A 288,358-nucleotide genomic window follows, 5' to 3' on the forward strand; every position below is an offset into this window, starting at 1 on the left:
TGAACGCGATTTCATGTGTAGATCATGTCATTATACTGTTTACTTATTACGAAGCGCAGCTGTAGGTGCTGTAACATCAGTTATATTTTGGCGCACAAGCTCCCGTACACCCCATTTAGCCCGTATCACTCACTGAAATGCGTCCGCTATATGGCAGGGCACTTGAGTAGACGCAACTTCTCATTGTAAGGGAGGAGAAGGCTATTGTGTAAAATAAAAGAAGCGGACAGAAGAGAAAAAGCACACGGGGGCAGAAATTATGCGTAGGGCACTGGCAAGCCTTGGCCGCGGCGAACGCTCCGGCAGGCAAGCAAAGAGACAAATTCTAAAAACACTACTTCGCAGCAGGAGAAGAGAAATGCGTGCACGGAGGGAGACCCGGGCGAAACAAAACCGACCTCACGCTCGGACGTTTCGAAGGAAGGGCGAAAAAGAGGGGGGAAATGGTGGGAAGGGCGGGGCAACTGTGTCACCCCCGCAGCTCGAAAGTTGGTGGCGAGCGTTCCTGACTGGGCGAGAGAAGAGATGTATACACGCCGACTTTGAAGAGAGCATGCAGTTTTGTGGTATTTGTATACTATTTTTGAAGGAGCTCTTTTCGAACAAAGTTGTCTTACGATCAAATACATGAAGAAAAAAAAAAAACGAAGGAAAATGATTATTGTCCAGGTTATTAATCGCATACTTTTTTTCTCAAAACGGTCTGGTAAAGCTAAGAGCCGCGAGAAAACGGGCCAGCGTCCTTGTCATTTGGTTTTGTTTTGCGTGTGGCCCATTCATCCTCTTTTACGACCTGCCGGGGTGGGACGGGCGGCTCTTTTCATTTTTTTTTTCGGAAGTCGGAGGGGCGCATTTTCGCAGCGAGCGGTCCGATTCTACACCGGAAACTACCCCCCTCTCCTCCCCCGCTTCTTGTCAACAGTTCTTGGAAGACTCGGCAGCTTGTGCTCGTGGGTGCGTGCGTGCTTTCAAGTTCATTGCAGAAGTGTAGAGCGCGACCAAGAGACGATCTAGAGCGCGCGAGGACGCTGTACGTGCGAACGAAATGTTGGAAATGTAAGCGCGTTTTCCAAAGTTGCGCGTTATTAGTTAAAATTACAAGACAGTCAACTTTGTTACCTTCAATAACTAGGCGCTGGACAACCAGACCTCTTTTTCATTCGCATTTATATACTGTCAGGACAAGTGACTGTAGTAGTTTTCAACCGCTGTATCCTTTCAGTAACTCCGCCAAGCCATCCTGAAGTAACGCGCTCCTCCGGCGCGTTTGGACACAAAAAATCGAAGATGCTCCGCTTTTTCTGTTTTTTTTTTGTTCCTTTTTTCTTTTTGCTCAAAGAATGGGAGTGTGGTTTAATAGGAACGAAACAGTTGATTTTTATTTATTTTATTAGTATTTCGCTTTTGTTTTACAGATTGTTTTGAATTATGGCTTCTATATTTTCTTGCTTGTTACTGTCCACTCCTGGTCCGCGAGAGACATATTTTCTCAACGCATCCTGCATATCAATATGAGTTTGAGACCCCTATGTTAGACAGAGTGATTGAAAATTAAGAATATTTATTGAGAGCTACACGAGGTACGCGCAATAAAAGAAGCTAATTGAAAAGAATTCTTTCCTGAAGCAGCTGCCGCAATTTCGGGTTTTTGTTGTGGCTTGCAGACTAATAATATGGAGAACTGTTACGACCGTGCATCCGCATTTGCGCGCTCTATTGTTCGCCTGTGGGCATGGATAAGTGCTGTGGATATGTGGTGATGGTCCAATGGCTCTAAGTGAGCCTGTTTCCAGGAATCCTGTTTTGTAAGCCTGTTTTGCTTTGTGGACAACCTGCAAATGCCAAATTGACCCTGTCAAGAGAACTTCTGGAAAAACACAAAGAAACGTCCCCCTGCGGGAAATAGCAGGAAGTGCTTTCTTTCTTTTGTTCACCCTTCCAGTCGAGAAGTGCTATCCTCCAGTGATGAATGCCTCCTATCCAAAGGAGACGACAGAGTGACATGTCCGCTGACGTGCAGGACAAGAAAGGAGCATGACGCATACGGCCATTAAATGATTTCCCGGGAATGCAGGAAAGATTTGCAATTGTCGAAAACGGACAATGCTGGGAGCGTATGCGGCGCCCACGTGCACTTGGGTTTCTGAGAAGTAAATCCACTTGCCGGAACCAGCTGCCTATCGATTCTTGGCTGAAGAATAGAAATGTACCTCCTCGCCGTTCCCAAGCTTTTCCCGCCAACAAGTGACCAGACTCAACGAAACAATGCCGGGCCAGTCAGTGCTTCAGACCATCAGTGCAGTGATGTGTTCGATTGGATGCCGATATCTGAGGGGCGTGCCCTGGATTTGGTTGGTCAGCATCTTCAGAGAGGGGCTGGACATAGGGGGTTTTAAGGATGCTGCAGAGCACGAAATGTCGCTCTGAGCCCTGGGTAAACGGCTCATCCAGTCGCTTCTCGCTATGAACTATTAACGCTTGTCATTTTGTTAATATACCCTTCTCTTCATGTAAATAATCATGTAAATAAGTTTTCTCAAAGTGCCAGTAAACCTGCTTGTATATATTTTACCAACTTCGAAGATTAAGTCCTTCTTCAACCCCGAGTCTCTACACGCTACCAAGTGAAGGCCGGGTCGACTTAGTCCCAGCGTCACGACAACTGGTGACCAGCGTTGGGATCTGGATCTACAAACTACAACATCTGGTGATTCGAGGTGGGATCTGGATCTACAAGCTACAACATCTGGTGATTCGAGGTGGATCAGAATCTACAAGCCACAACATCTGGTGATCGGAGGTGGCATCTCAGGCAACAAGCAGGAGCAACAATCGGCCAACAAGAAAGCAGCTCGGAACATCGATCGCATGTGTGGGTGAGTGCTTGGCTTTTCTTCTGATGTGGACCAGGTTCTAGAACAGGGTTAGATTTTAGAACTGGTAAAAAGAGTGTGGAAACGCCTTTAGGTTTGGTAGTTTGCACAGTTGTTTTGGAAGTAGCCGACACTCGGAGCGATCATGGACCTACAAAAGCTGCAGAAACCGGACCTGTTGCTATTGTGTGAGGAATTGGGAATTGATACAAGTGGTTTGGCACGAAAACCCTTGATTATAAAGGCAATCACTGATCTGGGAACCGATGATGAGGAGCTCAGTGAAGCATGGAACCTCATCGGTCAAAAAAAGGAACAGCTCAGACAGCAGAAAGAGTGGGAAAAAGAGGAAAAGAAGCGTGAAAGAGAAGCAAAAAAGCTGGACCAAGAAATTGAGCTCCGGAAATTAGAACTAGAGTTGAGCAAGAGGTCGGGCGATTGTCCCCAGCTAGCGGTACCTCTTCTCAACAAGGAGGCAGATTTCAAGATGTCAAAGTACATGCAGCCATATGTGATATCAGGGGATATCGGTCTGTATCTGGCTAACTTTGAGCGAACCTGCGAAAAACTGTCCTTCCAGCGAGACACTTGGTCTCAGAGATTATTGACGGTTCTGCCCTGCGAGGCAGCGGAGGTTGTCGCGCGGCTAAGCAAGGAGGACGCGGACAACTACGAGAAGGTCAAAGCTTGCCTTCTGAGAAAGTATAGGCTTAGCGCCGAGGCGTTCAGACAACGTTTTCGGAACGCTACTAAGTCCAGGGACGAGAGTTACCCTGAATTCCTGTACAATTTAAGAGTTAATTTGGGCGAGTGGCTAAAGAGCACTGATTCCTACAGTGATAGGGACGCTGTAGTCGAGCGAATTCTTTTGGAGCAGTTTTATAACTGCCTCCCAGAAAAAGAAAGAAATTGGTTACAGGACCGAGGCGAAATTAAGTCGGCAACTGAAGCTGCCGAACTTATTGAGGAGTATGCTTCGCGCCGACAATTCAGCAACCCAGCAGTGGATAGGCCCCGCAATCCCAAGTTCAGTGTGAAAAACCGTCAGGAAAGGCACTTTGCTAGAGTTGGAAACGAAGAAATGAAGGTTTCTTCAGGCAAATTCCCTAGAAAGGACGGCAGTGAGAAAAGTGGGGAAGTGACCAACGTGCAGAACACAAAGAATAAGCTTGAGGCTAGGAAGCCGCTCACATGCTTTAGGTGTAATGAGCAGGGTCACATTGCCGTCAACTGCCGGAAAGAAAAGATTGCTTTCTCGTATGTCAGGGACTGCGATGAAAATATGCAGCTTTTAGAACCCTACCTGCATGACCTAGTAGTCAACGGGAAGCCTTGCAAGGTACTGCGCGATTCGGCCGCAACGATGGATGTTGTCCATCCGGCGTATGTATCGCCTTCCGACTATACAGGACAGTGTGCATGGATCCGACAGGTAGTTGAGGAACAGAGTGTGTGCTTGCCGATCGCGAACGTGGTCATCGAGGGCCCTTTCGGCGAATTAACAACCGAGGCTGCCGTTTCAGGAAAGCTTCCTAAGTGCTATCCGTATTTGTTTTCCAACAAATCGGACATGCTGCTGCGAAAGAGGGGCATCCTTTTCGGAGACAGAGTTGTGCAAGCCTTAACACGTTCAAAGGCGCGAGAACTAGCTACACTGCTCATTCCAGAAAAATCCACAGCGGAGGAAACGGCAGTTAAAACAGTGGTAAATGCGGAAGATAGCAGGTCAGAAAACTTTGAGAGCGAGGCATCTCAGATATGTCAACTTGAAAGTGAGCTTGATGAGACGCGGAATGAGGACGTTCTTGAGAGTAACCTCTTGCCGCCAGTGTCTAGTAATCTCACGAGACTTTTAAGTGGAACCCGAGAGGACTTAGCTATAGAGCAAGCCAATGATCCCAAGATACAGGAGATAAGGGAGCGCCACCGCGCCACTAAGACAGCAAACAAAAATTTCTTTCGAGATGAGAAAGGGAGTGCTGTATCGCTTATTCAAGGATAAGCGCGGAGTAGAGCGGGACCAATTAGTCGTACCCCAAAAGTACCGCGGAGACTTACTGCGACTTTCCCATGGCAGCTCGTGGTCATGTCACCTTGGAATAAAGAAAACAAAGCAGAGGCTGTTGCAAGAATACTATTGGCCTGGATGTTTTAAGGACACAGAAAATTTTGTACGGTCATGCGACACGTGCCAGCGGGTTGGAAAGGCGCAAGATAAGTGGAAAGCTCCGATGGTGTTAGTACCAATCATTACCGAGCCGTTTCACCGGTTAGTAATAGATGTAGTTGGGCCACTTCCTATGACAGAGTCAGGGTACCGTTATATCCTCACTATGTTATGCCCAGCCACAAAATTTCCAGAGGCTGTTCCGCTGCGCGAGGTGACGTCCGAGAGTGTAGTGGATTCGCTGCTGTCAGTGTTTGCACGAGTTGGATTCCCTTCCGAGGTCCAAAGTGATCAGGGTAGCGTTTTCACGAGTGTCCTCACCACCTCATTTCTCGAGCGATGCGGCATTAAGGTAGTGCATAGCTCGATCCATCATCCGCAGAGCAACAGCGTAGAAAGATGGCACTCTGTTCTCAAACGAGTCCTGAGGGGACTGTGCTATGAAAACAAGCGCGAATGGGATACCTGCCTGCCTGCAGCGCTTTTCGCTTTGCGGTCAGTGCCGCACGAATCCACTGGATTTAGCCCAGCCGAGTTGGTGTACGGAAGGTCACTGCGCTCACCTTTGCGAATGGTGCGCGAAGCCTGGGAGGGGCGCGGAGAAGACCCAACAGTAGTAGAATTCATTCTGAACCTCTTGAATCGCTTACATAACACTAAGGAACTCGTTGAGGCCAGCATGAAGTCAGCCCAGGCTCGTTCCAAGGTGTACTATGATAAGTCAGCCCGTCAAAGGACGTTTTGTATCGGGGACCAGGTGATGTTGCTGAGAAGTTCAAGGCAGAATAAGCTCGAAGTACAGTGGGAAGGACCGGCTGAAGTCGTTGCAAAGCTTTCTAACACTAACTACGCAGTGAAAATTCCCGGTAGGCGTAAAGAAGTGCGCATTTATCATTGTAATCTTATGAAGTCTTATGTGCAGAGGGAAGCCGTGGTAAATCTAATGTTAAACCTTCCCGAGGAGATGGGGGACAACTTGATTTGCCTCAGCGGAAAAGGAAGCAACGCTCAGGAGCTTCTCAGAAAGACGGAGCAGAGAGGAGAACTAAAGAAATCCCAGCTGTCCGATCTGGGCGAAATAATAACAGAGTTTGAGGCCTGCTTCGTGGACAGGCCAGGCAGAACTGATTTGACTGAGCACGATATTGAGCTGACTTCAGACGTGCCAGTGCGATCAAGGTGCTACCGATTTTCTCCAAGGCAAAGAGAAATTCTGGATAGGGAAGTAACTCGCATGCTGGAATTGGGAGTAATAAAACCCTCGGAAAGCGATTATGCTTCGCCTATGATCTTAGTAGAAGCTCCAGGTAAAGACCCTAGGCCTGTGGTAGACTACCGAAAGCTAAATTCTCTCACCAGGGATCAAGTGTATCCTATTCCGAATATTGAGGAGAGAGTAGAACAGGTCAGTAGAGCGGCATATGTGACTACGCTGGACCTTACTCGAGGATACAGGCAAGTACCGCTCACTGAACGCGCCAGCAGATACGCGGCTTTCGTCACTCCGACGGGCAGCTACCAGCCAACAATGATGAGTTTCGGGCTCAAAAATGCTCCATTTTGTTTTTCCCGACTCATGGATAGGGTTTTAAAGGGGTGTGAAACATTCGCGGTGCCTTATTTAGACGACATTGCGGTTTTTTCCGACTCATGGGCGGACCATATGGTACATCTAAGAGCTGTACTGAGCCTTTTGCGTCAAGCTGGACTAACCGTAAAGGCCGAGAAATGCTGCCTGGCAAGGGCGACCGTGGACTACTTGGGTCACAATGTAGGTCAAGGTTTCAGGAAACCCAGCGAGATTAAGATTTCTGCGGTAGCAGACTACCCGCGGCCGAGCACGAAGACGGAAATTCGATCATTCCTGGGTCTGACGGGATACTACAATCACTACATCCCTAACTATTCAGCTTTGGCTAGCCCTCTGACCGACGCTCTCCGCAAGACAGAACCGACAAATGTAGTCTGGGACGAACAAAAGGAAGCCTCCTTCGTAAACCTGAAGGCTGTGCTGATTAGTCGTCCGGTATTGCGAGCTCCAGACTATGCCCGAGAATTCACGGTCCAGTGTGATGCCAGTGATCGAGGGTTAGGTGCTGTTCTCTGCCAGAGAGATGACGACGGTAATGAGCACCCCGTGCTCTACCTGAGCAGAAAACTGAGTTCTAGAGAGAGGGCTTATTGCGCGTCAGAGAAAGAGTGCGCTTGCATTGTATGGGCCATTCAAAAATCGAAGTGCTATCTTGGAGGGGCCAAATTCACCGTAGAGACGGACCATTGTCCCCTGGCTTGGCTGCAAACTGCGACATCGAAGAACAGTCGCCTTCTTAGGTGGAACTTGATTTTACAGCAGTACAATTTTGAAATAAGATACAAAAAGGGGAAGTTAAATGGGAATGCGGACGCGCTTAGCCGCTGTTTCTAAGCAGTCCGAGGTGTTCCTCACCATGTATCCAAATTGATAATCAGGTTTTTATTTTTTTTTTCTCGTGCGCTTGTATATGTGTGACTATGTAAAGCAGCACGTTTGGTTTTCGAGGCATACGTGGGTCCTGAACGTCTTGAGAGTGGGCTTTTCTCGAACAACAATGGCAGTTTTCTTTTAACCTGGTCTCTTCAGACGGGAGCCGAGTGCTTGTTTAGACATGTGGTTGAGTTTCAGACAGCTCGAGCAATTTGGCCTACAACAATCAAGACAACGCGACAAGCATCAGCGGGCTTCAAGCGTTCACGTGCAGGCCATTAAGTCGTCTCTTCATGCAGCAGCTGCGACTGCTGCCCTCCGAGACTCTTCTGGCGGGGGAGGAGGCTGTTACGACCGTGCATCCGCATTTGCGCGCTCTATTGTTCGCCTGTGGGCATGGATAAGTGCTGTGGATATGTGGTGATGGTCCAATGGCTCTAAGTGAGCCTGTTTCCAGGAATCCTGTTTTGTAAGCCTGTTTTGCTTTGTGGACAACCTGCAAATGCCAAATTGACCCTGTCAAGAGAACTTCTGGAAAAACACAAAGAAACGTCCCCCTGCGGGAAATAGCAGGAAGTGCTTTCTTTCTTTTGTTCACCCTTCCAGTCGAGAAGTGCTATCCTCCAGTGATGAATGCCTCCTATCCAAAGGAGACGACAGAGTGACATGTCCGCTGACGTGCAGGACAAGAAAGGAGCATGACGCATACGGCCATTAAATGATTTCCCGGGAATGCAGGAAAGATTTGCAATTGTCGAAAACGGACAATGCTGGGAGCGTATGCGGCGCCCACGTGCACTTGGGTTTCTGAGAAGTAAATCCACTTGCCGGAACCAGCTGCCTATCGATTCTTGGCTGAAGAATAGAAATGTACCTCCTCGCCGTTCCCAAGCTTTTCCCGCCAACAAGTGACCAGACTCAACGAAACAATGCCGGGCCAGTCAGTGCTTCAGACCATCAGTGCAGTGATGTGTTCGATTGGATGCCGATATCTGAGAGGCGTGCCCTGGATTTGGTTGGTCAGCATCTTCAGAGAGGGGCTGGACATAGGGGGTTTTAAGGACGCTGCAGAGCACGAAATGTCGCTCTGAGCCCTGGGTAAACGGCTCATCCAGTCGCTTCTCGCTATGAACTATTAACGCTTGTCATTTTGTTAATATACCCTTCTCTTCATGTAAATAATCATGTAAATAAGTTTTCTCAAAGTGCCAGTAAACCTGCTTGTATATATTTTACCAACTTCGAAGATTCAGTCCTTCTTCAACCCCGAGTCTCTGCACGCTACCAAGTGAAGGCCGGGTCGACTTAGTCCCAGCGTCACGACAGAACTTTTAGTTTTAAGGCGTGAACATGTATCGGAAGTGATTAAAGCGAATTATCTGTCGTACGTACTAAGCCGAGAGATCGCTTGTAGAATAGCCCTGCATATGGAAGGAATGCTGCACAGGTCCAGAAACTTAAGACTTCTGCTGGAAAAGTACCGGGATAGAAACGATCATCGCGTCATAGGCGTGAACTTCAACCATTTACATAGCAGGGAACCAAAGAAATCTTATTGATAAACATGGAAATAGCAAAGCACACTGGGACAATAAATAATGTTTCAGTAAAACAGCAAACAGTACCGAACATATAAGGTAGCGGCAAGAAATATATAATGCAGTGAGTTTCTGGTCACACGTTGTATATCAATAATGCGCAGCTGCAACAGGACTCCCTCGGGAGCTCTGACCCCCTAACAAATTTCCAGACAGTCGATTGCTCGATCCTTTGTGCTCACACATATACGCGTGAGCCGCAGGCTTGCGTCTTTCAAGACAAGAACCCAGTTCAAATCAATTCGATGTACAAGTGACCTTCCTGAGGTGGATGTGCCGCGTCAACAACCTCCGGATAAAGCTTTGCTCTCCAAGAACTAACAGCTGGCTATATCTAGGTGAGACGCACTAGCATGGGGAACAGTAGACAATGGGGTCACCGAAAGAATACGATCGACCGCGTTCCTATTCTGCCAAATGATCAATCCCACGGACTTCACTACACGTTGTTCGAACGCTTCGCGCGGCCTTCCACTGTGCGACGAAAAAGCTCACGGCGCTAGGCAGCGGAATGTCCAAGCTGCGACGCAGTCCTTAAGGACACGTGTGTGAGACTCGACCTGACCAAAGTTGATACTGTGCGGATCAATATGCCAGCTGTAAAGCCTGTCTTAATTTGGTGGGGATCGAATACGCCACACTCAGTGCGCCACCGAAAGTCTCTTAGAGCATGCGGGAGATTGGGTGCAACAGGCGTCTCCCACTTCGCATACGTTTTTCACATATGTATAGGGGCGCAGAATAGCAGAGCGCTTCGCAGAGATTAGATACTGCTATGGCTATCCATGCTCCGTCTACAAACATCTGCTCTAACTATGCGAACACGTGCGCCTGTTTCCCCTGACCAGGAAAAAAGCCAGTATAAAAGTTAAGGCCGCCCAACTTAACCTATGTGATCCACTAACACGGATACCCAATAGCGCACAACAAAGGGCATAATCAAGACAAGGCGGAACCCAAATAGGCGCCACCACCTAGCTATAGTGAAAATATAATCAAAGTATATTGACTTTGCAAGAGGAATACACAAGAAAACACGTGCTAAGCCATGCAGGGTCGTATCATTGGGAGGCTGGATCAATAAACAATCAAGGAACACAGATGTGAGAAAGTTGGCACCTGTGTGCACTAGGCTTTATCAGAAGTTTCGCGCATACGTTAATTAGCTATAACTTTAGGATGAACAAGATGTCCGAGATTATTGAGTTAATAGTCTATCCCGACATCGGCACGAAGCCGTGTGTGACGCATGCACGTACGCACGCACGCACTTACGCACGTCTGCAGTCGCACAGAGTAAATTGTTCCACGACCTTACACAGTGGTACGATGGAATAGTTAATAATATTTGAGAGAAGGAAATAAAAATTAGGGGGACGCTCAAGCTTCCCCTTGACATTCGACGGGATACAACGCTTTCTCATTATTCTCTCTATCTCTCTATTTCGGTGGACAACCGCAGTTAATTGTAAATTGGTTATAGGAAAGTAAAGGCGCAGCATCTGTCACAGATCCCTGTGGGAACCTGGACCGCATCTCCATATTTACTACCACATTCCGAATATTTCAGACAAAACTCGACGATACTCAAGCAAAAACCGGGTTAGCGAGGTGGCTTTTGGACCAAATGAGCTGTAACGCTTCGCATATATACATATATGCTGCACTCTCGATAGACGAAACTCGGGTATATTGCCGACATGAGGGTAAATGGAACAGCTTGGAACAAATATTTGCACGCCTCAGTTAAAACACGGGGATTAGGAAAGCTTTATTCCTGATATATCAATATGCCGAGGCCGACTGTCTTTACCCAGAACACAAATGTGGTCCTGATAGTTTTCAAATAAAAATGAAAGGCACGCAAAGAGCCGATCGCCCGGACGATTCGCCTGTCGAACGTATACTTCCTGCGAACACAAGCATTGTGCAAGAAGTAACCTTTGGTTCTTTTGAGAAAATTCAAAGGGATTGCGCTTTGAGAATCCCGCGCAACATGAGGAGGATCGATCGGCTCCTGCACCAGTGGCGGTCTACATTGTTAAATTCTTCAACGTCAGCCTCACACGCAGAAATATGGTATGAAATGCCAGAATATATATAAAGTTCCTCGAATCCCCTTTTCCCCAGCCGCGTATTCACTACTGCTATAATATATCATTAAATAACATTGTGCATATCAAAGTAAAGTCTCCTGCAATACAGCAGGTTTCCCCTCTACGTTCCATGAGGCAGTCGGCTTAGCAGGAGAAAAGTGGAAAATTCGTATCATTGAAAGAGCTATTTTTATGCAACATTGAGTTATACCGCGTGCAAATGATATATTGATCAAATGATATATTGACACTATATCATTTGAGCCTGCTGATAGAATTATACATTGCGCAACAGAAGGTGAAATTAACTGTTATTTATACATATTTTGAAATAAAGCTTTAACCGCGCGCTAATTGAGCCGCGGCGGGTATGGTACACTCTGTAGTTGATCGCGAGTTGTCATGAACTTATGCTTGAATTTGTAAACTGGTAGGCGCTGATTATCTGTTTGAAGCATACTTAATACTAAGTGCCTAAGATTTGCGCGGTAACTGCTATGAACCTACGAATGTAATTGTCCATTTCTTTTTTATGGTTAAATGGTAACCTTTAACCTATAACGTAACCCTAAGCAAACCCACGGTAACCGAAGAGATCACGTGCCTTTAAGGTTTATATGTTAACCGTCAATTACTTTTGCCAGTGCCCTCGAAACCTATCAATCCTAAACGCCCTTAAATTCGTTTCGCAGCCTCCGTGAGTTTACATTTCGTACGGGGTCAAGAAAAGAGGCGGTGGGCTTTTATGAGTTTTCATCCGGATCCGGTGCACTTTGCCCTGCGACCTTCTACTGATTTTCATGCATCCCTAAAACAAATGGACAAAATATATTTTTGTCAGAAACTTGCAGCAGTTACTATGTGGTTCAGTCGGTATTTACCAGCTTGAGCTCGAGGTCACGGGCTTTAGTCGAGCTGCAGAAGCCGCATTATGATGGAAACCAAACGCGAAAACGGAAATGTGGTTTGCGATTAATATGACAGCCCGAGGGGTTCTAAATAACCCACGTACTGCTTTGGGAAGTATAAATCCGCATGGACTATGTAATCTCTGCAAAAGCACTCATAATATACAGTGTTCTGCAACTTAACCGTCTTGGAAAAGTTTCCAAGACGGTTCCGATAAAGTTGCTGAACACTATATACGTAGCCAGGTCTTGCTATTTTGGCTAAATGAAGCTGCAGGTGTTCTACTGCCCCACACTTGGTTTATGTGGAAGATATTCGGTTAAAAGAACATTACATACATTCACTCCAAGCCATATTTTTTTCATGCAAAGAACTACAGCCGCTGGTATCAAGACGGGGGCTCTACAGAAGCCGTAGAAAAAGGAAAAGAAAAGAAAAGAAACTACCTCGACGCTTCTTGAACGACGAGGGAGGGGGGGGGGGGGGGCGTGAAAAAGAAAGAAAACTGCTTCTCGCTGCGCGGGACCCGCTGCCCCCCATCGGTCCATCTCTTCTCCCTGCGGCAAAGCGGAAAGAACCACGGGGAGGCGAAAGGCATCGAGGCACCCTACCGCGGGGGGCGACAGGAATGCCGAAGCAGAGAAATAGCGGCCCTCCTCCCTTCTTGAGGTCACGTGGCCAAAAGGCGGGAAAACACATCCCGCGCGAGCTAAGATGCGCGGCACCACTCAGTCGACGGCCAGCCTCCGTGAGCCCGTGCGGGCGCGCGCGATGCCTACTGCCTAATTTTATCGTCCGCTTTTATTTCGCGCAAATTCAATCTGTCTCAACCTCCTGCAGCAGTCAGCGTTTGAAAAGAACAGCCCATATATGCAGCTGATGATTGCAGCCGCTCTGTACAGATTCTTCGTGCCGAAGTTCACCAAAACATGCGTAAGTACATGATCTTTCGGTCTTGATCAGAGGAGCTTTTTGCTAGATTCGATATTATACTGAACATAATAATGTATTGTTTTGGAGCATATGTTCGTCTTGTTATATACTCCTTGCATCTTTCTTCATATATATATATATATATATATATATATATATATATATATATATATATATAATTGGTGTGGGCGCTGAACGCGCAGGAAGTCTTGCTGAGCCGTTTGGAAACAAGGCTGCGGCTGGCTGCGGTGGCAGAATTGGCTAATTTTGCTGCAGTCTGGGTCCTTGGGTATCTCCTGTCCCAAAATGCTCGCCTTTTAATATGGAGGGACACTCACTATACCGATCAGGTAAGTCCAATTAGCACATATTTTGTTCGATACGACAATATACTGCAACTGTTTCTGGAGCGCGTATGTATATGCGCATCTTATTACTACGTACATTTTTTTTTTTTTTATAATCGATGTGTGCGCATTTCGCTCTGATTGCGCAGGAAGACGTGCTGAGCCGACTTGGAAACGATGCTGCGGCGGTGGAATTAGCTCTTTTCGCTGCAGTCCGAGGTCCGATCTCCTCTGCCCCAAAACGCCCGTCTTTCACTTCTTCACATCGAAGTGCATGCACTGACATGTATACCGACCAGGTAAGTCAAATTATCGCTGATTTTCTTCTATACGATAATGTACTGCAACTAATTATGTATTGTTTTGAGACTTATGCGCATCTTGTTACTGTAAATGCATATTTTGTAATTGGTGTGCGCGCCTTGCGCTGATCGTGCAGGGAGGCGATATCAGCTGATCTGGAAACTGGCTTCAACAGTGGAAGCTCGTTTCGCCGAAGCCTGAAGTCCTTGGTCTCCTCTACACTAAAACGCTGGTCTTTCGCTTCTTCATGGCGGTGCACTTGCCGGACAGGTATTAGCGCTGATTTTGTTCTATCCGACTCACATCGATGGGACGCATGCAACCCAGTTAAATGTCAAATGCTATCACTGATATAAATATTGCAGCACCCTTCGCCATAGGAGCGATCAGAAGCTGTACTAGCATCATCGTTACTGCCAAGCAAGCTCGTGCCAGGACTGAGTACAAGATTTATGCCGTGTTTATTATTATTATTTTTTTCTGCTGTAATGATGTATATACGTGAAAATTGATGATTGAGTGATGCGGTATGCTGGCAAGGTAAGTGAGCCAGTGCGTTCATTTTGTGGATTTTGGAATTATATATGTGATGCACACAGATCTGAGCCGTTTCACATTGATTTTGCTCTGTGCGCTTGCTTTCTGGGCAAGCAGTTGTATTTTCATCGTGCGGATTATTTCCTGGTGCTTACATGCTCATGAGGTGTTCAGCTAACTTGTTTCAAGCTTTAAAAATTTAGAACGGGTTCTATACGCTTCTAAGAGTTGGGCTGTCTAAATAGCCGTCTTGGCTGATGAGACAATTTTTAAAATAATGCTCGGTTGTTAAATAACGAAAATAAATCAGATGACTTATCGTTAAATATCATGTCGCTTTTGCTGTAAAAGTTCCATCTAGTTTGAGAAAATTAAGCTGTATTCTACGGAATAAACTTATTGTAGGTTTCATGTAAATATCGCGGAAACTGTTTGTTCTGCCGCGCATACGTGCTCTATGACAAGCGCGGACACTTGGTTTTGCTAGAATTATTAAATTGCAGCATTAGCATGAAAGAACGCGCTTCGGGAGGATAAGGTTTGAGTGCGCTACAGTTGCAAATTGCAACATCATGACTCCAGCAAAACAAAGTGATCGCGCCTTTCTCGCGGATTCACGGATCCTGATTACCTATTGCGGCTTTGCGCTAATGCGTTTTCAGTAGGGTCGCATGAAGTCAAGCGCATAAAATATATTGATGTGATAGTGCAGTTGGTGGCAGTGAGCAGACATTATTTTTCTACCTTTTCACCCTATATTTGCCTGCAATGTAAAAGTGTAGGCGAAAAGGAAATTTTTAATTAAAACACTTTTCTTCATACAGCTGACCAAGATGGAACCTGCCGCAGATCCGACCAGTCGCAGACATCAAGTGATCGACAGGCTGCCAAAAGAAGGAGACCAAGCCTCAAGCCCATCTTCCATATGTGGCACACGCGCAGTCATATATCCACGCTTATTAAAAAGCAAATCGCGAGATTTTTCTGAACGCTGTTGACAAATAAATTTTTCACCAAATACTGCAGCTTTTGTTTCTTCATGGCATCAGAAAAGCTATTGCTTTTCTTGATGCATTTGTATGTGCTACCCCGTTATATATGCATGGGCCACGATATATTATATGCATGGCATGATACCTGCACGAGGGGCGATGCCGGCCACTAACCGGCGTCGGGAAGCAACCGGCCGACGTACGGTCTTTCGTCAGCAAAATGCTAGGGCAGACGAGCGGCCGACCATTCAGTAACGCTGGCAGACGGCAGGCCCACGTGCGGCAGGTGGTCGATCACGTCGGGCCAAAAGGTCGGGCCGTAGTCGATTGCCGAAAATCGGCCGACGTTAGGTCAGTGTCAATCCCCGACGCCGGCCCTCATTCGGGTGCCGAAGGTCGGCCGGCCACTTTTCGGTCGGCGAGAAAGGTCGGCCCTACCTTTTGCCACACACTTTTTTTTGCTTGGGCGCGACTCAAGCATTTATTCTTTGTTCGTGATTAACATATACGTATACCACGGACATTTGTTTGCGTGCCACTAACCAAAGGGTGAACCAGCTGTTTAGGTGAAAAAAAAAAAAATTCAAGTACAGCTACGGCATTACTTCAAATAAAATGTGAAAAATTAAACCTGTCGCATACGTAATACGTTCATAGTGGGCTCTTGAGTGCGGACGCTTTACTGGCATCAAATGGTACAGAGCAAACAAACAAAAATAAAAGCACTGATAATTGCGCGTCGAATTGGCAGGTATGATGCAGTTCTTGGCGCGCACCGAGAGAAAGCGGAAAAATGCGAAAACGATGACGAGCATCTAATACGCAAGCAATTAATATAATGCTGAAATCAAATGCGGACATAATGCGTGTTTATTCTTTGAGTGTGTGGTATGAAATATGAGTAATCGACTGGACATACTTGCAACTACTGCTTACCGGACTATATATAATCGGGTTACTTGCCGCGGGTGCTCTTTGCAGTATTAACCAGACTATAATTGTTAACAAGGTTGATATTACACGTGAAATACTTCCAAGGGAATTTAATTATTTTCCCTTTGGGAACTCTTGTCGTGATTCGCTTACTTCGCAAAGAGCGAAGCCGCAAAAACACATTAAATTTCATTGCTTCAAGTGGGAGCTTTTCTGGTGCTCCAAGTAGATAAACTTTTTGAACCTTCACATTTTACAGAAAGTTTGAAAAATCTGAAGTGCGAAGCGGTCGAAAAGGACCGTGCATCCGAGCCAAATTTTTGAGTAAATTGCGACCTAGCTTCGAACCTATAGCGCTATTTTTGTTCGTGGTGAGAAACCGTGCCGGCCTCACAACCTCTCTTTCGCAGAAAGATGATCTAGCGGAAGCGAATTAAGCGTACCCTATAGCCTCTGCGTCCTCTATTTTCCGTCGTTATTTCTTTTTTAAAGCTATTCATTTTTCTTTTATTTTGTATGTACATAAAACAGGACTAGAGCGGTCTTCTGGAGGCAATGACTTGCATATTACCGGTGACTTGCGCACCCTAGAATGGAAACATTTTCTTGAACAATTAGGTGATTGTTAAACTATAACGCATTGAGATTAAATGTCATATGTATAGCGCACATCTCTGGGTATTTATAAAGCTACCCGTTACAACAATGTTTCAGCTTATGGAGAGAAAAGAAAATGGTGTGTTCTTAGATTAGTGTACAGTTTCACAAATTGTTGTCTCTTAAGTTTCGATGCTTATATCTTTATACGCGTTCGATTGCAGCCTGTTTGTGCACTGCTTTCTTCTTCTCGGGGCTTCATTTGGTTCTTATGCTCGATTGTTTCCTCTTTTTTTTTATTGTTTTTATATATCTCAATTTTTCTTCGTCTTTAGCTGCCTGCTTTCTTCGTCGTGCGTTTGCCGTGCCGCACGAAAATTCTGAACCTTTGTTCAAATTCGCGGTCGCTCTTTTCACGGCGCTGCGTGCCTTCCACCAACCCCTTTCTCTCTCCCTGGTAGACGGCACGTTTCTTTTTATTTTTCTGTGCAACCTTTACCTCCCACTTCTTCCACCTTTCCTGACCCACTGTGTTCCGTTATTCAGTAGCCAGTCGGCGTGGTGTCGTTCGTTTTTCATGTCCTTACTTTACTATATCTCTACCTCCATGCGGGGTAGTCCACATTTAATTCATTCCAACTGAATGCCGACTTCTTTTGTGGCTTCAGTGACGTACTGTAGTCGGCATAGTTGGCGTGGAAAACAACAGAATATACCATTTTGGACTGTTTTGATAATGGGGTTACTGTGATCAGTTTTAGTCAGCGCTCGAACGCACATGCTGTATGTTTCACTTCTTCATACATCCTGCCTCCACCCTGCCCTCTTTTCAAAACGACTACATTTCTGCAACGTGAATTAGGTGCTTTAGGAATGCCAAAGTAAGCTGTACGGCGAGTGAAGCGTGCTGTGCGAGTCGTACGCCGGCCCTCCCCAAGCTGTTTTCTTCGGAGCCAATTCCTGTCATGTTACTTCCCCGAGGAGTTGCCGACGGCCAAAATGGAAAATAAATTAGGTGATTGCTAACAGTACTGAGCACCGTTAACCGGCCTATTTGTAAAATCTTGTCGCGAACAGCTCGAGACGACGCACAAGCAAACAAGAACGTACAGTTCGCGCGGTATCCGCCCCGCCGCACAGCGCGCATACGCGGGCGCCCGGACGACTGACACACCAGTTGCTGGTGGCGCCCTCTGCGCTGCGGCGCCGCCGTCATCGCAAAAGCGGCCCCTCGCTCCCATGCATTTCGCGGCGCGGTCGACACACTGCCCAATCTTCTAGAGCACTATAATACGGCCAACCATTAGAGGTGGTAAGCGACCATCACGCGCTCTGCTGGCTGGCTAATTTGAAAGATCCTTCCGGCCGCCTTGCCAGATGGAGCCTACGACTTCAAGAATTTGAGATGACTGTAGTCTATAAGTCGGGCCGGAAGCATTCCGACGCAGACTGCTTATCCCGCGCTCCCGTCGATGCTCCCCCGAAGGACGATGACGACGACGCCTTTTTGGGACCGGTAAGCGCCAGCAGTTTCGCAGAACAACAGCGATCAGACCCTGAGCTGAAAGCGCTAGCCGATTACTTGGAAGGAAAGACCGCTTCCCCTCCTGGTGTGTTCAGGCGACATTTATCATCCTTCACGTTAAGCAATGGCCTCCTCGTGAAGAAGAACTTCGCAGCCAACAAGACCGCGCAGCTTCTCGTAGTGCCTAAAACCCTTCGGCAAGAAATTCTGCAGGCGTTGCACGATGAGCCCACAGCAGGCCACCTCGGATTTGCGCGCACGTTGCGTCGAATCCAGGAGAAGTATTACTGGCCGCGACTAGCTGCCGAAGTTGCCCACTACGTGAAGACGTGTCGTGAGTGCCAACGACGCAAGACGCCGCCGAACAGACCAGCAGGACTACTAAATCCGATTCCGCCCCCAATCCTGCCCTTTCAACAAATTGGGATGGATCTCCTCGGCCCCTTTCCATCTTCGTCTATGGGTAACAAGTGGATCATCGTGGCCACTGACTACCTTACCCGTTACGTCGAAGCAAGAGCACTACCAAATGGTACCGCGGCAGAAGTCGCCAAATTTTTTGTCGAAAAAATTCTCTTGCGACACGGCGCCCCAGAAGTGCTCATCACGGACAGGGGAACGGCGTTTACGACAGAGTTGACGCAAGCCACCCTGGAATACAGTCACACAAGCCATCGACGAACAACTGCGTACCATCCCCAGACCAATGGCCTTACGGAGCGCCTGAACAAAATGATAGCGGACATGATCGCTATGTACGTCGACGCTGAACACAAGACCTGGGACGCCATCTTGCCGTACGTGATCTTCGCGTATAACACGGCAGTCCAGGAGACGACCAGAGCGACCCCTTTTAAGCTTGTGTACGGCAGGGAGCCCACGACGACGCTCGACGCAATGCTGCCGCACGTAACCAGCGAAGACAACCTCGACGTCGCCGCCTACCTGCAGCGTGCAGAGGAAGCCCGGCGACTCGCACGGCTGCGCATTAAAGACCAACAGCGCACCGACAGCCGACGATACAATTTACGACGACGCCACGCAGAGTACAATTCAGGAGACCAAGTGTGGGTTTGGACACCAATTCGCCGTCGCGGATTAAGTGAAAAGTTGTTGCGTCGATACTTTGGGCCATACAAAATCCTTCGCCGCGTCGGACCACTGGACTATGAAGTCATTCCCGACGGAACGTCAGCATCACAACGGCGACGCGCACGCCCAGAAATTGTACATGTTGTACGACTGAAGCCATATTACGCGCGTTAAAGAATCTGTGGTGTTTAAACTTTGCAGTGTTTATGTTTAAGTTTCTTTGTTTTGAAACAGCGAGGCGATGTTTTTCTTAAGGGGGAAGTAATGCCGCGAAACCTTCATAACAGTATTTGTTGTTTTTTAACAGCCGCCGGCATACAGGCTTATCACTCTGATTCTGGACCGCGTATCAGTTCCGTAATCTTTGTTTGTTACTGCTCGATGTCGCGAGTCACACCTTTATCAGTTTTGTTGTAGCGCAAGACGCACCGAGATCTGTCTCGAAGGTTCCGGCCACTCGCTTGTCTTTGCACAATGTTCCAGCCCGTGCTGGTAGCTGTTTACGACGTTATCTAGATTCTTCTGTGCAGCCTTTAAATTGAGCGTTGCCGAGTGTGACGGGCATTCTTTGTTCGACGATCGACGAGCACGTTTGTTTCTATCGCCGTCGTCGAGTTGCTTAGTTCTTTTGCGGGCGCAAGTCAGCCCAAATAAACAGTTTCTTTAGTGCAATCATCGACCCTTCAATTGTGTCGTCGACCTCGTCACCACTACGTGACATCGATGTCACGTCACGTAGTGGTGACATCGATGGTGGTGACATGAACTTCGTAAATCAGGATATGTGTTGTTTTGTGATGTGTGTGCCAGTCACATAAAAAAATTATAGCTGCGTTCATCTGAGTTGACAAGCTAACGGCAGGTAAAATTTTGTTGTGCTTTATTTATGAACACGGCTGAATTAGAAACAATTCATTTTATCCCTAGAACTCTGTAGTGCTTATCAAACTGTTGTGCTTGCATGTCAAGCATAATGCACCTTTTAATTTATATCCTGCACATACATTCTCGTACATGCTGAAGAAACAACAGCAAGCGATGCTAGCTGGAGCATAATAACTCAGTTTTCATATAGTATAGGGGGTATTCATATGACGTCACAGCTGACGTCAGTATGCAGCCGACGCCATGTTTGCGTCCTGTTTTGACTAGTACTAGTACGGGGTGGCGGTTAGGTTAGCTGTTCGTGCGCGTCCGTTTGCTCTGTCACTCTGCCTCATGCTAGCACCTTTGTTATGAAAACTCAATCGGCATCATGCGTGACAGTTCGATTTATCAGCAGAGTGGGCGCGATGCGGACAGAGACCTGTACGAAACAAAACTTTGGTACCAACCCGTGTGCAGTCGATATGCGCAACTGCACGGTAAGCGTCAGCCTGTGCCCACGCATAAATATGTGTGACATTCATGAATTCCTTGTCCTACAGACGAGCTTCATCACAAGAAACCAATCGCAAGTCTACTGGCCACTCGAAGAACGCAGCTACATTACAAGCGGCTGGGTTAAGAGCCGCGGTTGAAGCAGACGAACTCGCTCTTTGTGCAATTACGTGCGCGCCGTCCAACGTTTATACAAACTAAACCGCTCAGTTTTTGTAGCCGATATTCGGCATATAAATGGCGTTTAGTAGTCAGTATATTTTATAAAAAACTTGTTTGGTGTGCTTGCCTCAATCGATCAGACGAAGTCGGATGTTTGCATCGTCTGCGGCGGTAAGGAAGCAAAAGAAACCGCTGCCACTCGCCACAGCGACAACAGCGGTGACACCGGTAGCGCCACCTCGTTGCCTTGCGGGCTCGAAATAACTTTTTGCAACAAAACTCTTGAAATACAGCGCAGTTTTGGCCAAGCCAAACTTGATTTATTAGAGATAATTAAGTTTATAAAGTTCTTCAAATCTTCTGCAAAACAACTCTGCCCGCCTACGTTGCTGCGCCGAATCTGCATGCGGTCTGCTTTGATTAGCCCCGCCGGGGTGGTGCAGTGGTAAGACGCCCGACTACTGTCCGGAGTTCCCGGGTTCGAACCCGACCACGGCGGCTGCGTTTCGATGGGGGCGAAACGAAGTGGCGTCCGTGTGGTGTGCGATGTAAGCGCACGTTAAAGATCCCCAGGTGGTCGAAATTACTCCGTAGCCCTCCACTACCGCTCCCCCTTCTCACTTTACACTTTCACTCCAACCTTCCTCCCTTCCCTTACGGCGCGGTTCAGGTGTCCACATAACAAGTGTGACAGATACTGCGCCTTTCCCTTCCTGTGAACCAATTATTATTATTAATTATTATGCTTTGATTAGCAGCCGACACAGACGATGCGAACATCCGACTTCTGATCGAATGAGGCAAGTACAGTAAACACAAAGTTAACGAGTCCTCTTTGAAGGATTTTATTGCAACAAAACACGAGGAGGTGTTGGCGGTGCGCTGAATGCATGCGCATGACTGCAAGCGATACATTACCGCGCAGCTCTTTTACCGGAAATGTGTTTTCCGAGTGCGTGAAGAACAGTCATGTACAGATAGTGACAAGAGCTGGCTGCTAGGGCACATCCGGAAGATTCCAGTCAGCCCATTTTGACATACATTTCTCATATTTCATGATAATTGTGCGGTTGTGCCGTGCCAGCCATATGTGGCGTCGCATCTCGGGGAAGTGTCTCGTTCGGGTAGAGTTGTTCGTGTGTACTTCCCGGAACCTTAAAATCCCGAGGTCTTTTGCGCAGCTCTTCAGCTTCCGTTGTTTACACTATGCCAGCGTCTATTACAGTCTACGATAGCTCAATAAACAACATATAGCTGCGGGTTCCACTGCTTGTAGAACCGCACGACAGCACGTGATACGTACGTTCGTCCTATTCGTTCCGTGGACACAAAAATGGCTGACTGCGCCTCAGTTACCCACAATTCACCGCGCACTGCGCGTCAGTGAATACCCCCTATATGGAGTTTAGCATCCAAAAGTGGCATCGCATATGAGGTACGCCATAGTGGAGGGCTCTGGAAACTTAGACTGTCTGGGGTCCTTTAACGTGCATTGACATAGCACACATATGCGCTTCAGCTTCGTCTTCATCGAAGCACTGCCATCTCTTCTGTGATCGAACCTGTCTGGGCTCAGCAGACAAGAGCCCTAACTACAGAGACACCGCTAGAGAGCACAACCCCGTTTCGCTATTTCTATTATTCATTGAACAAATGTTAACACAACAGCCAGCTCTCGGGAGTTTTGAAGAGGAGTACAGTTTCAATGTTATTGGTGTGTGTGAAACCGCGCCTTAGCCAATTAGCCCAGGTAATAGCAATTAATGGAATCGTGCTTGTTGCGTCCGAGGTAGACACTAACAGCAAAGAGCTGCTAAGCTCAACCATTTTGCATGCCGACTTCTCTGAAATAAGAAAATAACAATTGGGACTCCTGGTAGTCGTTGGATCCTCTTAAAGGAAAAACCATTGAAAGCCAAAGACAACCACCGCTGGCCGAAAAAATATGTTTTGCTAAGAAACAGCACAAAGCTCGTCGATCCAGTTAAATCTCAAACTATGGAGTCGGTCCAAAAATCTACATTCTTGTATGCACAACCAACAAGTAAAAAAGAAGTCTGCATGTAACATATGTGAAAGGTAACCCCCCGCCTCCCCCCATAAAAAAAAGAAAACCCCATTGCTGCGAATAATGGCGAATTACAGTGTGTAACCATGCATTGTAGACTACCCTTGTATATTCTGCACCGAGGGAACAGTGCACTTCAAATTGCTGTAGCACTCTCTGGAACAGGGACAAATTTGAGAAGCGATGCACAGCAAACATTTAAATGCATAGGTGGTAGAGCGTGTTAACGATAGAATTGAAGAAAGTTCGCTCACAAACAAAAAGTCGTTCAACGCGAGGTGGCCGCGCGGCCGCGCGCTCTCTACAAGTGGCATCTGGTGTCGAGAGTAGGAGCGCGCTAGCATCCTGCGTGCGAGGGTAAAAAATTCTGGTCTATAAAGCGGGAGGATGTGGTGTAACCACTGTCATGGAAAACAAGGACAGCAGAGCTGATGCTGCGCGGCGTAGAAGACAGGAGAAACTTGAGTTGTCGGACCCAGAGGTTGTGGCCTGGCAGTTAGCCATTGTGGCAAGGAAAAACGAGCGGAGACACCGGAGCACAGAAGAGTGCATCGCCAAGCCCAGACATTAGGACGCAAAACTGAAACAGCGGCGTGCCCTGGCCCTCCTGGAAGACCGGAGCGAAGATATGGAGACATCAGAAGAAGAGGATGTAAAGGGTTGTCTCATGACTGACCACGTGATCAAGATGAGTGAAAGTTCCAGAACCACGCGTGTGTTTGAAGCGGACTTCACGAACAACCCATTTGGCCTTGCGTGTGACGTGTGAACGACTGTGGCATAAGGAATTGACGCCAGTGAGTAGTGGCGTGCATGAAACACTTGGTTTGGGCTCTGCGTCGCAACCATCGTGACGGCCGCGTGCTACTTTACTGATCACCTGGCAGTCTTTCTAGCTGTCAATGCAGTTGGACGTGCCGCCTTCACCACATGCCTTGTCTTTAATGTCTAACATGTAGCCATAAAAAGCAAAACAACTAGACGTGACCAAGAATACCTTAGATCTCACAACGTATAACCTGGCATAGCTGATTTAAGTCACTGCCATTTTCTTTCTTTCATACACTAAGAGAGTCCTGTTTCTGTTATATAGCATCACGCAGGTAGGACGCAACAAGAACGAACAATTTATTCAGGCAGCTCCTTTTATAGCCTGCCGGCGACGTCATCACGTGGTCATGACAAGGTTTGCCGACGGTACATCAGTTTCCTGTTAAAATCACCCAAAGTTACACACAACTCTGAAACCGTACCGTAGGCTGGCATACATGTTGCAACCGCATCAACCATCTGCACTCCTATTCTTCCCCCTTTATGGACCAACTCCGATCTGTGACGTAAGCACTATGCACTAGCGCTTCTGTTGCCAGGCTGGCCAACGGGATGAAAAGTAGGGTTAGTGCCCCTAGGAATACATTGAACTGGAAGATTTCAAAGCAGTTTTCTAATATCACGGGGCCCCCATGATGGCATTATTCAGTATACAGAGCAGCCATGAATACACTAGGACAGATCATGGAAGTATGAAATCTTATGACCGAGGCGAAGTATCTTTAAAACACCGCGAAACGTATGGGGGGGGGGGGGGGGAGTGCGAGTAGTTGGGAGGGCGACCCATAGAAACACACGTAAACACAACTTACCGCAACATTTTTCTCATTTCGCAGAGCACCAGAAGTGGCGGCCGGTCATGAAACGTTGGCCAGCGCTTTGAAGTAGTATGCGAAAAAATTGGCAAAGGCTTAGATCAGCTATGTCAGGATATACATATCGAGAGGTACGTTTCTCTGGCTCAGCTTGTTGTGGTCATCTATGTTTAGCAATGAGAGTCAGATCCTCTTCTGTTGTTTCCCGCTGACTGAACTCTTGCATAGGCCCCATCTCGGTGGTTATGCTCGGCAGTCTGGCATCACCAGCATGCACTCTTTGTACCTTTGTTTCCTGCATCAATGTTACTAGGCAGGGATCGTTAAGACCTGAGTGACTCTGAGTGGCCTCCTTCCTGGCAGTCTGTGTCTTTGGATCGATTTTTCCCCGTTCTGGTCTCTGGCTGCCGGCGAGTTGAGCCTACCAGCTGCTTGTGGCCATGACCGACAGGCGGGCCTCCCACAGCCCCGACGTGTCCTCCTGTCAGGTGGCTTCCATCATCATCACGGACCAGACCTCCCACAGCCCCGACGTCTTTGCACCTCCTCGTGAGCTTCCGGAGTCTGATCCTGCCTCCCCATCTGCCACTCCCTATTTGGAACCCGACATTTCTCAGCTGTCGGGAACCCTGGACCTTCCGACGCGGTCAACTGTGAACTCAGAGTCGCCAGATTACAATCGCTTGGAGCTTGGAACAGACACTGACGTCATGAGGGTCTAAGAGCAGATCATTGTGGCTATTCTGGACAAGGATAACAAGATTGGTCCCGCAACCAGGGCAGTCCTCTTGCCTCTGGTCTGTGCACTGTACCTTTACACTGCGCACTTCTTCGCGTGTGCTGTCGCCGAGTTGAATCATTCTCAAACGCTTCGGACCTTTTTAGCTGCACGAGAGTATGAACCGAGTGCCCTCCAAATGCAGCTTGCTGGGGTGGCTACCCAGGAACCACGGCTGCGGCGCACCTTTGCGGCCTGAGGCGACAACCCCAGGTCCCTCGGACATATGCTGCTGCAATGATGGGCGCTACAATATCTCCTCTACAAGGAGACGCAGCCGTTGTAGCCCGTGCTGCGATCTCTGACTCGTGTGGGTCTCCTGCATCCGGAGATTCCTGCCCTAATCACCAGCCGCACCAGATGGTCTTAACTTCTGTTGCGTCCTTGGACCACATCAGCAACGTAGAGGTCGCTCTGCTCAAGACAAACATTGATCCAGAAGCCAAGGGCATCGGAGCTGTTACCCTCCGGGCCTCCCATTGCGCCGACAGTTAAGGGACCCTGAGGACCTCGATCGTCTCGTCTACCATCTTACAGATAGAGGCCACGCGGACCTCCGTCGTTTGAATCCCCAAACAGTGGAACCCACACTTTCGACTGACTGAGGTTGACCTCGATATCAGGCCGGAGGAGCTCATCTCTGCACTCAATCATCGCAACCCCACTCTCCATCTGGACCCCTCTTCATGTAAGGTCTGGCTATCTTTTCTACAACGCTCCGGACAGTTCGTTCACATAATTGAAATTGCCCCCCCCCCCCCCCCCTTGACCTTTCGCTTTTGCCAGTCTCTGCACGGCGCGTCAAGTAGCTATAGGGCGGACTTCCGTCGAGGTGCGCGAGGACCTGCATGTCCATTTGTACACATTTTGTGTGCAGTATGGGCATGCTTTGAAGAGCTGTAAGCTGAGGAATGGTCCTTCGAAGGCACGTTGCACCTGTTGTGTGGGGCCGCCCGCCTTGCCTGGAGGCTTGCCCAAGCTCCATCCAGGGGCCCGATCCTCGATATTCGCCTTCCCCTGGCGGCGCCATATTGTCTTTCTGATTGGCTCAGAAAAGAGTCACGTGCTTCAAACTTGTGGCGCGAAACCATCAGTTGAGGCAAGCACTTTTAGAGGTTACGTCAAAATGACGTAGCCGTGAAAATTGATTTCAACCGGAGCTATCCTTGTTGCCTGGATGACAAATACGAATGATTTTGGAGTGGAAACAAAGTTACTGATGGTGGTTTGGAGAACATTTACGCTCGATTAACCAATGTGATGAAAATAATGGCATACTGGGAAGGAGCGGCTGCTCAAATTTGATTGGCTGGAGCTATGTCACGTGAAACACGTGATACGCAAGCATATTTAGATTACGTCAAATTGACGCGTCATGACGTAACTGACGTGCCGCCATTACCGAAATTGATGACGTTTGGCCGCCATAATTTCGCCGAGTGGCGAGGTGCCCGAATTATGCTAATGAGACTATGGCGACAGGCAAGCTGATTTATGCAGCCGTTAGCCTACCGTAGTTTCTTAGCAAGTTATTAAAAGTAAAAGGATAACTTACATACACCTTGCATGGCTTTTAAACGCAATAGAAAGGCAAATTATGAGCGCGTATGAAATAAAGGACGCTTGAGACAATCTCTAATGGGGGCAGAAGCTTGCGGCCGCGTGACGGCGCTAACTGCTCTCTTATTTCAAACCCTTTCTTCCCGTGGTAAGAAATCATTGGTCTGCGCGGTTATGATAACCCCAGCAATGGCGGCGGCCATGGAGGGAGGCATGAAGGGAGGTACGCTTTCATTTTAGTGAACTAGAATATATATTCTAGTTCACTATAGCTTACATGGAGGAAAGAAAGAACTTGTACGCTTATGAGTGGTCTTCGTGCCGTTCGTCGTCTGCAAGTAGTGATCGAGGATTTGCTGCAGCACAGCAATGCTGTCAAATTGTCTTGAAAGATAGTTCGTCAGTACAGTCAGATCAGTCATCTGACGAGGAGTGTAGTGTGGCGGCTTTGCAAGCTCCGAGGCGAGAATTGCCCTGCGCTCGGAATGTTAAACTGTTGAGCTACTGGTGTTTCGGGTGTGATCGCCAGTGGTGAACGCCTCTGATGTTGGATGGCACGAAATGTATTCGTTCGGCCGAGCGACAAGCTCCCGGAATGTGTCGGGCTTCTCGATGGGTGTCGACCAGCAAGGCAACGCAGTCAATCTGCTGGAAATGGTGCAGCACGTCGAGCATCACAGAGGTAAGTGCAATAGGAAAACCTGTAAAGGTGACTGTTCATACAGCGTCATTCGCATTCAAGTTGTACGCAGGCGGGAAATGACTGAAGATTAAAGGAATACTCACAGGACGCATGCGGCGAATCCGATATTTTAAATCAGCATTTTGCGTTGCTTTTAGCTGCATATTTCTACGACGCATTATAATTTTCTTCAACTTCTCTACACTGCACGAACTTAAAAAAAAAAAAAAAAGAAAAAAAAACTGAGTGTGCTTGTAGTTGTCAAGATTTCTTGGTTAATGGTTTCGACGACCGAGAAAGGAAAAACAAGTGAAATCGCCTGATATAAGTCGTTCCTTTAATTGCAAAAAAAAAAAAAAAAAGTTAGCCGTCACAATACAATTTCCGCCACCAAGCCATCTTTACCTGTCACGGAAATGGTTCACTTAGGTTTAGGTTTTGCACTGACCATTTCTTGCATTCGTAGATTACACTTTACCGCAGTTTAGCTTGCAGCTTTGATGATTTTGAATGTTCCTGTGCCATGCGTGTTTGATATTTTATTTGCATATAATATAGGCACTAAACATTTGCAGGTGATCGTGTGGACCTTGTGCAGCCGTTGCAGCACTTCCGATCCGAGTCATCATGTGGGCAAGAAGTCCTGGGGCCATATTCAACATCATTAACCTCTCTGCTAGGCTTGTATAATCTGGGAGGCCACGCCTTGTCCCTGGACGGACGGCCACATCAGATGTGAAGTGCTATGCAGATGGACAGCTCTTTTTGAAGATCGTTACAGCTTGTAGTGTGTGCAGATCACATGACATTGACGCCACCTGCAAATGGTAATCGCAGCAGGAACATCAACAAGTACAAGGAAGAGGACGCGCAACATTTATATTAACTCGGACAGGAACAACTTGATCACCTGCACTTGAGATTTTCACTCGCTGTCATGATTTTGACATATGCCACAAGTGGTCCAAGTCTTAATTTTTTCTGTGGTTTTGGGAGATAACCATCTCTTTGGTGTACATTTTGTTGATAGGATGTGCAAGAACCAAGTTCAGCTTTGGGTTGGCGCAGTGGTTATACCGCCTCGACTACTGTTCCCAAAAACGCGGGATCGAATCCCGGCCTCGGCGGCTGCTTTTCGATGGAGGCGAGAAGCAAAGCGCCCGTGTGCTGTGCGATAGTTAGAACCCCAGGTGGTCGAAATTTCCGGAGCCCTCCACTACGGCGTCTCTCATAGCCTGAGTCGCTTTGGGACGTTAAACCCCACAAACCAAACCAAACCTTTCCTTGGTGCTATAATTTTTTGTCTACCATCTGTAGACATACTGAGTGTATTCTTCTACAAGTGCTGTGGCCCTTGCTGAGAGCTGTCATTCTTTGTTGTATACTTTGCTTTTTTGTGTTCTGCTTAAACTCAGTGTGCATTTTATTAAGTGCTTCATGTCACTGAAACACAGGAAGGTACAAAAATGTTCTCCTTCTACCTCCAGAAGTGCCATTCTGAGTAGGACGTGCGTGCACCAATAGTTCACAATTCACTTTGGTGTTTGTGGCAAGCAGGCAGTCTGCGATGTACTACTTCATTGAGAATATTTGACATACGTGCACCCTGGTGGATGTGTCTGCAGTCGTTTACCATAGCAGAGTCGATTTCGTTACACCTATCTTGTGTGCTGCTAGGGTGAAACGTGAGGTGCCCACTGTGTTTTTCCACAAATTGCAGAGTGAAGCGAGCTGTGCTTCTTTGTATTTGGTTGCCTTTATGCTTGTTTTCTATTGCTTCCTTCATATGCTGAATGTAAATGTACAGCAATCAACTAGTTTTCCCAAGGATAATCTGTGCATCTATTTGGTGGTCATTGTCTTTCATTGTTGTATGCACGGAAAATGAGGCCCCCGCCAACTTGTCAACCCATTTTGGCAATTTTAGATTCCACTTTTGCAAAATTTGCCAGTTTCATTTTGCACCGCAATTACTGATGCTTTGTAGTGATGTTAATCAAGATCCCAGATAACCTGTTTAACCTCTGCATCATTTGTGTGGCTCGGCTATCAATGAACATTTTTGTATTCTTCAGTTTTTTCACAAAGGAAACTATTGACTTCTCTGTTTTGTAACTAGGTGATATTGATGTGCATGTGCACCCACTGGCAAAAGTTCTTGAAGGTGGCTTCGCAGGGGAAAGAATGCATTCATTTGTGTACGAGATAAATTGCTTGACATTTCATGTTTCACTATATAATCCATAGTCACAATAATGATGCACAAGCGCAGGAATGAAATAAAAACTTTTTGATAAGATTGTCCTTCATAAATTTTTGACTTCAGCTCTACAAAATGCTTTGCTCCTTTTGTGCATTGCTACATATCTTGTTCCATAAAATATCTCCCTCCATGATAGCGTTGTGTGTAGACCTTCCATACCCCTATTATGAGGCTGCTATCTGGGCCAGTTGCTTCTTGACACATTCTTGCTGCTGCCACATTCCCTCCGGCACTCACATATGTTAAAAGAGGGTTGGTAAAGCTCACATATTCATGCTCTAAGCCACTGGAGCATGGCTTCATCACTCGAGATGTTTATCGAATGATTGCAGCTGTGTATAACTGCTTCATTATTTTTTTTTTCTGTTAGTTGCTTTTGTAGCATTATCTTCATTGTTCTTTGTGAGCTTTAAATTGAGAATTTTAAGGAAGGGGCATAAATTTTATGCCAATCACTTTCATTTCATTTATGTAGAAGCACTTTCAAGGAAACTTGTGTTTCATCATCACTTTTCAACATTTTGTACCATTGCGCTAGTACTGAGTTGTATAACTTTTTGCTCTCATAAGTGACAGCTGCACTAGTTTCACTTACACCTATCCTATTGTCACATGTGTTTTCTACGTTATCTAGTATCCCTATGCTTTCCTATCATGTCAGCTTCAGCAATCCTCTCTGCATTTAACCCTCAGAATGTGTTCCATATTTTGCACGTCTGCTATGTGTAAAGCCTAAATTGAACACCACAATATATTCTTAAGATTGCATTCAAAAGATAACTTCCTGAAGGTACAATCCTATTGAACACAGTAGACGTCATACTATCCATAAGTCAGCCATTCTTTTTCATGATGTATTGAAGAATTTGTGAACAAAGCGATTTCATTTTATCTTGACCACATTCATCTGTTGTTTCTGTGGTACAGCCTCTGCCACAGCTGCATCTATAACTTGGCTGTTGGCACTGTGGTCAAATATCTTGCGAGACAGCAGAGCCTAATGTAGCGTAGATGTTCAGCTATTGGCTTCTTGCTTTTTTTTTTTTTTTTGATGCAGCAACGTTAAAGTCTCTTTTCTGCACAAAGCGCGATGTTGTGAGTGGAAAATCTTGGGCACATTTCAGACAGGTGACATGGCCGAGTACTCAATGTGATATCTCTGGCTTCACCTTTGAGATGAATGTGTGAGGTGATAAACCTTGCAGGTTCTTTGGGACAGGCAACCCTTAGGCCATGGAAACGCATCCGTACAGCTTGGTTAGAGTGGGCTTTATAGGTATCTGGACAAGTGGTCTTCCACATAATTGGATAACTTACAGGTATACGCTACTGATATGTATCATAGAATAAATACTAGGTGTTAGCAGTAGCAAAGTCGATTCACATGAATGAGAGTCTGCAGACAGGAGCCATAAAAGCTGTTGTGTCATAGCGGTAAATGTTGAGCTTGCGTGTCTCCACAATTGTTTTTAGAGCATGAAGTTTTCAAGTGCTGTGCTGGTTTGCCTGATAGCCATCACATTGAGTGACTTGCTGAAATAATGCTTAAGGCTTGTCTTCCTGAGACAAACATTTCTGCTTTTTGGTAGACTGCATAAAGGGAACATTCTAGGTGTGGCAGGCATTTATGCACAGATAAAATCATTCTTACACACACTATAACTACCTTTGCCCTGTCCATAACAGAATCAGGGAATACTTGCTCTGTCCCAGGTGCCGACTACCATTTAAATGACGTTGAGTTCCATAATCTTTGATACTGGTAATACTGCGGAATGCATAGCATCCCTTGACTGTAGTTGCAGCCTAGTGGTTTGAGCATTTGGGGACCAATCCTCAGTGGTGTTGGGTACTCATTGGTAAAACAGTGGGTGCTTGCTTTGCTGGTGCTAGGGTTATCTTGGGCCAAACACTTGGAGAATGGGTTTTTGACCCTATCTTGTGTTCCCTTGCTTTGCATAACTAATTTCTCTTCTTTGGTCTCCAAGGCCGTGCCACCTTTCAGATATGGCGATGAGCTGTACAAGTACAATAATACTGTAATTACTTGAATGCGTGACAGCCTTTCATTTTAGGCTGTGTATTGTAGACTGTGCAGTGCTGTAAATAAATTTTGTATTGTTTTGTATATTGTAATTTTCAGTTTTCTTATAAGCAAGGCTTCATGGCAGGTGCATGCAAAAAAAAAATGCCAAAAAGTACCGAAAGCAAATGATACACCAATTGTTAGTCAACGACGAGCTGTTTAAAGCTACAGGGAATGTGTTACGTGAGTAGCAGGTCTCTTAAAGTGTGCATGTTTTACCAAAATAAAGGACAGAAGCTATACTGCAACCTGTTGGAAAAACCATGCATACAAGACACACTAGCTGCAAATCATACGCTCATTTAAATCACGTTTAGTTTTCCAATGATATGCAATCAGAATATCAAAAAAAGTAAATTCCATGCTTTATTCCCATATTTATGCCCGTATTCAGGTGAGGTTCATTTGAGCATATTTTTGAGTCAGAGTGTAGAGAGTGGATGTTAGACAGTTGCACGTTGGACATTATGCATTGCTGGAAGAGCACACAGGGGATGGCAAAGCCAATACAAATCATACAGTATTATCACCTGGCATTAATGAACCTTTGCCAAAAAATCCAGAACACCACCCTAATGTGCTGCAGGCCACATCAGCCTTGCAATTCATGCCTCTTTTTGTCTAATATTGTCCCCGTGCATGCTTCTGTTTTTCTTTTTTGTTGCTGTTACTTTTTACTTACGGTGTCCTTAAAGTCACGCTTGTTTTCCCCTTTGGCTCCCTTGCTTCACTCAGAGACAGGTTCGGGCTTTGTGTAGCATGTGCACTGGTTAATGTGTGCATGAATGCTACATTCAATTGACAATTGCTTCAAGAAAATGGTTTCCATACTGCATCTAGCTCACTGCAATTAGGCATCATATATCATATTCACTCTTCATACCTGTTCCTTCACTTCCTGATCGTCAAATAGTATATGTGAAGGCATTTCTCTAGCCGACCTCATCACCCTTCTCTCCACTGAGGAATCTTGCTGCACTGAAAGAAAGTGCCGGATGCTATTGCAAGTGCAAAACTGGTAAACATTAGCAAAGGAACTAGGCTGTACCTGACAAATTTTGTTTCTCTTGTGACATTGTGGTGTGATATGCACCTGCATCAGACGAGCAGTGTTGCTACTTTTATAAAATGTTTTTATGCAACATGCTCAGAAACCAAGCAGAATAATACCGACAGATTTTTTTTTTATTTTAACGAGGTAATTAATACATTGCCACAACAGTGACACTCTGCATGCGGTGAAATGTGCATACAGCGTGCTATGTCTAATTCAGGGCACATTAAATGCCATCAGCGTGAAAGCTAACCTGTTGCTGCCAGTGGGCATCTGGATACACTTTTTATTGCATTTTCATTGCTGCCAGAAAATCTTATCTGCTTATTTTTGCGGCTGCTCAGTAATGATTATAGACGCTCGGCTCTCTGACCCGCAATATGTGCGTAGCCCAGCTACGACGATCGCATTTCGATGGAATTAACACGCTAAAGGTGGTCCGATGTCAGCGCATGCTAAGATCGCCAGATATATGGCCTAATCGAGCTCTCCACTATGCGTGTTTTCACTACGCCGCTCCACCGGGCCGATATCCGCACCCTACGCCACTGAAGTACACGTATACCCGTAGCAGACTTGCTAACACGATGGAAACGGTGGGCTGCCGCAGGCAGTTTCCAACGACAGTGATACCGTGAGAAGGCCAGCGTTGTCGTCGGACAGGCGCGTCTCTTGTCTAGAGACAACTGCAGCCCGAAAATCTGTTGGGCGCTTCCAATTCTCAGTCAGTTCAGTTTAGTCGTTCAGTCGTGTCCGACTCTTCGTGACCCTATGGACCATGTCACGCCACGCTTTCCGGTCTCTCACTATCTTCCTAACATCACATAACTTCATCTGCAGTGCCTCGAGGATGCCATCTAACCAACGCGTTCGCTGCCTACCCCTTCTCCGGCGACCCTCAACCTTTCCCAACATCAAATCTTTCTTCAGCGACTCCTCTCTTCTCATCAGATGACCAAAGTAGCTGAGCTTAAACTTTAAAATTTGACCCTCCAATGAGCAGTCAGGGTTTATGGTCGACAATATCGACTGATTTCTTTAATCCTGATACTCGCCGATTTCTCTGCGCGACTAAGTCCATAAATGAAACACGCACAGCTAGCCACATGCGGGCATCTCAAGTAAGGCATCGCTCACACTTGACGACCGGCTGTTTGTGGGGTTTGCGTCGAGTACCGCCGTTCGCTCAGCCTAGCTGCTGCTGGACGTCCGACAGTGTGTGTACTATGATGCACTGTGGTCGCAACGACCGTAACTGTAATAGTACAGTACAGCCGCAACGTATACGTAAGTATCTCACTATCTCCTCAGCCTTGCCCTGCCGCGCGAAGCGTGTATGCAGCGTAAACACTGTTCGCACCGACCCTTCACCTTCTCGGCATCGCAGCGTTGGCCTTTTTGTAATCGGCGCCAAGTAGCAGACGACGGCGTTATTTTTTGTAACTTTTCTCCTTGTTTTTTAAATTTCGTCATCAATTTCTGTTTATACGCGTTTTAGCGCCGCCCCAAATTTACACGTCACGGGTACGTCACAACATGGCCGAAAAGGCGAATATCGAGGATCGGGCCCCAGGACCCCAACGTTGTGTGCCCTTTGTGCTGCCGCTGGTCGCCCATGAAATCATGCGGGACACGTGTAGTGGTCAATTTTGAACTCTCGGACAAGATCTGCACCCGAACTCAGTATGGGCCGTGCACGAAACATATACACGGCGAAAATGGCACACAATAAAAAGACGCGCCGGTCTGCAGCTTCAGGCATTACAGATTGGCAATGGAACTGCCGTAGCATCAGACGAAAAAGGGCATCACTACAACTCTATATTCAGAACCACGCAACTACTCCGGATGTCATAGCCCTTCAGTAAAGAGACTGCTCCCCCACCTTGACCGGAAACAATACCATCTCCCTAACTGCAAGCACTGCAATTTTTGCCAAAAACACTCTCACTGCCATTGACCATACACTCAGCAACCAAGTAATTTAGCATATGCTCACTGAATTCCTCCCGCCTACACCAGAGGCTTCATAACAAACTCTTACGACCCACCCCGAGTCACAGGCCATAGCTTCCTCACATTCCTGGCCAACATCAAACGCATATCTGGGTCACATACACTGATAGTAGGCGATTTCAATGCCGGACACACAGCCAAGGGATACCTTAAAACATGCCTAAGGGCACACGCCTGTACAATGCTTGTATGCAACACTCCCTAAGCCTCATCACGAACCCCAACGCCCCTACCCAAATCGGCACTAGCACCACCAGAAACACCACCCCAGACCTTAAACTCACCAACACCCGCTCCCGCATTTCCTACAATGTACTACCAGACATACTGGCCAGTGACGATTACATTACCTAAACTCGTCTGCAATATGATGCCAAACAGTTCATATCTAAGAAACAGCATCTCACTAATTGGAACGAATTTCGTGAGCAATTAGCGGCAGTTACTCCCGAGGACAGCGATCTCCCACTAGAAGCCTGGATACATTTGCTTTGAAATAAGCAAAAGGCACTGCTGAAAAAGTGCAACTCTGTGACAGAAATTCACTAGTAAGCTGCCGCGAAGAACCATAAGAATGAGCCATGCAAGCAAAAAAAAAAATAATAACAGCACAACCTGACCACAAAACGCCTTGCAAAGTAATTTATTGCACCTCCATATAATAAAAACTAACCAACAATGTTTTTTTTTGTGCATTGGTGGCTAACAGTATGAATCTCTCCCAAGTTGTTCCAAGCATAGTCTTCCTGCAAGCACAGGTCACCTTGAGAATGCAAATCACAGAAGCAGCTTTCCTTCTGTAGCGGAGCACATGGCCTACAATGAAGTCGGTCCAATTTTATATGTCTCTAATTAACTTGTTTGCAGAACAGAATTAAAATTAAATTAGACTGCTAACACAAAACAACTTCCAGTTCCAATGCCGGATATGCTCAGCTCTATGTGCCCCGGAGTGTCAGTGTCCTTTCAACACCGAGAAACAACTTGCAAAACAGGTGCAGCATCTCGAAGGCCATTACACAACCTGCTGCAACACTCCTCTCCTGAGGATGCATTTCTTGTGGCACCAAGAGCTTGCTCTAACAAGTTGCCACTCCACGCTTCTTAAGCCATTCAGAACAGCCACTCGCAGACAAGTTGTCCCTCAGTTCGGCGATGCAAACCGGTGGACGGTGCAGGTTCCGCCGTCAGACACGCTGACCACGCACTGTCCATCCGGCGATAGTGCCAGGTCGAGGATGTCGTGCCGGTGGGCCCTCCAACAGACCGTGGGTTGGCCCGTGCGTGTATCCCATGCCCGGACAGCACCATCCAGGCATCCCGTCACCACCGAGTGAGGCCCTTGCCAGAGTGCCCGCGTGACGCCCGCCGGGTGCGGGCAACTCTGCTTCTCAACCAGGGCACCCAAGTCCCAGAAGGACAGCCGGCCGGATAGCAGGCCTGCCGCCAGGGTGCGCTGTTGGCCATCCAGAGATAACGCCTCAACTGTGTTTGCACCGCTTGGGTCGTCGTCGTCACCAGCGCCGCCTGCAGATCAGCCGCTTCTGAAACTGCTTGCATGCACTATGCTGACAATGACTCAGTAGCACCGTAAACTATGTCCAAAAAACTACAACAAAACAACATGCATTTAAGTGGCTGAGTACAGTGAAGGTAAGCTTGAGCTCACTGCTGCGTTACAATGGCCAATAGACTAAGTCATCTAAAAAGAGAGCTGCTAAGACTCAAGAAACGGCGAAGTGGAATTCTGGTGTTGTCACTGCTGACCGCTTCTGCAAGCCAACTGTGGTGGCACTGAAGCTGAGGGGTGAAACTTTAGCTGTGCGAAGGTTCTGCTGTTGTGCCAACTGCGGCTCCCACCATCTACTCCTTGGCTCTATTGTTAAGCCACATGATGCCACCAGCATCACGCCAGCTGACCTATTTGATAACACCGAAGCTCGGCTCAGGGGAGACCATTAAAGAACTCTCAGCTTAAGCAATAGTGAAGACAATTTGTAACAAAGGTCCCTTGCCCAAACAACAGTGGTAGCAATGACCAATGATCAAAGATAACTGAGCCCAAAATACTCGTGTTAATGATTAGTTTTTCAAACCACTGCATCCAGTCAAAGCTTTGACAATGCGGGATGTGACATCAACCCTGTCCATAACAAGCTATCGTCAGCACTGATGCAGCATGAAAGGAAGCACTTCACGCACTGTTGCTTCATTGCACAGTCCATTTCATTCGGCTTCCTTATGTCCATAATAATAATTGGTTCACCGGAAAGAAAAGGTCCACACACCTGGACCACACAGTAAGGGAAGAGAGAAGATGGGAGTGAAAGTGGAAAGATTAAAAGGGGTGTTGTAGGAGGGCTCCGGAGTAATTTTGACCACCTGGGGACCTTTAACGTGCACTGACACCGCACAGCACATGGGCGTCATTTCGTTTCGCCTCCATCGAAACACAGCCGGCGGCGGTCGGGACCAAACCCGGGAACTCCGGCACAATAGTCGGGCGTCTTACCACTGCACCACCGCGGCGGGGCCACGCTTCAAGATTATTTACCTACATTTCGTTGTTGCATGTCTTGAGTGACAACTCAAAGAAAAGGATTGACAGTCGCTCTTGTTGCAAGAGTAGATGTAAGCATGGAATGCAATGCAGGAATGGTGCACTGTGTTAAGTGGTGTCTTACAGATGGCAGTAGCTACACCAGAGTCATAAGGAGACGTCAGCCACGTTTATTAGCTGCACACCGCGTGCAATCTCCTTTGCCTCTTTTGGTGTGTTATGCCAGAAGGTAGTATACCGAACTACAGAGCCCACACCTCAGTCGGACAGTGAGAGCAGATACGCATAAGCATGAAATTTAGGAAAGCCGTAGTGCATTCCAGGGTGCCTCGTAGATGGTGCTACAGTCGGATACAATTGAAGAATGAAGCAGCAGATGCCCCTTTGTTAATCAGATGCTATGCTGTCCAGAAATTGGCTGACGTCATGGGCTGAAAGGGCTGGTCATGGTCATGGGTTGAAAGGGCCCCGGGGCCCTTTCAGCCCATGATGTCAGCCAATTTCTGGAGAGCATAGCATCTGATTAACAAACTGTTCAGCATAAAAACAAATTCAGGGAAGATAACCAAGCAAGGATGTTGCCCCTTAAAAAAAGAAGCGTGTGGCGTTCGCTACTGAATTAAATAAATATGGACAGACCTAGCACCACACAAAAAGAAATCTCTTCAGGGAAATGTATGATCCACGATCAGAGCATAACAATAAGAAACCTGCAATGTAATGGTGGAAAATGAGCAAATAAATGAAATCCAGGAATTTGCACAACTAGCAACTAAAAATAATACGTAGAACCCCGCTGATACGTTTTTCATGGGACCGTAAAAAAAAACCGTAAGAGCCGGGAAGTAGGACAAATTGAAAAATGACAGTAGTGGGCAACTGAATGCATTTATTGCCATGTTATCACTTGAAGAAGTCATGCAGCGTTGTCTGTCGCATCTTTTCGCGTCCGGTGAGCACAACTCGCTTCTCCAAAAGTTGCAGTGCCATGTGGCTCTCGCAATCGTCGCGAACGTACCTTCTGAGAAGGTCCAATGCCGCCACAGCCGATGTAAACGTCGGTTCCGGCTGCGGCGCATCCTCCTCCTCCTCTTCCTCTTCGTCGCCACTGTTGTGCGCGTCTACACACTCGGCCACGATCTGGTCGACAGTCATCATCTCGGAGGTGGCAACGGCATCATCCACAGACACGTAATCGTTGTACACGATCCCGTTCGCGCCAACCGCTTCCATGGCAGTGTCCAGTTCGCAGTCCTCGGGGGTTCCGGGGTTGTCCACAGTTCCTGGTTCTGCTGTGCTGTCTGCGTCGCCGAAGCACTTCGCAAAGCAATTCCTGACCGTTGTGGCGGTGACAGCACTCCATGCCGTGGCCAGATAGTGCATGGCATCCAGGATCGTAATGCCAGTTGGCTGTTGCCCGCGGTCCACAGAGGCAAGGGATTGCTTCACGATGCATTTCCTGTAAAAATGCTTCACGTTTTTGATGATGCCAGCATCTAAGGGTTGAAGGTGGCTGGTGGTGTTGGCCGGAAGGTAAACCACCTTGATGTTCCGCAGCGACGTAGTGTCCTTAGGATGCGCGGAGCAGTTATCTAAAAAAAGGACGACTTTTCTGTCCTGACAGCCCATCTTCGAGTCCATGTACGCGAGGAACTCGTCAAAAATTGCGCACGTCATCCAAGCCTTGCTGTTGTTCTTGTAGTGGCAGGGCAGGTAACGTATATTCTTTAGGCAACGTGGGTTTCGAAATTTGCCGATGACCCACGGCTTCATCATCTCTGAGCCATCCGAGCTGCAACACAGCAAAACGGTGAGACGGTCTTTGCTGCATTTTCCGCCGTGGCAAGCCTCACCTTTCAAGCTAAGCGTCTTCGAGGGCTGTACTTTGAAAAAGAGGCCCGCTTCATCGGCATTGAAAATGTCCCTAGGTTCGTAGCCGTCAATAATGCGCGCCACGGTCTCTTTCCAGCTGCCCACAGTAGCCACGTCCAAGCTTGCGGCCTCCCCATTCACGGTTCGGTAGCAAATTCCGTGCCTTCGTTTAAATCGGTCGATCCAGCCGTTTGACGCACTGAAATCGACGATCCCGAGCTTGTCTGCTATCTCCAGTGCTTTTTCGCGCAAAATGGTGCCATCAAAATTAACACCTGCAGCTCTGGCTTGCTTGAACCATTTGTACACCGCCTCGTCAAGCTGCACGTGCTCCGCACCGCGGGCTTGCTTGCTTCTGATGTCAAAGGACCGGGCATTTGCTTCGATCTCGTTTCTTTTCGAAACAATAGAGTTGAGGGTGGATGGCGTAAGTCCCAGTTCCTTAGCGATGCACACCCGCTTCCGCGTTGGGTTTGCATCCACAGTGCGGAGAATATTCAGTTTATCCTCCAAGGATAGCGCTTTGCGCTTTCTTGATGCCATCTTGCTGTATTTACGTGCTGAACGGTTGGCACGCGCCAGGTGGGCGATTGAGTGCGCTGGACGCATGTGCACACGACCGCGGAACGAATTCACAGCCGGAAAATACACGCGGAAAGAGTCCTAAGCTCGGCAATTGTGAAGTCAGTCGCACACACACCAACCGCACAAAGGATGGAGCATGGAGTAATGAAAGACAGCAAGACGCAAAAAAAAAAAGCGCAACTACTGCTGCTGATGATGATGACGCAGCCTGCCCAAGCGTCACTAGTGCCCTCTGTAGACACGCCAGCAACGCTAGGCCAAGCCAGGCCAAGTCAATTCGCCGAAAAAGTAAACATGGCCGTCGCTGCTTGTTTTTCGGGTTGGCTTGGGGTGCGAGTTCACAACGTATCATGCGGGAACGTGTCCCAAGCTACGACATAACAGCGGGGTTTCTAATACATGGAAGTCTATGAGAGTCATGCTGGGACTCGACCACAAGGACGTAGCAGCCGGGAAAACGCAGCACCCGGGAACGCAACAGCGGGGTTCTACTGTATTATGGATAGTAAAATCTCATTAAGTACAACTACAAGCAACTGGGAAACCAGCTGCAGTTACCCGAAAATCGAGCTACCAAATGTGACCTATTTCCCCAACCCAGGGCAGAAAAAAAGAAAATGTTGGAAATGCTGTGAAGCTTTTTACCAACAGCGTAAAACCTGTGACATGTGTGTGGTTTTTGGAATGCTGACAACACATAAGCGACAGCGACATACATTGCCATGAGAATGCCGAGGTATGCTTCCATAAATAAGAAATGACCCGTGATGGGCCCGCCAACATCGAAAAGCAGCAAGCTGCTGGGTTTGGATGGCTGGCAAATGTGCAGCAAATAATTGCAATCATTGCGTACCAGCAGCTAGCTCAGAATCTGGAACTACGCAGCCAGACTTATTTCTCGGTCTAGAGATGGGGTCCTGCTATCATTGTACCACTAGCCACACGCACGCGGCACAGGTGTACGGATCATGATGCACCAAGGTGCCTTGTTTCGCTGCCAACGAAATGTGGCTGCTACAGCAGGAATCGAATCAACGTCCTCAGGCATAGCAGTTAACTGCCCTAACCACTAAGCCACTGGAGCTGGGTAGGAAGAGTTGTGAAGAAGAAAGCAAAAGCATTATAGGAATGGGTGTTAGGTATATCCGACACATGGAAGGATCAAACAAACACCTGTATACTTTCAAGTTTCCAGTGTGTTGAAACGCATTATCAGCTATCTTGTTTTCATTATATGATATGAGGGAAAGCCCACTTAGAAGAATTTCGCACAATGGCTAAGCCTAGCAGCATTTGAAAGTGATCGGTTGACATGATAAATGACGGAGAAGAAAGTTAAGGGGCGAGCTTTCAGGCAATGGAGCTTAAGGGTCCCATTCAGCGAAGAACCAGGTGGTGTCGGCACACCACAGAAAAAACCCAGGTAGGTTGAAAATGGTGCACATCACATGAAGAGCGGGAAAATCGAAAAGCGAGTAAAACATCACACAAATTGTGATGACAGTGTTACAAAATGACTCAAATGCAAGTAGGTCATGCAAGCATATGAAATTGATAAACTGGACTGAAAACAGAATTTAAGGTGAGATGGGAATCGTATCCTGCCACCCTTGCATCCCAAATCAGATGAATACCTGTTAAAATCTTCTGGCTTGCACGCTATGGAAGCGATGCCACACTCGGTAAACAAATGTAGGAAAAATAAGAGGCCCATGATGACATGCTCAGGGAACCAACAGTCACTGACACCACGGAGAGCAAACGAGATTTCCTTGGTATTTATCAATGTCAAATGAGAATGTACTATCACCTTTGATGCTTCACCCCTTGCACCTAGGCACTGCAAAAAAGCAACTGTGGAGGGCCAGTGCCACTAATCTGTTATTTATGTCGCAAGCACTCGTTAGCACATATCCAGTCGATTGCACAACATGTTACTCGACCACAGTTTGTCGAAATTGCAAACGTAGTAACTGGGAAATCGTGTTATCCGGGAGCATATTAACCAGAATAAAAATAGTGTAGCTCCATGGGAGATGTTTTACTGCCCGCGATTCTGAGCGCATGAAATGGGAAATCGTATGAACCAGGAACATATAAATGAGGTCATACTGTAGCAGCAGCCTACAACTTTCCAAGTGCGAACAGAGCTGATCAAGCTTCTCGTCGGCATTTCGAAATGACAAAAATGCACCCCCAGCCCCCTTGCAGGCACAGCGTCAATGAACACCCAAGGTTGGCAAGCATGGTTTTCCCTCTGGCCCCATGGCAGACTTAATATGTCACCATTAGGAATAACAGCGACACAGATGAGATATGGTGTCATACATGTGTCTTTTCCACTCCAAAGATTTCCCTTTCCATTTCCTCATTTTCTAAAGTCACCGCTTCCTATTCTACATTGGTGGGGGACAACTTCATAAAGAAGGGAACATAATCCCCACAAACAAGGTAAGGTATGCAGCCCACTAGACCTCAAGCTACTGGCAGACAAGAGCAACCGTCAAGGATGCGATCATTTTGGTCCCAGCTGCAGTTTCACGATGAGTCTTGATATATAAAATCAGCAGTCAGCATTCCTTGGCAACTCCATAGACAGCCACTCAATTCAACTTTGAAATGGAATGTACCAACCTTATGCCTTTCTTGAAAGCACATTGGACATTATGCACTTCCAAGCCACCCAACAACTCACAAAGTCCTGTGTAGGAATTGTCTGCAGAATAGAAAACTGCCAAGAAAAGAAAGGAGCCGCAATTGCAGACATCAACGAAAAGGGCGACATGGCCAGCTTGTTAATTTCGAGCAGGTCATCAGGAGAGGGCTTTTTTTCCACCCTCCCCTGAACCACCAACTTGAAGACTGCACATTAACATGAAGTAAGACGTTCATGGCACGGCCACGGGGGCACAATAATCAGCTCTGTAAATAAGCTCCCTTACAAATAATCTTATATTGTGATAAAGCTGGGGGTTGGAGTGCATGGGGAACCCTGCAGGTAAAACCAGGGGTACCCCAGCTCAGCAACTACCCTCTGCACCCTACCTCCTGCGCTCAGTGCCAGCGTGGCCAGCAGCCGGCCTGTGCTGGCATGCAGCAGTCGCACGTCCGTGGCAGCCGTGGCCACCAGCTCACCGCCCACATCGAGGCAGGTGACAGCTGCCGGGTGTGTCTGGGTGGGCCCCACCAGGGAGTGGGTCGTCGAGGAGCTCTTGAGATCCCACACGCGCACAGAGCCATCATCATAGCCAGCAGCGGCACGTCGGCCATCCGCCAGCACGCGCCCCACCCCACACGACACGCCAGGGCCCTGCATGGTCTTGCACTGGCCGCTGGGCACCTGCGACAACACAGTCATTAGATTGAAAAAAAGAGGACAAAAGTTCAAAGCATTCCTTGAGAGAAAAGTAGCTCACATAGTTGATTTGCTTTGCAGGAAAAAAAAAAAGCTATCAAATAACATCTCTCTGCAGGCTGCTGGCTACTGCATATACTCAAAGTGGGGGATCTGAATAAAAAGAAATATACGAATAGTTTAACCCAGTTAATCACAGAATATCATGCAGCAGTAGGGTGTTTTGACAGGATTGTGTTTGCTATGTCAATTATTAAACATCATTTATGGTGTGTTAATCAGGTGGCCATGCTTCCAGACCACATGTTGCATGTATGCTGCAGCACTAAAGGTTCCGAAATCATTGCAGAATCCACAATGGAGAAATGCGAAACCTGCACACAGTACATTGCACGCCCCTTGTTGAACACAACCAGCATTCCGCTGAACGAATCAAAGTTCACCGACATTCTAGAATTGGTTTACAGAAAAGGAAAGGTGCAGTATCTGTCACACTTGATACTGTGGACACTTGAAGTACCTCGGAAAGGTCAAAGGTCAAATCTGCTACAGACATCGGGGTTTTGGCGAGATGTGGGTAGTAGTGCTGCAGCCCTAAAAATGTAGCACTTGTGGTCTTGTGTTTGCATTTATGAGATGGCACTAAGGTCAAGAGAGGCAGCATCGCTGATCGTGTATAGGGTATACTCTGCCTGCGGGCGCAATAAAGCTTCCTCTTTGGGCACGGTAGTCACACCTCTCATCACTCCAGGACAAGGTGCCAGATATGGGATTGGTGTTTATGAATGTGGCAGATGGTACAGACACTGAACACTGCAAGCTCAGCATTGTGCATGCTAAAATTTCCGCACTAAGCCCGCACCACTGTTCACCTTTACAAGCCCAGGAGAGTGGCCACTGCTGTCAAGAACGTGTCCAACAGTGCATTTGGTGGCCAAATTGCAAACTGCATATTGAACACCTTGTGGCTCATGCCAAAAGCGCTGAAACTAGAGTTGTGTGTTTTAAGCCACTCATACCGCTTCCTACACCAAAAAGTAGGCAATGGCAACACCTAGGTATTGGCTTGCTTCAGTTCAAGTGACGCAACCACATTCTGGTTGTCGATCAGCCCTCCAAATTTCCTGAAGTGGTGACACTAGTGCCAGCATCGGCACCAGTGATCACTGTTGCTGGCTGCCTTGCTCGCTCTGGGATTGCAGACAGAAAGAGATCTCAGTTCACATCCAAAGATTTCACCAAGAGTGCTTGAAATTACAGATTCCGTCACTAGACAATAGTTCTCAACAGCCTCAGAGTAACAGAGAGGCCGAGTGTATAGTGCAGGCCCAACACCTGCTTGAAAAATGCTATGATCTACGAGCGTGAATCCAAAATGGTCTCCAATTCTTTTAGAGGTAGAAATAAATAACATTTATGACAAGTGATAGGCATTTTAAGAAATGAACACTCTTCTATTTTTCTACACAGCCACCATTTTCGTTCAATGCATTTTTGCAGAGCGCCGCCGCGGTGGTGTAGTGATAAGAAGCCCCACTACTGTGCCAGAGTACCCAGGTTCGATCCCGACCGCCCGCGGCTGCGTTTCGATGGAGGCGAAACGAAGAGGTGTCGTGTGCTGTGCGATGTCAGCGCACGTCAACGTTCTTAGATAGAGGCAGTAGGAAAACTGTGCTGGCGCACCGCGCTGCGAAGTTGGCCCAAACAATCACTGGTCTGGCGCCCCTCCTTCCCGCTGCGGTAGATGGGTGAGGCCACAGAGTTAATACGCAGGCGGATATTTTGTAACCTTCTTCCTTTAACAATGCAATAAATAAATAAATTGCGTTTGCGTTTTTAAACACACTTTTGTATGCATGACAGCCACCGCGTCTACTGACAATGTGGGGTTGTAACAGGGGGATAAATTTGTTTTCCCCGCTTAATCACGGCTGACAGTCCAAACCACCGATCGCACCCGGTGATCGTGTGCGCTACCGAGCGCACGCCGACCTCTGCGGGCCGTGCTTTTGGGAACAAAGGAACAACATGTGCTGACAACAAACAGGCATTTATTGCTGCAGTAACAATGCCAGCTAGCAATAAAACACGCTAATGAATACAGGTCGTCTGATTCACCAGCAAGGTTAAAGGCGAATGTTCGCCCACACTAGGGCAGGGTATAAACTCCGAGGTCGGGCAGGGCGAGCAGGCGAGAAAAGTAACACAGGAAAAGTCTCACAAGGCCTTCGCCTCGCCGGTAACCGCGTAGTCGTGCGAGGATACGTCCGCTTGCGCTGAGTTCCCGATGCCCAAGAGAACTGGCTTTCCCGGCATGCACAGGCGGGAGGCTTCTGTGGCTACCCAGCTGCTGCGACGCTGGCACCATCTATCGATTTGAAGCCGACCTTAAAGGGGATGATGGGAGACCGTTCCCCACATACCCCCCAACCTTAAATTCACCCACGCGCCTGTAAGTACATGCTATGGAGATGCACTTGAACTTGCACATTAACTTTCATGATGCACATGAACTTGCACTTGAGGCAGGACCTTCCAGCAGAGGTAGCACCGACGACGTCCTCGCAGACTTTCGCGGCACGCCGATAATAGCGTGAAGGTCTCCGCAGGATGGCTAGCATGTCACGTGGGCTTCAGTACCTGCAGGTCAATGTGCAGCGGGGCCGATGAAAACTGCGGTCGGGAGTCCATAGAGGTGGCGCCACTTTCTGGAAGGCAGATGCAGACAACGCCAGAGAGGGGCCCAAGCTCAGCCAGGTGCTCTTTTGGCGCAACGCCAGGGATCGCGGGGAGTAGACCACGTGTCCACAGGACCCGCAAGGCCGGCTGAAAGCTGCAGGCCAGGGTAGCAGCAGCCAGATGTGACTGTTGACTGGTCTCGCCACAACTGCTGCGGGTGGATGTGCTGAACAGGATACAGGCAGCTCCGTCGCAGCAGGCAGCAGCGAGACGATGTCCAGAAGCTAGTAAGCCGGGGTGGCTCCGGTGAACATGCATAATTGCCATAACGCCCTCCGCATGCCTTTAATGTAAGTCATGAGAGGCGGCACCGGCATCCGCACGGGCCTTGAGGCTCCGTACGAAACTCGCTGGCAAAATGTGTCATGTGGCTCTAAAACACAAAGTTTAAGTGAACAAAGCCCTTTCTTGAGTTGAACGAGACTGCTCAGTTTGTGCGAGAATACCATATAAAAAAACAAAAGTGGGCAGCAATGTGCTTCCGCTTTACAACACCACGGTCCTGGCAGTCATTTCTTCTGGCGTGGTGCAGGCAGCTACGAAAGCCTTAGGCCTAATAACCACTATAACAATGACCGCCTTAAAAAAAAAAATGAAAACAACCCGGAAAAGGGCTACGCACACAAAGCCGCGAGGAGACATCGACTCATTGGGATGGTCCTACCCCACGCACTGTACGAAGCAGATTTGCGATTGGCGCCCACTGTTCCGGACGGTGTCGGAACGCCCGGTGCCGAGTTACAGTACCAGCAAGTTCGTTGTGGCACCCATGGCCCCAGGCCACTCGGCTCCCAGAGCCCACGACTCCTGGAGTAGCAAAAGAGACAGAAGAGAAAATATGTACAAGAAAACTTGGACCACCCACGCGGCTTCTGTACTCACTCGCTTCAGGCCGGCAACTCCGCGGGCGCTAGGCCCCGCACTTCCTCAAATTGAAGGAAGTTCTCCAAAGGGTAAAAAAAAATGTGCTGAGCATGTCGAAAAGTTCAAACATGCTGCAGCGGAAGTCACCTCGCACTCAAGAAAGCATGCCGCAGGGCCTAGCGATCAAAATTCACTTTAGGCCTATGCACTTGTTATGTCCGGACAAAGAACGTCCCTTGAACCGAACAAACAGTCGTCCAATGTTTCAAGAGCAGGCCCCACGTTGTGCACTAGGTGTGGGGTTGTAATAGGGGGATAAATGCGCTTTCCCCGCTTAATCGCAGCTGACAGTCCAAACCGCCGACTCCACCAAGTGACCGCGTGCGCTACCCTTTGCTGGCTTTCCCGGCGTGCACAGGGGGAGGCTTCTGCGGCTACCCAGCTGCTGTGACGCTGGTGCCATCTATCGATAGTTAATGTTAACCACCAATGCTGACGCCACTTTGCAAAAGCTAGAGTAAATACCGCAGGGGAAAGCCGACCTTAAAGGGGACGATGGGAGATCGTTCCCCACGTGTCTGAAGCAAGGAGGTTGCAGACGCGGCTCAAGCGGGTCGTCTGCTACCTGCCTGCTTGAGATATGTCTGCAAACGTGTTGGTGTTTCATGTGTACAAAGATGTGTTTAAAAAACGCAGGTGCAGTTTTATTTTCCATTGCGTTGCTGAAAAGAAAGGGTTAGTATTATTTTAAAATTTCCGCCTGTGCATTAGCTCTATGGCCTCACCCATCTACCGCAGCGCCCCTCTCAGCTCAAGCCAGATCGGCAATTGTTTTGGCCCACTTCGCACCACACAGTTTTCCAACTGTCTCTAAGAACCTTGGCACACGTTAAAGATCCCCAGGTGGTCGAAATTACTCCGGAGACCTCCACTATGGCTCCTCTTCCTCTCTTTCCCCTTTCACTCCCACCTTCCTTCTCTTGCGGTGTAGTTCAGGTGTCCACAGAACAAGTGTGACAGATACTGCGTCTGTCCTTTCCTATGAACAAATCATTATTATATCTGCAGATGCTGCAGCAGTTTTGTATGCCATGCCAGCTCACTGCCATGTCGTTGAAGCACTGGACTAAACTTTCACTTTGACAATGTCATTGAACTGCCTTCCGAATAGATGTATTTTAACTCTGGAAACAAGTTATAGTCAACTGGGTACAGAGTCCACACTGAAGGGTGTGTGGGTGGGTGATGATTTCCCGTTCGAATTGTTGCAGGACATAAAGTTTGATGAGCGATGTGGGGGGCGGGCGTTATTGTAGAGAAGTTTCACACTTTTGCTCAACATTGATCTTCCCTTATCCCGAGTTGTTTCAGCATATCCTGAGTTGTCCGAGTTTCAGTGTCTCACAACACACACCTAGGTGTAAGCATCTATTATGCGGTCCCAGGAGCCACGACTTTGCCAGCAGACTCTGTTCACTTGAATTTTTGTGGCATAGGTGAAGAGGAATGTTACCATTCACATGATTCCTATCCTTTCTCTGGTAAGAGGTAAATACCCAGGTATCGTCCCCCATGACAATAAAATCTAAAATGTCTTTTCCATCAGCACAGTGCTGAAAAAATTACCGGGAAAAGTCAATTCGCTCCCGTTGATAATCTCAAGTGAGCCTTGAGGGACGCAGCTTGTTGTACATTTTCCAACATTCTAATTTTTTGTGTTAACATCCTTTGGATGGCTGTTCGTAGTATATCAGGAACCAAATGTAGAGAACATCAAGAGTGATCCTCTCACCTTTTTGCATCATTTCTTTAACCACCATGACTTTTCTTGTTGGAAATTTGAGGTCTCTCGCTCCTTCATCGTGAATTTTAGTGTGACCAGCCGAAACCTCCCTACACCATGCGCGCTTTGGACATTTATGATATCCACGCATCAGTCTCCATATGCCTTCATCACATAGCTAAGATTTCTGATAGGTTGAATGAAGGGTGCTTGAATGCAATAATTTATTAACTGCATAAACTCTGCACCTGGCAGTAGAAACAAGCAGGAGCTCCAGTACAAATGGCTGCCTAAGCCAAGACTGACTGGCTCAGCGGGCTGAGCGATGGCCTGTTTGGGAAAGGAGGAAGTAGTGAATAAAGCAGTTTAGCTTATACAGCCGTGCTAATGTTTCTTGTAGCCCCTGCATTTTGGAAACCTTACTTTTGAGATTACCCTTCGTAAACCTGGCCCTTCTCACTTATCTTTTGAGACGTGCTGTGCACTGAAAAAAGAAAAATGGTCACAAGAAAACGGAGAGAGGATCCTATCCTGTCCTATTCACTCTCAGTTTTCCCGTGATTGTTTTTTCCGCGCACGGCACTTCTTAACTTTCGCTACCACGGGAAAAAGGGCAGTTTTTACTAGGTGGAAGGAAATATTTTTTGGCGACTAGACACTAATGCCTTATTGACATTGTTTCATATCAAAATGTACCTAAAAAAATGTTCCATTCAATAATATAAACGTTGCTATACATTTATTACACAAGGTAGTGAAAAATTGTTTACAATTCGAAGATTTATATAATGAGGATATCATTCTTGAAAAAAGAGCAAAACTTAAAAAATATCAAGAGTGAACATTTCTAGATATACATTTTGTAGCTAATTATGTCATAAAAAAGATGGCACAATTGTCTGAGGGTATTGCGGAACACTGTTCTTTCGGCAAAAAAAAGAAGAAAAAAAAAGGTTAGCGTGGGTGTGTTGCATGCCATTGTCCAAAGCAGTCCCTCGTGGGGATGAAACACAGATACACACCGCATAGCTCACAGAAAACTGCAGTCTTCCTTTCAACTTTGCTTCTCTCATAGCAAAGCTTGCAGTTACGGCACTTTTCTTGCACCTGGGGCTTGTGCTCCGGCTTCTTTAGAGGAGGGGGAGGGTGAACATGCCTGTCGTCCATCCTAAAAATCTGGTTGACCAGCTCAATTTGGAATGCAAGCTGGTCAAAGCCACTCTTTCTGGTGAGCTCCTCTATCTCAGGGTGATGTTGACTGTGTCCTAGGAAGATTATAAAGCTGTTGATGACAGCAATGTCTATACAGTGAAAAAACCGGCTTCCACCCCCTGACACACTTCATCAGGACATTATAAGAAGCAATAAGTTGACCAAACTTGCCAACACCAAGAATGCCGTTATATTGTAGTCTTCTGTCAAGAGCGGCTTTCTGATGGGGATCTTTGTCCATTGGTCTCCTTGCTTGACGTTTTGAATTGGAGTGACGTGACTATTGGCAGTGTATGCTGTGCTCATCATGTTTACAGCATGCTTCTCTTTCCACTGCAAATACAGCACATCATGGCACTGCAGCCAGCGAATGCCCCCTCGAGTTGCTCTTTTCTCCCAAGTGGTGTCTTTCGAGTGGGAGGGAAATCCCTGACGACCTTTGTGCGTTGTTCCACAAGAGAGAGTTTTCCTCTCAAGGAGATGTTCAAAGAGAGAGGTGAATGTGTAGAAGTTGTAAAAGTAGATAATGTAGCCTTGATCCAAATATGCATCACTCAGGTAGGTTACAATGCCATAAGCTAGACCCTTTGAGCTGGGTGTTTCTCGCTTCCCGGTGTAAATACTGAATTGCACAGTGTAGCCTGTGCTTGAGTCAGCAAGGACCCACAGCTTGTACCCCCATCTGACCCCTTTGTTACGCATATGCTGCCGAATTTCCGATCATTCTTTTGATTTAATCATTCGTTCGTCCACGCATTGCCAGCTTTCCATTGCGGACGGGGTCAGTCTCCTCCGGGTCCATGACACTGAGAAACGCAAGGAATGCAAAAAATCGGCTCCTGGGCATAATCTTAGGTGGAATGAGGCCTGAAAATAACTCTGAGGTATTCCAGTATAGATGGAGGCGAGGCAGTTCCACAATTCTCATGTAGATCAGGATTCCTATGCACTGCATCACTTCGTCAGGGCCGAATTTTTCCATGAGCCGTCCTTTTCTGCATATGTATGCTTCTCTAAAATATGCGTCCATGCATATTTGTTTGTGTTCTCACAGATCATGTTGATCAGCTCAGCCGTGAAGTATAGTTTGAAGATATCGAGAACCCGCACGAAGCGCCGTGTTTCACTTCGGACCGCGCTGCCAACTACGACTTCCGGTTTTTCATTTCGGAAAAAACTGCAAGCGTTCCACAGCTGCTGGCAAGGAATCAAGTCTGTAAGACGTTGAGACCCTGAAAATAAATAATATAGCTGTGAGCACATGCTCCGCCGCTCATAACTATTTATTAGTAATCGAAACACACGCCGCACATAAAACCGACACTCACCCGCTGGATGTTCCAAATTGACTTGACGTATCCTCCTATATCGGTGCTGAAATCTGATGTGTCCACATCTTTTTCTGGCTCACTACTGTTGACTGCTTCCGAAAAATCAACCGCTGAAGCGCTCGATTGGCGAGAAACAGGATGCCTTCTAGGAGCGCCCACGCGCGATGACAACGCCATGATCGAGGTGCAAGCTAAGCAATCCGAAATATTTCGCGGTGCGTGCAGAAGCGCCGCAAAGCAAAAGACCAACAAAACAAGACGAAGCACGTTGTTTGTTTCCCACTTTACAACCTAGATGGCGTTAGGCACCTGCAAACCGTGCGAGAATTTAAATCGTCGATCAGATTGATCGATTTGAATAGGTGCGGCAGCGAAAGAGTTAAAGATCATGTACCAACTAGCTCGTTGAAAAGTTTTACTTGTCACTTATTGAGACAGCCTTGCGTTTCAGGTGTATTTAGAGCACAATTACATGTGGGACGAAAAGTATGCACTCGCCTTCCGAGATAGCCAAAATGACTTCTGATGGCACTGTCAAGCCATGGGGAATTAAAAGGACAGGATTCTACAGCCAAGGTGCAACAGGTGGAGAACTACAAACGCCATCACAGTACAAGCAATCAGAGAAAGGAATTTGGTTAATATTTCCTAGTTAAATTTACCTCTAAAGTACTAAAATGGATAAAGGAATATTTAGCACACTGTACTCCATTCATCTACACCTATATTCAAGCCACTAATTCCTTCCAGTATCATAAGGGCATCCCTGGAGGGTAAGTGCTTGGTCCCCTTCTAATTTTAATATATAGGTTTGTTGCAAAACTCACAAGCCAGCTTCCCTGTGAGGCAGAAATTAATGCACTATTTTGAACTATTACATCGAAGTAAGTCTCTGCCGCCATTGTGTAGGAATATCTGCGGTACAGGGAATCTGACTTGTAGGTTTTGCAACTGGTCTATATCGACTTACCCAGGCATGCTTCATTTAAAACCCGCATGTTCTCTATCTGAACAGTAGAGCAGGCAGACAGGCCTTTGTCAGTGAGAATCCTACCTGCCACATCCAGACTGTGCCGTCTGCCGTTCCGGCAAGCAGGACGTTTGCCTGGCGATGCCAGTCTATCCAGTTGAGGTCCGTGCTCATTTCCAAGTCGCACACTGACTGCTGCGTCCCCACGTTCCAGACATGCACGGTGCCACTCATGTCAGCCGTGGCCACCAGGGTGGAGTCGTGGTTGAAGGCGGCAGCCGTCACAGAATCCGTGTGGCTGTTGCATTCGAACACCAGCTCTCCAGATTCGAGGCGCCAGATGCGGCCGCTGTCGTCTTCGCCACCCGTCACCAGGTACCGGCCATCACCAGACACGGCACACACAAATGCCGATCCTTGGTGGGCGGTGAAGGAGACGGCAGCCTCATCCAGAGGTGTGTCATCTTCTGGGAGGTCACCACCGGCTCCCTCTTCCTCGTCTTCATCACTGAGGTCGCTGGCTCCATCCTCGTAAATCTCGACGATCTCAATGTCGTCCATGTCTGCGGGTGCGTCGTCATCGCTGCTGTCACGGTCGTTCACGTCCTCCATCCTGGGCGGCGTGTCACAGCGCATCCGCCCACAACCTGCTTTGTCGCACTGGGCCAAAGAGAGGGTGCAGACACAACAATCATCTCTGCCATCAATCTAACTAGCAGAAAAAAGTTAGCAGGACAGACGAGATTATGAAGTTTAAGTGGATAAGATGGCTGTAGCTGGCAGAGGACAGGGTTAATGGGAGACATATGGGCGAGGCCTCAGCCCTGCAGTATAGTGAACTACAATCTAGTTTACTATATCTGCAGTAAATGTAGTCAAGCTGATAATGATGATGACGACCTATGGCTGACCCTCTCCAGTGTCAGCTGTGGCCACCTCCCCTTCCTCCACCACCTTTCTTGCCTCATCCCAGATTCCCCTCAGTCAACCTGTGTGCCCACCAATCATCCTTCCTTCACACCACGTGCATTGAGACTCATTTCTAAAGAAGTAACAAACCAGCACAATAGGATACACTGATACCTAAAGAAGCTGCATTCAGAAAACTGTTTTCTTGTGCAGACAAACTGTTAGAGCGCAAAAATGAGACCAAGTTCTTTTCTGCAGCAAAGGCAGTTCACGTCACTATTCAAACTTGGTCATAATTACATCACTCCTGTAGAGGCTTTCCTTCTACTGTGCATCAGCCAGCGCCTTCCTGCTTCAACAAGGCCTGTGCATTCCCCAATTTCAACTTCTTTTATAAAGTTCCTGCCACCGCCAACGAAGCACTCAAATCTAGCCTTGGCCTACCTTTCTCGTTCCTAGTCAAGTCTACCATACAGCAACATGGCGCCACTATCAGCACGGGAGATATGCATTAAACAGAAAAGACGTAGCTCTGGAGCCACTAGGTTCACTGCTCTACTAAAAGCTCAGTTATTACACATTTTCTTGTGCAGATTAGTTACCTGCTGATCTTGGCCATGTTTCGTATAAATGACTCATTCCTACTCACAGTGTCATCAATTGCCTTGGTAAATACCTGGTACTTAATGAATAGTAAACTGATTGGTCAATTTTTCAAGTCCTTGACATCTCTTTTCTTATGGATTAAGATAATGTTAGCGCTCTTTTGAGATTCTGGTATTCTCAAGGACACAAGGCACAACAAATTACAAGGTAACCAGTTTTTCTAGCTCAATCTCTCCACCGTCCTTCAACAAATCTGCAGTTACCCGATTCCTCCGCAGCTGCTTTCCCCCTTTTAAGCCTATTGATTAGCCTTGATAGCTCCGCCAGTTTCATGCTGTAGGTTGGGCTGGAAGCATGCTTACACGGTTCTTAATCTTTTGTCTCCTTAGATAGTTTAACAGCATCTTGTATTAGCTGTCTTACCACCTACTTCCACTGCGCACTCACTAATGATATCACTGAAATTACTGTTCGTTGATATCCTCACTCATAATGGCACATAGCCACGGCGGAGGATTGGCCAGGGTGCATTGCAGATACAAGCACGCTCACAGGCAAGGAGTGAAGTATTTGGATAATTTTGTGTCAAACTAGAATAAAAACAAAAATATAAAGGAAAACAAAAAGCAATGAATTCTAATTCTAGCAGACCAATCTACCTGATGTAATTTACAGTCGTGAACAGGATCGAATGCTGATTTCAGGGTGTATCCCTTGGTGCTTGCCTCGAAGGAAAGGTTAATCGAAATAGAACAAGGCCCTGCCGGGTGGCACAGTGGTTAGGGCGATCGACTACTGTGCCCAAGGACGCAGGATCGAATCCCGACCTTGGCCACTTTTCGTTGGAGGCCAAAAGCTAGGTGCCCGTGTGCTGTGTGATGTCAGTGCACGTTAAAGAACCCCAGGCGGTCGAAATGTCCGGAGTCCTCCACTAGGCATCTCTCATAGACTGAGTCGCTTTGGGACGTTAAACCCAAAAACCAAACCAAACCAGATAGAAGAAGTGCTCGTCGAGCGAGGGGGAATCTACAAGTAGTCGAGCAACTGCAAGTAAATTCTAATGAGAGAAGCAAACCACTGGCAGGAAAGGAAAAATTGATCTATGGACTCAATTTTACTACAAGATTCACAAAGATTGGTCACGGATGGCCTCGATCTACGTATAGACTTAGCCTAAGTTTTTTTCAGCGCAACACGATCATTTTCCTCTGCCAAAGCCAAATAACTGAACTGCAGCGAGAACCCGAATCTCTAATTTCTCTCTTGCTGCTAATTCATTCAAAACTTTATTGGAGGAAGACAGGTTTTGACGAAAATCAACGGTGGCGCCGAAAGAAAAAAAGAATGAAACAGAAAAAATAATCGGCATGATAATGAAGAGGCTGACGAGAAGGAAATGCGATGATGGGCAGCTGATGTTGTAGAATAGCCTGTAAAATACATAAAGGAGAGTAAACAGAACAACGGAAAGACAAAAAGAAACATATAGCGTTGTATTATGGCCTATCTTCCTGAAACAAAGATATCTGAGCTCAGGGATTCAAAACTTGCATCCGTCATACGCTATTCCATTTTCTTCTCAAATCTGGACTAATTCAAGACCTTCAATAAACGTCCGCTTTTGTCAGCGTCCACTTCGTATGTGCTGCTTTTGCCAAAGCACACACACTGATAGTTTTCTTCTTGCTGCATAATAAGTGAGCAGTATTGTTTTTCGCCATATTGACGTAAACACGTAGTCACATACACACGCAGTGAATGACGCCGAGGTCAAGCATGAATAGGCAGCAGGAGACAGCTCTCAAGCTTCGGAGGTGCTCACCATCGGATTGGAAACTTGTGCTAAATGCAGCCATTGCCAACTCTACGGCTGACACTCGAACAGCTACTCAGCCTCTAGTGGAACGCCGTCTGGGTCTTGCGAAGTCCCACAACGAATGTAAGAAAGCTAAGCCGACGGTTCTCTCGGCGAAAGGCAGCTACAGAAATTTCACGTGATTGCCGTCTGCGTGTCTTGTAGTGCTTACTATATCGCGTCTCTCTTTCATGCGCAGCCGCCGCGTGCTTACCCGTTAACACCACAGTATCACCACTGAAAACGCCTCGACCCGTCTCTTGCTTGCACTGGCGAAATCATTTCACAGCACCCGACTCAGGAATAGATTTGCAGCCAACATCGACGGCAGATCACGGTTACGCGTTCACCACTCATGGCCAGCGCCATGAAAAAACATTGTTGCTCGCCCCTGTTGTTCTGGTTGTTCTGCTGTCAATCGTGCTGTTGTCGGGAGTCAGAAAGAGTTAAAATAAGTTTTAAATAAAACTTATACAACTAAAATTACTGTTTAAAATAAGCCATAATCGAACACACAATACAATTTGCGTTTATAGTTTAAAACTATGAACTTTGTTTCTGTAGCTAGCGGCTAACTCATGGGAGCTGGAAAACTTGACGACTTCAACGCCTCATGCCTCTACGCAATCTCTTTCTCTATGCTTCAACCACCTCAACTCAATCAATGAGCTTCTTCGATTAGCAGTCCCGGACTCACCGCGGACTCACCATGACGCCAGCCGGACGCTCGTTTTTCTCCGACAGGGCGCGAAGCTCCGCCCACCAGTCCGCAGCCTGCCGGAAGCGCGCTCGATTTTCTTTGTCCGGCTCACCGCGGACTGCCGGCGCTGCTGGCACCGGCACGAGCCGGCAGGTAGCAGACGAAACTGCCAGAGACGCTAGCAGACGATATCGGATTCATGCGCCTGCGCATTTCGCGCTTCTGCGCCCATTTACCCGCGCTTTCGCTCATAGTTCTCCTTTGCTTTCGCACGGATAGTTGCGCGCCATGGCAGGTGTAAGCGTTGTGCTGGACGGAGTAGAGGCGCTCGCATACCCCGAGTTTTGCCCGGACGGCATGCCCGTGTTAGAAGAAGGATTACCAGTGTATGTCACTGATGGTACGTACTGCCTCCTGCTAGAACTACCGTAATTCCTGTCGCACTTATGAGCTAAGCATCGCACTTCACTTGCAGGTGGCGTTCGACTGCAGCTTGCCATCCGCGAGCAGGGAGCTGCATTTGGCTCAGACAGCACCGAATCTCGCGAGCAAGTAGCAGCAGCTGTCGGCTCAGACAGATGAGCTTTGGCCGAAGCAGAAAACTTTGCTCCTAATCCAACTCTACAAAGAGTTCAAAGAGAGCCCCGGGAGGCGACTAAAAACTAGGAAACAAATGTGGGAAATGCTGGCGACTAATATCAACGGGGTTTTCGGAGGCAGCCTGACACCAAGCCAGATAGAAAATAAGTGGAGAACGCTTGAGAGGGGCTACAAGAGAGTGCGGGAGCACAACGCTCGTTCTGGAAACGACCGTCGGTCGTGCGAGTTTGAAGAGTGAGTCCACTATCTGATTTTCGCCTGGGTTGACACGTATTTAAGCATTAATTCGAATAACTCCTTTCAGACTGACGCGCCTGCTAACGTAGATGTCATTTTATGCCCAGGGAGCTCAGTGAGCTGCTGGATAAGAGCCACAGCGTGAACCCGCCGTGTTTGCTGGGGCCTGGAGTTGCGCGGACCCAAAGCGAGTAAGTTTATTGTTGTTTACGGCCCAATCACTGGTTTTATTTAGTTATATATGTTTCTTTGCGGGAGTGGAAGCAGCGGAAAGAAACGGCGAAGAAATGCTGGAATTCTGATAGCGATTATCTGGGAATTTTCTTTTTTTTTTCTTTCGAAGTTGGTCGATTGAATAATTGTTCCGTTAGTTCATTATTTTATTAATTAATTTATTTTTATCCGCACATAAGGAGCTAACACGAATCAAATTTGTATATGCAGCGCTGTAAATCATGTACACAGGTGGATTCATGAAAAATGTCAGTTTTCTTCAAGATCTTTCAATTAGCATCAGCTTTAATCAAGCGAGTCTATTTCATTGGCGCTGTACGTTTACTACCCATCATCTCTGCAACCTGCTCTGTCAGCATTCCGCAGATTCCGGCTTCGGCTGTAGTAGACCAAAGCACCGGTGGCGGGGACGTGCCTGTTGAGGGTCCATCCCAAGAGCGACCAACCGCTGCAAAGAAGGCCCGCCTGGACTCTACACGTGCCGTGGTACAGGGCTTCTTAAGCCACCTCCGCGAAGCTGAACTGAACCGCCAAAAAAGGCACGAGGACCGCATGGCTGCTCGCAGGCAGGCCCATGTCGAGCGTGTTGCTGCGCTTGAAACATTTGCTGCCAGATTTGAGCGTCAGCATTCCACAACAAATGTTGATCCTGCAAATGAGTAGCTTGTTAATTTCTGTGTTATTTTCTTTGTGCCCGTTAATTTGTGCCGCCAACTGCAAACATTGTAGTACTTTGTCATGTCTGAGGGAGATTGCATAAATCAGCATTACATGGTAGGTCACCAGATGAAGTCAGTAACGTTTTTGAATTTTTACATTTTAAACACATCTGGTCAAATAATTTTTGCACACCAATGCTATGAAAGATCTGAGAAGTCGCGATCGTTTTCTCGTGCCTAGAGTGCGAACGCGTTATGGCGAGTGTCTTCAAAAATATGTTTCCGCTACTCTGTACCGGTTACTCAAAGAAATATTTTCTGCTAATTATAGAAATAAAGTGAAGGATTGTCTTGTGAAATTACATTGTTAGTTCCTGTATATCGCTTTGTTACTATGTTTCTACATGTTTTCTCACCTAATGTGTATTTTTGCGTTTGCTCTTTTTGAATCCATTTTCTTCTCTCGTTTTTTTTTTTTTATGCTTTCATTGTTGTTGTTTTTTTCTCCGATTTTTGCAACATGTCTGCTCGATGCATGGCTTATATGCTGTCAACTGCCGGGCACTGCCACTCAAGCCTTCGGAGGATTTGGCAGGCCTGCATTTGTACGGGAAAACGGAAATAAAACTTTTTTATTATTATTAATTGCTAACAGTTTGAATTTATTCCCTTAAAATTATAGGGCTACCAATCAGGCAGCTTGACTGGCCCGCCTCCCTTTTTAAGGCATTCTGTAATTAGTTCCTCAGTTACATATGTTGCGTATTCATAGTTACTGTTCTGGTTTGTTGCTGTTAATGCAATCAACTCACGCATAGGGTGTCGTGCGTAAAGTGCAAACTTTATTGCATTACTTTTTTTGCAATCAACTGCACTGCGACTTCAAACAGTATTATTTGCATGTTCAACAAAAACATTACACAATCGTCTTGACTGCATGGCACTTGATGCACAAGAAGATTTTGCGCTACGCTGTCCCGTAAAGCAGGTGCTTCGTTTGTTGCAACGGAATCGATGTATTCAATCTCTGTGGCGCCTGGCCATATTGCATGCTGCTAAGACAACAGCCTTGGATGTATCCCACACATCTATGCGCTGAAATCGCGCTTTGAGGAGTGTACTTTCAATTACTACTCGTTATGAGCACTGTTGAAAGTACCCATCCATGGCTGCCAAGCGTCTGCCGATATGGAGGCAGAAGCCATGGCAAGAGCGGGTAAGCTGCGTCTCCTAGCAGGTAGCCGCCTGGAAATGAAGCAAATTGTTACCATGAATAGAGATATTATACTATGCAAAAATAGCACACAAGTTCTATGCTAAACATTTGGAGCCTTGAAAGACCTTTCAGGCCTCTAACGACGAAATGAGATTTGGTTTGCAGGCTGTGATGTTTTAAAATTATTTAACAGCTCTTTGACAAATGGCTTGTACGTGATATGGAGACAAGGGTCACCAGATAATATCAACTCAAAATTGTTGAAACAACACCTCGGAGATGCATTTGAAGCAGCAATTGGGACACAGAGTCAAAAGTGACAAAATCTGAACAAGCCCCTTCTCACACATTTTTTTATTTGTGGCTACCCCCTTTTTTTTCTTATTCTCTTCATAATGCTTCTATAAAAAGCGCCCTTAAGTAATTTGCAAAATGCTCCTTACCTTCGCATTTCAAAGCTGCGTCCTCAAACAGGAAGCTGTGCCGTAGGACTCGGGCGTCATGAGCACTCCCAGGGAAACCAATGAACACGTCTGTGAACATCATGTCCGCGTTGCACACGCCTTGCAATACTATTGAGTGAAATTTTTTTCTGTTGTAGTAACTCTCTTCCGATTCTGATGGCCTCGAAATGCGAACATGGCACCCATCAATTGCGCCGATCACGTCTGGCAGGCCAGTTGGCACCCCGTGGCGAGTTAACAGAGCTTGAAATGCTCGCTTATTTCTTGCTCGCTCTTCTCTATCCGGCCAGCAGATCTCCCGTGCACTTATGGACCACAGAAAGTTCAGTACTCGGCTTACAGCGACATGAGCCGTCGATTCACTGACATCAAATTTGTCAGCAATCTGATACAGCGCCCACTGAGTCCCGATGTAAGTAAGCGCTATAAGAACCGTCTTCTCGGCCGATATTTTTGGTCTCCCTCTGAGACCCTCAGGGTAGAAACACGAGCGCTGAAACTCCTCCACTAGAGTTGCTGCTGTAGAGCGAGAAAGTCGAAAAAGCTTGCTGAACTCAAAATCCAAGTAGCGCGGCACAACCTCTTCGACATATAATTGCACTCTGTGCCGGTCCTGCCGTTCCAGTTGTGCAAGCAGAAGGCAAATTATAAATGTGTCGCCAAAATCCTCTTCGTCGGAATCTTCCGAGTCGGAACTATCTGACTCCAGCAAGTGGTCCGCTCCGAAAAGTGCGCCAAATTTCTCGATCGGCATCCTCGCGCTCCTCGTTTTTTCTGACTCTCGGACTGCGCGCGGACGACCCGCTGGCATCGCTCGCGCGTGATCATGACGTAGCTTCCTGCTTGACAGGAAACCGCGAGCTGTCCGAGGACTATCAGAGCCCGGTAAATCGAAGAAGCTCAATCTACCTAGCTTCAAGTTGGCACTTCATTATCTTCAAAGTGACTGCGAGGACAAAATGCTGAAAACGCTGCGAAAACTCTCCGTTTTTCAGGTACTGAGCCGAGATAGTGAGCCCAACTCTCTTCTTTCAGCAGCCCGTCACACGGAGAAGCATGATAAACAAGCGCTCAACTTGAACTTTATTTCAGAAAGCTGCCGAACCACTGAGCGCACGTGTGTTCAAATCGCTGCTGAGAAAGTGATTGCGATAACTCGTCACGCCGTTGTCGTGCCATCATCACTTGAAGGCAGGTGTCTTCTCGCAGTGCTGTAGCGCGTAGAAACGAGGACAAGCACGAGAGGTAGAGAGCTGGGGGGAGGGGGGCTCCGAATCTTAAAGCGTATTGGTGATGCATGCTAATTAAAAAAATGGGAAGGCGAAGGGTCACGAAACTGTGCGTATTACTTTGTCGTTTTCTGCCCACCCGCCCAGCGGTTCGCAAAGAAATAGGCAATGCGAGCAAATCTCAATCTGCGAAACCTCTACCCCTGCTGCTGTGCCAGCGCCGAGAGCTCTCTTTGGCAGAAAATTTCTGCTTGCAATTAAGGTTTTCTGCATGCGGTTGTTCTTTACACATCTGTTTTCGTCAATATGTCGATGAACTGTCGATGCCTCGGAAGTTGTCAAATAAGACCTCTGATGACAGCCAGCCAGAGGATCAGTGGCCAAAAATTATTTTGTTACACTCACCTGTAATTTGCTAGTTATATACTAGTTATATGGGAACAGTACTTGTTGCTTGTCTTGTCTTGACAAGTACAGACTCTGATGGTATGTCACTTGCAGTATAATTACTATTTTGCTAGGCACATTCATTTCGTAAAGTTTAAATGCACTGGTTGTCTCATCTCGTGGAAAATGTCAAATTACCAATTCACAGGCAGGAGAAAATTTAACCTGGTTCAAATTGTGTGCTCTGACAAAAGGCTGCAGAAATGCAGGAGGAACTGTGAATGCAACTTGGTCTTAACTAGTGGTCATGCGTGAATTTTAGGTGGAATGATGCCTGCATTTAAACTTGCCACACAAGTGGAATTTCGACCAGGTAGGAGGTTGCAAGTACTGTAGCCTATTTGAGTAGTGGGGGCACTTTACAGTAGCTATATGTCACGGGCTCCAGTTCAAATACTTTTCAGAAATGGCAGTATTCACTGTTAGCGTAAACTTTCAGGAGACTTTTGCTTTTGATCAGGATATAACCACTGCGGCTCATGGTGAGGCCGCTTGAGGGCCAAGGCCGTGTATGTGGTTTTGATCTCAGTCCTGGCCTCATTTCACTGAAGGTGTAACATGAGAACCTGTGCATTGTGCAATGTCGATGCATATTAAAGAGCCCCAGGTGCTTGAAATTAATGTGCAGCCCTTCATTACGATATCCTTTATAGTCTATGTCGCTTTGGAATGTTGAACTCTATATGTTGTAGGGTGCGCAGGGTATTTGAGAACACATGTTGACCTTAGATAACAATATATTTGGAAAAAATACACATACTTCCACCAAACTTTGGGAGCTACTTCTAGTACTTTGGAACCAACTGTGTGCTTGGGTCAGGTGATCCTTAGTGATGTTGGCCATTGAGTCATCAGTGGCGTTCTTCAATGAGTCTTTCATGTTATTGAGCTTTTTTGTTGGCCTCTCTCTCAACGACGCCCCAGACGTAGTAGTCGAGGGGATTAAAATTTGTAGAACTAGGAAGCCGCAAGTTGGGAGTGACATGATCGTGGAAGTTTTTGGACAGCCATGATCATGGAAGTTGTCAGACAGCCGCTCCTGAGCGGTGTGGGCATGGAGCTGAATTTTATTGAAAGACATAAGGTTTTCACTTTGAAGCAGTTTCTATCCAACAAGCTTTGCAACGGTGTCAAGCAGCTCCATGTATGCAGGAGCATTAACCAGGATATCTTCTGATTGCGCAAAAATGTATGATGGCATGACATTAACAATGGCTTACACCATTACATTTTGTGTGTGTCCCTGTCGACACCTCATCAGCGCTTGCGCAAAGCCATCTGTCATTATAGCTGTTAACTTTTATTTAAAAGCAATACTACTCTAGGTTTCGAGCCTTCAGCTTAGCGCGGAGGTAGCCACGTACGTCTTACCCACGTGACGCTGTGGTGCCACACCCCACTTGACACTAGGGTGAGAACTGGGCTACCAACTCAAGCGGTCGGCGTAGCGCGGCGGTAGTCACATGCGTCTTACCCACGTGACACAAAAGCGAGAGATGGGCTCCCAACTCGAGCGGTTGGCGTGGCACGGTCGGAGCCGCGGCTCAGTTGGCAGGAGCTGCCAACTTGGGTCTTTCGTTTCACATGGGACGGTTATGTCAGAATCAGCCTGCTAGGACCTTGGCATTCACATTACCCCTATAGTCACTGAGGCATTTTCATACGGCTTGGTAAAAGCGGAGCGTTATATGTGAGCTGAGGAAGAAGAAAAAGAGAAGAACGCTCGGTCACCCGCAGCTAATGCTTTCGCTCAATATTTGGTTCAGCAGCGTTGAACTTTTGTAATTTTTTTTTATCTTGATCAAAGTTATTTTCTCCTGAGAAAAAAAAAAACTATATTCCAGGCTTTTCAGGCTTCTTAGCTTGCTTAAGAAGTGCTTGGACCGGAGTAGACAATTCTCCCGAGTTTTATTGGACATTAATTACCCACTTCTCGTGGCAGAGGAATGGTACCTCAAGTCCTCTTGCACTGCGATCTTGACATATAGTCGACTCTGCGACTTGCAGCTCTTTTGTAGTGGCCGTCATTGATTTTCCTGGACCATCACTCTCAATGACTTGTAGCAACTGGAGAAATTCACATGTTCTGGCAACGTCTGACTACTGTCTGTGCTTTTTTTTCGTCACCCCAGATGCCAGGTCCTTCTGCACCTTGTAAACGAAAAGTTTGGCTGCAATTATACCTCTGTCACACGGTCACTTTCAGTCCTCATTGAACTCGATCTGCATTGAGGTTTTCAAGAAGGATTGAAGGGTCCCGTGCTACACGGGCGTTTTCAATGAGCATTGAGAAATTTTTCTCGTGTGCGCTTTAGAGCTCACTGATGACGAGGGCGTCGATGACCGCTTTCGAGTGTGCCTAAAATCTCAGGAGCTCTTGAGGAAGTAGCTTGAAATCAAGCAGGATCCAGCTCGATTGCACTTGAAAGTTGCCGTGTGACAACCTCGATCTGCATTGAGTTGAATGCAGATCGAGTTTAATGCGGATGGAAACTCCGTGTGACAGGGGTATTAGAAAGGGGGCAATTTCCAAGTCGCTCTGGTGTGCGGCTAGGATGATGATGACTGCATAATATTTTATTTCCTGCGTCAACCTGTATGCTTGTATTTCGGAACAAAATGCTCAGTATGAATGGTAATGTGTCAATATATAAGAAACCTCATGCCTAGATAGATGTGGTGAAACTATTGGTGTCTGTGGTGATAAGGAATGATGTTCTCAAATACTTAGCGCACCCACTATAGGATAATTCCATGTGAACTCTCCATATACCCCAAAACCAAGCTCTGCCAAATATCTAGATTGTAATTGGGCGTGTTGTTGATTGTGCAAATGCACTTTCTTCAAAGTATTTTTTCTGAGAAAAACTTGATCTTGGTTTAAATACTGAAGTTTCTGCAAAGAAGGAAAAGTTGGTTCAAGTTAAGACCATTTACATCAAGCCCGGAACAGGATGCGATGACAAAACTTATTTTAGAACAGGAGTTCTAAAACTGGGTTCCACGCAACCCAGGTGCTTCATAGTGGTGGTGGTTGGAATATTTGTGTAGTATTGGGAGCCTTAGGGTACATCCTAATGACGGATCGGCTCTGAGCTACTTTTCTAGATTCCGCGAGCTCCCATAGGACTGTATCCCCCCCCCCCCCCCCCCTTACCTCGTTTCTCTTTTGCAACATGCGAACCGGGCTTAGTGTAACCAACTTTAGCTTTTCTTATCCTTTTTCTTCATTTTTGTGCCATCAGCCGAGTTGGTCAGCCACTGGCATTGTCCAAGCGTGCGAACGAGGTGAAACATTGGCCTTCTGACTAGTTTTCTGCATTTTTGTTTTTGATTGAAAGATCCGAGCTGGGTATGAGTGAAAGGGGGGCATTTATTAAAAAAAGCTAGTTGCAAAAAGCAAGAAAACAAAACAGGAATACAAGCAGGATGGGTTCATTCATTAGCAACATCGCCTGATTGTGATGGCAGTTCGATGGGGTGGTCCTTGGCGCATATTGATGGATGTTGGGGGTTTCTAGAGGCAGAAGTTTTAGAAACCCTGTTTTAGAGTATTTTGCTTCCATTGTTACTTTGTGTGACTTCATTAACCTTTTATACGTCGCGCTGTGCAGGAGTGTATTAAAAGAAGAAAATTCCTGCTGAGAATTTACATGGTGCTTTCTAAAATAAGTCTTAAAGAATATAGCCACATTACAGTGATTAATTTTTAATTTTTTTATTTTTCACTGCTCCGTTTCTGGAACAATCCCTGTCTACACCCACTGCAGGGCACGGGCCATGTCCTTCACATTGATTTCGTCCTCAGCCAGCTGTGCCCCATCTACCCACTTAGCTTTTTGATACCTCATGCTATGCTTGCCAGTCAGTTGCTCTTAGCCAGCATTGGTTGTCCTCCTTTCACATTACATGCCCTGCCCATGCCCATTTCTTCTTCTTTAACTTGAATTTGCTCTGTGATTAAGAAAATCAAGCAATCCGAGAAAACGTGTAGCAACCTGTGCAGCAGGAATGAACCATTCTGACGCATTATCATTGGATCAACCCATTTATATTACCTGTGAGGGGTTGCATGAAATTAGTGCACAGCAAACTAAGAGCCAAGTGGCAGGCTGCTTGGGAAAATAAAACAAACAACAAGCTGCATCCTATAAAGCCCAGATTAGGACAAGGGAAATCATGTCAACATCAGAAACGCTTCATCGAAGTAGTTTTATGCATACAAGGCACACACATCTTCCACACATTTTTTTGCTAACAAAGAAGGGTAAGCCTGTGTGTGAATTCTGTGACGAGCTCACTGTAAATCACATTTTAATCATGCGCAAAACTCGAAGACCTGAGGAAAAAAACATTTTACTTTATTTCACAGCCAGCGCATCTCATTTCATCCAGCACTGCTTTTAGGAGAGAGTGCACTTGTCCATATTTCACATTTTAACGTTTCTCAAGTAAGCCAATTTTTATGTGAACTGATGTTGTTCAGATATTTAACCTTGCGTTTGGCGCATGATAGCTATAGACATTTATGCGTGATAAAACCTTATATAACTAACTACCTATTGCCCTACTGCGGTGGTAAGACGCCAGACTACTGTGCCGGAGTACCCGGGTTCGGTCCCGACCGCTGGCGGCTGCGTTTCAGTGGAGGCGAAATGTGGAGGCGAAACGAAGAGGTGTCTGTGTACTGTGCGATGTTAGTGCACGTTAAGGATCCCCAGGTGGTCGAAATTACTCCGTAGCCTTCCACTACGGCTCCTCTTTCTTTCTTTCCACTTTCTTTTCCACCTTCCTCCTTTCTCTTATGGCATGGTTCAGGTGTCCACAGAAACAATTGTGGCAGATACTGCGCCTTTCCCTTGCTGTGAACCAATTATTATTATTAACTACCTAACTCATAACTATCTATCGCTTGTGAATTGTTTCTTTACTGGCCACCACACTAGTGGTCAGCTGCTGTGAAACAGTTTCATGTAGTATCAAGACACTGGAAGAAAGACTGTGTCAATGCCCAAGGAAGAGGTTTTTCTGGGAAACTTTAAACAGTGCATGCGTGAAAGCATGGGTGAACCCAGAATGAGTAGTAAGGCCTTGTTCAGGCTATGCCTTTGGTTCTGTAGTTCTCCTATGCTTCAATGAAGCGTGCCTTGCGTAGTTGCCATTGCCATCAGTCGCATGTGTAAGGTTAGAGTGCCTCATGGAAGCCACTGGGTTTATCCAGCTGCACAGGTGTCTGGGTGGCGGCAGCTTCCTGCGATGCCAGGTGCTGGCACGGCGCACCTTGTCGACACCAGGGCTGGCCGAAGAGGGTGGCTACTCGCACACGCCAGTGATGCTGCAAGAGGTGATCGACTCACTGAACATTCAGGACGATCAGGTGAGCCACGTCTCGAGAAAAAAGGTCATCATGAGTAACGACCGTTTATTTTCACTATGCATTGCCTGATAGAGGCAAGGGGTCTATTTATGCTTGGTGTGAGGTGGGGAGGGGGGGGGGGGGGGGGGCATTTTCAGTAAATGATAATAAACTTGGACATACCGTCATTCATCAACCTAGGTATGTACACCTGCTCAATAACTTGTAATTAAATTTTTTTCTCTTGTGCCATTTTGGTATTGGCTTCAGCTGCCAAGTGATTGACGGCTGTGATGTTGTAGACGTGCTGAGGTCGTGTGAAGCATGCAAAAACAGTGATGTAGTTGCTGCTTATTCATTTATTTGTCGTTTTAAATTTTGGGCAGGCTTACTTAAGAATTTATGTAGATTAGAATGAACAAAGCAGTGACCAGACTGCAGTTTTTCTACGCCTTATCGGACCAGAGCATGTCGTTGACATCAGAGCTCTCTCTTGGCATTTAAACAGAAACTGAAACTGCATTGGGCAAAAATTCAACTGTAGATTATTTACCACATACAATTCATTCTGCTACAAAGTTTAGCAATGTGCTGTGCATCATACTGCAGAACGAAAAGAAATTTGGTGTCTATTATTTACGCCTTTAAAAGATGAGTAAGCTACATTTTAGTACATGCTACACCAGGGTTGTTTAAACACTGAATTTATTGGAAAAAAAAAAAAAATTGGAAATTCTTTATAACTGGCCTGATTTTTCACTTTTCTAAAAGAGCTGATACGTTGCATGTTGATGGTGACCACCCTCTGGTTACACATTCATCCACTTTTGTTTTATTCCTAACCTCCCTTCTGACTGGTTTTGGCTACAACCAGCCTGTAATCGTGCCTACTGCTACACCGGCACTCGCTATTCACAGGCGCAAAGCCTAGGAATGGGCTTTTAAAATCTGCCACTATGAAAACAAGTGAGCAGACGTCGCTCTTGCCAGATGTTTTTTGGCATAAAGTTGACCTTGGGCCCTGCTAACCTGCAGACCTATGTGGACCTGACCTTTGGCTCCGGTGGCCACACAAGCCACATCTTGGCAGCTGCCCAGCGCGTGCGGGTGCTTGGCCTGGACCGAGACCCCCTGGCACACCAGCGGGCACAGAAGATGTCCAAGCAGTATCCGTGAGTGGCGTTTTGGGTTGTCTCTCGGATTGCTGCTAGCAGTGAGCATTTTCTCGGCCATTCGCGAGACTCTCTGGGAACCCTTAGTTCATTTTCAAATAATTCTTGAAGTTCACGAGGCTGCTTAAACATCCAAATTGTCCATTGTACGTTTTTTCACTACTGAGCAGTATTTGATGGACAGTTTCTTCCTTGCACCCAGTGCATCTGTGCTATGTCTTGCATCCTTTCTTTCTTTCCTTTTCCTTTGGGCAAAGACTTTTTAAGCTTGCATAGCACCAAGAAGACGAAAAGGACCTCATATTCGTCGGCCATCTTTTTCATGTTGCGGGCCAAACAATGTGAGTACAGTTGAACCTCTATATAATGAACCTCATTGTATAATGAAATTCGCGATAAAACTAATTTTTTTTTATTTCCCAATCTCTGCTCGATCGAAAACCATGTATGTATTTTTTTCATGACTTAACAAAGTAATTTTTTGCCGTGCTTTTGATTTAACGAAGTCCTCGCACGTCACGTGCATGTACCAGCAGCCACCTTGACAATCAGATGAAAACTAAAACTTCAGCCCTCACTCTGCATTTTACATCTGCCCTTTTACATGCCAATTTTGCTGGAATCTGCGAGTGAAACAAAATGAAGATGACAGGGGCATACCCCCGCGGCATCGGTCTTGTGCATACCAAACCCGCAGTGCTAAGATTTAGGACGCGCCATGCATGGTGCACACCCCAATCGCTTTGTCATAAAGTAAACATACTGAAAACGAGGCTTGCGCAGCCGGAGCAACAGGACAGAACCGAGTAAGCCACCACAGGCACTCCTCTCTAGGCCGTTGGCACTCTGCCAAGTGCCCCCCTCCCCCCTTCCACCTTCCACTAGAGCTAACACCTAGAGACACACTGTGATGTTCTTGCTGCTCAGTACCTTGGTGCGCTGCCGAGAAACACACTGTACTGTGACAGCGCGCGGCGGAACAGAGAGATGAGCTGACTAGCGCAATTCTTTTTTTTTTCAAATTCTCAGTGGCAAAAGTGAGAGGTGGGCTCTTATAAATATGGTACACGTATGTGAAGCGTGAACAAAAGGTTGCCATGCACAAAGTAGCCGTGCCAGCATGGACGATGCGGACGTACGACTAATTGTCCCCAGTTCCTAGATCAGCTGATCTTGAGAATCGTGTTAACTTTGTTGGCTCTTGTCTCTGTTTGTAAACGTTGGATGATGATGACACCAGTGGGACATCTGGCGGCGACTTTGAGTACTAGGCACTGCGCTTGTTTTTTGCACACGCGGAGAAAAATTACGCATTCGCGTCCATTTGTTATAACTCATTATGTGCTCCTGATATATATAAAATAACATCCGGTGCCCTTGTTAGCGCTGTTATTGCTAGAATTTCTTGCTTATTTCCTGAATTCATAATTTACAAGCTCCCAGCAGTGTTCCACGAACCTGTTACTTCATTTGGGCAGCTAAAACATAGCAACCTCGACGTAACAAAATTTGTGATATATAACATAATTTTCGGCTGCAAGTAGGACTTCGTTACATCGAGGTTCGATTGTATTGTATGGCCTGTAGCCTTTTGTTGATTCCCCTTTTTTTATTCTATAATTTTTGCCCTGTTTGTGGAATTGATGTGGCTAATTTTCCGCAGCGTCATTTCGGCATCCGCAGATAAACGTGATAAAGGAAAATCGGCTGATAGCAGCCTAGAAATCTAGGATTCAAAACTTGGTCGAATTGCATCGCAACATGACTTCCAATGCACTCGGTTGCAATAGCCCTAGTAAAATCAGGCTCGTTGTGTTTTCTTCTCTTCTGCACCTTCCTAAGGTGCTTGTCTATTTGGTGGGTGACGTATAGTTCACACACAGAGAGCCGAAGGGTGTCAAATTTGGAGGAGTAAGATGAAACTTAACTTTGTATAACAACAAAAACACGAAGTACAGGAAGGTACAGTTAAACCCATTTATAACAATATTGAAGGGCCATGAAAATATCATTGTTATAACCGGGCTAAGCTGGAACAACAAAGAAAACATGGCAAACGTGAAATTTTATTGAGGGGGAAGTAGCTTGCAGGCAAAAACCCACAATAATCTCCCCCGCTTCGACTGCTTCACGGTAGTCTTGTTGACATCTCTCCGCAGGACATGCAATTGTTGCACATAGCCAAGTGAAAGATTTCTTGCACAAATGAAGTCCTGCAGGAACTTGATCATTTTTATTACTTTGTGATGTGACTTGGCTGGTATATACATAGACTCCTCTTAAACGGAACTAGAAGGGGATTCAAAAAGTGTTTCCTTTATCAGAAGTTTTATTTAAAAAGTACACATATTTCGTGATGCAAAACTTTATTCTAATTGTTCCAAGCCTTACTGTTGTGGGTGCAACGAAAAAAATGAATCAATCTTGGTTTGCTTAACATTCTTCAATTGCTTTTTAACAAAGGAACTGTGCATACTTGACAAGTTTAGAAGAAATTCAACGCACCCCTCATGTTCAAAGTAGTGTTGCAAAAGTGCAACCGCATTTTTGGCTGCATTGTCTGGCACTGCACTTAGCACAGGGTCCTCACACTCGTTACTGGTGGAGGAGGACTGGTCGTCGGCTTGCACCTCGGCAATCATTTCTTCAAGGCTTTCCTCACGACAGGTGTGCACATGGGCATTCACAGCCTCATAGCCCTGTCGTGAGAAAGGAGCAGAGGGCACCACTGGCCTGAATATAGTGTCGGCTTCTACAGCTTCTGCATCGGTAGCACTAGCCTCTTCATGAGCTTTGAAGCCTGCATGGTGGAAGCACCTCTGCACTGTTGTCGCCTGCACATGTTCCCAGGCATGGACCAAAATGTGTATTGCCGACAGCAAGTCAAGGCTGTAGTCCTTGCCACTGTTGGCACAAAGCAGCATGCTGTGGAGCAGCTGGCGGCAGTAATGCACTTAGATGTTCTGGATCACCCCCTGATCCATAGGTGTACCACTGCAGTTGCATTGGCAGGCAGAAATTCGAGGCTGGTGGACTTCAATCGTTCCACTTGGCCATGGGCAGGGCAATTATCGACAATGAAAACAACTTTCCTGCCCTGCTTAGTAAACCTTGCGTCTTCCTCCCGCAGCCAGTTCTCAAAAACTGCCGTCGTCATCCACGCTTTACCATTAGCAGTGTATGTCACAGGAAGACTTCCAGTTCCTTTGAAGCAACGTGGGTGCTTTGCCTTCCCGACTACCAGCAGTTTCAGTTTTTCGTCCCCTGCCATGTTCGCGCCCACGAGCACTGTAATGCGCTCCTTACTGCGCTTCCCACCAGTGCAGGCTTCGTCTTTGTAGGCCAGTGTCTTCGATGGAAGTGATTTATAGAAAAAACCCATCTCATCAATGTTGAACACGTCTCACTGCTTAAGATATCCTGCAGTGGCCCCTGCTGCCAGTCGGCGCACAAGTCTCTGTCCACGGAAGCACTTTCACTGGAGATTGTCTTAATTAAAGACTAGGCCATGGCGCTTTTTAAAACGGCTGGGCCACCCACCGCTGGCGCTGAAGTTGTCAGCTCCTAGTTGCAGGACTATCGCGTCCCACGCCTTTTGCTCCAAAATGGGGCCGCTTATCGGAAAATTAGCGCTCCGTGCACGCTTAAACCATAAAAAGAGAACCTTTTCTAATTCCTCAAGTGCTGTTGTCCTCATCTGCATTCGGCTTGAAGCAAAAGTCCCAGTCTTCACAGGTCCATAGCGGCCTTGTTCTTCAATATCCACGACAGCGTTGACTTCGGGATGTCGAACTTCTTCGCAACTTCTGTCTTCGACAGGCCACTTCGCTCAAGCTTCTGAAGAACTGATAATTTCTTCTCAAGCGAGAGCACTTTGTGTGGTCGTTTCTGAACGCTCTCCATCACGACGAAACACCGACCTCGCCTAGGCCTAACGCAGAGCAGCAATGGGACGACACGGGGATGACACGACGACGCGGCATCACGGTACTGTAACGATGGCAACAACCATGGAGGAAGAAAAAAAACTAGGAGGGAGTTCGCGCAGCCTCCGCAAGCCAACCTCCTCTGACGCTGCTCCCTTCTCTCTCTTGCGCACGATGATTCTTGGGAATTTAGCCGACATAGTTGTGCTCTGTGTTTATACGCACACTGATGAGAACCGCAGGTGGCCTTTTCATCTTCGGTTTCATTAGGGAGATTATGAATTCGACATAACGTTGCATGCCTGGGGAACTGGATTCAGCATAATAAGGTGTATTTGAGGTCTGCATTTCCTGAATGAAACAAACGATTTTCTTGTCGAACAATACAGGCACATGCCCTCACAATCGTTTTGTTTCTCGAGAAGTGCGCATAACAGGTTACTCACCGTTGGAGCGACAGCCCTGAGAGGTATATCCGTGTAGTTCTAGCATCCCGGCACGTAGCATTTCATATGGCAGTACTTGTTGTTGGGCTATTTGGTTTGATTTCATGCTTGAGAGACTGAGAGCACAAAGATGGAGCACAAGAACACAAAGGATGACAGGCCGAAGCGCTTTGCCTCTCGTCCTTCTTGTTCTCGTGCTTCGTCTTTGTACGCTGAGCCCCGCAAGCATTTCATATAGCGCAGCTGAGGGGACTGAGCCATACAAGCGAAATACACGGGTGCACTGTGTGGCGGCGGCAGCCCCTACGGGATTGGCCGGTCTAAAGGTCCAAAGTCCCATCTATCGCCAGCTCGCAGCGCGCGCCTCAGGCTTCTAGCGTAGGCGTCACGTAGCGAAGGCATTCCTTCAGGGCGAAGCGTGCGAAACTGCAACTGAAACCAGCTACCGGCTACCGCTTGACGTATCACGTGACGGCTAATTTCTCATGATGCTTTCCATTAAAATTTTTATGACTAGGCTTCATTTCTCCGCTGCGGCGCTCCCTTCTAGTTATTTTCTTCCTCCATGGCAACAACGATGACTACTGGATTGGCTTGCCCCGGCTGCAGTTCTGGCTGTGAAGCATTTTTTCATGGTTGTGAGATTACCGTTGCCATGTGCGAGAACGTATTCGCTCGGCCGGATTCTGAATTTTCAACTTTTGTGCTGTTTAACTGAGGGTAACAAATAAGCGGTGTTTCAATTAACTGAAGAATTTTACTGTGTGGGCATAGGAATACAACCAAATAACGCTATTTAATTGCGTTTATCCGAAATTTTCGTTTAACCGAGTTTTATTTATTGGGTGTCCACTGTGTATCCATTCATTCCTCAACACTATTTGTTCTCTCTTACTGACTTTATTCTGGAACTCGCAATATTGTGATGCCTTGTTGCCGACCTTTGCACTCGGTTATTACTGATTAGACGGGAATTTCTCTCGAGGGCCGCGTGTATGCATGGAGTTGAATGGTTGAATGTTTCTCTGAAGGCGCCTTGAGGTGACGACAATTATGTTAGTACATTGAAATGTATAGTTGTCACTTATGGTCAGGGCACGGTTGATGTCACTTTCAGTGAGGATCATCCGGTCTGGTAGCGTCAGCTCCCTTCAGTCATTAAATAGATTGTATTACGGATGGAAATTCTTCTAATGCTGTGTCATTAAAAATACTGAGCGCCACCTGCTTGTTGCCAGCAGTGTGGTAATGTCATGGTTTTCGTAGGCCGGGTCGGCTGGTGCCCTTGCTGGGCCGGTTCAGTGAGCTGGAGCCTCTGCTGGAGCAGCAGGGCCTGACGCCGGGCTCCCTGGATGGCGCCCTGCTGGACTGCGGCTGCTCCTCCATGCAGATGGACGACCCCCATCGGGGGTTTGGACTGGCCCGCCCAGGGCCCTTGGACATGCGCATGGACGCCCACAGGTCAGAGACCACACATGCACTAGAAGAGTGCAAAAAATTACGAGACAGTTTGGTGACTAACGTGGGGCCTTTGCTTGGCATTGCGAATGATTGCAAGTGATTGCTTACTGTTTGTGAGTGCTGAATTGTGATTAACGGGGACGCAACCTTTGAAAACCAAAAAATCATGAAACAGTCGATTTTTGGAAGATTATGTGTTCCGGTAGTTTGTCTTATAAACTACCCTTTCCGTAATTATCAATGCCCAGCTCGTAGAAATACTGGAAATTTATATTACGTGCGGCGGTAGCCGCGGAGCAGCGAGCAAGTGGCGAAAATTCCCAGACTTAGTGTGCGCGCCATTCTTCTTGCGCTGAACTGAGCGCTGCCATCTTGGTCTTGTTTTGTTTGTGAATTCTTGCGCTTTTTTTTTGGCACCTTCGCCAGTGGCGCGGTCGAGACGTGGCTTGCTTTTGATTGGGAGCCTCGTGGTGGCTTTCAAGTTTCCTGCGCTCCAAATTAATGCTAACTAATTAACTTCACTTAGTACCCAAGTAGTGCTAAATAATTAGAGCTAACTTCTAAAAGCTCTTTACGACTCGCCGAACTTCAGGCGGGCCTGTTAGCATGGAAGCGGAGCGTGGTGCAGTAAAGCATTTATGGCTTCTTCCGGCCTCAAAGTCAAACTTAACTTTTTTGGTGCACATTTGCTTTTTTCGGACATTTTCGCGGTTCGTTGAGAGTCCGAAAAATCGGTCGTCGACTATCAAGGTTCTATGTGAAGTTACAAGTAGCAGTAGTAGTAATAGTTGTACACTATGTGCTCACAGCTATTTTGCAATAGAAAAAAGAAAGGAACAAATTTTCTCTCGTTTTGTACGGGCTGCCTAGCTGTAGTTGTGCTGCCTTGTGGTCGCCTGTATCAGTGGTAAGTGCAGTCCACTTATAACAATATTGAGAAAACCTGAAAATCTGATTATTATAACCAATTATCGTTATATCTGGGCCGGCAAAAAGAAAATTGAAAAGAAAAAAAAGCACGCCCACATATTTTTCCATGCATGTAGGCTTGCCTACTTATGATGTGTAAATCGGGTTGAACAACGCTAACCGTCATAAAGATCATTAACACTTTATTACAGTATACATCAATAGCCATAAAATAATTTAAGCATACTTGAAGAAGTTGGAAATTCGCGTTCACTTGAGCAGCAGCTGAAGCTTGACAATCGCTGTGAGCACCGCTTCCAGTAGCATATGCGCTGGCGGGAGTCCTCTTTTGCGTGCACGAAGCCGATTAGCGACTGAACTGAAGGACATCCCCAGCCTTGATGATCATTAAAATTGTAGAGTGCAAATGTCTGTATTTTTTCACGAGGCTTCCAACCTTGAAACCGTGCCAGAAATCTTGATGAATTAGCCATTTCATCTCGTGAGCTATCACGCCGTCCGTCAATGTGGTCGCTGCCATCTTCCACGCACGCAGAATCGGCGATGGCAATGACGATACGGCCACAGCAGCACTCTTTGTGCGGCTGCGATTGTGATGATGATAGTGCTCATTTCCTTGCGTTTTCGGCCTATATGTTGAGTTTTCACGTCATTGTCTTCCTATATTCTAGCTTTTATTGAATATTCAATAAAAGTTTCGTGGTAAACACCTACAAGGCGGCGATAAAGCTATCGTTTGGTCGCCGCCATCTTCCACGGACGCAGAATCGGCGATGGCGATGACGATACGGCTGCAGCAGTACCCTTTGCGCGGCTGCAATTGCGATGATGATAGTGCTCATTTCCTTCCATTTCAACCGCATTTTCGCGTCATTGTCTTCTTATATTTAGGGTTTGGACTTTTCGGTTTAAACGGAAAAACAGCGATAAAGGTACGCCAAAAGCATTTTAAAAAGTTCGGTTTAAATCGAAAAAGGTCATGCGCACTGCAAACTCTCGATAACTGGAGAAAATTACAGCAGTATTCAATCCAGTGGTATGATGTGAGACAGTGGGATCATTGGTTTAGGTACAGCGGTTGAGGGTTTTGAGGCATTGTTCATGGTTTCACAAATAAGGAAAGAATGGCAGCCATGCTTCCCGACCCTCATAAACATGACAAGCGTTTGAGAAGGGGTGCCTGTGGCGAGGCAGGCACTTCGAGGGGCGAAGAACAGACCAGAGCACTTGCAGCGCGAGTGCTTCCAGGAAATAGTGAAGACCAAAGCCCGCCAGTTTCTTGCCACGTGTCACTTCTTAGACACAAGCCGAGAGAAGCGTGTTTGTTTTTTAAGTAATTTGGTTTGTGCAAAAATTTTATTCTAATAAATAATATTTCAGTTGCTCTTTTGTCAAACGTGTGAATTTAGCTTTTACATATGCGTTTTGTCTTAATGCTAATTTTTGTCATGGCAATAACATTATCTTCCAGGTTCTTAGCTGTATATAAGAGAAACAGTAAAATAAATAAAAGAGCATAAAACAATGAAAGAAAAAAAAAGCCAAAATGTACACTGCGTCACTTTTAACTGTACACGGATGCCTTTATCTCACCGAAAAAAAAAACTATTTATTAAGCAGAAAATAATAATAACCGGAAAAAAACGGAAGTTGTGTTTGCAAATAAGCACGGAAAAAAGTCAGCCGAATTATCAGAAAATAAAAACCGAAGACTCCAACCCCTACTTATATTTTATCTTTTACTGAATATTCAACAAACTTTTTTAGGTAAACACTTACAAAGCGGCGATAAAGCTATCGTTGTATCCTATGTACCGCCGATAATTGAGCGTTATATCTGGTTTATTTTTACATAGGGCAATGGGAAAGATGATAAATCTCAAAAATTTGATCGCTATATCTGGTATCGTTATAAGTGTACTGCACTGTAGTGGGTGTCCTTAGCTGGTGGCTGTTTAAAGCAGGCAGTGTCAAAATGGCGGAATATAGGGGGAGAGACCAGTAGGCGACGTAATGTATTGAACGCAGCATGACAAGCTGGTGACTAAGAGGAGAGGTTTAAGCTGTGCTTGTCCCTAGTGTTGTACCGTGCTGACACTGAATAAGTGTGCATGCTGTGCGAGGAAAGTGTTCACAAATCTTGCATCTTGCCACCTCTGGGATGGAAATTGGGAAGCCCACCATTATCGACCTGACTACACCCCCGCAGGGTCTTTCGCATACGAGGGGCATTCATGAAGTTTGTGTTTATTGCCATGAAGGAACACGGGTAAGGAAATGAGACTTGAGTGGGATTTTTTTACCTTTGTCAACATATTTTCCTCCATAGACCAGAGATATACAGCGATGGCAGTAGACCATCATTGGATACCTCGTCATTTTGAAAGCTCGGGAAGAGCCCCACTTGAGCAGTCACTTTCTTGCCATTTCGGGAAATGTTTCCTGCTCAGTATATTCTTTCTGGGAGGGAAGAGCTGGCTGGGTGCTAGTTTGGTGAATATGGAGGGTAGGGTAATATTTCAGATCCTAAAAAGTCCGCAGCATGCGTCTTTGTCACCTATGCTAAGTGAGCCACTGCATTGTGACGAAGCAGACGGAAGCCTTTTGGAAGCAGCGGCAACCTTCTTCGTACGCAAATTATTGCGAAGAACAGTGTACACTGAGTCTGCACTCATGTCGCTTTGTCTCACTATTTATTTGACAGTTATTTGCCAGCCAGCAAACACTACAGCAGCCTCCACCCTGGCAGCTATTTGTGGCTCATTACCATGCGAATGGTCTGCCACTTTGTTCTTGGGCGTCCAGACTAGTTTGAGCTAGGTAAAATCACCTGCACCATTTGACTACATCCTCATAAGGTGGGGCATTATTGCTGTTCACTGCCACTACATTGGCACAAGTCTTCTTTGAATGGCAACCCTCCAAATACAGAAAGCGGATCACTTAGAGTGATTTTGTTTTGCTGATGGCTACTGCCATTTTTTTGTTTGATGCCCAAGTTGTGTTGTGTGGTACAGTCGACAACCGATTTTTCGAACTCTCGACAGACCACGAAAATGTCCGAAAAATCGGGCAGTTCGAAAAACAAGTGTGCGCCAAAAAACTCGATTTATTGCCTATTATTCACTTTGAGGCCGGAAAAATTCATGAATGCTTTTCTGCACCACGCTCCGCTTCCGTGGTAACAGGTGCACCTGAATTTCGCTTGCATCAACTCAGCTTGCGTCGGCTGCGCTGCTGCAGATGAGTCATCGTCGTCGTCGCTCTCAGACTCCGCAAGCACTTGGCGAATAATTTCTGCATCTTTGAGCCCAGCGCATAGTTCCAACTCGGGGTCCACGTCCGCAAACTCTGAAAATGAGACGGCCGATGGAATTTCGACACCAGCAGTGCGAAGGTCGTGAATGAGCTGCTCACTGCCTGACTGACAGCTGCTCGACGACGCTCTCCTCATCCAAGGCAGCCGACTCATCATTCAGCACAAATCCCGCGTGGCGGAAGCAGTTGCGCAGCATTGTGGGTGCCACAGACTTCCACGCATTGCGAGCGTACTAAGTGCTCCAAGCAAATCGACAGAGTAGGTTTTCCCACTGTCTAGGCACACCACAACCACCAACCACTGGATCGGATCACAACACCAACTCCGTTGAGTGCCTTCTCGCTGCTGCGTTGCACGCAAAAAAAATAAATTCCTTATAAAATCCGGAAACAGCTTCTTGAAGAACTGAAGCCGATTCAATTAAATGCGAGCCACAGTAGCGACAGAACGTAGTAGCATGACCACGGCTAAGCCTACTCGCTACGCTCGGCAACGCACGTGAAACGCATGGCAAACACACAGAGGAACAGGCAGGCAGTCGAAGCGCTCACGCCAAAAGAAAAAAAAAAAAAGTGCTCCGGCAAGCAGTGATGGCAGCGACGTTCTGGAAACGGAAGCTGTGAGGTAAATAACATAGCCTCGATCTAGCGTCAGTTTAGCTCAGGAGCGGCACGCAAGGCCGGCGCTGGTTTTGAGGCTATCGAAGGAAAAAGTAAACAAACAAGATGGCGGCGACACCGCTTAAAATGTGTGGCAGTTGGCCCGGCTGACGCTTGGAACGTCCGAAAAATTAAATAGCCCTCCTTAGAATGTCTGAAATTTTGAGCAGCATAATACATTGACTTTATAAGCTATGTTTTGGGGCCGGGAAAAAGTACGAATAATCAAGCATGTCCGAAAAATTTGTCGTCGACTGTACTTATTATATATAGAACATAGTTTTTGTATGCTGCTAAAGGTAAAAAACATAAGTTCATTTGGATGACTGTCGTTTGATGACTTATAAATGTATGGTACTGGTAATACAAACTACAGTGAAAGCTGGTTAATTCGAACCTTGATAATTTAAATTTTCGGATAATTCGAACTACACTACTCTGTCCGCCCAAGCTCCATAGAAGTCTGTGTACAGAAAAGCCCGTTAATTCAAACGTGACTCATTTCCGCTATGGATAATTAGAACTACGCTCTGCCGTGTCCGGTTGGCTTGGCACTGAACACGTGGGCCCCCCCCCCCCAAAAAAAAAAGACCAGCGAGAGAGCAGCATAGTAAGAGGCTGCGCATGTCCAAAACGGGGACAGAAAATGAAACCAGCTAAAACTATGGAAGAGTGGGTAAAGCCTTAAATGGCTCCGGAGGGTAGGGGTTGGCAGCCGTGGTTGCCTGCTCTCTCTTCCACACAACCAGCCCTTACATTCTGATATATGGATAAGTTCTATCAGCATGATTTTCGGATAATTCGAACTACACTACTTGGTCCGGCCAAGCTCCATAGAGATCTTTGTATAAAAAAGCCCGTTGATTCGAATGTGAGTCTGTTCCGCTACGGATAATTCGAACTACGCGGCGCCGCGTCTGGGCTGCTTGGCGCACATCACGCGGCAAAAAAAAAAAAGAAGTAAAGAAACACCTCCGTGATCGGAAGGCATAATTAGAGGCTGCATACGTCCAAAACGGGGACAAAAGATGGAACCAGGTAAAACCATGGAAGAGTGGGTAAAACTTAAATGGCGCCATGACCGGCGCAGCGGCCGGCGGCGTTGGAGGAAGGGGACGGCGGCCGCGGCAAGTTCAGTGCATGGCCACGCGGCGGCGGCTGCCTGCTCCTTCTTCTGCGCAACCTCCGTAGCTCGCAACTAAATACTCGTTAATTCCAGCCCTGTTAATTTGGAAATAGGGATAAGTACTGTCGGCGCGGTCCCAGCCAACGCCCATAAAAAGCTATGATCTCGGACGGGCACTATGGGTTAAACTTTTTTTTTTTTTGCGATAGCCATCCATCTTTCCACCCACCAGCGTCAGCCGGCTTTTAGCGCCGTTCTTTGGATGATTGGAATGGCAGTAGACTGGCAGTAACGGCACCTGCCCCAGTGGCTCATAGCATGATAAAGCGAACCTACTGAAAAGGAGGCTTGCACAGCCAGACAAGCGCTGGCACTTTGCCAAGTTTGCTTCCCTTCCCCCTGTGGGAGCTAAAGTCAAAAGATAAACACACCGTTATCTTGGCGCACTGCCAAGAAATGTGTTGTGGACAGTGACGCGCCAAACGGAAGGACGCGCTGACTGACGCCTTTATTTATTTTTTTTTTTTTTTCAGATTCGTTCGCACAAATCCGGGCTGAGTGGGTTCATTATGCCAGCGAGTTCGTTACGCGACTACATATATGGTACATTTACCGTAATACAAATGGTTCTGGTCAGTTTTTTCGAGGCCATTCGATAATTCGAACATCGTATAATTAGAACTTTTTTCCCGGTCCCGTGAAGTTCGAATTAACGAGCTTTTACTGTAATTTCCACACTTACCGAAGCGTGGGGTACAATACATTTTTGTTCGCAGGTTAATTTCGAAATGAGCCGCACCCAGTTGAAAGTGTTTTGTTGCGTAAAAATTATCTGCCCACATGACAAACACCCCTCCATTTGAATCAGCTGAGAGTGCAGCTGGTGCAGCGGCAGGCGCGGAAGGCCACTGCAAGTACCACGTACCATTAGGAAGTGTTTTGAAAGTGAGAAGTGAAAAGAAGCATCTCGATGGGATATTGTGCAAAGAAGCCTTGTGACAGCACCGGCTACTAAGGATTGTGCGAGTTCTACAGTTCCTGCTTACCAGAGGTATTTTTCGCACGTCATCTAAAGCGATACCGTTACAACCGATAGCGACACTGTTAGCTATCTTAGGCTGGCGACATTTGCTACTTGAAGCCGCTACGACGGGACATTCAGGAATATTTTATTGTGCTGTCGTTAGGTGAGTTTTTTTGTATGGTTCTTTACTGAATTTGTTAACACGGCTACAGTGTATATGCAGTCGGGCTGCAGTTTCGTCAGGGCAGGCCTCTTGTGCATGCACATAAGTTTAGCTACTGCCGTCGTGATACTCATGCCCAAATGCGTCGTTTTTGTGCGTGCGATGTCGAAACTGATGTTTTATTTGAATAAATTTTGCACTTCATGTCGAGTATTTTGTGTTGCTGCCTGGCTAGCGCGCGACCGCTTTCGCAGTGTGGCGCGCGTCAAGGCACATTCTGCTACATTTTTACTAAAGCGCCGGAGGTGTTAAACGAGAAGAAACAATACACACGCGATGTAAATGCTCAACAAAATATGCGGAAGCGCTGGGTGAGAGCAGCACACGACAAAACGTATCAGAAAATGAGCAGCAGCGGTACAACTGTGGTAGGCGCTCCCAACACGTCCGCCATAACAGATTCGATTGACTTGTTGCAGCAAGAGGGGCTTGCGAAATTTCGAAGCTAACATCAATGCGTTCCAATTGCGGGTAAAATCTGAGGATTTTACTGGTCGTACACATTGCTAATAATTTTTTCAGTGCTAATAATAGCAAAATATAGCACCCCCGCCATTATGCAAGATGTAGAGGTAATCGGGAAAGTGTGATGCAGTGACCACAGGATGGTGAGGTCTCGAATTAGCCTAAATCTGAAGAAGGAACGCAACAGATTAGTAAGAAAGAAACCTATCAACGAATTTGCGGTGAGGGAGAGGGCAGAAGAGTTCAGGATCTCGCTACAGAATAGATATTCAGCTCTAACCGAGGATGGCGACATTACCCTAGAAGCAATGAACAATAATTTCAGAGATATTATTACTGAGTGTGCTGCAGAAATAGGTGGTAGGATAGTTAGAGAGCATACCGGTAAGCTGTCTAAGGAGACGAAAGATTTGATTAAGAAATGCCAATCTATGAAAGCTTCCAATCGAACAGACCAGATAGAATTGGCCGAGATATCAAAGCTAATCAATAAATGCAAGGTGGCCGATATAGACCCTTTACAGCGCGAGCGCATGGGCGCTGCCATATTTGATCATGTGACCCTTCCGTCATCGCCGGCCTTCTGGCCTTCTGGTTTGACGGCTTCCAGCACGCTGGCATTCGGCTGCACGGTGCGGCGTACCAGCTTTCGCTGGGGACAACGAGCTTGTAGACAGGCAATAAACTTCATGTGAATGCCTATAGTATGTGTAGGTGCTAAAAAATGTTTAATTTAACCACGTAGTTCATTTATTGCATCCTTCTAAATGTCTGCATTGGCTAGAACGTTTCGACAAACCCATCAGCCGTCGACTCGGTTTTTTGTTTTGCTTTTTTTTTATCAATTCCCTCTCTAGTGCTCTTTGTGGAAAACGTGACTTTCTGTAAAACTGAATAGATTACAAACTGATTATTCTCTCAAACTTATTTTTTTTTTAAATTTTCTTGCGCAAAGGGTGAACGCATGCTCAGACTATGCTGTCTGAGACGCATTATGAATGTTCATTTAACATTGTGCACAATTCTTACTGCTCAATATGGACGCGCGTGTAATCCCCGACAATTGATAAGATATAATTTTACCTCCTGTAAACGTCCTGGCTTCAAAAGACTATTACGCTGCTTGAAGGCCGCGTCAGGCGCTCAGCGGCATTCACCTGCGCTCGGGCGAAGGTGACTGCAAACTGCACCGGAATTCAGAACGCACAGTACGCAGCCCAAGCAAGCGGGGATATAAAAAAATCTTATCATGGTAAATTTCATCATTGGCCCGTGCATTAGTTTCATAAAAGCAGCAGTTATTACAAGTATTTCAGCAGTACTTGTCTAATTAAAGTTTGGTTTTGTTTGTGCGGTGTTGCGTCCCAAAGCGATTCAGGCTATGAGTGGAGGACTGCAGAAATTCCCATCCCCTTGGGGCTCTTTAATGTGCACTGATATCGCACAAAACATGGGCGCCTGGGTGTTTGGCTCCAGCGAAAAGCAGCCGCCGAGGCCGAGATTCGATCCCGCATATCCTAGGGAATAGTACCTAATTAAAGTAAACAGATTCACTTACATGCCCACACTAACTTTCCTTCTCTGCGCAATCAATTCGTATAACTGCATAGACATTAATAGCAACGTCAAGGTACCTCTTAACGCCCTGCGAAAAAAACTCGGCAGCAGTGCAAGGACTCAATATCCAATTCCTGAGATAACGTCAGGGTCGTTCTCGCATTCCCATGGCTACTGCCGGTGCTAAAACGAGCTGGGGCGTGAGGTGTAGCCATTCTCTGCAATTCACAGGCGCTTTCTTGTCCCAGAAAGGAACATGAACTCGTGATACATCTCCCAGAAAAACGGTTGCCTAGGCCATGATGTGCACCTTATGTATAGAAAGCGTCTTCTGTTCTTTCGCCAATAAACAGCAGGTTTATTAGCTCTACTTCCTCGCAGAATACTTTGACAATACAGATGACACCTGCATCAAAGCAGCGCTGTTTAGAAGTCAGCTGGTATTCTTACACAAGATACACAGCAGCAGTTAGCACTGCGCGCCGATGCGTTCCGAAGGCCAGCAATGACGGCCGTCCTAGTGGTGCCACCTGTTAGGGAAGAGTGGAACTACTCGCTGTAAACGGTCTATAAGGAAGTATAACATAGAGAAAATTGAGCATGCTGTAAAGAATGTGGGAAGCCTTAAAGCGGTAAAGAAGAAATTTGGCATAGGCAAAAACCAGATGTATGCACTAGGGGACAAGGCGGGCAACATAGTCACGAATATGAACAAGATAGTCAAAGTAGCCGAGGAGTTCTATACAGATGTCTACAGTAGCCAAGGTAGTCAGGACCGTATTGAGATTGGTGGTAGAGAAGAAAAGTCAGACATTCCACCAGTGACGAAGGACGAGGTCAAGAAAGCATTAGAAACTATGAAAAGGGGGAAAGCAGCTGGAGAGGATCAGATAGCTATAGATTTGTTGAAGGACGGGGGGGATATAGGGCTAGAAAAACTGGCCACCCTGTATATGCAGTGCCTGGTGTCATCGACGGTACCGGAACAATGGAAGAATGCAAACATTATCCTCATTCATAAGAAAGGGGACGCTAAGGACCTTAAAAATGACAGACCAATCAGCTTACTGTCTGTTACTTATAAGGTATTTACAAGGTAATCGCTAATAGAATCAGGACAACCTTAGACTGCAGTCAAGCAAAGGATCAAGCAGGTTTTTGGAAACAGTACTCTACTATCGATCATTTCCATACCATCAACCAGGTGATAGAAAAATGCTCGGAATATAACCAGCCCTTATACATAGCATTCATTGATTACGAAAAAGCATTTGAGTAAGTTGAAACCTCGGCGGTGATGCAGGCATTGCGAAACCAGGGGGTAGACGAGCCGTACGTGAAAGTGCTGGAAGATATATATATAGTGGCTGCACTGCAACCATAGTTCTGCATAAAGAAAGTAACAAAATTCCCATAAAGAAAGGTGTTAGGCAAGGAGACACAATCTCCCCAGTATTATTCACAGCTTGTTTAGAGGAAGTATTCAGAGACTTGGAATGGGAGCAGTTAGATAAAAGGGTAGATGGGGAATACCTCAGTAATCTGCGATTTGCTGATGACATTGCCTTGCTAAGTAACTCGGGGGATGAACTGCAAGTAATGATTGATGACCTAGACAGGAAAAGTAGAAAGGTAGGCTTGAAAATTAATATGCAGAAGACTAAGGTAATGTTCAACAGCCTCGGGAAGGAACAGCAGTTTACGTTAGGTAGCGAAGCACTGGAAGTAGTAGGCGAATATGTCTACTTAGGACAGGTAGTAACCGCAGATCTGGACCATGGAAAGGAAATAACAAGAAGAATAAGATTGCGATGGAGCGCATTTGGTAAGCACTCGCAGATTATGACCAGCAGCTTACCGGTATCGCTCAAGAGGAAAGCATACAACAGTTGCATCTTACCTGTACTCACCTATGGGGCTGAAACATGGAGGCTAACCAAGAGGGTTCTACTTAAGTTGAGGACAACTCAGAGGGCTATGGAATGAAAAATGGTAGGGGTAACATTAAGAGATACAAAGCGTGCAGATTGGGTCAGAGAAATAACTCAAGTTACTGACATTCTAGTGGAAATCAAGAAGAAGAAATGGGCATGGGCGGGACACATAGTGCGAAGAGAGGATAACCGATGGTCGCTTAGGGTAACAAACTGGATTCCAAGGGAAGGAAAGTGTAGTAGGGGGCGGCAGAAAGTTAGGTGGACGGATGAGGTTAAGAAGTTTGCAGGGGTCAAGTGGATGCAGCTACGTAGCACAGAACCGGATTAATTAGAGAAATATGGGAGAGAGGCCTTTGCCCTGCAGTGGGTATAGTCAGGCTGATGATGATAGCAATTTAATGCATTATATACCTTGTTCTACTCTCGGGTAGGTATGGATGCAATTTAGCGATCCGAGTGTTTTCCACCAAAAAAACAGGAGCCGCTAGTGTCGCCAGCAATTTTTCCACCCCATTGCTTCTATGGAAGTGTCACCCCACTGCTATGGGTTACTCGGGAAAAATTTTTTTTTTGCAAGAGTAGTCCATCCTTCCACCTATCGGCTGGCTGTCAGCCGTGGTCATGATGCCAGCTTTTAGCATTGTTCGCTTCAAAAGGCGTTTGCTATTGCGCGTTCCAATAGGTGAGTGGCATGAGTAGACGGCGCCCACCCCAATCGCTAAAGTGAACTGAAAATGAGGCTTGCACAACTGGACAAGTGCTGCCACCTGGCCAAGTTCGCTTCTCCCCCTTGCTAGAGCTAACGTCAAAAGGTAAATACATTGTGATGTTATTGCTGCGCTGGCACATTGCCAAGTTGCGTTATAGACTGTGACGATGCGAAATGGAGGGACGTGCTAACGACCGCCACCTCCGGCTTTAATTTTTGTTTTCAAAATCTTGGGCAAAAATCGGAGGTGGGTGGGTTCATTATGTGAGTGGGTTCGTTATGCGAGTAAATACGGTAAATTTACTCTAATGCAAATGGTTCTTGTTGGTTTTTTCAAGGCCGTTCGATAATTAGAACATTGGATAATTTGAACGTTTTTCCCAGTCTCATGAATTTCGAATTGACGAGCTTTTACTGTATATGGACGCCCCTCATATCCCTTCAAGTAAACCTGCCTGTGACAGCTGCATCCACTTGACCACCGCAAACTTTCTAATCTTATCAGCTGGCCTAATGGGAATGTTATCAGTGATAAATTTGTTTGAGAACAACTCAGCCACTTATGAAAAGGATTACAGTAGAATCTCGGTGATACGAAATTCAAAGGGAGACGAAAATTTTCGTATCACCCGAAATTTCGTATCACCAAAAAACGAGCAAATTCCGTTTTCAACCCTTCCAACAGGTACGAAATATTTATTTTCGTTGAAAGAAATTGCGTATATCCTTCTGCACCTTTTTTCCCGCGAGATCTGATAACAGAGAGTTTTGAAAACTGAAAAATTGGGCCGCTGTCTTCTCCCGCACAGACTCGGAGGTCACGACGCGCCGCAGAACATCGATGGCATGCATCGTTTCTGCTGCCGTTGGCGGTGGGTCATCAACGCTTTGGTCGTCGTCATCTTCGTCACTGCACGGAATGCCAGGCTGTGATGACGCTTCCTCCGCAATATCTTCAACCGTGCGGAGACCACAGGTGGCGAGGTCGTCGTCCGCGGTGACGAAATCGTCGACGCAACAGTCGACGTCAAGTTGATTCCAGACATCGATGGGAATTGGGTCTGGCACTTGCGAGGCAGTAGCCACAGCGGATTTGAAAACCCCACACTTCGCGAAACAATTGGCGATGGTCGTAGGAACGACGCGATCCCAGGCAATTGCAAGAAAATGCACAGCGTCCAGAAGAGTGATCTGGAGATTCGCGTCCTTCCTTTCAATCTTCGAGAGGAGGCGGCGCACCAACAAAGCTTTAAAATGGTGCTTAACATTCCTTATAATCCCAGCATCCGGTGGTTGCAAATGACCTGTTGTGTTCGGGGGCAGGAACACCACCTTAACACTCTGTAGTGTCATTTGTTTTCGATGGGCGGTGCACTGGTCCAGCAGCAAAACTATTTTTCTGTTGTGGCAAGACATCTTGCGGTCGAGGTACGTGACGAATTCCATAAACAAAGAAGACGTCGTCCATGCCTTTTTGTTCGCCTTGTAGACGCAGGGCAATCGACCTTCTGCCTTAAAGCATCGGGGCTTTTGATATTTGCCAATGACTGTCAGTGGCATCTTTTCCGATCCGTCGGCGTTGAAACAAAACAAAACTGTAATGCGCTGTTTGCTCTTTTGTCCGCCCCGGCAGGCATCGCCTTTAAAGCACAAACTTTTTTCGAGCTGGAGATTGTAAAACAGCCCTGCTTCATCTACATTAAAAACATCACGTGCCTCATATCCCGCTATGTAAGACGGCAGTGTGGTTGTCATCCAGCCTTCCACGGCGGAGGCGTCGACCTTTTTTCCTTCGTCACAAACGGTCTTGTATGAAAGATTATGACGCACCTTGAACCGGTGAATCCATCCACCGGAGGCCTGAAAGTCATCAATTCCAAGTGTGAGTGCAATGTCCGCTGCCTTCTCACGAAGCACTTTTCCGTCGATGTTGACGCCAGCCGCCGTGACCTCTCTGAACCACGTTAGAAGAACCTCTTCCAACTTCACATGGTGGGCAGTTTTGGCTTCTTTAGAATTCATCGCGAAGTGCTGCACATTCTGCATAATTTGATCGCGCTGACCAACGAACATTGACAGCGGCAGGCCTAGCGCCTTTTCTTGGGCTCTTTGCCCACCTTATTTAAAATTTCCAACTTGTCTTTAAAGCTCAGCACCTTTCTCTTCCGTGACATTGCAGTATGATGTATCTTTTCGCGTTGCCGAGATGATCACAAAACGACGCAATATCAACGCGCTGTCAGCCTCAACAAACAAGAAATCGAAGCAACGTGGTGCCGCTGCAGCGGAGACTCCGGAAAGCGGAAGAGCGTGGCCTGCGGGGTGGCGGAGAAATGTGGAGAGGGCCGCAAGGCCGTGCGCACAACACCAATAGCAGAAAGCAACAACGAGATAAATAAAACAAAATGCGGGGGGAGGGGAGAGAAAGAGAGAGAGCGGGGGGGGGGGAGGGGCAAGATATCGCCGCCGGTTTTTTCCCGCTGTATTTTTTTTTTCTTTCGCGCACGTGTGCGTGATCCGTGCAGTGCTGCGCCGCTGCGCATGCTTTTCTCGCTGTGAGTGTGTGCGTGGGCCTCGACCAGTCGTGATACCGAAGTTCGTATCACCCATAGCGAAAAGAAAATGTGTTCGGAACATCCGATTTTTTGCCCACTGAACGCAATGCAATTCGGTCGGGGAATTTTATGAATTCGTATCACACCGAATTTCGTATCAGCCGAGTTCGTATCACCGAGATTCTACTGTATGATAGAGTGAGGACAACTTTGAGAGAGCAAGGAATGGGTCAGGAAAGGAACTTCTGCTGATGACAATCAGGAAGACGATCAGTTAGGCATTTAATACAAAGGCAGCATAACTGATGGCCTCTTAGTGTTGTGGAACTGATCCCAGATGGACGCAAGCATAAAGAGGTGGTGATGGGGGATCAATTGGAGAAATGCATTGGGCACACAACTGCACTTGATTACATGTGCAGGTTCCCTGATGAGCCGACTGCAGCTGACGTGGTCAACTCTCTAGACTTTGACTCATTGGCGCGTGTCCTCAAGGTCTACGGAGAAGAGAAGCGGGCCAAAAAGGTAGGGCTGCTGCTGCTGTGGCTTTTTTCTGTCCCTCGTTATGGCTGTTTCCCCAAAGACAAAGTTAGTTGCTCTTGAAAAGTAAATAAATTGCATTGCTAAGTGCTGAAAAAATTGTATAATAAATTATAGGGCAGTTCTAGATCTGGTAATGGGTAGTAGACAAACTCTTGAATATGCTTGATATTTTTATGTGTCATTGGCTGATGGCTAGAATAAATGGTCCTGCATGGGGTTTTGCTTCTCATATTTTGTTGAAGGCACGAAAAATTTTATTCTCACAATAAGGCCGAGTGACATGCTTACACACGCTACTATTCTGGCCAGCTTTGGTTGTGATAAAGTTAAGACATATTAACTCTGTGACGAGTATTCTGTGACAAATGTCAGTGATTCGTTGGTGTGGTGCGATACGGCACGATACCTGAATGCAGGGCTTTGATGGCAGTAATTACTATGATCATAGATGGCCCCAAGGCGTGATTTCTGTTTTTTTTTCATAGTACAGTCAAATCCCAATATAACGAATCCCGTGAGAGCGCAAAAAATTATTCGCTATTTTGAAGTATCGTAATGAAAAATCTGCGATTATAAGCCAGTGGTCAAACCTAGGTATGCAAATGACGTACCTTGGCAGTGGGCACGTGTGTGACAAGCAAAATCTCAAATGAAAATGTTTAACTCCAAAGCTGATTTATTTGAAGAAATCAGTTATTTTCTTCTGCCGTGTGCAGCAAGCACAACCATATATTACATTACAGTGAAAGCTCGTTAATTCGAACCTCGCTAATTTGAATTTTCGGATAATTCGAACTATACTAGTTGGTCCGGCTAAACTCCATAGAGATCTGTGCATAAAAAAGCCTGTTAATTCGAACGCGAGTCAGTTCCACTACGGATAATTCGAACTACGCACCGCCGCAGCTTGGCCAAACTACGCGGCCAAAAAAAAAAGTAAAGAAACACCTCCGCGATCGGAAGGCATAGTTAAAGACTGCGCACGTCCAAAACGGGGACAGAAGATGGAACCAGGTAAAACCATGGAAAAGTGGGTAAAACTTAAATGGCGTCATGACCGGCGCGGCGGCCGGCGGCGTTGGAGGGAGGGGACGGCGGCCACGGCTGCCTGCTCTTTCTTCTGCGCAACGTAGCTCGGAACTAAATACTCGTTAATTCCAACCCTGTTAGTTTGGAAATAGGGATAAGTACTGTCGGCGCGGTCCCAGCCAACGCCCATGAAAGGCTATGATTTCGGATGGGCACTACGGGTTAAACTTCTTTTTTTTTTTTTTTTTTGCAATAGCCATTCATGCTTCTAACCATCAGTTGTCAACGGAAGCACGCGAGTCAGCCGTGATCATGACACCGCTTTTAGCACCATTCGCTTCACAAGCCGCTTGCTGCGATGATGATGATCGCACATTCCGAATATTGGAGTGGTAGTAGACGCGCCGGCCCCAGTCGCTCATAGCATGATAAAGCGAACGTACTGAAAAGGAGGCTTGCACAACCCGACAAGCACTGGCACTTTACCAAGTTCGCTTACCCCCACCCTGCTGGAGCTAAAGTCAAAAGATAAACATGCGCAGTATCTTGGCCCACTGCCAAGAAATGTGTTGTGGACAGAAGGACGGGCTAACGACTGACGCCTTTATATATATATTTTTTTCAGATTCCTTGGCACAAATCAGGGCTAGGTGGGTTCATTATGCGAGCGAGTTTGTTACGCAAACACGGTACATTTACTGTAATACAAATGGTTCTTGTCAGTTTTTTCGAGGCCATTCGTTAATTCGAACATCGGATAATTCAAACTTTTTTTCCCGGTCCTGTGAAGTTTGAATTAACGAGCTTTTACTGTACACCACTACAGCACATACACCTTCTACTTTGCGGAACACCTCGTTGCATGCGTGATTGCACTGAGCGATTAAAATACGGACGTTGTCCATGTGCAAAAAAACAAACATAGGAGTTCGATATGACCTCATCTTCAATGCTTTCTGAAGTTTGGAAATCTTGTCTCGGTCTTTCAAAATGATTTCGGCGGTCGATGGGGCAATGCTTCTTGTCTGTAGAGGCCAAAGCGCTTTTTCCCTGTGTCGATTTTTTGCAGTGAAAGCGGCTGCGTTCATATCTTCTGGGCACTTAGCTGGCTAATATCATCGCTCTCGCACAAACTTCGCAATAAGATAATTGCGGCAAATAAAAAAAATACTCGTCCCGCCAGAGGTGGGCATTTGACCTCAAAAACTTCGACCTCACCTCAAACTCAAAAGATATTTGGCGACCTCACTCAACCTCAACCTCATAAATTGAGGTTGAGGTCCCCCAGGCGACCTCACCTCAATTTTCAGGTGACCATTGGCGACCTCACTCAACCTCACCTCAAACTCAAAATGTGAGGTTGAGGTCGGGCGCTCGACCTCAAAAAAAAAAAATCATCAACTTAAACCGTAACTTAACGCAAATACACATTTCTCGGTAATCCTAGCATATATAGGCAAGCCAGAATTTTGTCGTATGAAGACTGTATTTTACTCTTAATTTTATGCAACAATTATTATCCCGGATAAAAAAAAAACTCCGGGGACTCCATGTCCAATATCCTGCACTAAAGTAGCAATCCTCTCCCCTCTTCGCCTACCATTTTTTGGTCCGTTTTATTCTAAGGCCTACATGGGTACCACATTACTACGCATAGGTCCATAATGCAATACAAAGAGTTTATCCCATCCGACCAACATGAATAAAATTCATATTAGAAATAAAACAAGCCAGTTCTTAAGAAAATGCTGTTGACCCTAGCGACGATGGCAACAATGACAATATGCTCTTTTTATTAATTCGCAAAAAAACAAATTGATGATTGCCAAGCATTTTTTTTAATACACTGTACATTGTCTTGCGACCGTACACATCAAATTGGGGAAAAAATAAGAATACAGTCGTGCCTCGTTAGTATGGACACTTTGGCTTTCGACCAAAACTGTCCATAACGCGAGTCATCCATAATAACGAGTCATGATAAAAATGAAAAGTATGTTTTTGAGAAAAATCTTATAATTATTGAGAGACTTTTAAATTAAATTTCTAATTAAAAACAGCCGAGCTGTCGATGTTACCCCCTTCTCCATGAATCCGTCGACCCAAAATGTCATGTCTGTTCTTAAATCTTATCAGCTATCCTCATGAGTAGCTGAAGTCAGTAATGCCGATACATAGCGTAGAATAATTTTTCTCAGTAAACATCCCTGTTTTACTGAACAAAAATTCCTTAAGTCATCACAGATAAAACCTATCAAGACGGAGGAGAAGGAAGGGTGCGCACCCATAATGTTACCGAGGCAGCGAGCCTTCTGTTGAAGCATTTCGTCGCTCACGACAGCACCATTCGCGCACACATTTCCGAACCACATTAACCAGGCTGACTCCATTTCTTCGAACTGTGCTGGGCGCTGTCGGACTGTGGCTTACGCTGTGATGAGCGATACCGACGTTGAGCCATTTATCAGAGTTCTGTAGTATCGATGCTACCGTCGACCTGGCGAGGCTGAGGCCTAGTTGAACTTGGGTCTAGTTCCTCACGGCTTGGATTAACTGAGATGGCTTTTGCCGCTTGTATTCACAGATGTCCCGCTTCGCGTCTACGTTCAGTTCCGTTTTTTTTTTTTTTTGCGTTTAACTCCCGCCATGCCAAAAGTCAGACTAAAGTTGAGGGTTACAGGCTCCTGATTCTTTGCACTCTTTTTGCCTAGTTAACCTCCCCGCCTTTCCGTTCTTCTGATTCTCTTTTTTCTGTCTTGTACTGTTTATGTGAGGAAGCGAGGGCGTCAAGTTGGCAGGCTGCTGAGGGCTATCGAACAGCCCTTTCCTGCGCCGTTTGTATGTGTTCCTATGAAACAAACACTGCAAGCTGAATTACAGTTTAGAACGACGGCTAGCCGACTACGAAGAGCTCAGACCTTGTCAAGGCCGCAGCGTTGACTCAAGGCGAAACCGACATGCAGACCGCCCGGGGCGCGAAATGTGGCAGTTCGGCACCACAACAGTGATGAAAACCAGGAGCATGAGAAGGAAGGGCGTCCAGGACGGGACGCCCGGTCCTGGTTGCGTGCTCGCCGCCTTTCTTTTGTCGCTCTACTTCGTGAGTGTGTCTTAACTCTGTCCGAAAAGCGTTAACGGCTTCATGGAACACACTTTGTGTTTTGGGAAAGAAAAACTTCAGTTCCCACCCCCACTTTTTGGTGCTTGTCTTTCTTCCCATTATTTCTTTCTTACGTTTTACCGGTCTCTCTGTTCACTTTCAGCAGAATTTATTGCGACCACATGTTGCTGTTTTCCCGACTGCGGCCTCTCGTTGCGGCGCTGCCGCTGCACCCAGAAATCTCCCGGTTCCCTCCATTCAGGGTCTCTCTTACTTAGCTGACCTTCGGTTTTCTGTGTACGTTCCTTTTCGCTCTTGCGTCCCTCCCCTTCCTAAAACGACGACACGCCCGCTTTGGTTCTCTCCAACTCCACAGGACTCGTTCAGGCACCCGGCCGTATCGGCTGTCGCATAGGTTCCCGGCCTGTGCGCCCTTCTTTAACTTGCGTTCAGACTACTCCGCTTTTTTTTTTCAAGCACTGTCCATATTAACGAGACAAAAATACATGGGCCCAAGTGGGCTGTATTCATTCTTCCCCTGTCCATTGTTCAAACAGCGAGTTTTTACATTAACGAGGCATAAATACATTGAAAAAATTTCGTCCCCAGAAAAACTGTTCATAATTCGGGTCGTCCATATTAACGGGGCACGAACTTTCCATAACAGCTACTCATGAAACGACCTGTCGTGATGACTGAATCTCCAACAAAACAAACAAAAGAGGAAAGACAGCAACACACCAAATAATCACAAAACTCGGCCAACGCCGAGTAAACAAATGTACCTTCAGAAACTTTCAAAGAGGAACGCTGTGGATGTTGCGAGGTCCCAACCGGTCACCCCTAGGTGTTTGTCTATAATTCTGTGATCCCGTGGCGTATTGCAAGAATTGGCAAAATTGCTTCTTCGAACACCAAGCTTACATTAAAAAATTACTGGGTTCGGAACTGCTAGGAAAGAGGGTTAAACGTGAACCATTTTGCTGTCGCGAACATCTGCTCGCCAGGCAAATTTCGCCGGACCAAAATGTCAAACTCCCCCCCCCCCCCCCCCCCCCCAAAACAAAACGATACAAATACTTGTACATCCGAACAGAATACTGGATACCATTTGCCCGACAAGTCTGAGACGAGCTTCTTTGTGTTATTCACTTGTTTTCCTTTAAAGACTGAACTAATAGATTACACGGTGGTGTCTTCGAAGCTGCTTCGTCGCATGCACTACACGTGCATCCAGAGAAACCGTTTCCCCGTTAGTGTCGTGTAGTTACAGCACATAAACGTAAAATGAAGACGAGAACAACAGAAAGGAGGCGATCAAGCAGCCTGGAGGGACCGCGCTCCCTGCTGTGCACGCGTTCCTCCCTTCGCCGTCCGTCTCTAGGCTCTAGGTTTTGCTCATGCAGTGAATGCCGAACTGTCACCATTACACACCAAAGGCCGCAGCGAATGTGTCAGCTTCGTTTTCAGAGACTACATCGCGCTTTGCAATACTTGCAAAAAAATAAAAAATAATAAAAAGAGAAACTAAATGACCGCTCCGGTAAGTGGAAAGGAGGGTTGTGCATGGTCCTCGGGAAAGATGCCAAAGAAAGAGCCTAATGTGAGGGAAGAAGCCTGTTCTCTGTTCGGCAGTACACGAACGTAAATGTCATACATGAAAATATATATAAAGAAATACCATGTTGACGAAAGTAATACGAGATTTCGCACACTAAAAAAAGACGAGAACTGCGCTTCCCAGAGGGTATAGAAGGCTTGAGACATCGACTTAGTACTGCATTCCTCAGTGCTAGCATGTAATTAATTTCATTCCCATATATTTCAGTAAATTTTTAAAACAAAAACGAATGTCTGAATACATTACTCAGATATCTGACCACACAAATTTTCATCCGATTGATTTGTCCGTCTCGAGCAGACGGCAGCACAAAAGAGACACGCTCAGTTTGCCACACTAATTCGTCTGTCTAGACACCAAAATGTTGAGTCAGAAAACATCCCAATACTAACTTATAAAAACATGTAGGAGAACGCTTTTCTCTTTTCTTTTCCTGCGCCTATAAAGAGATTTCAAGATAGACCTGATATTATGGAGTTAAGAATGTCTTACCATCATCCTTCCTCCTGCATTGCTTGGTTTCACGAGAATTTGAGAGAGAAACAAAGGGCCTTAGCGGAGGAAAAAGATTTTTTTTTTCATTTGGCCTTTCTGCATACAAGCCCCGTATAATTTTTTTTGTCTCTTCTACATAGGCAAATGGTTAACATGCGCAGGCTTCTTTCCTGTATACCAGTTGCGTCTTATAAGCTGCGCCGTCCGTCTCATCCTCTTGCATGTTTTACCGTTATATTGGTTATGTAAGAAACGCTAGCACCTTCATCCCATGCAATTTTGCTGCACCATTTTCTGTTAAGGTTCCGTGTAATGTACAGCGGGATCTTTCATCGAAAGTAGGGCAGCAGCCGTGACGTCAGCGCCTGGGAACGGGCATGCACACGACAAACAGTTCTGCTTTGCGCCGTCTGCGCAAAAGACAATTTGCTTCGCTTTTTAGTTTGCTTGTTTGTTTGCGGCATCCGACAAAAGCATCGCGGGTCAGAGTGAGTTATGTGCTTTGCGCGTTCCTGTGTGTTTGAACCGGCGGCAAGCATCGGCACAAACAAGTCAGAGAAAACGGGGGTGGCGGGCGGGGGGACGAGGAGTTCGTGTCGTAAAAAAAAAAAATCTTCTGAGAAGACAAGAGGGAAGCCTGGGCAGGGGCTACGGCATCCGGTCGCCCAAACGGGGGGTAACCGAACACCAAGAGTCGACGGGCACACCGCGGCAGTACGCTCGAACTCCGCGTCAAAAGGGGCGCTCTTCGAAGTAAGCCGCGGCAACAGCAAAAAGCCTGGACCTCACAATTTCGACCTCACACAATTACGACCTCACTCAACCTCAAACTCACGCGTGAGGTTGAGGTCCAATTTCGTGACCTCACTCAAAATATTTTGAGCTATCGCCGACCTCACCTCAACTTCACCTCACTCCGTGAGGTTGAGGTCATTTTGAGGTTGAGGTCGACCTCATGAGGTCGAAACCTCATGAGGTTGCCCACCTCTGCGTCCCGCACGCACGAATGCATGAAAGAACGACTTTCGTACGATACACAACCCAGGAAGAAAAAAGCAGGTGGCTAGGCCTGCTGGCTGCTGCGTAATAAACCATAGCACCGTAGTGGTGCTAGGAGCTGGTACTAGATGTGCTGATGATGATAGCTATAGCCCATGGATCATACACACAGAAACGGCGGTTTCTGTTTCACGCGAGAGTTGCAAGCTGCAGCACTGTTAATTTTAGCCGAATTCGTAATACTGATGTTCTAAAATTATAGAAGTAAAATATGTTCGTTATTTTGAAATATACCCTATTTTGAAATTCGTAATTTTGAAATAGTTTTACATTGAAAACATAGCAAATCATCTGGGGATTCTTAAAAAATTTGCTAATTTGAAAAATTTGTTAATGTGGTGTTCATAGTAACGAGATTTCACTGTATATGTGTCATCTTTCATTTGAACAAATTTGCAGTTGCGGGTTTGCGTGCATGCCGTCTCCCTTCTCGTCTGTTGTCCATGTTCATTAGCACAGTATCCCAAGTTCTGAATAGTTAACTCTTAAGGGGAGATGCTACTCGAAAACATTTTTTTCTTAATATTGATGCTAGGTGAATGAAAATTGCACCACTTATAGAGATTGATCTCCTCTTTCTAAATATGCTTTTAGTTTTAAAATAGCTTAATGTTTTCATATTCTAAATGCCATGCATAAGTGAAAAACAATGCATGTTTGTGCAGCTGCTGTACACAGCAGCAAGCATGGTAGGGCAGAGCCAACTAGTTCTTCTTGTCCCCAACACTCCACTGAGTGCAAATAAGCAACATAGCAACATTCCCTTGGCATGCAACGTTTTGAGACAATTTTATATCTGGTGCCTTGTTTTTAGTGGCTAGCACCAGATAATTTTTTAAATTTGCATGCCCAAAAATACTGCTGATTGCATTTAAACCTAGATACTTGCATTCTACACATCCTAAAGATTATGCATGCCAAATTTGGTGTTGATTGAACTAAAATAACGACATAAAATATTGTGCACAAAACTCATATTCGGCCCAAAATACGAATTCGAGAAAAATGCGATTTAAAGATACAAAAGCTGTTTATTGCTGTTGTAGCAGCACTATCTGCATGAAAATTGCACACAATGCAGGCCAGGGTATTATGATACAGTGCACAGTTTTAGAATTCACCAGCATCATATGTTGCTCCCACAGTGACATTGTGGGCAGCATTCTCAAGGCTTGCTTTCTTGGCTATTTAGTGATGCTGAGACCTTGCTTCTGTCAGCCACTGCTTTGTAACCACAAGGTGCACATTTTTTGTTATGGCATTAAACTCCTTATGGTGCACTTGTTTCGGCAAACCAAGAACCACACAAAATCGGGAAAGTTGATTGTATCCAGCACCAATAACGAGCGCCGCAACCCCTGCATTGACGTTCACGGCAAAAATCTCCCTCGGGCTGGCTGAAGGGCGTCGTCCACCGGAGCTGCACACCGCGCACGACTACGACACAACGGACTTGGCACACGCTACACTGCTGCAACGCAGCTCTAGAAACGACGAGAGTCCTTTTCACTTCTTGGCCAACTCGCGAACGGAAAGTTAGCAGCGTCCGCGCTCCCGACATGCTGCTCGCTCGCCAGTGCGTTCGCGGCACCGATCTCGCCGATAAAGGCACTCGCCGTACTAGGTCTCCTCAACGCTCGAAGATCCTTATCTTCTTATCCAATGCACTGACGAAATCGTCTAAGCTGTCACTGAAACTTCAGTGCCCAGCCGGCTTCAAGCTGTCAAAAGTGTCGCCTCCGCCGAGGTTAGGCCTAGCTTCCGCGGACGTCTCCACTGCACGCCGTTTCACTTTGCCAGTGACTTCCCTTGAACGCGTGGTTTGATCGGTACTTTCGACACCGAAAGTCACGTTTCTTCTCGGATTCTATCGCAGCGACGAGCACGAAGATGCATGAAATTTTGAAAACACGCCGAAAGAAAACTAGCGGGCAAGCGTGACAGCGAGCTACGCGTCGCATGAAGAGCAGACGAGCTATGGCCGCTTCCCACACTGACAGCCAATGGCGTGGTCGAAATCGCACCACGTGATTTAAATGGCCAGTGAAAATGCTAGGTTTGGGTGACGAAACTTTTTTTTTTTTATTACTTGCTGGGGGTTTGTGAAGCGGCAAAGCCAGCTTTAGGGAGAAAAAGCGTAGGCCTGCCGCCGCCTTGCAAAATTTCAGTGGCGTGCGACGCCGCGATTTGATGCGTCACGCGCTTGAACATGGGTCGTATCTGCCCCTTCTTTAGCCACCTTGCGTGCTTTAACAGACTTTTTAAATGATTTCGCGACTGTTTTCGGCTCTGATTTTTTATATATATTAAGGAGGAAGGATCAGTGTTGCTGAAACAGTCAAAATCACAAAAGTGACTTTTTTACTGAAAATCGCCGTTTTTCGACCCGCGTCTCCCCTTAAGGAACAACAATTCACTTCAACATATGCACTCTTGCATTTGGACCAAAGAGCCTGCATCTACATTTGGACAATGCTCGAGGAGTGTAATGATCTGTAGCAGAACGCCTCTGCTGTTGCAGTACGTACTAGTTACGTGATCGAAAGGAAGTCTAGAGTGAATTTGCAGCATTTTAATGGCTATTGTCGTGCACTTTCAGCTACGATGCTGTAATGGCTTATGAAAATTCTTCTTGCATTTCGCCTGCTCAACTCATTTTTTACGCCGACAGAAAGGATTTGAAGCAGTTAACTATCTTAAGGAAAGGCTGCAACTGCATGCGAAGGAATAAAATACTTACACTGCTGTAAACTGGGCTTGATGCATGTCATTTGAGAACTGCAGGGGGCTGGCTTAATCACGGCTTGGTAGTCTACAGTCATATAGCCAGTAGCCCAGAGTGTGGGAGAAGTTCAGACAATCATTTGCAACTACTTTGACGATGGATGCATAGACCTCTCAAGTACATGCACCAACTAAACTACTCGTAGCTTCAATATAGACAGAGTCGCTTAGCTGCAGTATCCTATCTGCTCTGGGGATTGGTTACGCCGCAGTTCCAGGCGATCATGCGTCAACAGAGCTTTAAAAAGCAGCATTTGATTCAACGCGTAGCTTCGTAATAGACAGGGTGGCTCAGCTGCAGTATCCTATCTGCTCTTCCATGCCGCAGTTCCAGGTAATCATGCGTCAACGGAGCTTTAAAAAGCAGAATTTTATTCATGCAAGTCTGGCACCGCAGACTACACTTAACGAAATTACTTGCCCATAATCGCTTTGGGTCAGCTTCTGGGCATCGCCCAACTTTACATCCCCCACGGCATTCACAGACACTATGCACACAGGTTGCAACGACCACCTGAGGACTTTGGAGTTTGTTTGAGGATTACCATGGATGGTATTAAGCAGTAACACAAAGGCTTAGTATTAGCAGAACTTGTTTGGCCACAGTGCCCACCACAGTGCAGAAACAGAGAACCAAAGTGTCATGCTTTGCGATGTACTGTGGCAGTGCAGAGCACAGGTAACACAACGGACTGAGACGCCGCTGAAACCTAGGCACACCACTTAGTGCCCTGCACCGCTGAGGAGGATGCATGTACTAGGGCGTGAACATTATCTGTGCATGCTTTTTGCAGTAGTGGCGGTTTCTGTCGATGGCTTGAGATCAACAACGTGTGCCGTTTACAGTCAAACCCGGTTATAACGAACTGCGTAATTCAACGCAATTTGTTCGCTATATAAAGTATTTCGCTATAACCAAACCCGTTTATAACGAACTTCAGTACCAAATTCGTTATACACGATGTCCAGACAGCACAGCGAAAACGCACTAACTAAAGAAAAACCGTGCCGCTCACCATGAATCTACAAAAGAAATTTATTGCAGATAAATGCTCACTTATTTGCAGTAGGCAGTGATCTTCGCCTGAACACTGCATTTAACTCCATCAGCGAGAATCGCACTTTCCACACGCGACATCATTTCCACAAACTCCAGTCCGCTTCCCTGTATTCCGGAGCAGTATCGGCGCAGCAGATCGGTAGCAGCGAGGGCTTCGTGCAACGTCGGGCGAGGGCGATCGTCCTCTGGCGGCGGCTCCTCGGTCTCCTCGTTCGCATCAGATGCCAGCATGTCGGCAACAATTTCCGAGTCCAACGGGCTCGCTGTCACAGCTACGTTGTCGTCAACAGTGAGAAAATCCTCCAGGGCAACTTCTTCGGGCGCAGCGTTCGGAACATCAGCGAGTTCTTCCCACAGCGTGGCAACATCGCTGTCATCTTGCACAGTGCGCGCTTCACTAGCAGCTTCTGCATCCTCTCGACATAGTCCAGCATGGTGGAAGCAGTTGCAGATTGTGGATTGCGTCACGTCTTGCCAGGCACAGTTAATCATTTCTATTGCGGCCAGCAAATTAATCTTGAGCTCGTCGTTAACCCGCAATTTCACCAACAGCTGCTCAACGACGCGTTTCCTGTAGCCCAGCTTGAAAGCGCGGATGATCCCCTGATCGAGGGGCTGCAAAACCGATGTTGCGTTCGGTGGCAGGAAACAAAGCTCGATGTTCTTGAGCGTGACGCCGCAGTGGTGTGCAGAACAGTTATCGAGGAGGAGGCAAATCTTTCGCCCGCTCGTTGCAAGTTCCTCGTCCCAGCCACGCAGCCACGCTTCGAACAACGTTCTGGTCATCCAGGCCTTAGAATTTGAGTTGTATGTGACTGGGAGTGAAGTGCATCCTCGCAGGCACATAGGAGACTTGAACTTGCCTATGACAAGCGGCCGCAGCTTTGATGAACCGTCCATGTTTGTCGTGAGAAGAACGGTGACTCGGGCCTTATTCAATTTGCCGCCATGGCACTTCTCATTCTTTAGCGCCAAGGTTCTGCTCGGCAGCAGTTGCCAAAACAAGGAGTCTCTTTGGTGTTAAAAATATTGCACGGTTCGTATCTCTCTGTGACAGCACGCCACACGTCTTGCACCCACTTTTCAGCACTCTCAGCGTCCACTGCTTGGCTTTCACCTGCAACCACCTTCCCGGTGATGGAGTAGCGGTCTTTAAATCGTTGGAGCCAACCACTGCCCGCTGTAAACCCCTCGACGTCCAGGACGAAGGCAAAATTTTTTGCCTTGTGTTGTAGCATGGGGCCAGAGACCGGCAGATTTCGCGCGCGAACGTCCAAGAACCATTGGTACAGCGCTTTCTCTACTTGGTCGTAAGCCGGCTTGCGGTGGCGAAAGCCGTCACCATTTGGTCGATCCTGTGCATTGCCTCTGATGGCCGACTGGTTTTTCAAAATGGTGCTTAACGTGCTCCGCGGAATCTTGAAATGCGCGGCAACGTCAGACTTTTTTTCGCCGCGGCCAACGCTGTGAATTATCTCCAGCTTGTCGGAAAGCGGTAGGGCACGCTGCTGCTTCGTCGTCATCTTGCAGGATGTAGCGCCGGAATGCAAGCCAGCAGCAACGTAGGCACGTCCGGAATCGTGAGGATAGCAGCAGCACGACTTGCAAACGCGAACAAAGAAAGCTCCGAGGATGCGGGAAAGTTCGCCACTGACGCGTTCGTTGTTCGGAGGCTGCCTTCCCTTCGCCCAAACTTGAAACCAGTTCTGGCCGGTGTTGCTTCTTTCTCGAAGCGCAATAGGTCCGGAGCTGCTCGAATGTCTTTGATCGCATGGTAGGCAGCTGCCGAATAGGAGCGCTGCAAAGAGAAGCTGGCCGATGGCGCGGATTTTAAAGGCTACTCACGCTACTCCGGGCGGCGGCCGCGCATGCGTACAGGAGGGTCCCTCGTGGAAGCTGCTGTAGAGAGCCCCTCCTGCGTTTTACGGAAGCGTGGCATCGGCACAGAAGCAGCAGAAGCACCCTAGCGGGCGCGTGATGACGTATGCGCTGTGTGAGACCTTGGGGAACGGAGCCGTCGCCAATCCCCCTCCCATCTGACAACGACATGCGCTAGAAGTATTGCGGCCCGGCAGCGTGGGCTGCCCGGAGAGAACTCGGAGCCGGCACAAAGGCCCGCCCGTTGGCGGGCGTTTGGCGACCGATCGCGCGCGCCGAGTTCGCTATATCTGATGTGTAGTTCGTTATAAAAAATACATTTTATATGCATAATGCTAGCGGAAATTCGAGTGTTCGATATAAAACATAATTCGCTCTATCCGAGTTCGTTATATTCGGGTTTGACTGTATACACCTGCGACACCAACGCTTTCAAAGGCTATCAAGTCGAGGAGTCAAGAGCTTTCGAGATTCTCAGTAGCTATAAAACTCTTAAGGAGATATGCCACTTCTACACATCAAATTTAATCACTGTCCAGAGATTTAATCATCTCACACCAAGGTGCTGTGGCAGTGCTGTCACAGCCAATTTGCGGATAAGCAAACAGTCAGCTAACAAGTTCATCTTGAAAAGATAAAAAAAATTTTTTATTTGTGACGCTGATATTAAACGGAGAAGAATTTCGTTGTTTTGCGAGATGCATCATAGTGTTCATGCACTTTATGGGAAGCCGGTGATGTTTTCTTTTTTCTTTTTTTTTGCATTGGCGGCAACAGTTGTGCAGTACTTGCCGCAGCATTTCAAAGGCTAGCCTGTCTTTTTTTCTCCAAGCTAAGTTGTGTACTTACTCTGAATTTTCGCAATTTTTGAACAACTGTTTTGTTCTGATTTTATTCCCCAGGTTGTTGCTACGGCGCTTCGTGTCCGAGAGTGCACGTTGCCGTGGTTTAAAGGCCTTAAACATCTCAGCAGAGTTTCATGCTGCTTCATTGATTCAATAGGCTATTGACCTGATGGCCATTAAAAACGTCTGTGTAGCTGCACTCATTGACCTTTATGAATCGATAGATCATCGGCAGCCTTTGAACTGCCCGCAAGACAGGTGATTGCGCCTGCTCTCGCCCTTTGTCCCCAGGTGGCTCGGGCAATTGTGGATTCGCGCTTCATGATGAAGACTCTGCAAACCACGGAGGAACTGGCCAGGGTCGTTGAGGTGGCTCTTGATGACACGTAAGCAGCGATCTCTATTTACCCTCCTGCATTGGGGCACTCCAGGCATGCACAGTTGCCAAATGGTACACTGCCGTGGCAAGCAGTGTGGGCATTTGCTCTTCCCAGCACCCATGTTGTCTTTTTCAAGTGCGGTAAGAGAACAGCGCAGAAGAAGATAGACGTTGGATTCCTTCTGTCGTGTCATGAAACACTGATTGTGATATGCTACGCCAAGCACTGTTTGCAGTGGTGTGAGTGGTACAGGACAAGTGTTTGTCGGGATTGCACACATTGTAATTGGAGCAGGCTGAAATTTATCTCAATGAGGGCTACCTATTTGATGATTCATCGTGGAAAATGTCAGTGTAACAAGAAACGGGGACAAAGATGAAGAAACTAGGGAGAGTTGCGGTTGCAAGGTGGGCTTTGCAACATTATTTTGAATGCAGCCTAATTGTTAATGCATTCAGTGTGCCTTGAGATGGGTCTCGTCCTTTATTAGCAGTGACCAGGAATACTGGATGTCACGGTGATGAAGTGGGACAGCTTAGAGTATAAGGACCTCCTTGTTAGCCCTCGCAGTAAAGCATGTTGCACGGCTTTGTTCTGTGTGACCTGGTGCTAGTAGTTGTACAGCATGCATAAATCATGTGACCCACCGGTAGCCATGCCAGAGGGAAAGTGTTTTTAAAATGCCCAGAAAAATATGTTTGTGAAGCCAGACATATTCCTGGAATGGCAACTGTCCGCTGGGTGCTTCCCCAGAACATGTGTCGAGCGGATTAGTGCTCAAATTTGGTCATGCTGTTAAGGGGGGACACGGGTCTTAAAACTATTTTTCTTATTTACCAATCAGAATTGATGCAACTTCGTGGGTTGTGCAGTGTTTTGCGCAGATTCCAAAACTGCAATTATTTCTTTTGTGATCCAATTATTTCATGAGATAATTACACCAATTAGTCTAATTCTTACGAGAACAATTACAAAATGATCACTGAAGAAAAACTTCAGATCAACACATTGCTGGACACTAGAAAGAATGAGGAACACAATGTTGCAAGCAGTTTTTTGATTGAGCAATTATTTCATGTGTAGTGAACTCTGCGAAAATATTATTAAGACGAAGATGAACCAGGCGAGGATATCACGATCACAAGGAGAAGAACGACGAAGTGCCGCTGCGCTGCTCGAGCTCGCTTGTGAAGGCCTAGACTGGCTGTGCTCTTGTGTGGTTCTCTGTGAAACTTGGAGAGGGCTATTACCCCTTTTAAAGGACAGTAAACACCCCCTTTCACTTGGTGGAGGTCAGGATTTCCTGCCGCCCTGGAGCTTCGCAGCCGCACACTACCGACAACAGCCATGACCGATGCTACCACTCCTAGTCCAACCGCCTCCTCGTCCCCCGTCTTCTGCGCTGGAGCTTTGCGCCAACGGGACCCTCCAATCTTCAGTGGAACCGGCGACCACGACGTGGAAGATTGGCTATCATCATATGAGCGGGTCAGTACGCACAACAAATGGGACGACGGTCTCAAATTAAATAACGTGATATTCTACCTAACGGACGTTGCAAACCTGTGGTTCCGCAACCACGAGGCCGATATCCCCTCGTGGTCTGCTTTCAAGACCACTTTTTCCGATATCTTCGGCAGGCCTGCAGTGCGCAAGCTGCGCGCTGAGCAACGCTTGCGCCGCCGTGCACAGCTACCCGGCGAAAATTTTACGAGCTATATTGAAGATGTTGTAGACCTGTGCAAGCGCGTGGACGCTTCAATGACAGAGCATGCCAAGATTGGTCATATTTTACAAGGAATCGACGATGACGCGTGCCAGATGCTTCTGGCCAGAAACCCAGCAACCGTGGTCGACGTCATCAGTGCATGCCAAAACTTTGAGGAATTACGCAAGCGCCGTCAAATCACTCGTTCTTCGCTTTCACACCAGGAGCCTCTTGCAGCTTTAACAGCTGACGCAGAACAGTCCCCCTTGCTGCAACAAATCAAGCAGTTTGTTCGAGAAGAAGTTGCCCGTCAACTGTCCCTCGTTCCCCATCGTACTGACGCTTCCTCTCCTTTGGCGCCAAAGTTGCAGCAAGTCATCCGCGACCAAGTCGCAGAAGCACTTCCCACGCTCCCGGAAGCTCCTGCCGTTGCTCCCTTGACATACGTCGGAGCACCACTACAATATAGCCAACCATCTGTCCCAGCCCCTTTGACCTACGCGGCAGTGGCTGCGCGGCCTCCGCCTGAGCCGTTACCACCCGTGCAGCCTGTCCTACGCCATGCACCGCTTCCTCAAACGGCTCCGCTTCATCCTGCGACTCCGCGCTATTACAACCCGTGGCGCACTTCTGACAATCGCCCAATTTGTTACTACTGTGGTTGCCCTGGACACGTGGCCCGTCGGTGCCGTCGCCGCATGGCTGCGCGTCCCGAGCCTGCGTCTTCGGAGTACTCCCCACAGCTGCTTCGTTCTGCACCGTCTTCGCCTGCATACGCCGCCGAACAGCGTTCGTACACGACCCAACGTTCTCCTTCTCCACGTCGCAGGTCACTGTCACCAATGCGCCGGCGACCACCCCCTCCTGATGAGGGAAACTAAGTTCCGCGGTTCATGAGGCGAGAACTGCGTGCTCTGCGAAAAGCTCAAGGCCTCATATTTTGCCCACGAACGTTATAGCAATCTCTATCGATGGTCTGTCTGTACATGCGCTGGTCGATACAGGTGCTGCAGTGTCTGTGATTCATGAGCGACTTTGCCGACGATTACGAAAAGTTACAACGCCATTTAACGGTTTGTCGCTCCGCACTGCCAGCGAAGAGAGGATTGCACCTTTAGCAGCATGTACAGCGCGTGTCGTCATTGAAGGTCGTTTGTACAGTGTAGAGTTCGTAGTTTTGTCGTCTTGTTCTCACGATGTGATCCTTGGATGGGACTTCTTGTCCAAAAATAACGCCGTGATCGATTGCGCCCGAGCTGAAGTGGAATTTTCTGCACTGTGCGACGTACTGCACGACGACAACCGTTCAGTGTGTCCTCAAAAGCTCGCCATCGCTGAAGATGTCGACGTACCTCCAGAAGCTTGTGCCCTTGTGCCTCTTTCGTGTCCTGCCGTGTCAGCCGTTACTGTTCTATTTACGCCGTCTGCATCCTTCATCTACCGCAAGCACCTGCCGCTGCCGTCTGCTGTTCTCGATGTTCACGGTGGCTTCACGAAGCTACTCATCTACAATCCGTCTCCGCGCCCGATTACTTTACTACGTGGGGAATCTCCCGGTTCTATTGAACCAGCCCACCTTCTCTGTGACCTGGATGCCTCCGAGACCAACCGTGGTAACTACATCGATGCTCTGCAGTCCGATCCGACGCCTGATTCGTTGCCAGAAGACTTCTTCCGAACCGCCATCGATGACGCCCTTCCTTCCACCTACCGGACGCAGCTTGTGGCCCTTTTACAGACGTTTCGCTCCGCGTTCGACGCCGCCCACACACCTCTCGGCCGCACTTCCACAGTCGCGCATAACATTCAGACCGGCTCTAACACGCCTTTTCGACAGCGCCCCTATCGTGTGTCAGCGGCAGAGCGTCGCGTGATCAATGAGCAAGTTGAGGACATGCTAAAACGTGGTGTGATCCGTCCATCTCAAAGCCCCTGGTCTTCACCAGTGGTGCTCGTAAAGAAGAAAGATGGCTCAGTTCGCTTTTGTGTTGACTACCGGCGCCTGAACAAAATTACCCACAAGGACAATTACCCCCTGCCGCGTATAGACGACGCTCTTGATTGCCTCCAAGGTGCCGAGTACTTTTCCTCTCTTGATTTACGTTCCGGTTACTGGCAAGTACCAATGGCCGCCTGTGACAGAGAGAAGACCGCATTTGTGACCCCGGATGGCCTCTATGAATTTAATGTAATGCCCTTCGGTTTGTGCAACGCGCCCGCCACATTCGAGAGGATGATGGATAACATCTTGCGGAAGTTCAAGTGGCACATCTGCCTCTGCTACCTGGACGACATTGTTGTCTTTTCCACCGACTTCGCCACGCACCTAGAGCGCTTGCGGCAAGTTTTGGTTTGTCTTACTGACGCCGGCCTACAACTAAATCTTAAGAAGTGTCACTTCGGTGCCCGGGAGTTGACCATTTTGGGGCACATCATCTCTAAGGAAGGTGTTCGCCCTGATCCGGCCAAGCTGCGCGCAGTGGCGGAGTTTCCTAAGCCGGTCTCGCTCAAGCAACTTCGAAGCTTCATTGGTCTATGCTCCTATTTTCGGCGCTTCGTGCGGAATTTCGCTTCTATAATTGCACCCCTTACGAAGCTACTCGGGGGAAACAGTGACTTAACTGCGTGGTCGGTCGAGTGCGACGAAGCGTTCACCACATTGCGCCGTCTTTTGACTTCGCCACCAATCCTTCGCCACTACGACCCCACAGCACCTACCGAGGTCCATACTGATGCGAGTGGCGTTGGCCTCGGAGCGGTATTGGCTCAACGAAAAAATGGCTTTCAAGAATACGTCGTCGCGTACGCGAGTCGCGTCCTCTCCAAAGCTGAATGCAACTACTCAGTTACGGAGAAGGAGTGTTTGGCCATTGTGTGGGCACTAACCAAATTCCGACCCTACCTGTATGGTCGCCAGTTTGACGTCGTCACGGACCACCACGCGTTATGTTGGCTGTCCTCTCTTAAAGACCCGTCCGGCCGCCTCGCACGATGGGCTCTCCGCCTTCAGGAATTTGACATCCGCGTTATATATCGATCTGGCCGTAAACACATGGACGCCGACGCTCTGTCTCGTTCTCCCCTAACCATCGCACCGATTTGCTCCTCGGCGGCTGATCCCGTCCTCTCGTCTCTAACACTCGCTGATATGCCTGCGGAGCAGCGAAAAGACCCGCGGCTCGCATCTCTTATCGACATCGTGTCCGCTTCTCCAAACGCTGCGCCTTCTCGGACTTTACGCCGTCAAGCACCACACTTTGCCCTACGAGACGGTCTTCTCTACCGCCGCAATTATATGCCTGATGGTCGACGGTGGCTTCTCGTCATTCCCCGCCATTTACGACAAGAAATTTGCGCCTCTTTCCATGCCGACCCTCAGTGTGCCCATCCTGGTGTAGTGAAGACGTTTCAAAGAATCTCTCAACGCTACTATTGGCGCGGCATGTACGGTTATATTCGCAAATACGTCCGCTCCTGCATCGCCTGTCAGCGCCGCAAGTCACCAACACCTCGTGCTTCTGGCCCCTTACAACCACTTCCATGCCCGGCCCGCCCTTTTGACCGCATTGGCGTTGACCTTTACGGGCCACTTCCCTGCACGGTCTCTGGGAACCGGTGGATTATCGTCGGCATCGACCACCTCACCCGGTATGCCGAGACCGCCGCTTTACCCGCCGCTACTGCCCGTGAAGTTGCCCTATTCTTACTACATCATTTTGTTCTTCGCCACGGCGCACCGCGAGAGCTGCTGAGCGACCGAGGACGCGTCTTCCTTTCCAACGTCGTTGAAGCTCTACTGGCCGAATGTCGCATCATACATCGGACCACAACAGCCTACCACCCTCAAACTAACGGGCTGACTGAGCGCTTCAATCGTACTCTTGGAGATATGCTCACAATGTACGTTGCCGCTGATCAGACCAACTGGGACGCTGTTCTTCCTTTCGTGACGTACGCATACAATACCGCCACACAGTCAACCACTGGATTTAGCCCTTTCTTCCTGCTTTATGGGCATGAGGCATCGTCCACGATGGACACTATTTTACCATATCGTCCTGACTCCTCCGAGTGGACACTCCTTTCAGACGTTGCCAAACATGCGGAAGAATGCCGCCAGTTAGCCCGCAGTTTAACATCGGAATCGCAAGGCCGCCAAAAGTATCGTCACGACAAAGATCAGACGCCACACGTTTTCCCTACAGGATCCCTTGTTTGGCTCTGGGTTCCTGCCACCCCTCCGGGATTGTCATCAAAATTTCGAACCGAGTACCACGGCCCCTACCGCATTGTTCGCCAAACCTCCCCTGTGAATTACATCGTGGAGCCACTCACTCCCTCTTCAGACATGCGTCATCGCGGCCGCGAAACTGTGCACGTGAGCCGCCTCAAAACATACTACGATCCGCTCCTCTTGCCCTCACCCTAAGTCGCCAGGATGGCTCCTCTTCGCTCCGGGGGAAATTGTAGTGAACTCTGCGAAAATATTATTAAGACGAAGATGAACCAGGCGAGGATATCACGATCACAAGGAGAAGAACGACGAAGTGCCGCTGCGCTGCTCGAGCTCGCTTGTGAAGGCCTAGACTGGCTGTGCTCTTGTGTGGTTCTCTGTGAAACTTGGAGAGGGCTATTACCCCTTTTAAAGGACAGTAAACACCCCCTTTCACATGTTTTATTGCATAGCAAAGTTCTAAGGTCAAAATATTGCACTATAATGGTCACAAAAAAGAGCCGTTTTAAAAATTTTGAGCAAGAAATTAAAAAACCTACTTGCAACATTGTGTGCTCCACATATTTAGCTTCACGCTGAAAAAGAAATTATTACTCTATCTGCACTAGGTGCCGAGATATCAAGGCAGCAAAACTGCAAGTGGTCGGCAATGCATGTTTTGAGAAAAGAGCAAAAACGAAACAGGGATTATTTAACAGACATTCACTGGTGCAATGCACACATTTACAATTTAAAATGGCTAGAAACCTCCAGGAATGTAGTCTCTTTGCTTTCGAACGTCCAAGTGTCGCCTCTTTCATTTTGATTTGCAGTTGCAGCACATTCAGTTGTCACTTTTTCGGCTGCGTGAGTCACATGCAGGCAGCAATTTTTTTTTTTTACGTACGTCGTTTTGCCATGTTCTCGCATCAAGACCGTGGTGAGGAACGTTTATTGCGGAAAAGAAATGTAATTTGGAGCTGTTTGCTGCTTCCCAGTGCTCTGCATTGCACGGGAAGCAAGTGCATTCACTAAGGACTATGAACGAGGTCCGATCGGCGCAAACGTGCGGCGAGCTCTACGAAGACGACGTGTCCCGCAGTTTACGCATTGGAGAATAAGTTTGACAGCAATTTCTTATCCACGTTCACTTTTTTAAATGCCAATATTGCCGCCGTATGTTTTACACTTCGCCAATCTCGGCAAACTGTTTAGATCTAACGATCATGAACTCCGCCTCGCCAAGCGGACTGTCCACCGCGCTGCCGTCGTCATCACGAAAACCATCAGACTACCGCTTTGTTGCTGGAGTTGGCGCGAGTTCAAGCTTTTTCTGTTTTGAGCTTATCTTTCTGTTCACCTGCGGCCTGGGAAATCAGTCGCGGCGGGTGCGACCGTGAGCAGTAGCAGTCTCCCGTGCTGGGGAACATGCTTGGCCTACTTCAGGCTCGTACACACAATCGTTCCGCACACGACTTTTGTTGGCCTGAGCGCGCCCAGCCGGGGCAAGGAGTCACTTGAGATGATTAATAAACTATTTTTTTCACTTTTTTTAACAAATTCTTGCCGTGAATGCACCTTGCGGTTCGGAACCAAGCGCGGCCGGCGTCGCGTCTCCGCCGTCTCCCCACGGCTCGGGCGTGCCGAGCAGACGCCGTCAGCCAGCTCCACCAATGCGGTGACGCCTTATCTTCACGTGCACCCCGAAAGGCAATGGGATTGCAAATGCCACGTTTTCTTTTTTGCTATTTTTTATGCGACCAGTGGGCGAATGTAAACAGCAGAGGCGGCAATTTGAAGACGAAAGACGGCTGTTTCGAATGGTACCAAGATGGCTACATAGCTGCGCACAAAATGGGAGCTATGCCTCACGGAAAATGGTTGTTTTGGGGGCTGTTTTTGGCCCAAATTCAGGCGACATCGATTATATAGATTGGCATTGTGACTAAAATACCGATTCTAGAGATGAAAAACTTAGCAGATAGGTAGATAAAGAGCTACTGATTTCGCAAGTCGCATTTTCTAAAAAGTGATATTTTCGCGATTTTTTTGCTCCGAAAGACCCGTGTCCCCCCTTAAGTACTCACTGTGCATCAACAGCACAAGCACAAGATGGGATATAGGCGGAAACATAGACTATCAGTTAAGATTTTTATGAAATGGGGCACCCAATGGGAAGCAGAAACTTAGTGATAATTTCTGAAGGTACATCGATACGCAGGCAGGCACCGACTATCATCTGAATATGTTAATGCAGAAGCATTTCTTGGCTCATGAGTGGTGCAGATAGGATTTTCGGACAAGATTTGTGAACAGAGCGTATCCACAGGAACTGTCAATAAGGAAAAAAAAATTGGCCGTGGGCTCAGCTAGGTCAGGGTATATACATAGCGAAAGCATGTGTGCCTGGCGCTGGGCTGCCTACTCCGCTCCAGTCCAATCTAATCCCATCCAATCCATTGTGATCCAATCCACTCTAATCTAATCCAATCCAAACCAATCCTGTCTAATCAAATCCAGTCCGATCAAGTAAAGTTCATTCCAGTCAAATACAGTCCAGCCAATCCTGTCCAATCCTGTTCAATTCAATCTAAACCTGTCCAATCTAAACTAACCAAACCAAACCAATCCAAACCAGTAGTCTAGCTACGTTGTTGTTGCATTAAAGACGAGACATCTTCTGGTTGCTTCTTGATTGCCAGATGGCGGGGTGAGCACGTGGCGTCCGCCAGCTGCGGTGGTTGCTAGGCACCGGCTGTGTACCTCCTGCTGCATGAAACTCCTTGTTCGTGGCCAATGTAGCTTTCACTACAAAAAAAACAGCAAGAAACAGAAAAAATTGGCGCCACTGGATTTCGAATTCGCGCTAGAACGCACAGGTCATCTTTTCTTGTCTAGGTTCAAGAGCGCTGTGCTATACTGCCGTAGTCGATCCCACCTTGTGTAAAAGCGCAGCACACTCTTGCACTGTGCAGCGAACACAGTCGACTTCATGAAGTTCCATCTGCGCAACTGCTTCATTTAGCCTAGGCAGGTAAATACATCATACACATATGCCACCTGGCCGACTGCGGACAGGTCAATGGGAATTTTGGTTTATGGGGTTTAACGTCCAAAAGCGACTCAGGCTATGAAAGGCGGCATAGTGGAGGATACCAGGAATTTCACCCACCTATGGTTCATTAAGGTGCCCTGAAATGGCACAGCACACGGGTGCCTGGCTTTTCACCTCCATCGAAAAACGGCCGCCGCAGCCAAGATTCGGTCCCGCATCCTTGGGCACAGAACTCAAATGCCCTCTTCGCTGCACCACGACGGGACGTGGTCGTCGGAAGGAGCTGGAGCTGGCATTGTTTTATGCAGTGTGGGCCAAGACCAGCTGGGACGTCCCAGCCACCCAGCCACTCGGACGTTCATGGCACTCCGCATCCTTGTCAATGATGAGCTCAACGAGCTGCACTGGGCCCTGAGTCTGATGCGGCGGTGGCTGCGCCCGGGGGGACGCATGGCTGTCATCTCGTTCCACTCACTTGAAGACCGCATCGTCAAGAGGCACTTTCAGGTTATCTTTCCCTTTGTCTAATTAGGGCATCATAGTAGTGGCACTTTCAGTAGCATTGCACATCAGTGGCCGCTGTTACTGTTGCTATATCTGGGCTTTGAAAACGCTGGATACAATTTGTCAGCCATGAAACAGAGCAGCAGCAAATTCAGAGCTGCTCCATCACCTGGCAGTGTTCAGTATCATCATGGAAATTTTTGGCTCTGCTGTAGCTAGGTTGAGCTTATTTCAAGCGAATTTATCTCTCACTCACACTCCTCCCTAGGCACGTGAGTTGCACGGAAGCCCATTTCTTCAAGCTTGTTAGCGACTTGTGTATTCCTGCTGGCAGAATTGAAAATTATTTACATATTTGGCACGGTACGTCATCTTCGTGCATGATAATACACCAAGCGTTGCAAGGCGAGATTTCCTGCGGGACAGGAATAAGTATGAGGAGGAAGGCAACGGGCGTGGTGCGTCCACGTTTTTTTAGACAAGCTGTGACAAGGTGCACAATAGTCATTGCATACATTTGCTCTGGCACTGTCAGCAAGAGCTCTTCACCAGAGCGTAGCGGCATATGTGCAGATGTCACTGTACACTGCAAGTTGGCATCAAAATATTGCACCCAACTGCCGCTGAAATTTGCACTACAGCAAGTGTTTCCATCTACTTTGCAGTGAAGGCTGTTATTAGACTCTTGGCTGAAGGTGTAAAATGTCTTGAATCCAGCAATGCAAGCCCTGTCTAAAAGCCGTTGCCAAAGTCTGTTGCTCAGAGAAGACCTGAGGAATTTCGCAAAAGACTTTCAATGGCTAGCAGCTAAACTTGTATTGACTTCGTTAGTTAGCGGCTTCGGAAATCTTGAAAACAAATGTCTAACAGTGTTATACCCCAGTCACATGGGCAAGTTTAGTGACACTTTCACGAAGTGCACTTACTTAGGAAGAATGACACTTTCGGTGCTCGCAGTCACACGGCAAAATCTAGTGTCATTTTGAAATGACGGCAGTGCCCATGCGGATGCTGTAGCCCTACGTGCAAATTAATTAGTTTTCACGGAAATACCTTAAAATTCGATTGTATTGCAAGCACAATGACCCCAAGCTATTATTCAGTTTATTTGTGCATTTGAGTACATGGATTTGACTAAAAAAAAACATCGCGATGTCGCACGGGCATGTTACGTCTTCACAGCGTTTGCTTGCCGTTGTACACGTCGAAAAAAGTCCGGTTTCCGCAGCATCACGAAAGTAGGCGAGAAGTTCGCAGCGTTCACAGCACCGGATGCTACTAGCCTTAAGCTGTAGTACCGCCCGCGAGTGCCCGTGAACGGCAGAGTGCGCGGTGCAAGTAGCGCTTGGCCGTGCGCTCCTCCGTGGTCGTCGCTAGACCTATAGTTTGTTTCGCATCGATGTATCAGTGGGCGGCGCTTTCGTATGGCCAGCTTAATAGGATATATGGCTCACTCGTGGCACTGCCTTATTGTCAACCTTGCTGTCTGTTCATAATAAGAGTCAGTGCAATTCAAATTGACGACGACTTAGCGTATACGTGTACTGCAAGGGTGAGCTGCGCCGCGCCGCCGGCGACAATGGCTATGAAGTTGTGAGCAGAAATTTGCTTGTGTCGCAGCAATTACACCTACTAGCGACTCGGTATAGGTCAAAGATCCCCAAGAAGGATTAATTACTGACATTGCTTTACTCCAGGATTTACTATTTACGGGAAAAACAAATTCTCGCACACTTTTCTGATGCCGGTGATAGCGGGGTAGCGCCGTAAAGGTGCTGGCTTGACGCTGTCGGCTTGCGGGAGGAAAAGTGGTGGTGTCTCCGGCCGGCGCTTGAGCGAAATGCTGCCTGTCAAGTGACGACTTTCTAGAGATTGGGTTACGTATAACTCCAACTTCGTTGATGCAGCTTGAGATACCGCATATCATCGAAGTGCAGCAACAGACGAACGCCTTCGCCTTAGCGCAAGCACTGAGAGCGAGGGTAGCTATTAATGTGTACGCATCGTTTTCAGTTGGTGACAGCTTAAATCTTTTGCCTATTGATAGAAACGCTCATGAAATTACGATAAACATTTCAAAACATTGTAATTCTCAAAAAATGTATGAGTGATATGTCACTGCCCTGCTGTCGAGACTACACATTTGCCTGCCGGACAAAGTGTAGTGAGTTCGCCAAACTCACTTCACGCCAAGTGTGTTCGGCAGTAAGTGTCATTAAAGCATTAAAGTTCATCGTGTGACACGATGCGAATGACACTAAACGCGAGTGCACTCGTTGAAAGTGTCACTGAACTTGCTCGTCTGACCGGGGTATTAACTTTGTTATAACAACGTTCAACTGCATCGTGATTCAACTGTACCTGTATGAAGGTGAAACCCAAAGATGTTCACGTGCTTTGCGATGTTAGTGCACCTTAAAGGTTCTTATCTACTTTCAGTGGTGTAGTACTTTTTGCATTAAACCTTTTCCACCCTGTTTGGCAACCTAAGAAATCCAGAAAATGAATGCCTCTCCAGATTGGGCATTGAATTGCTTCACATTGCTCCTAAGTCAACTTTACTCTACTCCATCGTTTTGAAAATAGTGGGTTGTTTCTTTTCATAGCAGTGCTTTATGGAAAGTATTTCTCTTCAGTTCAAACTGCCTGTACTGTACTGATATTTGGAACGATGTGTAAAAATTTGTCATCATTTGATTTGCACCCAATATTTATGATTCACCCCACTGCGGTGGTGCAGTGGTTAGGGCGCGCGACTACTGTGCCCAGGGATACCGAATCTAATCCTGGCCACAGTGACTGCTTTTCGATGGAGGCGAAAGGCAAGGCGCCCTTGCGCTGTGCGATGTCAGTGTGCTGTAAAGAAACCTAGGCGGTCGAAATTTCTGGAGTCCTCCACTACCGCGTCTCTCATAGCCTCAATCACTTTGGGACGTTAAATCCAGTAAGCCGAACCAAATTTTTATGATTCCGAAAATTCCAAAACAAAAATTCAATGCTTGTCTAGTGTTTATGCTTGAGGCCAACCTCAGTGTTCCTTAGGAGATGATGCAGAGGTGAAAGGGGGCTGCTGCCCATTGCTGCTCCTGGGCAGTCCCGTAACCCTTACTGTCCTGTGCACAGGGCGTGGACGCCAATGATCCGGTGGTGCAGTCTATTTCCCAGCGGCACCGCAACGCATCTGTATGGCACAGCGAGGAGGAGATGGTGGTCGAGAGGAAGCGCCACTGGCAGCCCCTAGGGCAGCTGCAGCTGCCTTCTTTCGCCGAGGTGGAACGAAACCCTCGCAGTCGCTCAGCCAAGCTACGCGTTGCCCAAAGGTCGTCTCTCGATGCCTGAAAGGAGGGACCGCGCCCTCTAAGTAAGCAGTGTTTGACAAGTCGTCGCTTAGACTTCAGTGTTGTGTTGCAGTCGTCTGGTGCCGGATGAGGTGAAAAGTGATACTTTTGCAACAAACTGTCATCATGTTCCTCGTGGGATTCTTTGGCCCATTTTAGTCATTCAGAGTATACGTTTGCCCCTTTTCCTGCCAAATACGCGCAGTCATGAGCACTATGAGAGGGAACAAAGTCTGAGCATTGATTTCTTGATTACTCTATAATTATGTGCGACAAGCATAGCCTTTTTTTCAGTTTTTTAAACAGTTTTCCTCTGGATGCATTATATCCAAAAGTTGTCTTCATGTTTATTAGAGAAATAGTGAGAATAGCCTCAATTTTGTGCAAAAAGTTTGTTCCTGTCATATTGCTCATGACTGTACATGCAAGTGCAGCACGACTTTGCACAACTTTGCATGAGTAACTGTTTCTTGGAGGATGTGATAAGGGTGGTGTACCGATAATTCCAGTTACAGTGCCATTTGGGAACGATGCCACTGTTGGTCATCAGTGCAGGCTGTCGCGATGTATATGGTAGTATGGATGGCAAGTGGCATCTGAGCAGGCTGAAGACAGAAAATGGATGCAGTATCTCTGAAAAACTTACGAGTGTGGAATGAGTGACGGCTACATGGGCAGTCCGGTTTTCTGCATCTCTAAGAGCTCTTCCCAGACAACACTGAAATATCCTGAGGACATACTCAGGATGTTTTTTTAGGACAATCTTTATCCATGAGACATCCTCAAATGATCCTCAAAGGATATTCAAAAAGTACTTATGTCCGGCTTCAAGATATCCTCAGGAAAACCTCAAAAGGAATCAGTACATTCTTAGCAGCTTTAGCCTGTTCTGTTGCTTAAAACGAAAAATTCATAAAAATTTCCTTTCTGTAAACATATTTTTGACTGGTTGCTCTTCTGCCATCTTGAAGCACTTGCGGCCACCTCTAGAATTCCTCAGAGCTGCTGTGTTCAGCCATGCCTATAGAATATATAAAGGAAAAACAAGCAGCTGACTCAGGGGGTATAGTTTGGTTAAACGTGAGGGAATAATAGGCATATTTATTTATTCAAATACCTTAAGGACTCTCTTGTAGAGGGTACACTTAAATCTCGTTATAACGAATTCGAAAGGGCGCTGAATTTTTTCGTTATAAGCATTAGTTCGTTATAGCCACTAACTAATAATTATGCAATTAAATATTGCATACGAGGGTGCACTTACTGCAAGTAAGCCGTAGCTGAGGTATCAGCTTCCCGCTGCGGCCGAGTGGCTGCGTCCGCGGCAAGAGCTATTGTTCTTGCCTGTATCGCATACAGCAAGAACTAGAATCAAACACATAAGTACAGATTTTATTGCCTTTCATGTCGATGGCGCCAACCTTTCATGTCGACGGAGCAAAAAAATCCGTGATGCTTCGCTGCTGTGTCTTTCTTAAGGGGGGAAGAGGGTCTTAGATAAAGAATTGTTAATATTGCAGTTATGGTGATGAAAATTACTGTGCATATGCAGTTTTTTATGCTGATTTCAAATATGTACCTTTTATTTAGATTCAGCAAATTTTTCACTGTTTATGCAGTTTTTAAGTACATAATCTTTGAAATTTTGCCGGAATATTGGAAAGAAATCTGTTGCACATATGTCAGTATATATAATATCAATGGCTTCTGGAGAAGAAAATAAATCAATAAGACTAACTTTACCATTCTATGTCTTCTACATCAGAAGTTATGCATGTTTGAAGTTACAGTTCAAAAATGGACAAGATTAGAAATAGGATATGCGAATTTTTATATTATTTGCATTTATGTGAGGTGTAACTCTTTCATCTTATTGCAAACATCCAGCATTCAGCTACAAAACAAAAGAAGAATGAGCAAAATCGCTTGCATAGAACCAGAGAAAAGTTCACGGCAATGGTATGAAGCGGCAGAAAAACTTGAACTAAGAAAATGGTGAAAAACTAAATGCAATGCTTTTACCACTTTTCTGGCTGATAAAAACGTATTTATTCTGAATTAATCAGCTCAGTAAGATCCAGGAGCATAATCTGGGTCGTCCTTTCCTTGCTGCCGTCGTTTTGCAGCATGCTGAAAATCAGCCGAGGCTGCATGTTTGCGCTCTGAGGCTGCAATACGGAGCGTGTCCTTCTCCTTTGCCCTCTGGATACTCTTGCTGTTTTGTGTAACTTGCAGCTCTTGAAGGATACGCCCTGAAGCCTCTCTTATTCCAGAATTGAAGCGTATGACCGCCTCAGCTACTGCTGTTTCTACAGCAATAAGAGATGCATGCTTCTCCTTCGGCATAAGGGACCATATCACCGAGTGCAAAGCTTCATTCGCATTTTGAGTCTTGCCCCTGTGGCACCGGCTCAATAGTGCCTTGTCGCTTAGGCGCTCATACACAGGTAGAAGTGCCCTACTCACATGGTCTGGGAGATTATAGCGGTGTTTGGGCAGAGGTTTCCCTCTTGCAACTGCAGCATTATGTGTGCACCAAGAGTTGATGCCAGTTGGGCATAGGCTGTGGTTTGGCTGTTCCTGTGGGGATGTGACATGGTAATAAGTCGCCTTGACAGCCTTATGCATGGCATCAATGTCACCAACATTAGACTTTAAAGCCCAGCTATAATAATCACTGAGCTTTGCAATCATGTCTGCTGTTAATTTTCCTCTCCCGCCAAGACTTCTGCCTTCTGTCGTCCGCTTCTGCACAAGACTGCGAAGTGCAGTACCCATCCGCTTCTTTACATGATTAATGCAGTCCTCCTTTTCCACGGGCATAAAGCCATATACTTGTGCTTCCTGAATGGCACGGAAGGACCTGCTATCCCCGTCACACAACATTGTTGTGTAGCGCAGGTTGTGCCGTGAAAGTGATCGCTGGAAGAGTGTGACAGCAGCCTCCACTTCCATCTGGCCAGATTTGCTGTCAGTATTTTTCTGGCAGACATGCCCCTTTTTCCAGACGGCGTAGCTGGGGTCATCTTCTGAGGGAGCACGCTTGCAGCCAGCACAGAAATTTGAGAGGACTATGAAATCTAGCACATACCCTGAGACCAGTTCAATAACAGTTCCCACACTAATATGGGACAAGTGCCCTCTCGTCATCCAGCTTCCATCGAAACATACTGCTATGTTCCCCGGATTTCCAAAGGAGAGTTCTTTGTAGAGGTCCTTTATCACTGTGGCACATTTTGAAAGCACAGTGTCAGCTGCTTTCATCGCTGCAGGGTTTATTTTAGCCTTCAAATGGTTTTGATATGTCTTGTGGTGCAGGCCCCCTGTGAGAGATTCCCATTGTAGAAAAAATATCATTTAATGCTGCATGGCCATTTCCTGTACTCTGTACAGCGCGAGCAGCAAGAATGTTGATTTCAAAAGGGTTGCATTTCGCCATTCCTGCAACACGGCGAGAGCTCCATTCATTTCCTATGGAACCACAGACATCGCAGTCGAGGCGCAATTTGACCGCGGCGCCATATTCCCGGTCATCCCTGGCGATGGAGATGGAACCCTCGCATCCTCGGCACGCAGCGCTTTCAAGCAAACGGTTGATCACTGTCAAGTCAACGATCGTGTACGTCGCTGCGGACGCCGACGGGCTGGCGTCGTTGCACGCGGGTACAAGTTCCTGCAGCATACGCTGTCTCGCGGAGATCGCCGACAAACCTGCAACTCTTTCGTCGGCCTGTTGCTGCAGTCGCTGCTGATCGGAAGTTATCAGGAATGTGGTATCAATCCTTATTCGGTGCTGCTGTGCGCCAGCATCTGCAGCTTCTGATGTCGCCGCCTTGCTGATCGGTATCGCCGCCGCAATCGCCGTTATCGGCGTCGCCGCCGCTGCCGCGTCGCTCGTTGCGGCTGCTGCCGATCGCCGGAACGCATCAGTTAGCCTTCTTGCACCTTTCTTGCGTTTTTTGCCAAATTTATGCGCACTGTGAAATTTCTGACGCCGCGACCGTGGGTTAGGCATGGCTGGCTTTTTCAAAATGGCGCCGTGTCGAAACGGTGCGAGCCAATGGGACGCGCTAGTTTTGCCACGTGACGGCCGATGGCCAATAGCACAGTCGCATACCGCTTTTGTTTGTGGCGTTTTTCTTCATTTTCAAAGCCTCGTCGAGAGTTTCCTCTTGGCAGGAAAAAAAGCGGAAGGGCTGCCGTTTCAAACGAGACCAAGATGGCGGCGGTACGGCGGGTAGTTTCGATACGCGGAGCCACGCAAAATCGCCGTTTTTGATGGTTTTGCCTGAGGAATCTCATCGAGATCGAATCTTTAGTTTGATTTTTCTCGAAAACTATGCGGTATTTTGCCTTCAAACTTCGCCAGCAGATGGAAATGAACCTCATAAATATATATATGACAAAATAAAAAAAACTATTTTTTTTCAATTTTGCGCCGTAAAGACCCGCTTCCCCCCTTAACCGAAGCACGGCCTTCTCGGCAGCAGCAGCTATTTGGAGCCCATCTTCTCCGTTTTCGTGGCCGCCGAAGAAGCGGCGCAGCAGGTCCACTGCTTCCAGCGCCTGGGACGATGTCGGTACATCACAAGCAGAGGGTGGAGTGTCGTTATCCCGAGCGACACCTTCATCGTCGCTTCCTTCGGGCTCCAGGGCAGAAGGCACAAAGTCGTCGTCAGGCGGCTGCTCCGTTGCCACAACGTCGGCGTCCACGCCCACGTAGTCGCAGAAGGTTTCGCCTTCACACACGACGCCAGCGTCATTGAGCTCCTTCCATAACGCTACAGCTTCGTCTGATGCGGCGGCAGCAGTGGCAGCAGCCGCAGTACCACTGGGTGCGGCTATTTCGTCTGCTGAGTCGTCGCTGTCGTGGTTACTTCCGTTGGCAGCAAATGATGCTCGTCGAAAGCAGTTGGCGATGGTGCTGGCTGTCACATCCATCCATGCTGCGTGAAGCATCTCTATAGCCATATACAAATCGACCTTCGTGTCGCGGCTCAACTTCATGTTGATCAAAAGTCGGTCTATAACCCGCTTCCCGTACCCAGCCTTAAATGACATTATGACACCTTGGTCAAGGGGCTGTATAACTGCCGTGCAGTTCGGGGGCAAGAACCGAAGTTCAATGTTTTTTAGCCCCACAGTTGTGTGGTGAACAGCGCAGTTGTCCAAGAAAAGGCATATCTTGCGATTCTCCTTCTCCAACTTCGCGTGCCAGTCACGTAGCCAACCAGCAAAAATTTCCCTGGTCATCCAGGCCTTCCTGTTTGAATGGTACTGCGGCTGAAGTCGCCTCTTTCCTTTAAAGCATCGTGGCGACGCACTTTTTCCTATTACCAAAGGTGGCAATTTCTCGGAACCGTCCATATTCGCACAAAGAAGCACAGTGATGCGGACCTTACTATGTTTCCCGCCGCGACAAAGCTCGCCTTTTAAGGACAGGGTCTTCTGGGGCAACATTTGATAAAACAGAGCAGTCTCGTCAGCGTTGAACACATCCTTCTCTTCATATTTCTCAAGGAGAGGACCAACGTTGGCTTTCACCCACGCCGTTGCAGATTCTGTGTCGACGGCCTGGGACTCGCCAGTTATGACCCTGCCAACGATATCGCGGTGCTCCTTAAAACGCTGCAGCCAGCCATCGCTTGCAACAAAACTGTCATGACCCATGATGCAAGCAAAGTCTCTCGCTTTTCTTTGCAGCAATGCCCCACTCACGGGCAAATTAGAAGCCCTTGCGTTTAAGAACCACTTGAAAAGCGCCTCTTCCACGGCCTCAAAGGCGGGAAGCCGCAGCTTCTTGCGGCTACCTTTCACTCCACGTGCAAAAGCGCCAGCGACGGCTTCTTTCTTGCTGAGGATGGTAGAAAGGGTGCTCGGCGCGATGCCGAACTCACAGGCCACTTGATATTTCTTGCCTGACGCAACAGCCTTAATTATTGCTGCCTTCTGCTCCAGGTCGATGACTTTTCGTGTTCGCTTCAAGTTGCTGTTGCCGGCGCCGCCGTTAATTTTTCTGTCACGAAACTGGTGACTTGGCCAACTCGGCGAAGAAAGTGAACCGACTGCCCTACGCTGTGGTTAAACCTAGCTGACCTAGCCCTACAGATCGTGAACAGGCGTACTGTGTACGGAACAAAGCGAGTTATGGCATGCGGAACGGAACGGAACGGACTGAGAGGCTTGGCTACTTGGCCAGCCTGGCCTGGCTCGTAGCGTTGCCGGATGGTTAAATTTCACACAGCGTAGAACTCGGAAAACACCACACGGAAAACATCGCTGCCAGCTGCCAAACTGGCTGCATTGGCGGTACAGCATAAATTCAATTCAATTTAATTAGTTCACTTTTACTTTTAACATTTTACAATGTTGACAAAAGCTGTAGGGACAGCTTGACGGGGCCTGGAAGCCGTGGCAGGCAACAGTGACAGCAGTACAAAAAAAATCGATAGAAAATATTTGTTGCTATTTGGAAAAAAAAAACAGTGGTATTTTACCACAAATTTACAAAACAAACAAATGAAGTGAAAATGTAAGTGATATTAAGGTGTTATACAAAGACTAGGGTTTACATGCACACAATATTATAACAAAACCGATAATTGCAACACGAGGGACGCAAAACTCAAATTACTATGTTTATTACACGCGATACCATTTTACACTGCAAACAGAAAACACAGGTCAGTCTATAAACATTGAATGTAAAACTTTGCGTGTTAGTACAGCGTTACTAAAAGTGGATAAATTGAACTTATTTAGTAACAGTGGCACTGTATAGCGTGATGACTGCAGAAGGTAATTTGTTCGGGGGTGTGGAATGGTCCATTTTTCAGGGGCACGTGTTTTAGAAATAGTGCAGCGTAATGTTGCACCCGAGAGCGCAATCAGAAATTCTTTATACTTTTCATTAGCGACATGGAGGTGGTGGTGGTAAAGTAACAAGCATCACCGCCTGGCAATCTCTAGCTCGTCTGCTGCACGCAGCACCCCCTGCAAGCTGCATCCAAACCTATTTCACATGGGATGCTGCAGATGGGGGCCATTCGGGACGATAGAAACACCTTTCTAGCTTTTATAGACACATTAAGAAAACATGGAAAAGTGCCCTTCTAGCCAGAAGTTGAGCCAAGTTGATTAATTAATGTCTATGGCAATGCTGCGTTTGGGTATCGCTATTGTGCTGCGCTCTCCTTAGTTTTGTTTTCGAGCCTCGGTAGCTGCCTGAAATTGTCCAAATTGTCCGATGTGTGGCCAAATCTGTCTGAATTAACGAGTTTCGTCCCATAGACTTCTATACATAATTGTGGGGACCAGGCGTGAAGGTCAAACTATCCGATTTTCCGAATTAACGGGAGTCAAATTAACGAGCTTTCACTCTATACCTTGATGAGCCGCAGTAAGCATAAGAACGCCTGTTACCTCGATTTTCGATAAGTTCTTGTGGATGCCTGCAGTAGGGTGCCTGCCATTGAGAACATCGAGCAGTTCGTTCACCTGCATTGTGAATTTTTCTGTTCCTTCACTGTGCTCAAAGCCTGGTTTATACTGGTCCCTGTAAAACTTGAGCCCAGTGGCGACGCTCCTGCTGAGTAACTGGAAAGTCATATATTTGCATTTGTAAACCTTTTAACACAACAAAAAAAGAACAAAAGCACCGCATTGGTAAGGTACCTACGTTGCCAGTCTAACATTCATTTTCTTCACCTTGCTTGGCTTGATGTGAGAGGATGTGAGTTTTGGGACGACCTCGAGGTGGTTATTCTTTTCAGCATCGTACAGGCGCTCATAGTGTTTAAAATTGTTGCAGTTAGTGCCAAAGTGCTAAAGAAACTGACAAAAAAAAGACACGTTTCACACAACAGGCTTCTTTCAAAATTAATCAGGCAAAAGTTGTACAATAATGTTTCAATTACCTTCACATATGAGTGCGTCAGGAGATGGTTCCTGATGCCCTTAATAATGTGCAGTAAATCGCACAAGAAATGAAGGAAACATTCATCTTCAAAGGTAGGAGGTGGAATCTTGTTCGCAGGCTGTTGTGACTTCCCTGGTATTCCAAGATGTGTCCGAAATGATCAGTTATTACCCGCACTGTCACTGACAACAGCCAGAACTGAGGCACTGTGATGCTCACGCTGCAGCACTGATTCTGCAACAATCTTGGCCAACGCAATGCCAGGAGGTGCACCTCTAGTGGTGAAACTTGGCTGAACTCACTTGTGAAATAGAGGGGTTAACAGATGTACAAGAGCATAATCCCAGCCAAAATAGCCTTATTTTGCACTCTCCTGCATTTTCAGACTACAAACCCATCAAATTCATATGTTGACTTATTGAAGTCGACTCCCTCTCTCAGTTTGATTTCATCAAACTGTGCCATACTTTTCAGCATCACGCTTTCTTCCAAAGAATGCCTCGAGCGCTTGCAGGACTACATGGTGGGAACTGTACTTAGGTGGTGCACCTTAAAGTACCTGTTTAAGTCACCTGCAAGTCTGTAGGAGAAGGAATTTCATCTTCCGTATCACAGCAAATTACCTTTGCGGGCTCTTCTTGGACATGATATGCGTCACGGCCTAGTTGTAGGTGTATATTCCGAAGCTCTGTACGCCTTGGAGGCAGGGATGGAACCTGTTGGTCACAGCTCAGTGGACTGCGATCGCTTCCAATTCTCTCGATGACGTGTCTATGCATAGTAGCTGTTATTTTGTGTCTATGCGAGTCGGGCACTTCTTATTTGCATATTCCACGATGCGTATTTCGTCACCGTGTTGCTGCGTACCCACACGGCATTTGATGTCCGACGGACGACCGTCGGTACGCCCGCTTCGGACGTTCGGACCTCCGTCGGTCGTCCGGTTTTTGTCCCGAAGTCACCGCTCGGACGTCCTACGGACCATCCGATGCAAGACCGCAGAACATGTACAGTTAATCCAGCGGACAAACGGACTATTCTTGGACGTTTCATAGTAGCATGCATACTTAGCAAATCCGCGTGGTTTTTACATGCATTTGTTTATAAAATAGTGGCAGGCCACTATTTTTATTAAAAGAACTAGTCGTAAGTGAAATGAAGGTTTTATTTCACGATATGTACATACATCAAGAAGAACGTGCTTAGTCAGATGTGCTCTTGCGGGTTGAGCTGACCGTTCCGATGAATGCCTCGGCCACGATTTCGCGACAGCCTCAGAGGTGCCCCTTGAGTCCAAGTGTAGGCTCCTCACTGCAGCTAGAAAAAATGCAGTTCAAAATACCACAATGAGAACTCGAAATTGTTTGGTCGCGCAAAACATTTGCACAGCGAATGACAATCATGGGATGAGATTACTATTACTACTATCTAAAAATATAAAAGCAGTGCCTCTGGGAGCAAACAGTAGGAACGTATGCGATTTTAACCAGAGCTGCGTTCTAACTGTTGCAACTTGTAACGCTGAACGCGAATTGTAACATCTTTCTATCGGTTAATCCGCTCGCTTATACGGCTGTTATTTGCCAGATAGTACATAACTGTATCGTTTTTAATATTAGTTTCGGCAATTTACTTGCCTGATACGATTAGAATCAAGCTGAAACATATGTCTGCAGCATCGGCGGTCGGCCACCCAGACAACGAGGCTTGGCTGCTTATGGGTCGCCGCGGCAACGATTCTGCAGAAGGATTTCGAATGATTTGTGGTCGAATCAAGCAAGTACATAATCTAAACTGGTATTAATAAAGACAGACGGTTGTATGCTATACGTGTGTCGAATTTCAGCGTGAATAAGCGAGCGGTTTAACCGACAGAAGCATTTTGCGGTCCGTGTTGACCGTTGGAACACTCGTACCAAATGAACCACTCCCAAAACCAAAATTTGCGCTGTTAATTACTAGACAGATTGAAGAGCACTTAATAACCCTGATGGGTGCATTAAAAGATGTTTACTTACCACGACACGGCTAGATGCACCGGATTGTGACTCGCACGCCGACGAGCGAAGCTACGGTGAGAACACGGCCATTCGTGCTGAGCAGATAGCGGCTATGGCTGGCGTAGGCTTAAGCTGGCTTAGCCGAGACTTTGGCCGAGCCGCCAGTAACGCATATTTGGCATGTTACCCCATTATGCCAAAATAAAACTTCCAGTTAAAATTTAAATGTGCCACAATAAATATTATGCAGCATTTTGTAATAAAACAATTTTTTAACGGCAGTTTATTATTATTATTATTTGTACACTTCCAGTCAAGACAAGCCGAAGCTGCTGAAGCCATCTATGATATGCAAACAAACGTGGCGAATAAAAGGTGGATAATATGTAGTGCGTTCGAAGCGCTGGCTCAATGCATGTGCGATTGAAGTTAATGAACTGAAGACGTTTCTTTGCGGTTAGGGATATCATAAATGCAGCAATTAGGATCACAGCGCTGTGAGCGCGTCCAAGGAGCGGTGCGAAAAGGCCAGTGCACTGCTGAACACCGCATAACTGCCCTGACAGCTTCTTAAATGGATAGCTTTTCGCGAGAAAACGCGACATTGATAACTTTATATAAATTGCAATGACTGGCTGGGATTATTGCTTTTTTTTACAGGTACATTGATGTTATAATGAGTGCGCTCAGGTCGGAATTCCCTTGGTAGCCCATTCCACTAATGAGTGCCCACCAGTGTCCACACATGAACTGATGTGCGCGGGTTCTGTTGAGGTCTGTATCGAGGGACTATTTTTCTGAAATAATTGAATGTTGATCCGAGAAAGATGATCCCTCGTAAATCCTACGGACACCCCAAAACGGATGTCCGTTTTTGGCTGTGTTTCGTTCCTACCGGTTTATGTCCCAATTCGGATTATCCGTTTTCGGATGTGTTTCGTTCTTCCAGCGGTCGTCCCGCTCCGGCTCCGGACGTGCGGACTTTAACCGGACGTCCGACGGACATAATTGGCCGTGTGGGTAAGGACAGCTCTAAAAGCAGTGTATGAGGCATTGACGTGAGCTTGCGTTGGAAGTGCCGGGCTGTAGTTGGCTAATACAGTTGAACCTGGATATAATGAAGTTGACAAAAGTTCGCAATTTTCGTTACATGCATGTTTTGTATGAAGGCTCGCACGAATGATGCAGAAACGAAACCGAAAGGCTTCAGATATCAGTGAAGGTGAACTCACCCTACAGGCATTTATTTTACAGTAAAAAACTGCACAATCTCTGCTTGTTTCCGCACGAGCGAAGGCACAACACGGCGCTTCAATGAAGCTAAATCATGTAATGCTTCTTCGTCGTCACGCGAGCCAACGAAACAGCGCAATACGTCGATTGCGTTCATCACTTCCTTCACGGTGGGCACGTCACACGGATCTGGCTCACAGGAACCACCATCACAGACATCGGGATTTTGCACGCTTTAGACAAGTGCCTATACGCCATGCGCAGCGCCTATAGGGGCGCCACTGAACGCCTAGCGGCGGTCGTTGGAAGCGCAGGCGGGCCTCGTCCGGCAAGCATGGCTGAGGTGCGTGCGTGCGACCTGCCATTTGTGCGCGTCCCGGACGGTTATTTCTGCGGTGACAGCGTGCGCAAGGGGATCGCACTATATAATAGTGGGCATGTGTCCGACGTCACGGCTGCCTGGGATGACATCGTCTCCATATGCGCCAAGTGCCTGCCGCAAACAAGTGTAAACAAGCTTGCATACGAAGTGGAGCTCATTGTGAGTATGCCGATTTCATCACAACGCCACGCTAATGCTTTCCTACGTTGACCCATGAACCAGTGGTCCCTCTTTGCTTAATGATGCATGCTCACTTCGCATACGTGCAATGTATTGCACAGTACAGTAGGTTGAGGGAGCGCCGCCGCACATGCGAATGGTTCGTACCGGTGAGGCTGCGTTAAAAAAGCCAGTGAGCTAGCAAAGCAACATCGTGAGCAAGAGATAAATAGCACATATTGAACTCCGGTAGTAAGCATTGAACATTTTTATGCTTGCGCTTTACTATCGCCTGTACAGCGTGGATTTCACCTATTTCATTGTTAAAAAGGCAAAGCGCGTCGACGATTTCATGACAGAATGGGAGTGAGATATCAGTAGAGGCGATAGCTGAAAATCTGCCTCATCGATTAGCTATCGGAGCATATTGCTTTAATATTTCATATTTATTTTATTATTATCACCACCTCCATTTTCATTCGTATCGCCCTTGCGCCGAAATGCATATTTCAGCGGATTTTATTATCAGCTTTAGTACCTTTAGCCTGAATAGCAAGCGCAGCGATGTCTTATTGTTTAAGTAGTCTTACCAGATTACTGGAACATTGGCTCTAGCGTTCAAATTAATTGCATGACAAGTTCGAAGTGCATAATTCGCAAATATCGGTTCAATAACCCGCGCAGCGGCTGAGCGGTTTGAGAACTCCGGCTCCTGAGCCGCAGTTGCCGGAAGGAACCCGGCCGGTGCGGCCGGATTTCGGTGAAGGCGAAACGCAAAAAGATATTTATGTGCTGTGCGATGTCGGTGCACGTCAAGGATCCGCAGCTGGTCGAAATTATTCCGCAGTCTTTAACTGGGACAATCTCCTTTAATCAAAAACTGTTTTTTTTTTTCTTTTTTTTGCTGAGTGCAACACGGGGCTGGTGAAACTAAGTTGACGCAAGCTTTCTAAAGTGGATGCTTTCAAGTGTAATTTAAGGCCTCTTTTTCACAGGTGCCCGATTTCTCACTGGAAGATGCAAGATGCACATGCAAGGCAGGACAGGGAGGACGCTGTAAACACATTGCTGCTGTGGTGCAATATGTGAACAATAAAGAGCACAGTTCAAGGACAAATGACCCAAGGAAGTGGGGCAAGCCATCGGTAAAAAGCCTTAGTATTTATCAAAAGGGAGCCTGCCTTGAAAGCTTCTATGGGAAGCAAGTGGAAGACGTGGTTGCACTGCCTCCAGCAGCCCCTCCTGCCCAAGATGCGACAGCTGTCGCCGCCCTACTCGACGGCCTTTGGGGAGAAAACTGCCCACTTCTCACTGCGATTAGCAATGAGCTCCGTCCTCAAGTTTTACCAGAAGCAGCTGATGAAGCAACCGAGAACTTGGAACCAGTTGTAGAGGGAAACATGCGCACCTCAGCACTTTTCCGGTCAAGTGAAAACTGGACACACACAGAAAAAGAAATGGACTTCTATATGTCAAATATTGTAGCCACTCCGGATCAGATACATCAGATAGAAGTAAAGACAAGAGAACCGGGCAGAGATTTCGATTTATGGAGAAGGATGAGAGCCAGTCGGATCTCTGCCAGCAGCCGGCCACACACTATACTAAAATGCAGACGGGATCCCTCCGCCGTTGTTGAAGGGTTTTTGAAGCAGAAAAGATTCTGGTCCCCTGCCACAGCTTATGGAAGTGCCTTGGAGGCTGAGGCGATCAAGTCTTTCGAAAAAGAGATGTGCACCGAAGTCCGCACTTGTGGGCTGTCAGTGATGCTCGAACAGCCGTGGTTGTGCTGCACACCCGACGGCATTGTATGTCAAAGATCAGGGCTGGCACTGCTTGAAGTGAAATGCCCTTACACGTGCAAGGACAAAAATATCATTGAATTCAGTGAACATACAAGTAACGTCGCTTACTTAGTATTTAAGGACTCTAGGCTGGAATTGAAAAGGACACATCAGTATTATACACAAATCCAGATATCTCTTTATGTTCTTGGCATGGAGAAGTGTTTCTTCTATGTTTACTCAAAGAAGCAGCAAATTCTTGTTGAAGTTGAAGTGAATGTGGACTTTCTCGAAGCATCTGTTCCACGGCTGGAAGCATTCTACTTTAAGCATTTCCTTCCGGCAATAACAAGAGCATCAGACCAAAGTGAGCAATAAGAAGAAGCGAGAAGCATTAAATTTTATTCCTCAGGGTCAAAAAACATATGTTCATTAATGCATTGTCTCACTTACAACACAATTGTTACAAAGTATAACTAAAAAATCATACTTAATGCTGCATGCATATTGTGACAAAGTGATAGCAGTGGTGAAATCAAAGTGCGTTTAGCTCAAGGGCAGTCTTTTGCTTTGATAATTGGCTTCTGCAGATTCGCAAGCACCCCGCACATGTCTATTATTTTTTCTACATGAGGAACCAGGTCTGAAGACAGTTTTTCAGACAAAATCCTATATATTTTCATCCGCTGGATGGACCTTTCCACATGTATTCGGGCACTTGCAACATTATATGTTGTGTTCACTTCTCGAGTAAACGGTTGGTTAGGACGGGCAAAAACTGGCATTTGAAGTTTTATGCCATGCTCTGCCAGCTTGGTTCTGACCTGAGGAAACCCTTTATCTGCGAGCACAAGATCCCCAGCTTTCAAAAGGTGCAAAATTCCACAGTCTGCAGTAATAAATGAATCTGTGGAACGGCCACCATAAGGTCTGGAAATGAAGCTTATGATGCCGCTAGGCATGATGCCTACTACAAACTTTATAGTAAAGCATCCTTTATAATTTGAGAACATGAGAACACGTTCATGCACACTGTTTGGTGTAGCACAGGCGACCTCTGTGCAGTCAATTATAACTTGGCAGTCCACGTAATGCGGCTTAAAGCTTTCTGGCATCATTATTTGGTTAGTTGATCGTGATGGCCAATATATAAGGGGCCTCAATTTTTCGTGTAAAACATTCAGCACTGAGAAAAAATGCCTGGAACAGGTAGACCTGTGTACCCCAAACAGTACTGCTAGAGAACAGTATGACAGGTTCAGTTTTATCTTCATCAAAAACAACAAGAGTTTGTTTGAAGCACTGACCACCTCTTCAGCTTTCTGTGCTTTAAAAGAATCAACAATGATTGCACGTAGCTTTTCGAAGACTGGGACTGAGACACCAGCAATCGATTTCAGAATGTCTGTAGCCTTGTCTTGGCTGCAAGCTGCAAGTGTCTGATATCCTTGGAAATTTGGAGTGTTTGTTGATACCACCACATTCATCGGGTCACACGCAGTGTCTTTCAGCTCTTTTGTTGTGCCCCATGCAGCATCCTTGGTGCTTTTCTTCATAGGAAGCACGGCCTAATGAATATTGAAACCACTTGTTAATGTTCACAACTCTTCAAAAACAAGATAAAGCTAGCTACTTATTTCTAGCATGCTAAATTTTGAAAATATGATATTTTCACTGAAAGTAGTAAATTCCATTTAGGGAATGTACAAATCACACACAAAGAATGCAGAATTTCTTCAAGAATAGCATAAAAAATATCAGAACCATGGGAAATAGTCACCCTTAATTTTAAATTGTGTATGTGACACAGTATTTTCCCCTGAAATTATATGCATTAAATCTGTGTCTAGTACACAATAGAAATATATAATCACACAATGTGAAACAATGATAAGAAACGAGTCACTTACTTGCGTCTCAGCATTGCAGCCTTGCATGCAACAAAAGAACAGGTTTGGCATGTCAAGTTCTGTTTTCCACGGACAAGGGTCAGTTTGCGTTCCAACCTGCACAATGAACAAACGAGGTGTGGAAACCCTAACATTTTCTACTTCTGTAATGAGCCACTAAAATGCAAGTGAATCACAGCAATGTGATTACCTATGCCACCATGTGGCACTACAGCTATGATGCAGTACAACAAAATGCAAAAAACAAATGTCACAGACCCATATTTGTTGACATTTCAAAATAACCATTGATCAATATTAGCCATGAAGCAACTATACATACACTTGTCTTTTCTGGCTCTGTGTTGTAGTCAGCCACAACATCTTCAAGGGGTGCGATGTCTGAAGGAACACTGCTCTCCTGCTGACGTGCACGTAACCTGCAATCATAACAAGATATATCTCAAAATGCATTGCTCATACTGGCCTCATCAGTTCAGATACATATATTTATGCACAATATGTGAGCTGCTCTTCTGAACACACACATTTAGCCTATTTTATCCTCTGCCTTTGCTTGCATGATGCACAATAAGGTCGCTCGGCTGAATACCAACCACAGTGAAATTAAGCTTCTGTTTCCCTATCATGTAGTCAAAAGGTTTGTTAGATGGTAACAAAAAGAAGAGTATGAAATGAATACAAAAGGCAGGAGTAGTTTGCCATCTTGCATGCGCAGAAATAGTCTCTAATGATCTAATATGTTCTCTTTTGAAATTCGATGGCAGTGCGCCTAAAGCTCTACATAGGCTTGTCACCAAACTGCTTTCGTTACATTAAGCAAAGAGCAAAAGTGAGCTAACAGTGTCATCACACGATACTTAAGGCCTTGTTAGAACCCATTTCGCACAATTACTCCTGCCTACCAGGTCTTAATACAAATAAGAGAAACAAACAGAGCTTTAAGAGCAACCATCCTGCTGTTGCTTTGCCTCAGTTGTCTCATGTCAGCCAGTAGAAAACACCTACCGTCAACTTTAATTTTATCTTTGATACCTTTCGGAACTGCCAGGCTTGGTGCATTTGTACACAGTTGGAAATATGCTGGGAACGTATGCAGGACTTCTGGGATCATTTGATCTTTCGCCGTTCAGAAAGTGCTTGCTGCAGATCCTGCTGTTTTTCGTAGGCTCCCAGGGGCTCCCATCCTCTCTAAATGATCGATTAGATTACAGAAAGGTGCATGAATTAAGAAATTTAAAAGGGTACTTATTAACAGTGCAAAAGCAAATGCCAAGCATGATACTAAATATTACCTTTGAAGGGTGCGCTACATTGAAATCATTTTCAAAGTGTAGATAGTTTATGTGGTTTAATGTCCCAAAGAACTTGGGCTAGCCCGACTTCTTTGGGACATTAAACCACATAAACTATCTCCACTTTGAAAATGATTTCAATGTAGCGCACCCTTCAAAGGTAATATTTAGTATCATGCTTGACATTTGCTTTTGAGGGACTCTGTAGTGCAGCGCTCTGGATAATTTCGACCAGTTGAGGTTCTTTAACGTGCACTAACATTGCATGTAGAGTACACGAGCCTCTTAGCATTTCGTCTACGTCGAAATGTGATCATCGCCACGGCTGCAATCGAATCCACGTCATTCGGGCCAGCAGCCGGGCATCGTAATCACATGAGGCACCGTGGGGCTTTCAAAGTAGAGTTGCCGCCACAACGAATCAACATGAACATAATTCGCCCATTTCATATGCAAAATAAAAATAAAATCGGCACGCGGTAGCCCCTCTAAAAATTGGAAGAAAAAAAATGAAGGTATCAGAAACGTTTACAACTTCACCGTGACCGCAACGCATAACACAGCCGGGGAAAGAAAATATGTTTAAACTGAATGCAGCAGTGTTTCGAAGGTGAGGCGATTTAGATTACCGCGAATTGTTATGCTACAGCACCCAAAACGAAGCTGGACGCGTTGTCAAAAACCTTTAATGATCAGATGCAGAAGGCTAGAACGGCATGCGGATAGCTGAGGTGAGCGTTCACCGAATATTTATGTTGTTGAACAGGTATCAAATTCCGTGCCATCGATAGGCAGAGCAGAAACTTATTCCGTGTAAGGCATGGGTGATCGCGTGATGCTTTTTGAAGGCGCAGAATTTTTTTTTTTCTTTTTCACAAGAGGCATTTTGTTAAAAGCTTTCTAACGCAACGAGCAATTCACAGCTTCGCTCTGCGTTTTCTGGCTTGGTGTTTCGCGATTTAAACAGGGGAGCATTCACTGAAGGTGTAGTGACAAGCAGAAAGGACCGAAAGCATAGTAATCGCTACAACACTGCAGTAAACAAAGCGCGATTGCTTACCTTCTGCGTCGAACAGCCGCGATCCACCGACGCCGTCGTTCTTGCTCGTGAGGCAGCACTGGAAACTTATAGAAACGCGTTCCTGGCGAGTTTTTATATGTGTTCGAACAGCCAACTACGCAGCAGTTGTTTCTGGACATTGCTGAGGGTTGAAAGCAGCGTGAAATCGGCTAAATCACGATCAACGACGCTAAAGCCGCGTTCAGACTACGTGCGCAACGCACGTATCGTTCGTAAGGATCGTAAGCGTAAGCGCAAAAAACGTAACGTGTCTGTTCAGACTGCTGTCGTATTGAGCGTAAAATGCGCAACGTACGCAGCCAGCGTGGGCGTAAATGTCGGAGGACCCGCGACTTTTACGACTAGTACAGATACGTCTGTTACGCGCGACCAATGCGCACAGCCGTTTCGGTTTTCCCTTTCCGGTCACGGGGCTTCCGGTCCTCCCAGATTTCGCGCGCAAACCACTAGTAGGCGACATCATCCAACACTCCTACTCTGCTGCAGTGTCTCGGCTCGCCGTTGTTATTGGTGTTGTGTCGGTGATTGTGTCTGTGTCGGTGATTGTGTCTGTCCGCAGCTTGATCATGTGCAGTGCGGAATCTTCGCTGTGGAATTAGCAGCCTCTCATAAAAAAAGTTCGGCAGAGGCCGGCTCTCTACTACGAGTAGCTGAAATCGCACAGAGAGAAGTGCAAAACGATGCCTGGCTGCAAATTGCCAGTGCGCTGAGTCAAAGTAGTAAGTGGTTTATCAATCCGTTTTTTCATGTGCGAACAAGCTCTCAACAAGCAAATGCTTTCTCTAGTTTAGTAAAGTGAGGTTATGGAGGCGGGGGATGCCTGCTTCATCCCCGTGCATTCTCGCAGCCCATCGACTCCGTTTTCAAGTGAGGAAACAGTTGGCTAGCAGCGAAAGGCCGATGCGGGGCGACGTTGCGGTCGGGCCGCAGAACGGAGCTGGTGCGGACTCGTCGAAGTTTGAAAGACGCTCACCGTAAAAGAGAAAAAGAAAAAAGCATTTTCTGAGGGGGGACGAGGTTCCGCGGACGTTTCCGTGTCTGCCGCGCGCCCCGGCTCATTGTTTGGAGTCAGTAGTACGGCCTTTGAGTCACCGTCCCGGCCCGTCTCCAAGATCGCTCCGGGGCACTGGTAAAATCGCAAGCAGGGATGCAGGCGGACCGTACGCCTGGTTTGGTGCGAGAGAGTGCGATCACGGGACACCGAGCAGGAGTGCGCGATACGTCGACAATGAGAACGGGCGCGTGAAGAAATGTGCGAAGGAGTGAGCGGTGCGTCAGCACGGTGAGCGGATGTTTGAAAACTGTGTGCGAACGTGCGTGTGTGAAACGAAGTGTATTTATAATCGAGTTGTTAATTGTTAATATACCCCTTGTTCTTTTTCGTATTTTATTTGTGTGTCCAGTCTTTTCTTTCACATCTCATTTTGAGCTTAAAGAGCCCAGACCTCCACTTGCTAATCGGCGCCATGTTGAGAGCGCTGATTGGCCGGTCGTAAAGAGCGCATCTTACCGAACGGCCCAGTGTGAACATGCGCGGTCGCAAGCTACGTAAACGGGAGTTCCAGCCACTATGCGCACTGCGATAAATACGATACGACGGATGCGCACGTAGTCTGAACGCGGCTTAACACGACCGCGCGCGCATAGACTCGGACGGGAGCAACGCCTGACCGAGCCCACCGAGCCCGCCTACGCTTTGGGGCTTTGGCGACAGGCGGCGCTATCGGCGTTTTGCGCATCGCCTATTCATTTCTTCTGTAGCTACGGCGGCGTTGTCGGCAAACAAAAAGTTGCTCAGGTCGACGTCGTCGGGGACACCACCTTTGCTGCGTAGCTCATCCCACGCTCCGGCCACATCGAATGAAGCTGAAATCTCTTCTTCCTCGTCGTCGGCACCAGCCTGCGCATTTTTTGTAATCCCCGCCTTCATAAAGCGCTTCTTAATAACTTCTGCCCTGACTTCTTGTCAGGAGGCAGCAAGCATTTCAACTGACTGATAAATATCGATCTTAGCCCCCATTCCAGACGGATGTTCAGAAAAAGCTTCTGTATTAGTCGGCGCCGGTAACAGCATTTAAAACTGTTGATTATTCCTTTGTCCAGCGGCTGTATTAGTGATGTGCAATTAGCCAGGAAGTAGTGCAGTTCGATGTGAGACAGCTACAGGCCTTCAACATGGTGCGCAGCGCAATTTTCTAGAAGTAGGCAAACTTGACGGCCTTGTCGCTTGACATCCTGGTTGAAGTCTTTCAGCCATTCCGAAAATATTGCCCAAGTGATCCACGCCTTAGTGTTCGGCGTGTATTTTACAGACATACGCTTCGTCCCCTTAAAGTACCTGGGACGAGCACTTTTTCCCATAACTAGCAGGACTCGCGTGTCAGTGCCGTCGAGGTTGGTGCACAGTAGAACTTTTACGCGGAGTTTGCTCTCCTTTCCGCCGCGGCAGTCATCTCCTTTAAGTGCTAGCGTGTGGCCCGGAAGCATCTGATAAAAAGAGAGCCATCTCGTCGGCATTATAGATTTCAGCCACTTCGAAGTGACTCAGTATTCCAGGAAGCGTGTCAGCCGCCCACGAAGCAGCAGCATCGCTGTCTGCAGAGGCAGATTCTCTGCAGATAACTTTCCCGATGACATTGCATCGGCTCTTGAAACCTTGTAGCCATCCGTTGCTTGCCTTGCAGTCATCATGGCCCAAGATGCACGCAAAATCCTTCACCTTCTGTTGTAATATCGCTCCGCTTATGGGCATATTCCTGGCTCGCGTGTCCAAAAACCATGTGAACACTGCCTTGTCCACATCTTCATACGTTGACAGTTTCAATCTTTTCTTAGCGTTTGTTCCCGACTCCACTGCACTTCTAATCTTCTATTCCGCACTCAAAATTGTTGACAGGGTGCTCGCTGGGATGTTGAAACGAGCGGCGACGTCCTTTTTCTTCTCGGCCGCTGAAACCGCATTTAAAATGCCAAGTTTGTCTTGTAATGACAAAACTTTTAAAATAGCAAATTTGTCTTGAAATGACAAAACTTTTCGTTTTCTAGCCGTTGAACTCATCACAAAGAACTGGCACCGCAGATACAAGCGGAGCCCCACGAATACAGGCAAAAAGGCTGGCCTAGCACTTCCAAAACACGAAGGGCGAACCAACACCGCAAATCCGCACACACACAAGACGCAGAACAACAAACAAGATGGCGAATGCACAACGTGCGCAAAAATTGTATGTGCTACACGCACGTACAGTACCTACAAAGAAATCAACTGCAGCCACTAATGCCACTTGGTGTTGCACTACACTACCAATGCCTGAGGAGGCTGCTGTGTTAGCTACGGAGCGGCGCTAGAAGGTAATACTATCATCATCGTCAATTTTGCTTGATTTCTGCGATTACAGGCGTTCACATAGCTGCTGGCTTCTTAGAGTTCTAATATATTCACTAAATTAATGCATTTTGGCCAAATTTTCAGTAAAAGCTAAAAAACTAAAAACTGACCAGCTTCGCGAGTTCATTACATCAAGGTTGACCGCCGCAACGCCTTCATTACATAGGGGTCGAAAATACATTGGCTTCAATGGGTGTGGCATTGGGGAATTTAAAAACTTCATTAAATTCAGGAATTCATTACATACAGGTTCGTTACATCCAGGTTCAACTGTATTAGTGCCTCTGTCATTGTTTTAGTGTGTCCATGGTTGTTCAGCATCTGGCAGTCCATGTCAGCTATGCATCAGTCAGCGGTTGGACAACCTTCACATAGTATTTATTTTATTGCATCAGTTCTAGAAATGATCTCACCTCAGTTTTCAAATTCAGTGGCCCCAAGTCTCTTATGACACTGTCTGTCATGGATCTGTGGTAGCTCTGTCTCTCGAAATGACTTACCCAAGAAGTTGACAGAATCAGATGCGAAAAGGCACTTTTTGAAGTCCACTCATAGGTTTAGCTCTCTAAGCATCTTCAGAACATTATTCACACTTTCGATGTGCTGTTCGATGTTGTTCGTGAAATTACAGATGACATCAGTAAACGTCAAGTTCTTCTTGTTTCTTCAAATCTTCCGCACCTCTCCAAGGTGCTCCTCAATTCGGCAGGCGACGTGCAGTTCTCACACTTGCACAATGAGACGTAGGACACCGAACTTGCAGTAACAAAATGAAAATTAACTTTATATGACAAGAATACGAAGCACAGGGTACAGAAAACGTATTTACACGAGGCAGAGAGACGACACACGTTACAAAAGACTGGGCGAAAGACTAACTGCAAAGTGAGTGCATCGCTCTTTTTACGACTTCTCAGTCGGGGCCTGCCTGCTACGCTGTCTTCTCTGAGCGAGAATCAAACCAAACTCAGAACCAGAGCCGTCGATGGCTGCGCGGCGCGCTCTTAAATAGCCAGCGCAGAAGCTTCTAGGCGCGGAGGAGGAACGGAAAACAGCTTAGCGCTGCCAAAGCTATGCCTCCCCCCCTCGGCCCTCCGGAGAGGTCTCGAATTTACTCGAACATGGTCAGCACACGCGAAGCGAGGAGGAGCGCCGGGACCGTGCGGGAGAATGCACGCGTGGCTCCGCCTATGACGACGAGGGCGAGGAGGTGCAGCGCGGTGGCAGAGATTACGTAAGCGGTCGCGTCGCGTTCTCGAAGCTTGTAGAACATTCCTTCGCCGTTTTCTGCGGCGTGTGCGCTGAAACATTAATGAAAGGGCCACCGTGGCCTAACAACATCCATGTAAACAATGATGTGACCTTTGTCACTGGCTTAGCCCTTTGTTCATTATGCGCTGCATGGTCGAGGGTGCCGTGCACAGTTCTAAACGTATTCTTGTTGGTTCACAATGAATATCTTCTGTCACAAATGCTGCTTTCTCCCGGTCTTCCTCCCACAGAGGTAAATTCAGGAAAGTCTTTTTGACGTCATCTTCGAGAAATACAGTAAACCCTCGTTAACTCGAAGTTGTAAAATCCAGGAAAAATTTCGAGATAAGCGGAGTTTCGAGTTAAACAAAATGCCAAAAATTTCTGGCGACAATCCCTGGCGATCAGCCATGCGATGCTGCCGCCAATGCCTGTCGTTGCCACTGGTGCATACCGCACAGAGCGACGGAACTCTCTGACAGAGGCGCGTATTGAGTTTTGCTTTGTTACCGCCGCCTCGTCGTTCGGTCAGGGGGAGTACAATTACGCTATATTCCATTTTTAACCCTAGACAGCATGACGTACGGTAAAACAGTGATGAATTTTTTTGTTACACATCACGTGTAAAAACAAAAAAGGGTCACAGTACAGTGGTGCACTTCTACACTGCGACACAAGCAGCGACTTCCTCTTGCTCCTTTCGAAAGTTAACAATATCTAGCCAGCTACACTAGCCTTTTTTTTTTCCTTTACTACCCTAGTAAGCTTTTTCCTAATTGTCTTGATGCACTCATATATGCACAGATCAAATGAAGTGAGCATCTGCAGGTTCTTCGCTCCAACCGGACTAGAAAAACCAGCTTCGAAAAAAAAAAACAAATTCCAGGACGGAAAATGGGTAGCCCAAAGCCTTCTGCGATTGGCTGCCTAGCAAGCTGCTTCTGGGTGATACACGAAATTTTCTACAAACCCAGAATCTGAGCGTGACAGCGACGAGCGAAAATGCTTTGGCGGTCCTCGGCCCGTCACGTCCGTTCACACTCCACTGCACCAAGGGAGCTTTTGTAATAAACGGAAAAGAATTCAAAGGAAAAACTCAACTTTATAATTTTTGAAGGAAGAACTGGGTAATGCTTGCCCGCTTTGCGTTGGCATTTGGCCCAACAAAAGCCTCCTCGAGCTGCTAAACGCGTCGCATGAGCCGTTGGTCGCCGCCACTACATTCAACTTTGTTGCGGACACCACATACACAACAAAAATTAGTCAACGCTTCGTGCACATGGCGTGACGAAACACAACCACACAATCGCTAAATCGCTCTTGCCGGTATGCACGTACGGAGGGCAGCTGACCGAACCACAGCCAATAAGACTCATCAGCCCTGCGTGCGATTGGCGCTCACGTGACTGCTGCCAAGGTGAAAAATGGCTGAGTTCACAGGAATTTTGTATTTGCTCTTTGGACGTGACTGCGTTCGGCACTTAGTATAAGAATAAAGCGCTCGCTCGGAGCCCCTATCACCTTTTCCGGTCAAAATTTCGAGATATCCGCATTACGCCCGAAAAATGCTTCGAGATAAACAGGAGCTAATACATAGCATATATGGGAGGGGAAAGCGCGGCGCGGAGAATTTTCAACATAACTGATTTTTCGAGATATGCGAGTTCGTGTTAACGAGGGTTTACTGTACCATGATCCTGAAGCTTTACCTACTGCTGTATCCATATTTGGCATCGGGTATGCTTATTTTATGGTTTTTGCATTTAGGAAACAATATTCAGCATAAAGTTTCTTCAGTGTGGACTCGTGATGAGGTTGCTCCACATCAATAATGGGTGATGCATTTAAACACACCAGTAGGCGAGCCTGGATTTATAAATGGCTTCATAATGTGACTTTGTTACAGGAAAGCTTGATCGGCAAGTAAGAGGGGTTCCACTGTCACTGCTGCCACTTTTCCTTCAGCTTGTAACAGAGGACTGACCAGTACACCTGTAAGGCCAGAGGTTTCAGGTACACCGGTGTTGTGGTTTCTTCCGGGAGAGCTGACGTTTGTATACAGAAATCTGTAGTTGTGGTTGGCGATAGCCAAAAGAATGGTACTGTATCATCCTTTACAGTTAATTTGATCCGCGTTGTGCTCCTCTGGTGGGCACTGTGACAGTTCTCGAGGATTCCATGCCTCGCGGAAAGCCGGTCACAGTAGTAAACTGACGTAGGTGCTCTGCCAACTCACTTCGCTTGGGAAATCTAATCAATCCTTTGCCTAGCTAACGCACAACAATGGCACAAAACTCCGGAAATATAGTGTTGATAGTCGACCGACCTAGGTCAAAAGCGTTGGCGATTGTTCGTTCTTCTGCAGAGGGTGTGAGACTGTACAAGCTTACAGCCACACGCTTATTCAGGGGGATTGCTCTTGGTATGGGTGTGTCTTGCCACTGCATACACTCACACAAACTCGGGAGGTGCCAGAAAGCATTGCGGGTCACTCTGAAATGCACCCTTAACTCACTGACCGTGTGGCACCATAGTGTCGTACCAAGACTGTCCTCGCGGATAAGCCCACAATAGCTGTTCGGTGGAACAGAGCCGCGCATCTATGCCATGATGCGATGACACCATCTTCCAGCGTGTTCACGCGCCTTTTTTGCTGCGTCAATTTCTTCAAGTAAGTGCAACTGCTGGATACAACGCTGGCGAAGCGCCACTTGCTGCATGGTGAACATAGCCCAAAAATCATCCTCATGACGTCCAGTTTCTGCAAAACCACACTGTGCCATATATTCTTACGCAGCTGCTCGCTGAGAAGTGCAGTTGTGCGGTCTCACCAATTTGGTAAACACCAGCGCGCTCTGCAATTCTTGCTGAGGCGCACTTTGCTCACTGTGCTGTTGCCGCAGAACCACAATGGTAATATCGCAATATCACATTACTCTAAAACAAGTGCACTTCTCACCACCTGTTCGGCCTACACCATGGCCTACATGAACAAACTGTATGTAGAGTCTAGAAGGTTTTCTTAGTGTCGTGACTGGGCTGCCGAAGCTGAAATATTTTGCTATGCGCAAGGCAGGTGGCGCTACCGCCCGCTGGCATGCGACAAGCGCCCCAAGCCCCCACGTCTTCTCTCTTGATCGTGTATGGTCTGCTATCACTGCTTTGAAAAGGCATTAGAATGCTCGACAGTGTAAATTCGGTCATAGGCTCTCTTCTCATGCAAGTTTGATACAGTAATACCGACAGCGTGCTGCGGCAAGAGCAAATGAAGCGTCACGGCAGGCACTGCCTATTGCGCTGTAAAGAAGTGTAAAAACACATCTTTCACACGATACCGAAATGAGAAAAGGAAATGGGACAAATTGCTGTGGAACATCCTTATGACAAAGGTTTCATGCAACGATGCACTAACTAATCTCTTTCTGTGAGCTCTGTGCGAAATGCGAGGCTACTGGCATCGCCTCATTTTTAGCAACTTTTTCTTTTCTCACTGCGCAGCGTGCTCTTTGTTTACTGCCTTCACAAAGGAATGCATTCTAGTCGAAGCGTAACACCTGATGATTTCTGTAGTAGTTTGACGTCCATGCGACTTGCAGCACACACCTTGAGGCTCACGTCCCTGAAGAAAATGCAGGAAGCTAATCGTACTCGCTGCATGTAGCTTGTTGTAGCTTAAAAAGACTGTAAATGCGTTCTCAATCTTTTCTATGAGCTGTTCAATTGGCCTTGGCGGGTAAACTAAGCCTCCATGGTTAAAATTTCGTGTAAGTGAGGCATTGTTGTTCGACTCAGCTTGCAGAGTCAAAGTGCTGAAACATGGTGCACATTCATGGCAAGGAAACTTCTTAAAGATTTTTTGTACAACATGCCCAGCTATATAAAAATTTAGTCGGCTGTCATTTCCTTTCTCTACACAGCTGTCATCATTCAGGCTGCTGTGCTCTTCGAGCACCTCTGCAGCAGAAGCCAGGTTTCCACCATCCAGTAATTTATCAACAAATTTAGTTATTCAAGCATTTTTCTTCTTTAGGGACATGAGGAGGTTGCAAGAGGGCAGTCACTACTTCTGCAGATGCGTTTCCTCCTTTTGGCGGCTTTGCGAGATTGTAGAAAGCCAGGTTGTTGATAGTTATCAAAAACTGCCCTACAGTCGGATGGTCATTGCAGCCGAAGCACTGTCGCACAATCCCAAACACATTCTCCATCCTGGCTTGACTTGGGTGTTTGCGGTCAACAAGTACTTGTGTTGCAGGGATGTGGGGAGATATTTCATAAGCGACAGTGTGCTTTGTAGCGTTGTACCCATTCCAAGGGCAGTTCCTGGACTTAAAAAGCCACCACAATGTTGTTCAGCATATTGCTGCCATTCTCTGAGAAAAGCAATGAGCTCGCTTAGAAACTCAGCACTTCTTGATTCAGCACGAAGGCCCTTTGTTGGGATTCTAGGTGACATTATAAAAATTAGTCTTGCTATTAGCTTTGCAAACCATTCTGTCGGTTCTATGTTTGGGACGTTATTCTTTTCCAAATGGTCTCAGTATAAGAAAATACCTTCAGTACCTCCTGACTGAAGAGCTGGAATGCGAGGTTAACTCGCGTTTTTTCGAATGCATTTGGGTGCACGTGTGCTGGCGTGATATGTGGCATCACCTTCAATGCCACATATTCGTTGTCCATATTCCAGGCTTCCTCGATTACTTGAACATGAGCATGCCCACCTGGAATTTATATGCCTTTTCCAACAAAAGCATTTTGAACACGCTTGACCAGCCGGGGGACTTTACACTTGATTTGTGTGGATGAAGCTGTACAGATGAGGGAGCAGTATGAGTAATTCGTGAGCTAAACAGGAATAAAACTTCTAAGCCAGGGGTTCTCGAACTGTTTTGCTTAGAGGAACCCCAAAAGCCTTCAATAAGTTTCAGGGAACTCCCCCCCCCCCCCTCGTTTTCACTCAGCAATGTTGTCGAGTGCATTTTTGCAAAGAGAGAGAGTTGCAAAGGTTAAATGTTTATTGCACAGATTAATACAAATACTAATGTGATGGGTGGTACTGCTTCCCTTTTAACAGCAAGTCAAAGCGGGGCTCAGTAGCACTCAGAGCCAGTCTCATATCAGTTGCCGGGTCAAGACGGCTCCTGTGCTTGTTTTTCAGATAAGCGAAGGCTGAAAATGCCTGTTCACATGCATATGTAGTGGCAAAGGGAAGCAAAATGTCCACTGCCCTTTCAAAGAGGCATGGAAACAGTGGAGCAGTCCCCATCCAAAATGTCACTAAACCTTCACCATTAAATTTCTCTTTGAGAGCAGTGCTTGCCCTGAGCTCTAGAAATTCATTCTCAATTTCAACACTGTCAGTATTGAAAATTGTCACATCAACATGAAAAGGAGATACCAGCCATTTGACTTTCAACTTCTGGGAAGTACCCAGCTAGGTGAGCCCTGAGAGCGCTCAAGTGTGCTGTGAACACAGACATATCAGCAGATGAGACTTCACAGCCACTAAGCCTTTTGAACGGACTAAAGTCACCTCTGCTCACGCGGCTCATCCAGCCCTGCAGTTTGCTGCAAAATCCTTTGATTTGCTCAGAAGCACTAACTAAGGTGGTTTGTTGGCCTTGCAAGCTCTGGTTCAATGTGTTGAGATGCTCGAACATGTCTGCAAGATAGGCCAACCTTGCCATAAAAGAGCTCTGCATGAATGGCTCAACTAGTGCATTTTCTGAGAGAAATGTGGCCAGCTCACCTCGCAGGTCGAATACTCGGCTCAACACATTGCCACGCGACAGCCAACGCACTTCTGTGTGTAGTAGCAGGTGTTCATGAACTGCTCCCATTTCATTACAAAGTGCCTTGAAAAGACGAATGGCTTTCGGCTTTGCTTTGATGCAGTTCATATTCACAACATGGCTCATGACAGCCATGAGATCGGGGCTCAGTTCCTTCGAGGCAAGGGCTTCTTTGTGAATCATACAGTGTGTGAAAACAGTGTTGGCATTTACTTGCTTAATTAAAGCTATTAGCCCTTTCACGTGCCCCATCATCGACTTCGCACCATCCGTGCGCACGGCTATGCATTTGCCCCATAGGAGCCCCGTTTTACCAAAAAATTTGTTTAGCGCGTCAAATAAGTCCTTTCTCGTGGTAGTTGTCTTCAATTCAAGGCAACACAGAAACTCCTGCACAATGGCGCCGTTGGAAATAAACCTTGAAAATGCCACAAGCTGCGGGTGCCCAGAAACGTCGCAACTCTTGTCCACGGCGATTGCAAATTTTGAAGAGCTTTTGACACTATTACTTGCTCTTCCACATCCGACACCATTTCGCGGATCCTCCGGCCAACGGTGTCGTTTGAGCATGGAATTTGCGCTACTTTTTTCGATTGTTCTTCTCCAAGCACAGTCTTCACTACATCCTGAATACAAGGCATGATGAGGTCTTCGCCGATAGTGTGCGGTTTCAGTTGCTTGGCGATTCTGTAGCTGAGGAGGTACGACGTTTTGTTTTGCCGAGAGATGGTGCCGATTTCTGCAACAAGATACGCTAATGTCAGAAACGCAACTTCTCTATCGTAGTTAACAAATTTTTTTTACCTGGTGGTGAGAGTCCAGTTTTTGCGCATCGAGAAGTAGCTTTTTTCTTTCGAAATACTCGACTGGCCTGTCCTTGAAGGCCGGGTGCTTTGTAGCCAGGTGACGCGACAGCTTGGCCGGATTCATCGAGCTGTTAGCCAAAACCTCGCAGCATATCACACATTGCGGATTTCCTCCACTTTGTGTAAAGCCATATGCAAGATAGCTGCTATCGTACAATCTCCCTTTTGCTTTCTGGCTCATGATGCTAGGGCAAAAGTACTGCGTGTTGAGATCCACCGATCTACCGACTACCTCGGCGACATACGAGCTTCTTTTTGCTTGTCTAGGCTTGGCTTGGCTTCGCGACGGCGGCATGGGTAGTGCCATCTGGCGACGACAAACAGAAGTGCTTGTAAAAACTAATGGCCTCCGAGATTACGTCCGCGCGCGTGTTTCAAAAACACACGCAGACGTGATCTCGGAGGCCACAGAAAACGGGTAGGCACGTGAATTCGATCGTATGCAAAAAGACCCGCTGTCGACGCCTGCTAACGTGGGCGTGACACGCAAGATTGTTTTTTTGAGGCTACGAAGAATAAAAATGAGCTTTAACGAACCAAGCGCTGTTTGGTTCGCGCGCGTACACTAAAAATGAACCTGAAACGGGGATCGGCCGGTGAGGGTTCTCGCGGAACACAAGAAGACAGCCCGCGGAACACAGGGGTTCCGCGGAACCTAGTTTGAGAACCCCTGTTCTAAGCCATTTTAATGCAACAATTAACCTACTTTTGATGCCGAAGCGCTTCCGCAGGCACATGTACCAGGGAACTCCATCACTTGTCCAAAAATCAATGAAAAGGCCCGATTTTTCAGCGAGTATTGTGGTTTCAATAAGTATTTTTGCAAGGATTGGTGCCTTCACATTGCCTTTGGCAGCAAATACCTCAAGAATTTGCGTCCATTTTTCTGCAAAGACAGCACATAGTATTGTGAAAATGGTTTGCATCAGAGGCATGGTGTCAATTAAAAATATTAATTGCAAAAAACATTGGCTTCATTCCCAAAAATTTAACTCCTGAACATACACACACTAACTTTTGTATAAGAATACCTTAATTGAATATCACTCCTTGGAATGGCTGAAACATTATCACAAGGCCATGATCACTTGGCACGGTCTTGCTGCTGTCATCGCTGAATGGGTTGAGATCAACAAAACCACTTAGTTCACTAGAGCCCACGACGTTAATGTTCTCCAAAAGCTTCCTCTCGTTGAACACAAGACCTCCGTGGTGACTAACTTAATCCATTTCACTTGTCTTCTTTTCAGGTGCTGAGAATACGCTGTCATTAAATCCAAATCCACTCTTAAATCCCTTCAAATATTTGTCCAGATATGACTTTCTTGGAAGGGCTATAATCTCATGCCGCCTGATTCGCTCATAAAGGTGCGGGCTCCTCATCCACATGAAGATACATTCCAACACTCAAATTTGATTAAAACGCATGCCCTGGGTTGATTTTTTGAAAGTAGCCTCGAAACATGCCTTCACAGCAAGGTGTAGCTTTGGAGGAAGGCCTCCAATATTTTTCTGCCAGCACAGTAGTTAAAATGGACTATGTTAATGCCCGGAGGTTTTCTACAGCCTTGTTGACCTTAGACAGTTCTTTCTTTGCCCGAAATAACAGAAGGGATTTTCGCTTCCTTGCATACCTTTGCTTAAAAGTCCCTACTCGCTTCTTACGCTGCCGGCTTAACTGGTTCAAGATGAGCTTTCTTGAGTACTATTTGCATTGTAGACAAGTATCGCCGTCGGATGTCGCCACCATGCAGCTTTTCAATAAGTACGCTTTTCCATACTTGGTATGGTGGCCAGGTGAGAGAGGCTCAATCTCACAGCCAGGATAAATTAGCATTTTATCTGCCTTCACCAATGGTGCAAGGGTATCCTTTTAACACTGCACGTGAAACTCTGACTTTGATGCTTCTGCAATGCAATGAAGACGTACCCTGCTGCTTTGGCGCAAGCCTAAAACGTTACATGCTTGATATTGCGCACGTCACTTGCTTCCAAGCTGATGTGCCACCTGAAGCAGAGCGCTGCAGGATCGTTCGAAAAAAAATCTTGCAACAAGATGATGAGGGCGAGACAGTGTCACCAAATGGATGCGGCGTGCGCGATTGCTATTCATTCGGTTACCTGAAGCCACGTTCTTTGATGATGGCAGACAGTTGTTCGCTAGGTTCCTTTGCTTCCTTTTTTGAGGGACAGGCCTTTTCATGTATGACGAAGCATCAGGAAATATCGTCGGGGTGGTATCTTCGGTGAGCGCTGGCCACACGCGATCAATTTCCACAGCCTTCCCGTTTATGACATGCTTGAGCATCCTTTGAACATAGCGTTCGTCGAAATGCCTCGAGCACACAACACAGGTTTCATTGAGAGGCTTGTAATCTGCTTTGTTTTGAGCCCATTCTTGCAACTGATGAGAGTTGGACAGGGCGCGAAACAAGGACACTTTTTCTTTTGATAACTTGTAGCCACGTTTGCAGAGCAGCACAAAACACATCTGACATTTTTTTGTCAGTATTATGACATGGGCTGCACAGACATCACATTTTTCAGCACAGCGTGGCATCAGGAGTCGCACAGATAAACCACGCACAATCTCCACCCGCGCGCACTTGCCAAATAGCTGGGCGAGCGGCACGGCAAAACCGCTTGCCTGATTGCTGCAGCACCACATACACCGTGCATCTAAACTGGTTTCACAGGGGCCTCTTGAAACGCCGGCCAGTCACGAAAATATGACTGTGAAGCCTACAATGACCAGCGCTGAAAGATTGCTTTTATATTTCATGCTAAAGTTGGGAATATCATGTTTGTTACATTTAAGACGTAACAAATCTACTTATTAAAGCATTTTTGTCAAACCTGCTGCTGATTGCTCTTATTATTCTATATTTATAAGTTTGAAAACTTGAGAAAGAAGTGCGAATATGTCAAAACGTGATTGTACAGTGAAACCTCGTTATAACGAACAGTTAAAAAATCGGAAAATAGTTCACTCTATCCATAATTTGTAATATAAAATTTCATAGAAAATCCATGCAAGAGCAGCAAAATTCAATCAGAGAAGGCACAGCAACTCGGGGGTGCCTTCTTGGGTCACATCCGTTTAGAATTGCGTTATCGCGGCCTGCTTTTTTGTGTTGATCGCGTTCCGTATCACGCCTTGTTCCACAGTTTGCAAATGCTCAACAAGGGCAAACCCACTGCTCTCAATAGCACTGTAGTGGTGGCGCAGTAAATCCAATGCAGCAAGCGCTTCTTGTGAAGTCGGAATGTTCTCATCGTTTGCACGGTCAGCCTGAGCTTCGTCTGCGGGATGTTCAGAAACTTCCACAGCGATTTCGGTGTCCGTCAGTACAGCCGTGGTCGCCGCGATGTCATCGCCGCCTACAAAGTCCTCTGTTGCGGGCATGTCACCTCATCGAGCTCGCGGAGCTCTGCTTCTGCTTCGTCCCCATCGTCACTTGATGCGCGGGCCTCTGCTGGAACAAAAGCTGCATGCCGAAAGCAGTTGGCAATCGTTTCGCCTTTCACGCTGTCCCATGCCGCCTTAATGCACCCAGCAAGTCGATCTTCAAGTCCTGCTTCATAAGAAGCTTCACGAGAAGAGTGTCAATCAGTCTCCTCTTTTAAACTGCCTTTATTTTGTGCTTGGTCTTTAACGTCAGTTCTGCTCTTTTTTTCACGTTCACCGGCATCACAGCACTACGCACACCTGCGCACCACACTTGACACGACGACCGACGCAGCCTGCGCCGAACGCTACGACGGCCACGCCGCTGCTAACACTAAAACCAAAATCGCGAATGGCGCAAAAACCAAAAGAGCAAGTTGTTTCCATCCTCCATGCACAAAAGGCAAAAAACAACATTCGATCGTGCCACTGCCGGCGCTGTCGGCGATTGCGAGATGCAAACAAGATCTTATGGCCTCCGAGAAAGTGCGGGGGCCTTAAAAAATTGGCTGTAGCTTTGCTCAGCTATGCCAGAATATATGTAGCGAGAGGTACAGGTTCCACTCAGTCTAATCATGTGATCGGTTACACGGCAGGCCTTCACGTCATCCTCCATCACCACATCGCCTTCTGTCCTGATGCCGTCTCTTGGCAGGCTCTCCTCTCTCTGCTCCGACATCTCTGCCACTTGCTTGACCTTGCGCTGTTCATTCTTCCTGTTCACGGCGGCCAGCCGCCAGGCCGCAACCTCGGGGTCAGATCAGTTGAGATTCTCCAGTCTCCAGCACCGCTCGGCAATGGCCCAACTCTCCTTCATGTCAAGTGGTTATACCCTGTGGCTGTATCACCCGTCAATTATACGGCGACGCAGCCTTCTTGCACACGCGGGCCGTGCATGCGCACAGCTGGCGAGGCGGCGGTGCGCATAGTGACATCACTCGGCTCCTCGCGCATGCGGAGAACTGCACCTGTTGGAGGTACGTGAAATTGTGAAACTGCGGCCATTGTAGCTCTAACTACAAAATTCGAGGTTTTGCTCAGACTCATGCTGTATAGTACACAGTGGAAATGGCAACACACATTCTTCAATAGGGGTCCTTGCTCCGGCAGTCTGTTACACAGCAGCACAAGCGGAAGATCTTGTTTTCAGACCAGCCTTTTCAGTGTGGACATGTAGTTCTCAAATGGGAAGGCGTTCCGCGAATTCAGTGGATCTAGGTGCTCAACATCGAATGAGAGATGGCATAGTCCATGCACATTGCAGGGAAGCATACTCCTTTCCATATTAGTAAAGTCTCAAAAGAAAGGTTTAAAGGCTGCCCTACCTACTGTATTTCACTCTGTTGCATTTGGCATTGAAAGTATGGATATAGTCACATGCAAGGCTAGAAAATTTTTATATATCTGTGATGGAAGAAGTGACAGCAGCAGTACAGGTCACCCATACAGCACAAAGAATCTAATCTTGGCTGCCTTCCATTTGTCTAGATCTAGATCTGCAAGACTACATCACTCTTGGTTAAATTTACAAGGAAAAAAACCTTGAGGTTTCTGTCTGAGAGTTCTGTGCAGACTTTGCTGCCTAACCTTGTAGGTTTGGGGCCACAAAACCACCAAACTAGCAACTTTTGCTCCATGCCAAGGCATACAAGACGCGCATCATGCAGAGGCACATCCCTTGCAATATGTATTGGTACTGCCTCTATGGTACTATTACTAGTACTGCATTGTTTGTGCATCCTGTGCCTAAAGCAGTGCACTGCTTAATGACTGGACAGCAGATTCTGCCTTGAATGTACACACCCTTTGCAGTGCACTTAGTGCAACTTTAATAGCCCGCATGGCTTTTGACGCACAAAAAGGATGCCTTTGTTGGCACATCACAAACTATAGCTTTTAGCTTTATAGGAATTCTTACACTTTCTACAGCTGTACCTCTAGCTATAAGTACATTCAACTCCAACAAAGTTGTGCAAGAACTCTAGGCATCTTTTGGCTTGCAGTCGCAGATGAAAACAGTAGGGACAAATGATGCCGCATGTTTGAGATTGCTGACAGGGCCAAAAATAGTCCAGAACTGGCTTGTTGACCTTGTTAAGCCTAGATATTTATTTTCCACCACAGTCGCACGGTCCTTCACTGTACCCTACCGCAGCGACACCAATATTTTGCTGTGGAAGGGCACTGGAGTTAGCAGATTTCTTGGGAGCGAGTACAGTAGCTCCATCCTTGTGAGGGAGCAGTAGCGGTGTCGTCTAACGACTGGGAGGGGTCCCCTTTGTTTGGAGAGCATAATCGGCGCTTGAGAAAGCGTCGACAATGAGAGCGGTTGGAATTGCTGGTGGGACGGGGCCCTGAGCGGGTAGCAGAGGGGGGAAGGTCGCCTCTTGAATTATGGATGGGGCTTGAGCAGGTGGGGCTTGAAGAGTGAAAACGTAGTCGTCGCTTCAATATTGGAGCATGGTCTCGTTCAAAGCACCTTGGGGGGGCTGATGCAAGGAAGGGGGCTTCGTCGCTAGGACTCTTTTGAATGACTGGGGCAGGGATGAGAAAGAGAACGCTGCTCTTCTCGCCTTTTTGGACTGGAATGGTGATGCAAGTCACTGGTGCTTGCTCTTGTGATGGGGCTGGTCGGCCATTGGTAGTGCTGTTGTCGCCCAATGGCCGGTCACGCCGATTTTCGTCTGCAGCCAGTAGGTTCTGACTCTGGGGTGATGAAACGTCTTGTGTTGGTGGGTGGTTGATTACTGCGATTAAGCGACGTGCGCCATCCTGAGATGCGAGGGAAAGGTTGGCCTGATTCAGGACCTGTTGCAGCATGCAGGGGCAAGCAACGCTGCCAGCGCGGCGATGCTGGCGGCCGGCAAGCCGGGCACGGAGTTCAGGGGAATGTTCCCCATGCTTGGTGATGCTAGACGTGAGAGGCGTGTCTAGGTGTCGTAGAAGTAGAGCGGTGACAGTTCAAGCAATGCGGGATCCATGGCAGGAAAGGTGAACACTCGCACAACACTACACACACGAGTGCGAGCACCAAGTAATCCACTGCGGGTTCAAAGCACAGAATGACGAACTGGACATGCGCAGACAGGAGTGCCAGGACAGAGAATCCACAGGGGGTTCACAGCACAGAACGACGAACTAGACACACGGGGCAAGCGCTCAGAGGACACAGGCGCAGCACTGGGACGGGCATAATAGAAGGGGCGCACAGCGAGAATGGGCCGAGGATGTCGCTCACATAACAACAAAGAGAAGGTGGAACGCGGGGTGTCACGAATGACAAGTCTGCTTGCCTGATCAGCAAATAATCAGGAGTAAGAGGCCAGCTGGCCCACTTACCAGATCATGCGACATAATCCAGTGCCGGCGGGAAGCAGGAGGTGATCCAATTAGGACGAGAAAGCACGTGCTGCAGACGGGCAACTGACGACCCGTCTCCTGGGCAGGAGCACGCCGACGTGTATCCACTTTCGCGGAGCGCTGAAAGACAACTGAGAAGTAAAGAGGACGGGGCCTCGGAAGCGCAGACCTATGGGAGGTGGTAAGCGGCAGGCGAATGAGGTGCGCACGAGGAGAGAGTGGTAGCATGCGGAGAGGAGGGAGCCCGAGCAGACGCATCCGACTGCTCTGAGAGCTGGACGAAGAATGACCATGATCTGACGCAGTGCTTTTCTTTGGTGTAATGCCCTTTGAAGGAGAGCTAAGCTTGTGCAGCTTTAATTTGACCATATCCTGGAGCTTTTCGTGTGTTGCTCACCATTCTTTCTTCCCTGCCTTCATGGTATCCTGAACATGCAGCAAGTATGAGTGTTGGCTCTGCAACAACATTGCCAGTGGCGCAAGTCCTTATATGTGTATGCAGACTTACTAGTTTGTAAATATGCGAGAAGCTTATGATGGTAGGGTGGTGTTCATCATCTGCAAAGCTCCAAGCGACCCCAAAAAATCTCTGGAGGTTAAACAAAACATGATGTGAAGTCAGTTTCACCCGAATATTTCCAAACATTTGCCCATCTGTCACGGCAGGTATGTAGCCTTTCATAAATTTTCCACACTTCTTACTTCTGTGGTTTAGTTTTCAGGGGGGAAGCATACTGCGCTACGTTGGAATGCAGATCGATGATCAGGTCTAGGACAGATGCCAGCATCACCTGAAGAGACTTCATAGTCACTCGTGGTGCAAACATGACATTTCTTTTCTCGATGTGGTTCTCCTTTGTTGCATTTACGAGCCCAAGAAATTCTTTAATGACTTTGAAGGTGAACCAGCAGATAACATTCGTTAGTATACCCCAGAAATTATAAATTATAAGGTTAACTTTTACATACCTCAAGTTTCTTTCTATGAACTTTGGACCTCATACCATGGCAAGAGATTGCTCACCAATACATACGTAAACTGAGCTGTTCCATCACAATTTTCCAGCCTTGTTTGTTGAAGTCTTTTGCAGTGCTAAGGCTGAAAAGCTACTAATTATGAAACATGTTTTGATAGGTTATGCACATGCGGGAAAGAATTTGGACTGAGTGCAAAAATATTTGTCCACACCTGCCTACACAGTTAGTCTCACATTCATTTTCTTCAAATTATCGTGGTTCACATGCTCCTTCGTCAGTTTCGATACCACATGAAGCCGCTGCTCTCTCAACTTCTTGCAGTACACGGTAAAATCGAGCTTGACTTCGTGCTTTCCAATGTGTAAGTAAAAAAAAAAAAAAGATTAACAGTAGGGACTAATAGGTGCAAAGTAAAACCTTAGTGTATGCTATTTTAAGATAGCACAACTCACGATGCCATAATTGTGCCAATGCCAGAGAAGATTTCTTACACACCTAATGATGTGAGGCACATCACAAAGGAGCAAACTCTTGTCTGGAATGCAGGGGTGGTAGGTTAAGTTCCGTGTGATGCTGAATGTCATCAACATGGCCTTGTCAGTGCTAGCTTCGTCACTGATGACAACTGTGGCCTTTTATTTCTAAAGCTGTATGACTAAGTGACCATATTTCTCAGACCTAAAAGTGGGACATGGCAGAACGATGTGGGGGGGGGGGGGGTGAGGGGAGGGTCTGAATTGCAAGGCATCTGGTTTAGACGTGCTCTTTATTTATCCTATATATGCCATGAATTGCTTTTCTTCATTCAGCTTTGCCTAGCCGGCACATCTAATACTTCTGGCTTGAATGAATATTCTCCAGCAACCCTTCATTTTTGCAGGCATGCACGTGGTACTGTTCACACAGCATGTGCACATTTACTTCAACACTTTCCTGTCCACGAAAAAGGAGGGTTTCCGGGTGGTGTAATTTTTTTTTCTTTACAAAACTTGCTTGGTACAGGAGTGTGTCTAGTATCAAATTGTAGAGGAGGAATTCTTCTTAATGGGGGGTATTGGTGACAATCAACATATTTATTGAATAAGTGATGAAAAAAAAACTATCCGCAACAAATTGTTAAATAATACAAACATACAAAAGCATCATAGTTTCTTGGTACAATAAAACAAAAATTTCAAAATATATGTTCTTTACAACAGGGACCACTGCAACATTGCAGTAAATTCTAGGTTTCTGTGTACAGTATTCGCTGAGCTAGGAAAAAAACAGTAGTCGAGGTCGATTCCTGGCTGTTCACTAGCAGAAAACACGACTCCCTGTGCTGCCAGCAGCGAGTAATACTCCCCAAAAGACATTGTCACCCTGCAGATAACAGTTGTGACCTTCAGAACAGTGATCTCTTCGATCAGCTCGCAGCAAAAGCAGAAATTTTTCAAGAGCGAACACGAAACTTATCGAGGCTTGGCTGTCAACGTTTCGGGTCGGTTTGGCATAGTTTCACTGCCAGTGCTAAAGTCTGAAGAGGTGAATTTGTCTTTCGAGTCATCACTGCTGCTGTTTGCATCCAAAAACGAGCTCTCCGATGCGTCAACTTCTGTGGAACCCTGCCATTTTCGAGCAGCAGGAGCACGCATGACGTCAACGCCATGATGTAAACAAGGAGCGCCAATCGCCTGACATTAGAGACCATCTGGACGGGCACGGCACGACAAAAATAAATCGAAAGCAAAACTGGAAGAAGGGTTCCTCTATTTCGTATTGAAAGATGCCACTTGTCAAGGAGTGCTTCGAAAGCAGGAAATTTCGTATCGTGAAACCGTCGATAGCGGGCTGTCGATTAGAATAGGCGCGGGCAGGAAAGTGTTCAGCATCAACATAGTTAAGTGTTGTCACTTGAAGCTGTGTCTTCTCTGCAAACCATGGTGGAAGAACAAGTTAGGTGGCCAGACAGCTGTGCAGGCGGCAAAAAGTTGTGCATACATTGCGTTGTCCTCGACAGATGGTGCTACACGCAAAGGGGCTCAGTTTTGATATGTGGATGTTAAATGAAAGCAGATATAGATGCAAAAAAATTGATAATGACGCGCTTATTCAGTACCCAATTTGCAATAGAAGCGAATGTTGGGGAAGGCTGAGGCTGAAAATTGTTTGCAATGAATACTGCTTAAGCTCCGCGAGTTTCGGCATGCCCTACAGCTTGCAGCACTCGCATTCGTTACTGCCAATAGGGGCATATGACATGAGTCGTGTGCAATGTCTCTGGACATTTACCGCTGCCTATGCTGTCGCAGCAATGCACTTTAAATAACAGTGGACGGGGTACTATAGCACCTGCCTTAGCCAGACGGGAAAGCAAAACTGTGCACAATGCAAGAAAAAGCATTATGTCTACAGATAAACTGCACACACACGATAAGGCAGTGGAAAACAATTTTCTTCGCCTGATTTTTAAAAGGCTATGCATTTAACAATTGGGGTCACCTAAAAAACAAACAGCAAAACCACGAAGGTGTTGTGCGACTTGCCATTTATTTGACATGTACACAGAACTGGCAGTGAATACAAAGTTTAGAACAAACATTTTTGATGCATAAACAAAAAGGGACACCAGCGCAAATTTCATGCACACCAAGGTACTCATGACTCCCGCCATTTAAAGAGCAAAACAGTAGCCAAGTTTTCACCTACTGAAGCTTGGACAACTTACCAGCTCCTGTGTCTTACCTTTTGCATCAGCTCCCAATCAACCACCGGACGTACATCGGACGTTCGGTGTGCGTCTGGTTCTGTACATACAGGTATCAGAAGATTCATGGATGTCAGACGGACCTCCCACAGATGTCCGACGGATGTACAAAAATGGTTTGAATCTCCCACGGAGATCCGGGCCGGATATCCGTTGACGTGTCTATTGGCGAAATTTGGAAGTGATGCTTCCTCTACTTAGAAGAAGCAGTCTGTCACTGCAGGCAATTAATAAATCTGGCAGACGCGCTTATACGAGTCTATGAAATACTTGAAATTAGGCATGTGCCCCGAAGTATGTGGGATGCATGCCTCTATAAAGCTTATAACAGCCACAAAGTACAATGCATCACATTGATTGCAATTTTATTGATTAAATTGATGCTGCTTCCAGTCTTCAAGACGTTTTTAATCTGTTCCTACCGGCACAGCCTCGGAGCTAGCAGTATTCTTACAGCAAGACTTGTAGCCGAAATTGGGATGATTTTCTGAAAAACAAAAGTATGCCAAAGCAAAGCACTATTATCAAAAGGCTAAGCATTTTTTATGTTCAACATACTTTATTACAAACAATATTGGAGATACACAACTCATTATTTCTGCAAACTTTCCTCTACTTATCAATGCATCTCCGTGGCCGTCAGGCTTGGACAAGTATTTGCAGTGCATATAGTCATTATCACCATCAGCCTGAATGTAAAGTGCAGAAGGCAAAATTGAGCACTATGATTTGCAGCCAGGGATAATAAGGCTGAACACTTTCAAGATGCTACTGTAGAAACAAGTTGCGCACAGAAAGACACAGGAAAAATAAACACAAGGTAGGCAGAAAAAGTGCAATTGCGCTCTTTCTGCCTACTTTGTGTTTATTTTTCCTATGTGTATTTCTGTGCGCAACTTGTTCCTACAATAGCATGCACCAACTCGCTCACCAAGAAATTCTAAACTACCTGCCTAGTACAGAGGGCCCTTTTATGAAGGTTCCTCCTTCACCTTTGCAAGTCCACGCCTCTGTGAAAAAATTGCGCTCTTTCTGCCTACCTTGTGTTTATTTTTTCTGTGTGTGTATTTCTGTACGCAACTTGTTCCTACAATAGTATGCACCAACTCGCCCAACAAGTAGTAGTTCTAAACTTTCAAGATGGCAGTTTTGTTCTGTAGTAAATATTAAGCAAAATGTTTCATTCACAAACTGATACTCCCTTTCAGAAGCTGTTAGCAGCCCTGTGAAAAGCAAGGTTGACCTGCGCCATTTAGGATCCTGTGCGCTATAATTGGAAATAGTGCTCATACATGCCTCACCTCCACCCTCCTTTTGGCAGTACTGCAAACGGCTTCGAGGTGGAGTGTAGGAATAAACGGAGCATAAAGGAACAATTCGCACTATTCGTGTATTCAGATATAACAGGCAGGTGCGCGAGGAGCGCAGCATCCTTTTTATACGTATTCATACGTATTGTGAGCCTTCTGTGGATGTTCTTTAATTTGTTCATTCCATGATCTTCCCCTTTCATTTGTACATACCATCATCATCGTCCCGTGGCGCCGGCTCCGGCACGCGCCTGGGTTTTTGTCATCGGATTAAAACTCTAGACAAGGCATCGCTGGCCTTGCCGTCACGACCTTGCCTTCTCAACCTAGCCTTCTTTCAGAAAAAGAGATCGCAAAAAGAAATTTGCTACTTCTTCAGCGGAACCAGTCGGTACAGGTGCTGTCTCAGCGTAGCGTGTGAGGTGGTCGACAGCTGTTATAATCCAATGGTTACCCCCATCGGAGAGAGGTAGGGGACCATATAAGTCGATGCCGACTACGTCGAATGGCGTGGCGGGACAAGGAAGAGGTTGTAGAAGGCCAGCGGGCGAAGAAGTCAGCCGTTTGCGACGTTGGCACAGAGGGCAGGATGCGACGTATTTGGCAACGGTGGAAGATAAGCCAGGCCAAAAGAATCTTTTTCTCACGCGGTCGTAGGTTTTGTCAAAACCAAGGTGACCTGCAGTAGCGTCGTCGTGGAGAGCCGCCAGTATACGTGAGCGAAGCACTCGCGGCACGACTGGGATCCAGCAAGTTCCATCAGGGCAATACACGTAACGGAGTAGGATGCCATCTTCGAGCTTGAAATTGCGAAGCTGTCGGCGAAGCCTAGCATTGGGCGGGTCCGAAGCGCCGATAAGGCGGTCGATGATAGGACGGCAGTAGGCATCGGCTAATTGCTGTGAGCGGAGAGCGTGCTTGTTCTCAGAGTCGTCAAAACAAACGGTTGTGATATACGTCAGGCAAAGAGATGGTCGGCTCTGGTCAGAGGTGGAAATGCATTGGGAAGAAAAACAGCAAGTTGATTCCGAAAGGGGACAGCGAGAGAGAGCGTCGGCGTCTTGGTGTTGGCGACCAGATTTATAAGTGACGTTGAAATGGTATTCTTGCAGGCGTAGAATCCAGTGGCCAAGTCGGCCTGTCAAATTTTTGAGTGAAGACAACCAGCAAAGAGCATGGTGGTCGGTCACAACTGTGAAGTGCCGACCATATAGGTAAGGGCGAAATTTTTGGACAGCCCAGACGACGGCAAGACACTGCTGCTCGGTAATGGTGTAGTTTTTCTCAGCTGGAGTCAGAGTCCGACTGGCAAAGGCAATCACTTTCTCACGCAATGTTGCATCTCGCTGCAGAAGTACAGCGCCAAGACCGTGACCACTAGCATCGGTGTGCACGATAGTTGGAGCGCTGTCACTGAAGTGGCCAAGAACAGGATCTGATGTGAGGGCGTGCTTTAGGTCATTAAAAGCAGTTTCGCATTGTTCCGTCCACACGAAAGGGCTGCGTGCTTTAAGTAGCTCATGAAGTGGTGCAGCGATAGTTGCAAAATGCCTTATAAAACGCCGGAAATAAGAGGCGAGGCTGAGGAAACTGCGCAAATCTGTAGTTCGTTGTGGACGAGCAAAGTTCAAGACCGCGATTATTTTTTCAGGATCTGGGCGAATGCCATCATGGCTGACCAGATGTCCCAATATTCTAATTTCCTTCTGTGCAAAGTGGCACTTTTTGGTGTTGAGCTGAAGGCCTGCCGACGCGAGACAGGAGAGGACTTCATTCAGGCGCGTGAGATGGTCATTAAAGGTTTCCAAAAAGATGACAATATCGTCTAAGTAACACAAACAGGTTCTCCATTTTAGGCCACGAAGCACAGTATCGATCATTCTTTCAAATGTCGCTGGTGCGTTACAAAGTCCGAAAGGCATAACATTAAATTCGTAAAGGCCATCCGGTGTTGCGAAAGCAGTTTTTTCTTTGTCGTCCTCGTGCATAAGTATTTGCCAATAACCTGAGTGGAGGTCCAAGGTCGAGAAATATTCGGAGCCTTGGAGAGAGTCAAGGGCGTCATCAATTCGTGGCATCGGATATACGTCTTTGCGGGTAATTTTGTTGAGTGCGCGGTAATCAACACAAAAGCGTGCCGAGCCGTCCTTTTTTTTAACTAGCACTACTAGGGAGGACCATAGGCTTGTTGAGGGACGAATTATATTGCGATGGAGCATGTCATTTACATTTTCTTCAATTACTTTTCGTTCAGAGAGGGAAACCCGATAAGGCCGTCGGCGAACGATAGAGTTACCTTCAGTAACGATGCGATGGTGCGCAACACTAGTCCGTCCCAGTGGTGTGGAAGTGGCATCAAAAATGGCTTGGTGGTGTCGAAGCAATGTCAGCAGTTCTTGGCGTTGGTTCGGCGTGAGTTTAGGATTAATAGTCTTTGTGGAAACAGAAAGAGAGACGTCTGACGAAACACTTTGCTGAGGCGGAGGGGCAGTGAGCACCATCAGGGGAAAAGGTTGAACATCCACCATGCAATGCAGAGAAGTTCCTTTTGGGAGCACGGGGGATTCACGTGAAGTGTTATTGGCCAGTACTGTCACTGAGCCGTTGTGGAACCGGACAAGACTTGATGGGAAAGCGATGCCGCGTGCAAGATGACTATATGATGGTGCTATGAGTACGTCCCTGTCAGTGACGTGGTCAGAAACAACAGTAAGCAGTTTTTCGCACTGAGGAGGCAAAACAGTATCAGCGGCGGCAACGGGGGGATGATGTCGTTCAGAAAAGTCAGATGAAAAATCGCTGTCTGTCATATGGATAACATGGTCACCACAAGAAATTAACGCTGAAGCGGTTGACAAAAAATCCCATCCAAAAATCATCAGGTGCGCACAAGGTGAGAGCACAGCAAACTGCACATGATGGCGGATGCCGTCGATAACAACTCGTACGGTGCACTTCGCTGAAGGGCGCAAAGGGACGTCATTGGCTCCACGGAGTTCAGGCCCATCATATGGTGTTGTCACTTTTCACAAACGGTAGCACAAATCAGCGTGAATGACAAAATTTGCAGCCCCTGTATCAATCAAAGCTTCGACCGGTAAACCTGCAGCGATAACAGCAATCACATTATACGGGCGATCAGGAGGACTTTTAGTAAGTTCGCAGAGTGCAGTTTGACCTCCGGAAACTGCAACACTTAGTTTTCCAGATGGCGGACAGGGAGAATGGTTGCGGGGCGGAGAGGGGAAACTGAACGGCGGTATGGAGATGTGGACCGGCGTCGGGGTACATGGTTCCCACGAGGCTTTGAGGAAGATACTGGAGGTGGGGAGGATCGTCGAGGTGGGCTTGGAATAGACCGGCGTTGATAATATGAGGTTGAAGGCATGTCAGTTTCGAAGGTGTCGTAACCACGGCGCTCGTTCTGAAGGCGGCGACGACAGAAGTGGGATATATGTCCTCTGATACCACAGTAATAGCAGACTGGTCGGGAGGGATGCCAAGGTGCGTAATAGGGTGGTGTAGGTTGAGCCATCGCCATTGCATTAATGTAGTTGTAAGTTGGTGGCGGTCGGGGCGGGGGAACCAAAGAAGGGGGGGATGCAGCGACGTGCGCATAGGTTGGCGCTGGACGGTTTGCAGAAGGTTCCGATGTCATGGGGTGGCTGATAGTTGATAACTCTTCTTTAATCATGTTGCGGAGAACGGCGTCATTAGAAGGTGCGGAAGAATGATCGCACCCATGTCGACAAAAAGGATTGAGTGCTTGGAGCTCCTCGCGGATGATTGCTCGAATCATTGCCCGCAGATCAAGATCAGCAGAGGTCGGACCAGTTGCGAAGCGGGGCTGTAATCGAGAGGACTGCAGCTGGTTGAGGCGTTGACAGGTCGTTATAATTGAATCAACAATTGAACGAGTCTGGGCAACTAAGGTATGATAAGCCATAGAATTGATCCCTTTTAAGACGTGGTGCACACGTTCAGGTTATGTCATGGTGGGACTAATGCGCCGACAAAGTGCAAGAACTGCCTCTATGTAAGACGCATATGATTCATCAGGACCTTGAAGGCGGGAAGCGAGCTTGTTTCTCGCGATCTCAGTCCGAACTGCCGGGTCGGCGAAGTATTGTTGGAACTGCTCTTTGAAAGTGGTCCAGTTAGTAGTGTGGGGTTCGCGATTAATGAACCAGTTTCTGGCGACCTCAATGAGATAGAACGAAACGTTGAGGAATTTTAAAGCACAGGCCCACCGGTTATAGGCACTGCAGCGTTCATATGTGTCGAGCCAGTCATCGACGTCTTCGTCGCGACGACCAGCGAACAGCGGCGGGTCACGTTGATGTGGGGCCAGAGTCGCAGGCGCCGGTGCAGCCGAGGTAGAGGGCCCGGCCTGGTCGGAATTGCTCTCGGTGGACATGATTATGGTGGGAGTTGCCAAACGGCGACCGGAACGTAGCTCCAGCGAGAGGCAGGGTCCAAGGCAGCAAGGGGATCGAATTTGACCTCCACCGCTTGTGAAAGAAGGCTAGGTTGAGACGGCAAGGTGGTGACGGCAAGGCCAGCGATGCCTTGTCTAGCGTTTTAATCCGATGACAAAAACCCAGGCGCGTGCCAGAGCCGGCACCACGGGACGATGATGATGGTATGTACAAATGAAAGAGGAAGATCATGGAATGAACAAATTAAAGAACATCCACAGAAGGCTCACAGTATTTTATAATGGCTGCCAGAACGAATAGTATAAAGTTATAGACATGAAGAAAGCCAGCAGTTACTGAAACCGAGGAAAGAATAAGGAAGTGTTTATACTTTCTAATTTGTAGCGTTGATCGACGAGGAAGCAATAATTATTTTATGGCTGAAATGATTGATTAGAAAGCAAGAAGAAAACGCCAGATGCTGCCAGTAGGATCCAAACCCACAATCTCATAAAGTTTAGCATATGTAGCTGGAAGAGCAAGCATATATATTTTTCACAATTTATAACCCATAAGCAACAAAATATTATTTCTTGAAGTGCAATATCGGTTTGGTCTGGGGCTATCACCATAATGGAAGTCTCCGGAAATTTTGACCGCCTGTTGTTTTTTATCATGCACTGGCATTGCACAACACACGGGCACCTTGCGTTTTGCCTCCATAGAAAAGCAACCATCGTAGCCGGAATTTGATCTTGCATACAGGTTCAGCAGTCGAGCACCCTAATCATTGCATCACTGCGGCAAGACTGATATGCAATATATTTGTTTTCCAGACAGATTGTAAACACATACCTTAGTGTAAAAAGTCTGTATTATGCAACACAGATGCTATAGATATGACCACTCTGACAGCTTAAAAAGTAGCATATTAAGTCCATTTCTTGCCACACAGTTGCAAGTAATCTGTGACTCAGTGCCTTGGTACTAGGTACAGGTACACTGAACTATAGCTGGACATTCCTCTGACTGCATACTGCAGAAAGCAAAAACATGATGGGAAGAAACCTGCACTACAGTTCAAACTTAACTGCACACTGCTGCTGAAAACAGGTACTATACTGCCATTAGCCCAGGTCAGTCACCTCCACTGCACATGGCCAAGGAATGTGTGAGAGAGCAATTTATGTAACATACACATGCAGCAAGACATGTCCTTTGTCAGAATTACTTGGTATGAAAGGTTCACTTATGAAGAATGGATTGTGGGGCTCGTTGGTTTTTAATCAGTTTCAGGAGCACATAGCAGGATGAGAACAGAGCATGAAGGATAAACAAGCGCTGAACCAGACTTAAAAGGAAAAAAGGTATCTATAAAATGAGGACATGTAAAGCGTGCAAATAAAATCGGATAAAATCAGATAAAACTACAGATGAATGCAATCTATGTACTTGAAAGCAACACAGGCTGTGCTGGCACATTCATTCTTGAGCTTCACGATCATGGCTGCTTCCACTATTTTGCGTGTGAGCTTATTATGGCATTTGTTCAGAATGGTGTTTGTTCAAAAACTGGGGAACATTTTCCATTGCTGTTATATTTGTGACAGTGCACTGGCAGGTTTATGGACTATGAAACTTTTATATCATTGCTGCGCTCTGTAAATTAATCTTCTAATGATAGATCGGCCAGTTTGGCCAATGTATGCTTGTCAGAAGACAGTGGAATGGAGTATATGACGATTTCTGTGCATGCTAAGATGGGATTCTTGTGTCATATAGTAGAAGCAGTGTTTCTCTGCTGTATCTGTCAATAAAAGAGAAACAAAGCACAGCAATGACATTAAATGCTCCCTGTTCAGAAATCCGAAGTTAACATTGCAAGTGTGATAGCAATGCAAAATGTACCCCTGTTTGTGAACAAACGACCATTCTGAAAAAGTGCCAGAAAAAGCTCACATGCGAAATAGTAGAAGCCGCCACTATCGCAAACTTTAAGGATGAATGCACAGCCTCTGTTTTCCTTTCTCGCAGGGAGGTTGCTTTCATCTCTGATCTTAGCCTTGATTTTATTTGCACCCTTTACACGCCCTCACTTTACACATTTTTTTGCTTTTAATAGTCCGGTTCAGCTAATCAACAATTAATTTTTTTACCTTTCTGAAAATAAAAAGATACCAACTGTCTTAGCCAAAGCAGTGTCCACCCAAAGAAACGAAGCCAAACAAACAGCAAAAGCACAGTCACACATTGAGACCAGAAGCAGTCGCGAGCCACACACACCTAAACACAAAGCAAAACAGAGCTGCCACACAACCCTTACAACAATACAAAAAATGGCATCAAGATGCTTCATTTCTGTGCATACCTAGTTAATGTGTCACTGACACGTAACTCCGTTTCCTCAACGGTAGGATACCACTTCTTTCTCTCCACTAGTTGTCTCTCAGCAAGTTAAATGGCAATTGTTGCTGAGAGGTGTCTGTAGATGCCACCTAAAGGTAACATACACCCATTGAAGGCAGGAAATGATTACGGTGAAGGTAATTTTACAGTGTAAACGTTGACATACCATCACCTCCTGGCTGCGCTCACGGCTGGTTCTGCAGCTATTAAGGATGAAAAACGTCATATAACGCAATCTAAAGGGGAACACAGCCCAGGAAAGATGTTAGTAGCTGATTTTAAAGTTTGAAATAAAAACAAATTGCACTTGGAGTATTTGAACAGACGTATCAGTGCTCAGGTAAGAGTGTGAATTTATTGGGCCACAGAAGCTTTTTTTTTTTTTTTTTAGAAGCAACGGGAACGGCAGGTTTCAAATGCGCTCTTATTCATTTTGACATTATTTCCGCTGTTTGTCGCCAGTAGAAACTGAATCACGCCTCGCTGACACATCTGCTGTCTTTCTTTTTTTTTTCTTAAAAAAGCCGCTACAATTTCATGCGCCACTTCATGAGTATTGGGCGGACACTGCTTTGGCTTATGTGGTAATTTTTTAATTCTTGGAAAGGAAAACTTTTCATTGTTTATTAGCCTTATGCATGGGTGATAGAAGGGTTTTGCAAGATAGCGATGTGTCATCTGCTTAGATGTGAAGGAAGAGTTTGGATCCTTGTTTTCATACTGATTGCTGATAATGTACATGTGCTTGCGGGTTCTCTCTTTGTGCTACTCTAATTGCTCCGTTATTCATGTGTTCATTGACAAATCATGCAGCAAAGCATTGACAGCATATCTGAAAAACCAGGGCTCCAAAGGAGTAAGGAAGTGATCTGCTCCCAATTCAGGGACCTGTAGCCCCATGGGTGCCTTAAAGCCCTCATATCTGTTTCAGCATTGAGCTCTGTGAATTATAACATGTTTATCAAGGCTGCATCAATGCATGGTATCATCTCACTACGGTCCATGCACAAAGATAAGGATTTAAGTAGAGAATATGAGTGAAGCCAGCAAATCTAACAGAACCTTTAAACTTTGCGGTACATTTCTACTGCCCAGTGCAACATACTGGTACCGTACGTGTTTAATCACTCTGCAAGCTAAAGGAAACGAGTCAATATTATGCAAAAGTAATATCATTGCATTTTCAGCCTACCTGTTCTTTCCATAGCCTGGCATTATTTCGGCACCAATCCGCTACGTGTGCAGGTCACATCTACAAAAAAAGGACTTAAAAAGATAGCAAAGTCACGCACCACTGCAAAGCCCTAGTAGTTCTGGCAATATGCTTTATTCACATTTCGTTTAATCACAACTACGAACCTACATATCGTTCACGATTCACACCTTTTGTCGCTGTGCACAGGTGGACGTAATTGCTGCCTCATTCCAAAACTCCACTCTGGCTTGAGGATTTCCTCTAACACATTACCAAACACTCATAATAAGAAACGCAGAGAGAGGAGAGAGGCACAAGGCACTCGTTTTCGGGCCTTTGTGATACGCTCTTCAAGGCGAATAAACATTTCTCATGGGAGGTATCGCCTCACGCTTGTAACCACTCCATGCTTGAAATTTCACGCCAGGGTGACCAAAGTGTGCAGTAGGTTGCAACTGTGTTATAGCACTTCACCCATCCAGCAATAACATCCAAAAGCAATGTTCACGCACTGTTACATTCGGGAGTGAACACCCACTCTTTTCATCCAAAATAACAAAGCACCATCTCGGCAAAGTCAGTTGCAGAAAGCTTCAGGGCCAAAAGGTCTCAACTAGTGCATAAATGGAACATCACTTTTGTAGCACAGCCAAATAACCACATAATAAACAAACACAAAATAAGCTCGAAAAACGAAATTCGAAAAAAGTACACGGAACAAAAAAAAAACTTGTCTGCTGGATTGGATCGGATCGCATCTACTTTCATGTGTTTGAGGTGAGCCCCTTTGCTGTGCTGCCTGGTTGAAGTTTTGTTTTCACCGAGTGAAAAATGCGTGCCTCGGCATGTAAGAATGCTGGAGAAAGAAAATGGCCTTTATTATCAGATCAGATGCTAGAAAGTCGCATGATTAATTTAGATGTTATTTTATATCAGCGCTAATAGGAATGGGGTCAGATAATTTCGTCATCTGCCTAACAGCCGAATCACTTGTTAAATATTTTGCATGAGGACAATTAAAACATGTATGTCAGCCACAAATTCGTGGCCATAGACATTCACAGATACCTCCTGGACGTCCGCGTGTAGACTTCCACTCGCCATCCAATAACAGATGCGCCTCGGACACACACCTAATCTCGATATGGATATCCGAATTTGTATGTCCGTAAGAATGCCTTACGAATGCCCTCTCATGGCAATGGAGATTCGGATCCTAATCAGACGTACCACGGATATCCGTGGCTGACTGGGCTTTTTGGCATTTGCGGAATTGCCTCATTCTTATGGCTACGTAATTTTCTAGCACGGCTGCCATAACTTCCTCTTTATGGGCGGAGCAGGAGAACTGAAACTTGTAGTTGTCAAGCATGTTGCCCAGTGTCAATTCATAGGCGTTTCTCAGAGCCGCATGCTTTTGAATTTTCATCACAGTGGCATGGAGCAAGTGAAACATACTTCGCTTTGGGTGCATGAGGCCTCCTCTAGTTTTACACAGAACAAGGCTGCTTTCTGGTTGTTGATGAAGGGCACTTTCTTCCAATAATCCTTCATGGCACTTCGTACATGTTGTACTCTTCAAGTACTTGCGGCATATAAAGCCAACTAACTAATAAATTATGCTTCATACAACTTGTCGAAAACATGGTCAACTTCAGCCTCAACAGCAACAAGGCCATCTAGCTTCGTTTTCAGCAGCTGAACGTGTCGTTCAGACTTGACATTGCCATCAAAAGCAAGTTTCAAGTCGTTCAACGTTAGCACAGGTACACTGTGCTCGGATTCCACATTGGCAGCTTGACAATTTCCGAATTTAGGGGGTTTAATCAGACTGATAGCATATTGTATAGTTGAAGAAATGTGGGCATAGACGAATGGTCATTTTGACCTCCAGCTTGTCAGAGAACCCCACAGAAGCGTTCGAACACATCTTGGTTAAGTTTTCCAGTTAAGACGTATTTGAAACCGCTCTCTCAGTAGATGCCTTGATAGTTCCAATGCGGACAAAATAGTCACGCGAAGACCTTCAGCAGTTTGATAGGTGAAGTAACTTGCTCAAGATAATTTTCCTGATACCACTTCTTTTTCGCAGGTATTTAGCCAATACAGCGCCAAAGTGAGGACTCTTAAATCTTTGCTTCTAACGGTGATACCCTCCTTTAGATCAGTTCAATTCAAGGTGTCGAGAAGATTGTTAAGCCTCAGTGTGAATCCCACCGCTGCCTTCACATTTTCTAGTCCTTTTGTTCCTCTTTGAGGGTAGAATTCTAAGCCTTTGGCTACACTCATGCTGAACAGTTGAGTGGCCAGTTTTATCCACATTTTTTCGTTTGTTGAAGGATTTATGTGGGAAACAGTTAATCTAAGGCTGACACGCAGGCCCCCTGGTTGCTTAGAGTCTTCTACAAACAGTCTATCAAAATGTGCCCATTGATGCGATCTTCGTTCACCCACAATACTTTTTGTGCGTGTAAATGGTTCCTAATGCATTTCATGAGATGGTGCGCGTCCGGAAACACACACACCTTACGGTTTTCATCAACAAGATGAGTGAAGTAGTTCCTAGTACTCTTCAGCGCTCCACTCACATCGAACTCTTTCCACACTGAACGATTTGTACTAGTGCCATCGCAGACGGCTGTGTCGACTATGGCCCTTGCTTCGTCAAGCAAAAATATCGCTTTTAAGACGAGCTGGGCTAGTACGGCTCCTTTTTTCGGGCCTTTGCTTGCAGACACTGCAACTGGTTGAGAATATTTGTCACCAAATGAGCGAAACGTAAATACAATTCCATTGTCTGCAAGCTCGTCATGAGCTTCGGATGAATTGCCATAATCGATGAATCCACTGTATGTCATAGACTTGGAATATACTCGGGTTTCTTTTCTAACGTGCATTTCATCAAAAACAAGAATTCCATGGTGCTGGAAGCTATCCTTAGGGGCCACCTTTTTCTTCAGTGCAGTAAAAAACCACGCTTAAAAACCACACTTGAATCTTACCATGCTTAAGTACTTGCGCACTGTCGTTACGCAGGAAAGAGGGAGTACTTCATTGTCTCAGAGAAAGCAATATGCAGATGGGCTGCATATACGCAGCAGCAAACACATTAGAAGCCACTCCTCCTTGTAGCGGCAGCTTTTCTTGTTAGCTAGCTTAGCTGCTGCTACGCACTCTTTCAATACCGTCAGCTGAGCAATAGGGATGTTAGTTGTGCAGAGCTTGTCCTCTAGTTCTGACATTTTTTGCATGTGGAGGCGAGTTTCCGCAAGTTCCGCTGACAGTTTCTTCACTCGGTTGATGGCATGATTTTTTGCTCCTTTTAGAGTATAATTTGCTCGACGCAAGGCCACAACTTTGTCCTTGCTTTGGTATAAAGGCAAGAGACGCATAGCTGCAGGCTTAAGCCTGCACTTTCTTTTGTTATTTTTTGGTGCATCCGCAAGACGTTTGAAAGACCTGCACATTTGTGACATGCTGAAGAGTTTGAATGAACAACTATAGAGCATCCTCTATGGCGCCACTTCTGATTAATATCAATGTATGCACATTTTGTTTGTGCATGTGGGTATTTCAAAGCATTAAGTTTTGTGCAGTTTTGTGTTGTCCACATGCTCTAAGAAGGCTTTGACATCATCTGCAGTTGATAAAGTTCCTTCATATTCGAGATCTGCCATTGAACCTGACCTGCCCATTATGGCAATTTTCTCCAGCATATCTTCCTGAATTTCAAAAATTTTAGTTGTTACCAAAGATGGTGCAGGGCTTCGTGTTGGCAGGAATGCATCTGATGGTAAAACCCCAACATGTGTTTGGGTGCGCTCCAGCTGGTCGTACTTCTCCCACGTCAAGCAGATGATATACTCCCAAGAACTCGATGGAAGAAACGACTGAGGCAGGTCAGCGAATAAGCTTGCGAAAGTGGCGCATGTAGTTTCCTGTGATGAGCATGGACCAACAGGCTGAGTAATTACTTCAGAAGTTTGCACTTCCGTCACATCCATGTTGTTGTCGAAGTTGTTCGCGAATGTTTGGCACGGGCTTCCTTTAATGCCGTCACTGTCTTTATTGCATGAGGCCTCTTCCTGGCTACATTCAGTTGATGATGTGAGGGGTTTTTTTGACGAAGGCGAACCTTGTTTTTTCTTGGGTCGCTTTCTTGTTTTCACTGATTTCGATAGGTACAACGGGCAACCGGAAAATATTGTAGGCACAGCATTACTCACCAAAGAAGCATTTCGTGGAATGCTCACCAGGACATGTCCTTTGTACTGCACTGTCCATTTTTTAGTCACAAGGTGGGGCTCAAAGTGCTTTTCACACACGTGGTCGTTCGCTTGAAGGAGGCGATCTTTCCTTGGGATAGCTCGACGGCAAAAGTTTGAAGCGTTCTGCTTTTTTCGGCGCAGAAATGACGGACAGTTTGTCGGTACAGCCTTTGTATTCCGTCTTGCAACGTGGAACGAAGCACTTCTCACCTATTGTGCTCACAATTGCATGCTTGCTGAGAAAGCAACATGCACAAAACTGAAGAAAGGTGCGCGCCTGCTTGTGCCGGCGCAGGCAGCGCTAACCAAGGCCCCCTGCATTGCCACGCCATCTGTTCGCGAACTGCCAAAGCATGCACGCAAGGCGGGACACGGCTGCTCCGCTCCAACTGCCGCCTTTCCAACACCTATAATATTCTTCCACCATGCTGCAAACCATAGCTTATTCTTCACAGAAAACACTTTCTCCACTGGTGCATTTGTACCTGGCAAGAACATGCAATACTCAACAATTGCTCTCATGTCCCAAGGCACATTGTTCATCTTGAAGTGCTGAAACATCTCCATCCAACATTTACCAACTGGTTTCTTCTGGCTCTTCCATTCATCTAGTTTTTCAGCAGTGATGTAACGTGAATTGTTGCACACTTTGTTGTATAAACAATTCTCGTCGAGATGGATGTCATTGAACTCTGAAGTTATGAGCTGTTCACTCCTTTGCACATCATCCCAAAGTGGTGCTGACTCCAGAGAAGCCCGTGAGAGACAACTAATTTCATCAAATTGGTTGCACCATCGCTCGAGGTATGACACGCAGGTCTGGTAGAGCCTTTTCGCCATTTCTGCTACTTATCCTCTTGATACTTCTGATTCCTCAAGTGTTATCCTAGAACGCACATATGATGGCAAAGACATCTGCTGAAGTTTACTTTGAACTTTCTAATGTGATTGGTCTATTCGCCGCGAGATCGACCTAGAGGTGGTGCCACCGTCACTCTGGTAGTGTGAATCGGCAGCCGGCGGCACTCGCAGAAACGCGCGCTGCGTAGGTCTGCTTCCGAGTTTACGACGGGTTTGTTGGCGATGAAAACGTGTCTTCTGCAGTATTTCTGCAATGTTGCAGAAAAATATTCAAGGATTTCGCCAATGCAACAGAAGAAGAGCGGATTTTAGGAAAACAAAGCACGCAACCACCAGTCTTCTAGATTTACTTTGCACGTTTCTTGCGCTGTACCGCGCTCACGCACCTAATGCTTGGGCCTGCCTAATGACAGCTTTGTTTTTCTTGTTGACTTTTAAACAGTTTGCGCGTGTCTCATGCGAGTGAGACCGGCGAATTTATTGCCAAGCCCACGCAGATACAAGGTTCGTGCTCTGACCTGCAGTACTTTAGATTGAATCGAGAAAGCCTGGTTCATTATATCGTACTTGACTCGATGATTAAGCAGGTGAAATGCAGCACTGACAGCGTACTGCATGGCGAGTTGCTTTAGACTAAGTGCACATCAACTCTGGCCCAGACAACCACACACAAGTATTCCCCAAAAGTGAGATCACGCCGACACTATACAGGAAACCTCCCGCACAGGAAGGCTCATTGTTCACGTCTACAGCGCTGAGTGGATTGAATTTGCCGAGATGCTTTTTGCTGCCACTGTCATAGAATGTGATAGTATATTACTGCATGCGCCACTAACTAAATGATTTCCTGAAACCGAGGAAAGTATAAGGGACTTCTGATGTGTGTGGTGTTAATATATAACGGTAAATTAGTAGTGTAATTATTTTGTTTTGCAATGCCAATAAATTTCACCGTGTAAGAGAACTTTTACACACTTGACAGAATTTACAATAATCAGCGAGTAATTTTTCAGTAACGTTAAAGTGCAAGCTACGAATTACTCGCTGCAAAGACATCGTTATAAACTGCGCATTGGCACTGTCATGTTCTGGGAAGCAATTTTACAGGCTGAAAATTTCTTTATCACTGATTATTTAGCATTGACTAAATCTTATGCGAAGTAAAATATTAGGGTTGCTTCCAAAACAGATGCCAGATATAAAACTATTCCGAAAGAAATGGAGGTCATGTTATCATGCGACTATAAAAATGTATTTATTCCCGAACTAAACACTGATATTTAAGCCCGCATGAAGCTGTTTTACTCCCCTTGTCAGAAACGATGAGTTTGCTCAGGAGACAGCACTTGGACGAAAAGGGATTATAATGATTATAATAGGCTACCAGTAAAGTACATTAATCTAGGTGTATTATGTATTTTAGGGTAACAATTAGGTGCAGGGAATATGTTTCCGAACATTCGAGCATTTCTCTAAAGCAAAATGTGCTCACTAAAACTTTTACGGATGCACAGAAGCCTTCAAAAACAACAAAAAAAAAAAGAAAAATGCATATTGGCTCGGGTTTAACGTATGAAAGCGGCTTCGGCAATGACGGATGATTGCGGAGGCTGGTTTTGGTGTCGTTTTTTTTCTTCATTATTAACACCACATTTACCAAGTGGGATTGTTTATTGTGCAGTCAAATCCCACAGCAGAGGAGCGCCTTTCAAAACGATTGTGATTGAATCCCCCGTTCTCAAGCGCCCTTACCATTGAGACACCGCGACAGAGGTGTAAAAGCAAAACAAAAAAAAAAAGTACTCACACAACCCTATCGTGCATACAGAAGGCATAGTAGGCATAGAGTGGTCTGTTCAAACTGCATTCTGCTATATGAAGCAGTCTGCGGTGGCATATGTTTTTGTAGCTGCGGTATTCCAAACAGAAACGGGGATATGCGATTTCTGAACGTTTGCATTAACTTTTATTGACGGCGGCGACCTGTTTTGCTTTGACACGGCGGTAACGACAGTACCACTTCGTTTGAGACATTGCATGTCAAAGGATCTCAAGCGCCGAAGACCGCAATGGATGATGCCCTTATCCAAGCATGACATGCTCGATACGGACAAGTATTTTTTTTTAATGAAGCGTGGGGTTAAAGACTGTTCATATTTATTTTGCATGGGGCATATAGGTAAGCAAAAGCTCATAGGAACCGCGAAACAAACAAAAACACTCCTGTACACGCCGCATACGTGCGCGTAAATCACTGCGGGCTGGCACGCGACGCGAAAACGAATCCACACTGAGTAGGTTTCGCCGCTGAGCCGCAAGGTGGTGACTCTGCTCGATCTCGAGGCCAATAGCCTTCCACTGAGCCTAATTTTTCTTCATCAGTACTCTTTGTGATAAACTTTGTACTGCATGCTGGTTCAGAGCTTTGTGGACTTCGATGGCAGTCCTCGAGTCACCTTCAATTCGCAACACAGTTGCTTGGAAGATGGCCACTTGGCTATGGGGAAAGAAGAGCCAGAGCTATCCACAAGGATTTTCAAAAAATGCTTAAAGAGTGGAATTTTTCTGCTGGCAAAAAGAATGATTTAAAGCCAGAAAGAGCTTCAGCACCCTCTCAACAGCTGGCATTAATGCCAACCACCTCATCTTGCCGTAGCCCAGAAGTCGCTGGTATTCCACAGACGCGAAGTCACAAAACTCCTTGAATGACTCCACCCGCATTGTATAAATGTAAGAGTAAGAACAGAGTTGAATGATCACAGCTTCAATGTCAAGCGCCAGACAATCAGTAGCAGTCTGGATGGTGTTGTGCACAATGTGTACTGCACAGCCAATCCCAATTATCTTTTGAGTTAAAGCATCTTGCATTCTTGAGAAGACAGTGTTCTCATTATTCTGCGCGGCACCACTGAAGCTGCAGATTATATTGTCAGCGCTGAAAGCAACCAACTTTGATGCAATGTTGTTGACTTCCAGTGCTTTTATGATGTACTGGCTCACCATGGTTGAGGTCTCACATGGCAAGATGTCAAGCTCCAGCAGCTTTGTTTCCACACCTGCAGCAGAGGTGAAGTAGCGGAAAATTATCAGAAATACTTTCAAATCTTTATGGTTCGACACAACACAAAAGACCGAGAGGAATTTCGCATAATGGAGTTTAGCTTTTAACTCTTCTGCGGCAGAAGCAGCAATTACGTTCAAGGCAATCGCTTCGGCTTTCGTGCGTGTACAGGCAAACTTCTCGTCGAAAAGCTTCTGAAGAAGTTTTGAGGTGCAGTCCATCGAACGAAAGCTTTGATTGTTGGCGATTGTTTGATACGCTAACACACCTTTGGAAGCAGCAAACTTCAACTGCTTGTCACCAGCATGTTCTTGTCTGAAAGACTTCGTTAGAGCGCTGGAAGACGCAGCAGCTTACATATTCAGCTTGTGCTTCTCGGTACCTATGTGTTTTAAAATGTTAGAACGTCCACTGTGTTCAATGGAAATGTCTACCCCACGTTATTCGCAGTCTAGTTGACACAATAAAAAAGCGCTTAAAGCCCACTAAAAAAAACGTAAGCACGCTGCATGATTCAACGGTGGCATGAACAGAGCTAACAGGGCGAACGCTGTGGACCTGGCTTTGACTCCGGCTTGCTAGCTAGCCAATAAAAAGTTTCTCTGGCCCGATCTAGCTAGATCTAGAGAAGCCGTGAATTGCAGTTTGCAGCCGTTCTGTACGGTATGGTTCCTGCAAAAGTCTTTCTAGGGACCATAACCATACTCTCTGTATACTTTCTGCAAGTTGCCTGGCTACAAATGTACTAGAATACTTTGGCTATGGCTTGTTCTGTCCATGATTTCGGTAATTTCGGCTGGTTCGATAAAGCCAGGCAGAGCGGGTGTAGCGAGTGTAGCCAAAGTGGGACAAAACGCTGCCCAACAAGCGTGCTGGCAGGACAAGGGCTACACCCGCAAAAAAGGAACGTGTCCCTCCTAAATCGGACGTATGGTCAGATTATGTATGATGGCTTCTAAAACTATTCCTGTTAGGACTGTCCTGCCAGCACTCACTCCTTGTTGCAAAACTTGCGATTTGTTGTTCCCAAGAATGAAAGAGGGGTACAGACATAAGTACATGTGCATGATCTGCTACTGCAGTTGATTCCTGGTCATCTCTGTAGCTAATGAACCCATCAACCTTATAGGCATCTTTGTTGAATCTGACTGTTCACTGCACCTTCATCTCATCTGGTATGAGTGTTCCACAGCACAAGACCTCTTCTTCTTGTGGTATGAATGTACCAATGCTGGTAAGTGAAACCTTACTAAAGCAAACTCGTAAGGCATTCCTTTGATAATTTGTTTAAGCTGTGAAGAGGTAAGCAGTGCCAGTAGGTTTATCTTTGATATCAGCCTATAAGAAGGCCTTGAAATCTTTCGGAGGAGGCAAATCATAAGCCATTCAGATTCATAGCACTTTCCTCTGGCTGACTCTTCTTTGGGTACTTTCAGTGCTGAATGAAAAGCTAGTTGTTGTGTATGAGGAAGACCCTCTATGACTTAGTCAACTTCCCTGCTTGAAAAATTCAGAAAGGCGCATCTTCAATGCACAAGTTTCTTCCTTGGCTTTTTGTCAAAAAATTTTAGCTCTTATAACTGTCTTCCTCATGTTTTTTGCTCTTAAAGAAACCTCAGGTTTGGTTTGTTGCTTCCTTTTTTTTTCTTTGTTTCATTTCTCTCGTGCGCAGAGAAATTTTCCTTGTGCTTTTGCATGGGGGGCACATGCTTTGCTGAGAGAGCCTAACGCATTTTGTGCTTCTCCAGACGTTGTGGCTCTTAGGAGCAGCTGTTGCTTTTGGAATGGATGGAAATAAACTACAATGGAAACTTGAGTACTCTTGGAAGGCAGAAAGCAAACTTGCTTTCTCTGGACCCAAATCTGTCTAGATCCCAGCTTTGCTCGGAACGTTTTCGGTGTTTACACAGCACGCTCTATCATCACTTTCCGGCATGCGAACATCGCGATTCACTGCAGCTCTTTGTTTCGGGAGTTATCATCTAGGCTTAGATGCCTTTGGTTTCAAGAGGTGCGCAGGAATATTTGGTCAAATTCGTGGCGCTGCACCTTGCTTGCTTAAGTGTCCACCTTTCTCAAGGAACTCGAACAGTGCTGCGGTTATGTGCTCCTAGCAAGGGGTGAGGTCCTCCAGTTGGAAATGTACATCGTAAATGTAAGTCTTAGATGTTACCTTGAAGTATTTTTGCAGATTACAGCTGTCCATGCCCTGAGCGCTTCGGGTCACTCGACAGTTTAAAGAAACGCTGCACATTGCAGCTTTTTTCAGAAACGTATTCACTTCAGCAGCCCGGCATGGCACACTACATGTTGGCATGTTGATAGAGCATCATGTGTGGCTTACAAAACTACGACAATTGCATGTAACGGTCCTATAAAGCAACACAGAAAGACACAATGATAATGAACTAAGAACTCAAGAGAATGCACCATTGTTCAAAGTTGAAAACACACAGTAAACGAAGCACTGAACGCATCTGTGGCAGCAGCAGCAGGCGATGTTCTCACGATTTCAGCGTAACAGTAGCACCACTTGGATAGGATACAAGTTAGGGCTATCTACGGTGTGATGTTTTCCAACTCACCTAATCTAAAAACATTGAGACACCCGCTCACCTCCACTCCCACTGGCCGCGCTGTCGTTCCCCTGACCGGGCCACCATCCGCTTGCTTTTCTTCGACACCTGGCAGCACCACTGATGCAGTTCCATTGGCAGGTTTCCACATTCTTGCAGAACAAGAAGTGCTCTTCTGCAGATCGCAGTGTTTTGAGCTCCTGCTACTTTTCTCTTTCTTACCATTACAAGGCCTTTTTGGAGGTTTTTCCTGCATGGTGGGACCTTGTAGCACCGCGAGGATCCTTCAGTGGCCTCCGTCCCGCAAGTCAGATGCTCGAGGTACATTTTGTTTGCAGTGTGCACCCAGGCAGCTGCCTGGTTAGGCCTGGCAGCTGCTAGGCCGGCCAAGACTGATCGGGCTACTACTGATGGCATGACCCGGCCTACTGGACCATCGCACGATTCTCCGGCTCATGAGGTCACCTCTGACCTCAAAGATGATGCCAATATAGACAATCCGGACGCCACGGTCATCCCAGATGGAGATCCTCTACATATCCATGGTGTTGCTTTGAATGGTCTCTCCCCGCCACCAGCCACCGCCCCAAGTTCCCAGCCCTTCTACGACAGCCTACAGCTCAGCACCGATGCATCACTTCTGGCGGCACACGAGCAACTAATGTCTGTAGTCAGTGACGGAAAAAACAAGATCCCAGCAGGTGTCCGGGCCACCTTCGTGTCCCTGGTCTCCACCATGAACGCGAGTGCATAGCACTCTTTGCCTGTGCCATTTGAGACAGGGAGCACGTGTGCCACTTGCGGGACCAACTCATCGCACGGGACCATGAGTTGGAGGCCCTCAGGGTCCGCAATACCGAGGTGTCCGCCAGAGCCTCCGAAGTCGAGGCAGAACTTCGCTTTCTGCGAGCCAGAACAGACATTCCTCGGCCCTTTGCGACCGTTCTGCGCGGCGATGGTAGCCCTATACCATCTGTCAGCGCTAATTCAGGTGCCTCAGATTCCATCCGGATACACCGAGAGCCCGTCGTGCTTGAGGTCTCTCTTCCAGCCCACGAGCCCCATAACGTCGGTTGGAGTCTAGGGCAATGTGGGCCAAGATGTCGCTATGCTCATCAAGTTGGTCATCGACCTGAAATTGGAGGGAATAGGAGCCATCACCCTCAGACCTACCCGTCACGCCCTGGTGGTTGCCTCCCGCTACCGTGGGGCTGCTATTTCTCGCATCGAAACTACCCATGCTTCAATCAACATACGCATGCCCCAGTGACGCAATCCCCATGTCTGCTTATCTGGTGTTGACCCAGATATTCGTCCCAAGGAACTCATGACCTTGCAGAACTGCCGGAATCGAGCCCTCTCTCTCGACCCAGAGAAATGTAAGGTCAGATTGTCCTTGACACAGCGCTCTGGACAGTGCATCCATATCCTAGAAGTCGACCCCTCTTCCTTCTCCCGGCTTTGCGAGGCCCGCCATGCCACTGTGGGCTGGACCTTTGTTGAGGTCCAGGAGGACCTTCACATCCCATTGTGTACATTCTGTGCCCAGTATGGCCATGCCCGCTTGCAGCGAACCCTGCTAAGGCCTCTTGCACACGATGCACGGTGTCGCACCCTTCTCGCAGTGTCCCCACCCTATACAGGACCCTGATGCCAAGTGTGCCCCTTGTGAAGCTGGTCACGCTTCCTGTTCTATTTTGCAGGAGCGCGCTAGCCGCATTCGTGCCATTACCGCTTATGGTACTTACGGCCATGGTCGACCTGCGTCCCTCTTCCACGATTACGGTTGCTCCTTCTTTCTTCTTTAATTTTTCCTCTATATTGCTCTATTGTTACCCGTTACCGCTGTAGTCAATAGGCGGTACTCCGCCACCTTACCTGTGCCCCTGCCGCATCCACTTAATCCCTCTGTCGTTCTTGGTCTTATTTTTTCTACCCACGGCATCATTCATCCGCTTTCTCTGCATTCTATATATTCAGTTACGACTTATAGCGTAATTACCCAATCTTTCCCTTATTCTCCCACCCGATATATGATTCAATACATGACCATTGTTTCTGAGGACTGTTGCATGCTTAGGTACTTTTCAGCCCCTTGTAATTGCTATGTTTGCACTTTTAGTGGTTACAGATTTTTTTTTGCCACCAGCCGATATTTACTTCTCTTCGTCGTCATCTTTCCTTATCACTCCCCAGGTTCTGCTTACTGGCAATGTGGCTTGTTTTTTCATGCCTGTAAAGCTGTTTTTAACCTTACCTTTCTCCCATCTATATTTGGCCCATTTCGCGTTTCTTGCCTCCCATGTTTTGCATCGCCGCCAAATCTTGTTCTCCCTTCGTTTCTTTCTCCTCTTCCCTATCCTCTAGCTGTCAACTGTGTGTGGGCCTGTTCTGCTTCTTTTATGCTCGTTTATATTCCTGTATGTATCGCCATAGCTAGTTTTAGTTTCCTCCAGAGAAACCTTGACCACACTCTACGTGTGACTGCTGCACTATCTAGTCATTTTCTTTCAGCTTCCTTTTCCCTGGCAGCGATGGCACACTCTTACATGGCAGATGACGTGTTTTCAGGCCTGCCCGGTGATATTGCCATCTTCTCTGTGCCATCTCATCCGCGTTCGCTAGTCTTTACATCGGATCCTCCTTTTGAGGTATTCCCTGTCTAGGCCTCCACATTCGTTGTGGCGGTGATGTGCACCTCTTCGTCTGCTTGCTTTCTTTTCGTCTCTGTTCAATCTCTCCCTGCGCGCCATATTTGACTCTTCTTTAAAAGAGCTGGACGAAGTGATTGATTGCCTTGGCGGCCAGCCTCCCCATCATTTTGTCTCGTGACTTTAATGCCAAACATGAATTATGGGGCCCTGCACCCTCAGACTCACGCGGCTCCAAATTAGTCCACTTTGCACTGGCCCATCAACTGACAGTTTTGAATAATCCAGCTTCCGCCCCGACGTATGATAACCATTACGCCGAGTCATGGATGTCACGCTCGCTTCCCCGTCCCTTCTCAGCTTCGGATACACTTGGATCACCTCGGATGCCGAATCAATGTCCAAACACTCTTATATTGAACTGACAATTGGTCTTCCCCCTCCACAGCACAGCAACACCGTCTAACGGTTGCGTCAAGAGCTCATATCCTCGACTCTCTCGCAAAAGACATGGTTTCCTCGGGTCGCTGGAGCCAACTTGCATTCCTCTGACACACTGGAGACTGGTCACGTGGTTCCATTACCCGGTTGCCTCGCTGATTGAGTCTATAAATGTACGCCTGCGGGTTCTCAGAGCTCTAAGCCACGGAAGCCATGGTAGTCGCCCGAGCTAGCCATCGAGCGGCACCGCGTTCGAGCCTTGCGCCGGCGCTTCCAGCGTTGCTAAGACATGTCGATGCGCCCTGTGTACCGCACCGCGTTTCAGGTGGCACTTGCATGCTACCGGCGAGGAATCAAGGAGGCGAAAGACACGGCTGTACAACAGGCATGCTGCGATGCGACCCAGAAAAATATTTTCGCCGCACCATTTAAACAGGCATTCGCCAAACTGCGCGCACCAGTATTTCTACCGCCCCTGGACATCGGTGGAGGCATCCTGATGACCTTCGTCCTCGAGTACGTGGCACTTTTGCTCCGGACACAGGTAGCCTGTGATGATACGAGGGTAATCCCAAAAGTAAGGTCTCCAAAGAGCTGCAGCCGCAGGGAAATTATTTGCGTGGCTGCTTACCATACTGTTGTGTTCATTGTTCCCCGTCATCCCAACAAGCCATGACTAAGCGTGAAAGGGACTATTAGTCTTGGCATGGCAGCCATTTGAAATGGAGCTCCCATATTTGTCACTACTGCCAGGTGCGAATTGCGCGGTTATTCAATTTTTGAATGCAAAAAGAGTTCAACCAATCGAAATTCATCGCCAGTGGATGGAAGTTTATCCCCTTCAGGTGCGAATTAAATTTTCTGAAAGGAAAAAGTTTTCCTTGTGTTATTCATGATCAGTACACCAGACAGAAGTCAAGTGCAAGAAATTACTCCAAAATTTTCATATTTGAGCCCATTTTATTTGCGTCCACGTTTGTGGACATGGCGCCTCAAAGCTCCTACATGAGTGCGAACACTACAACATTTTCTTGTATTCTCTACTAAGTATGAGGAATGAATAAATGTTTTATTCTGAAAATACCTAAGGTACAGAAGAGTAGCCACTTGTTCAAGGCTTATGAAATAGATAAAAACAGTCATTCTGTGACGACAGGCAAAGAAAAATTCCGCATTTGCAGCAGCGAACACGGCTCTTCGAAGTGCAGCCCTGGCGTCTGTATCGTTGTGCGTTTGGTATGCTCATAACCTGGGGCCAGTGGTTGGTGCCATCATAGCGCGTTGTGCTTGTTCGCAATGGCTCTGCATTGTGAGGCTTCTTTTTGATCTCCTGTGGACCTTCGTTGCTCGGTCGGCCTCGCTTCTTTGGGGGTGCTTTGTTGCAGGCGACTAAGCTATTAGCCACATCACTCTGAAATGCGAGCAAATCTAATGTGCTTTTTTTTGGCAGTTGCATATTGTTTGAATCTCTTATGTACTCCAACCAACTGTTGTAAAGAGCAAATGAAACAAAATGCGATATTACTCGCACCGGCCACTTCCTTGTTCTTGTGCGCAGTGGGTAGAGGGACATCAAAAAATCCATCTTGTCGACGCCTCCCATGTACTTGTACTCGAGGATGACTTGAGGGCATTCAATGTCGATGTGTGATTTAGAAGACTCGCTCCACCTTCGTACAGTGCCTGCTTCGCCTAAGCCCACGGCGGTTGAAGCCATGTTCACAATATCGTTGTCATGCCAGCGCACAAGAACAATGTCGCCATTTTCTGAAACCTTCTCATCAGAACTTCCCCTTCCTTCCTTCTTTAATTCTTTCTCAGTTTTCATAAAGCCACGTCAATGGTTTCTTACTCGAGCGAGCGCGCGTGCCTCATTTTCTTGTTCCTTGACCTCGTTTTTCTCGTGCGCACAGAACGGTGTCTCGTAACAATATTTTCGGCACTAAGGCGCCGTGTCCACGTTTGTGGACGCGCAATTCTGACAGCCCACCGAAGCATTCCTTCTTTGCCTACGGTAATGAAATCCAGCATGCCCCTTCTACATTACCTTACTGGCATATTTCACATGACAAATTCCGTTTTTCACGACCATTCGGAAAGAGAGCACGCGAAAATAAGATCAACTTACTCGCCCCGCCGTAAAACGTGGAGACGTCCATCTTGACTTCTTGTTTACAAACACATTTCGATGTACCTGCAACAGATGGCGCCACATACTTGACAGGGAGGGGCCAGTTGTTTTGTGCGCCAAATTCAAAGGTGGGAACACGCCTTGCGAGCAAGCTACGACGACATTTGGGTCGCGTCCACATATGTGGACGCAGCGCCTGAAGGGGTTATGGAGAGTCTTGCATGGATTTAAAAACGTCTGTGAGTGGTGTAGGGAGTTCGTAGCTGGTCGCACTGAAGTTTGCGACGGAGAAAAAAGCGGAGACCGTCAATTTTTTATCAGACGGTCGCGAAGGTCGAAGAAGTGGTCCGGCAAGATCAGGGGATCACACTCAACAAACTATGCATATTGGTTCCTGACGTTTTTAGAAGCACTATACGACAGCAAAGTTGAAATATCAGACGGTGTGCAAAAGATGGGTTCCACGAATGCTCACAGAAGACAAACAACGGCAACGCGCTGACTCCTCTCGCAAATTTCTTCGACGTTATGGAGATAAAAAGGTCACCTTTTTGGATTCTATTGTTACGGATGATGAAACGTGGATATTCCGCTTCACACCTCAGACCAAGAATTATGTGAGTGGTGGCATTCCTCTTGACCCAAGCTGCGAAAATTCAACCGAACACAGTCTGCCGGCAAAGTCATGGGGACTGTGCTTTGGGATACCTGCGGCGAGCTGGTATGACATGGGCATACAAAAGCTGCCCCGGCGTCTGCAAAAACGCATAGACTGCAAAGGCAATTTTGTGGAAAAGTAGAAGAATGGTCTGCCTTTTATTTGATTTGTAAATTGCTTAAAATAACCATTTCTTTCGGTATGTAAAAGAACTGGAGACCTTAATATTGGGATGACCCTCATACTTCATTTGATTCAGAGCTACACACGTCTATCCGTGCATCTGTCGAGTTGCCTTAAGGCCACTGTACGGTTGCTTTTTAGACCTGCTCCGCACGTATGCGGGCCCACGTTTTCTGTCTGCTTGCAGACGGGGTGCGGAAGGGGTGCTGTACGATCATTTTGCTGACTGCCGTTCAGCCGGACGGTTCCAGCATCCCGATTAGCGCGCCCGGGCATCGCCTTCTGTCCAATAGCATGCTCCCTCAAATGACATTCAAAGCTGCTGCCAACCCGTGCTGCAAGGGGGGGGGCTACCGATTTCGGCACCTCGGCGCAGTTCGCTTGCCTCGGGATCACTATGGTGTGGTTTTTGCTATGATCATGGGCTCTCGTCAGCTGCCAAATTTATTTATTTTATTTGTACATACTGCAGCTACATCTGGAGCTGAGTAGCGCTTCACTACAGTTCTTGAGTGCTTACATGGCCACCACCGTAAATTTGAATTGGCCTTTGCTCTAACGGTTCGTAGCTGCCGCCGCATCGTCTGTCCACTTTTCTGACTTTTCTAGTATGCCTTCGCTGATATATTTAGATGTTTCTAGCCGAATTTAAATTGAGTACTGCTGAATGAACGTGCATTCATAGTTTGACGCCAATGAGCACGATTGCTACTATTGACGAAGCCGTTTTTTTTTGGGCCCAAGTCAGCCCAATAAAGAGATATAGTTGCTAAAGTAGCACGCACCAGTCCCGTTGATGCCAATGTATACGTGTGCAGTGAGGATAAAAGACTGGAATCTACAATGGCGACATTCACTAGGCGTTAACGTCACAAATGGTGCAAGAAACATTCCAAAAGGAATGATATGGTCGACGGTTCCAGCATGCAGTTAAAAAATGAAGCCTTAACCAGCGCAACCCGGGAAAGATACCAATTATGGAATAGGATCTAACATTGAATAGCCTCAAGTATGAACAAATGCAAGCTCTTTTTCAACTCCCACCCCATCTCCCTGAAGGAAAATTAAAATGAAATATATGAGACAGATGTGTGAAAAGGAAATGGAGGCTCAACGGCACTACCTGAAGAGAAAAACTGCTCACTCACAACTGATTGATTTCAACATGAAACGTGTAGCTATTGCTATGTGGGACTAGAGTCAGGGTAATTATTGCCCAGGATGGCAGTTAAGGTATCTACATTAGCTGCAGTTCGCCCTGTTAATTGTTACTACATGTTTGTTCCACAGGGCTCATATTTGTGCTGCTGCTTTACGAAAGCATTGATGTGTGCAATAAAACACATTCTTTTAATCCTTGAGTTCCAGAAAACAAATCCTTGCATATTGTGTTATGTACTTAAAACAGAAAGTGGTTGTGACATTAAAACAATTAAGAAAAAAAGAGAGCGAGTCCATGGAGTGTGTTATATACCACGTGTCCTAGCTTTCAAAAAGTCGATGTGCCCTAGCTGAGTGAATTAAACCAGCTGCGGGCTGTTGAGAGTTGCCTGGCCTAGTTTGGTTTTCATTATACAGGTTGGTACTGCGTTGAGACTACATAGGTAAAGTGAGTATAAATGACGTGTGTGTCATATGCAAGGCTCAAATAGTCTGGTAGTTTCTTATCAGATGCTTTGTATTGGAAGGGGGTGCATGCTTTTGAGATCATGATGAGAATAAGCAGCACTTTGAGGGCAATGTATATGAGGTGGTTAAGTACAGTGTGCATTACAAGCACACATGCGCATGCTTCCTGTACTTTGTCATGTCGCCACTTTGCGTAAATTCTAAAGGGCTTGATCCGAGTGCACTATAGGGATAGCTTGTGGAAAAAGAAAAGAGGAAACTGCATGAAGAAACAAGGAGAACAAGAATTGCTTCAGAAGGGAAAATGTTTGGGCGTGTTGGTTCATCGTCAATACAGCGAAGCGCTCAAAATCACAAAGGACGAGGAGGGAACAGGACAATAGCGCACTTTCAACAAATGTTTATTGCGGTTGCGGAGCATATATATATACACTTCAGAATCACAAAGAAAGAAGGAAAAACACCTGCACGTGCCGCCTAAGCTAAGAAATCCAGCTCAGTTTTTGATAGAGCCACCGACGGTTTGCTGACGCAATCATCCCCTGATTGTGCTATCTGCGATGCTTCCACAATCTCCCTAGTTAGGCTGGTACGGTGGCGATACAAAGCAATAGTTTTGTCGGACAAAGGCTGGCAAGGTGTCTTGCTGTCACACCTTTTGCAATGCGCAGCTAGCTGTCCGTCTATGGCAATATTGCGACCTTTTTAGAGTGCTCTTGCAGCCGAACGTTCAGACATCTTCCAGTTTGGCCGATGTAGTGTCTACCACACGAAAACGGGATCTTATACACAACATCCTTCTGGCAAGATACCAAGGGATCCCTATGTTTGATATTGCATGCTGGTTTTTGCGTTCGTGTGGGACAATTTAACCTACAAAGGCTCATCAGCTTCTTTGGTGCCGAAAACAAAACTTTTACTCCGGATCGCTGTCCAACTTTCTTCAGATTGTGAGAAAAACCATGCACGTAGGAATGACAGCTACCTTCTCTTTATCATGTCTTTCTTTTCTATTTTCTGCTGTCTGCTCGTTACGCAGGTTCGCCTCTGATTTCCGTTTGCAATTCAGAAGAATTGCTACCTAGTACAATGGCATTTTGTTACTTTCTTTATGCAGAACTATGGTTGCTGTGCAGCCGCTATATATATCTTCCAGCACTTTCACGTATGGCTCGTCTACCCCCTGATTTCGCAATGCCTGCATCACCGCCGAGGTTTCAACTGCGTCAAATGCTTTTTCGTAATCAATGAATGCTATGTATAAGGGCTGGTTATATTCCGAGCATTTTTCTATCACCTGATTGATGGTATGGATATGATCGATAGTAGAGTACCGTTTCCGAAACCCTGCTTGATCCTTTGCTTGATTGCAGTCTAAGGTTGTCCTGATTCTATTAGCGATTACCTTAGTAAATACCTTATACGTAACAGATAGTAAGCTGATTGGTCTGTAATTTTTAAGGTCCTTAGAGTCCCCTTTCTTGTGAATGAGGATAATGTTTGCATTCTTCCATGGTTCCGGTACCGTCGATGACACCAGGCACTGCGTATACAGAGTGGCCAGGTTTTCTAGCACGATATCCCCCCCGTCCTTCACCAAATCTGTAGTTATCTGATCCTCTCCAGCTGATTTCCCCCTTTTCATAGTTTCTAGTGCTTTCTTGACCTCGTCCTTCGTCACTGGTGGAACGTCTGACTGTTTTTCACTACCGCCAATCTCATTTCGGTCCTGACTACTTTGGCTACTGTAGAGATCTGTATAGAACTCCTCGGCTACTTTGACTATCTTTTCCATATTAGTGATGACGTTGCCCGCCTTGTCCCTTATCGCATACATCTGGTTTTTGCATATGCCCAATTTCTTCTTTACCGCTTTAAGGCTTCCCCCGTTCTTTACAGCATGCTCAATTTTCTCCATGTTATACTTCCTAATATCAGCCACCTTGCGCTTATTGATTAGCTTTGATATCTCAGCCAATTCGATCCGGTCTGTTGGATTGGAAGCTTTCATACTCTGGCGTTTCTTAATCAAATCTTTCGTCTCCTTAGACAGCTTACCGGTATCCTCTCTAACTATCCTACCGCCTACTTCTACCGCGCACTCAGTAATGATATCTCTGAAATTATTGTTCCTTGCCTCTAGGGTAATGTCGCCATCCTCAGTTAGAGGTGAAAACCTATTCTGTAGCGAGATCCTGAACTCTTCTGCCCTCCCCCTCACCGCTAATTCGTTGATGGGTTTCTTTCTTACTAATCTGTTGCGTTCCTTCTTCAGATTTAGGCTAATTCGGGACCTCACCATCCTGTTCTTATTCTTTCCTACTGTCGTCCTTTAGCATTGTTTTTGCAAGCCCCACAAAACCCATTTTAATGTGTTGTGTAAAAGTTTTAAGAGCAGGTTAAGCCGACATATTTTCCCCTCATCAAATTTTTGTTCCATGAAACACAGTGTTGTAATTATCTTGCACACTTTCCACAGAGCAATGTCCTTCTTGAGCCCCACAGTTTAAAAACACACAGCCTGGCTGTTTGTGTCATTACCATGACTAAAAAATAAATAGGTTAGCATATACAGCAATGCCTCATTAATATGGACCCTGTTAACATGGACATGTATTACTCATATTACGAAAAATTTTCTGCAGATGAGCCTTGCAATGCCTTTATACTTCATTAACATGGAAGTTTGCTGTTTAGACAATAAACAAGAGCCTATTGGGGCCCTGTGACCCATGTATTTTCCATAAATAATATGCACGGCATGTCGCTTTCGTTAAATCGGACAACTTCGTAACACAGCACAAACGACATCCATTTATTTTTGGTTACAGCAGACGACTCACGCCCCAAGCGTCTCTCCGTGGTTTTGTCTTTGAAGCCTTCTCGTCTTGGCTTGTCTGTCGACTAGGGGCTGTCATGTTTCGGTTTCGCAACACATTCCCCCCCGAAAATGACGTCATTTTCTTCGTTTATGTGATTTCTAGGGGGTACAAGAGTTGAATTGGTCGCTTGAGAGATGATCCTCCAGGTAGCTTCAGCAGGCACGATCTCACCTTTCCGTCTCTTCCCAGAAACAGTTTCTCAATTCTTGCAATCTTCCATTGTTGCAGTGGCTGCAGGCCATCACGAAGGAGTATCAAATCCCCTTCCTTGAGTGTTTTTCCTTGGCGTTCATTCTTCTTTTGTATATTTCGCAGTTCCTCGAGGTACTCTCTTGTCCATCTGCGCCAGAAGGCTTCTGTAGTCTACTGGCGTCGTACCCATGGTCTGTGAACTGATATGTTGACCTCATCTGCTTCGATTTTCCCCACGCTAGGCAGCGATGTGAGGCGTCTTCCCGTCAAGAAGAATGAAGGGCAAAGGGGTTCCGGTTCTCCGGGTTCATTGTAGAAGTGAGTTAAAGGTCGAGAATTTAAGACTGCGTCAATTTCTGCCAGTACAGTGGTTAGCTCGTCGAAGGTCAGAAACTTGGATCCGATCACCTTCTTGAGCGCAAGTTTGGGTGACCCGATGAGGCGCTCATAAAAGCCACCCCACCATGGGGTGCGCTCCACTATGAACTTCCATTCGATTTGTGCTTTTGCAACGTAGTCAAGAACTTCTGGTTTTCGGATAGAGCTCCATAGATAAAGGAGATCTCTGTTGGCCTTCTTAAAGGAAAGCGCGTTGCCACTGTAAATGACCCGAGGTATACCTCATCTTGAGATGAAACGTCTGAGGGTCATCAGAAAAGACTCTGCGGACATATCTTTTGCGAGCTCTAGGTGCACCGCTCTTGTTACAGCGCAGGTGAACAGTGTGATATAGGACTTGTACAGCGAGTTTTCTCCTTTCACCAGAAGTGGCCCCGCGAAGTCAACTCCTGTTACCTCAAATGGTTGAGCCTGGTTCACTCAATCAGTTGGAAGCGGTGCTGTCACTTCAGTGGCTGGACGGGCATTGTAGCGCTGACAAGTTATGCACCATTTGATGATTCTTTTCACTAGCTGACGGGCTCGCACAACATGATACCTCTCTCTCAACTGCACCAGAGTATCTCTTGCTCCACCGTGAAGCACTTGCTGATGTGCTTGACGCACGAGCAGTTCTGCCAGTCGATGTCGACTTGACAGTACAACTGGATGACGTTTGTTGTACGGCTTGCCGCTTTGTTGAAGTCTGCCGCTTATGCGCATGATACCATTGTTGTCAATAAACACTGGAATGTCTCTGAGAGGCGAGTCTGCGGGAAAGCGTACGCCTTTTTTTCACGCACTCAATTTCTCTTTTCAGGCCATCTCGCTGAGTTTGCCGTATCCAATATTTTTCGGCTTCATTCAGTTCAACCGTCTTCAGTGGACCCTTGTCACTGCTCAGACGTCGCAACTTCTTGATGTATCTAAATGCTCATGCAGTCACTCGGAACAGTCGTGTGGCACTGCTGTATCGATCTGTGTCCAACAGCATGGGAACTTCTGTGGTAATCGTCGCTTGAAGGACCTCTACGCTTCGTCTTTCTTCCTCCATTGTCGGAATGTACCTTGGAAGCGAAGAGATGTGTGGCCAAGCGTTTTCCATTGCCTTCACACAGTGAGTTCCTTCCCACCAGGTGGAGCTCTCAACAAGCTGATCGGCTGTAACTCCTCGAGTCATGATATCCGCCCGATTTTCTGACCCTGGACAAAGCCTCCACGCTGAGGTATCGGTAAGACGCTGGATTTCCATTACGCGATTCTTCACAAATTGCTTCCATTGCGACGGCTCTCCTACAATCCAGTGCAGTGCTATCATCGAGTCAGTCCAGAAATACATCGTTTTTGGTGGCTCTTTCGGGCTCTTCAGAATGTATTGATTCAGTCTGGCAGCCAAGAGGCACGCCATCAGTTCCAGTCTTGGCAGAGTCAGTTGTTTAATCAGGGCGACCCTTGACTTGCTGATTAGGATGCTCGAAGTTGTAATCCCATCCGCATCTGTTACGCAAATGTAGGCCACTGCTCCGTATGCCACAGGACTGGCGTCAGCAAACACGTGTAGGACTGTTTTCGTGGTAGGCTCGACAGTGTCGGATTTGTAGCCCCGCTGCACTTGAAATCTTTCCAATTCGTTTAGTTCCTCACACCACTGCACCCACTTCGTGTCCAGATCCGTCAGTAGGATATCATCCCGTTCCACATTTCTCTGCCACAACTCCTGGAATAAAGCCTTTGCCTTGACGGTGAATGGAGCTAGCCATCCAAGTGGGTCATAGAGTCTCACCGTAGTATTGAGCACAGACCTTTTTGTACTTGTACCTGGCTCGGGTGGATCGCTTGCCAGTGGGGTGAATGTCAGGTTATCTGTGCTTGGGTTCCATGTCAATCCCAGCACTTTGAGAACTCCTGGGAGGTACCCGAGGTGCCTTGCTTCGCAGTCATCCGCCACAAAGCGCTCGTTCAATGCCGGATTGTTGGATGCCCACTTGTGCAGTTTCATATATGCCGCGCTGAATATTGTTTTCGCTTCTTCATAGATATTCAGCGCTTCGTCTTCATTTTCTGCTCCCGTTAAAACATCCACATACAAGCACTGCGCCAGTAGTGAAGCAGTCTCCGGATAGTCTCGTTCCATTATCTTCAAATGATGCTGGAGAGTCGCTGTCGACAAGAAAGGACTTGCGGTGGTTTTGAAGGGAACTCGCTTCATTTGCCAAGTCTGTATCTCACCTGTTGCTCCATTTGCATCCGGTTTTGCATGGTGCCACAGAAAGCGCAATGCATCTCTGTCGTTCTCTCTGATCTCGATTTGCAAAAATGCCTTTTCAATGTCGGCTACCAAAGCTATTTTGTGGCTTCTGAAATTTGGTAACAGTGCTACAAGGTCGGATGTCAAATTCGGACCACTTTCGAGGTTTTTATTCAGGGATTTTGCCTTCTGTCCATGCGATGAAGCGTCAAAAACTACTCGCAATCTCGTTGTATTACTCGTTTCCCGAAAAACCGGCTGATGGGGCATGTAGTAGATCAGCTTTCCCTCTTCCTCTTTTTCTACTGTCGGTTCAGCTATGCCTTCCATGCAATACTGTCTGATGACAGCGTCGTACTCCTCCAAGAGATGAGTTTTTCGAAGACGATTTGTCAGTTGTGACAAGCGTTTTTCAGCAACTTCCTTGTTGTCACATAAATCAATATTCTCCTTCCATGGAAGGGCTACCTCGTATCTAGAGCCACTGCGCCTGATATTCTCTTTGAAAGAATCAAGCAGCTTGTGCTCTGCACAGCTGTCATCATCCGTGACTCCAATCGACTCGAGAGTCCAGAATCGTTCCAAGCAGTTTGTAGCTTCTCTCTCGGCAAGTGATACGCGAAGAGCAGTGATTTGCATGCATTGCGATTCACAAGTCTTGTACCATACTGGGCCCTGAATACACCACCCAAAGGGTGTCTCCACTGCTCGCAGTTTCCCATTGAGCTTCTTGTTTCTTTCCGTTACAAGTTCCCAGTAGGGCTCTGAGCCGATAAGCAGGTCTACGTCACCTCTTTCGTTATTGCAGGTCATGTCAGCGGCAGTCAGGACTCCAAGTAATTCTTTAATCTTGAGGTCAGGGATCGGGATTCTTTGCTCACAGATTATGTTGGTCTCAAGAACTTCGATCTGATACATCTTATTGTGCGCACTTAGCGACACCAGCACTCTGTTAAAGTCTCGTTGTGACTGGTGTCCGCCGAACACACCAACTTTCAGCATTTCTTTTCCAACAATTTTACAACTGAGTTTTGCAGATGCTTTCTCCGTAATGAATGACCATTGGCTTCCGCTGTCAAAGAGAGCACGTAGGTAGAGGGCTTTACGTTCGCCGACACAGAATATCGTTGCCGTTTGTAGCAGTACTTCTCGCTGTTTAGGTACTTCTGACGTAGACTGCAAGTTCACGGGGACAGTCGTCACATCGTTCACATTAGCCTTGACTTTCGGATGGGTGAATTCTGGATCACACATGGTTGTCGCGTGTCGTCCTGCACAAATTGTGCATCTAATCTTGCTTCTGGACTCGTTAGCACGGTGACCCGGTTTCACGCATCGAAAGCAACGTCTTCCCGATCGTAGCATTTTCTTCTTTTCTTGTAATGGAATGCTAGCACAGCAAGCGGCAGTTTCGTGGTTACTCTCCCTGCAAAAGAAACAACAATTTGGTTTTGCGGTTTGGTGAAGTAGAGCTGCTGATGATTTAAATTTCGTTCCAGCACTGTTCTTGTTAATCTCTGGTGGGCTGAACATCTTTGGCTTTGACGACTGCCGCTTCCTACTCATACTTTGCTGCGCAACCAGGTTTTCGCGGCTTTGCACTTCGATCCTCAGACAGCTTGTTAAGTAATGACAGCGTACCTTTTGTAGCTGTTTCTCTTTCTGTTGACTCTCCCGGTGCGTCGTAGTCCCGCAGCGGAATTCCTACTCCGGCCGGGCTCCATGTTATGGCTTCCGACCCCTCCTCCCTCGCCACGGTTCGATGGAAGTCGAGCAATAATTCTTTCGGCAGAGCGCGCTGTACGAGGGGGAAGAGCAGTGTTCCGTACGTTTCCTGCTCCTGGCCAAGTGCCTGCAGGCCGCGGATCCAAGAGATGAGGGTATCGTATAACCTCCGAAGGGAGCGTATGTCTTCGGCGCTCCGCACAGGCTCGAAGTCCAAGAGTGCACGCATGTGCGCTTGCACGATGGCGTCCGCTTTGCCGAAACGTCTAGTGAGCAGCAATATGGCGTCGTCATAGCACTGCGATGTGGGAGGGAGGCTCTGTATCGTTCTCGCTGCTTCGCCTGTCACCACCGATTTTAGGTATCCAAATTTATCCAAGGTTGCAGACGGTCGTTTTTGTGAATCATTTGCTGGAACTGCTGCCAAAATTCTTGCCATGACACTTCTTTGCCGTCAAATTTTATGAGCTCTAACTTTGGAAGCTTCACCTGGCAAGCCCCGTTCGTCGTGGCTGCGTCGTTGGGGGGTGATGCTTCTTTCGGCTGCCTCTTTCTGTGAATTTCTTTTATTTCCTCTTGGAGCTTCGCGATGTATGTAACGACCCGGTCGTCATACTCGATAGATTCCTCGTAGTCCTGCTCAGCTTCTTTCTTTGGCACTAGCGTCTCGACAGGCGTTAACTTCGTTCAGCTGGGTCTGCAGAGTGCTAAGTCTCGCCAACAAAACACTGAGTTCTTTTACATTGTCCATGCGGATCTTCATGCAGGAGTCAATATCGGTAAAGAGGCGGGTCACCTGAGACCGAAGAGCCGTTCTCTTCGCTTTGTGTCGTTCCATGTCACTGCACTCTGGTAGCACTGGGCGACGGCTTCGGGGTAGAAATTGGCTTTTTCTTCGTTATTAGTCGCCTCCAGGACTGGTAGTTGTCTTCGTTAGGTCGCGGCGTACATCCCGGGTTTCGGCAGCAACTTTATCTGTATGTCGCGTTCGTTAAATCAGACAACTTCTTAATAGAGCACAAACGACATCCGTTTATTTTTGGTTACAGCAGACGACTCACGCCCCAAGCGTCTCTCGGAGGTTTTGTCTTTGAAGCCTTCTCGTCTTGGCTTGTCTGTCGACTAGGGGCTGTCGTGTTTCGGTTTCAATTTCGCAACACGGCAATGCTTGCAAACAAAACTGCCACTGTGTTAGCTAGGTTTATATTATAGTGTGTGAGGGCTTTTAAGGCTCTTTGTATTTGAGTAGGAAAGTAAAACAGACCAAATTACATGGCTTTTACTCTGAAACTGCCATCATACCATTCATTGCACTATGCACAATATTTTTGTGAACCCATAAACTGCGAGGCACATGGAGTCCTTCAGGTCACACTCTGGTTCCCGTTCCCAAATCACTTTTTCTTATGCTGAAATCGTTAGCAGTAAGTCACCACTGCAAGGCTTGGTAGCTCATTTGCTAGTCATTGCACAAAATGAATTAAGCAGGGATGGAAGCAGGCTCGAGCATTTTGGAGCAGCTTTGAAGCAGCTTTGAAGCAACGAAACGAGTTTTGGAGCATTTGAATTATGTTTTGGAGCACGTTGCTAAGGTCAAACGCCTTTGATAATTGCAGTTTTCTTTTTCAGAAATACAAGATCTCAAATCTGATTCCTTTTTATGCAAGTTCAATACCTTTAAAACTTTGCACTCATCTGTGACATGACAAACGAACAAAGCATATAAAGGCATATAATACAACACAGGCCGACCTTAGCAAAAACTTGGAACCGACTATAGCAACAAACGTAACGCTTGCTGGTGCTCTTCATAACTGAACATGTATGTAGTCTGACCTAATGCGTTTACCTATTTTGACTTGAAAGATTCAAATAACCAGTCTACCATTCGATACGCTCTTGCAGCGATACTAATTTGGAGTTCAGATTAATGGGCATGGCATTTCCGCTCCCTATCTTGTGGATATTTATTTTACTTTATTTATTTAGAATACACCTCAAAGCCCCCCAGTATGGGCTATTACATGATCCTTTTAGATCCTATGTCTGGGCTGATAAATTCCCGAGTAGATGGATATTTTGTCTGCCAAAAAGGCACCTTCAGACCCCAATAATGCGCCTTGAAAAGCTTGGTGCTAGTGCCGCTCCCATGCTTATTGCCTACTGTGGGACCGCAGACTACAGCACGACCTCGATCGTCTTGTCCGTTTGTAAATATGGCGGAGGTCTACAGGAGACGCAGGCTCGAACATTTTGGAACAGCTTTGGGATATAGATACATGGCATTGAAGGGTAGCCTGTCCATCCTACAGCTTTTTTACTTCACTGCCTCCTGCCAGTAGTCCATTCTTTACTTAAGCAATGCTGGTGCTCATTTTTAATACTTTGGCGATAGAGTTCATATGCCTTTCTAATACTATTGAGAAGCTCCCTAGTGATTGACAGGTTTGGCATATCAACCCATAACTCTCCAAGTATGGTTTTGTCTGCCATAGGCCTGGCAAGCTTGTCACTGACAAAGAGGCTCAATGGTGAAGTACCTGCTTGTTTTCACCGCAGAACCACTAAATAACTCGTGCAGTTTTTGAAGTCGGACAAGTGTCCTTTCTAACAGTTAACAGTAGTTTGTGCTACCTGCTTTGCTTGCTGATCGCGCTTCTCTCCAACGGCAATTCAAAAGACAAAAAAGGTGCTACATCACACGCACAGTGCCTTTTTTTTTGCAATTATCTCCAATTGCTGGTGGCTCATATTAAATTTACTTGCGAACAAATATTTATTATGCTCCATGCTTCCTTCCCTTATAAAAATTTAATTTGTATTAAAGCTAGTGCAACATGCGTTATATCTCTGCTACTGGTGCAATGACATTGTTCCCATGTTCTGCTAATTTGATGGCAGGACATCAAAACAGCCAGTTTGGAGCAGTTTTGGAGTAATATTGCATTTTGGAGCAGGATGCAGCAGGGAAAGCAGTTTGGAGCGGAATGGAGCAATTGGAGCAGCACTTCCACCCCTGATTAAGCTGCCCGCTTAGATTGTAACCATTCTAGTATAATGTTATCCTGCAATGCTAAGGGAACAGTCTGCATAGATGCAAAGCAAAGCAGTGAATCTGTGAATGCAAACAGCAAATCCAATCCAAGCAGAAAAGGAATGAATTCAGATTAAGTTGCATGTGACCTCAGTGTCAACAAGTGAGATGTTACAACCATGCCTAGGAGCTTTCAGAATGGATCAACATCAGCATTATAGAACCGATAACCATGTGATAATGCTTGAGACGATGAAAAAATAAGGTAATTAATCTTTGCAAATGTGGTATGAGACCGTGTAGAGTGGTGGCCATACAACAAATGTGAACTGATATGTGCCCCAGAAAACCCAGCAGATCACTGTGCAAGGGGCAAATTTAAACCAGCAGAAAATGCAAAAGGAACTAAAGAAATCTGTAATGCATCCTACATTGTCAAAAAACTTAAGGTTTGCGCATGCCCACCAGTGATATCACTCAGCAGGCAAGTAATCATGGACGTCACAGCAAAATGAAAGTAGCAAATAGGTACATGTGCATCGACGACATCTTATTTTGATGGCATTGGAAATATCTCAATTGGTGCACCTTAGCAAAGAAATGCAGCTGAATAGAGCTGCTCAATACCGATAAAACTGAGTTGGCATGTAGTCTGGTGAGAGTAGAGCTGTCAAAGCAACAATAAGTATGGGATGTAATGTGTGCAACTCCATGTATAAAGCCTACACCACATCATTTGTCTAAGCAGTTGTCCAATGAACTTAACTCATCTAAGTTATGCAGGAAGAAAGCAGATTGTAATCACAATAATTTCCCTTTTTTTTTTCTTTCTTTTTAACCAAATATGTTTTTATGTACGCCAAAGGGTCCATATCATGAGGCACATTTGCATATGGTGTGTCTTTTTTTCATAAGCATAACCTCCCGCCTTACTGTATTGTTTTGGCATTATGTCAGATTATTATTTATTTTTTGAAAAAGATCCGATGAGGTGGTAAAGTGTTTAGCCCATCACATACAGAAGTTGTGTTCAGCCGACTGATTCAGTGCACAGATACGTATTGCAGACATAGGTGCACATAGGTAAGGAAATAAAAATAAATAAACAGGAAGCTATTCTCGAAGTGACAGCTGCCGTGAAAGCTTTACACAGATATTTTCACAGTTTACACAGTACCGTCGAGCACCGATATCAGCACAAAGCGCAAACCGCAGAATAGTGGCAAGTACCCCAAAAGCCATGCAGCTAAGGTCGTTTTGTGCACAAAGTTGTTTTCGAAAGGCTCGGCGTACACACGGCATTTTACAAGCACAGCACACACATGAACCGTGATCAACCCATGTGATGACACGTCGCGGAAACAACGTCGTGTGCTCGTTTCTGTTGCGGTCACTGCGACCAGCGGAACGGGTGCCAGACTAGCTGTCACCAAGCCAATTTCAGCCTTAGGAAAACACAGTCTGTGACGAACTTTGCAAACATGGACAGTCCTCTTCCCTGCTAGGAGGTATAAAAAACGTTTCGACAAGTGGACTTGTCTTCGTCTGGGCATGCCCAGACGAAGACAAGTCCACTTGTTGAAACGTTGCCTCATCTGCGACCTGAGGTGTACCCTATTTACCCTTGTTTGGTTCTTCTTTTTTATACCGTGCAAACCATCTTTTTCCTTTCGTTCTTGCTAGGAGGTAGTCGCTCAAGTCGTAAACACTTTCGCAACACATGCACGGGCACTTTTCGATGCGCTGAGGAGCCAATTCGTGCAAATGAAAATCATTGTGAACTACTGTTGCTGGCCGTCGGCCGTGAAGATCCTCGCGGCTATTGAAACACTTGCGATACACAAACACATCGTGACACCGGTGCGATGTACACTTCGCCGATTGGAAGATCACAGTCTTCAGCTCAGCGCAAATAGCAGTGGCGCATATGATCCGACTTGAGGGGAAATCACAGTCGATAAGAACACTAGTATTAGCAATGCACACTAAGTATATTGGTTTTTGCAGCAAAGCAGCAACTACCATCTACGCTTCGCTTCGCACCGCTGGCGGCCATGTTGCCCTGGCGAGATCAAGGAGTAGGGGCCGGAGACGTCGCCTACAGGGCAACCAATAGCTGCAATCCGGTCGCCTTGCTGATCAGCACGTGTGGGCCAAAAGTTGAGATTGAGTTAACTTTTCTGCGGATGAAGGATGCAAGTGAGCGCTATTGTATGCCCCTCCGGATCGGTCGTCTTGGTGCACCCGCATACGTGCGGAGCGGGTCTAAAAAGCAACCGTACAGCGGCCTTTACAACCCTTCCGTGCCTCCTGACTTACCGTTCTCGCATAACGAGCTTGAGTTGTGCGTGAACGCACTCAGTATGTGCATGGTTCCCGGTCTGAATGTGCTTACTGCGCCATTTGTTGCCGGCCTCTGCCGTGCCCACCCGTCCTTTTTCCTCTTCCTTTTCAACAGTGCCCTCAGTTTTGGCTGCTTTCCCTCGACGTGGTGCAGGGGGTGGATTGTCTTCCTTCCTAAACCGGGACGTCCCTACTTCCTACCGGCCAATAGTAATGTATTCAATACTGGGTAAATTATCAGTCATCTTTAATAATCCTTGCACGCCAGGGGCCATCTCCACCCCAACCAATTTGGGTCTACAATGTCACGCGGTGCTGTTCAAGCCCTCGCCTCATTGCGGACGGGTTTGGAATTTTTCCGCCCATCCCGCACGCCCGTGGTACTCATAGCCCTGGATTTTCAGGGCGTATTTGATAGTGTTCGGCATCCCCTCGTCCTTCGCTACTTTTGTGATCGTGGTCTTCCATGTAACTTCTATCACTTCCTGCATTTTTTACCTCACGCGCATGGGCGAGGAAGTATCTGCCAATCCTACTCTTGGCTGCCCTCAGGGTTCCCCAGCTTCCCCCCTGTTGTGGAATATTATTAGCGCAGACCTTCTCGGCTGTCCAATGCCTCCTGGTGTCTTCTTACAGGCGTATGCTGACGACACCATAGTATTGATACCGGCCAGAACGTGCCATGAACTCGAACAGTTGTGTGCAGACCTCCTCGATAGGATAGCCAGCTGGGCTTCCCACTCCCGTGTCACCATCTCGTGGGTGAAAACATTCTGTATGCTATTTTCTCATGGCGTGGGTGGCATGGAAAAATGTAACCCCACCGTGCGCTTTGCGGGCCGGCCGCTGAGCTTCAAACAAGAACTAAGAATTTTAGGTAGGTGTTGTTTTTGACCACCATCTCACATTTTTATCTCATGCTAACTTCCCGCGCGACAAGGCAGAGGTTTCATTTCATCGTTCGATACCACCCTCTTCTCTTCGTAGGCTTTATTTTCAGGTTATACAGCCCGCCATTACCTTCGCTGCTCCAGCTTGATGGTGTCGCCCCATTCATTCCCGCCTTTGGGATATGATAATTACTGTGCAGCGTGTCCCTCTTCTCGCTCTGACAGGAGCATTCCATACAATGCGCACGGCTGCTCTCCAGGGGCTCCTCCGGGTACCTCCTCTACCCTTGGAGCTGGACCGCCTCTGTGCAGAGCACATCCTCTTAAACGGTGCGGATCCCATCATTTTTGGAGGTCACACTTACCTCCCATCAGATATTTTTCCGTGCTTTGATTCCTGGTGTGACCATTCCTCTTTGGCCTTTTCTTTCTCATTCACCGGTCTTCTCCCTTCTAATTTTCCTTTTCAGTCTTCCCTTCCCGGCCTTCATATCTTCACGGACGGTTCCTATACATTGCGCTCTGCGGGCGCTGCCTTTGTTGCATTTTCATGTTGTGGCGCGCTGCGTAAAGTAACTCTTTTTCACCTTGAGACAGCATCCAGTGCCTTTTGCACAGAAGCTGTTGCGTTTCACAGGGCTTGTTGTTATGCCCAGCACGCCCCTTCTCCTTTACCCTTGCGCATCTACTCTGATTGCCTTCCTCTCTTTCAGGCTATCCATTCTCTTTCCACCCAAGATTTCCGCATCCGCGACATAAAATGCACCCTTGCCACCATTTCTCTTCACCGTCCTGTCTTTATATCATACCCCTGCTCACTGTGGTGTCTGGGGCAACGAGCTAGCAGACAGGACCCCCTCTCTCGCGTCGACGCTTGGCCTTTTACGACAATCATGGCTGTCGCCTTTGTCTGTGCGCACTCGTATGCGCACAACTGCTCTAAGGCTGTGGACATCCATCTGGACCACAGATCACTCAGACACCCTCTTGTCTATTTGTGTCCCCTCCATTTTTCGTTTACCCCTCTCTTTCCCTCCGTCCCATTCTCTTGTTCTTCTAACGGCCACGGCCGCTTTTTTTCGTGCTTCCATCGCTTTGCACTAAAGGTGACGTGATTCATTATCTACGCGCCTGTCCACTCACCGCAGATATAGCAAAGATGCTGCCTGGGTATCCGAACTTTGTTTCCCCTCAAGACTTTCCTTCTTTATTATCCTCCGCTTGTTCTTGTGCACTGCTTATACGCATTGCTGTTTGTGTCTCTTCTTTGCTTCCACCTGTCAGTCGCGTTCATTCCCACCCCGGTGGTTCGTAGCCCTACCGGTCCTTACGAAGTCTTCAACATGTCTTGTGTGGTCGGGGGCGCCATATGGCCGATTTTGGTGGGCTGCGGCCCAGCTCCTGTCATGTGGACATGTGGCTTTCCTGTTTGCTTGCCCTGAGTGTCCTCGTTTATTTTTATCTGTATTAATACATAGATTTGTTCCGTAATGACTGTTAGCTGAACTCCTTTTTTTGGTTTCTTTTTTTTTTTTTTACTAGTTACACATTAGTTTCCTTGTTCCTACCTGTTTCTCTCTTCTCTGTTTTCTTTTCTCTCTCCCAGGTTTTTTTTTTTTCTGACCTGCATTCTTTACACCACTGAGCTGCCTCCTTACTCCTCTCTCCTTTTTTTATTCCCCTAGTCTTCTTTTCTTGACTTCTTTTCCTTTCCACAGTTCCCCGCCCCTTCCTTCATCGTGGTCACTTGCGAGCACATCAGAAGTTTCTTGGCAGGCTGGATCCAGCCTTGTGTTTTTTCTTTTTCGTCTCTATGATGATTTATTTTGTCACGGGGCATTTCTGCCCTAAAAATCACTTTTGCGTCCCGACATTTGTGCCATAGCTTTATTTTTCTCTCCTAATTGGCTTTCCTTAAATTTTCTCTTCGGAGTTTCCTATTTTCTTTTATCTTCAATTCGTTTTTGCCTGCGATAACCTCTGGTTCGGTGCGGGCTTTCTCTCACATTTTAGTTTTTCTGTCATTTTGAGAGTTTACAATAAAGGATTTGCTTTACTCTTGCTTTTACACCAAAATTATTCTATTTCCCTTCCAAATTTCTGGGAGATGAGTAGACTCAGCAGTCTGCTTCGGCGCATATCACTTTCATACACACGCACAATTCACTGAGTTTTCAGGCTTTTCAGCGCAAGCTCCAAACACGGGCATTAGCTCGGGCTAGAAGCTTGCACTGAAAAGTTCTAATGTCTATGTCATCAAGGCTTGAAGTTGGGCTAGCTGGTTCTTGTTCAGCGTAGTTGAAAAATTGAAATTTGCGCACAATTCTGCACGTGCAATAAAATGTTAATTGATAGTAGCACTCATGTTGTGTCCAGTTCTTTTTTCTGTTCTTCCTATTCTGGGCACAAACTTCAATTTTGCTGTTCATATCATTGTTTTCAAGACTTGCTTCATAGTCATCAATCCTGCAGTCAGTCTGACGTGAGTCCTGAAGATTGCTATCTGGGCTTTCAGCTACAAAAACATGAGGTACTATATATCTAAGGCTCGTTGCCTTCCCTACCCAACTCACAGCTAGGCACATACAGTGTCAGACATAAAACCTTTTGCTGTACACAAATCATGCCCAACTTGATTGCACTGCACTGTCGAAGGTGGCAATGGCGTCCAAGGAGGACCAGTGTCAGCATAGGCAGCAGGCTAGCGGCAAGGCGGCGTTTTCTAAGCGAAGAAATTGCTGTGCATGACTCTCAGCTGACATCGTCAATTAAGAGCTACATATCGTCACTTTCACTTTGCTTCGATGCATCCATGGCAGGCTTGCAACTATTAGCATGCGTTCTACTGACTCGGAGCGAGTTTCCCACTTGAGTCGCTCACATTAGGGTCCCTAGAAATATTGCTAGTCTGCCGTCCGCCGGCCGCGGCGGGGGCTGCCGCTGAATGATCGCCGTGGTGGCGCTGCGGTGAACCGGAGTGCGCCACTGCTGACGGAGCAGACGACGCGCGCGCCCGTGCGCTTCGAAATGCATTCGCTGCATGCTCATTGTCAGGTGTCTTGTACATGCGATGCCGCTCTTTAGTTTTTGATTTCAGTTTAGTCGTAATATTGAATTCGCAACCACGGATACGACTTTTTTTTTTTTCGTGAGCGAAGTTTTGCGCGCATGCCCCTGAGCCGATGTAGAAACGAAGCTGCTTTTTATACCCTATTATCCTGCTGAAGCTACCGCCGTGCCGTATTGTAATGAAGACTTCTGAGGATTTTGTGCAAACAATTGCGATTGCATGGAGAACTATACTAGACGCACATTCTAGGCTCATGTATGCGAGCAACAGAGCTCTGTCGCCGGCGTTTTCATTCACGCTATAGTTTCATCTTAACTTCTTCGGACGTTTAGCTAAGTTATAACACGTATATGGAACTAGAAACTTTCGGATGCATGCACAATTAAAGCACGCAAGATGGGAACCCGAGCCCTTCAAATTGCATCGCGCTTCAGGCAAACTGCTGATAGGCATTCTTTGGTACTTAGGAAGCCTAGTAGCCACTCATTAGAATATGCCATCACTTTTGTTGACTTCCGTTTTGCAACCTCTAAAACATATTTTAACAACCAGCTGTTAGTTGAGAGGAAGGGCACTAACACTTCTTTCAAACTCTGTCCTTGAAGGTGTTCATTTTCATTTTTCATTTCACCGAGAGCTTTTACCAGCTTTGCCAGCTTGTCCTTCGTACGACAAACTGCTCGAGACATAGAAGTCTGTTTCTTAATTTTTTCTTCTTCTTGACAGGGTGTTCTGAGTTAACTTTCGCAAGTATTTGCAGGCTATATACATGTTGCATCAGAAATAATGGTACAGTCGCAAATTAAGCAACGCCCATTGTAGGTGGGAAAGGTCTTGGTAATAGGCTTCAATCCGCTGCCAGGACACAAGCTGAGTTTCGCAATGTCCTGAATAAGATTAATTACCTCTTCTGTCGACTTTACAGTTATCTCCTTGACTTTGTTTCCTCGAATGCACACAGCAGCATTCATGGCAGCTTCACCACTGCGATGGAACAGAACTCGCCGATGGCAATTGCCTCCGGAGATTCGTCCTCGCTTGAGTGGCACTATGCGAATGTTCATTGTTCAACATCAGAAAGATCGACATTTGTCCCCAGTGGCGGTGGCATGCAGCTTTCTGCATTCATGGAGCAGGCTCACGTCACACGATCCACCACCGCTGTATTCTTCAACTAGCTCCACTGATGCTTCAGGATCAGTGCACTTTTTTTCTTTCTCTGCAGGTCTCCCTGCTGACTGTTTTTGCTCGCACAAGTTGCGCTCCTTTCTCTTGAGAGGCAGGAGTTTCAACAAGTATTTTGGAGTGTCAGGAAACAGCGTTGAGATGGCATCCTTCGTGAGTTGCGTAATATCCCGTGGAATCTCAGTTACCTTTACCTGTCTTAAAACTTCGCTCAATAAAGCAGGGTTTGAAGTGTCGCTCACAAACGTCGACACTAGCTTATTCGTGTTACAACAAGGGCAACCCCGATCCGGATCATCCGATATTTATATATACCGATATTTGTATCAACGTCCAGGATTTCCTGTCTGCAACTCACAAAATAATGAGGAAGATATTCACCACTTGTGGGTTCGCCCGCCACTGAAGCCAACAATATCGGCACCTGACGGCAGTGGGCCTTTCGCCGAGCAACCCCTATTCGTACATTGCTTGCACGCAAGGGCCTTATCATCGTTCTCTCTTGAATTTTATTAGAACACAGCCAGCCTATTTTCTTTCATTTATTACGCCTTTTAATTTTCGTTTTGCATATTCCTTTATGCCCTAGCTGAGACAATAAACAATGTTGCCTTTGCCGCCGCGCTTGATGTTGCGCTCCCACTCTTGCCTCTTCCCTGCGTCTTTCGGTGTCCTGAAGAGAGAACATTTCACCTTACATGAGCGCTACCCGGTCTTGCAACCGGGCAAGAAACACGTGCTATCACGCTTACCCCGTTTTCTGAACATGACGCGATCACATATCCATAAAAAAGGCACACTTGCACACATGCTAGCTAATTTGCGCGCATTTCGGCTCGCGAGCGAAAAAAGTGCACGTGGTGCACGAGCCTTGTCACGGCACCAGCGGATCAGCGCGGCGCAGATTCGCAGTACGGCACAACCGCCACAGCACCACGTACACAACGCGACCACGCTCCGAATGCGTACAGCGCCCCCTGCGCTTTCATCCGGGAAGCGGCCAACCGGTTCCATAGGGAACCCCCTTCGGACGGCAGACTAGCAAATACTTCTAGGGACTCTACTCACATGCTGCTTTGCAGGTACAGACTTGGTCTTGTCTTGGCTTGTATCAGCTTGTGTACAAATCGTCCACACATGATGATGGTTGCGGGAGTTTCATGATGCTATTGCGAGAATTACAAATATTTACTGTAATTTTTTATCAACCTCCACATCACCACAGGCCCTAGAGGTTAGTGAAATTTCACCCCATGCAAAATGAGGCTGTCGGAGAAAAAAACTGCTCCCAGACAGGCAAGCTTCATCAAGAACATGTTAAGGTAGGAAATCTTCCAAAGAAGTCTTCGTGTTATTATAGAAGTTAGCCTGTTATATGTCAACATTGCATATAAAGAGAATATATGGATTTGTGAATTTGCATGTGTGAACTGCTCACATCCTCGAAGTGATATTTTTTTATTTGTATTTATTCAAATAACTCACAGGCTCCTTGTTAGGAGTATTGTGTGAGTGGGGCATACAAATGGAGTAACAAAATGTAAGCAAATACAACAAATAAAATAAAACGTTACACAATGGTTACCCGAAAGTATTGAACACAAGACACTAAACGGAAAGAAACAGTTATAAAGTGTAAAATAAGGCTACATAGGACAAAACACAATTATCCCCTTCAGGTGCCAAAATATGTTTTGCAATAAAAAAAATATATGAGCACCATTTTGTGTTCTCCACGCTTCAAATCATGAGTCTTGAAGAAACTGAAGCAAAACATTTATTCCTTCAATGTTTTGTGCTGTCCCCATGCGGGGACAGCACAAAATACAGCGCCTCAATACAGAAAAAACTGCACACTACTAACAGAGCTTGCGATAGTGTTCTTGTGACAGCTGGCACAAAATATGATTAATTATTGGCTGCTTTATTTATAAGCAACTCTAGTGTCTACTTGGTGTGAAAAAGATAAAAGCAATTGTTCTGAGCCAACACGCACAAAAAAATTTGGCATTTTTGATAGCGAATCCAGCACTTTGCTGTGCATCCCTCTCGGCGGCAGCGCTGAGAGTTCGGTGTGCTGACATACTCCGGCCAGTGATTGTAGCCATCATACCTAATGGTTGCAGTTGGTAGCAAAGACGGCTAGCCCGCAGAGTACTCGCTGCTCAGCCGACCGCGCTTTTTTGGAGGTGCTCTGTTGAACGCGAGCCTGGCGATTATCCTGCACTCAGTGCAGTGCTGTTTGTGGCAGAAATCTGAAACAAAACACCACATTATTTCCAAACCTCAAAAACAGAAAACTGGCATCATTACCGTATTTTGCGTATCTTCCTCGGTGTGTTCGTCATTGGAGAGATCTGCGTCTGAAATGTCGCCGTTTTGAATTCTTCGAAATATATTTTGCGCAGTGTCATTATCCAACCTCCTTCTTTCTACGCCGTGCTTGGAAATGCCTGAAAAGATGAGATATTCTTCATGTTAGTGTGAGAGCGAGGCCGCACACTCCGTAAGGGAGCATTTGGAAACGGCGGACTTGAGGCGCCATGTCCCCGAATGGGGACGCAAACATTCGGAAGTGCATGCAAGGCTTGATACGTTTCTAACAAGGATGACAGCGGTTGTTTCACATTCACGCGACCTTATTTTGATAAAAAAATGCAAACGTTTTGGTCAGCCTAAATTCGCAATAGTGAAAAATGAAAGAAAACGAGGAGCACTTACTCTTAGCTCCGTAGAAGGTAGTGGCATCCATGTTTCCCGCACATTTCCGGCAGCATTTTGCTGACTTCGCGTAAGATGGCGCCACTTGTCCGTTAAGGCGGCTCAGGGGGCGTGTTCTGGCCAATTCAAAACGGCGTTCTTACTTCAACTTTTACACAGCAGGGCGCGCGAAGTTCACGTCCCCGGACGGGGACACGGCGCCCGAAGGGGTTATCAGTTGAAGCTAACAAGAGGGTAATAATGTGAATTTTATAGTGTCAAAATATTGTTTCTAAAATTGCATAGACCAAATAATAAGCAATTAAATCAGTTATTTCTCTGAACGCTGCAGTATCACTGATCATAGTAATGTCATCAGGAAGGTTATTCCAGAGGCTTATGGCACGTGGGAAGGCAGACAAGTTAAATGCTTTAGTGCAACCGAAAATGCGTGTGAAGCTATTGTGATTGTGAAGGCGATGAGATGTACGGCATGGCTGTGACAAAGGCAACATGTTTCCATGAGGACTGTATTCCATTTTATGAAATAAACAGAGAAACAATAACTAAACAGAGAGGACTATTATTCTAAATACGTTTCGAGGACCACCCAACCGTGGCCATGATGGAAATGTTTTAGAAGCTTTGAGGATGTTTGGACAATTTGAGGATGTCCTCATGATGTTTGATGTTGTCTGGGTTTCTTATGCCGCATTGTCCCATTCACGCTGCATTGTGTTCTTCAACCATGCCCATTTGGCTGTAACCATAGGATTGTGCTCCCGAGAATAACATGCTCTGTTCTGCCGATCCATTTCATGTTGTGCCTTCATGATAGTTCTATTGGTCCGAAATAAACCACTGCTTTTACTGACTACATATCACTCAATTGGACGCACGTAGCAAGAACCCATTTAGTAGGCGAAACTCCCGTCAGTGCGAGCGAGTGCGGGCGACTACATAAGGTCACAATGTAGCGCCAACAGAGCATGACGCGGCCGTATGCAGTGGCGGCGGCATGCGGTGGGTCATAGAAGCCGCAGCGACAAAAAAGAAACCTGGACTGGTTGCCTTAACAACCAAAACGGCGGTAATTTTTTTCCACGCCGACAGGCGCCGCCAGCATAATAGTGGAGCTGTGGGTTTGTGACCTTTTCTGGTCCCCACAAACAGCGTAGTTTGCACTCCTAAAGGTTTCTTGCCCTGTGATCGCACGAGACCTCGGTCTACAGATTTATTCATTAGAAGGCACGGCCTTCATTTTTTTGCATTATAGTTTTCACCCATTGCTCTTTACTGTCCAACAAGTGCTAGTCATTAGAAGATCATGCACTTGTAGAACTCAACCTAGACATTTTAAAGTCACTGAGGCAATGCTTTATTGGTTATAAAGGCTCCGAGTGGTGCAATACTGCCTGGTTTTACATGTGCTCAAAGGACTGTAAGGAGCTATCTTTAATCCTTTTGAGGCATCATTTATCATTTTCATTCAGGGAATTAATATGTTTGTGATATCTCGACCAAAGTGTTCTAGTCTGTTCAACAGGTCAGGCGCACTTGGCCAGCAGGAAGCAGCACAGCAGCTCTCAAGATAGTGTTAATGGACACTTAAAGAGCATTTAACAGCTCATAAGTGGCGTGCACAAAAACGACAGAAAGGGTCCACTCCACCTAGCAATCTTCAAAAAATAAAATCTAGTCTCCACTGGGAATCGAACCTCCCTGGGATCCCCAGCTGAGCGCTTTAACCAACTGCGCCTCGCCTGGTATCGTGAGGCACATCATAATTCTTCTCTAGCATGAGGTTGATAGTAGCGAGGACAGTGATGTTGCAATTAGTGATAATCATGACAGTAGTGAATATGATGGTGCATTTAATTGATAATAATGGTGAATTTAGTTGCTAATGATGAGAGCAGGCACAAGCGAATCTACACTGCATTTCTGCAGTGTAGATTCTACAGTGCTCTCGGAATTTTTCCTTTTCTTTTCATCCTCTTCTGTGCCCTCAGGCCTTCTCAAGTCCTTAACACTTCCCCCATTGTAAGCGAAACCCTCTGGGCAAGTTGGCGTCGACTCAAGGTTGAGAGGGTTTCACCTGTGTGGCATCAATTCAGCATCTGCAGAAGGTCAGCCACTTTTGATGTGAAAAATCTTATCAATGAGTTCAAGGGTTCTCTCCAAGGTAATGTAGTGACCATAAACTGGGGAGATATGTGTCCTTATGAGTTGATATGAATACAGTACCTTATAAAAATTATGCATTTTTGCTAAGCAACTGACCTAAGTAGTTGTTAGCTAGCAGTATAAACGTTGCAGTATAAGTGTTGCTGTCATGTAATGTATGGCTTCTATCTATGGTATGATGCAGTCACATAAACCTGTCACACTAGCGTACTGAATGAATGATCCTGAGCAGCATAATCCCTATCTCTTTTAAAGAGTCTGCTAAAGGATATGCCACTGACACCTCAAGACATTAAGATCATATTCTATAAGGTTTTTTGCCTGCAATGGAGGGTTGTACGAACTCTGATCTTTTTTGCGCTTATGAGACTGTTTAGCTTGTGAGAAAACTGTGTGATCGATCACTATTCAGAATTGGCACATTCAACGGAGTTTGCTCAGTGACCATGCTTTGCTGCAAGGAGTATTGGCAGTTTTCATGAACTATATTAGGAATTGCAGTCACGACAAGATAGCTGTTGTAGAAAGTACTGTGTCTGATTAATTTGATCAAAATAAATTTTCATGACTGCACAGTTGAATCACGATTTTCATTGAAAGTGAGCTCTTATATTTCACTAAACACTTATATTAGTGGACGTAAAAGGAAGAATTAATGACATACTGAACATTTTAGGCCTGTGTCTGCAAACTCTGCTGTGCGAGCAAAACTGCAACCTGGATTCAAGGCATTTCTAGTGATGTCAAGATGGCAGTTCTGGTTGTTCCTGAGCGTCATGAAAGACAGAAAAATGTGAACACGTTTCATGTTTAATGTTGAATTGTTACAGATGAGCAGGCTTTGCAAAATAATTGAGTGATGCTGAAAGCTGGATTAATTCCCTATGGCTTCACTTTCAGCGGTCGTCTGCTTGGAGTTCAGTTCAGGAAGCCGTACCCTTGTACCAATTATGTGTCGCAAGGCTAGGGGAACCCACAGAACAAAAACTGAACAGCTGACTGCTAACAAGTGATGCATGCACAGAGGAAAAAATAAAACCAGTCAAAGCAAAGAAATCCTGAAACCAGAACAGTGAAATGTTTCCCACGTACAAGGTGAGAATTCTAAACACTGCGTGGCCCAAAGAACCAAAATCTTCGATGTATTCTTGTAAATGTATTTATTTCTTTAACCTTCGACTTTCATGAGTTCTGCTCCTGTTGACTTTTACTTTTGACTATGTAATTTACATAATATATTATTGACACTGATCTAGCTCTTTCCTCATTGTTCATTAACTCTTGTATTTATAATGGTTATCTCGGCTCTTCTGCATTTCGAAGTGTTGCTGTGCACGCGACAAACGTTTCTAGGTCTATCGATGGGTGTCTCTTTGATTTGAGGATTTCTTTGCCTCGATTGCTTTTACGCTTTTTCTTGAAGTCAGGTGTATTGATTGGCTGGTATTTAAGAGCTGCTTATTGCTCCCAATAAATTTGTAGTTCATCGTCTGCTTTGTATTCAGACTTTTCTTGCACTGCTTCTAGCCATGTAAGCAGGCCAACTGTCCCAAACCATGGCTCTTGTATGTATGGCTACCACTTCAGTCGAGCTATCAATGTTCCTTGTACATATATAGATTCATGACCAGTGTTCTTTAGGGCGCTGTAGCGAAGAGTTGCGAAACAAACAGTAGTGTGAAACTGGTATGCAGTGGGCTCGCTTGCTTTCTTTTCAATGTGGCATCATTTCAAAGAGTGAGCGCAGACAGTGAAATCCAGCACATGGTATAAAGTGTCACTTTGCTTGCTCTGATGAAAGCCGCTCGTGTGCTTCAAGATAAGCTTGCTTACGTTCATCGCAATATGAACTCCGTGTGTGCTGTCAGAGATGCTACTAGATAAGCAACGAGCTTCTGCTCTTTGACTTGCTGGTAATCCATTCTTAGATGTGAAACGATTGAGTGAAGTGACATTTGTCAATGGAGTGTAGTGTTTTAACCTAACCCCGATGGTGGAATAGCTGCACCATTTGCACCGAATGGAGAATGCTGTTGTATACATACTGATATGAAATCGTGTGTATGCTCTCTTGTGTCCCACCTGTACCAAAAGGTTGCTAAAATAACTGGCCAGAGTAAAACTGAAGCTGGTGCTTTTTTAAATGCATTGACTGTTTTCTCCTTTCAGGCAATGGAAATATCCAAAATTTTGAATACTCTTTGAACACAGCCTGTTCTATTTGAGTCTATCATATCGACATATGAAGGTTGTAAACACAATTTTGTGCATGAAGAGGGAATTAAATAATGAATTGATTAATAACACAGTAAAGAGAGCCAGAGTCAAATACAAAGCTTAAACTACAACTGATGTATACTGAAGTAAATACAGTATGCAATGCATACATTGCCAATAGTAAGAAGGCCTGACAAAAGGAAAGACAGGTAATTTGTAACATGAACAATACAAACAAGAAATGAAAAAACTGGCATGTTATTATGTGTTAATTATTGTGCTTTTTTCTGCTCCCTGACACTTCTGATGTGAATTTCCACTAGAAAAGGTCATTCCCCCCTCATGCAGCTTGGAGTAAATACTGCAGGAAATATGTACGTACAGCAGTTAACACAGAACATGATCAATAGATGGATAATATTAAATGTAAAGTTGTATTACTGCAATTCCAGTACAAAATCAATATAGCCAGTATAAAGTAACATAAAACGATAAGAGAACTCTAGAAGTAATGCAAAATGATGTCAGCAATAGAAACCAATCGAACAGTGATGCAGAACAACAGGGACATAGCATCACCGCTCCGATGTGTTCACTTTTCGGCTGTATACCTAGGTTCTGGCTTTTATGCTGTCGGCACCGTGGACGACAATGGATACTCCAGCTTCACATAGCATATCTTACCAATTGTATGAATGCCTCATCATCACTTGACTATGTCACTTGTGATAGTTTGTTTTGATGCATGTTTGCCCGTACAGTATGCCTTTGCGGCACTGTAGGTATGATTAATAAATAAACAAGTCCACTGATGTTTATTGACATTCATGTGGCCTATAAGCCTGAGCATCATTTTTCTCAAGTGTGCTGCAGTTATGTTATAGTCAATGTAAAGAAATAAAAGATGTTGTCTTGTCACAGAAGCTGGTTTGGTTTGGCTCAGGATTGAACGTCCCAAAGCGATTCAGGCTGTGATAGACGCTATAGTGGACGGCTAAGGAAGCTTGGAGGTACTTCGGTAGTCAAGCTTCCTACACCTTCCTTTCCCCAGGAATCAACTCAAACAAAAAATATGCCCCACAGTTAGGTTTCCAGGCCGTCGGGCTGTGGGCCATGTACATTGGTAGCCAGAGATTGTTTTCGTCGGTGTCTTAAGATCTCTTCTTTTTTAAGGCGAAAGTCTTTAAAGGTCCCCAGAAAGGGGTCACCAAGAAGGGTAAACAACGCCATAACACTGATAGTTATTGAACCACCCATCATTCTCCCGCAAAAATTTTCGATCTAGCTTCTGCAACACCAGAGATATCGGCGATTAAAAATGACCCTTCCAATTTTCCCTCTCAACTCGTACGCCGAAGGGAGCCATAAAAACCAAAGAATACAAGCAAGTTCAAAGCTCCGCCCAGACATACGTCACTTCGACGAACTTCCGGTTGCCGCGCGCTCGCTCGCTGGCGTACTCCGCCAAACCCGTCCTCGCTTGCACACGCCTGAGGAGTTCGCCAGTTCGCGCAGCGACGGTTAGTGTAACCACGAACCCGTGGTTATCCTATGTTACACGGCGGACCTAACCATGGTTGCACCACTAACCGCGGTTACCGCAAACCGAGCTTGACGACCTCGGTTTGCGTCGTTAACCGAGGTTATGACGGCGTCTGTTGACGGAAGCTACTCGTCGGTGCCCGAGTGCGCGAAACGTACGAGCAGGTCTGCTTCACAAAGTTATTCATTTGCCCACTGTATCACGTTTAAAGATCGATGTATGGATTATGGTGCCGCCCGACGTCTTCGATTACGGCCGACAGCACAGCGACTGCGTACTGAAGCCTTGTCGTGCCTACAGTATCGTTTGAGCGGCTTGTTGCTGAGCAGAACGCCAAAAAATATGCGGCCTTAGCTATGAAAGTACACGAGTTTGCAACGCTTGCAGCACGGGATGCCGCGAGCAGGCTGAGGTACGTTACACAATTACCGCAGGGGTGGAACGTGCGAGCGCGGCGAACGCCGGCGCCGTGCGTGACCGTCCCTAGTCGTCGCTAGGCCTATTTCGCTTCGAAGCCGCGGCGGTCGACGCTTTGGAACATGATCAACGCTGTGGTAAATCGTCTACTTATGAAACTGCCTTATAGTGATTCCTATCCTGCCATAGTAAAATAATTATAGGATTAACTCTGCCGACGCATTAATCGCAGAGCTAGTACGAGCAGATCGGATCAGCCGAAATACACCAGCGGCAGCTGGCTTGAGCAGAAACTAGCTTGTATCACGGCTATCGCTCTTACCAGCAATTTGCTGCTGGTCAGCGATCCTCACGAGGGCTTCATACTTGATATTCGGCTCAATATTCCAGACGCCAACAAATTTTAGCACGCTTTATTTTGGACATCGGTGCTAACAATCCGCCGTGTGGTTCGCGAACGGTATGCGGGAGGAGGGGCCACAGCGGCGATGTTTACGGTGGTCAAGGAGGTGCTGCCATCGTGCGGTGCTTGACCGTGCTGTTGACGCCTCGTCGGACGACACTCCGATACTCCTGAAACCACGTTATATAAATAAGATATTTGTAAATGCAGCTTCGTTCTGCCGATCCCTGCGTCACTTCGGTTGTTGCACTTAATGGGCAATGGCCACCTAGGCCACCTAACCAATAAGGGCGGCGAGCTGTAACAGCCCGCACAGAGTTCGAGCAGCGCACGAGCAGACGACTTTCGCAGCTACCGGAAGTGTGTTCGTGACATCATGGTTGAAGTGACCGCAGCGAATGGCAGCTTCTAGCAAGCCTTGCCAGTCAACCGACCCGTGACGTCACGGGATTAGGAAATAGTTCCATGCGACACCGCCAAGAGACATTCCCTCTGCCCGCGAATTTCAAAAAACGCTGTTTTTAAAAATTAATAATAAATCGCTGGCTTTGTTCCAAGGAGTTATACTTTGCGTTAATGCTCAAAAGGGTGTGTTCTACACACTGAACACGTTTATCAGTGTTTTCTTGGGGGCCGTTTCCGTGGACCTTTAATGGCTCATCGTTGTCAGCAAAAGTGTCACGCTTTTGTGGCGGCTCTGATTGGTTGAGGTGGGGATGACGTCATAGAGGTCTTGACCAATCACAGGGCACCACCACAATATGATTGAATGCGATCCTTATATGGCTATATGCCAATCAATGACCAATTACTAAAGAATGACTAATGATCAATCATCAATGACTAATGATTAATTGATTAATGACTGCTAATGCAATTAATACCTAATTGGGTATTTAATGACTAATTAATTACTAGTTATTAATTATCAATGAATAATGATCAAACAATAATTTTGACCAATTAACAAACAGTGTAGTTAATGATCTAAAATTAGACGTTTCTAGAAGTTGTGTAGACAATTCTTGGGACATTCTCGAAACTCATAACCACTTGACAGCTCAATGCACTAGCAGAATGTGAAACAGTAGTCCCTCACTTTACTCGTAGCAGCAGTCATTGCAACATGTGCAACAGTTGTGTAGCAGAATGCAGCACTCAGGCTTTCATCTTTCACTACTTTAGTTGCTAAAGTCCCTCGGAATTTGGTTTCTAAACGGTTCCTCGAGTCTTCCCCACCCCTCGCAAAACGGGCTAATGCTGCTTGCAGAAGGCCGCCGAGCAGTGGAGTAAAACAGCCGGCAGGAAAGACCTTGGAAGGAGCCGCGCGCTCGGTGACGGGGTCTGTATGTCGCGCTCCCTGCGCATTGTTCGCACGCTCCTGTTCTGGGCCTTTTGGAGAAGCCGCCCTGGGACGTCGGAGAGTGCATGGGGAAGGCAACGGGCCTACACTGTGAAAAATTTTTGTTGAAAAATACTGAAATTTTCTGGCAGCTGTCCTGCCAGAAATTTTTTGTTTTGCGGTTTTCTAGTTTCTGTGATTTTACAGTTTTTCTTTTACAAACAATGGAAAATTTTAGTACATTAAAAAAAAAACTGTGTAATATGGTGCTTTTTTTTATGTCACAATTGAAAGAATGATGCTAGTATACCTTTTTTTCTCGTCTTTTATTTCACATGCTTTTCCGCCTTTAACAACAAAATTGCATTAAGTGCCAATTTCTTCAATGAACACCATTGTTAAGGCAAAAGGCTATCTCCAACTCGGGAATATCTCTAGGTGCAGGCAATACCCGATGGCACCTATAAAGTTTACCGCGCAGCAGTCGTTGTCTAGCCTCCGAGCCCCGCCGGGGTGGTGCAGTGGTAAGACGCCCGACTTCTGTGCCGGAGTACCCGGGTTCGAACCCGACCTCGGCGGCTGCGTTTCGATGGAGGCGAAAATAAGAGGCGTCCATGTGCTGTGCAATGTCAGCGCACGTTAAAGATCCCCAGGTGGTCCAAATTACTCCGTAGCCCTCCACTACGGCTCCTCTTTCTCTCCATCCACTTTCACTCCCACCCTCCTCCCTTCCCTTACAGCGCGGTTCAGGTGTCCATAGCTACAAGTGTGACAAATACTGCGCCTTTCCCTTCCTGTGACCAATTAATTATTGTCTAGCACCGAAAAGAGGCCAGCGGAAAAATGCATACCAGATACCACTGTATCCGGGAGCCAACCAACAATGGACCTCACTATGGCGCCACTAGTTATCTTCTTTCGAATTAAAACTGTTAGGCAGCTGACCGTCGGACAGCGCCTTCGGGGTTGTCATACCATATTGTTTTCTATTCAGAATTTACCTACTATTCAAACTGCCTACTTTGCTGTAGAAAACAGAACCGATGACAAAATACATCGAATTGTTCGCTTTCCAATCAGGGTTTCGGCTAACAGGCGTAGGAGCCGGCGCGCCTAACGGGGACGCTTAATTGGTCCTTTCCTTTTTTTTGGTTGCCTCCCGCCGATTGCCAGCTGAACACAGGCGCTATGTGTAATCTCACAGTGAGCACCGCTGGTGGCTGCTCTGTGTTTGACTGTTTTATTATGTTATTGCTTTTGGAAGAGAGTGGAATGCACGCTGTGCTTGTGAGTGGTGTAGCAGCATGCCATTAACCATTTCAAATTTGAAGTTAACTCTCTGAATGGCCCCTGTAAAACGCATTCCCTATTGGACACTGAAAGAGACCCAGAATGCTGGGTGAATTGGTATAAGGCCCATGCGGCGGGCGCTCCGACACATCGATCGCCTACAGCACGCAGCGGACTGCGGCCCGCTGTTGCATCGGTTGCGACAACATCGCAACTCGCGCATGGGTAGCAGCGCTGCTCGAGTACGAGCAGCTCCAATGCAACGCCTCCCACGACCTCTGTTCGCCCTAGCCCGCTGCTACGGAGGTTCATCGAGAGATCTTCGGCATCGCGAGGAAACGCACCACACCGCTCTGTGCAGTGCAGCAGCTGACCGGAGCCGTCGTCTGCGAAGAACTCCAACACCACCACCTTGTTTACACCGACGGCTCCGTGGCCAGATGTAGTTGCTCGTTTGCAGCGGCGGCTACCATTCCCGCCCTGCAACTGCACAGACAGCTACACCTGTCATTCCTGGGTTCTTCCATCACGGCGGAGTTGCTGGGCCTACGCTTATGCCTGGATCTATTGCTTTCACTGACTCCGCCTTCACCCAGGTGTGCCGTGCTATGCGACTCCCGCGCCGCCCTCAGCCGCCTTTGAATCACCGGCCGGGGAACTCCGCTGCTGTGTCAGATTCAGATTCGCGCTCGCCCCGAGCGCTTGGCTGAGCGCGGCTGCGCTATACGGGCACAGTGGATCCCCGGGTACTGCGGCATCGAGGGTAACGAACATGCCGACGAGCTCGCGACCGCAGCACAAGAACTCCCTCCTAGCGACCAGCACCTCGCTTTAGAGGACGTGCGTGGTAATCGACGACCACCCCCAGACGCAGCACCCCGACCCACGCGTCGTAAGAGGTGAACGCATTCACAGTATGGGCGGCCGCTCACTGACTCGGCTGTAACGCGCAATGATCCTCCGTGCACGCATTGGAAGTGTGTGGCCTGGGGAACGATGGATGCGCCACGGACTTGCCACCAGTGACGTGTGTGACGGCTGTGGCGCGGTAGAAACTCTCGAACATTTACTGCACTGTGTCGCGCTAGCCGAACCATGCCATATGAGTTGCTGCGGTTTACAGAGCGCAGGGGGTAATCCCGCACAGCATAGCTGTGCTCCTGTGGCCTCCGGGCAGCGTATTGACAAACCATATCCCGTAGGAGCACTCGAGCAGACGACGCTCTGACGCGCAAGCACGTGACACGTCACTTCCGCGAGTAGCAGTGATGCTGTTTCTCCCTAGCGCCTTGTGACGAGACTACTCATGGTTTCAGTTTCGTTTCATGCAGGGCTCGCATTTACGTTTTTTTCCCGCTGGTGTTTGTCAAAGGTACTCATGTTTCGGTGTCGTTTTCGCGCAGCGCCCGTATTTTCGCACAGCTGTCGGCTGAAGTTCACGTAAAAATAACGCGAATTGCCGTCGGCTAAAAGTTCGGTCACGCGATCACGTTAATTTCGGTCCAGTGACCACTGCGCGGGCTTTTTGCTCTGGTGTTCTGTAAACGTTGGTCGGTTACCGGTCACGTGTTACGTAAATTTCAGTCCAGTGGTCACTTGCGCGGCTGTTCTTGTTCTGGTATTTTCTGGAATCGTCGCTCGGCTCGGCTACACCCCGAAGTTTGCACTTCTCCCCATCCGCATAGCTCCACGCATTTCGTCCGGTGCTTCTGGGTTGTACGCACGTGCACTTGGCTCATCCGTTGCGCGCTGCGCTAACCAGGGTAATTTTGTGCTTGGCGAACTTGTGTGTCAATTGCGGATAACTAGAGATGATGGACGAGCTCCCAGAGCCGCTCGAGCTCGTAAAAGATGAGCTCGCGTCAAAAGGGCTTGGATCAGTGTATCGCGCGAACCTGACAAACGAGGTAGCCGTCAACGAATGGCTGGTAGCCTACAGCGTCGAAACCAACAAGTCTGGGATTGTGCAAAAGGTTCAAAAGGATGGAGAAAAATACGTACTTTGCCGATCAGCCAGTATTGCTCATAGCAGTATATTTCAATCATTGTCAAATAATTTATACTCGGCTAGTGCTATATGTGGGTTGAATTTCAGTCAATTTAACAAAAAGTGGAGCTACATTTCTCGCTTATACACTGGAGTCGAAAGTACACGAGCGCAATATATTAGGCGATAGTTTCCATGCAGACCAATGCAGTTAACTGGCAAGCGCGAGAGAAGAGGCTTTTGAAGGAAGTCATCACCTCGAAGCTAAATGACGAATTGTAGAAATGATGACACAAAGTGCTAGTCACATGCCATCAATCTGATAACTTTCCCTTGTAAACGTTCGTAAAATCAGTTTACAGAAAAAAAAAATCTTAGCCAAAGAACTTATACTGAGTGAACATCTAGTGAATATCTGCCGCAAATGTTAATAATATATCATAGTATACATTATAATGTCCACGTTGAAGAGAGTAGAAAGTGGACATGTACCGAATACCCACATATGCCCACACATCTCTTGATGAGATATTAAATGATATTCTGTAGATATGTAGCCAACATCTTTTTAGGGATCAGAGCAATTGCTGAAAAGTGCCAAAGAAGATAATTGTTTATCCAAGGTAAAAATTTCCTGCTGGTTTCTTGCGGGGATCCTACTAGTTCCAGTAGTACTGGTTTATAAACACATTCCCCATAGCCACTGGAATCGGTAGCGGCTGGGTCTCCCTGCAGAAGGTCGGTTGGGTGCATTGGTTCTGGTGGGCCTGTTGACCTATGAAAATCTTGGTGCAGCAGCTGCCTAGGGCCGCACTATCAAAATGAAGACAAGGGCAAAGGTTTCATAAGTATGAATCATACTTTATTATTTTCCATGTCTACAAAAGTTCTGCAATCTGCGTGGACACTTTTGTCTTGCTGTGTGGTACTGCTGCAGGTGTTCCAGCTTCAATCAGATGTTGCAATGAAGTTAGCTGCACAGCAAGATTTTTTTCAGAAAAACATACAGCACCAATTTGAATATCAACAATTTGGAAAGCAGCCATTCAAGAACAATGCATTTGGATTACGTTTGTGTACTTGCATCGCCAAGTGCTTAGATTACTTCCAACCAAAGCCATCATCTCAGCTTTTAGACATTAGTTGATGGCATGGTACCCTGCCAATTTAACAGTCAAACCATTCCATATGTGACACACCACAAATTGTTAATGCTGTGCTTCGCATGCTATACAGCTGCTTACAGTGCGATCAATCATGTTTCTGTCTAGTTTGAGCTTTTTCAGAATCAGTGCGTAGCGAGCCTGTGTATGCATTTGGACCAGAATATGAGAGTGAAAGTGTGTGCAATGGCAACTGGTGCATGTGGAGAATACGCACTTCATGTGTTATATGTCGACTATGCGAGACAAGTGCAATCCACTGTGTGCGTGGTCTTCTCTATAACTCGAACCAATTCACTGCACTACAACATTGTCATCAACCATTTGTATCCTCATTCTCCTTGTATTTCCCTTTTCTCCCTTCTCTAGTGTGGAGCAGCACGCTAGGGTCATATTGCTGCTGGCTGAACTTTGCGTTTGGGCGTCTGCCTCTGCTGCGGGAGGTTGTGTGGGTTCGATCCCCGCTGCCGCCGGTTACCCAGCCGGTTAATTTAATTGGGTACAGGGGTCCCCCGGCCTAGCGCCCGGCTTTTCAGGGGTGCACTACCTGGGAAAGGAAAGCCTACGCCAAAATTCCCGTCATGTGGGCAACGAATGACTCCCCAGTCGAACACTTGGCCACATAATGGGCTGTTGCCGCGCAAGGCGGACTTATTGTTGTCCGATGGCGGAACGAATCACTGCCACATCGGCGCAACTATAAGAAGAGTTTTAGCTCGCCAACAAGTATCCCCCGGGCTTACATGGGATCGCCCAGGCCGAGCCCCTTCCCAAGAGCTAAGTCCCACAATTTGGCGGACACCCACGCCGGGGACCGCTCTTGTCCCAGTTTACGTCTGGTCATCGTCGAGCTGAAAACGAATCCTGCAGCTCTCCCAGCGCGCGTGGCGGACTTGTCAACTACTGCCACCGCGTTGGTCGTGTTGTGGGTCGCACCCACGTGCTCGGGCAGGCGGGATCGCAACACCCGTGGTACACTCCCATGACGTGTACCCCTGCCAGACGCCTTCGCGCCCCCGACTTCGGTAACTCTCTTCGTGCTGCGCTCCACGCGAGAGCCCGATTCTACCAAATTTTGTTAAGCGTCTTGGATTGGACGCCGGCCCCGTATTCCAAAACCTTTGGGACCTACCGCCTACGTACCGGAAGCGCGAGTGGAGGCTTCATCCTCCACCCCTCTGGTCTCACAGCGGTACTACTGACAGACTCTCAAAGGGTGCATGCACCAGTTCTGCTTTCGCTTCGCCTTCACTCTCTTAGCCTGCTGAGACGCCCGAAGGCCTCAGTGTTTCCCAGGACGGACCTGGCACGCCGGAGGTGGAGTGAAGACAGTCTCTAACAGCGCCCCCATGCCTCCTCGCGGGCTGGGTTACACGGGGTTGCCCCTACCCCTGATGACATAAGTCAGCGGGGATTCCCCCGCGGCGTCCATACATAGAGACTTAGCCGGCACAGCCCATCCCTGGACTGCACCGGCGGGGAACAGACTCTTATTTCCCGCTACGAGGAGTGGTCACCTCCGACTCCAGCGGCTTCCACCATGGATTACAGGGAGTTGGGAGCTCCCCAGCCTTATCCCTAGTCCCGTTTGTCAATAGGGTACATCATCGGTAAAGGCTGCAATCTTCAGTGGGCCCCATAGTAGCAGTTCCTAAGCCCGAGAATCTACCCCGCTTTAGCGGGGTAGACTTCCTCAGAGTGCACAAGGTTCCGAGGTTCCGAGGCTCCACCTTTCTTTTCGTTGAATTATTTTCATCGCTATCTTGCTTATTCACTGTGCTTTTGGCCTCCTTGCAAACACAAATGTGGCTATTTGCAATTCAAAGTAGGTTCTTTGATGGCTACATGGCTGCCCAGTGTCATTTGTAGAACTGAAGTCACATCTGCCACTTTTTCCTGCCAAAAAGTTGAAGGCATTTGCCAGTAAAACAAACTGCTTCTGCATAAATGGTTTACAATGTATTGCTTGCCGTGCATTTACTAAACAGCAAAGGCGTTGTTTCACCTAAATTTAGAAGCAGTGTATTTCAGTTTTGTTTAGTATAGTGTCCCAAATTGACTTAGGCTTTGCAGGATTCTGTAGTGTAGGTCTCCGGCTCATTTTTGACCAATGATTTTTTTTTAACATGCACTGACATCACACAGTAAATGGGTGCCTTACATTTTTCTCTATCAAAACATGGTCACTATGGCTGGGATCGAACTCAGGTTCCTCAAATTTAATTGCCTAAAACTGGTTGTTTCATACTATTTCCTAGACGACTTTCATCGGGGTAGCCTTGTAGTACCTAATTTACTATAGCCACAAGTCCTTGTAGTACCTAATTTACTATAAACACACTTGTGGCACATGATGATGACATTAACAAGCGTTTCTTTGAAATGTTGGATTGCTAGCTGACAGTGTGCAAACCATAAGGGAGTGATGTCAAAATACTCTGGTTCTCCCCTCTTCAAGTGTTGCTATAATTTGTGAGCTTAATCCTTTAATTTTGTAGCAATGATTCCTTCTTCAAAAAGATTGTTAGGCATAATGGTGCATGTACAAAATGTCACCTAATTCAGAAGCTTTTGAAGCGGCTGTAAGATAGTTTGGAATTCAAGTTAGCCAAGGTCACTTTGAGATGTATACAAGGAATAAACAGTTGTGAAAACCAGCACTTATTTATTTGACTCAATATTGAACTGCACCATTCTGCGTAAGCATGTTATGGGGTGCCCACAACTTCAAAAATAAACACTGTTGTTTCTTCTTGCCATGACACTTGAGCAGAATACCAATCACATACATATAGAGTTACAAAAAACAAATTACACAGCATGCTGTGCCACTGCCTCTGCTTAACAGGTGCAGTTAAGTTAGCTATTGCGCTCAACAAATGCCTATTCAACGCAGTGCTCTCAAACAAGCGAGTACTTTAAGAGGGTGGAAATTCTGGCTGGTTGGTGCATGATCTGTGGCTAAAAACAGCGCTAACACGAGACGAAGCAGACGAAACAGCATCGTGTCCCCTCTGCTTCGTCTCGTGTCAGCGCTGTTTTTAGCCACAGAAGCGTGAGTACTTGGTTATCGAGTTCACCTAATATCCCACTACTTTCAGAATCAATAGTTTGACGTCGCCAGATTATGGGCTTCAGAAAAGGGCGGTTGCCGCTATGACCAGGGCGCCGTAATCATGCGTGCGTTCACAAAACGAGAGCATGTTTTCATTTCAAGGATTATTACCGCTAATTTCAGAAAACTGGCTTCGCTGTTCCAGCATGTTGCCATATAGGGAACCTGCAATCGTCGGGCGTCGCCACTAGCGCGGCGACATATGCGCCACCAACGGAGGTGTCGTCAACCACGAAGGCGCTCCATTAGATGCCGGCGCCGCTGAAGCGCTTGTTTTCGCCGTTGTTTCCTATTGTATCTGCGTCGTTACGACCATCCTCAACGTTGCACCGCAAGTTTCATTTGCTCGGGACGTTTTATTTTTGCATTCAGCAGCAGCCGGAGAACGTAAGCTACCCGCAATGTCGCGGGTTCTCCACTGCGGATTCAAGCATGTCGACGGCCTCGAGGAGTATTTTCGGCCGTCGCTACTGCGGAAAGGACGCCGATTGCTTGAAAATAGCCATGTATTTGGAGTCCGAGAAGTGGACGGCACTGAAGTCTCGGCAAAATGCCTGTCACAACAGAGCAAGCACACATATGAAGTTGACCTCAAGGTAAGTAAACAAAACAATGCGGTTTAAGTACGCCGAGGCGCACGTGCGATCTGTCGGCTTTGCAGTTTTTACTGCCCCACTGCACTTTTACTTATTTGGCCTCACATTATGCCTGAGCGGTCTATTTTTCTTCCGATATCCCGATTTGCAGCTGACGACTGAGCCCCGAAAAATAGAAAGCGGGAAATGCACGTGTCGCTACGGAAGCCTGGGCAACTGCAAGCATTGCGCTGCAGTTGCTTTTTACCTCAATGAATTTGAGCACGCATCCTGCACGAGTGCACCACAGGCGTGGGGGAAACCAGCAGGGAAGCCGCTGCTTAATGACAAGGCCAGCATTGAGGAATTGTTTGGAGGTATGATGCACTTTGTTTTATTGCTGTTATGTAGTGCATGTGCTGCTAGTTTTCAGTACAGCACTGCTTGCATGAAACATCTGTTATGTCATCGCATGTCTCCTTGCAAACCATAGTGCTGTGGTCATATCTATTTTCCTTGCTGTCACTTTTACCTGTCACCATATTTATGTGGTTTTGTGCTCAACACATTGATTAGCTATTCCAACTGTATTGCTTAATATTCAGTGTTTTGTCATTCTTCCTCCAGACTACAACAGCACCTTTGTAGGGAACAAAAAGCCTGATGAGCTGTCCCCATTTTATGTGCTGGAATACTTTCCGGGCATTGTTTCACCATTCACTGAAACTTTGGGAGCAATGGTCAACAGTGAGACGGATTTAACCGACCCAGAGGCAGAAAGAGAAGCCAGGCGGGTTTTGCAGCTAGAAACAATTGGCCAGCTGCTTCCAGCACCTTGCAAGGCGTTGCATGTGCTGCAAATATCGGGCATCTACCCAAAACAAACAGTGAGATCAAAAGACCATATGCAGCTCCTGACGCAACAGCAGAAAGAGTTTTATGAAACAAATATTGTCTGCGAGTCTGTGCCAGACTTATGCGTGGCGACCATGGGCCAATCAAGCTGTCTGAGGTATGGAAACAACAATGACAGAGGTCATTCTTGCTTATAGTAGGTATACAGCCTTTGTTAAAGGATTTGGAAGGCTGCATCCGCAGCCTTCCAAATCTCCTGAGGGTAAGAAAATCTCTAGTTCTGACTCCTCTAATGGGCTGGAGTTCCAGGTATGCTACAGGAGCCCCACTGCACAGCTTAGAACTAAGCCCCTGAGCTCTAAACTTTTGACAAAGCAGTACATGTTTACTTCATGCTTCTGATTTTGGTTATGTGAACTCTTATTTAGGTGGCACAAAGAGAAAAAATTCAGGATAAGCAGCACAACTGGGCACACAGTACTACATACTAGACGCAGCCCTGAGGTGGTTGCCAAGGCCATCCTGGATTCAAGGCCATTTTCATCACAGGCCACTGCATATGGTACGCATAAAGTGCAAGATTTTTCTTGTGGAATACACAGCACTAAAACAGTGACAGAAGAGAATCCATGTTCTCATGTTCTCAAATGGATCTCGACTCCTTTAAATGATGTTTTGGTGCTGTATAATCCAACTGTACAATAGCAAGCTTAAGAAAACATATATTTCATTTTATTTACCCAATTACAGGACTGCGTATGGAACCCCTGGCTCGGGTGGAGTTTGAGCGCCTACTAGGTGTTGAAGTTGTGGAGGTGAGTTCGTACTTAGTAGAGTCTTCACAGTACTGTGAAATCCAGCACTTCAGAAATAAGAAAGCCTCCAAAGCAAAAAAATATCCAATGTTGCACAACCCTTTCAGCAGTGTAAACCTCAACACGACAATGTTTTGCTTTTAATAGGTTGAATAAAGCATTCCAGCTCATGCCACAGAATAGGGTTTGTGGAGCCTGGTTTTGTTACTTTTATCCGGGTATCATGCAGTAAGCTGTCGAAGGGTTAATCAAGAAACTAGCAACTTATTAGGGAAGCCAGGGACAAACTACGGTCGGTTGTAGTGTCTGATTATAAGGTGATTGTAAACAATTCTATTTCAGATGGGTCTCATCCTTCACCCAGATCAACCGTGGCTATGTGGCAGCCCTGACGGCATGTTCTGCCTGTCTGGGGAGACTTATCTCCTTGAGATCAAGTGTCCCTACAAATGCAAAAACAGTGATATGTTCACCGCCTCAGGAGAGAGCATTCTTGATTACATCCAGGGCACCGGCAGCAACCGAAGGCTGAAGATGACACACCATTATTATACCCAAGTACAGATCTTACTGTACTTGCTAAATGTAAAAAAATGTTTTTTTTTTGTTTACTCCAGCAAAGAAAACGTGATAATTGAAGTGAACAGGAATGACATTTTTCTTCAAGAATCGATACCAGCCCTTGAAGATTTTTATTTTACTTTTCTTCTGCCTGCTGCAGCAAAATAAAGCACATGTTCACTACAATTTGTATGTACACCAGAATTGAGCCCCAAACACAATGGAAAAATACATTTCCCATTTACTACTATTATTGCACGTCAGAAAATGCTAACATCCTAAAAGTACAAAGTGTGATTATGAAATTGAAAATGACATGTGAAATGAGCTAACAAATATGACCACTGCTTACCAGTTCTGCTGCTGCATGTGTGCGTAACACTGAAGCAGATGCACTAAAAACAAAAGCTCATTTGAAGTGTTTTTCCTGCATCATTTCTGAAGACCTAGAACAAAGTACTTTACAGAACAGCAAAAAAGCAACTTGTACAGCTTGGTTAGCAATGCTTTTCTTTATGTGCTAGAAGGAAAATGGCACACTTCAAAGCATTAATGCAAAACAACATTAGCATTAAAAAACAAACTTAATGGAAACAACATCATTATACAATATAAAACTGGAAAATATATCCTTTGCTTGCACACGAGACTTACTGACAGGTAAAGGCAGGTGACAATGCATTATCCACATTTGATCACTGCACTGGTAAGGTTTTCTACACAAAATTATGGCAAACAGCTCAACCCAGCCTCTAACCTTATGCACACAAAAACAGGCCATTTTTCACAGTACAGCATCACATATCCACTTCCAGTTCTGAACTAATCTTGCCTATTTAAATTTCCTGTACCTGATACAATACACTGTTAAGACAAAAGTTTCGGACCGAAACGTCATAGAAGTTCTAAGCTCCATTGAAACAGCACCCACAGTCTACAAAAACTGGCCACTGCCTTGTGTGCTGTGAGATATCCGTGCACATTAGAACCCTAATGGAATCAAAATTATAATCCAAAGCCGACCACTGCAGTGTTTCTCGTAACCCACATATAACTCTGAAACATTAAAGTGCAAATACTCTAATGCCCAGATGTATGGCCAAACAAATGACTATCCAGAATGAGTATCTATGGCAAAGCAACAGCAGAAAGATTTAATTCTTGGTAACACAGAAAAAAACTGATGAAGGGTTGGAAGCCTCAGCCCACCATCTAATATTCTGACAAAAAGGATATGTCGAAATCCCAGGCAGCCGAGCCCTTGTTGAAATACTGGCTAGTAGACGAGTCTTCTGTAACCTATGTTTGTTTCCTTTCATGCTATCAAGGGCAAAACCAGTGAAGCGGATGTTTTAAGATGACTGTGGCTGCTCTTTGCGTTTAATGATTGGAAGCTGGAGGTTAGCTAGTACACAGCAGATATGGAAAATATCAGTCATGCATGGGATGAGCTCAGTTGGTACTTTGTTGTTTAATACATTGTATATTTTAATCCTTTGAGTCATTCTTTCAACATGTATTCTCACTTGCGCAATACTGTAAGTGTCCCTAACCTCTTCTGGAGTGAACTGAGAGCCATGGAGAAATGGCGGCATAACAAGAACAACATTCTCGTTCCCTAAAAGTGTTCTAATGCCTGGGAATCCCTTATCTGCCAGAACTGTGTCCCCAGCTTGAACAAGGTCTAAACAGCCTGAATCAACAGTTACGTGTGTATCAGATAACCTACCACCATAAGCTTTTGAGCAAAAACATATCATCCCTCCTGGTGTTATGGCCACCAAAACCTTAAGTGTGTATGCCCCTTTGTAATTCGAGTATAGGACTCGTTCTTGCTGCACAGTTGGTGGCTGCTCAGTATGTACTTCTGTGCAATCAATAATCATTGTACATCCAGGATAATGAGCCTTGAAACATTCAGGCATTGTGGCCTCAATCACTTTTGAGGGAGGGCAAAAAATCCACTTCTTGGTTGCCACAGAGAGTGTCCTCAAAACGCTTTTGAAATGTCTCGACGCAGACGTTTCGCTTATAGAGAAGAGAACAGCTAGTGACGAGTAGCTGATGCCAAGTTTTAGCTTCATAAGAAACAAAACGAGCCTGTTTTGATTTGTGACATCACATTTTCGTTCTGAAGAAGGTGGCAACATGCTAAGAAGCAATGCAAAGATTATGTTGCTGACACTACAGAGATCTTGCAATGCATTCACTGAGTTTACAATGCTTTCATAGCCAGAAAAATAGCTAGTTCTATGATCAGGTCCACTGTGCTTGCTAATGGATGTTGGCTGGTGCTGTACGCTGCTGTCGCATGTCTCAAGATGTGTTACTTGAGTCGATGCACCCGCTTCATTTATGAGGCACATGAACACTGTAAACTTCTTTCTTGATAAACTTGTGTCTTCTGTTTGGGTTTCCTGTGTAAAATTGCAATAATAAAGAATAAATACATGTAAGGTAACAATGCAAAACTCATTTTCACTAGTCATAATGTACAAGAGTATCAACAATAAAGAAACATCTCGATATGAGCCTTCCAGAAAAATGCTGTCACATTTTGTGCGCAGGTGTTAGTGAAAAGCAAGGAGAAAGGAAAGAACAGTAAGAGTATAACGCTGCTAACTTGTTGCCTATGCTTCACAGGGAGACGTAGCTGAGCATGGTATAATACCAAAAGTATAAACTTAATTTTCTGATAAGGACAGAAAACTGGGTAAGTTGATGGGGAATCATACTCAAACCACGTGAAAAACAAGGAAAAAGCGAGTGAGAAGTATTAGTTTATCAGCTTAAGTATTAATTTTCTGTACAACCACAGGCATCCAACTTCAGTTCACGAAATACCTAGAAGCTCACCATGGATTTTGCTGTCGTGTGAAGCTCAGCAGCAACAGTGCACAGCAGATCCAAGTTTTCAAATGATGTCTGCTCACACAACTCATCCGGGCCAGTTGCTTGATCACCTGTGGCAAGGCTGCAGGTGCCACTGGCTGCTGCTACTTGAGCTGTGGGGTCAAAAGCTGACCCGAGGTCAGCAGATGATGTAGTGTCAACAGGTGATGCAAGGGCAGCAGAAGGGGCAGATGATGATGCACAGTGCCGCTGTTTCCACCTGCACATATAACAGAAGCACTAATGCCATTAAAATCTTACTTGTGAGTGCACGTGGCTTTTGTTTTGGTACACGTGTACATGCAGATTTCTTGGTAGAGATGAACTGCTTTAAGGTGAAGCTAAATTTAAAAAAAAAATGTAATACATCCCAGAGTCCCAGGTTTTGCAGCAAACTAGAGCATAAGTAGCACAGCAGAGACGAGCTTACCTGTTAAATCTATCCAACCGAGCAGAAGGCGAAGTGGACCGCTTTTTGTACACTGTCGGGAATATTGTGGGTACATAACCAGGGTGACTTTCAATGGTGCTTTTTTCACCGTTCACAAAGTGCTTGGAGCACACCCTTGAATCTCTATTTGGCTGCCAACTTGAGGAGTCTCCGAAACTAAAACGAGTAAAACAGTAAAGCATGAACATTAGGTTATCATCAATCTTCTGCAACAGATGCAGCCGACTCTACTAATGAAAGGGCCATGAATAAAACAGGAAAATATGCTAGGCACGTAAATTATTTACGTATTACCATAGTATTACTGATCTAACGCACTTAATACACACTATTTTCTCCCTTGCTTGAGCGCGGAAACAATTTTTAATTTCATGATTGGACAGCCGATTACACACTAATGCAACAGTTCATAATAATCCGAATGAGTGAACAGTGACAGCGCACGTGCGAGACACCTGAGAGCGCCAGACACTGGGCGTTTTTTAGCGCGTGTGAAATAATCTGACTGGTACCAACCCCGACCAAAATCGTCACTTGAGTGTCCGTAGCTGGCCTAGTCCGAGCGCTCCGTTCCGCGGCACTGCCCGCTCATCGTTGTCTTCTACGTAGCACAAATCCATGCTTTCAGTGATTCGAATGCAGTAAACATTCTCTAGTTTTTCCGCCGGCGTCAACCACCCACTGCCGCGAAAAGCACGTAATGAGACAAAATAAAGCACGATCAAAACGGGGGACGGCTTGTTCTGTATTACTTCTGGAGCACACATCCGCGAGTATTTTCGTCATCCTCAGAAAACAAATACGCGCGACAAATGACGAAGCACAGTGCGTCACGAACTCGTGACAAAGGATGCTGCCTTGTGCGAACTACCTGTACCCTGACAAACAAAACTGTTACCCGATCGAGCCAGTTGACAAATGAACCTTGTCTTTGGGTACTTTCGTAACGTGCAGCAATTATCGTTTACAAATAGGAATTCACTTACTTGACTCGTCGCGCGGCGATAATCCATTGCTTTCTTCGTGCCGTCTCCCAAGGCATCGACGGAAAGCTGTACAGCCGCACGCCCGGAGTCCCTTCGCGACTGTGGCAATCTTTCACGGAACAGTACCTGCGCCCACATTTCTTCTTCGCAACTTTGGCAGGGGAGGGATTGCACGGTTCTGAAGATGCCATCGGACCTATCTAGTAGCGTTTATCTGGCTCTCAACTGCAGAAACAGGCGCACCTCTTTCAGACAAGGCCACGGAGATAAACACGGCCTGTGCGAGCGAACGCCTTCGCGCTTCCTGTTTCGGCCGCGAGGCGGCGCGGCATGTTCTGTCAAACACAGGAACACTATGTCAAACTGCATTGCAGGGTGCCTATAGAAACATTTCCGTATTTAAATGCCGGAAACTGGAAAAAGAAAGAAAAAAAAAACAATCCTGAGTGAAAACAGCTGCTCACAAGGTAGCATAAAATGAGAGACGGCCTTTGAGATGTAATTTAGCATCGGTAGTAGTCTACATTTGCCCTTGGGTAGGCCAGTAGCTTTAGCATCCTTAGCGACGACCCCCGAGCAGCGATGCAGCATCACAGCAAATGTTGCACAAATACACCACGTAACCAAGTTTTTTTTTCTCTTTTTTCCCCCCTTTTTACCCCCCATATTCCAGCGGTGCTTATCTAAATATTGCAGTGCTACTAACCAAGGCACTTTCAACGATTAGTGACTCCAAGGCGAGCTCCAACGGCGCTGCGCAGCTTTCTTGGAATCGACACACTTGCACATCCAGCACCAGCACAGTCGGCATCCAGCATGTTTAGGCAGCAAAAGTTCAGCAGTCGTGGCTTCACAAAATCGCTTGCTGTCAGAGTCAAACACCAGACTTCGAGATGACGGCCAAGACACTTGTTTCGAACTGCAAACATCACAGTATCCAGCATCCAAATGGCACGGCTTGGGCCACTGCATTTATAAAGCCTCAAAACTGCGGCCGCAGCACCCCTTAAGCCACAGGCGCTACCACTAAGCCATGGTAGAAGGATACGCGTTTGTCTGTTAACCAACGCCCCAACGTCAGCGTCGGCGAAGCAACGGCGCGAGCGTGTGCGCCGCCATCTTCCTTTGGCATAAAAAAAATAAAAACAAGCAAAAAACAACTTAAAGGAAGTGACGTCGTGTCACGTGCTTGTGCGTCAGAGCGTCGTCTGCTCGAGTGCTCCTACGGGATATGGTTTGTCAATACGCCTCCGGGCAGTGCGCGCGTCCGCATGCGAACACATGTGAGCCTGTGTTATTACATCGAACAGGCGGGCTTGATGTCCCACTTATTTCACCTTGCCAGATAGTGTCATAGCCTCCTCTATTTTTTCTGTGCCTGCCGGATCCCGGAGCGAACAATGGGAGCGCGCCGTCGCTGCAGTTGCGCGACGCAACCACTCATCGTGATGGGGGCGCCACTCACGTACGGGTGCTAGGGTGCCTCGATGCCCGCGCCTCCGCTCAGGGTGAGGACAGCTGCGTCGTCTGCTACGGCGGCCGCCATTCTCGCGCCCGCGGCATACAGGTTTCGTTCTCGTGGGGGGAGGTCTGCTCGCTTCTGGCTTGCCGCGGGCGCTTAAAGTAAGAAAAATAAGGAATATTCTGGTGCGCTTTTGTTTTACATGAGAATATAATACTTAATTTTGTTGGAGAGCCTGCCTTGTGCTTTTAAAAACAGGACAAGCAGCCAACATCAAGGCGTCGACAGTAACAATGAAAGCGGGTATGCAAGATATGCGCCAAATATGTCAGTGAAGCTCTCCTAGAATCTATCGCTAGAGTTCAAAACCTATCTCTTATGCACTGAACCCTTTGGTGCGTGGAAACAGCAACCCGTCCCAACATAAATTTGCGTCGTCAGGTCGCTTACTCGAGTGAAGCGACCATACTCCTAGAGAAGCAGAAGGAAAAAAAATCCTGAAAACGTTTATTTACCGAGGTTTGCGATAGATTCCGATGAAAGGAACCGTTACTAAGCAGAGGATCATGAAATAAAAAGTTTTGAGTCGCTTTTCAGTTAAATCTCGATGACGGTTATGACAAGGCGTATTCTGCATACCACCACGGGCATTGGCAGCCCTGTTGGTGTTATCATTCCTGCGCATGTTTAATGTCGAGAACAAAACGCTTGAAAAATGCCACAATCCACTGCGTGGAGGAGGGGGGGGGTTGAACATTTATTTTAGATCACATCTCCCTCAATTGAAAGCATTTAATTCTGTTCACTTGTTTTGTAGTTAATTTCAAACTACTAAGTTTATTAGAACTGCTGGAACACATCGGGTGATTTCTGCCCAAGCTTCTTTGGCGTTCTTTATTAAATTTGTAGCTATGAATGTCCCAATACAGGTGACTGCAATGGATGGGTAAGAAAACTGAGCAGACGCGGTCAATGACACAGCGTCTTGGTTTCGCACGTTCTGAAAAAAAAAAAACGATTATCAGCAACGGTAATAAAATATAAGCACTCGCCTGTTCGTCTTGGTATACCTGGATGAAAACAAAAACTGTTACCCAAGCAAACATGAAATCGTTTATTCAGTGGTTATGAAAACACACAATAAAGTTACCAATATTTCTGCTTATGGGAACGCGACCATTATTGCACTTTTTCAAAGTAGACATCTATGTTAAATAGATGACTGTAATTGACGAAACAGTTGTGATTGCATATATACAGAGATGCAGAATTCAGGTTTCGAAGCAAAACTTTCGCGGAACTTCATATTCCGGTTTGGTTACGCAAGGCTGACTCCAGCACAAGTTTTGCTTCCGTGGCCACTAGAATGAGGGCTCGGAATTTGGCGAAGATGAATTCGGAGCCTCACTCTGGCATACGCAGCAGTCAACATTTTTCTTATTCGCTCTTTGTGAGCCATGCAAGTCTTCACAAGGGGCTTGTCTATCTGTTCAAGATATGCGATCAAAGAACGAAGTGGCGACTTCATGGTGAAAAATGTGCCGGTACACCATGAATTGACGGCGGTAAAATGCTCTTCATAGTTTTTCAATGTTTTCATTACATCCCTGCTAGGATATACGAGGTTTTGTCCATCCCTGACGTACTCCTTGAGTGCAGTGAGGGAAGCATACTCATCGTCAGGGTTGCCAAGGAGAGCAGCCTTGCACTGCGCACAAGTTATGCATTTTAGAATTCCTTTCAAAATAAAACCGCCAAGGTAAAACAAGATACGGCACTCGGTTGACGTGAGCTCTTCAATGAACAGGATTTCCGAATCATTGATTTCATCGATTTCGTTTTCTGTACCTTCCTTCTTGGCGTGTGCGAGCAGATCGACAAGGTATTCCCGGTCGTCAAGCTCGTAACTTGTCGACCTAGGAGTGTGAAGAAAGTGGCTGACTCTGATGAGTCGAAGTGCGCACTTCAAGTCGTACGCAGTGGGCACTGGCTTCATGAGCCGCACCACAGAAAAAAGGTTTTCTAGGCAGTCTTGCAACAGCCTGCTCGTGAGAAGGAATTCATACCCTTCACTGCCAAGAAGCACATCTTGAAGGCGAAGGACAGCCGTTGTTGCAATTAGGACCCCTGCTTGCGATGGCTTCCACTGAGATCCAGTGCCCATTTTGAGTTCTCTGATCGTGTCTATTGCCATACGCAGTGTGTCTAAGGCGGCATAATATTTAGTCATGTTTCTGCGGCTTAGCGCCATGGTGGGATGACGCGCTGACATAAGGGCGTACCACCTAGAAACGAGGTCCATAAACCACGCTGTTGTTTCGGCCTCTGGCTCAATCACTCCTTCTTTTATTAGGAACCGAATAGCTGGCGGGGCTTCGCGGAAGAGCTGGACAGCGACTCCAACTTTCATCTTGGTGAAGTGTTCACCACTAATGTGGTTTTCTGATAAATTTGGTGCTACCTTAAGTTCATTGGCAGCATCATAATCCAAGACGGCCTGTACATGCTCTAGTTTCACCTTCGAGGAAGGCAATCCGTTCTCGCTTACTGTATCATCACTCAGTGTGAAAACTTTAGAGCTTAGAAGCTGTCCTTTCAGGTTCTTAAGGACATGTGCTGGGTCAGAGATGAAAAAAAGTTCCTTCCCATCTAGGGTTGGGTGGGGTATGAGCACGAAGTTGTTGAATGGCGGTGACTCGAAAAGCCAAATTCTCTCCACATAGCGCGGTTTGCTGCACCCATGTCACAGGTGACTACCCGTACTCTTAGAGAAATCTGGCTGCATATCTGAACTATTTCCAGGACATATGTCTTGAGTACAGAGCCGTCCACGTGCCTACCAGTAAATTCATAGGCTATCACTTGCTTCCATCTTTGGTTTACCCCACCTAGCATAAAGACCAAAGCATGGTTGGCTGCCTCTTCAGGCTTCGAGGGCAAGGTCGTTCCTCCCAAAAGCATGTCTTCTCCACGGTCGAGTTCAAATCCGGGTGCTATCTCCATTTCATCTAGAAAGAGAACGCAGTCTTTTTCCACATCCTCCATTCCCTCTGCTTTGGACCTCATTACGTCGATCACTTCATGCAGGATACCTGGCAGAAACTTCAGGATCTCAATTCTTCTTGCTAACGTTCTGCTTGATGGGAGAGGGTAGCCAATCTTTCTGAGCGTTTCATACCCAGTGGTTCCACACGCAAATTTAATTTTTAGGCCTTGCTTTATTGTTTGCGCTGACCATGAATTGCCACGATTGTTGTTCCGAGAAAGGGCACGAATTTGGTCTTCATTTAAAAACTTCGTATTTCGTGAGAAATTAGCTGCCTCTTTCTGCAGCTTACGATTCTGCTTCTGTAGTTTTTTTACAGTGTTCTTAGATTCTCTGTGGTGTCGTTTCAGCTTATTATTGGCTGCTGTGAGATCTGCTATCTTCTTCCAAAGCTCTGCTGCCCCAGAATCAAAGGGTTGGGTCGCACGAGCCACTGCAGTTTCTTGAGGCCGTACATCCGTGGTGGTCGAGGTAAATTGCTCACTAGCATTGCTTTTTTCTGTAGCCACCAATGTCCCATTTATCACTCCGTCTGACGATGAATCTGCTGGAGGATCTTCTTGCGTATTTAAGGGAAGGACGTTTGTCACTTCTGGTGAAGAACCTTGTGCGGCAGCGTCATCACTAAATAATGCAGGCATGTGCACACTTCGGTCCCTCGGTGGTCTTCGCTCTTTAGGAAGTTCTGGAAGCATATAAATAAGGAAAAATAGCACATTACATATTTAAAATAGTGGTCCTTTTGCAAAACTCCGAAGTAAGCTTTTCTGCATTGCAAAGGACTCTTCACCATGGCGGCCCATCCTAAACGTCAGGTGCAGCTGTTTTTCACCCTCCTTCAAAAAAAGGAGTGGCTAGGCAAAACTGGTTCTAATCCCTTTATCCCGACAGCGTATCGTGTGAAGGAAAGGAACGCCGCATTGTTCAGACTATATATGTTTGCAGCATTCTACATTTTTCTGACTCCAAAGCTGGTTTGGCGGCCAAGGTGAAGGAATTTTGCTGTGCCAAGAAGCTGACATCCAAAGTTTTGGAAAGGGTCCATAGAAGACGCGGCAGAAAATTTAACACGTATGCAAATCAACCACTTCATCACGTAAAATTTTCAAATGTAGACGACGAGGCGATAAGCAACATGGTAGCAAACACCAAGGTTAGGAGGTATCTGACCTTTGAATGGGAACACCGTTGGGACAGCATTGGGCTTGAGTTTTTTCCAACCGTCCGCGCGGTTTTGTTCGAAGCTCTTGTCTTCGAAATGAGCCTGCAGATGAATGTGTTATTGGAATTAGCCCCACATTGCCTGCTCGAGAATGAAAACAACAGCACGCAAGACAACAGCGTAGTCCAAATATATCAGTCGAATCAATCGAATGAGCTCCTTAATCTGCACATAACAACATATACTGTTTATCTCATTCACTGAATTAGTGCGGTGTCGTTGGGCGAAGCATAGGGCTAACAGGCAGCGCAAGCTACCCAACGCAGCATACGTGTCAAAAACTCAAAAAATCGTAAGTAAATGAATTCATGTTGGCTCCTAGACGACCCAGATGCAGAGTAATTGCCACAGCTTATGTGCCCTCGCTTGTGGTCGTGCTCTGTGCCTTGATTCGTGCCGGCCGCGGTTCTCTGACAAGCGCCTCGTAAAGGCAATTATTTTTTAATGAACAGAAGCGGCGAAAGCACGTTTGGTACGCATTCACGAGCTTAAACATTGTGTCATGCAATTTCGGATGCAAACAGGCAAGCAGCAGACAATGACCGGTTCGGCGCGGAAGCGTGCCTTCTTATTTACGCCGAGCAAGACGAATAGTGCGAAAATGACATCTGACCAATACAAATCTTGTACTACACTTAGCTGGCTAAACGCAAAAGCGGTAAATCGCAACAAAAACAGCACTGAACCAACATGCGGCACTTACACTACAGACACATGAGGAGCTCGTCGGTTGCCACTTGTCACGCTTGATCCGGACCAGCCACAGAAGCCTTCTTTTCGGGTCTCTGGGAAAATGAAACATCCTCCAACCATTTCTCGCATGGTTGGAGCATTGAGGAACACAACATCCAGGCATTTCACGGCGATGAAAGCCGCGCGAACGCAGGCACTTAGCAGTGACGCCCGCACGACAGCAGAGCGGCGAGGTCGGCGCGGGCAACACAATGGCGGAGGGAGCGCGCGAAAACAGTTTGAGGCGGCGTCGAGTGGTTCAAAGGGTGACCTCACCCTAAGCGGGGGCGCGCGCATCGAGGCACCCTAACGGGTGCTGTGCATGCAGTTTCAAGGGCGCATTGATGGTCGCGCGCTGCTCGTGAAGCAGGTTCCGCATTTTTCTGTGAATTTCCTGCCCAGTGTAATGGCATCCACGAATAATTTTTCCAAGCTGGCTGATTCTGAAACGTATGCTGAAGGGTACATGCATGAATATTCACGCGAATAGCACATGCATGCTAAAGCAAGGGACTTGTACTTACCACGTCTAAAAAGCATCATTTTAAGCGAGAACTTTTACAGCTCGTTCGGTGGCAGCTGTTGTCGGCACCGCATGTCGGAAATAATCGGGGGCTGCGTAAAAAAAACCCTATCATGGTAATTTGTGTTTCTAGTGATTGATTGTTGTGTGGTATAGCTAGGCAATGTCAAGTAATGTAACTGATGAATTGAAAAATAATAAAATGAAAATATTAAAAAGGAGGCTCAAACGTGTCAAAATTCTCAGAATGAGAAGCGAATACTTAATGATGTTAATTCATGAAATAAAAATTTTCATTCCGCGAATAACAATTAAGGCGGTGTTAAAGGCGCTATATCGGCATCTTCTCTTAAGGCAAAGCTTGAGCGTCCCTCTAATTTTTAGGAACACTGCATGCACATCAGACAGAAAAACCAAACTTCTTTTTACATCCATACAGAAGAAGGAAAAAAATTATTCCCAGCTTGGAAAGGAAACACAGTGATGCATCAATTTGCAACTTCACATACCGTATTTACTCGAATCTAACGCGCCCTGGATTGTAACGCGCACCCGTTTTTCGTGACCCCCACCCCCGAAAAAAAAAAAGCTCCGATTGTTACGCGCACCCGTTCTCCGCGAAAAAGAGTACCGCGCACCTAACGCTTTCATACAGCAATACAACTTTGTCTCGTTTGGAAAAGCAAAGATTTAATCTCGGTGCACTAAAAAACACACACACAAAAGGAAACGGCTTATCTTGCCAAGATTGTCACTATGCCGGCACAAGGTTCACTCGTCGTCGCTGTCAGACAACTCCTTGTCACTGCTGACGGACCAAAGCATCTCATCCTCGGTGCCGTCCATGGCATTCGATATGCCACATTTTTTAAAGGCCTTGATGACCATGGCAGACGGTATCGTGCACCACGCATCTTTCGCCCATCCAGTGAACTCTTGCAGCGAGGCACGCTTCATTCTGTTGCTGGGAGTGAATTCATGGCAGCCACTCACAAGCCATTCGGTGTACAGCGCCCGAATCCTATCTTTCACTGGCTTGTTCAAGCAAACATCGAACGGCTGGAGCTGCGATGTCATGCCACCTGGTATCACGACAAGGTCGGTGTTGCACGCAGCGAGCTTGTCCTTGATGCGTTGGTCGAGATGGCACTTGAAAGCGTCGAGCACAAGCATCGCACGCAGGCCCAAACTGCCGCCGGGTCTCTTGCGCCAGACGTATAGTTCACTATAGACAGACGTTATCGATCCAGTCGGCGACCAAGTCCGTTGTCATCCAGCCTTTTTCATTGGCGCGCACAATCACGCCACTCGGAAACACGATTCCTTTCGGGAGCGTCTTGCGCCTGAATATGAGATACGGGGGCAGCTTGTGTCCATCCGCGGTGCAACAAAGCATTGCGGTGACGCGTGTTTTTTCGTGGCCGGAAGACAACACGCGCACTTGCTTCGCCCCCTTCTTTTCAACGGTTGTGGTGGCAGGCATGTCAAAGTACAGCGGTGTCTGATCGGCATTTCCAATCTGGCCGAGGTGGTAGCCGTACTTGCGGCGCAAACTTAGAACGAACCGCTGAAAACTGTGCAGCTTTTCTTCGTACTCTTCAGGCAACTTCTGGCATATCCCTGTCCGCCTTCGAAGAGAAAAGCCTTTTCTCTTCATAAAATTAGACAGCCAGCACCTGCTCGCTTTAAAGTCGCTCCGCGTTAGCCCTGTTTGTAGGGCTAGCTGCATCGCCCGGACTTTGAGCAGGTCCGTCGTCACTGGCCGCTGCGCCGCTCGCTGCTCTAGAACATATTCTGCGAGCCGCTCTTCTATTTCGGTGAACCGGCCCTGCTTCGGTCCACTGAAACCTTTTCGTGTAGCCTTGCTGCCGAAAATCTTTTCCTTCTGCTTGCGCCAGTCCCGCACGCATGTTTCCGGAACTCCGAATGCGCGTGATGCGGCCCGATTTCCGTCCGTCTCTGCACACACGATGACTTTCCGTTTAAATGCGGCATCATGATGAACTCGACGAATCTTCGGCACGTCCATACTGGTCGGTCAATCGCAGAAAACGGGTAGGCTAACCAAAGCACATGTACCAGAGTACACGAAGGACGCTACTGCAGCTAGGCATAGACAGCTAGACCAGCTAGTAGGCTCGAAGTGCATACCAGGCGGCCATTTTGAAATGCCGATGGCGATATGATATCGGAGATTTAGGGTCGTACTCGATTCTAGCGCGCACCTAATTTTTGGACACGATATATCGGAAAAAAGGTGCGCGTTAGATTCGAGTAAATACGGTACTTTCTTCACAGTGGCTTCTGAAAGTATGTTACAAGGGAAAAAATTCCCAGCTTAGAAAGGAAACACACTGAAGCATCAATTCACAACTTCACATACTTCCGTGACAATGGTTTCTGAAAGAAAGTTTTGTAAATGTCACTCTTATCGGTGGCTGCAAAGGCATAGTTCACGAGCAGCGGCTTTATAAATCTTGAGCACACCAACTTAGCTATATCATGATGGTGCTGGCTGTTGGCGCAGTGAAGGAGGCCAGACTTTGAAACAGCTGGTACAGCTGCATCTAAGAGCGTTTGCAGTGGTTTGTGAAGCGTTGGGCATTTTTGAAGTGCTGTCTGGACAAATATCCGCACGGTCTCTAGGACATGATGCAGGCTATCTGAGGGGTATAACAATCCACCTCTGTCCTGGTGAAAAGTGAACATTTGAAGAGGCTGCTTTGTCAAAGGTTTGGTGACGATTGCACTGCAGCTATCACATTGCATATGCTCCTTAACAACACGGGAAATATATCCACCAACATAAACGGTTGCTGACACTTGCAGTGTTGCAAACCTTGCCACATCTGGCTGCTTTAGATGTTCCAGTACATTTACAGCTTGCTTTGGAAGCTCAGCTGAGCTTTTCGACACCTGTGGAGTTTCGAGTAAAACACCCTTGGATGGTCCAGGCTCTTCAGCGCAAAGAACGTTACTGTCCAGCGACAAAGCTGCGATGCCCGTCTTCAAAACTTTTTCTAACCCCGAGATCGCAGAACGGACATCCAGCTGGTCATTGCAACCCACCGACCGCCTTAGTGTCCCAAAAAATGATTCGATGGGGTCACTGCTAAACTTCCTTGTTAACACAAAACCAAACTTTTCTCTAGTGAGAAGGTAGCGGACGCAATGAACAGTAGAGTATGTCGCAAGCAGGAGCGCTTCATATGTTTCAGCCGTAAGGAATCCACGAGGAGATGATGTATTGCTCTTCAACTCCTCCATGTACAGGGGAAACGTGATTTCTAGCCACTCAAGGCGATCATCATCTGGGCTGTCGTAGTGCCTCACATCAGGAAAGCGTTGCTGGACATGTTGCACAGTGTTGCTTGTATCATGCAAAAGGAGCCATCGATACACATTTCGCATGAAGGTTATTGTCGGGCCTGCAGCAGCAACAGCAGGATGGCAGCTATGGCCCGCTTGCTTCATGAGAACTTCTAGTGCTGAAGTAACCTCGGAAGAGAATACCTCCACTGCCCTCTTAACATTCATTTTTTCAATATTATTGGGGCAGACGTGTTTCCTGCTTAAGTTCCTCACTGGCCTGACCAGCCATGTTTTTTTGCATTTCATAGAGTTTTTTTAGGTGGGAAGAAGACACCTCACCAGCTTTGCCGAGGTCTCGTGACAAAAACTGGGACCGCACATTTTTCATTATCTGACAGTAATCGAAGCTTAGGAAAAGTTCTCGGTCGGGATTGCATGGGTGTTGGATTCTATAGGTCAAAAACCCACCACAGAGCTCTTTCATAGCACTTACGTTGGTTTTGTGATTATCTGTCACCAGGCGCATTATTTGGAAGCCTAATTCTTCCACTTCTTTCATCACATAGAGAAGCAACTTCGATAGCTGAGAGCCGCTTAACCCTTTCGTAAAAAAGTATGCAACAGGAATCTTATAAGTAGTGCTGAGCCCATTTATGACAAAGCATAGCAAGGAGTTTGCCAAAACAAGCTCACTGTCAGGTGAATTTGCTATGCCCATATCAACTTGACCAACGAAGCAATCTCGCTGCTTGTTGTATTGAAGCTTGGGCTTTATCCGCATCTCATCTACTATCAGTGAGCAGGTTCTAGATTGGGGTGCATCAAGCTTCTCTAATTCAGCCTTCAGCCTGGCTTGCACTAAGTGGTTGACACCTGTCTCACCCGAGCTGCTCCCAAGGTAATTCAAAAGGGTAGTTCTGCTAGGTAGCTTGAGTAGCATCTTCCTCCCTGCGTGCTCGTAAGCTTTTGTGGAGAGGTGGCGCAGCACGATGCAATGGCGCACTACGTCTTCAGTCCAAGCTGGTTTTTTGCGGCGAAAGTTAACAATTTGATCCCATAAAAAAAGAGCTGAAATATTCTTCTCTTCTGCCTGCTGACGAATGTACTGCAGATTACCGAAATCCGCCTTTTGCGGCAGGATGTGGCGCCATCATGCGGGAGCGGGCGGGAAACACATTGAGCGGCAGTGTAGCAGACGACGCGAGAGCGCACCATACGAAATGGCCACGCCAACGCTGGTAGAAAGCGAAAGCTTCCCCCCTTTTTTGGCCTCGGAGCGGAAAGTAGTGACAGTGATTGCAGCATATCATGTTCACGCAGTATGGGGGAAGGTAGAGCGTTTTCACAATCCACTAATAACGCACGTACGCATATACAATCTTCGTATTGTAAGAGCGTGTAGCGCGGGCCGTGTTCGACGTGACAGAATGAGACGCTCTCAGCGTGCAGGTTTTCGGCAGACAGGAGAGCGTGGGGGCAGAGAGAGAGAGAGGGGGATCTCAAAGGGCAAAGCAGCCAGGGGTTTGTTGATGCTGCAGAGCTAGGTGGAATCGTCTCCTGTGACTTTGAGCGGCGCATATGCGCGGGGTGTCTTGAGTTACCGAGCACAATGCGGTCACCGCGGCGCCGGCATGGTGCAATGGGCGTCGCTTCCTCCTCGCGTCATCTACAACCGTGCAGCTATAGGATTTCATCCACGAAGATCGGCAGAGAGTCACATATACACACCCCGTGAAAAGGGCATTGTCCCGGCCCGAATGCACACCTGCAGGAAACTCGCTGCATTTTTCTGGCAATGGATGATTCAGAGCTGTAGCCGGTTTCTGGCCTCAGGAGTCAGAACGGATGGGGTCGCAGTGGTGAAAAGGTTCTCGGTGCGCAGAGAATGGTCATTCTGTTGTGAAAGGATCTCCAACGTTCATTTCTGCCTCCGCCGCGATTTCTGCGGAATCAACAACTTGGTGACACATGTGAATCTCCTACATATCGGATGCGCATCTCGGTCAGGAACGATCCACTCTGCAAGTGAACGAGCATGACCCAGGTGAAAATTTTCTGCTGGTTTCCTGCTGGGATCCTGCTGGTTCCAGCAGTGCTGGGTTATTAGCACATTCCCAGCAGCTGCTGGAACCAGCAGCTGCTGGTTCCAGCAGCTGCTGGGAATCTGCTAATAACCCAGCACTGCTGGAACCAGTAGCTGCTGGGACCAGTAGCTGCTGGGACCAGCAGCCACTGGGACCAGCAGCTATTGGAACCATTGGCTGCTAGGTTTCAACCGAGGGCTGCATATAGTCAGAATTTGGTGGATTGGTTCTCTGGGGGCTTGTCAGCCTACGAGAATTTGGTGCTGCTACTGCCTTGGACTGCACAAAGAAAATAATGGCAACAGCAGAGGTTTCAGTCATGACTCATAGTTTAATTTTATTTTCCATGCCCATATAAATTCTGCAATCTGCATGGACACATTTTCCCTTCGAGACTGTGGTACTGCAGCAGGTGTGCTCCAGCTCCAACTCGGATGGTGCCATGAAGGTAGCTGCATGAAAAAAAAAAACAGACCAGAAAAATATGCTACCAAAACCATGCTACTGCACATAAAATATGAATAATGGAAATTGAAAGCATCTACCCAAGAACCACATATTTGGTGCAAATCCACATGAGAACTGGTCAAGTGTGATGCAAACCACGTTTAGAGAAAATTTTCAATGAGCAGCGCTTCTACTAATGTGTGGATGGCTAGCTTTTGCATGTGCCTGTGCAGACTGCACCAATGCCCACACGCACCCATGGTGTTTCATTCATTCAACCATGAGAACGCCACTCCTAGGAAAGTGTCTGCATTGCTTTAGGCAGATGCAACGTAACAACTGGTGTGGTATTGCCAGAAAGGTTAGATGAAATGAGGGGCTCGTTATGATACAATTTAAAGGAGCAAACAGTCTAGAAGTCCAAGGTAAACATTGGGGATAATTTTTCTTATTAGGTTTGTTGTCGATGTTGACAAGAATGAGTGTTAAGATGATTTAGGGAGAAAGAATATTAAATGAAATGTGGAAGGAAAAACAATGCCGCTTTTCATGCAATATTATTTCTCCCTAAATCATCATAAGACTCATTCTTGTTAATAACAACAAACCTAAAAAAAAAATTATACCCAACGTTTACATTGGACTCGTAGACTGTTCGCTCCTTTAAATTAAATCAGAGAGATTAGAGGTATACCCATTGCTAGCCAGACATGACTGTTTAGCGGCATATTCTTTTAACCTTGTTTGGTATGCCACTCGTCATACACCCATACCCTGCAAATGGATTGGCATGGAAAGACAGTCTAGTTAGTCTATTTGCAACGAACCGTATCGAATGTGTGTTAACTTGCACAGTGTGTTAACTTGCGATTAGACGTTCTTTGAATCCTTGGCTGTTCACCATTGTTCGTACAAAGCGAAAAACAATCGGGCGACAAAGATATTTTACTTGCCGAAAATAGCACCAATGATACTTCGGCAAAATGATATGGCCTATTTTAAACTAGGGATGACAAAATTACCAGCTCACTTAATAGTCAATTACTAGTCACTCGACTAGTAAGCGGCTCTCATCACTGCCGAACTGCGCTGGCAGTGGTGCGCGCTTGAGTCACTGTTCCCGCTTGCTTCACTGTTCTTTTCCTCCGTGCCTATAATAACCTCTCGCAAATCCACTAGACGTTACACAACGCGAGGACTACAAAAAAAAAAAAAAAAAAAAAGAAATGAGATGCACTTTTTTACTTACCAAACACACGCAGCTCCTAGGCCTTGCAGATGTCACATCACATTTCTCAGTCTTGACAGAAGTTGTTACACCACCTTGATCGGTTCAAACTTACGTAGATGTTTCAGGTAAAATGCCTTAAATAATTCATACTGACGACGACGCTTAAATATTGTAAAAAGCACAAAATACTCCTGTATTCGCAAACACGAGCCAGCACAGAACAGCTCACCATGCAGCTCACTACGTAAATGTCTAAACTTCGGAACGGCTTCTTTTGGCTTGTTGAGCATCAACCGGAGACTAGTTACGACAGTGTCGTAAGCGCTGAAAATGCGCGTTTGTCAAACGGTACAAAAAAATACTCCTTAAATATTTCAAATTGTGCTAATATTACTATTTGTATACCATCTTACATGTAATTGTATTCGCTCTGCTCTGATCGTTGCACCAGATCGTTCGAAGGCGCGTCGTCTGCTACACTAGCAGATGATGGTGACAGCAGTAACAGCCTCGTGCATTACGCCGTGATAAACAAATTCGTAAAGATCAGATAACATTTTTTGCATCTTTGATGTTTGCAATAGCTCATAGCGGTATAACACTGCGGCTACCGTCCGAAAAAAAGAAGCATAGCTTCTTTAAAAAGGTGTCTTTCGCAGTTACGGTGATATTTTGATCACGGAGCAGAAACATGGTGTAAAAACGGGTATATACTTTCCGTGCTACGTTTTTGTAGAATGAATGAGCTCGCGATAGGGCAATGCAACAAGTTCTCACGTGCGTAAATGAACTCCATTACATGCGTTTGTAAACTTGGGTGGGTTACTTGCTGGTTCCAGTAGCATTCCAGGAGGGAACCAGCAAAATTCTAAAACCAGCAAAGAAAACCAGCAAGCACCCTGCTGGAACCAGCAAAGCCAGCAGGTTGCCTGCTGAGACCAGCAGACGCTCACTGCTGGAACCAGCACAGCCAGCAGGTCGCCTGCTGGGACCAGTGGAAAACCAGCAGGTCGCCTGCTGGGACCAGTGGAAAACCAGCAAGCACCCTGCTGGAACCAGTACAACCAGCAAAAATCCAGCAGGCTACCTGCTGGTTCCAGCACAAACCAGCAGCTTCCAGCAAGAAACCAGCAGAAAATTTCCACCTGGGGAACCCTCCAGGAGACTCATTTATTGTGCCGGGCGGTTTCTTTGCCGTTGCAAACGGTTGGACGAAGATGACGATTATCAAGCTCCCTAACGAAGTGCATCTGATTGCGTACATTAAAGGAACAAAGTCCGGATGCTTTGGCGTGCACGAAGGCGAGCCTTTTATTAGAAAAAAAAATACTGTGCGTCGTGCAAGTGTCAAGTGCGTCATATGCTCCGAGCGACAAAAACATAGATACTACAGGTATGTATGCATCTAAGCGAAATAGGCACGATGAAAAGTACCTACTGGAGTTTTCACCCAGGCTGTAGCGCACCAGTGATAGGTGCAATGAGGATATCTTCGGTGCGTGATTGCTTCAGTTGCACCGGGGCCTGAAGGCGATGTATTTTGTCCCTTCTTATCTTTATGTGGGAAAGGGCTATAGGTAGCTTAGATATCACAGGCGGCTGTGTGCGTTACGCCGTAATATTTAGCATGTTTTATCGTGACTGCCACCTCACTAACAAGAAAAAAAAAATACGGCGTTTTAATGCACTGCCGTTCGCGAGCCTCATGACCAGCTCAACCACTCGGCTCGCTAACGGCGGTGCATCACAACAAACACCCTTTTTTTCTTCTTTTTAGTCAGGCGGCAGTCGCGATAAAACATGCTAAATATTACGGTCTAGCGCACACAGCCACCTGTGATATCTGCGCTACCCGGCCCCTTCGCACATAAATAAAACAAACGACAAAATACATCGCAATCAGACGCGCCGAACAAGTGCTCATTGCGGCTATCACTGGTGGGTTACAGGCTTGGTGCAAACTCCGGTAGATACTTTTCATCATGCACATTTCCTTTAGATGCATACATACCTGTAACGAAGTGTTTTTCGCACAGTCGAGAGCACGCAGTCGGCTGCCAAGGTCGCCCATTCACGTCTTGACGCTTGGTTGCCCTAATCCAAGCTTCACGCCGTTGCAGGTCGCGACTCGCCGAAGGAAACCTAACAAAACGCGTCTTGCATCCCGGCACGCCTCGAGAGTGGCAGCCGTAAGCGGCACAGGTGGTTGGCATCGTTTTACCGAGGCTGTGAACGTAACGCGCCTCCAGCCCCCGTGCGTTGGCTATGAGTGCGGCGACGAGAAGCGCCGTCGACGCCTCTCAATGTGTTTTCATCAGTCGCCGCTGGGGCTTCGCGCATGCGCAGAAAACTCGCGCAAAAGGCGGATTGCAATCATTCTTCAATTTTTCAAGCTCTGTTTTGTAGTGGTCTACAGTGCGTCGAAGCTTTTCAACCTGTTTTTTGAGATCCCTTTCTCTGCGTTTCTATCTTGCTCTTTCATTTGCAAGTGAGCTGGACACTCTAACATTCACTTGAATTGCTTGGTGTGAAAAATTCGCATGTGTACTATTTGGAGCCTCCTGCGGTTCGTTTTCATTTTCAGGTTTGGCCATGTTCATCTCTTTCTGGATAAGACGGGCTGGCCTCTTGAGAATTGTCCTCTGACATTTCTGCTTCTGTGCCATCCTGGAACTTCTGCCGCTTTGTAGCCGGCTCAGGTTCCTTTTCGTTGGTTTTTGGAAACGCCCTTTTCCTTATGCTTTCTGTACTCCTTTGATGTAACTGCCTTGGCTTCATGTACGAAGGGTATTCTGGAAACAAGGAGGGCACTACACCTTTCTTGAGGCAGCGCCGTTTGCCCTCCGCTAAGTCGGCTTCCTTGAAGTGCCGGCTACACACTTGAATAATTCGAGGTTGTGTTCGGCACCCAGTTGTCCCTCCGTATGGCTTTCAACCACTGCTCCCGTAGCGCCGTGTCGGCCGGAATTTCGTGGAACGAGATTCCTGGAATCTTGCTTTTCCCATCTGAGCGGCAACGTGGCACACAGCAGTATGCCATTAAGTACCTGCAAGGCAACTGTCAGCGGCTTAATAATGCGCTTTGATATTACAATCGTATACTTAAAAAGTTCCGTGCAAGCACAAGTTCATCGAGCACAAGCACAAAAACAAAACTAAGGGCTGGCAGTCTGAGAAAATGCGACCACTAATATTGATCGAATTATAGACAGAGTACGCCACAGGCAGATTTAGGCAGGCTACAAATAACATTATTGCTATCCAGACAAAACAATTCTTGGCTCACCGTAGGAAGGGAGCAGATGGTACCGCATGCGTTGATCGTCACCGATTTTTGGGTCCCTGACGCGTGAATTTAGCATCTAAGCAGTGCTGTCACAATAACGAACGCCAGCAAGGTTAAGTTTTTGCACGTGTGAGCCAAAGAGAGTGATTCATGAGTGTATAAGGGTCAAAATACGCGCGCGCGCGACGGAGCGACTGCGTGGTGCAGCCGCGGCGAATGCAGACGAACCCCAACGTGACTAGCGCCACCACTCGGCGCTAAGTGGCGTTGCAGCAGAGTCGCGTCGACGGCCACGGAGGGCGCATCTGGCAGGCACAAAAAAATAGAGGAGGCTATGATAGTGCGCGCTGTGACCGAATGCTTCGCGTGTGCGGCCTTCAATGCTCCCCTCAAAAATCTGAATTTATACACATACGCCCCTCACCAAAGTGTACGGTCAAAATCCGCCTTTTTGCGCGAGGATGTGGCGCCATCATGCGGGAGCGGGCGGGAAACACATTGAGCGGCAGTGTAGCAGACGACGCGAAAGCGCACCATACGAAATGGCAACGCCAACGCTGGTAGAAAGCGAAAGCTTCCCCCCCTTTTTTGGCCTAGGAGCGGAAAGTAGTTACAGTGATTGCAGCTTATCATGTTCACGCAGTATGGGGGAAGGTAGAGCGTTTTCACAATCCACTCATAACGCACGTACGCATATACTATCTTCGTATTGTAAGAGCGTGTAGCGCGGGCCGTGTTCGACGTGACAGAATGAGACGCTCTCAGCGTGCAGGTTTTCGGCAGACAGGAGAGTGTGGAGGCAGAGAGAGACAGACAGAGGGATCTCAAAGGGCAAATCAGCCAGGGGTTTGTTGATGCTGCAGAGCTAGGTGGAATCGTCTCCTGTGACTTTGAGCGGCGCATATGCGCGGGGTGTCTTGAGTTACCGAGCACAATGCGGTCACCGCGGCGCCGGCATGGTGCAATGGGCGTCGCTTCCTCCGCGTCATCGACGACCGTGCAGCTATAGGATTTCATCCACGAATATCGGCAGAGTCACATATACACACCCCGTGAAAAGGGCATTGTCCCGGCCGGAATGCACACCTGCAGGAAACTCGCTGCATTTTTCTGGCAGTGGATGATTCAGAGCTGTAGCCGGTTTCTGGCCTCAGGAGTCAGAACGGATGTGGTCGCAGTGGTGAAAAGGTTCTCGGTGCGCAGACAATGGTCATTCTGTTGTGAAAGGATCTCCAACGTTCATTTCTGCCTCCGCCGCGATTTCTGCGGAATCAACAACTTGGTGACACATGTGAATCTCTACATATCGGATGCGCATCTCGGTCAGCAACCAACCCTGTTCTACGTCCAGAGCGATCCACTCTGCAAGTGAACGAGCATGAACCCTCCAGGAGACTCATTTATTGTGCCGGGCGGTTTCCTTGCCGTTGCAAACGGTTGGACGAAGACGACGATTATCAAGCTCCCTAACGAAGTGCATCTGATTGCGTACATTAAAGGAACAAAGTCCGGATGCTTTGGCGTGCACGAAGGCGAGCCTTTAATTAAAAAAAAATACTGTGCGTCGTGCAAGTGTCAAGTGCGTCATATGCTCCGAGCGGCAAAAACACAGATACTACAGGTATGTATGCATCTAAGCGAAATAGGCATGATGAAAAGTACCTACTGGAGTTTTCACATAGGCTGTAGCGCACCAGTGATAGCTGCACTGGTAGCTGCAGGGATTAGGGATAAGGGTAGATGGAGAATACCTCAGTAATCTGCGATTTGCTGATGACATTGCCTTGCTAAGCAACTCGGGAGATGAACTGCAAAAAATGATTGATGACCTAGACAGGAAAAGTAGAAAGGTAGGCTTGAAAATCAATATGCAGAAGACTAAGGTAATGTTCAACAGCCTCGGGAAGGAACAGGAGTTTACATTAGGTAGCGAAATACTGGAAGTAGTAGGCGAATATATCTACTTAGGACAGGTAGTAACCGCAGATCCGGACAATGAAAAGGAAATAACAAGAAGAATAAGATTGGGATGGAGCGCATTTGGCAAGCACTCGCAGATTATGACTAGCAGATTACCGGTATCGCTCAAGAGGAAAGTATACAACAGTTGCATCTTGCCTGTACTCACCTATGGGGCTGAAACGTGGAGGCTAACCAAGAGAGTTCTACTTAAGTTGAGGACAAGCCAGAGGGCTATGGAACGAAAAATGGTAGGGGTAACATTAAGAGATAGAAAGCGTGCAGAGTGGGTCAGAGAAATAACTCAAGTTAACGACATTCTAGTGGAAATTAAGAAGAAGAAATGGACATGGGCAGGACATGTAGTGCGAAGAGAGGATAACCGATGGTCGCTGAGGGTAACAAACTGGATTCCAAGGGAAGGAAAGCGTAGCAGGGGGCGGCAGAAAGTTAGGTGGGCGGATGAGATCAAGAAGTTCGCAGGGGTCAAGTGGATGCAGCTAGCACAGAACCGGGTTGAGTGGAGAGATATGGGAGAGGCCTTCGCCCTGCAGTGGGTATAATCAGGCTGATGATGATGATGATGATAGCTGCAATGAGGATTACTTCGGTGCGTGATTGCTGCAGTTGCACCGGGGACCGGGGCCTGAAGGCGATGTATTTTGTCCCTTCTTATCTTTATGTGCGAAAGGGCTAGGTAGCTTCGATATCACAGGCGGCTGTGTACGCTAGGCCGTAATATTTAGCATGTTTTATCGTGACTGCCACCTGACTAACAAGAAAAAAAAAATATGGCGTTTTAATGCACTGCCGTTCGCGAGCCTCATGACCAGCTCAACCACTCGGCTCGCTAACGGCGGTGCATCACAACAAACACCTTTTTTTTCTTTTTAGTCAGGCGGCAGTCGCGATAAAACATGCTAAATATTACGGTCTAGCGCACACAGCCACCTGTGATATCTGCGCTACCCGGCCCCTTCGCACATAAATAAAACAAACGACAAAATACATCGTCATCAGACGCCCCGCACAAATGCTCATTGCGGCTATCACTGGTGGGTTACAGGCATGGTGCAAACTCCGGTAGATACTTTTCATCATGCACATTTCCTTTAGATGCATACATACCTGTAACGAAGTGTTTTTCGCACAGTCGAGAGCACGCAGTCGGCTGCCAAGGTCGCCCGTTCACGTCTTGACTCTTGGTTGCCCTAATCCAAGCTTCACGCCGTTGCAAGTCGCGGCTCGCGGAAGGAAACCTAACAAAACGCGTCTTGCATCCCGGCACGCCTCGAGAGTGGCAGCCGTAAGCGGCACAGGTGGTTGGCATCGTTTTACCGAGGCTGTGAACGTGACCGCGCCTCCAGCCCCCGTGCGTTGGCTATGAGTGCGGCGACGAGAAGCGCCGTCGACGCCGCTCAGTGTGTTTTCATCAGTCGCCGCTGGGGCTTCGCGCATGCGCACAAAACTCGCGCAAAAGGCGGATTGAGCTCTCTTTAGAGACAGGACCAATTCCTGAACGCACAGAAGTCCGGGTACTGGGGCTCTTCATTCATCAACATAGACGGTCGGACACTACCTTGGCGAAACTCCGTAAGGTGGGGGACCAGGTGGGCCGCATGGTCCACCGGATTTCTAACAAACGGGGGGGTTGTGGTACAAAGATGCCTTGCAGCTGGCGCATGCATTCGTGACCAGTCGAATCCTGTATTCGACTCCTAAGGCCGGTTCGCACTGTGGGAACACAACAGCGGCGTTGACAAAACACGTCTGCCCGTTAAGCCGGAGACATGTTTCCGAAGACACTTCTTTCCAAGCAGCCTGTCACACTGCGCAAGAAGCTGGGAAACAAGGCAGGTTGCCGGGGTGTTACGTCGGTGTGACAGACTTGGGCAACGAAAACTAAATGCAAACCGCGGTCGGCGGCAGTGTTTGACTTGTTCGCTGGCCGAGCGAAAATCCCGGCGACGACACACCACCCGCGCTACTTAACCGCGATTGATTGTTTTTTAATTGTTTTTGAGCTCGCAAACAGCACTTCAAAAAAAAAACTCCTCTTCATCGCTTCTACGGCGTCTTGATTGCAGTCGGGCAGTGGGCCACAATTGAAACCAGCTGTGGTGTAGCCGCCCTGGTTCCCTTCTACAATGAGGAGTTGGACCGGCCGTTGTCCATGACGGAACTGTGGACAGCGATAGATGAAAGTAACAAGAGAAGTGCACCCGGCAGGGATGCCATAACATACAAACTACTCGGCAACATGAGCGGTAAAGCAGCCCGCGGCCTCCTAGGGCACATCAACGAAGCCTGGGAGAGCTCACGGTTGCCGAAGGCATGGAAGGATGCCGAAGTTTGCTTCATTCCAAAGCCCGGCAAGGCCCTCACGATAGACAACATGCGGCCCATCTCCCATTACGTCCTGCGCGGGGAAGGTGATGGAACGCATGGTTCTTCGCCGCCTGCAGAAGCACCTCGAAGAAACAGATCAGATGCCGGAGACGATGTACGGCTTCAGGCAACATCTCATCACCCAAGACGTGATGATCCAACTTCACGAACTGGTCGTCAAGCCGGCAACGAGGCACGCGCCGCGCGGCCGGATACTCGCCCTGGACTTGAAGGGAGCGTTGGATAACATGTCCCACGCGATCGTGTTGCGGAATCTGAATATGACTAGGTGTGGCCGAAATACATTCGGCTACATCGAGGATTTTCTGTCAAACCGAACAGCGACCAACAGGATAGGGGAGGAGAAGTCAGACCCTGTCGAGCTTGGCGACCCCACAGGGATCGGTCTTGTCGCCCCTGCTCTTCAATCTGGCCCTTTTGCCCCTGCCCGGTCTACTCAAGCAAATCGAAGGCGTACGTGAACCACGCTTTCCACGCCGACGATATTACGGTGTGGACGGCTCGAGCCGGGTCTGATTCCTGGATGGAGGAAGCCTTGCAGAAAGCGGCAACGACCGTGCGCGAGTACGCAAAGTCGTGCGGACTGAGCTGTGCTCCCCAGAAATCAGAGCTGCTTATGATCCAATCGTCAACACTGAGGTTTTCGGAAAAGACCTTTTCCAGGCTGGCTTTAGACTGGAATAGAGCCAAGTTCGCAAGGTGCAGCTTCCACCACTTTGGTTTGTTTAGAGTGATGAAGGGTGAGGGTGTTAGGCTGATGACAGGTAAATGATCACTTCCTAGAGGATTGTCAAGGACGTCCCATTTAAAATCAGTAAAAATTAATGGGGAGCCAAATGATAAATCTAAAACGCTCATTTTCCCCGTGCTTGGGGAGCAGTCTGTATGTTTTTTTGTATTTAGCAGGCAGACATCATTGCAATATTAAATCCTCTAAAATACGGCCTCAAGTGTCTGTTTGATCGCTTATCCAAAAAGTTGAGTGCGCATTAAAATCTCCAACAACCAGATATGGTTCTGGTTGTTCTAAAAGCTCTTCCAGATCATGAAGGGTTACAATTAGGTGCGGTTGGAGATACAGTGAGCATATAGTTATTGTTTTTTAATGAATAATAAGACGGCAACAGCTTCGAACTTCGTTTCGAGGCTAATCTCACATGTTGCAACTCCATTCTGCACCACAATAGCGACACCTCCAGATAGCCTATTTGCTTATTTTCGGTCGCAGATAAAGATGTGTCCTTTTAAAATGTTTTGATGTGGTCCTAAGTTAGTTTTTTGTAGGCAAAGGACTACAGGAGAAAAAATGTAAAATGTCTTTTATATCATTGTAGTTGTTTATGAGACCTCGGCAGTTCCAGTTTATGAGGAACGCCATTTTTTTTAAATGGAATGTGCCTGACTTTAGGTTTCAGGTTTGTCTGGTCCTGTTATACGAGTTTTTTCTCTCTGTTTTCTTTCCAGAGAGTTGTGTTGCCGCTGCAGCTGGGACGAAGAAGGGGTTGTGTTCATTGCCTCGGGAGCTCTGGATGTTTGGGGAGAATTAGGATTGTTGGTTGCAGGCTTTTCTTCTGGGGGAGAAGCCTTTTGGGCTGCTGGCTGTGGGGCCAGTGTGCCCTGTTTCTGCAATGGAAGGGCAGCTTTCACTGCTTCTGCCTGGGGCGGGGACGGCCCTGCCTGAGGCTTACCCTCGGCGGAGACCAAATCCTGTTGTGGTGTGCTGCCCCCACACTCCACCACATTGGAATAGTTCGGTTTGGCTGTGAACACAAAAGTGCCCTGTTTAACAAGATATTGCTGTCGTGCCTCTTTAAACGTTATGTTTTCCTTGACTTTTATGGTAATGATGTCCTTCTCCTTCTTCCAAGAAGGACATGACCGTGAGTATGCGGCGTGTTCACCTGCACAGTTCGCGCAGTGTGGCTTAGCTTCGCACTAGTCAGATTTATGTTCATTTGAGGTACTCACACGGCAGCTCTGGGAGCCATGACCGACGCTTTGGCATTTGAAACGTCTAGGGTTTGGGATGTAGGGCCGGATGTCTACTTTGATGTAACCGACTTCAATTGATTCAGGGAGTTTGCTAGAGTTGAAAGTCAGAACTATGTGCTTTGTTGGTATTTCTTGGTTGTTCTTTCGGATTTTGATCCTGCACACCGATTACATTTTGCTCGGAAAGACCTTCTAGAAGTTCTTCTTCGGTGAGTGACAGGAAGTCGTTCTCTGAGATCACACCTTGGACTGTGTTCAAGGATCTGTAAGCACCGACTGTTATTGGGATGTCCCCAAATGTGGAAAGTTGCTGAAGGTTGCTGTACTGGAATTTGCTTTGCAGCTCAAGCAGGAGATCCCCGCTAGCCAGTTTACTAACTTTGTATCCTGGGCCTAGTATGGTTGTGAGACCTAGATACTGCAAAAGGGGATATTAACCGAGCTTGTTTGGCAGGGCTTTCACTGTGGATCACATGATATTTAGGGAAGGTTTCATGCTTCGTTGAAAAGAACTGGGCTGATACAACGGTCCGCCTTTTCTTGGAAAGGCGATCAGTTTGTTTGGAGGAAGAAGCCATAAATAATGTATAATGTTCGGCCGCGGCGCCAGCCACCCACCATGGAGCCCAACTAGGGGACGGGGCAGGAATAGAGGGTTTACAAAAGTAAGTCTGGCAACCATGAGCGGCACGCTGATTCCGCGCTGGCAGCCATATTTGTTCGCTCCGTCCTTTCGCTTTAGCTTTGGTTCGCTTCGTGTCCGTCCGTCAGCGCCCGCCGTTCTGTACGCGCTTTTCATGTTCTAACCTAGTGTGCTGTGCTTGGACCTCTCTTCTGTCCCTGGTGGTGTCTGTTAGCAAAGCAAAGAAGCGTATTTTGACAGCCGAGGCGTAGCGGTTACAAACTGGTCTACGAGTCGTGCATGGGCCCCTCGTCGATCCGCGCGTCATCCGTATCCGGGTACAATATCTAGAGTTCTGTAATGTGCAGATTTTTTTTGTCTGTGCGCCTTTGACAATGAGAGACGATCGCGAGTTTGCTTGGTTTGCGCATCACCGTCGCTCATCCCACTGCTATCAGTGGGATACTTGTTGGTGAAATGAGCGAGGATGCAATTTGTTTTGAAATGAAAGAATCGTGCGTAATTTGACGTTAGTCGGAATGGCGCTTAGCACTTTGCTGCCTATGCCGTCGACGCAGTTATTGGCACGGGCCTCGGAAATAATCGGGGGCTGCGTAAAAAGAAAAATGTGTCATGGTAATTTCTGCTTCCAGTCAGTGAAGATTGATTGGTGTGCAATAGGCAATGATGACGTAATAAAATATTTGTAAATAATTGACCAACTGATGAAATAAAGCAAGAAAAAAATTGGAAATTGAGGCTTTAAAGGTGACAAAATGCTCAGAAGGAAAAACCAGTACTTGATGATGCTAATGAAGAAAATTTAGAATGTATAACTGATTAATTGAAATAATTGAAGAATGTGTTAGGTGTCAAATTGCTCAGAATGGAAAGGCTATTGTTGCTGACCCTGAGTATTGGTCTATAAAAATATAAAACATTAAATAAAAATAAAGAAACAAATAATCGACATATAAAATGAATAAAAGCTAAAAATTCAAAAAAGGGAAGAAAGAAAATGTGTGTGAGAGAGAGACGCTATCGCGTCATACCCTTAACGGCGGACCTTAAGTGTCCCCCTAATGTTTTATAACAGTATTTATAGAATATAAATCCGACTTTTTGAACACCGCCAGCTGCACCAAGCATGGACACTTTGCAGTAATGTTAGTTGACTTTCCAAATTTCTTTTCGTTTTGAGTTCCTCTTCCTCCTGTCTGCTATCTGACCGAGGGAATAAACAAGAAATAGGCATATTTACAAAATCAACTGAATTTCATGTGGCTGTCAATTAGCGAACCATTGGGTGACTGGATAAAATGCGCAAAAGTGAAAAGCAAACTTCTTTATTTTATCGGCCGCACTGGCAGGTATGAAAGCACAGAATGCAAGCCTGAGCTGCGCGCTCTGAGCGCGCACCGGACTTCGCATGCATTATGACGTGATAACATCTTTCGAAACGGGCTGGACGTGAGCATATTACAACACACTAGTAGGATGTCATCTTCTCCTGCTTTACTAGACGCCGCGGGTTTGGCAGCCGCTTTTGCAGTGTGCCTCGGGTGCACTAGACAGCCGTATTGCTCTCTGCACCAAGCACTACAATTTCGTACGGCTGTGAAAAGTAGTTCCGGTAATCATGCCCTTGTCTTAAATCAAATACACAATGGTAAATGCAGCCTACGTACAAATGGTTTCAAAGAACGTATTTGAACTATAGCGTTCGGTATACATGCATTGCTCCTTCTCCCATGTAGTCCATCGAAGCATAAGCTTATCCTTCAAGTTAACAAGGCTCCATAGCACGCAAAACAACCTTGCTGTTTTAGGTGATAGCACGTTCTGTGAGCTAGCTCCCAGTCAGAGGGACGTGCAGTAATGCTTTACATGATGCAAGTGACACTCGTAAAACCGATTAGGATTGCAAACGAGCGGTCGCACACACGCATATACCTTGTTTCCGTGCACATCTACGACGGTGCGCTTGCTGCAGAAGGGTACGCAGCAACATACTGGCATCATTCCGAATAGAGCTTGGTGCTAGCAGCGACTGCTGTGATACCCCTTACCGCATGGTGTATCATATATAATACACACCAAACCTTCTTCTCGCACCAAGGGAACGAAAATAAAAAACTTATTCTATATTTAGCGGGAATCAGTATCCTGTCTAGCAACTACACCAGTGGTGGCTCCATCTCTCGAAGCTGTTTTGAACTTCATTTCTGTTTGCAAACACGAGGACGCAGCGTCGCCAGTTTTGCGCACCAAGTTGGTAAGTGGATGAAATGCTTTTGCAATCATGACATATACTTCCGCTTCAAAAAAAATATTAGCGTAGAGAATAGCTCCTTGTCTTGATCTTGGGACATTTTGAGCGTGCAAATCTTTTTCATTGCTTCGTGAGGAGCACATCTGGGCCTGTATCATATGTGATACTCTATGCAGTTAGGGGTAATTTTTGTGTGCGATGATGCGTTGGCGTTTTCTTGAGGGTAACAATATATTTCTTCTGTAATGCAGCAAGTTCGCGTGATTGGCGTTTCCCAGACGATGAGGAATTCTTCTTTTTATATTCTAGGCTATGGATGTGGGCACCTTTTATGTTGGAACAAGACGTGGAGTCCGGCCCATTCCAGGTGATGGAGACAGAAGCAGCGATAGTGAGCTGTCGGACGATGATGGGGAAGAGATTTTGCCATGCCAGGTGCCGCCCCTACTAGCAGACGAGTCGTCTGAAAGCGAGGAAGATAGTGAAGATGAAGTTCCTCTTGCAGCATCGAGTACTCGAGACAAAAAAGGACCCCTAAAATGCGCACCGAAGTGGACAAAAACCTGCTTTGCGAGGGACCCAAAAGAAATCGAGTTCACTGGTAGCACTGAGATGCCATCAGCTATCACAGGCCTTGCCACACCTTTACAGTTTTTCAAATTCCTTTGTCCTGTTGAGGTTTTTGAAATGATTTCCGAGGAGCCGTTGCGTTACTCAGTTCAGTGCCGCCCTAAAAAGCCTCATACGACGAGTGCGGAGGAACTGGAAAAATTCGTTGGAATGGCTCTTTACATGTCAATAATTCAGCTGCCAAGCACTCGGGACTATTGGAAATCTACCATCGGACACCACAAAGTATCAGATGTGATGAGCCTCAACCGCTGGGAAGAACTGAAGCGATTTCTGCACTTCAATGACAATGAGAAATTTATTCCGCATGGTGAAATCGGGCACGATAAATTGCACAAGGTAAGACCACTTCTGAAGAAATTACTTGAGCAGCTGAGTATAGTCCCCAGAGAAGAAAAGCTATGCATCGACGAGCAAATCGTTCCTTTCAAGGGAAGAAGCTCATTAAAGCAGTACAACCCTAAAAAACCACATCGCTGGGGCTACAAAGTCTTTGCTCTCAGTGGTGTTTCTGGTTTCTGCTACGACTTGGAGGTGTTCAGTGGTGCCGCGGACAACAAGCAGCTTCCAGGGGAGCCTGACTTAGGGGCCAGCAGCAACGTTGTCGTGAGGTTGGCACGTACGATCCGTAGGCAAAACAGCCACCAATTGTTTTTCGACAATTGGTTTACGTCGGTTCTTCTGCAAGTCTATTTAGAAAAGGAGGGAGTCCATTGCCTTGGCACTGTGCGTCGAAACCGTCTGCCTGGCTGCACACTCCCAAAAGAAAAAAAAAAGAGAGAGAGGAACGTATGAAGAAAGGGTGTGCGATGTGTCGGGTATCAAGCTTTCAGCAGTTCCATGGCACAATAAGACAGTGACTTTGCTGTCAACATTTGTTGGGAGTGAACCAGTGGGCGAAGTGAAGCGCTACTTTGCTAAAGAAAAGACACGCAAAATGGTGAGCTGTCCAAATGTTGTGTTGGTCTATAACATGCATATGGGTGGAGTGGATCTGCTCGACTCAATGTTGGGCTACTACCGAATCAAAATGCGGTCTAAGAAGCGGTACCATTGGATCTTCTTTCATTTGATGGACTTGACTGTGGTGAATGCCTGGCTACTGTGGCGAAGGCAAGTCTGTGGCAAAACACCCCTCCGCGAGTTGAAGTCTGCCATTGCAGGACTCTGCAAGGCAGGGAAGCCACACGAGAGAAAGCGTGCAGGGCGACCACGATCTGAAATCGAGTCGCTCATTCAACAAAAAAGGAGGGCTCCGCTGGCACCGCTGCCAACTGCTGACGTGCGCTTGGACAAGATGGACCACATTCCCAATTGGCTTCCCAAGCGAGTGCACTGCAGGCTGCCCTCTTGCAAGCACCTCACAAATGTTGCGTGCAAAAAGTGCAATGCTGCTCTGTGCTTCAACAGGGAGCGAAACTGCTTTGCATTGTTTTATTAGGAGATGCGAGTGACGTCACCACACTGCAAGAGCAGGTTTCACAGATTTTCCATTTTCTGCAATAAATGTTGTTATTTCACCCTCTTTCAACGTATTTGTCAATCATTCTTTTTGTTGCTCTTCACATCCTGTTTTTGTGTATATGCACGAAATATGCCCATAACTGCATGGTGTATCATATATGATACGCGAAGAAAACGCAGTTATAAAAAGCAACTGCGTGTTTTTTTTTTAAATGAAACTTGGCAAGGTTGTTTGTCACAAATCAAGACCGTGAAAATTTTTTTGTGCAGAATTAAAAATTCATGCGGTAAGGGGTTAAAAAATGAAACAATCGCTTGTGATCATGCCTGTGCACCTTGCGGTGCAAGCACGGGTTCCACGAAGGCGCACGTTGACAGCGTACTCGATGGGAGGCGCGGGCGGACTGAAAAAAACATGGCCGCCGCGCACAGTTTCTGTCTCTCACTAGATGCGCTAACTTTTGTAAAGCCTGTATTGGCAGGCAAGTCCTGTCCACGTCAGCTGTACACATTAACTATAGCCTAATATGGCATAACTCAGGGTAGTCATCCACACAAGGTTAACCCTCGCCGCCTGGAAGTAAGGAAAAACCAAGAAGAGAGTAGAGGACGAGAGTTGTAGGATAGAAGATAGAAAGTGAAAGATGGAAGGGAGGATAAGAAAAGGCGACGGCCGGTTTTCCCCGGGTGGGTCAGCTCGGAGGTGCCGTCTATGGGAAGTGTGGGCCAAAGTGGTGTGTTGCTTCCGCCGAGGGGCCTTAAAGGTCCGGACACTCGGCATCGGCTCAACCACCAGGATCCCCTTTTCCCCAGACACGGCGATGCCACGCACGGCTAAGTGTAGGTGCTCGGGGTCCATGGTGTCGCACATCTGCTTTAGCAGATGCCCCCTGCGGGGCCTCCGAGATGTAGTGGACGAGCTTGATTTAAGAGACAGCTGGCGCGCACTGCAACCAGGCCGCGCCGGTATGACCTGGACGGGGCGCGGCTTGGAGAGCCGCATATATCGTACGTACGTGTCTGCCAACATGCTGTCCACATTGCAATCACTTTGGGTTTTCCCAACAGCCCTCAGCGATCACAAGCTTCTCGTGCTGCGCATCTGCGCGGCAGGCATCATACCGCGCGCCAAGGGGTGCTGGAGCTTAAACACGCGCCTTCTTGACAGCGAAGATGTGCAGAAAGATTTCATTGCGATAGCGAAAAAGTACCTATCCCGCTCCATGAGTGCCGCTACGTGGGACCAAATGAAGACTGCGGTGCGGGAGTGCTTACAGGAGTGGAGAAAAAGAAAAGCTCGTGAGGAACGCGAAGAAATCCGCGTCGTCTCTGACACTATTCTCGTTCTTTCAGCCCCACTATCTCAAGGCCCCAGCATTGCAGCAGCACACTCCGCAAGGAGCTAAACCAGTTGAACCAACAGTGGGCTAGACTTCGCGCAACGGCATGCGCCGAACGATGGAAGTACGAGGCGTGGTGTTCTCGCCACCTGCTGCGCCGCCGCCATGCAACAAAAAGCGACACCCTCACCGCAATCCAAGATCCCATCTCTGGTGTCATCACAACATCGCCGCAAGACGTGTTGCAGAAAGCTCGCCTGTTTTACAAGGAATTGTACACCGCCGAACCATGCTATGCGGGCTCTTTCACCATCCAGCGCCCGCAAGACAAACCAAATGTAGATGGAACATGGCTTACAGAAGAACGGTTTGCAGCTCTCAAGTTTATGAAACCGACCAGAAGTCCAGGGACAGACAGCCTACCACCTGCTTTCTACAAACGTTTCAGGCCACTTCTGAAGGTGCCATTCTCCTACCTACTTAACACCCTGCTGGAGGAAAGAAAACTCAACGCTAGCATGGACGAGGGCCTGCTGACACTCATCTGTAAAGACCAAAACAGGGCCATGGATCTCAAGGCATGGAGACCCATATCCCTTTTAAATACTGACTACAGAATCCTGACGAAATGCCTTGTACAGCGCTTGACACCAGAGCTCTCTAAAATCGTTGGACCACATCAGGCATGCTGCGTGCCCGGCCGATCAGTCGAACTTCATGGCCATCGTATTAAACAACACCATCACCTGGCTAAAGTCCCGCAGATCAGGAGGCATCGTGCTCTCTCTCTCGATCAAGAAAAAAGCATTTGACAGGCTCAACCATGAATACCTGTTCAGCCAATTACAACACGCAGGAATCGATAAGGGGTTTGTGCGCATGGTGCAAACATTGTATGCAGAACCGCGCTCTGCAGTGATAATACTGGGGAGGATTTCCACTCCCTTCATGGTCACGCGGGGCGTCAGACAAGGGTGCCCGCTCTCCCCACTGCTTTACGCAATAGCGATTGAGCCGTTGCTGCAGCGCTTTGCCACCGACCCCTCCAAAGCAAAATTCATTTACCAGTTGGCTCACCGAGCACACCAATTTTTGGCTATGCCGACGACATTACCATGATAGTTCCGGATGCGCACTCGGCTGAGCGGATTCTGCAAATTACAGGCGACTACTGCAATGAAAGTGGGGCGCGCCTAAATAAACGGAAGAGCTCTGTTATGCATCTCGACAACAGCACCCCCATAGTGGCAGACATCCCAGCAGCCCATGAAACAGGATGCAGGGCTTCTACTTTGAACCGAGTGGCGCCTCCATGCGCAACTGGGAAAAAACTGAAGAAACGGTGATCAGGAGGATACACGATCTGAGAGAATTAAAATGCCCCCTCACGGCGCAAGCAACGATCATTCGTACCCTCCTCATCACCTTGATAAGCTTCATGACAAGCATCATGGACATACCTACTGACGCCAGGAATACTCCTGACAAGCACATATTCCGCTTCCTATCGCAGGGTGCTCCAGATAAAGTCCGAAGATGCGTCATAAAACAGCCAAGATACAGAGGGGGCCTCGGCATTCCTGACCTCTCTGCCCTGACTGCAGGTTAGGAGGACAGCGCGCGCAGTGGAATGTGATATGCATTTGACAAGGATACTCACCAACTTCTTCCTTTCATCCAGGCTCACTGCCTTCACACAAAGGCCTCTATCACACAGCTGCCCTCGCGCAGGGACGCCGCTAGATTTCTACCGCATGGCGGCAGAAGACCTGATATTCCTAAGGGAAAAGTCTGCCGAAGATTCTCTCGGTATTGAACTCAAAAGTGCACTTGACCTACTGACACCGGCACTTCCGAAACACCTGTCGAAAGAACTAATGCCCGCCAAGCGCCCCAAGTGGAGTTTCATCACTGCTCATTTCCTCGATGCGCGTCGCGCGTCGTTCATGTGGCGATTCACACGAGGCATACTTACAATCCGCCGACGAGCATTTCTGTCAAGACTATCGGGCCAAATCGACACCTGCCCATTCTGTGGAGTACAAGAGACCGCAGAGGACACTTTTTATGATTGCATCCTGCCAACCGCGCTCCTAGATCGACTGAGAGATTTGTTCAAGCTTCCAGGCATCCCGTACTGCACGTGCGGTGAGGTACCTTAATCCGCTGCCCACTAAAGCACGGAAACAATTCGTCTTGGCACTCGCAGAAATCAACTACCAAATATGGGTAGCGAGATGCCGCGCTGCCTTCAGCCCCAAGACGCCGTGTCTCCTCGAAGTGAAGAATAAGATCAGAAAGGAGCTTTGGTTCCACCTTCAGCGAGAAGTACGGCACCTTGGCGCAAAGAAATTTTATGAAGAATGGGGGCACCCAATGATCATATTCAAAGAAAATCGAAGAATAGAAATCTGCTATTAGGAGTCTTGCTCGCGTCAAGCTTCGATCCGCTGGGGCGTTGCATGGGCGGTGCATTGGCACTGCGAACCCGCCCCGGCGGAGCAAATCCAGATTCCATGAGCTCCTTGGCTGGGACAACGCCCGCTCCCCGAAACAAAAACCTCCCCACCCCTGTGGTGGGGGGGGGGCCTTGCCCGGGGTTGCCGTAGGATGATGATGGTTGTTGGTTGAGGTCTATACCCTCACAGGAGGGCTGCACCGAGTGCACCCTCCCCTCCATCTGACAAGGCAAGGATTCACCTGACACCTTATTTGCCTTCATCCAACCGACCGCCGCTTGACTAGGACTTCATTTTTGACCCGCCATGAAGCAACTGAGCTAAGCCTAACGCTCGGCGTGGCACCGCTTCCTCCGCAGCGCAGAGCTGCGTCTCACGCCGCCACTGCGGCCGCTGATCCATCGCCGCAGCTGCTGTAGCCTCGAAGACGTCGACATGGAGAGCCAAGTCGATGGTACGCCCATCACTCCAGAAGAATTTGACGACGACCCCCGCTGGACCCGAATTGTTAAGGCCCAGCGTTCGGCCTACCTTAGAGGTGACGCTACTCTTCAAAGCGACGCGACCCCCTCAAGTCCGCCATAGCGCCCCGCCATCACTGAAGACTCCCAGGTTACGCCACCACATCCCTCTACCTCGACTTCCACAAGAAGACTACAAGATCGTGTTCCGCCCCGGCGGCGGCCTCGATTTCCGCACCACTACCAATGGGGCCCTCCTGACTTCACTTTGTGCCACCGTCAAAGTTGACTATGCCACCGCCCGTGCCAAGGATCGCGTAAGTATAAACCCATACAACAACTCATTCACTGTCAGTTCACCCTCAGACCAACGCACCCAGTTATATGTCCGAACCTCCGAGTTGCGTCTCCCAACCAATTCGTACCCCCTGCGCGCTTATGTTGCCGCTCCTGATAACGCTCTCCGCGGCGTATTCTACAACGCTGTGGACAAACAGAGACAAGAGGAGACCACAGCAGACCGAATTCAAGCCATGAACCCCAGCAACACCTACACCATTGCCGGTGCAAGACAGATGGGACGTACGCAGTCCATCCTGATCACCTTTGTCGGCACAATCGAACTATCCCGCACCATGGTATTCAACTGCGGCCATTTTATCTGCCACCCTTTCCGCCGCAAGGCCGAAGCCTGCACTAATTGTTGGAGCCACGGCCATCACTCCGACGTGTGTACCCAGCCCAGATCCGGACGCTGCACTCGCTGCGGAGCCCTGCACGAGATTCGGGAGCCCCCCGACTGCACACCTAAATGCATCTTGTGCCAAGGCACACATGTCACGGGATCCAGCCTGTGTGGACTTCGCTACACGCTGACCGGTCACTCTCCAACCAACATCATCCACCCCACCGCAATCAAAACCCTCCACCGAAGACTCCCGCCCATCTAGACACCGTCAGTGGTCTAACTCCCGGACCTGCAGCCCCCGCCGCCGCTCCGTATCCTTTCCGCCACTGCCGAGCCAAGACACCCCATCGACTTCTTCCCAGGTGAGCCGGCCTTTGCAGCCTCCCACCCCCGACCCCGAAAAAGAAGAGCTCAAAGCTCAAGTTGCTGCCCAAAACAGGGAGATTGCCCTGCTAAAACAACAGCTGCAGGCGTTGTTAGGGCACCCCCAACTCCCCATTCCTTCCCCACAATGCCCCCCACCACCTGTCACTCAAAAGACACCGCCGCCCCTTCCCGCCCCCATGTCCATCTCCCCGAAAGCTTCCTCCCGCGCCACCTCCCCATCCCGCAGCCCTCCACAAAAGAGGCGATCCACCTCTCTCTCTCACATCCACCCCGGAGGCGGAGGCCGTCATCCGCCACACAGCCTCGTTTCTTGATGCCCATGAGCAACGCCTCACGGCCGCAATTTCTGCTCTGCGTACCGATACGCAGAAGTAGATGGAACAAATTAACGAACGCGTAGCCATAATTGAGGCCTGCCAAAGTGCCCACGAAGCCGAACTTGCCCAGACGACCCTAATGGTGTCATCCCTCCTACCCTCCTTTTCATCTCCCCATCCCCCTGCACCAGCAGGGGCACCCAGGCCTCCTGATAGCCAGACACCCCTCACGCCTTAATTTCTGGCAGTGGAACTGCCGTGGTTTGCGCGGAAAGCGGAGCGCGCTGCCACCTCCAGGACATCTCTCCCTGCGACATCCTCACTTTAATTGCCCTCCAGGAAACTTTCTTCCCAGTTAAGCTGCGCGACTTCACTGCTTTCCACCCTCCTTCCGTACCCCCCCCCCCCCCAAACATTGCCACTGGTTCACCGCAACTACACAGCGATAGAGCATCCTCTCGACGTTCCAGAGTGCACGCACCTTTTCTTAGAACTCCTCCCCGGCGGCAACAGAATGCTAGTCTCTTTGTTCTTAATGTCTACAGCCCTCCTCGCACACCTTCAGTTCCTCTCCTCCTCCTTCTACGCAAAGCCATTTCTCGCGCACATCGCAACGCGCTCCTCATTCTTGGGGATTTCGATGCACATCATGTCAGCTGGGGCTATCCCAGGAACTGTAGGAAAGGTCTCGCGCTGTGGACATTCGTCCAGAATGAACAGTTATCCATCCTTAATGATTTTTCTGACCCAACCCGCATCGGCTCCAGCGTCCAATGTAACACTAATCCGGACCTTTCCATCAGCAAAAACGTCTCGGACACAGCGTGGACGAACACCTGGGTCTTTCTTGGCAGCGACCACTATATCCTGTCAATCTCTTTCTCTCTTCCTACCCTATCCCGCCAACGTCTGAGCCAGGTAATCCACTGGGATCGGTTCCGCCACTCACGGCAACATGCCCCCACCTCCATCTCAGACCTTTGTCAATGGACTGCAACCTTGCTCAAAGATGTTTCATCCGCCACCTCTACCGTCCCTACCCCTCCTCACTCCCCCACGGCTGACAGCCGCCTCCACCTATGGGAGGCACATAATTCCCTGCACCGCTGCTGGCTTTCACAAAAACAACCGCTCACTACGCCTCCGCCTTGCCCGCCTGGGTATGGAAATTGAAGAGCGCTGCTCATATCTCACCAGGCAGCAGTGGGGCCAGACCTGCGACCGCATGGCTGCTAACCTCGGGCTGAGGGATACGTGGACACTCCTACGTGTCCTCCTTGACCCATCGCATGCAAAGGCCACGCAAAGCAGGGATGTGGCGCGCCTCCTACAATCCTCACCACTATCCGATTCCGATTTCCTTCTTGCAACTCGAGATCGCTATCTCTGCACCTCCCCTCCGTCCCCCCCCCCCCCCCCTTCCTACATCGGCGCCCTTAATTCTGTGCTTGACGCAGATATCATTTTGGGGGAAGTTTGTGCGGCGCTACATAAGCTCCGCACCAGGAGCAAACCAAATTTCTAACAAGGCCCTCCATAGTCTGGACACGTCATCCCTAGAGGCCATTACGGACCTCTTTAAAGGGCCCAAGAAAAGCTTGAAGCCGTGCTTAAGAAAGGCGCACGAGCGGTCGGCGTGCCTTCGCTAGTCAGCAAAGCGCAAAAAAATTTTAGGCTAACATCTTTAATAGCGCAGATATTCCATATTAAAAATGACGCTCCTCCTCTCCCGTCACTGTAGCCCTCAACTCATACACGCCGATGCGCCGGCCAAAAAAAAAAAGAAAATGTCCGGGCCGACGCCCCGCCCATAATGCGTCACGAAGTGACGCCACCGACTCTCGGTTTGTTTACTTCCGGTAGTGCTCCGATTTTTTCCCCTTCGTGTTTGCGGAGCGGCGGTTCGCGTGTCGGTCGCCATGGATCGCATGGATCCCGAGCTCGAAGCGAGGCTGCGTGAAGCCGCTGCCGAGCTGGACTTTGATCCATATGATTATACTCCGTTTCGTGATCCGCTAGACAGCGACGACAGCAGCACGCCATCGACTGGCCCTTCTGAACCACCCGCTGGCAACGGAGACGACGGCCTACTATGGTGCGTTCCGTGGCGCACGCGCCACTGCACATAAGTTATTACAACTTTCTTATTTCACGAAATGCCATTTCGTGTTTGCTTCGCGGCCTTTTCACATTTTACTTATGCGCAGGTGCCGCTGCGGCCGCTGCGAAAGCATGCCCACACCTGAAGAAGATGTGTGCTGCCGCAGCATGCCGGAGGTGCTGGTGGTGTGCCAGCAGGACGGCGGCTGCATTACGATCCACCCAGCGTTCCAAAGCGTGTGCCTAACGCCCGAAGTCCTTCGGGCTGTGCACATTGCACGAGAGGAGGAGGGAGCGAACATCGATGGAGACGGAGATGTAAACAAGTAGGTAGTGCGGAAGCGTCAGGTGACAGATTCGCATTATTTTTTTTGTGTGTGTATGATCCGTTTACTGTAAAGCGTGGTATTTTCAGGCAGCACCGCTTCATAGCCTACCGCTTGTTTACCAAGTGGATTTGGGGCAGGCTAGGCGAAGGCAACAGGGTGGTCCTGCCAGCCTGCGTCGTTTGCCGGGTTCGGCGTGAATTTCCGTCGGCGAGCTACATGGGATTCAGGCACCCCCCCCTTTAATCTCAGGTGATTGTCGCTTCACTGCATGCTGTATTCTAAACTTTATCACGTGTGCAGGCGCACTGCTTCGAGTGGTGCATGGAAGTGCGTTTATTTTTAAGGTGGAAAAATCGAGAATGCTATTTTATGAACGCCAAGTTATGCACTGCGTCAAGTGTCTGTTTTGTGGCACTGTTTAAGAACAGACATCTCATTCCTCTAAAGTGCCAGAACTTGTAGATATCTAAGCAAGAAAGGTGTAGAACTGTTAGTGAAAAATAAAGCCTGGGAAGAAAATTCAAACACAGCGTAAAATACTAAGCCAGGTCAAGGTTTAAACAAAGCCAAAAAGAATATTCAATTAACCGACAGTCTGTAGCAAAACAGATTCTCACAGCCTTCTTATCTAATGAAGTATCGTAATCGCAGAGTTGGCCGGTAGCGGCGGCCGTACAGGGAGTGGGGACGACAAGTTGGTCGTGGGCTGGGTGAAAAAAACAAGGCACTTTCCTGGAGCAAGCAGCCACGAGAGTAAACATTTTTGTATAGCAGGCCATCACATAGGCATAGGCAAAACTGGCTGTTCGAGCTTGGGTCTTGAGCAGCAGCTAAGAACGACTCCAGATGCTGATCGGTGTGTTCCTCGGTTCAAAAGGTATGAGTATTTGGAAATCTCTGAGATAAAGCAGTGACGTAATGATCAAAGTTGTCCGCGTCGCATTCCGTCGTGGCAGGTGGCAACCAGGAGAGGCAGTCTCCATCTGCGTGCCGTCGGCCACTTTTGTATGAAATGCTGTAGTCGTATTCTTGCAAGCGAAGTGCCCAGCGGGCTAGGCGACTAGACGGATCACAGAGATTGAGTAGCCAGCATAGGGAATGGTGATCGGTTACTACTACGAAAGGCTCTCCGTACAGGTAGCAGCAAAACCGCTGCACGGCGAAAACAACCGCGAGACATTTCTGCTCGGTGATGGTGTAGTTGTGCTCAGTCTTGCTTAGAGTCCGACTGGCGTAAGCAATCACATGTTCACAGTCGTCAGCGCTAAACGAGGACAGCACTGAGGCCTATGCCACTTGCGTCCGTGTGCACTGAAGTTGGAGCAGAAGGGTTGAAATGCCGTAAGATAGGATGTGATGTTAGGAGGAACCTCAGTTGTCGGAAAGGATGAGTCGCTGTCACCCGTTAATAATTAGGGGGTATTATTAACGATGCGCACACTCCCAGACACCCTTAGAGTGAGTGGGGGTAGCTGCTCCGGTCGCAAAGGAGATGCCCTCGACCTGTGTGGCAAGCTCAGCCGGAATTCAGCTACCTTGTAGTGACAGAAGGGGGTGGTCGTTTGGTGCCCAGCGGTCGCCGGTTCAAACCAGAGTAAGGATCGGGGTCAGAAGTAACAAACAAAACACAATTTATGCACAGCAAGAGACGATACAAAGGAATACACAAGATCACTTGAAATACAAAGACGAGAGGTTCACAGAATACAAACGCTAAGCATGCGACTACAGAATGATTCAATAACACAGGCTTTACAACAGATCAAACACGAGAGAGACATAAACAAACACCAAATTGTTCACCGGGCACTGTTGCAGTCCGACGCCTCAAGAGTCACGATGTGGCCGCCGTACGAGACGAGCGCCGCTCCCTTGAAAGTCCGTGGGCTTGCCAGCAGCGGGCGATCCCCGGGAGTCCAGCCGAAGCACAGGCGAATACGTCACAAAACACGGACGAACTGACTGACTGACTGACTGACTGACTCAACAAGCGGCGCGGTCGCTTTAAATAGGGCGCGCCGCGTCTGTTTGTTAACACGCGCCAAAGCTAGCGCGCACACACACATCCCAGGCAGCATTGGCCGACTGCCGACCTATGGCCGGTCAGCGGCAGCTGGTCGGCAGCCGACCTGCCGGCATTCGGTGCTCGGTCGAATGACGGCCCATGGTTGGCCATGTACCAGGTAGGACGGAAGTCGGCCATCAACCAAGGCCCAAGCTCGGGCACCCGACTGAACGCCGACCGATTCGGCCACGGTAGCTCGGCCAATGGGCGGCCCATGGTCGGCCATGTACTAGGTAGGGCAGAAGTCGGCCAGCATCCATGGCCCGAGCTTGTAACCCCGACTTAACGCCGACCTGTTTGGCAACGGTTGCTCGGGCATTTGGCTGCTCACGGTCGGCCGCGTGCCAAGTTGGCCAGAAAGCCGGCTAGCACTCACGACCCAATATGCCTGTAGTAGACGCCGATTACCTCCCTGGATCTACTTAACCTCTTGTACAAATCCAGTTGTCAGTGAGAACGCGCACACAAAACAAAACCGCGAGGTCATAGCACGAGCATGTGACATTAAATTAGTGATTAGAAGACAGCTTTTTCATTGCCGAGAAAGAAAACGTTGCCGCAAGTTGATCGAATAAATGACCGTTTTCTGCGCGCAGGAACTACGCGCAGCATCGTATGTTTACCTGGGGAAAGGACCAAATACGATGTGTGTACTTTCTAGATGCAATCCCTGAAAAATGAAAAGCCGGAAGACTGTCGAGTTTGCCATTTTAGTTTCACACGGTCGTAAAGAAAAAATGGCAGTTTTTCGCGCAGACTGCGAGCATGACAAGCGCCCCTATTGAAATGACTCCGTATGCAGCAGTACAGAAAATGTACGGATTCCGTACGTTTTCCGCATCACACTTACAGAAAACGAGCGGATTTCATACGTTCGTTCCGGAAGTCCTTGCGGAACTTACGGATTTCATGCTGCGGATGCGGATGGTCGTGTGCGGAGAACATTTAGACGTCATGCGATTGATACGGATGTCCTAATTTGGAGTGTACGGAGCCTGTACGGCGATTGCGGACGGATGTGTGCGGAGCATTCGGATTCCTCACTGATATGATGCGGTAACTACGGAGTGCGTACGGTTAATGCGGATACTCCGTTCCGCGTAAGCGGAAACCTCGCTGTACAGGCCGGCAAATTCGGAAGAAACGGACTTCACCACAGCTACTCGCTTGAGCCACGTACGTCCCGAACGCAGTTGTTGCAAATAATTAATGAGGGTGTTTCGCTCACTTTTTATATATCTATTGAGAGAATCATACGTATGTATATGCCATGTAAAGACTATGGCTCGCGGTGACAATTAAGACGCACCAAAAAATGGCTCGCGCGGCGGTATCCCTAGTAGCACACTTTGTTGCCTCAATGTGGCCGCAATGTTTGCTTTCAACATTGCCTTAACGTGGCTAGTGTCCTCTTTTTGCCATGTTGATGCAACATACATAAGACAACATTGAAGCAACATTGCACCAATGTTACAACAACCTTTAGTCAATGTTTAAGCCACTTCTGAAGACAATATTAATGCAACATGGCTGCAACATTTTCTTAATATTGGTACAACATTTTATTCGCACACATGCAACATTCCCATGACAATGTTAGTACAATATTGCTGCAAAGCTACTGTAATGTTTCAGAAACTTTCAGGCAGCATTCCAAGCTACTGAAATATTCTGCCGCATTGATGGCCACTAGCTATCGATGCTTGCTGTTCAATAAATTTATCTTGTGAAAGGCTAAACCATGTGCAATGGTATCGTCGTACCACAATGGTTATGGTAGCTTAAGGTCGCAAGACTGAGCAACTGAACATTACTCGTTGCCGCACGGCAGTGCGGTGCGGAGGAGTATGAATACCTAAAAGGCTGCACGGGACAACACAGCTTTTCCCCACTTTTCAAGCCGCTTGCTCTGAATGAGACCTTAAATGTAATATTCATCAGCTCTGCACCAGTGCTCATTTAGATGCTATAAGCTGCTGTGACCTGAAAATGGCACTGAAAGTGGTTATTCTGGCAATTAGAATGATTTATATATATGCATGTGCATTACAAATAACCATCATTTGTTTTTTAGCGGTATTTTATACGTCAAGAATTTATTCAATTAACCTAACAGCAAGCTTGATTCCAGTATACTCATTAGCTTGACATACAGCAGCTAGTCTCACAAATGTAAGACATTTACTTCAAGACAATCGTTTTATGCAGAAACTTGCAACAATCATACATAGCACACAGTCGATTTGGCTACTCAAGAACAGGAAGCACAAATAATGTCAACAGTTACTAAGCACACCAGCATAGCTTTAAAATGTGCATGTCCCTCAACTTGAGTTTTACAAACATGACACTTTAGTAAATTATTAATTGCAGAAACTTGCAACAAAATATAAAACAGCAGTACTGCCTATTCAGAAAAAGGAAGCAGATATATAACATACTGAACATTTACACAGGCACATTGGCATAGATTGAAAAATGTGCCACATGGGCCTATATTTCACAGACAAGATTTATTTTATTTAATTACTTTATAAAGTAACTTGCAACAAAGCTACAAAACAACACACAGGCTACTCAGGAACAAGAACCAGAGATAATGTTTTGAACAGTTACTGGGCACAATAGCATAGCATGAAAATGCACCCACCACCCCTCACCCCCAACTTGCGCTTACAAATATAAAACACTTCAGTAAACTATTTACGCAAACACTATTTACGCAAGCACAGTGTAGCACTATTTTGTGCAGAAACTTGACACAAATATACAAAGTAGGAGTACAACCTAGTTCGGTATTTAGAAACAAGCAGACGTATTATGAACAGTAGAGTCATTACGACTAGTTTAATCCTTCCTTCTTTGGACATGCGCCATTGCACTGGAAAACTACAAACAAGTATTGTCAGCATTTGACGGAACAATTTAGCAGGTCTAAAAATGCTTGTGCCCTGGTAGCCTCCAGCTGGTCACGATGAGGGTCTCTTCCAAATCATGATGTTGTCACAAGTAAAGCTGCCTCCCTGAAAAAAAAAAAGATCGAATTGCTAAGCTAAGCATCTTGGTGGGCACATCTCTAATTACAAAATTTTTACGCTGCTCTATGAATACAGACATGGACAGCTGTCACGACCATTATCAGGACTGACTTCTGCCGAACAGTTTTCTAGTTCGTCGTTAACAGCCTCTGCTATTCTTCGTCGTTGCCGGATCGACACTTCGCTTAGCGAACACTTTACTCTCTTCATGATCTGCTGTCACGACCATTATCAGGACTGACATCTGCCGAACAGTTTTCTAGTCGTCGTTAACAGCCTCTGCTATTCTTCGGCGTCATTGCCGGATCGACACTTCGCTTAGCGAACACTTCACTCTCTTCATGATACAATGAATGTAGCACTTTACCAAACTATCACGAAGGGCATGGGTAACACATGCATATATGCGCTACTGGCTTTGTGCCAGGCAACACGTGTCACAGCTCAACAACGTAGGTTAGGAACCACTCACCACTGATGTTATCCTCTGTGCAGGCCTCCGTCATTTCAGCTGAATTCTTATGAAGCCGCAATGCAACACAGCAGCAAGAACACGGCGACCACAAGAAAACTATGCTAGAATAAGGGAAACACACGTGAGCCATGAAGGAAGGAAAATGCTCCATGCACATGAAGAATTTGCCGCGATCGCCGCTTACACGCGGTTTGGCAGGAATGGCTCTCGGTGCGGCCGCGATTTCGACTTGACTTGGATTCGCGACGATCTTCATGACCATTAGACTGCGGGGCATTAATGAAAACAAAACTAAATTTCTTCAGCAGTTATAATTTTAGTCCGCATGTTTAATTAAAAGATAATGCAATTTCAGCAGTCTAAATATATTGCATATAAATATATATATATATATATATATATATATATATATATATATATATATATATATATATTTCTATCTAAGTGTAACAAAGTTCAGTACACTTGTACTGTTCATCGCATGCACATGACATGCAAGGTTGCACTCAAACTAAAAAATAAACAAACATTGCCATGCGGGGAAGTGACAAGGTCATTGGAGTGACCTAATACCGGCTTTTCTGTTTGGGCTGCAGAAATAGTCTGAAAGAACGACAGTTAGCCAATAAAGTAAATGTTATAGCAATGTCATCGTATGTGGTTCAACATTTATACATCATTTGACAATATTGCTGCAATGTGGAAAGACCACTTTAGAGCAACATTGCCAGTATGTTACTTGTTAACATTGCAGCAACGTTATCGAATGTTGAAAGTTTTCGCATTATGTTGGATAAATGTAGTCCAATGTTATCGCAACATTGTACAACATTGACAATGTTGCTGCAATGTTACAGAAACATATTGTGCTACTAGGGTAACATGAACGATCGCCACGCCTTGGCCGCTATCACTTTGCATGTTATCAGCGTTCATTGAACGCACAGATATGTACCGAAAACTACCGCGAACTTCGGAAGAAAAAAATAGCATGTTCATATACTCATTCTTCTCCGCAATCCGCTCGCGGGTGATTGTGTCATTGCCGATCTTCGCTTAGAAGCGTTTTTTTTTGGTGACACTGCGCAATTGTGATGAGTGCTTGTACCTGAAAAGCTGAGTGACCGAAGCGATTTGAAAGCAGTGCTACATGTGTTTTATTAGGAGATTCACAAGAATATCGGCATGCATATGAGCCTTCTGAAAGGGTTCGTCTTCTGCAATTTAATTTCATTTATTTTCCCCCGAGGGCATTACATAAGGGGGAGCAAACTCAATATGCAATGCGAATAAGAAGGGGAAAACATTGGAACAACAAGAAAACAGAAACTAGAGAAATAGTGCATGGCCGGGTTAAACGGAACAATATGAAAAATAAAAATAACAACATACCATAAGTAAATGATGCCGAAACTGTTATACAAATCTATGTTATATGCATGAAGTATTAAACACGCGAAAAAAGGCAAGACAATGTAAGCGCTGTCCCTTGTCCCCCCCCCCCCCCCCCGCGCCCACAATTCCGCCGACGTCACCATCGATGCCTTCACAAAAGTTGGTCGTTCAGTTTTACCCTGAATGATTTACAATCAGTACATGATACGATGGTGTTTGGCAGGGCGTTCCACATATTGCGTCTGGAAAAATGAAGAATTTAGTGCTAATAAGGTACAACCGTTAATACGTGCAATGCTATGATTTGGTAGCAACTTTACTGGAGGTAAGGACCTCACTGAAGCCTCAGAGATAAAGAAGAGGTGGCAGGAATAACAGAAGAACTGTATACAAGAAGGACCCGAATGTGCAAACCCAACATAAGACGGTTGTGATTACTGATCTCGAGCCGGGCATCCTGAAGAGTGAAGTTGAATGGGCCTTAGCCAGCCTTGCTAAGAACAAAGCTAGCGGAACTGATGGCATTCCAGCTGAGTTGCTCCAAAACCTCAACCATGATGACGCTGTTAACATTCTGCATACATTATGTCAGAAGATTTGGGCAACCCTGCAGTGGCCACAGGATTGGAGGAGGTCAGTTTACGTCCCCATTCCAAAGAAAGGCAGTGCCAAAGATTGTTCCAACTACCGCACGACCGCGCTTATTTCGCATGCTAGCAAAGTGATGTTGAAAATCCTCCAAGGTAGGCTGCAGCAGTACGTGGATCGGGAGCTTCCGGACGTGCAAGCTGGGTTTTGCAAGGGCAGAGGAACTAGAGACCAAATTGCCAACCTTCGCTGGATCATGGAAAAAGCAAGAGAGTTCCAGAAACCCATCTACTTCTGCTTTATTGATTATGCGAAAGCGTTTGACTGCGTAGATCACAGCAGATTGTGGAAAGCTCTCCAAGAGATGGGAGTTCCAATTCACCTCATCTGTCTCCTCAGGAACCTGTATGAAGGACAAGAGGCCACAGTCAGAACTGGGCATGGTCTTACTGATTGGTTTCCAATTGAGAAAGGAGTGAGGCAAGGCTGCATACTGTCGCCCTGCCTATTTAACCTATATGCAGTGTGCATCATGAGGAAGGCCGGTCTGGACGAGTCTTCAGCTGGAGTGAAGACTGCTGAAAACGTATCAACAACCTTAGATATGCGGATGATACCACTTTAATGGCAGAAAGTGAAGTGGAACTCAAAAGACTTCTGATGCACGTACAAGAAGAGAGTGAGAAGTTTGGGCTTAAACTGAACATTAAAAAGACAAAGATCATGGCAACTTGCCCTATCAAGTCCTGGAGCATCAATGGACAAGAAGTTGAAGCTTTGACAGATTTTCTCTTCTTGGGCTCCAAGATTACTTCGGAAGGAGACTGCAGCCATGAAATTAGGAGACACCTGCTTCTGGGGAAGAGAGCAATGGTTAGCCTTGACCGCCTAGTAAAGAGCAGAGACATTAGTCTGCCAACCAAGATCCGTATAACTCGTGCTATGGTCTTTCCAGTTGTGATGTATGGATGCGAGAGTTGGACTGTGAAAAAGGCTGACCGCCGAAGAATTGACGCGTTTGAATTGTGGTGCTGGCGAAGACTCTTGAGAGTTCCTTGGACTGCCAGAAGATCAAATCAGTCAATATTGTCGACCATAAACCCTGACTGCTCATTGGAGGGTAAAATTCTAAAGTCAAAGCTCAGCTACTTTGGTCATCTGATGAGAAGAGAGGAGTCGCTGGATAAAGATTTGATGTTGGGAAATGTTGAGGGTCGCCGGAGAAGGGGTAGGCAGCGAACGCGATGGTTAGATGGCATCCTCGAGGCACTGCAGATGAAGTTACGTGATGTTAGGAAGATAGTGAGAGACCGGAAAGCGTGGCGTGACATGGTCCATAGGGTCACGAAGAGTCGGACACGACTGAACTGAACTTACTGGATTAAGTGAGTGATGAGCATTTTGCATTTTGGAGGTGCTAAAATTCTTCAAAAACAAAGTCAATCTTGTTTTAAACAATACTCTGATGCCCCCCAGGTTCTTTAGCTTTTGCAAGTCAATTCACAGTTTCATCTCTCGCTCATAAGTTTCTGAAAAGCTCGTTTGAAGGCAGGTTGTCTCACACTGATACAGTCAGAATGGCTCTGCATGTTATCACAAAACACAAGTCCGGCTACATAAAACAGGAATGTAACTTTCTTAAGTGAAGGGGGTTCTGAACACATACAGAGCAATGAATAAACAGCAACTTTAATGATAGATGAAATGCAACTTTAAGCATATTTTGATCGCAAAGCTGGCTTGGCTGCTATTTAGTTGTGAAGCCCTGCGAAAGCCGTCCACATATTCCTGCTCCAGGGGTTCTTCAAACAGACGTATACATCCTACCTGTGGCACAACTTGATGCTAAGGTGCTGCATGACTTCCTTTGAAAGCTTATTATTGACCTGGAGGCATCTGCTTTTTGAGTTATAGCATTGATATCAGACAATAACTTCATAAATAGGAAAGCAATGTGAATCTTTGCTAATCCCACAAGGCAATAGCATTGTGTACCAGCATCCTGCCAATCCCTCACGCCCCCTATTTCTTCTAGTAGACCTAATTTAGTTGCTTAAGTGTAGTTTTGTTTAGCTAAGTGTATAAGCTTCATTTTGCAGGCACTTCAAAATATCTATGGCATATTTATTGCTGGGTACAACTAAAGAGAAAGCAGCAGCTGGTATTTAGCCACAGTTAGAAGCACCCTGTACCCTGTAGAGTATAATGACAATAATGTGATTTACAACATGCTCAAGAAAACAGTAACCAGCTTGAACGGTAGAGTAGTTGAATGCACCTAAATACAAAACAGCAAGACACTGAAAATATTCTGTTAGCCGCTAGCAGCAAAGTTTTGCCATCACTGCACTCCCACGTTTATTAACAGTAGCTGCGTCTTAAAAATTGTGGGCCATACTGAGTGACATTTCACCATAATCTAGTCAGAGTGCACTGTACAAAGCACATGCTCACTATGGTTGCTCAGTTCTTATGGGGCTTGATATAAACCCAAAGACGAATTCAATCTTAGCCACGGTGGTTGCATTTCAATGGAGGTGAAAAGCATGGTGCCTGTCTACTGTACAATTCCACTGCACATTTAAATAAAAAACACAGGCGATTGAAATTGCCATAACCATCGAGAGGGTTTCTAGTTGGGCTAGTTGGTGACTGACATGTTCAAACATCGTTGCGCTTAAGAACAACTGACGTAAAGAACGACATGAAACACAAAAGTGCAAACTATCAACTGAAATTTTATTGCGATGAACATACATATATAGCATTACACATAACAACATCACAAAAATCGACAAGTCAGCAAAGTAGCTATTGTCTCAAGGGTGAATGTGATACCTCCTTCACAAAAAAAAAGGAAAAAAAAAACATTTCTCTCCTTTTCTTTATTTTCCAAGAATTCCCTTTCTTCTTTCGATAGGGGGACCGAAGGGTCGCTTACACATGTCCCATTCCCGGATTCGATACAGTGGGCCTCCCACAGTTCCCTTGTTAGCTTGTCTTTAGATTTCAGAAGAACCGCCGTCTCATTGAAAAATGGTGCACAATCTTTGCATCTAGCGCAGTGTGGCACCAGATTTCCAGATACACTAATTTGGTTACCGCTGTACCTATGCTCTCTGAGCCTTTCGTAAAGGCATCTTCCTGTTTGCCCCACAAATGCACGACCGCATGAGAGCGTGCATATTTTTTTTTTTTTTGAGATGGAGATATCACGGTCACCCTTGAGACGATAGCTACTTTGCTGACTTGTCGATTTTTGTGATGTTAGTATGTGTAATGCTATATATGTGTGTTCATCGCAATAAAATTTCAGTTGATAGTTTGCGCTCTTGTGTTTCGTGTCATTCTTTATGTCAGTTTTTCTTAAGAGCAACGATGTTTGAACATTGCCATAACCCATCATGGCAGCATCTCTCATAGACTAAGTCACTTTGGGATGTTAAACCCTATAAGCCAAACTGAAAGTACAAGCAAAGTATTATATCTTAATCCCGCTCAATAAGGTTTGGAAAATCGCATACATATATGCTGTGTCATCAGCTGGAAATTCAATGAGAAGGCATGATGCTGCAAATCATTCAATTTCAATATTGACAGAGCCGTCACAAGAGACAAAAAGTACTCAGTAATGTGTCCTGGCAGCCTGTGTGTACTATCAATGCAAACCAGTTTCTTACAAAGAAAAATATAGTACTAGTACCATAAAAATGATGGCCTCTGCTGACAGGCTAGGTGTGCAGTTGGCATGACCAAGAAGACATGCTCCATCAATATGTGTGTAGCTGTAGCAGTCAGTGGATTAGCCAGCATGGCATTAATGTGGTCTTTCACTTATCTCTCAAAGGAATGAAGTGTTGAGCTACAGCTGTTGCAGCATTACTAGCTTCTCCACCACCTTATTTGGCACCCATTTTGCACCAGTTATCATTTTAACGAGCCTGCCACTCCCATTCTCAAAAACAAAAACACTATGTCCCCACAGATATCCAAAGTTTCTAATAGCTGTTACAAGGTGAAGCAATTGATGCAGATTGAATATCATCATTTGCCAGTTATAGAGTCTTCATCCAACAAACTCCTGTAGGAAGTGACCTGCACCACAGAAAAGAACAAATAAAGCATGTATTAGCACTGGCAAAACATTCTGTACAATAAGCAAAACAATTGCAAAGGCAGGAAAGTTGGGTTTGTTCAGCCTGTTGTGATAGGATCTGCTGAATTTGACTGGGTGCCCATTTTATTTTCCTGGGAAATATTATTCATTTTAGCTATATGCTAAAATATGACTATAAAGCATACATCAGCATCTTCATGCACAATCTCACATGGATTCTGGTTAGTTCAATTGTCCGACAGATATCAAATTTGATACGCTGCATGGCTTAACAAATTTTTTATCCCTATTAAAATGAAGTGATACCTTGTTAACTGAAATCACGCCTTGTAAAATGCACTGCATTATTTAATGCGCAATATCCACAATGGTAGACATATACCAGTTAACAGCTCCGGGTCATTTCAACCCCCTGGGGTTCTTCAAAGCGCACTGGTGTCATGCAGTACACGGGTGCCTTGCTTTTCATCTCCAATGAAAAGCAGCAGTCATGTCCTGTGTTTGAACTTGCATCCTTGGGCACAGCAATCAAGTGCCCTAACCACTGATCCTTTGCAGAGGGGCAAATCCACCAAGAGTGCAAGCTCAACTGTTATATAGTATTTGAACAGCTACTATTATTTTGTGACATCGTATGTTCTGACATATTATGTTGTGACATCCAGCAACTGCTTTGTCTGAGGAATGTGTAAATGGCAATACTTACAGCTCTCACTTAGTTTAATTGAAGCCAGTGATTGCAATCCTTGTACATTTCGAAATATGTCATATGTATCTTTCTTATTAATCTCTGTTATGTCATGCATAATTGTTAGAAAAGAATGAACTATTAAAATATTGAAACAACATAGCTGAATAAAATTTTTCAACTTACCAGTATGCTGTAGCTGTTCTTCACTCAACTCTCCTAAAAGTAGTATGAATACTGCATCAACAAACAGCATGAAATGCTTTAAATTCGGTTAGGGAAGGATGCCTGAATAGCACAGCACAGTGTAAAATAAGAGCCACATCTCGCCACCGGTTGGCAGTGGCATGTACATCTCAGGTCAATAATGTGTCGGAGTATATACTATAATGATAACAGAGTTGTATAAAACAGTGTTGTTTACATATATGTATATGAACTTCAACTTGTATTATTTGCTCCCTTGCCTTGTTTAAGACAGATGTGAAAATATTGCAAGAGAAAATTTCACACCAAAAGTTGAGAAATTGTTGTAAATTTGACAATTTTTGACCATGCCCCCCCCCCCCCCCCCCCAATCATGTCCTGCATTTCACTAGTAGGAAAATGGTCACCCAGAAGTGCACTCATTTTTTTTTTTATTCAAAGACTTGCCATGTGGCATAGAATGAGGCTGTTTTTTAAAGGAAGTCATGCAGTCTATTTTCATTAGCCACGCGTGTAAATGTTCCTCCCTTGTAACCGACAGTCCAACTTCTTGTAGTTGTCTTATTCTTGACGGCTGCATTCCTGGGCATGTCCATAAAAGCTGGCGAAGATCCACCTCGGCAGTTGGCCTTGTACACTTATTAGGGCATGTGCTGTGCACTGCATCCTCTTCAGAGCCTCGTCGGCACGTCACCGACGGGGTAAGGGCCCTAATCCTTGTGAGGGACACCTCTCTCGTTATGTTATGAGGGAGGGATTAAGTATAGTAACAGGACGTATAGTAACTGCATACTTTGTTTTCCTGAGTTAATGCAATGAGACAAAATTGAAGTAGGAGCATTTAATGTGATGGTCATTATAATTGCAGAGGAAACCTATGGTAAAAAATGTGTGCTAATATAATCGGGCATACAGGGCTTGATATGGCTTCAAACTTTCATTTTTGTGCAGCTGTATGAATCAAGTCGTATATCAAGTGGCAGTCTGCAAGTCGGACTTGAACATAGCAGCATTGCATGCAAATAAAGCTATATATTAAAGGCATGAAACGCGACAACACTTCGTCTCCGGGCCTCGTTACAGTTTGCGCCATTCTGAAGACCATGCTGGGGACCAACCCTTCGATTTTAGCTGTGATGGTATTGGACTGTATATTTAATGCAGGGATACTGAACTTAACATATGCTGGGGCACTTAGATTTACTGCAAAATTACGCTGGTAACGACGTTAGATCGACGTACTGTGCCACAAAAATTAAACAGTAGTATGTGGTTATTTATCATTAGATCTCAAAAAAGAAGGAAAAGATGTTTGTTATCCCCGCGGCAGCACCTGGCTGAGGCGGCGAAAATAAAAGGATAGTAAGGAAGCGGTAGAGGAAATCAAAGAAGAGCGACAGAGAGAAAGGACAGGGTAGGCAAAAATAAGAAAATAGAGATATATACACTATATATGGTATAATGTACAGTAGAATCGCGACCGCGCCTTTCGCAGTAATGTGGTGGTCACAAAAAAAAAAAAAAAGAAAAAAATCTCCAATAGCCCAAAACTTGCATCACGTGATATAACAATACCGCGGTAGTATGTATGCTGCTATGCTGCTCCACCAAAGCGCATAGAAAATGGGGTAATGTGAACGCGCGGTCATGTTAACCTCCTTGATTATGAGAGTGTATATTTGTTTCCTTTAGCCATATGACCACGGTGGACATCAGTAATAAAATGGTAATTTTCTTTACTTTAAATAGCAGCAAGTGCTTCCTATCTGTTAAAACTACGTGACAAATATCTGACCTAACCGGTTTTCCTGTCTGAAGACGATAATTTACTAGCAGACGATATCACGTCGCAAAACGAACGAAGCCAGAGCCATCCAAAGCTTTAGGCATTCCTCTAGCCAAGGGAGTCTGGGAGGCTGCGTTAATGGCGGTGTTTGTGCGCGGTCACGGTGTGCGGTGCTCTTGTTGTACGCAAGTATTCATTGTTTCATATCTGCCAGTCGCTGCCTGCAAGCAGTCTGTCGCGTGGCATGGAAGCTCCACAATAGCCTATGCGGTATACGACGACGGGGGAAAGCTTTCGTGAACGTATCGCTTGTGAAAGCATACAAGCCACAGACTACAAAGAATGTTGCGAAAGGCAGGCTTACTGGTGTTGGCATGCCAGGAGATGACCGCAAGAGAAGAAATTTTATCATGGAAATGGTGAAGAATTGGCAGGTAAGTGCTGTAACTATGTTTACACGGGCGTACCTTTTCCCTATTCCTGTTTCTCATTGCAATGGCAGTAGGGCTAGCAGTAGCAGTATCGGCAGTTGCGCGTCACTAGAGAAACAAAACTTTATTGTCGGAAGCTGAGTTACGGGGTACCCTAGTGGAAGAGCCAAGTAGCCGTCAGCTGGTGGCTCGCTGTTTACGGCGCCTAGTTGTATGTATCGGGACGTACGTTACGTAGCACTGGGGGGTAAGTGGCCGTCAGCTGGTGGCTTGTGGCGACTTTTTCAGAGCGGTGCGCACGGCGCCCAGCTGTATGTCCTATCGGGGTTTGTGCTAAGGCAGCAGTAAAGGGGGGGGGGGGAAGGGAAGGAGGGAGGATGGAGTCTCCAACAATTTACAGCCCACGGCATCATCAGATGTGCCACCAGCTTTGCATTTGATGCGGCCATCTTCAGTGAATAGAGGCTTTGTCTGTGTACATTCATCTTTCATGGCCTTAATATTTAAATTGCCTGCACACCTCAAAGGGCAGTGAGACATTTCCAGTAATGCTGAGGATGACGCTTAAATCAGTTGCTCAAATTCAAGCAAGGTATCAAACTATTGCAAAGATGCATTCAAAAGACTTCTTGCTTCAAATAGAATACAGCCTGGTTCACTCCTGTGAATGCGTTCCGAATTTGCGTCCTGCGAGGGAAAATCAAAAGGTTCACATTCCAAAAAAAAAAAAAAAAGCACCCAGCACGCAGGTGATAAATTCCCATTTTAGTTTTTGATCAATTCCATTTGGTATGCATTAGTTCAAGTCATTGAAAAAAAACAGCAGCAAGATTGGCTGAAAATACATTTTATCTGTGTTGCGTCAACAGACGCTTTGGCAAGAAAAAAGGAAACGCATGTCCCATAGATGTAAATACGTCAGCATTTTTTCCTAGTGACAATGAAGCAAAAAAAAAAAAAAAAGGAATGGTGCACTTGCGGTAAATTTCGCTGACCTTCCTGTGTTCCACTGTAACCTGGCGCTGACAATCCATGCATCCGATGGTAACGCAATATTATAAATAATTCAAAGGGATGTAAGCTCTCAATAAGTGTGGTCACGCGCGTTAATCTGACTGAAAACTAAGCCGACAGGCGAGAGCACAGTGAGCTGCTGCCAGGGACGTTACTCGTGATGGTGAGTTTTTGAGAAAAGAACAGCAGTGAAAACATTGCAAACTCTATTATGTATGAACATGGATAGGCTCCGATCGGAACGAGCCTTCACTGCTCAACTAATGGGCACGATAGTTACTTTTTTCAATTGTTTTGTGTGAGTGCCTGCCACCGCCAGCACCGCGTCGCATCGTTGCTGCCGTTGCTTGTAGCCAGCGAATGCCGAATTGGTGAACCTTCACAGGAGTTTCGAATGCGTGCTCGAGTGAAATGTGCCGAGCACACCCGCCGCGTCAGGCTCGTGAATGCCAAGAGCTTCCATCCATATTTTTTTCGCTCATTCTGAGAGGGAAATATATAAAAAGACATTTTTCCACTGCCTTCGCTGCTCGAGTAGCATGGTGCTGCCTAGTTTTCGTTCTCATGGCAGCGCAGAATTCAACGAGATATCACCTACAAGAAACCAGCTGTTTAGGCAAGAGTTTGCATGTGCATAGAACGTAGCTATACTTGCCAAAGCCATTTATGTAGAGAGACGCAGAGTTCCCCGAGGCAGAACAATAGCCAGAGCCTGTAGCAATAATTACTTTTTTGTAATACTTTGGAGTACTTTGACGAAAGCAAACATGCTGGTTTTGTAGATACTGTAGAAAATACAAAAATATGACAGAACATATATCTACTTATGAGCCCTTTTAGCTGTGAATTTATTGTTTGTCCAATCATCAAACCCCTACCCAGTGATAACACATCCGCTGCCAAAAACGGCCATTGTGTGCCAGCACCCTCAGTGGCCCTAACTCATTTTTCGCGAGCAACTTAAAGCATTAAATGCTGGATAATACACAAAACAACCAGCAGTTATTGTGTCACTATCTACGTAACCAAAAGGCAGAGCAATGTGCTTAACAAGCATTTCGAAGCTCTTTTAAGGCGTTCTCTTTGCTGTAAACAATGTTTTTCATTGTAGCTTACATGCAAGGAGTTGTCAAATGTTGGTCACTTGTAAAAAGTGTTTGGCATTGATGCAGTGCAGTGCATGAAGTAAGCTGGCAAACATCAGCTTCTTGTTAATTACCTATAACGAGGTTGCAAACTCTACTTGACTTGTTTCTGTTTGCATGTGTTCGCAGAGAATATTGAAATGGAATTGGATACCCACCTTGCACATGGCGGAAGGGCAGGGAGAAGCAAGAGGTAAAGGCACTGAGGATTGAAACCCCTGTGTTTATCTGAATATTGCCTTCTGCTTTTGCTGTTATGTAAGAAGTGGTACCTGCAGCAGTCCCAAAGATGAGCTGCTTGGCAGCTGGCTAAGCCATGATGTTGTACAGCTGGGATACCTCTTTTGAAGGGCTTTTGGGGCCCCAGTGTTGAGTTTTACCTGTCTCTAAAGATTAGAAAAACATTGTTACAGGATGGAAAGCTAGTGAAGAAAGAGCATGACCGATGATGGGATGGGATGGTTTTTAATAATGGGAGCAGGCCTGGAGCAAGTGCTCATGCCTGTGCCACTGCTCGCTTCATCTTCATTGTCCTTAGCAATATTCAGTGTCGAAAAGAAATTGAAGATGTTGGTTACTTTCCTAAACTTGACTTGCTGCTCATTAATTAGATGTCTGCACATACTCTAACAGTGAGACGCCTTGTGACAAGGCCAATGTTGGGAGCATGCCCAATCCTTCCCTTAAAGCATGCCAATTTTCATGCTTCGGGTTGCTTCTTATTGGTCGTCAAGAATGTGCTTCTAGGTTCTTGTTGCACTACTGGCACCCCGCTGACTAATTGGCATGGTCAGGCGCGTCTCATGCACTTACCCGGGAGCTTTTATGCAATTATGATTATGCTGCCTTTAGCACTTTTAACCGCATCTTATTAAAAGGCCATATTAGGAAATAAAACAACAAATGCAGTGCTGTAAACAGCGCATTTCTAAAATGGTAATTTACTGTCTCCTTACATTTTAAGGGCCAGGTGAGAACTGTGGTCTCGATTTAGTACTTGGGATCTATATACAAGCAGAAACCATAAGTTAGTGTAACGTTGAGGAGAACAATAGAGAAATTCTCTGAACATTGCACCCACATTCCTTTCCCCGCTCTCCCCTTCCGGTTGGTCTGTTTTGTCTGTTGTATTCTGTTGTATAACACCCCCGAAAAATATTTCTGGCTAGGCCACTGGTACCAAGAATACTGTCACCAACTTGCCCAAGCTTCCTTATCTGCTAATTTGATTCAAATGTCGCAAAAAGCAGTTGTGCCTTTATGAGCCACCACACTCCATGCGTATCAATATGAATGGACACTGCCACAGTTCTCATGAATGTAGTTTTGCAATAGAGCTACATATTAAATGATCTACCAACAAGGAAAATGGTTGGTATATTTATTGCATCAGTTAAGGGGTCGTCACCAAACATACAGCACCTTAGAGAATTCGGCACCAGGTGTTTGCATAAGTGATAACTCATGGACATATGCAATTGATATCTCTAGCAAGTATGAGCAATACCCACACAGCTAGTTTTCTATATTTTGTTTTCATCTACAATATTACTGATTCATTGCTATTGTGTATAGGTGCTCCCCAGTGCATGCTCAAGTTTGCAACATCTTGTCTGCCTGTGCAAATATAAAGAAGCAGCGACGTGCAGACTGGAACTTTTTGTAATGAATGCGTTGCATGGGACAGTGTATTTATGCTAATGCACAGTACCGAAGATGTGCATTATCACAATGGTGTGCAAGTGGCCGAGCAAGGGAACAATAGGCACCTGCTCGCACTGGTGAGTCAGCAGAATGCCACTGCTGCAACAGTGCCTTGCAGCATGCCCCTGGCAATCAATAAGCAGCTACTCAGTGACAGAAAAATAGCATGCTTGTTGGTAACGAAGGACACGCATGGTCCTAGAGCCAGTCTCGTCACCTGGTGTGTTACCATGAGTGTGTGCATGATATGCTGCTGTGGAGTGGTCCAGTAAATTTTGTCCTTGATGGCAGACTTCTGTCCGTAACACTTAACAAGCCAGAAGGTAGACATGGACAGTACCTTTGTACATAGTGTAGGCACATGAAGTAAACATTCCACTGCATGATATTTTGTGCAGTCTGCTACACATAAGCATAGGGCTTTTCCTTCACTTCCTTTTATTACCTGTTTATATAGCTTGTGGTCATGGAAGTAAAAATATCATTACCAAGAGTATTTTCTTTTGCATTGCACGGCCAAATAAATCAACAGAAATAGGAAATGAGAGCTTCACTTCTTAATTTCAGTGTTGTAAATAGCGGCTAGTGACTCTATTTGCTAAAGATGCATTGCTTAGTGTGTTATTTGAGTGGCTGATTTTTGGGGTGCTCATTTCTTGATCTGAAGCTTTTCTAACTGCATTCAACTTTCTGGTTGGCTTTTAACTATTTGTATAATAATCTTCTAGTAACTGTGTTCTATTTGCTTCTTTTCGCACCCCAGGTTTTTATGTAACCCCCCTCACATAATACTCCAGTTGGAGCCTGTGAGGTATGTGAGTAAAAAGTTTATATCGAAGCATTTTTCGGGCATAATGCGAATATGTCGAAATTTCGACCGCAAAGATCGAAGACAGAGGTCATTACCGAAAAGTGATAGGGGCTCCAAGCGAGTGCTTTGTTCTTATATTAAGTGCTGAACGCAGTCACGTTTAAAGAGCGAATACGAAATTCCCGCAGACGCAGCCGTTTTTCACCTTGGGAGCAGTCACGTAAGCACCGATCGCACACGGGGGCTGATGGGTCTTATTGGGCGTGGTTCGTTCAGCTGCCCTCCGCATGTGCATACCGGCAAGAGCAATTTAGTGATTGTGTGGTTCTGTTTTGTTGCGCCATATTCACGAAGCGTTGACTGATTTTTGTTGTATATGTGGTGTCAGCAACAAAGTTGAATGCAGCGGCGGCAACCAACGGCTTATGCGATGCGTTTAGCAGCTAGAGGACGCTTTTGTCGGGCAGAATGCCAACGCGAAGCGGGCAAGCATTACCCAGTTCTTCCTTCAAAAATCATAAAGTTAAGTTTTTCCTGAGAGTTCTTTTCCGTTTATTACAAAAGCTCCCTTAGTGCAGTGGAGCGTTGACAGGCGTGACAGGCCGAGGGCCGCCAAAGCATTCCGCTCCGCGCTGTCGCGCTCAGGTTCTGGGTTTGTAGAAAATTTCGCGTATCACCCAGAAGCAGCTCGCTAGGCAGCCAATTGCAGAAGGCTTTGGGCTACTCAATTTCCGTCCTAGTTCTTTTTTCTTTTTTGTGAGCGAAGTTGGTTTTCCTAGTCCGATTTGAGTGAAGAACCTGCAGACGCTCACTTCGTCTGATCCGTGCATATATGAGTGCATCGAGACAATTCAGTAAAAGCTTGGTAGGGTAGTAAAGGAAAATAAATATGCTAGTGTGGGTAGATATTAATTTTCTAAAGAATAGCATATTAATTTTCTAAAGGAGCAAGAGGAAGTCATTGCTTCCATCGCAGTGTAGTAGCGCACCGCTGAGCTGTGACCTTTTTATTTTTTTTTTTACACGCGATGCGTTACAAAAACATTCATCACCGTTTTACCATACGTCATGCTGTTTAGTGTTAAAAGCTGGATATAGCATAATTGTACTCCCCCTGACTGGCCCAATTGACCTTCATTTCCCCAGCTAGGGAACTGGAGATTGCGGACGCTTTATTAATGTGTGGAGCTATCCACGGTAGCTAAGGAGTTCAGCTCGGCTCTGCTCTCCTCGTCTGAGTTTTTCTTCCTGTTTTGACATGTAAATAATGTATATAAAACTTCTTTGCCAGCTCTACCTGCTGCTCCCCGTCCGATGTCTTGTCCGCCTGATCACGCTACCCAGAACCTTGGCCCCGAACCTGATCGTATCAAGTGGATGGCTGCGGTGTAATGGTCTGCACCTCCAGTCCTGACTCTGGTACAGTAAGTGCACGGTCCTTCTCTTGGAACATTGCCAGGTTTTACAACTTGTAGATATTTGTAAGCTTCGGCAAATGAAGGGTGGTTTTAGAGGCAGATTGGTTTCCTCTAACCACATAGTGCAGGGACTTGCCATTGCTGCAGTAGTCATGGACTGAAAAAAGTTGCACAAACCGGAGCTGGTTTTAATCTTTGGGGAATTGGGCATTGACTGTGGGCCCATCCGCAGAAAACCAGAACTGATTAGGGCAATTGAGGACATCGGTGCGGACGCGGAGGAGATAGCAGAATGTTGGTAGCTTATTCAAGAAGAGTTAAAGAAGGCTGAGGAACAGGAGAAACTCAAAAAGGATCTTGAAGACGAGTAGAATGAAAGGGGGATCGAGAAAAAAACAGCTCGATCTGCAGTTAGCAGAGGCAAAATACACTGGGAGATACACACCAAACTCCGTTGTGAGTCAGGAAGCATCAAGTGTTAAAACAAAAAACCTCTTGCTACCGTACAAACTAGGAGAAGACATAGGGCTTTTTCTCGGAAAGTTCGAGTGGGCGTGTGAAAATGTTGAGTTATCATCCGAGTTTTGGCCCCAGAAACTGCTGACCATCCCATGTGAGGCAGCCCAAGTGCCTGCTCGGCTGACAAAAGAAGGAGCAGCCGACTATTATAAAGCAAAGGCAGCGCTTCTCAAAAAGTACCGCCTATCCCTCAGATGCGTTTTGCCGCCGTTTCAGGGAAACCAGGTAACAACGTAATCAGTTGTTTCCGCATTTCGCTTACAATCTAAAGGCAGACCTGACAGAATGGTAAAAGAGGAGAACAGGCTTTCGGAACTCATGACAAAGTAATAGAAATGAATAACGGCCTGGGGGGCGAGTTGGTGCATGATGGAATTGAACGGCGGCGCAGCACGGAAACGGACACAGACAAGAAGGGGACACCACATGCGCACACTACCAACTATTTATTAAACGGAAAGGTGGCATATTTATACGTCCATCTCAAGCATCAGACTCATCGCCACAGTCCGCTCCAAACCCAACACGTGAACGCCGAGCACCACCAACAGGAAATCAGACAAGATATTTCTAACCTCAGTAGATAAACTATCAAAAACGGGGAAAAAAAAAAAAAAAAAAACATTTTTTTTTTTTTAAACAGAAGGCAGGCCATATCTCATAGCAAATGCAGTGTGGACCGAAAACAGCAGAGTAAGACATGAGAAGCGACCAGCCCGAACCTTAACAAATAAAAAATAAAACAATAAAACAATCGTAGCAAAAGCAGTCAAAGCAGTTAAGCAAAAGCAGTCAGAACCCTAAGCCAACAACAAAAGACGATCGTAGCAAAAGCAGAGTCAAAACAAAAGAAGCAAAAGCAGTCAAAAAAAAAAACTAGGCCAACAACAACAAAAGACGATCATAGCAAAAGCCGAGTCAAACAAAGGAAGCAAAAGCGGTCAAAATCCTCAACCAACACCAACATTCGTAGCTCAAGCAGAGTCAAAGAAATGAAGCAAAAGCAGTCAAACACAATCGTATACCAAAGTCAAAAAAAGGGGGAGCAAAAACAGTCAGGAAATTGTTGTTTTAGGCTGTTGTTTTAGGTTTGACCGCTGTTGTTTCTTTTGTTTTGACTCTGCTTTTGCTACTATCGTTTTATTTGCTTTTAGGTTCCTGGCTGTTCTTGCTCCCCCTTTTTTTGACTATGCCTTTGGTATAGAATTGCTTCATTTCTTTGACTCTCCTTGAGCTACGAATGTTGGTGTTGGTTGAGGTTTTTGACTGCTTTTGCTTCCTTTGTTTGACTCGGCTTTTGCTATGATCGTCTTTTGTTGTTGTTGGCCTAGTTTTTTTTTTCTTTTTACTGCTTTTGCTTCTTTTGTTTTGACTCTGCTTTTGCTACGATCGTCTTTTGTTGTTGGCTTAGGGTTCTGACTGCTTTTGCTTAACTGTTTTGACTCTGCTTTTGCTACGATTGTTTTATCGTTTTATTTTTTATTTGTTAGGGTTCGGGCTGGTCGCTTCTTATGTCTTACTATGCTGTTTTCGGTCCACACTGCATTTGCTATGAGATATGGCCTGCCTTCCGTTTAAAAAAAAAAAAAAGTTTTTTTTTTTTCCCCGTTTTTGATAGTTTATCTACTGAGGTCAGAAATATCTTGTCTGATTTCCTGTTGGTGGTGCTCGGCATTCACGTGTTGGGTTTGGAGCGGACTGTGGCGATGAGTCTGATGCTTGAGATGGACGTATAAATATGCCACCTTTCCGTTTAATAAATAGTTGGTAGTGTGCGCATGTGGTGTCCCCTTCTTGTCTGTGTCCGTTTCCGTGTTGTGCCGCCGTTCAATTCCTTAATAGAAGTGATCTTCCTGGAACAATTCTATAGCTGTCTAGGAGCAGAAACGTGTGTGTGGGTGCAAGACAGGCTGGGAAATAAAAGCTTAGAACGTGCAGCAGAGCTGGCCGAAGAATTTCGTGCTAGGTGGGAAACAGAGTGATCGCGTTCTCGGGGAAACCCTAAAGCAAACTAAAAGTTTCCGCGAACCCAGACTGGAAACCTAGCAAGCGGCACCTTGGAGCGAGACGAAAGCCACAGGGCAGTATCGAGTAACTACCCTAAAGTGACAGCCGACAAAGGGAAGGAAACAGAGAGAAAAATCAGTCTGTTTCCGATGCAACGAACCCGTTCACTTTGCCAACACATAGGAAGTTGGTTTTGTTCTCTTTGGCAGATGCAGATGAAAAAAGTATGCGCCTGCTAGAGCCATACCTAAAAGATGCAGGTTAATGGGAAGCATTGTCGGGTTCTGAGAGATTCCGCGGCCATCATGGACGTAATCCACCCAGCATACGTGAAGGCAGCTGACTTAACGGGGGATTGTGCATGTATTAAACAGGTTCCCGTAAAGAATAGCCCATGTGTGCCGGTCGCACGTGAATAGGCCCATTTGGCATTCTGGAAATAGAGGCAGCGGTATCACGGAACCTGCCAGAGCAGTTTCCGTACCTCTTTTCGAACAGGTCAGAGCAGATGCTGCAGGAGGAAGGTCGTAGCTTCGGTGACCGAGCCGTCCAAGCGCTCACTTGATTGAAAGCCCGCGAAATTGCAGCTGAACTCAGCCGAAAGAAGAATGAGCTTTCTCTCGCGATGGGCCAGGCAGTGGCAAACCAAGGTAGTGTCAGATTCTGGTGGAGTGGCTCAGGTCAGTGACAGAGAGGACTTAGAAGGCAGGGAATCGGGCACCGTGTCCCCGAATGAACCAAGGGAGATAGCGTCTATTGTAGTGCAGCCACGTGTGGAACCTTTGTTAGCTCTGGCGAAAGTCGATAGACGATGGCAGCCGAGCCGTAAAAGACATGGTAAAAATGAAGATAAATACAAAAAACATTTGTGGCGAACACCCTTCCTCTCAAGTGTGGCACAGCTTCACAAAGGCCAACCTAGAACGTCCCTAGCTAGGGTGGTTGCGGGAAAAAAAAAAAAAGAAAGCTGCGGAGAGTTGAGCGGCCGAGAAGGATAGAATGAGTATGGGAGAAGAATAGGAAATAATGAACGTACTGTATGCATGAAGTGCACATCATAGCCATCGTACAAAAATTTTGAAACCGAAGCAGCGATCTACGTATTCTAATTCTGTAGGAAACCATTTGGGAGTAGAAAAGAGCAACTTAATAAGATGTGCATGGTTCTTAAATGAACAATATGTATACAAATGGACGGTTGAATAGTTACAGTAATAAAGTGTTGTGCTAGAATTCTTTACAGCCGTGACCGCAATAAATATTACTCATATTGCTCTTAGCTTTAAGCTCTGGCATTGACAACTCTATCCAAAGAACCGACTGGTAGTGACAGGTTGCTTACAGCTGTTCATGAAAACATAGGCCATCATGATATTATTGCAAGCATAT

The 288,358-nt window shown here is 46.7% G+C and overlaps 6 protein-coding genes, 2 long non-coding RNA genes and 3 pseudogenes across 12 annotated transcripts; 5 read left to right on the forward strand and 6 right to left on the reverse strand.

Annotated features, from left to right (window-relative positions):
• Nucleotides 1–12,803: 12,803 nt before the first annotated feature.
• On the forward strand, nt 12,804–15,247 carry LOC146174786 (uncharacterized). The gene is made up of 5 exons (XR_014702385.1): nt 12,804–13,040; nt 13,244–13,390; nt 13,537–13,686; nt 13,827–13,960; nt 15,052–15,247. It is a non-coding gene; the product is annotated as an uncharacterized LOC146174786 (long non-coding RNA).
• A 20,441-nt stretch (nt 15,248–35,688) lies between these two features.
• LOC146174787 (angio-associated migratory cell protein) lies at nt 35,689–56,109 on the reverse strand. Of its 2 annotated transcripts, none has more exons than XM_084583950.1 (4): nt 55,917–56,109; nt 52,417–52,992; nt 43,124–43,418; nt 35,689–36,588 (listed from the first exon to the last, which is right to left on the reverse strand). In XM_084583950.1, the coding sequence occupies exons 2-4, from the start codon at nt 52,966–52,968 to the stop codon at nt 36,206–36,208; spliced, it is 1,230 nt and encodes a 409-aa protein (XP_084440076.1). In that variant the 5' UTR covers nt 52,969–52,992; nt 55,917–56,109; the 3' UTR covers nt 35,689–36,205. The 2 variants fall into 2 exon arrangements, with proteins under 2 accessions (XP_084440076.1, XP_084440075.1); XM_084583949.1 differs by lacking the exon at nt 55,917–56,109 and adding an exon at nt 55,670–55,864.
• A 294-nt stretch (nt 56,110–56,403) lies between these two features.
• On the forward strand, nt 56,404–58,794 carry LOC146174788 (uncharacterized). The gene is made up of 4 exons (XM_084585641.1): nt 56,404–56,802; nt 56,878–57,236; nt 57,347–57,430; nt 57,830–58,794. Exons 2-4 carry the CDS (start codon nt 57,076–57,078, stop codon nt 58,134–58,136), a joined length of 552 nt encoding a protein of 183 aa, XP_084441767.1. The 5' UTR covers nt 56,404–56,802; nt 56,878–57,075; the 3' UTR covers nt 58,137–58,794.
• Nucleotides 58,795–60,718: 1,924 nt separating this feature from the next.
• Nucleotides 60,719–209,692, forward strand: LOC146174789 (putative methyltransferase-like protein 15 homolog). 4 transcript variants are annotated; one of them, XR_014701965.1, is made up of 10 exons: nt 60,719–60,807; nt 66,710–66,865; nt 67,880–68,016; nt 73,655–73,849; nt 88,776–88,878; nt 103,059–103,153; nt 112,432–112,630; nt 115,751–115,988; nt 206,001–206,117; nt 207,076–209,689. XR_014701965.1 is itself a non-coding variant. In XM_084583955.1 (9 exons), exons 1-8 carry the CDS (start codon nt 60,772–60,774, stop codon nt 115,964–115,966), a joined length of 1,137 nt encoding a protein of 378 aa, XP_084440081.1. In that variant the 5' UTR covers nt 60,719–60,771; the 3' UTR covers nt 115,967–115,988; nt 206,001–209,692. The 4 variants fall into 4 exon arrangements, 3 of the variants coding, with proteins under 3 accessions (XP_084440081.1, XP_084440082.1, XP_084440080.1); XM_084583955.1 differs by having other exon boundaries at nt 206,001–209,692; XM_084583956.1 differs by lacking the exon at nt 206,001–206,117 and having other exon boundaries at nt 207,076–209,688.
• On the reverse strand, nt 130,235–133,848 carry LOC146174790 (uncharacterized). The gene is made up of 6 exons (XM_084585451.1): nt 133,707–133,848; nt 132,387–132,542; nt 131,674–131,770; nt 131,352–131,447; nt 130,413–131,009; nt 130,235–130,282 (listed from the first exon to the last, which is right to left on the reverse strand). Exons 1-6 carry the CDS (start codon nt 133,844–133,846, stop codon nt 130,235–130,237), a joined length of 1,134 nt encoding a protein of 377 aa, XP_084441577.1. The 5' UTR covers nt 133,847–133,848.
• Nucleotides 141,815–145,758, reverse strand: LOC146174791 (uncharacterized; annotated as a pseudogene).
• LOC146174792 (uncharacterized) lies at nt 146,054–149,148 on the reverse strand (annotated as a pseudogene).
• A 6,522-nt stretch (nt 209,693–216,214) lies between the features above and the next one.
• LOC146174793 (uncharacterized) lies at nt 216,215–227,800 on the reverse strand. The gene is made up of 2 exons (XR_014702386.1): nt 227,494–227,800; nt 216,215–216,348 (listed from the first exon to the last, which is right to left on the reverse strand). It is a non-coding gene; the product is annotated as an uncharacterized LOC146174793 (long non-coding RNA).
• Nucleotides 219,844–222,455, forward strand: LOC146174794 (uncharacterized; annotated as a pseudogene).
• LOC146174795 (uncharacterized) lies at nt 223,754–227,102 on the reverse strand. The gene is made up of 4 exons (XM_084584279.1): nt 226,788–227,102; nt 225,781–225,957; nt 225,315–225,570; nt 223,754–224,875 (listed from the first exon to the last, which is right to left on the reverse strand). The coding sequence occupies exons 1-4, from the start codon at nt 226,976–226,978 to the stop codon at nt 223,811–223,813; spliced, it is 1,689 nt and encodes a 562-aa protein (XP_084440405.1). The 5' UTR covers nt 226,979–227,102; the 3' UTR covers nt 223,754–223,810.
• Nucleotides 227,801–262,731: 34,931 nt separating the features above from the next.
• On the forward strand, nt 262,732–263,804 carry LOC146174796 (uncharacterized). The gene is made up of 3 exons (XM_084585452.1): nt 262,732–263,227; nt 263,340–263,558; nt 263,648–263,804. The coding sequence occupies exons 1-3, from the start codon at nt 263,052–263,054 to the stop codon at nt 263,802–263,804; spliced, it is 552 nt and encodes a 183-aa protein (XP_084441578.1). The 5' UTR covers nt 262,732–263,051.
• The last annotated feature ends 24,554 nt before the right edge of the window (nt 263,805–288,358 follow it).

The sequence above is a fragment of the Amblyomma maculatum genome, chromosome 11 (genome assembly GCF_055883805.1).
Source record: "Amblyomma maculatum isolate TAMU_Amacu chromosome 11, ASM5588380v1, whole genome shotgun sequence".
NCBI lineage: Eukaryota > Metazoa > Arthropoda > Arachnida > Ixodida > Ixodidae > Amblyomma > Amblyomma maculatum.

Excerpts from the sequence above, each read along its gene's own strand:
- LOC146174796 (XM_084585452.1), top strand. The coding sequence starts at position 263,052 with ATGGATCGCATGGATCCCGAGCTCGAAGCGAGGCTGCGTGAAGCCGCT. Across the intron at positions 263,228-263,339 it reads GGAGACGACGGCCTACTATG|GTGCCGCTGCGGCCGCTGCG; the intron begins GTGCGTTCCGTG and ends ACTTATGCGCAG. Across the intron at positions 263,559-263,647 it reads GGAGACGGAGATGTAAACAA|GCAGCACCGCTTCATAGCCT; the intron begins GTAGGTAGTGCG and ends TGGTATTTTCAG.
- LOC146174787 (XM_084583949.1), bottom strand. Across the intron at positions 43,419-52,416 it reads GCACAGTCTGGATGTGGCAG|GTGCCCAGCGGCCAGTGCAA; the intron begins GTAGGATTCTCA and ends GTGTTGTCGCAG. Across the intron at positions 36,589-43,123 it reads GCTGGCACTGAGCGCAGGAG|GCGGCGCTGGTGACGACGAC; the intron begins GTAGGGTGCAGA and ends GCTGATCTGCAG.
- LOC146174790 (XM_084585451.1), bottom strand. The coding sequence starts at position 133,846 with ATGTCCAGAAACAACTGCTGCGTAGTTGGCTGTTCGAACACATATAAA. Across the intron at positions 131,448-131,673 it reads CAGAGCCAGAAAAGACAAGT|GTTGGAACGCAAACTGACCC; the intron begins GTATGTATAGTT and ends TTCATTGTGCAG. Across the intron at positions 131,010-131,351 it reads GCTGCAATGCTGAGACGCAA|GCCGTGCTTCCTATGAAGAA; the intron begins GTAAGTGACTCG and ends AATATTCATTAG.
- LOC146174795 (XM_084584279.1), bottom strand. The coding sequence starts at position 226,978 with ATGGCATCTTCAGAACCGTGCAATCCCTCCCCTGCCAAAGTTGCGAAG. Across the intron at positions 225,571-225,780 it reads CGGTTGGATAGATTTAACAG|GTGGAAACAGCGGCACTGTG; the intron begins GTAAGCTCGTCT and ends TTATATGTGCAG. Across the intron at positions 224,876-225,314 it reads ACACGACAGCAAAATCCATG|GAAACCCAAACAGAAGACAC; the intron begins GTGAGCTTCTAG and ends AATTTTACACAG.
- LOC146174788 (XM_084585641.1), top strand. The coding sequence starts at position 57,076 with ATGTGGGAAATGCTGGCGACTAATATCAACGGGGTTTTCGGAGGCAGC. Across the intron at positions 57,237-57,346 it reads CGGTCGTGCGAGTTTGAAGA|GGAGCTCAGTGAGCTGCTGG; the intron begins GTGAGTCCACTA and ends TTTTATGCCCAG. Across the intron at positions 57,431-57,829 it reads GTTGCGCGGACCCAAAGCGA|CATTCCGCAGATTCCGGCTT; the intron begins GTAAGTTTATTG and ends CTGCTCTGTCAG.
- LOC146174789 (XM_084583955.1), top strand. The coding sequence starts at position 60,772 with ATGCTGAAAACGCTGCGAAAACTCTCCGTTTTTCAG. Across the intron at positions 103,154-112,431 it reads GAGGTGGCTCTTGATGACAC|TGTGGGCCAAGACCAGCTGG; the intron begins GTAAGCAGCGAT and ends TGTTTTATGCAG. Across the intron at positions 112,631-115,750 it reads TCGTCAAGAGGCACTTTCAG|GGCGTGGACGCCAATGATCC; the intron begins GTTATCTTTCCC and ends TCCTGTGCACAG.